Raw genomic sequence first — 225,631 nt, forward strand, 5'->3', positions numbered from 1 at the left:
GCCTCCTGATGAAGGACAAGAAGAAGCAGACACCTGAAGAGGATTACTGTATTACCCTCTTTATAATTACTTTCTGGATTTGCACTTTCTGCAAAACATTTGAGTGTAGGAGTACATCAACTACAATTTCAAAATATATACATTCAAAAAAAAATTTTTGGATTCAATTAGTCATCTATACAGTTTAAACTGTGCTTTGTGTAAAATTATAGTGGGTTAAAATTTTTAAAAATCACTTGGCCTGGTACAGTTCACAAAATATTTTTGTTCCAAAATTTGACTATTGTCATACAGGTATACAGTATACTGTAGAACATGATGTGTGAAATTTCGTTAGTTTGAAATATAAACTAAAAATGGCCTGCTACAGGTGTACAAATTTGGTTGTTCAAAAATTGACTATTGTCATACATACACTGTAGAACTTGGTTTGTGTGAAGTATTGTTGGTTTGAAATAAAAACCTAAATTGGCCTGCTATATGTGTACAAATTTGATCCCTTGGTACTCTGTCCCCAGCCACCACTGTTTTTCCCATTGTGGCATCCCTGCCTTGCACCCAGCACGAGTCAAGGGACATCACCCGTGCCCTTACCAACGCATTTACTGGGATTGTCCAATTAACGACTGAAATGTGGGCAAGCACTTGTGGTCGGAGATGCTACATTTCCCTGACGGCACACTGGGTGAACATTGTTTAGGCCAGGGCTGAGTCCCAAACTGGCACGGCACATGTGCTACCAACGCCGAGGATTAGGGTTTCCTCCACCTCCTACACCAGTTCCTGCACCCTCTCCTGCTCCTCCTCATCCTCCATCTCTGAAGTGCTGTCTCAGAGCACGTCATCCACATCAGCTGGAAGCTCTGCAGCACTGCTTCAGCGAAGCAGCAATAGGCTCTGCTGAAGCTAATTTGTCTAAGAGACAAAACGCACTCCGTGGCAGAGTCATTGAAAGGAATAACAGACCAGGCAAATCTGTGGCTCTCGCTGCTGATCAACCAGGCATGGTCGTGTGTGATAATGGGCGAAACCTGGTGGCGGCTGTGAAGCTTGGCAAGCTCACACACGTACCATGCTTGGCCCACATGCTCAACTTTGTAGTTCAGCAGTTTCTGAAAACCTATCCAGATTTGCCAGAGCTTCTGGTCAAGGTACACCACGTCAGCGCCCCCTTTTCCGCAAGTCAGCTACAGCTGCCACTGCTCTGGCAGTTCTGCAGCAGGGCATGCAAGTACCAGCTCACTGGCTGGTGTGCAATGTGACCATGCGCTGGAATTCCACACTGCACATACTGGCAAGGCTTTGTGAGCAGCAAAGGCTAGTTGTGGAATATCAGTTCCAACAAGCCCATCGGTATTCTGGTTAGCCTCCACACATAACAGCTGAAGAGTAGGCATGGATGTCTGACATTTGCGCAGTTCTCCAAGACTTTGAAGACTCCACAAAGATGATGAGTGGCGATGACTACATCATTAGCATCCACATCCCGCTTCTGGTAGACTCCATACTAAATAAGGAAGGAGTCACTGACTGTGGTGGCCCCTCCCCGGGCAGTGGCGATTGGTGACCCCCCTTCACTGCCCCCTTACTGACCAGTGATCCTGAAGTCCCTGGAAGGGTCCAATAGAGCGGAAGGAACGGCTGCTACAAGCCGTCCCATGGATACTTAAACACCGGGACATCCCACCTTCCTCCCTTTCTTTGTTGGTCCCGGAACCGAAGGGCCGTGGCGATTGGTGACCCCCCTTCGCTGCTCCTTACTGACCAGTGATCTTGAAGTCCCCGGAAGGGTCCAATAGAGCGGAAGGGACGGCTGCTACAAGCCATCCCATGGATACACAAACACCGGGACATCCCACCTTCCTCCCTTTCTTTGTTGGTCCCGGAGCCGAACGTCGCTATGGACAATCCTGGATCAAGTCAGATTGCTGAGGCCCTCCGGGCTAGGTTTGCACAGGGGGGCGAGCGCTGGTTACAGGCCCTAATGTCTAGGCTCAGCGCTCATCCCCCTGGCCCCAGCTTTAAATCCCCAGATCACCCTGCCCCAGGCCCTCAACCTCTCATGGGAATATCTTGCTCCCCAGTCCCCTCACCTCTTGGGTCCAATCACCCACTCCAGCAGGAGGAATTACCCACAGTTCGGCGATTGCCACACCTGGGACTTGGGGCCTCATTGCTGCTGCGGCCCGGCCCTGTCCCCCATTCTCGCCTGGCCACTGTAGCCACACAGCGGCAGGGGGGGAGGGGGGTGCTCAGCTGCGGCGGGCGCAAGCCGGCGAGGTGCTGGGGTGTTTTGCGCAGAGGCGGCACGCAAGAACTGGGGAGCGGGCACGCGACTCCTCTGGCACGGATATGCTTGCTGGGGGAGGCATGGCTAGAGCCGGCTGCGCCCCCCAGTCAAGGATGCTGCGGGGCAGAGAAGGAGGCTGCTCCTCATGCGGCGGTGGGCCCTTCGCCTCACTCACAGCGCCTCACTCACTAATAACTGAAGGTGTGCTGTCTGCAGGGTCAGCGGCGGGCGCAGAGCGGATTCAGAGCTCCTGCCCGCCGCCGGCTCTGGGGACAGCACAGAGCCCATTGTTCCCCAAGACCACTCCTGTCCCACATCACGCCGAGGAGCGCCCTGGAGAGCGGAGGTCCAGCCGGCACTCCCGCCCTCCAGAGCGCTTTAGGCACAGCACCCCGCAGCCACACAGAAGAAGCTGCCGGCCATACATTACTCAGTCCCCGCCCCCTCAACACACAGCAGGGGCTGTGGCAGAGCAGAACTCCGGGCGGGAATCCCCTGCCGGGGGCTGTGCTCTCCCAGCCCCCCAAACACCCCCCCCCCCCCCCCCCGCAGAAACCCCTCTAATAAAAATAACAGAAAAAGTTCCCAGAACAGAACACAAGACACTACACAACTAGGGGACATTGCGGCCCCGTAATCACCGCAGCCCATCTATCGCCCATTCCCGGTATCAATACCCCCCTGATGGACACTACGCGCAGCTTAAACGCTTCAGCGCCCATCCTTGCCTCCTCCACATACCCCTATAATAGCGCAGCGATGCACGCGCTTGACACCGCTATAGCATCGCAGCGCCCATTTGATCATTTATCAGTTAATGTTTTCCTGACACCCTCCAGCTGGCCACAAATAGCACCGACATGTCCCGGTGGGACGCTTGTAAATGGCGCAGAACCCCTCATACACACTCAGGAACAGAGAGACTCCAGGCATACTCGCTCCAGGTGAACTCGCGGTAATTCATCCTCCGAGAGATCTATGCCATCGCACACAAGTCACCGGCGAAGGAAGCGGTCTTATCAAACAAAGCGGAGATCGGCATCCCACAGGAGGGGTCACAGGTCAAGGTCCTCAAGGTAGCGCTCACCATCCTCCATTTCAGAGATGTTGAGCCCCAATAGCCGCTTGCACCGATCCCATCCTCCGGGGGACAGTAATAGTACAATGGCACCCTCCAGAGCTTACAGCCTGCACGATGCAGAGATTTCACGCAGGTCTACGAGCAGAGGCATGCCGCTCACCCCGCCCGAGTCTGGTGCCAGAGTTCCTCCACACATCGGAGACCCTCCTCCAGCCGCAGGAATGGGTGAGTGCAATATAAGGATAACTGAAATGGGAAATAGTAACACCTACTTAGTAGTGGCCCTTAAGGCCCTGGTCGAACAACTATCCGCCCCACCAGGCACGGTACATAATTCTATGAAAACAATTCCACCATAAGCCAGCGTACACAAGGACGCATTCTTTTGCGGGATTAGCCCACTAGGTTCACACATAGACGAGGAAACAAGAATTAAAATTTGGAATAATGACTACATCGACATTTGGTCACTAGTATCCACGGACCAACATACAATAGACAAAGAGAGAAGGATAGCCGACAGACCATTCGACAGAAACAGACAAAAGGTCGCAAAGACAATGAGTAACTGGTTACAGGCGTTTTCTGTGCTAGGTTGTATAATGGGCCAAAAGCATCCGGAACGCTGCTCGGAACTATTCATATACCAGGATACGGTGTATAACTCGAACAAAGCCCGCGGCGGTTCAGCATGGTGGCGCTACGACGAAGAGTTCCGGAGGCGGTTGGCCCTGCAACCACAGCTGGGCTGGGGGTAAAAGCTACAGACGTATGGTTACGACTAATGCTGTCACAGAAACACCATCCCTTTCCAACAACGGCTACTGGACAATCGGCAACAGTAGGCCAAAATTCAGTGGTCGTACGTAGACCAGGGGCCTGCTGGCAATATAACGAGGGTCACTGTCGTTTTTACGCCTTATGCAGATACAAGAATGGATCAACGCCCTATCAAGGAATCTAGTATTTATAACCTGTAATATTATACTTTTCAAGAAAGGCATCCAGGCCCTTCTTAAATTTTAGTAGTGAATCACTCATTACAACATCATGCGGCAGAGAGTTCCATAGTCTCACTGCTCTTACAGTAAAGAATCTGCGTCTGTGATATGATTAAACCTTCTTTCTTCCAAACGTAGAAGATGCCCCCTTGTCCTCGTCTGAGGCCTCAGAGTAAAAAGATCAGTAGAAAGGTCTTTGTACTGTCCCCTCATATACTTGTACATAGTAATAAGATCACCCCTAATCCTTCGTTTTTCCAAACGAACTAACCTCAAGTGTAATAACTTGTCTTGGTATTGCAGACCCCGCAGTCCTCTAATAACCTTGGTAGCTCTTCTCTGCACCCTCTCTAGTTCAGTTATGTCTTTCTTATACACTGGAGACCAGAACTGTACACAGTATTCTAAGTGTGGTCGCACTAGTGACTTGTATAGAGGTAAAATTATGTTCTCCTCATGAGCATCTATGCCTCTTTTAATGCATCCTATTATTTTATTTACAAAAAACTGCAACAAATCCCTGGTATATATAAGGTGCTGCAAAGGCAAATAAAATAATGGATACATCCAATGAAGAAAAAAAAAATGCCAGGACCAAAATACATCCACATTATTTAAAAAGATGTAAATTTTATTGAATAAAAGACAAAAACTAATATTATAGGAATCCAACAACAGGTATAATGATGCACAGAAAGGTGAGTGAGCAACAGAGATAGCCCAATACTGTATATACTTTAATTAATTCTGTAGGTATAAAGTGACACAGTGCTCAATAAATTTGATTGGCTCAATGCCCTTTATTTAGGAGGGCTTGTTCCCTTACTAATCACCCCTGATGAAGCTATTGCGAAATGCGCATTGGGGTGTTGGTGAGTGAGCAGTGACTATGTTACTCTATATTCATGGATTGCTTATATGCTTAAAGTTGAGGGATAGTACCTAATTAGGTATGTAGGTTTGATTCACAAATACACTGATTTATGATTATGTTGATTATATACTCACTTTGAGTGTACAGATATATATTTTCTTTATATATATGTATTTGATGTATTATTTATATGATCAGAGATTTATTGAGCACTATGTCACTTTATACCTACAGAATACCTGTTGCTGGATTCCTATAATATTCGTTTGTGTCTTTTATTCAATAAAATTTACATCTTTTTAAATAATGTGGATGTATTTTCGTCCTGGCATTTTTTTTTTTCTTCATTGGATGTATCCATTATTTTATTTGCCTTTGCAGCAGCTGCCTGACACTGGCCACCAAACGTGAGCTTGTTGTCCACCAATACACCACGGTCTTTTTCAGTGACAATTTTGCCCAGTGTTTTACAATTAAGCATATAATTATACATTTTATTTCCTCTGCCCAAGTGCATTACCTTACATTTATCCCCATTAAAGCTCATTTGCCATTTATCAGCCCAAAGCTTCTAGTTTACATAGATCCTCCTTTAATATAAAATTGTCCTCCTCTGTATTGATTACCCTGCAGAGTTTAGTGTCATCTGCAAATATTGAAATATTACTCTGTATGCCCCCTACAAGGTCATTAATAAATATGTTAAAAAGAAGGGGGCCCAATACTGACCCCTGTGGTACCCCACTGTTAACTGAGACCCAGTCTGAGTGTTTTCCATTAATAACCACCCTTTGTTTCCTATCACTGAGCCAATTCTTAACCCACATACATATATTTTCCCCTATCCTCATTTTTCTCAATTTATGTATCAACCTTTTGTGTGGAACCGTATCAAAAGCTTTTGAAAAGTCCATATACACAACATCCACTGCATTTCCTTGGTCCAGTCCGGAACTTACCTCTTCATAAAAGCGGTTGTCATTGCTGGGATGCCATGAGTGCCGCCCAGTGGTCGGCGCTCTTAGCAAGTGAGCATTTTTGCTGCACACTGCAGGGCAGTATCCCTGCTGTGCCTAGCACAGGCGATCGGATGATCGCAGCTTCTAGTCTCCCATGGAGACTATTGATGCATGTGAAATGAAAATTTAAAAAAAAAAATATATATATATATATAAAAGTCCAAATCACCCCCCTTTCGCCCCATTCAAAATAAAAAAAAAATAATCAAATCTACACATATTTGGTATGCTGCATTCAGAATCGCCCGACCTATCAATATATAAAAAAAATTAATCCGATCGGTAAACGGCGTAATGAGGAAAAAAATCAAAACTCCAGAATTAAGTTTTTTCTGGTTGCCGCAACATTGCAATAAAATGCAATAACAGGTGATCAAAAAATCTTATCTACCCCAAAATTGTATCAATAAAAACTTCAGCTCGACACGCAGAAAATAAGCCCTCACCCGGCTCCAGATCCCGAAAAATGGAGACGCTACGGGTCTTGTAAAATAGTGTTTTGTTTTTTTTTTGCAAACTTTGGATTTTTTTTTTCACCACTAAAATAAAAACCTATACATGCTTGGTATCTACGCACTCATAATGACCTGGAGAATCATAATGGCAGGTCAGTTTTAGCATTTAGTGAATATGGTAAAACAAAACAAAATTTTTTTTTGTGGAATTGCACTTATTTTTCAATTTCACCGCACTTTGAATTTTTTTCCTGTTTCCAGTACACGATGTGGTAAGAACAATGGTGTCATTCCAAAGTACAACTTGTCCTGCAAAACACAAGCCCTCACATGGCCATATTGACAAAAAAATAAAAAAAAGTTATCTCTCTGGGAAGCGAAAATGCAAAAACCCAAGGTGGTAAAGGGGTTAAGTGGAGTAAAAGTGTGACATCATTGTTCTCAGCATCAATCTGGAAGACACAGATGCTTCCAGGGGTCTTCCATATTCTGTTCTCCTTCTATTTACTTTTTCCATCCATTTCAACATTTTCACTGCTCCCAAGACCTCCTTGTAGGGTCTGCATGGACAAATTCTCAGCTTTCCCATTGACTCACATTATGCTCGTTACTCGAAACAAGCATCCGAGCATTTTAGTGGTCGCTCATCTCTACTAATAAATCATTCACACAAAATATCTCCATATCTAGTGTTCCTTCAAGAGACACATTCGATCAAAAATAAACACCAATGTTACACACCTACCGTGGTTATACCAGGCTCTGCTTCTGTCTCCTGGGTCCACGGTCTTCTATTGTGCTTAACGTCAGGTTTTTCAAGTTGCCTGGCATGGATCAATAACATAATCTTCCTACACCTATTTAAGGCCCATTGACACTCACACCTGTGTCTTGGGATTGAGACTCTAAGGCCATGGCTCCACTATCAATATTTGTTCAGTATTCGGTCAGTATTTTTTCTCAGGAGTGGGAGCCAAAACCAGGTGAGGAACAATCAGAGAAAAGGTATACTTGAAACAAGTCACCAATTCTGCATTTATCACCCACTCCTGGTTTTGGCCCCCACTCCTGAGAAAAAATACTGACCGAATACTGAACAAATACTGATAGTGGGGCCGTGGCCTAAATGTCTATGTTTGGAGTGCGTCACCTTTTGTGCACACTGTGCTTTTACTTGATTCCATCCCTGCTGGGTTTCACTTCACCCGTCCTGCTGCTCCTGAGATTCCTGAGTGTGCCTACTCCTCGCTACCTTTGCGAAGCCTTGCTTGCTTAATCAACTTCTGGGGTCCATGTGACCACGCGGACCTAATGCTTAGAGAATCCACCTCACCAGGTGAGTCTAACAACCCACCTTTATGAAGTAAAAATATCCTAACTGTATTGAAGCCTCTTTAAAAAAAAAAAGAGGGGTAGTAATGTTATTTAGCTCTCAATTTAATTATAAGTCAATAGATATTATTGAAGCAAATTGGAATGAAAAAAATGTAAAATGTCACATTAGCCTAAATTTTTTCACTTTTACAAAGAATACCACAAGAAAATGGACCCCAAAATTTGTTACCTACTTTCTTCTGAGCGTGCTGATGCCCTACATGTCGACAGAAACCTCTACTTGGACAAATAGTAGGGCTTGGAAAGGAAGGAGCACCATTTGAACTTTGGAACACAAATTTAGCTGAAAATGATTGCGGGCAGCATGTTGCATTTGCAGGGCCCCTAACGTGCCTTAACAGCACAACAAATGACCCCATTTTGGGAACTACACCCCTCAAGAATTTTATCCAGGAGTATATAAAGTGCATTTTGAACACACAGGTACTACACAGAATTTGATAACATTAGGTTGCCATATTGAAAATTTTCACTTTTTTCACAAAAAATGTTCCTTTATCCCAAATTTTTCACTTTTGCAAAAGGAAACTTGAAAAAGTGGACCCCACAAGTTTTTAGCCACTTTCTAATGAGCGTGGTGATACCCCACATGTAGTCAAAAAACTCTAGACACACGGCAGAGCTTGGAAGGGAAGAAGCGACATTTGGTATTTGGAATGAAAATTTTGGCTGAAATAAATTGCAGAGCCCCAAAGCTACAAAAACAGGTACGAAAACAGCAGAAAGCCTCACAAGTAACCCCATTTTGGAAGCCAGACCCATCAAGGAATTTATCTAGGGCTGTGTTGAGCTTGTTGAACCCCATAATTTGTTATGCAATTTCTCCTGAACGAGATACTACTCCATATGTGATCAAAAATGCTGTTTGGGCAATTGGCAGAACTCGGAAATGAAAGAGCTATTTCATTTTTGGAGTGTAAATTTGTTTGGAATAGATTGTGACTGCCATGTCGCATTTGCTGACCAGCCGACATGCCAAAGCAGAAACTCCCCCGAGGGACCCCATTTTGAAAACTAGATCCCTCAAGGAATTCATCTAGTTAACCTACAGGTGATTCACAAAAATTTCTAACACTTAAATGTGAGAACAAAAAAAAATTTTTTTTCCATTAATATACTGTTTTAGCACCAAATTTATAATTTCCTTGTGGGTAATAGGAGAAAACTGACCCCAATATGTGGTTGCACATTACTGTCTAAGTACACGGCAGGGATCGGATGGGAAGGCGTTCTACTTGGCTATTAGAATACAGAATCCGTTTGAATAGATTGTGGGCTCCATTAGTCGAGCCCCTGAGGGGCCAGATCAGCAGAAAGTGACCCCATATTGGAAACTTTACTGCCTAAGGAATTCATCTAGGGGTGAAGCGAGTAGAACCCATAGGTGCCTCACAGAATTTTATAACATTGGGATGTGAAAATATAATAATCTAGTAATAAAAATTAAATTTTTTAATTCACTGCAAATTTGTCAATTACACAAGGGTTAGTAGGTGAAACTGGACACCACAGTTGCGCAATTTCTCCCAAACGCGGTGATGCCCCATATATCGTCAGAAATTACTGTTCGGCCACAGGTCAAGGCTGATAAGGAAGGAGCACTATCTGGCTTTTGGAGCACAGATTTTGCTAGAATACAATGCAACATTTGCGGAGCCCATTGTAGAAATTGCATCTCTCAATGAATTAATCTACGGCTGCAATTACTATTTTGGCCCCATATGTTTTCGTTTTGTGACATCCACGCCGTCCTTTATCCTGGAGAATTGAAAATATGCCAGTTTAGTGCCTATACCTTGTGCCCCCATAGAGTGTAGTGCACCTATATATTGTAGCGCTCCCATACATTGTGCCCCCAATCATTGTAGCGCCCCCATAAATTGTGCCCCATACAGTGTAGAGCTCCCATATATTGTAGCGCCACCATACCGTGTAGTGCCCCCATATATTGTAGCGCCCCCATATATTGTGCTCAGCTTGTCCTTCTGGCTACATGCACCCCATAAATTGTTAAGTGCGCTCTCCTCACTACAATAATGCCAAACATGGGGAAGCTTACTGTGGCTTAGAATAAACACACACTGAAATCTGCAGATCAACAAAAGTATGGGCAAATCCAGTCGGTGGTATTAGATCCAATGGTTGGAAATTAGCACTAGAACCATAGAATGGCAGACCATTCAGATGAAAACTTTGAAATAAGAAAAGACCGAACCTGGGATTGCAAAAATTAAAAACTAACACATGTATAAGAATAAATAAAAGACTTTTATTAGATAGTAGGTTAAAGTGGTGCTACAAACAAAGAAGTGCTCGCACAGTGTATCATAACACGATTAGACACAAACGAAAAATGAGAAATGGCAGAACAAAATAAGGCGGGCAGATATATAAGCTAGAACAAATCGCATGAGACCTCCTTAATATACACTGCTCAAAAAATTAAAGGGAACACTCAAATAACACATCCTAGATCTGAATGAATGAAATATTCTCATTGAATACTTTGTTCTGTACAAAGTTGAATGTGCTGACAACAAAATCACACAAAAATCATCAATGGAAATCAAATTTATTAACCAATGGAGGCCTGGATTTGGAGTCACCCCCAAAATTAAAGTGGAAAAACACACTACAGGCTGATCCAACTTTGATGTAATGTCCTTAAAACAAGTCAAAATGAGGCTCAGTATTGTGTGTGTCCTCCACGTGCCTGTATGGCCTCCCTACAACGCCTGGGCATGCTCCTCTATGAGGTTGCGGATGGTCTCCTGTGGGATCTCCTCCCAGACCTGGACTAAAGCATCCGCCAACTCCTGGACAGTCTGTGGTGTAACGTGACGTTGCTGGATGTCCCAGATGTTCTCAATCGGATTCAGGTCTGGGGAACGGGCGGGCCAGTCCATAGCTTCAATGCCTTCATCTTGCAGGAACTGCTGACACACTCCAGCCACATGAGGTCTGGCATGTCCTGCATTAGGAGGAACCCAGGGCCAACCACACCAGCATATGGTCTCACAAGGGATCTGAGGATCTCACCTCGGTACCGAATGACAGTCAGGCTACCTCTGGCGAGCACATGGAGGCCTGTGCAACCCTCCAAAGAAATGCCACCCCACACCATTACTGACCCACTGCCAAACCGGTCATGCTGAAAGATGTTGCAGGCAGCAGATCGCTCTCCATGGCGTCTCCAGACTCTGTCACGTCTGTCACATGTGCTCAGTGTGAACCTGCTTTCATCTGTGAAGAGCACAGGCCGCCAGTGGCGACTTTGCCAATCCTGGTGTTCTGTGGCAAATGCCAAGCGTAATGCACGGTGTTGGGCTGTGAGCACAACCCCCATCTGTGGATGTCGGGCCCTCATACCACCCTCATGGAGTCGGTTTCTAACAGTTTTTGCAGACACATGCACATTTGTGGCCTGCTGGAGGTCATTTTGCAGGGCTCTGGCAGTGCTCCTCCTGTTCCTCCTTGAACAAAGGTGGAGGTAGCAGTCCTGCTGCTGGGTTGTTGCCCTCCTACGGCCCCCTCCACGTCTACTGGTGTACTGGCCTGTCTCCTGGTAGCGCCTCCAGCCTCTGGACACTACGCTGACGGACACAGCAAACCTTCTTGCCACAGCTCGCATTGATGTGCCATCCTGGATGAGCTGCACTACCGGAGCAACTTCTGTGGGTTGTAGAGTCCGTCTCATGCTATCAGTTTTATTTCACAGAAGTTTGATTTACTTGGAGTTATATTCTGTTGTTTGTGTTCCCTTTATTTTTTTGAGCAGTGTATATGATATAAGATACACATATGTATATGCTTGACCCCATAAATTGTATAATCGGACCCTGTAAGACAGTGTTCCCCCAACATGATTTCCTTAGTATTGCATAGGTGATGGAATTATTGCCTGTGCAAATGATGTAATTAATCACCTGTGCAATACTAAGGAAATCCTGAAAACATGATCTGTTGGTGGGCCTTGAGGACTGGAGTTCAGGAACACTGCTGTAAGAGATGAAGTCCATTACATAATATAACAAGTGCAAAACAAGGGGTTTATTAAATGGTAATAAAATGGTTACAACTTGCCAACAACCTGTGTGTGTATACAGTAAATAAACAGAATCACATATAATGGGGAACGCCCACAAAAGCTAGGGGGTGGGAAAAATTAACGTGCTGACAGATGGTATGTGTTACGGGTCAGGGTGGTGGAACCTCTGTGCTTCGGTGCAAGGATGGACCAGAGGGGCGTGACTAAGTGCCTACTCGGCCTGACCCAGGTCACACGGCGGCTTAGTTGACTCAGTGAACCAGGGAGGGACGGGCAGGTGAAGCAGGTGCCACTCAAGGACCGACCTTGTGTTAGAGCAGGTGACTCCCACGGGTCAGATGACAGGAACTGACCGGTACAGCGGATGAGCACGGCAGGAAGGCAGATGGGTGGTCCAGGTAGATCAGCAGGCAGGTACGGCAGATAGTCAGACAGGTGCTCCGGGTAGGCAAGCAGGCGGACACGGCGGACAGCCAGACAGGTGCTCCGAGTAGGCAAACAGGCGGGCATGGCGGATAGCCAGACAGGCAGGTTACTGGCAGGTGCTCCAGGTAGGCAGGCTGGCGGGAACGTCAGGTAACTGCCAGGTGCTCCAGGTAGGCAGGCTGGTGGCCACGGCAGGTAACTGGCAGGTGCTACTGGTAGGCAGGCTGGCCGGGAAGGCAGGTAACTGGCAGACTGGTGGGCAGAAGTATTAGACAGACTGGCGGGCTGGACAGTAGACAGACTGGCGGGCTGGACTGTAAGACAGACTGGCAGGCAGGACTGACTGGCAGTGGGACCTGAGGGCTGAAGCAAGTGTTAGCACACGGAACAACAACCTTGCACAGGCACCTCCATTTTGGTAGATGTGATGGATGAAGTCCTTAGCCAGCACAGATGCAGATGGAAGACCAGGCAGAGGGATGAAGTGGGCCATTGTAGGAAAGCCGTCAGCGACCACCCAAATGACAGTACAACCGGCAGAAACAGGGAGATCCGTGATGAAGTCCATTGCAATGTGTTGCCATGGATGGAGCGGAAGTCACGGGAAGAGGAAGGAGACGGCCGGATGGAAGGTGCCTGAGAACCTTGTTACGGGCACAAGAGGAACAAGCCGCGACAAAGTCCACAACATCCTTGCTCAGGGAACGCCACCAGTAATGTCCGGCGACGAGCAGAAAGGTCTTCCTCTGGCCAGCTTGACTGGCTAGTTTGGATGAATGGCCCCAGAGTAAAACCTTCTTTCGATCCGGAACCGCTACAAAGGTCTTACCGGGTGGAAGATGAGACAGGTCAAACAGAGCAATAGTCATTACTTTGGAGGGGTCAATTATATGTAGAGGCTCCTCCTCTTGGTCGGAAGACAGGAATGAGCGGGATAGAGCATCAGCTTTAATGTTCTTGTCCGCCGGGCGGTAATGCAGAGTGAAGCAGAATCGGGCAAAGAATAGAGACAACCTGGCCTGACGCGGATTTAGTCTTTGGGTGTTCTGCAAATAAGCGAGGTTTTTGTGGTCAGTGTAGATCAGGGGTCTCAAACACGCGGCCTGCGGGCCGCATGCGGCTCCTCCGGCTACTTCTTGCGGCCCGCAGGCACATAGACCCCATAATGATCGCGGCTCTCTCCAGCTGCCGCCGACATCAGCGTTGTAGTGCAGTGTATTGCCGCGCAAAGACCGGCTCTCTGCATAGCAATACCAGTGTCAGCCGCCGGCCTATCAGAGGCCAGCAGCTGACATCTGCGCATGGCAGTGACGTCATACGCCGCTGCGCTTGGACGCAGACGTCAGCTGCTGGCCTCTGATAGGCCGACGGCTGACACTGGTATTGCTATGCAGAGAACCGGTCTCTGCGCGCCAATACACTGCACTACAGCGCTGATGTCGGCAGCTCCTGGACCGGGCCGCGATCGTTACGGGGTCTTTGTGCCTGCGGGCCACAGGTGCAGAAAGGACGCCGAGGGAACGGAGGACAGGTGAGAAGAATCTTTTTTTTATTTTCTGTCATGTCTATGTGAAATACAATATGGTGGGGGGAGGAGGGGAACCTGTGCACAGTATATGGGGGGGGTGACCTGTGCGCAGTATATGGTGGGGGTGACCTGTGCGCAGTATATGGGGGGGGTGACCTGTGCGCAGTATATGGGGGGGCTAACCTGTGCGCAGTATATGGGGGGGTGACCTGTGCGCAGTATGTGGGGGGGGTGACCTGTGCGCAGTATATGGGGGGTGACCTGTGCGCAGTATATGGGGGGTGACCTGTGCGCTGTATATGGGGGGGTGACCTGTGCACAGTATAAGGGGGTGACCTATGCGCAGTATATGGGGGAAGTGACCTATGCGCAGTATATGGGGGAGGTGACCTATGCGCAGTATATGGGGGGGGTGACCTGTGTGCAGTATGGGGGGGGTGGACCTGGATGGGGACATGTGCGCAGGATGGGGGTGTCACGGGTGTGTTGCCACGAAGATCGTCACGAGTACACAGCCTGACTTCTCGCAGCTGACTTGTTGGTGCTTTGTGTTTTCTCGGCAGTGTAGGAGTTAATTCTCTCTCTCTCTGGGCTAGCTTCTCGGCAGTGTAGGAGTTAATTCTCTCTCTCTCTGGGCTAGCTGAGGTCCAGCCTCGCCCAGCTGCAATCAATGCTTCTTTAGTGAGACTCCTTTATATTCCTGCAGGTCTGTTTGGGAGGTGTCGGTGAAAGCTTTTCATTCAGACTTACAGAGCGGATCGTGGTGTTTGGAGTTGCTGAGATAAGTGTATTTGGAAGTGTGTTTTCCCTTTCCTCGCTTTATCATTTATCTCCTTTCCCGTTGGTGTTCCCTCTGTTGTAGTTGTTTAGAAGTTGTATGCAAGGTGGTTTTGGTTTTTCCCTTGTACTGTCTCGTTCGTCTAAATACTGTGTGTGGGCATATTATTTCTGGTTCTCTATTGTTGTGATCGGGGTCCTTCTCAGGACTAGATTACTGAGGTGCAGGGATCTTCAGGAGGTAGGGGTTACGCTGGCGGCCTGGACCTCTGTACCTTTAACAGTACCTCCAGGATGAGGGATTAGTCAGGGCCCCAGCTTAGGGTCAGCTTAGGCCCCCTACCTCCAGTATTCTGTGACAGTGTGACATTTTCACCGACCATCTAAGTTTTTCTCCAGCTACCATGGATCCAGTAGCCGGTCTAGCTCGGCAGTTGCAGAGTTTGTCCATGGGGCTGGCGGACGTTAGGTCCAAGGTTTTGCATCCTCTGGAGCAAGCCGGACCAGAACCTAAAGTAGCTCTCCCTGACAGGTTCACTGGGGGGCGGGACAAGTTTTTTGTTTTCCGGGAGGCATGCAAATTGTACTTTCGGCTGCGGCCTCGGTCATCGGGCAGTGAAGAACAAAGGGTGGGAATTGTCATCTCGCTCCTACAAGGGGACCCACAATCTTGGGCGTTCTCTCTTCCCCCAAGCTCCCCGGTTCTCCAGTCAGTGGATAGGTTTTTCGCTGCTCTGGGACTCGTATATGATGACCCAGATCGGATCTCCCTTGCTGAGTCTAAGTTACGTAGGATTCAGCAGGGAGATCGTCCGGCGGAGGAATTCTGTTCGGAGTTCCGTAGGTGGGCCACGGACACCCAGTGGAATGACCCGGCTCTTAGGAGCCAGTTTTGTCATGGTTTATCCGACAAATTACAGGATGTGTTGGCACAGTATGACTCTCCCGCGTCACTGGAAGCCGCTATGGCCCTTGCTATTCGCGTTGACAGACGGCTTCGGGAGAGGTGCGGGATAACTCTACCCCCTGTAATGTCTCCACCTCCTACAAGGTCCCCTCATATGGTGGTTCCCCTGGTCAGTCCGGAGGAGCCTATGCAATTAGGAGGGACATCATTTCGGGGAAGGGGACCGGTGGTGCGCCATAAGACAGGAAGGTGTTTTCTCTGCGGGAAAAAGGGACATTTTATTGGGGGGTGTCCATCCCGTCCCTTGCAGAGTAAAGAGTCGTCGAAAAAACTGTTGATCCCAGGTTGTGTGGTGGACGGCAATCTGGGAGTAGGTATTTCGTCCCTAGGTTCGTCTCAGTTTCTCGTACCGGCGGAGGTGGTGGTGGGTACGAGAACTGAGAGGATATCTGTTCTTCTGGATAGTGGGGCCGGGGCTAATCTGGTTGATGCTCGGTTTGCCCGGGTTCAAGGTATGCGATTGAGTGAGTTGGCTAAACCCATCCCCATATTCTCGATCGATGCCAGACCTCTCGGTCAGGGAAGTTTTTTGCAAGCTGTGCATGGCGTAAAACTTCAAGTGGGGGCAATACATAAAGAACTGTTGTCTTGCTACGTGTTGGAGGGTCTTCCCACTCCTATAGTGTTGGGCCTTCCTTGGTTAGCTAAGCATAACCCAGTTATTAATTGGCAAACCAGAGAGATAAGCCAATGGAGTAAATTCTGTAATAAAAACTGCATGAACACGGTCATCGGTGCGGTTACTCCTTGGGTCTTACCTCCATTTCTGGCGGACTTTGAGGATGTATTCTCGGAGAATGGGTGTCAGGAACTACCTCCTCATCGCGTGTATGACTGTTCTGTAAAACTGCTCCCTGAGGCCAAGTTACCTAAAGCTAGGTTGTATAACCTTTCTGGTCCTGAGAGGCAGGCCATGAAGGATTATATTTCTGAAAGTCTGGCTAAGGGGCATATTAGACCTTCATCTTCTCCGGTGGCCGCGGGGTTCTTCTTTGTTAAGAAGAAAGATGGAGGCCTACGCCCTTGCCTGGATTTCCGTGAACTTAATCGGATTACGGTCCGAGATCCGTATCCGCTCCCACTTATTCCCGATCTCTTTAATCAGATCGTGGGCGCCAAATGGTTCTCTAAGTTGGATCTCAGGGGGGCGTACAATCTGATTAGGATGAAGGAGGGGGATGAGTGGAAGACGGCTTTTAACACTCCGGAGGGGCATTATGAGAACCTTGTCATGCCATTCGGTCTGACTAATGCCCCGGCGGTGTTTCAACACTTTGTTAATGATATTTTTCGCCACCTGGTGGGACAGTTTGTTGTCATATATCTGGATGATATCTTAATTTACTCGCCGGATCTGGTGTCTCATCAGGAGCACGTTAGACAGGTGTTACAGATCTTGCGGGATAATAAACTGTATGCCAAGTGGGAAAAGTGTGTGTTCGCCGTACAGGAACTCCAGTTTTTAGGCTTCCTGGTTTCAGCGTCCGGTTTTCGTATGGACCCTGGGAAAGTGCGGGCAGTTCTTGAGTGGGATCGGCCGGAGAATCTTAAGGCACTACAACGTTTCCTGGGGTTTGCTAACTATTACCGGAAGTTCATTCGTAATTTCTCGTCCATGGTTAAGCCTCTCACAGACATGACTAAAAAGGGGACGGATTTTTCTAGGTGGTCTGACAAGGCTTGTCAAGCATTCTCCTCCTTGAAAAAATGTTTTGCCTCGGCACCCATACTCATTCAACCTGATGCGTCTCAGCCATTCTTTGTAGAGGTAGACGCTTCCGAGGTAGGGGTGGGAGCAGTATTGTCACAGGGTTCGTCCCCTGGTAAGTGGCATCCGTGCGCCTTTTTCTCTAAAAAATTGTCGTCCGCTGAGAGGAATTACGATGTCGGCAATAGGGAACTCTTGGCCATTAAGTTAGCTTTTGAGGAGTGGCGCCATTTTTTGGAGGGGGCAGTTCATCCGGTCACCGTCATCACCGATCACAAGAACCTGCTATATCTGGAGTCCGCTAAACGTCTGAATCCCAGACAAGCTAGGTGGTCATTGTTTTTTACCAGGTTTAATTTCGTCGTTACATATCGTCCTGGGTCTAAAAATGTAAAGGCGGATGCCTTATCTCGTAGTTTCCCTGGGGCCGGGAATACGGACGACCCGATTCCTATTCTTCAGGAGGGGGTGGTGGTTTCGGCAGTATGCTCTGAGCTGGAGGAGGAGATATTGGAGGCTCAGGGAGACGCCCCTGTTGGACCTCCGGGGAGACTGTTCGTTCCAGATCAGTTGCGACAAAAGGTGATCGAGGCACACCATAACTCAGTTTTTGCAGGACACCCGGGGAGTAAAGCAACTGTGGATCTCCTCTCGCGTCGGTTTTGGTGGCCTAACTTACATAAAGAGGTGGTAACTTTTGTCGCGTCCTGTGGGGTTTGTGCGCGCTCTAAGACCTCACATACCCGTCCGTCTGGGGCCCTCTTACCTTTGAAGATCCCGGAGCGTCCTTGGACTCATCTGTCTATGGACTTTATTACTGACCTCCCTCCGTCTTCGGGTAAAACGGTCATACTCGTTGTAGTGGACAGGTTCAGCAAGATGGCACATTTTATCGCTCTTCCGGCTCTCCCTAATGCTAAAACTCTTGCGCAGGTGTTCATTGGGGAGATTGTGAGGCTTCACGGGGTACCCTCCGAGGTGGTGTCTGATCGGGGGTCTCAGTTTGTGTCCAAGTTCTGGAAGGCGTTTTGTGCACGGCGGGGGATGCATTTGTCATTCTCGTCGGCTTTTCATCCTCAGACCAATGGTCAGACGGAACGTATGAACCAGAGCTTGGAGACATATCTTCGGTGTTTTGTGTCAGAGAACCAGGAGGACTGGGCTTCTTTCCTACCTCTGGCAGAGTTTGCTCTCAATAATAGGCGGAGCGAGTCCACTGGTAAGTCCCCGTTTTTTGGGGCATATGGTTTTCACCCCCAGTTTTGTACTTTCAGTAGGGGGGGCTCTTCGGGGGTTCCGGAGGAGGAACGATTTTCCTCATCTCTCGCTTCAGTATGGAGAGGGGTGCTGAAGAATCTGAATACTATGGGGAACCGATACAAACGTATGGCTGATAGGAGGAGAGTGTCTGGTCCGGACCTAAGTGTGAACGATCAGGTATGGTTGTCTACCAGGAATATTAAACTTAAGGTTCCCTCCTGGAAACTGGGTCCCAGGTTCATCGGGCCGTACAGAATCAGTTCTGTTATTAATCCGGTGGCATTCCGTCTTGACCTCCCCCCTACGTTTAAAATTCACAACGTGTTTCACAGATCATTGCTTAAGAGGTATGTGGCGCCGGTGGTACCGTCACCTTTACCTCCCCCTCCTGTGGTTGTCAATGGTAACTTGGAGTTCCAGGTATCGAGGGTCATTGATTCACGCTTTAATCGCCGGTCCCTTCAGTACTTGGTTCATTGGAAGGGGTATGGTCCTGAGGAGAGGATGTGGGTTCCTGCGTCGGATATTAACGCAGACCGATTAGTTCGGGCCTTCCACACGACTCACCCGGATAAACCTGGCCCTGAGGGTCCAGAGGCCCCTCGTAGAAGGGGGGGTACTGTCACGGGTGTGTTGCCACGAAGATCGTCACGAGTACACAGCCTGACTTCTCGCAGCTGACTTGTTGGTGCTTTGTGTTTTCTCGGCAGTGTAGGAGTTAATTCTCTCTCTCTCTGGGCTAGCTGAGGTCCAGCCTCGCCCAGCTGCAATCAATGCTTCTTTAGTGAGACTCCTTTATATTCCTGCAGGTCTGTTTGGGAGGTGTCGGTGAAAGCTTTTCATTCAGACTTACAGAGCGGATCGTGGTGTTTGGAGTTGCTGAGATAAGTGTATTTGGAAGTGTGTTTTCCCTTTCCTCGCTTTATCATTTATCTCCTTTCCCGTTGGTGTTCCCTCTGTTGTAGTTGTTTAGAAGTTGTATGCAAGGTGGTTTTGGTTTTTCCCTTGTACTGTCTCGTTCGTCTAAATACTGTGTGTGGGCATATTATTTCTGGTTCCCTATTGTTGTGATCGGGGTCCTTCTCAGGACTAGATTACTGAGGTGCAGGGATCTTCAGGAGGTAGGGGTTACGCTGGCGGCCTGGACCTCTGTACCTTTAACAGTACCTCCAGGATGAGGGATTAGTCAGGGCCCCAGCTTAGGGTCAGCTTAGGCCCCCTACCTCCAGTATTCTGTGACAGTGTGACAGGGGGACATGTCTGCAATACGGGGACCTGGATGGGGGACATGTCTGCAATACGGGGACCTGGATGGGGGACATGTCTGCAATACGGGGACCTGTATGGGGGACATGTCTGCAATACGGGGACCTGGATGAGGGACATTTCTGCAATACGGGGACCTGGATGGGGGACATTTCTGCAATACGGGGACCTGGATGGGGGACATTTCTGCAATACGGGGACCTGGATGGGGGACATTTCTGCAATACGGGGACCTGGATGGGGGACATTTCTGCAATACGGGGACCTGGATGGGGGACATTTCTGCAATACGGGGACCTGGATGGGGGACAGTTCTGCAATATGGCGACCTGGATGGGGGACATTTCTGCAATATGGGGACCTGGATGGGGGGACATTTCTGCAATATGGGGACCTGGATGGGGGGACATTTCTGCAATACGGGGACTTGGATGGGGGACATGTCTTCAATACGGGGACATTACGACAAGAATGAGACCAGGATGGGGACGTTACTTCAAGATGAGGACCAGGATGGGGCCATTACTACAAGATGAGAACCTGGATGGGGATATACCTACAATATGGGGACCTGGATGGGGCACATTACTACAAGATAGGGACCAGCATGGGGCATTACTACAAGATAGGGACCAGCATGGGGCATTACTACAAGATGAGGACCAGTTCAAAAGGTGTATAGAAAAAAAAATGGTATCACTAAAAATGTCACTTTGTCCTGCAAATAATGCGGCCCCCCAAATTAAATGTTTTTTTGTGTGCGGCCCATATACCCATCTGAGTTTGAGACCCCTGGTGTAGATGACCACCGGGTGCAGAGCCCCCTCAAGCAAGTAGCGCCACTCCACCAGCGGTAATTTGATGGCCAGCAGCTCACGATCTCCTATGGAGTAGTTGCACTTGGACGAGGAGAAGAGCTTGGAGAAGAAGCCGCAGGTTACCATTCTCCCGGACGAGGATTTCTGGGTGAGCACTGCTCCGGCTCCGGAGGAGGATGCATCCACCTCCAGGAAGAACTGCTTGTTGCAATCCGGACGGTGTAGCACAGGAGCGGAGGAGAAAGCTTGTTTAAGGGAGACAAAGGCCTTCTCCGCTTCAGAAGTCCATTCCCTGGGATTAGCTCCTTTTACGGGTGAGCGCGGCGATGGGAGCAGTCCGGGAGGAGAAATGAGGAATGAAGAGAGGGTAATTGTTTGCGAAGCCCAGGAGTCGCTGAATCGCCTTCAACCCCTCCGGTTGGAGCCACTTTAAGATGGCAGACACCTTCTCAGCATCCATCCGCAGACCAATCTCGGAGATAATATAGCCCAGGAACAGCAGAGAGGTCTGCTCAAAGAGGCATTTCTCGAATTTAGCATAAAGGCGATTCTTCCGGAGCCTCAGCAGAACCTGACAAACATCCCTCCGGTGTGAGGGCAGATCCGGAGAGAAAACCAAGATATCGTTCAGTTACACCACCACGCAAGAATACAGGAGATCACGGAAGAAGTCGTTAACCAACTCCTGGAAGACGGCTGGAGCATTACAGAGACCAAAGGGCATCACGCGGTATTCGTAGTGACCGTCTCGGGTGTTGAATGCTGTCTTCCACTCGTCTCCCTGGCGGATCCGGACCAAATTGTAAGCCCCACGAAGATCGAGCTTGGTGAAGATCTTTGCGCCTTTAAGGCGGTCAAACAGCTTCGAGATGAGAGGCTGGGGGTACTTATTTTTGATGGTAATCAGGTTAAGGCCCCTGTAATCGATACAGGGACGTAGAGAGCCGTCTTTCTTCTTGACAAAGAAGAATCCTGCTCCAGCCGGAGAGGTGGATTTCTGGATAAATCCACTAGCAAGATTCTCTTCTATGTACTCAGACATGGCCCGGGTTTCAGCCAGCGACAAGGGGTAGATTCGCCCGCGGAGAGGAGAAGCACCTGGTACCAGGTCAATGGGGAATCATACGGCCTATGAAGTAGTAGTGTCTCCGCTTCCTTTTTGTCAAAGACGCCCGCATAGGACCAGAAGGGTGCCGGCAGGCCAGGTAGATTAGACGGAGTAGACGGGGGTCGAGCAGGACAAACCGGAACCAGACAGGACTCATGGCATTCCTGACCCCAACGGAGCACTTCACCTGATCTCCAATTCAGGACAGGCGCATGTCTTTGTAAACAGGGTAGTACAAGCAAGAGGGGGTGAGAGAGACCGGACAGCACATGAAAGGAGATCTTCTCCGAGTGCAGCATTCCCACCTGAAGGGTTACAGGCTCTGTGACAAGCAAGATGGTTTCCGGAAGAAGCCTCCCATCCACGGAGGCAACCGCCAACGGTTCAGCCAGACATACGGTAGGAATACACAGCGGATAGTCTGACAGGTGCTCCGGGTAGGCAGGCTGGCGGGCACGGCAGGTAACTGGCAGGTGCTCCAGGTACGCAGGCTGGCTGACATGGCAGGTTACTGGTAGGTGCTCCAGGTAGGCAGGCTGGCGGGCAGAGCTATTAGACAGACTGGCGGGCTGGACAGTAGACAGACTGGCGGGCAGGACTGACTGGCAGCGGGACCTGAGGGCTGAAGCAAGTGTTAGCACACGGAACAACAACCTTGCACAGCCACCTCCATTTTGGAGGAGGTGCCTTATATATGAGAAGTCCTCCGGCCATTGGCCGGGGACTCTTTAGGATGGAGCGTGTGGCCCCTTTAGCAGGGAGGGAGCACGCGTGCCCTAAGCACAGTGCCCGGGAAGCTGCGCGCCACAGCAGCAGAGGAGCACAAAGACGCTGGACCAGGACAGCGGCGGTGAAGGGAACGGCGTCTCTGCCCGGCAGGAGGCAAAGACGCCGATGCTACAGTATGTCAGAGAGGAACCACATGTTAGTTATGGTACATCGGGGTACTTAAAGGTATAAATGACATCAGTGTCAACTGTGGTAACATGTGATGTAACCTATGGTACAGGTGGTCAAACCAGATAGCATACAGTGCTGGCCAAAAGTATTGGCACCCCTGCAATTCTGTCAGATAATACTCAGTTTCTTCCTGAAAATGATTTCAATCACAAATTATTTGGTATTATTCCCTTCATTTAATTTGTCTTCAATGAAAAAAACACAAAAAGAATTGTCCTAAAGCCAAATTGGATATAATTCCACACCAAACCTAAAAAAGGGGGTGGACAAAAGTATTGGCACCCTTTGAAAAATCATGTGATGCTTCTCTAATTCGTGTAATTAACAGCACTTGTAACTTACCTGTGGCACCTAACAGGTGTTGGCAATTACTAAATCACACTTGCAGCCAGTTAACATGGATTAAAGTTGACTCAACCTCTGTCCTGTGTCCTTGTGTGTACCACATTGAGCATGGAGAAAAGAAAGAAGACAAAAGAACTGTCTGAGGACTTGAGAAACCAAATTGTGAGGAAGCATGAGCAATCTCAAGGCTACAAGTCCATCTCCAAAGACCTAAATGTTCCTGTGTCTTCCGTGCGCAGTGTCATCAAGAAGTTTAATGTCAATGGCACTGTGGCTAACCTCCCTAGATGTGGACGGAAAAGAAAAATTGACGAGAGATTTAAACGCAAGATTGTGCGGATGGTGGATAAAGAACCTCGACTAAAATCCAAACAAGTTCCAGCTGCCCTGCAGACCGAGGATACAACAGTGTCAACCCGTACTATCTGTCGGCGTCTGAATGAAAAGGGACTGTATGGTAGGATACCCAGGAAGACCCCACTTCTTACCCCGAGACATAAAAAAGCCAGGCTGGAGTTTGCCAAAACTTACCTGAGAAAGCCTAAAACGTTTTGGAAGAATGTTCTCTGGTCAGATGAGACAAAAGTAGAGCTTTTTGGGAAAAAGCATCAACATAGAGTGTACAGGAAAAAAAAAGAGGCATTCAAAGAAAAGAACACGGCCCCTACAGTCAAACATGGCGGAGGTTCCCTGATGTTTTGGGGTTGCTTTGCTGCCTCTGGCACTGGACTGCTTGACCGTGTGCATGGCATTATGAAGTCTGAAGACTACCAACAAATTTTGCAGCATAATGTAGGGCCCAGTGTGAGAAAGCTGGGTCTCCCTCAGAGGTCATGGGTCTTCCAGCAGGACAATGACCCAAAACACACTTCCAAAAGCACTATAAAATGGTTTTAGAAAAAGCACTGGAGACTTCTAAGGTGGCCAGCAATGAGTCCAGACCTGAATCTCATAGAACACCTGTGGAGAGATCTCAAAATGGCAGTTTGGAGAAGGCACCCTTCAAATATCAGGGACCTGGAGCAGTTTGCCAAAGAAGAATGGTCTACTATTCCAGCAGAGCATTGTAAGAAACTCATTGATGGTTACCAGAAGCGGTTGTTCGCAGTTATTTTGGCTAAAGGTTGTGCAACCAAGTATTAGGCTGAGGGTGCCAATACTTTTGTCCGGCCCTTTTTTGGAGTTTTGTGTGAAATGATCAATGATTTGATTTTTGCTTCATTCTCTTTTGTGCTTTTTCCTTGCAAGCAAATTAAATGAAGAGAATAATACCAAAGAATTTGTGATTGCAATCATTTTCAGGAGGAAACTGAGTATTATCTGACAGAATTGCAGGGGTGCCAATACTTTTGGCCAGCACTGTATGTGTTTACCTGTATGGTACGCTATGCACACCCTGACGAGCGTTTCAGACAACGGTCCTTCGTCAGGGGGTTGTCTCATGCAATTTACGAGACACAGAATTCCCAGAAGGAATCACGGAGAACACTATTTTGTGGTCTATCATTATTTCTTGGAGGAAAGTGAGAAAGATATATAAGTTAGAAGCCAAAATTTCTTTACTTCAATCATTTTATTCTCCAATTTACAAACAAATCCAAAACTTTATCCTCCGTTTCGCAGCTGGATCGTCCGTATCAGTACATTGTGTAAGGCAGCGCTAGTCATCATACTGGGGGATACTCGCTGCACCGGGTCAATTAAAGCACACCAGCCACGTTTTTCAGTTTTTACACTTCAGCAGTTTATTGCACTTCATAACTGCTCATCACACAGTCCATCTTAGTGGCTCACCGGCGTATTACACACATAACATTCGGGAGCCTTTCCAGCGACAGACACGTCCACTTGGCTCCAGTTACAGCCTTCAGCTAGGCAACAACATAAATGTCCATATAACGCAGTGTTTTTACCTTTGGCGGGGTTTAGCTGCTTCAGGGTTATTCTGCCACCACTGTGGCTTTACGGCTTCCCAGATGGGGGTCTCCAGCCCTCGTACCATCCAAGGCTACTGGTATGCTTACACAGCCAACATCCAGCCTCTGCCTTTCAGGCTCTTGTCTTTCAAGCCTCTGCCCTCCAAGGCCACTGGCATTGCTTGCACCTAAGGATCCAGCCTCGACCTTTCAGGCTTCACACTAACGGTGTCCCACACGGGAACAGGCCTCACGCCTTACACACACCACTGTGTCAAGACTACCAGGGTTTATATATCCTGTAGTACACACCCACAGGACCTGTGCCGATGTCACAGTCATGTGATCAGACATTCTGTGTGCACAGGACCTGAACTATGTCACAGTCATGTGACCAGTCACCTGAGGGGGAGGTACATGGTCAGCCCAAAACACATCCTGGACCATTACAGTAATGCCAAGCAAGCCGCTGCATTACATATCCCCCCCCCTCTGTTCAAACTTGTGGGGTTGAACACATAGTATACACAATTACCTCATAACCCACAGTTCACACTTAGACCATGTACTTGACAATTGCGCTGTTCAGCGCCTGGAACATTAGTCAACAACATTAGCCCATTCTTTAGGGACCTACCATCTGTCATTGTCACTGACTTCGTCAAGTCACATTTCTGGGTCGTAACTTTGTCAGACCTTCCCCGCTCCCAGCAGTCAGTCGTAACCTTGTCAGACCTCCCCCGCTCCCAGCGGTCAGTCGTAACCTTGTCAGACCTCCCCCGCTCCCAGCGGTCAATACAGCAGTGTGACTCACATGCCCTGGTATCTAAGGTCTGGTTCGACTTCGTACTGTCCCGTCCTCTATTGGGTCGTTTGTATGGGCCACTCAAACCTGAGTTACTGGAGGTCTCACTACCTCTAAACCCACGCCCACTACTCTCAGGACATCTTGAAAGGTCCCTAACTTCAGCTGTAGCTGTTCTGTTATTTAGGGGGCCCTTTCTCTGTCTGGTCTCACAATTTCTAGACGGCTGCCAACTTCTGCTGCTCAGATGATGCTGTCTATCCACTCGCAGTCTAGCAAGATTCAACTGTTCTACCTCTCGCAGGTAGGTCACTCGGTACTCCATCAGCATGCGCATATATTCCAGGCTTTCTTCCGTTCCTACAGCGGAGAATGACACCATGCCGTCTTCATCTGGTATCCAGTCCTGACGATCACGTGGACTGCTTACTTTCATCACACCAGACTTCTTTACCATCATCTGCATGGCTCGGCCATTTCTCCCAATGAGCTTTCTCACCAGAACTTGAGGCACCCGGATGACCTCTTCCCGCAGACTGTGAGCTTTTCTCATAAGCTCCAGTTGTCTAACGGCTTGTTCCGTCTTCAACCGGAGAAACCGCTTTGTGCGAATACATCGCCAGTGCATGTCACTTAGGATCGCCACCCTCTTCACTGTGACTTCGGTCGTGGACAGGACCACCAGCTGTTTAGCTTCTGAGGTCGAGTACACCTTACAGGCTCCCACGGCCTTTTTAAACTCTTCATGTACGGACTCACTGGTGCATTCTTCTCTCAAATCCTCGGGTATATCTATGAGGCACTTGTACTGAGACGTTTCTGTCTCACCAGTGGTTTCCAGACTATCAACCAGCTCAGGTTTCAGGGACAACTGACTTTCAGCTTCTTCACCCTGTATGCTTCCCCTGAGCCGACTCACAGCTACAACTTCAAGAATTTTCGTCTTGACCACTTCCATCTCACATTTATCCTCTGTTAACACTCTCTTAGCTCTCCTCAGGTCCACCTTCTCATGGTATAAGGGAGTGAGTGCAACTTTTTTTTCCTTGTCCTTCTCCAAGGAGGCCTCGTTCACTGAGTGATACTTTGGAGCTTGAAAACTTCTTCCTCTAGCTCAGCTATTTGCCTCTCAGCAGCCCATCTCTGAAGCTCTTCCTGCTTCAGTTGCTCCTTTAACAGTAGAGTTCTCTCAGACCTCTCTGTCTCCAATGCGCCCACTCGGCTCTCAACAGCCGGTCTCTCAAGCTTCTCTTGCTTCAAATGGGCTTGTAGCGACTCCTTGAGCTCCTTGATCTCGGCTCCTACATCCACAGAATCATCCGAACTCGCATTATTCGAGGAGGTATCTGTTTCATATCTCCCATCTCCAGTGGCCAACCCCTGGCCCTGGTCTGTGGCTTCTCCGATAGACTCCTCCATCTTTTTCCGCTCAGCTTCCATCTTGCTGATTCTTTCCTTAAGGCACGTCTCTTCCCTCTGGAGATTATCACAGAACGTCTGCAGCTCCTTCACCTGAGCTTCCAGACCTAGGGTCTTTCTGCGGAGATCATCATTTTCATCACGGGTGTCCTGCAGAGTGGTCTCAACCACTTGGCGCATGTGCTCTGCATCAGTTTTATCATCCTCTAGTTTTTCCTTAACCTTGAGGAGATCCTCTTAGTCTCTCTTGATTTGTTGCAGTTCCCTATTGAACTTGTCATGCCTCTTTTCGGCCTCACGATTGTGACCAGACACTTCATCTTTTATTGCCTCTTTCAGGGCGGATAGCTCCCGGTCTCGCTGGTACAGAGAGTCCACCAGCCGCTCCTTCTCCTGCATTAGAGGCTTTACTTGGTCCTGGAATTGCTGCAACTCCCTCATGAGTTCACCATATTCTTTCTTGGAGTCACACAGCTCCTGGTTGAACTGTTCACGCAGCCGTTTTAGGTTTTGGTCACGTCCGGAAACTTCATCCTGCAGCGCCTCCTTGAGGGCAGACAGCTCTAACTGTACCAGAGAGAAGCGACCTTTCACCTCGCACAACTCATCTTCACACTCAGCTTTGTCAATCTCCAATTGAAAAACCTCCTCCTTGAATTTGCGGCGGTCCGCCTCTACTTCGTAGAACGCTTCCTTCCATTGGTTAACCTCCTCAACGCTTCCCTCCAGGTCTCACTGCCAGTTCCTCACAACCTGGTATATTTTCTGCTGTTCAGACTCCAGGTTCAGCTGGTCTGAGGACACATTTTCCAGGTTTTTCCTTAGTTGCTGCACGTCCCTCTGATACTGCTGCCTGATAGGCTCCAGCTCTTGGTCATGACTGGCCGTCTCCTCTTTCAGGGCTGTCAGATCCTTCTGACTCAGTACTGTACCGGAGGTTGCTACTGGCAACATCACCTCCTCTTCTGCCTCTAAAGGAGGATCCACACTTGAAACAAAGGCACACAGTACTACATTTTCTTTATTTCCACTTTCAGCAAAGACTACAGGAGCAACCTTTTTGTGGCCCTTGCGCTGTCGAGAGGGGGACCCTCTCCCCTCGTCTAGCCCCTCCTGACTGAACTCTCGTTCTACTTTTGTAGTGTCACCGTCAGTTGTGGGGTCTGCGTCACTCCCTATGGTGTCATGGACCAACAAGTCACCTCCCACCTTGACGTCACACCCTTCTACTGGAGCTACTCCATTATAAACGGTCACATTGTCATTTTTAGGCGGTACTAACCCACCACCTGTAAATTTTTTTGATTTTCTATACTCCACGCTGTTTGAACAACCGCCCCTTTTTAGACTCCGCCCCCTTTTTATCAACCACACTGGTAGGGGAATTTTTACAAGAAAAATCAACAATAGTCTTAGGACTCAGTTCACAACAGCTCTTACCACCTCCCCGGGCACTCTGGGACAACAATGGCGCCCCCGGAGAGTTCACAGAATGGTCCACTGCCGCCATTCTATACGGTACCCACAGCTCCTGCGGTTCCAGCACCATGTCCAGTAGACGTTTCTCAAATTCCTGCTGCGGTTTTAACAGGCACTTTAATCGGTCAATATCTTCAGACTCATTTGCTGCTCCCTTCACAGCCATCTTTATCTGCTCCTGCATTTCTTCAGAACACTCCATTTTTTTGCAGGACGTTTGCAGCCGGTCATCTAACCCCTTCTCCATTCCGTCTGGAGGTACTGCACCATTCACAGCCATCGCGGTACACTATTCACACTAGATACTTCACCGCTTTCCCCAGAAAAATTTTCGCGGCCCCGCCGAGCCACAGCAAACCAGGTTTGAGTGCGAGGACAATTTTCGTAACCCCTGCCGAGTTACCGCAAGACGCTTTAATCTTCGTGACCCCGCCGAGTCACAGCAAGATGCTTTAATCTTCGTGACCCCGCCGAGTCACAGCAAGATGCTTTATCCACACTCGTCGACCTGTGCAGTTGCCCCTAGCAACCGGGCTGCAGTTGCCCCTAGCAACCGGGCTGCAGTTGCCCGCATTCTCAAACCACATGTAAGGCAGCGCTAGTCATCATACTGGGGGATACTCGCTGCACCGGGTCAATTAAAGCACACCAGCCACGTTTTCCAGTTTTCACCATCCAGCAGTTTATTGCACTTCATAACTGCTTATCACACAGTCCATCTTAGTGGCTCACCGGCATATTACACACATAACATTCGGGAGCCTTTCCAGCGACAGACACGTCCACTTGGCTCCAGTTACAGCCCTCAGCTAGGCAACAACATAAATGTCCATATAACGCAGTGTTTTTACCTTTGGCGGGGTTTAGCTGCTTCAGGGTTATTCTGCCACGACTGTGGCTTTATGGCTTCCCAGATGGGGGTCTCCAGCCCTCGTACCATTCAAGGCTACTGGTATGCTTACACAGCCAACATCCAGCCTCTGCCTTTCAGGCTCTTGCCTTCCACGTCTCTGGCCCTCCAAGGCCACTGGCATCGCTTGCACCTAAGGATACAGCCTCGACCTTTCAGGCTTCACCAGGCTTCACACTAAAGGTGTCCCACATGGGAACAGGCCTCACGCCTTACACACACCACTGTGTCAAGACTACCAGGGTTTATATATCCTGTAGTACACACCCACAGGACCTGTGCTGATGTCACAGTCATGTGATCAGACATTCTGTGTGCACAGGACCTGCACTATGTCACAGTCATGTGACCAGTCACCTGTGGGGGAGGTACATGGTCAGCCCAAAACACATCCTGGCCCATTACAGTAATGCCAAGCAAGCCGCTGCATTACAATTGCCATGGACGACCGCACAACCATAAAATCTGTGGGTGAGGTAATCGCTTTGCTTAAGTTTATGGGCTGTATTTAGCTTCACACAGACAGGCCTGCACAGAGCTCCTGCTCTGTTGCTTGCAAAACCCAATACTGACACACCCAAACCTTAACTGAAAGTTTAAGTGGGAATCGTGGACATGGGCAACTCCCAAGACCCGGAGTGGAGGGAGTGATCCACCCCACTACAATCCTCCAAAAATAAAAGCTCATGCCATGTTTTCTTAAATCTGACTTTGTCAAATAGTTTGACCAAGTCCACACTCACTTTTATTTTGCATTGTTACCACACTTGTGGCTGTAATTACAACGCTCTTCAGTGAATTCAGTATATATGATTCCGCTCACTGCCTTACACTATCCTGATGCCCAACAGTGACCCCCAAACAGTATCATGCTCCCACAGTGCCCCTTATACATAATGATGCTTCCACAATGCTCCTTATACATTATGATGCGCTCATAATGCCACCCTACTCAGAATGAGGTAAAAAAAAAAAAATCCAACCACCATTTCTATGATGAGCAGAGCAGACCCGCGCCGGTCTATGCTGTGTGACACCGGGTGCAGCAAGCACCATATAGTGCTGTCACCACACCTTCTGCTCCGAGCCTGGCACAAAGCAGAGGGCACATACAAACTGGAAGCAGATTCCATTTAAACTGGGACATACCACTAACCGCCTGGGACAGCGGGAAAGCATCTCACATTCTTGTATGGATTCGGGATGTTTGGGAGGTAAATTATCTATTTCTTGGTATTCATGTGGTATCCTGAAATAATAACCATCCTTAAAAAATATTCACTAGCACTAGTGGGATACCTATCCTAAAAGCAGGTTATGTAAGTGTCATGGGGCTCATACTGGCACAGAACCACTACCCCTGCCTGATGTCTTTATTATAGCATCTACAGTGTTTGTGTAACGGGTGTTTGAGATGTGACAGACAGTCGTCCTGCAGTTGGTTGCAGAAGATCTCTTCATTTGGCATTACAGACATCTTCTTAGATCTGTCTCACTCTAGGACCCAACGGCTACCTACCTCCTGCTAATTGACACCCAGGCATGGGTGTTTAAATACTTTCTGCTTGCTACAGGGAGGTGCCGGTGATATTCAGATGTTCCCTTGTGAAGTTTTGGAGCTATTGCAGTCTGATTACTTCCTCTTTGGTGCTAGGAGGACATGTGGTGTAATCTCTTTGAAGTCAACTCAAGTGAAGTTACTTTCATCTGTGTTTGTCTCCCGTGTTGTCTTTAGTTGTTAGTGGGGACTGACTAGTGCTCATCCCCCCTTCCCTATCCAGGGCCAAGCTCTAGGGAAATACAGGGTTTAGTTTCCTGTGCGGCGATTGGTGAGGACCAATATAGGGACGATAGAGGTGACAGGGTGATATCAGTTCAGCCTAGGAGGTCTCCACTCCCCCTTTCCCTAGAGTCTGGGCTCCCTTCCCAGCCTCCTTTTGTGTTGCACTTAGTCATTCCCACACCTTGCGTGATAGTTTGCAGCTGCCACTAGGAGCTCACTGCATCCAGAATTATATAATTTATCAAGTAAGAAAAATACAAGTATACTAAATACACTACAATGTAATTTCTAGATTTTGTATGCTGTTGCAGTGGAGTTAAACTTTACTAGCAGCAGATCAGATTCCTCTTTTGAAATATTTAATTGATAAAACCTGGATCTACTGAATAACACGGTACAAATATACTCGTATACACTGCTCAAAAAATAAAGGGAACACTTAAACAACACAATGTAACTCTAAGTCAATAACACTTCCGTGAAATGAAACTGTCCACTTAGGAAGCAACACTGATTGACAATCAATTTCACATGCTGTTGTGCAAATGGAATAGACAATAGATGGAAATTTTTGGCAATTATCAAGACACACTCAATAGAGGGGACCACAGACCACATGTCAGTGCCAATGCTTTCTGGCTGATGTTTTGGTCCCTTTTGAATGTTGGTTGTGCTTTCACACTCGTGGTAGCATGAGACGGACTCTACAACCCACAGAAGTTGCTCCGGTAGTGCAGCTCATCCAGGATGGCACATCAATGCGAGCTGTGGCAAGAAGGTTTGCGGTGTCTGTCAGCGTAATGTCCAGAGGCTGGAGGCGCTACCAAGAGACAGGCCAGTACACCAGGAGACGCGGAAGGGGCCGTAGGAGGGCAACAACCCAGCAGCAGGACCGCTATCTCCGATTTTGCGTAAGGGGGAACAGGAAGAGCACAGCCAGAGCCCTGCAAAATGACCTCCAGCAGGCCATAAATGTGTATGTGTCTTCACAAACGGTTAGAAACCGACTCCATAAGGGTGGTATGAGGGCCCGAAGTCCACAGATGGGGGTTGTGGCTCACAGCCCAACACCGTGCAGGACGCTTGGCATTTGCCACAGAACACCAGGATTGGCAAAGTCGCCACTGGCGCCCTGTGCTCTTCACAGATGAAAGCAGGTTCACACTGAGCACATGTGACAGACGTGACAGAGTCTGGAGATGCCGTGGAGAGCGATCTGCAGCCTGCAACATCCTTCAGCATGACCGGTTTGGCAGTGGGTCAGTAATGGTGTGGGGTGGCATTTCTTTGGAGGGCCACACAGCCCTCCATGTGCTTGCCAGAGGTAGCCTGACTGCCATTAGGTACCGAGGTGAGATCCTCAGACCCCTTGTGAGACCATATGCTGGTGTGGTTGGCCCTAGGTTCCTCCTAATGCAGGACAATTCCAGACCTCATGTGGCTGCAGTGTGTCAGCAGTTCCTGCAAGATTAAGGCATTGAAGACTGGCCCGCCCGTTCCCCAGACCTGAATCCGATTGAGCACATCTGGGACATCATGTCTCGCTCCATCCACTAACGTCACGTTACACCACAGACTGTCCAGGAGTTGGCGGATGCTTTAGTCCAGGTCTGGGAGGAGATCCCACAGGAGACCATCCGCAACCTCATCAGGAGCATGCCCAGGCATTGTAGGGAGGTCATACAGGCACGTGGATGTCACACATAATACTGAGCCTCATTTTAACTTGTTTTAAGGACATTACATCAAAGTTGGATCAGCCTGTAGTGTGTTGTTCCACTTTAATTTTGGGGGTGACTCCAAATCCAGGCCTCCATTGGTTAATAAATTTGATTTCCATTGATGATTTTTGTGTGATTTTGTTGTCAGCACATTCAACTTTGTACAGAACAAAGTATTCAATGAGAATATTTCATTCATTCAGATCTAGGATGTGTTATTTGAGTGTTCCCATTATTTTTTTGAGCAGTGTATTTTTCTTGTGAGATAAGATGGAGGCGGCTCTATCTATGTTTTTCTGCCTCAGATAAAATAAAGGATACTGTCTTTCGGGTAACTCAGATGTAGAGGATATCTTCTCTCTGTCTTCATCAAGATTGGGGATGTTTTCTTTCTGTTTTTCCTAAAACTGTGATATTTTTTCACTTTAAACCTTTCTTTAAACTTTCTTCAACACTCATACAACATGGAAACCAATGATATTGCTCAGGTGATGCACTGCACTACTGTAGTGCGGTGTATTATCCCTGCCTGTCAGGGTAATACTAATGGCCCCATGCACATTAGATAACTGTTAGCTGAACGATCATTCGGCTGACGGCTCTGTCTCTCGACTCACCCATATAAATAAACATTCATATAGGCGGCTGGTGATAATGTAATCAGTGACGGCCTCTGACTAAATATTTTTAAAGAGCTGTAGTAAAAAAATGAAGATATCGTCCTCATCATGAAGTAGTTATTTCTTATGTCACGTGTAGTGAATATCTCATGCAGTATTGCTAATGCTGATTCCAGTGTCGGTAACTGGGACATGAATTTCCGTTATGGAAGATACATATTCAGCTCAAGAGTCCAAGGAAGAAACTGCTTGTTATGTGTGTGGCCTAAAATATACTTTGCGGTCAATCATTTTAATCCAGGGCATTAAAAACAGACCCAAAAAAACATGTTTTTTTAATGACTGTAAATTTGTGTGGAAGAGCATTAATATGAAATTGGTCAGAATAAAAGTGGCACAACCCCTTTAAGATATGGTTATTAAGTATACACTAGTTATATATATATATATATATATATATATATATATATATATATATATATATATATGAGTTCTTTGATGTCTACAAAGTGATTTGTGGATAAAATATTTCTCACATTCTCGACATTATGGCATTTTTCACTCAAGATCTTTGATGCACAATTAGATCTGAGTTATGGTTGAAGATGTTTCCACATGCGCTACATAAAAAAAGGTTTCTTCACTCCGTGATTCCTCAGATGTTTATTAAGATGTGATTTTTGAGAATAAGATTTCCCACATTCAGAACATGAATATGGCTTCTCCCCTGTGTGAATTCTTTGATGTATAGCAAGATTTGATTTCTGGGTAAAATATTTCCCACATTCTGAACATGAATACGGCTTCACTCCTGTGTGACTTCTCTGATGCGTAACCAAAACTGATTTCCGGTTAAAAAATTTCCCACACTCAGAACATGAAAATGGCTTCTCCCCTGTGTGACCTCTCTGATGTGTTTCAAAATGTGATTTCTTGGTAAAAGATTTGCCACATTCTGAGCATGAAAATGGCTTTTCTCCTGTGTGACTTCTCTGATGCATAACCAAAACTGACTTCTGGTTAAAAAACTTCCCACATTCAGAACATGAAAATGGCTTCTCTCCTGTGTGAATTCTTTGATGCTCAACAAGATATGATTTCCGATTAAAACATTTTCCACATTCCGAACATGAAAATGGCTTTTTCACTGTGTGACTTTGCTGGTGTTTAACAAAATCTGATTCACGGTTGAAGCATTTCCCACATTCTGAACATGAATGTGGCTTCTCTGCTAAGTGAATTTGCTGATGTGTAACAAGATTGGATTCGTGGTTCAAGTATTTCCCACATTCTGAACTTGAATGTGGCTTAATTCCTATATGAGCGCTATGATTTTGTTTTACAATCTGCAATGAATCAGAAGATAGGACCAGTTGAAAAGGATCAGATGATAAGTCTTTGCTTTGAAGGGCTGAGTGTATATATGGGATAATGGAGTGCTCTTCATTTGTATTATGTGTGCTTTCATGATCACCTGCCTTGAAATCGGAAGATATTTGATGTCCTTTTGGTCTCCAAGTATAGTTATCTGCTAAGAATAAAACACAATTTTATTATTTTTGAAATATGTGACTTTGAAATTATACAGTTTTTTAATTATCAAACATAGATTTTTTTGACTTGCGTTTAATTCAGCATCCTATGTAAATACATTTATGCCTAAAGAAGACAAAAGTATTCTCGGAGTGATACCTTTATTGGCTAACCACAACAAAATAGTTATTTGCAAGATTTCAGAGCACAGAAGCTCCTTCTCAAGGCAATGAATTAATAAGACAAGAGAACAACATTTAAGAAATATTACAACAGGACATTTGTTCATGAGGAGGAGGGGGTGATACCTCCTAAAGATAAGCCAAGGAAATCAAATTAGGGATTTTGTTACAAATGGAGAGGCAGTGGGAATGTTCTCTTAGTTATCTGGAGTACATCTGTCGAAGGTGTAAATTGTATCCATGTAGTGAGTCATAAACCCAGGTGTTAAATTGAGTCCTATTGTCAAAGAATTGAACATCCTTATCAGTTTGAATTCCCAAATTCTTCTTTCTCTGTCGTCCTTAAAATTACCTTTTAGTAATAAGACTTTTAAATTTGTCATACACTGTCCAGGTCCAGAGAAGTGTTTTCCCACAGGCGTGTCAAGTCCATTTCTGATTGTGTGTCTGTGTAGATTCATCCTTGTTTGTAGTTTTTGTATGGTTTCCAAAATATAGTTGCCTCCAGAGCACCTTGTACATAGTATCATGTACACCACATTGGAGGATGTGCAAGAAAGAGATCCATGAACTTGAAGTCCTGATTTGTGTTAGGTATACAGACTGTATTTGATGGTAATATGTGGGTACATGTTTTGCATTTTTAATTGTTACATGGAAATGTGCTCATCACTGATTGTGAAGAGAGGACACTTCTGACAATGAGATTGCTTAAATTAGGGGGCTCTTTGTAGGAGAGAAGTGGTAGTTCTGGAAATATTTCTTTCAGTTTGTGGTGTTTGTGGAATATGGGTTTGAGATGTGCACCAATTTTCCTCAGGATGCTCATGTGGGGGTTGTATGTGACCACAAGAGGTACCCTTTTGTCATCCTCCCTCTGTCTGTAATCCAGGATGCTGCTTCATGGGATCCTTGTAGCTCTATGGATCTGTTTATCTATTATCAGTGGATGGTATCCTTGTTGTAGGAATGTATTCCTCAGTGATAGCAGCTGCTGTTTTATGTCTTTACTGTCTGAACAGATTCCAATTCTCCACATAGCTTGACTATAGATTATGTATTTTTTTGTGCATCTTGGATGAAAGCTGTTCCATCTAAAATATGCTGGACGTCCTGTGGGCTTATGGTAAATTGATGTTTGTATAGTGTTGTCTTTGATATATATGGTCGTGTCCAGAAAATGTATTTGGGACTTTGAGAAATTGAGGGTGAGCTTGATGGTTGGGTGGAACTTGTTGAAGTTATGGTGGAAGGTAAGCAGATCATCTTTTGAGCCTGTCCAGATTATTAGCAGATCATCAATGTAGCGGAAGTATTCTAGAGGTTTAATAGAGCAAGATGACAAAAACTCCTCCTCTAGTTTAGCCATAAATAGGTTAGCATATTGTGGGGACATTTTGCTTCCCATGGAGCTGCCCATACATTGTTGGTATTAATTTTTCCCAAAGGAAAAATAGTTGTGATGAAGCACAAACCCGATAAATTGCAGAGTTGTTTCTGTAGCAAGATTGTTTTTTTGAAGGAAATATTTGCATTCCACAATACCATCCTCATCAGGAATGGTGGAATAGAGACTCTAAATCCATGGTGGCTAGTATTATGTCCTCCGGAAGTGGGCCCAGGGCTGAAAATCTACAGAGAATATCCATGGTGACCTGGATATAGCTGAGTGTACGCCTCACCAAGGGTTTCAGAATGTTCTCCACCCAATCTGCCGGTTACCACCCTCTTTCTAGTAAATTGTTCAGTTGAGAATCATAAAGTCACCTATAGATTAAACGGTACTATGTGATGTGTGTCTGTTTCAACACCCCCCCAGACAGCCGAACTTTAGCAAAGAAGGGTGGTATGGTCATGTACAAAGAAGCCATAGCTTTAGAACTATTCTTTTTTTAAAAAAATACATTTACAGTCCACTCCTGGATTTAACTAAAAAATATGTAGAATAAAACACCAAATACTGCTGCATAAAAAGTTTAACATATATAAAAAAGTTCATCACTGGTAATTTGATTTACGAGAAACCCACGTGGGAGAGAGAGAGAGAGTGTCTCACTGAACAGAAAGCCTCAAGCAAAATAAGAAGAAACCATTCACTTCCTCCTTCATTGGTTTACAGACTGTTCAAGAAGGAGCCATTCAAAATTATTATCATCATTTTTACTACACTCATTGAAATTCATGCTTCGAAAAGAAAAAAATCCGAAAGCCTCAATCAACTACAATCAGAGGGAGGGAATAAGTAGTGGTGTGGTCATGAGTTTCTGGAAAGTCAAAATGCCTGAGAGAGGAGAAACATACCTCAATAGGGAGGGAAAACTGCTTGTACGATTTTACACCTGAACGAAAAATCCAAAAAAGAAACCAGTTTTAGGGTATGTGCACACAATGTGGTTTTAATGTGTTTCCGCTGAGGCTTTTCCAAAGTGGAAATGCATTAAAACCGCTTGTTAATAGGTCTGCCATGAATAGCAATGGTAAGCCACATGTGCTGTGCACATGATGAGGAAATTTCCGCTCCGGATTACCATTGCAGCAAAAAAAGAAGCAGGACCATTTATTGCACGATTCCGCCACGCCCACTGACTTGCATTGAATCGCAGCAAACCAGCATGTACATGTGGATTTGCTGCGTTTCAATGAAAATCCATAGGCGCAAAATCGCGCCTGAATCGCACTGCGGGTGGTACCCGAGTTGGGAGAGGAGACTATTACTCCTCTCTTCCGACCTCCGCTCTGGCTGATAACAGCTGTAATCTGCTCTTTCCAGTAAAAATAAAAAAATAAACCTGTATACTGACCTGTCCGGCAGCCCCCGGTGGCGATGTCTTCAGCCGGGCAGCCAGCGGTACACTGCTGGGAGCAGGCTAGCTCCCAACAGTGTACTTCGCTGCCAGGACCTGCGCTGACATCACCGATCACCTGATGGTCACATCAGCTGATCAGTGACGTCTGCTATCACCTGATGGTCATGCGACCATCAGCTGATCGCTGCCGGCACTGATCACGTGACTATAAGCTGATTACCGACCCCAGTGAACTCCCGCAGCAATGTACACTGACAGGGGGTGATTTTACACCCCTGTCAGTGTACATTGCTGTCTTCTACAGCAGTGACATCTGTGATGGCTGATGTCACTGCTGTAGAAGTGACCCAGATCGCCGCGGGACACTTGGCGGTACGTGGACTGCGTCATTGACAGCAGACAGGTGAGGGATATGTTTGTTTGTTTTTTTACGTTTTTATTCAGGAGATCGAGGGCATCGCGGAGGCGGGTAATAAAAAAAATTGTAGAACCGTGAGTTTTATTTAATTAAAATACTTTATTCTGGCCATGTCTTTAATTGAAAAAGCGCCAACCACTTTACTATGCGGTTACTACTGGGGGCGTCTTATAGATGCCCTCCATTACTAACCTGGGCTTCACGTCATCCGCCAATACAAGGCTGATGTGAACCCCAACCCCATTGCCCCACTGCTACAGGGCAGTGGGAAGAGCGAGGCTAAGAGCCAGATTTGGCGCATCTTATGGATGCGCCATTTCTAGGACTGCTGAGGGGTGATATTATTAGCCGCAGAGGTGGCTAGTATTCATGGCCCCTTCCCTGGCTATTAATATCAGCCCGCAGCAGCCTGTTTAGCCTTTTCTGGTTAGATTTTATAGGGGGACCCCCACGTCAATCTGTTTCTGGGGTCCCCCTGTAATCAAGCCATAAAAGCTAAACAAACAGCTGTGGGCTGATATTAATAGCCAGGGTACATTTTTGGCTAATGGCCCCTTCCTTGGCTACTAATATCAGACCTCGGCTTTCCCTATGCTGGTTATAAAAATGACTCGGGAACCCACGCCATTTTTTTTTTTTTTAATTTGCGGCTCTGTGCCAACAATCCGGACGTAGCAACGCTTTGGATGCATATTTTTTCTGCATTCAAAACGTTGCATTCTATTGAACGGAGGTAAATCCACATGTTCACTGAAACATGCGGATTTACTGCATTCAAGACATTCTAGTGGTCAAATTTCTGTTGCGCAGACTAGCGACTCCGCAAGAGAATTTGACATGCTGCGGTCCTGAAAGACGCGCCACATGTCAGTGTCCACGGGTTATTCGCAGCCTCAGATGCACGCATAGTGGACATGTGATTTCTAGAGATCCCATCCACAATTCCATAACATCTGGACGCTGCGGGTCTGACAATGTATAAACATGCAGTGTCAAACCTGCAGCGGCTCCTGACCGTGGCCACGTACCCAAACTCACCAGCAGTATTTCAATTTCAGTAGCGGACACGCTAGTCTCCGCTGCAGATTTTGACCGATTGAAGTGTCATTATATGTGGTGGATTCACATGTATCGACAACAAAAGTGGAGCATTAGAACATCGCGTTTTGTACGCAACATAAATATGTTGTGTCCAAAGTGCCGCTGAGTGCTGATCGGGGGGACGTAGCGGCTAACGAACCAGCTGTGAGATGTTAATTATGACAAGGGAAAATGTTTGCCTAATGGCACCTTCCCAGGCTAAAATTAACAGCTCACAGCAGTCGCATAAATTACATGAATAGAAATGCTAATGAAGATTGGGTGAATGGGACTAGCTCTTTTGTTTGGTGATGACAAGGTGTCAATCAGACCTTTTCATGACCAAACTTAATTAAAGTAAAGAGTTAAATAAACACACAGACACAGTGTAAACACTTTATTTGAAATACAACAGACCCATTCTTTAATCATTTAAAGTTAACCAAAATACTAACCCCAGTTCTTATGGTAATCCAAGAGCTTAAGCAATGTCCCAAATAACTTAATTTAGCTCTAGTGATGAGCGAGCATGCTTGCTACTGCTCGGTGCTCGCCGAGCATCTCACTGCTCGAGATGCTTGGCGCTCACCAAGTATTTCTGGGTTGCTCGGGCGGAAACTCGGGTCTCCTCCCTGCATGTTTGGCGCTCTTTAGAGAGCCAATGAACATGCAGGAATTGCCTGCCATGCACTGTAATGCTGTAGCCATGTTGGTTGTGGGCATTACAGTGACTGGCTGGCCGCACAGCATCATCAGGTCTATATCTGACATGGCGCCGCCATGCTCGTCACAGTCACTCCGGATCAGACAGAGTAGGGAGAGCTGCTGCTGTGTCAGGGAGAGATTTGATCGTGTATTAGGTAGTGTAGGCAGAAAAACCGTACATTACACATATCCATCTTAACAAACAGTCCTTCTGAGGACTAATCCATCTGCAGAGATATCAGGCAGGCAGGGTGTATAGGCAGGCGGTGTATATAGCAGACTGCAGTGCATATAGAACAAGTGGCTCCATTCCAATTCTGCCTTCTGCTGCTGTTAGATATTTCTATACAAAGGCCCAGGTCTCAGGGGCCAGGAATACTTTTTTTTGGATCTTAATCCTCATTATTTGCTTAAAAAGCAATCCAGAGAACACCATTTTTTCCATGCCATTTGCTTGTTGACACTGTAGAATACAGTCAGGTCCTTTCCATATTAGAGCGCTAGAAATCCAGCTATTTAAAACTGTGTTTTCTCTGTCAAACAGATCACATATACGTTGTCAGAAAATACTGCCATTTCTATTAAAAATTTCCTTTAGTGTGTCATTGAAGCAATTCACCGCAGTTTGCTGTTCAAACTACTTACTTACAGGTCAGGTATTTAAAACTCTGTTTTCTCCGTCAAACGGATCACATATAAGTTCGCTCAAAACTCAGTCATTTGTAGTGAGTGTGGAAGATACTGTCCTCCATTTAAAATGGGCAAGGCACGTGGAAAGGGACGGGGAACTGGATGTGATGGTAATGGTGCATGCAGAGGCCAAGGATAAGGGGCGTGGGCAAGCTGAAATTGTGTCACAACAAACACCCACATCTTCTCGCCTGACCTTCCTGTCCCAATTTCTAGAGGACCGCAGCACACCACTATTGAACCCAGAGCAGTGTCAAAACGTTGTTGGTTGGATAGCGGATAATGCTTCCAGCCACCTAGCCGCCACCACCACCACCCTGTCTTCCACACGGTCATGTCTCAGTAGCCATGAGTCTGGACCGCATATTCCTCACCCTGATCCTCCTTCCTCCCACCATGCCGAGTACCCAGAGAACTGATCCCACACTTGGACACTCTGAAGAGCTGTTCACTTTTCCATTTATAGATTCGGGCCTGTCGCCCGGTCCACTTGAAGCGGGACAAGAGGAGATTGCATGTAGCGATGCCCAAATATTTGAGCAGCCACGGTCACACGAAGGCGACGGTTGGAAAGTGTCACAAGAGGTGGATGATGAGTAACTGACTCAACCTGGCAGGAGGACATGCAGAGCGAGGACAGCAGCACACAGGGGGAGGGAGGCAGAGCACCCCAAAAGGGTTGAAGAATTAGTGTGGTGGCCGCAGACAGAAGGCAGGCAACCGTTCCCCGTAACACCAACACGAAGGAAGTTACCAGTACAACTGTTAGGTCTTCCCGAGTCTGGTTGTTTTTTAAAGACTGCCGATAACCCCAAAAAGGCCATTTGCACCACCTGCCAGGCCAGCATGAGCAGGGGTGGCAAAACGACCAGCCTGACTACCACCAGCATGATCAGGCACATGGCAGCAAAGCACCCGACTTTGTGGGCCGAACCCCAGGGTCCAGGAATAGTGTCTGCGGGTGGCACCATTGCTTCTTCCGCTGTTGTGCATGCAAGTCAATCCCCTGTCCATGGTGCATGCGAAGAAGCCTCCTGCCCTGCATCTGTCGTTGCGCACTCTCAAGTAGCAGCATCAGGAAGCTGTTAGAACCCTCCTGTTACTTTTTTCTATCTTGTGTTTTGTGGTCACGTGACCTATATATTCCAGCTCCGCCCTTATGGCTTTGCTGAACTTCAGTGTTGTTTGACTGTATTGCTAGCCTGGTGCTTCGGTGCCTTTCTCTGTTAGTTCGCTTGGTCCTCTTGGACCTCTAGTACATTTTGTCAGTTTGTCTTTTGTGTTCTGCAACAACTTCTGTTTAGGAAGTGTCCCATTTTTGTCCTAGTCCTTAGTACTTTTAGGGACCCCTCCCTTATTTCTATAGGTCTTCATTCAGACTAGCCAACAACGAAGTCGGGTCTGTTCACAAGGAACAGGCAGCCCGCTAAATCATAGGGATTCAGCTTAGTCTTACTGTAGGGACAGCTTTCCCCTATCTTTCCTTAGTTTTTGTTGCAGATCATAACAGTAAGTCAAGCCCAAAAAAAACTAAAAGGAAAGAAATTTGGGGATCAGTATGGTTTCCGTCCAGGAGTTGGCTCAACGCCTGCAGGGATTGTCTCTGGAGGTGGCCGAGCTTCAGCAACATGTGAGTAGCTGACCTGGAGCGCATTTTGTCGAACCCAAGTTAGGACTGCCTGATGTTTTTTATGGTAAACAGAAAGATTTTTTTTCCTTTAAAAATGCTTGTTTGTTATATTTTCGTTTGATTCCAAAATCCTCTGGGAATGAATCACAGCGCATTGGTTTTATTATCTCACTTTTGCGCAAAGAACCACAGGGTTGGGCCTTTTCTCTCCAGCCTAATGATCCGTGTTTAAGTTCTGTTGAAGATTTTTTTTCTGCTATGCGGCTATTATATGACTATCCTGATCGAATCTCATCTGCTGAATCAGAACTTAGACGTTTGAATCAGGGGTCTGATGATGTTGAAAATTATTGCACACACTTCAGGAGATGGGCTTCAGAAGTTAAGTGGAATGATTCGGCACTGAGATGTTTATTTCTTGCTGGTCTGAGTGAAAGGGTTAATGATTTGCTAACATTCCCTGCACCTGAGACTCTGCAGGAAGCTATGCAGTTAGCTGTTCGTATAGACAGGAGACTGAGGTGCAGGCTCAATGAGGTAAAGACTCCTGTAATGTCAGGTCCTAGTCCCCAGAAAATCTGCTCTGACGGTGGGGAACCGATGGAGGTTGGGGGAATGTCACTCCGCTCTCAGGAAAAAGACCGGAGATTCGCCGAGGGATTGTGTTTTTATTGTGGTAAAGGTGACCATTTGATTAAGTATTGTGAGCGTCGTTTAAGTAAAGAAAAAAAAGTTCAGTTACGCCCGTATAGCTTGTTTACGCTCTGCAGGAGTATTTCTTTCTGGGAGTACTACTCTGCAGGGAGATTTGATTGAATTTCAGGTATTTGTGGACTGTGGTTCAACACTTAATGTGATTGATAAAGGGTTTTTGGAAAACCTTAAATTGAAATCCAAACCTTTGTCATCACCTATTTCTGTGGTTGCAATTGATAACACTCCTTTGAAATGTATTACTCACAAGACTGCTGCATTTCCTCTAACTATCAATGGAGTTCACCAAGAAATTTTGGACTTGGTTGTTTTGGATAATTTACCCTCTCCAGTTGTTCTAGGATTGCCTTGGTTAAAACTGCACAATCCTTTATTGGACTGGTCTACTAATGTGATTAAGTCTTGTAGTCCGAAGTGCTATGATAAATGTTGTAATGGTTGCATTGCGACTGTGGAAAAAATGGAATTACCTGTACCTATTCAAGATTTTTGGAGGGTTTTTCCGGAGGAGGAGTCGCAAGTTTTACCTCCTCATAGGGATTATGATTGCGCCATTGAGTTTGTTCCGGGTACTACTCTTCCCAAAAGTCGCTTGTTTAATCTGACTATCCCTGAAAGAAAGGCCTTGGAGGAGCACATACAGACTAGCCTGGCTGCTGGTCACAGTAGACCTTCTAAGTCGCCTGTGGCAATTGGATTCTTCTTTGTTAAAAAAAAGGACGGCGTTTTAGGTCCATGTCTGGATTTTCGTGAAATTAATAAGATTACCGTACGCAATTCTTACCCATTACCGTTAATTCCTGACTTATTTAACCAGTTAGTGGGAGCCAAGTGGTTCTCCAAAATTGATCTCCGGGGGGCATACAATTTGTTACGTGTGAAGGAGGGTGATGAATGGAAAACTGCTTTTAACACTCCAGTAGGTTCCATTGGCAGAGTGTACGTGAAGTTTTTCAGTTATTGAGTGATAATTCACTCTTTGCTAAGCTGGAGAAATGTGAGTTTGCTGTGCAGAAAATTATTTTTTTGGGCTACATTGTCTCCAGCGAGGGCTTTGAGATGGACCCTGTGAAGGTTCAGGCTGTGCAAGAATGGCCTAGGCCTATTGGTTTGAAATCTATACAGAGATTTTTGGGTTTTGCCAATTATTACAGGAAATTCATTAAGAATTTTTCTGTAATTGTTAAACCTCTAACCAATCTCACCAGGAAAGGTGCGAATACGGTCCAGTGGACTACTGAGGGCATTGAAGCGTTTGAGTATCTCAAAGAGAGGTTCAGTTCTGCCCCTATCCTTATGCAGCCTGATGAGACCAAGCCTTTTTTGGTCGAAGTCGATGCTTCATCGGTGGGGGTCGGAGCAGTTTTGTCTCAGGAGAACAAGGGTGGAGTACATCCTTGTGCCTTCTTTTCGAAAAAATTTTCGGAAACCGAACTGACTTATGATGTTGGAAATCGGGAGTTGCTGGCTATTAAACTAGCATTTGAACATTGGCATCGTTTTTTGGAAGGCGCTAGATTTCCTATTCAGGTTTTCACAGATCATAAGAATTTGATCTATCTGGATGCTGCCAAGCGCTTGAACGCCCGTCAAGCTAGGTGGGCACTTTTTTTTTCTCGGTTTCATTTTTCTGTTACCTATATCCCTGGTACTAAGAATGTTAAAGCCGATGCTTTATCTCGCAGCTTCTCTCCTACGGTCGGTATCGAGGAGGAGGAGAGCATTTTACAGAAGGGAGTTGTGGTGGCAGCTTTGAACTCCGTTGTGGAGAATGGGATTCTGAAAGCTCAAGATGATGCTCCATCTAACACTCCCCATGGGAGGTTGTTCGTGCCTAGAGCCTTTAGGAGAGATTTGTTTGTGGAGTGTCATGAGTCTCTGTTGGCAGGTCATCCAGGAATTTCGGAGACTAAGAGACTGATCAGTCGCAGTTTTTGGTGGCCTGGATGGCAGAAGGAAGTCATCAAGTGGGTGCGTCAGTGTACTGTGTACTGTGTGCGCTAGGTCAAAGGCTTCACATACTCCTGCTGCGGGGTTGATTTGCCCTCTGGAGGTTCCTAGTGCGCCTTCGACGCATCTCACTATGGATTTTATTACTGATCTTCCTGTGTCCGAGGGTTTCACTGCCATCTGGGTGGTCGTGGACTGTTTTAGTAAGATGTGTCATTTTGTTCAATTCATTAAGTTGCCCTGCGCCAAGACACTCGCCAAGGCGTTTGTTAAGGAGATTGTCAAGCTCCATTGCGTTACCACGGATATTGTTTCTGATAGAGGACCTCAGTTTGTGGCTCGCTTTTGGCACGCTTTTTGTGACAGGTTGGGAGTCCATTTGTCATTTTCGTCTGGTTATCATCCTGAGTCTAATGAACAGACTGAAAGAAAGAACCAGGATGTAGAACAATTTTTGCGTTGCTTTGTTGCGGACAATCAAGAGGTGTGGTCTGAGTTTCTGCCTCTCGCAGAATTTGCTCTTAACAATCATACATCCTCTTCTGCTGGGTGTTCTCCTTTCTTTTGTTGTACTGGGAGACATCCGTCTTTTGGTTCGTTTTCCAAATTGGGGTCGGTGGTGCCGGAGGAGGAGAATTTTTCCGGTGATTTGGAGAGAGTTTGGACTAATGTACGTTGTAACCTTCAAGAGGCTAACAAAAAGTCCAAGAAGTATTTTGACAGGAAACGTAAAGAGGTTTTGTTTACTGTGGGTGACATGGTTTGGTTGTCCTCGAAGAACCTGCGGTTGATAATTCCCTCTAAAAAACTGGGTCCTAAGTTTGTGGGTCTATTTAAAGTGCTTCAGGTTGTTAACCAGTCTGCTGTTAGGTTGGATGTCCCTACTTCCTGGAAGATTAATCCTGTGTTTCATGTTTCCTTGTTGAAAAAGGCTGACGTACCTGATAGGGACGTCACTGTCACAGTTCCTCCTGTGGTGGAAGACGGCAAATATGAAATTTCGCGTATCTTGAATTCTAGATGGCATACAGGGAGATTACAGTATCTTGTCTTCTGTAAGACAACTCCTGGGTAAGGACGGATAATGTCTCTGCTCCTAGGCTTGTTAAAGCTTTCCACAGGAAGTTTCTGGATAGGCCTGGGCCTGGAGGATCCTCATAAAAGAGGGGGTACTGTTAGAAAAAACTAACAGGCGGGTTCTATCTTGTGTTTTGTGGTCACGTGACCATCTGCCTATATATTCCAGCTCCGCCCTTATGGCTTTGCTGGACTTCAGTGTTGTTTGACTGTATTGCTAGCCTGGAGCTTCGGTGCCTTTCTCTGTCAGTTCGCTTGGTCCTCTTGGACCTCTAGTACTTTTTGGCAATTTGTCTTTTGTGTTCTGCAACAACTTCTGATTAGGAGGTGTCCCATTTTTGTCCCAGTCCTTAGTACTTTTAGGGACCCCTCCCTTATTTCTATAGGTCTTAGTTCAGACTAGCCGAGGACGAAGGTGGGTCTGTTCACAAGGAACAGGCAGCCCGCTACATCGTAGGGATTCAGCTTAGTCTTACTGTAGGGACAGCTGTCCCCTATCTTGCCTTAGTTCTTGTTGCAGATCATAACAGAAGCACGTCCATGTCCTTGTCCCAGCGCAGCATTCAGTTGTCCCTACCCCAGTCCTTGGAAAGCAAGCGCAAATATGCAGCCAAGGCCCCACAGTCCACACTACTAAATTCTCACATTTCACGACTGCTTGCGCTCGAAATGTTGCCTTTTAGGCTTGTGGAGACGGAAGCATTCCGCAACCTGATGGCGGCGGCCATCCCTCGGTACTCTGTCCCCAGTCGCCACTATTTCTCCCAGTGTGCCGTCCACGCATTACACAAGCACGTGTCCCAAAACATTAGCCGTGCTCTCAACAACGCAGTTACCGGTAAAGTCCACCTAACCACGGACACGTGGACAAGTGCTTGTGGGCAGGGACGGTACATCTTGCTAACGGCACACTGGGTTAACATAGTGGAAGCCGGGACCCAGTCGGACCTTGGGACAGAACACGTCCTCCCGACGCCAAGGATTGCGGGCCCTAGGTCAATCAGGGTTGGCCCCATGGTCTACAGCTCCTGCACCTCATCCTCCTCCTCCTTTTCAGCCTCCATCTCCGAAATGACTACATCAGTCACAAGCTGGAAGCACTGCAGCACTGCCTCGGCCAAGCGGCAACAGGTTGTGCTGAAGCTAATATGCTTAGGTGAAAAACTACACAATGCTGAAAAGTTGTGGACAGCTCTGAAAGAGCAGGCAGATCTGTGGCTCACACCGCTGAACCTACAGCCAGGCATGGTCGTGTGTGACAATGGCCAGAACCTGGTGGCAGCTCTGAGGCGAGGTGAGCTCACACACGTACCAAGTCTGGCCCATGTGCTTAACCTCGTGGTTCAGCTGTTTCTCAAATCCTACCTGGAGCTGCCGGATCTGCTTGTTAAAGTACGCCGCATATGTGCCCATTTTAGAAAGTCAGCTACAGCTTCCGCCGCTCTTGCAGTGTTTCAGCAGCGTTTGCAGCTTCCGGCTCACAGACTGGTGTGTGATGTCCCCACGAATTGGAACTCTACACTGCAGATGTTGGGAAGGATTTGTGAGCAGAAGAGGGCAGTTGTTGAGCACCAGCATCAACAAGGCCGTCGGTATTCAGTTCAGACTCCACACATAAGACCTCAGAAGTGGACATGGATGTCAGACATATGTACCATCCTCCAAAACTTTGAGGACTCCACCAAAATGGTGAGCAGCGATGACGCCATAATTAGCGTCACCATCCCGCTTCTCTGTCGCCGGAAACGCTCTCTGCTCACAATCAAAGAGGATGCATTGCAGGTGGAGCACGATGAGATGGAGAAAGGAACCATACAGGGTGATTACACACAGCCAAGCCTCATCTCATCCCAACATGGATTGGATGACAATGAGGAAGAGGAGGAGGAGGAGGATGGAGAGGACCTAGTTTCAAGCACTATAGACGGTACTACCTGCACAGCTGTCATACCGTCTGTTCAGCGTGGATGGCCAGAGGACAGAGAGGAGGAGGAGGAGGAGAGCATGGTCAGTCATCCTCTTGGTGAGGACACGGAAGTCTTGCCTGTTAGTAGTCTAGCACGCTTGGCTGAGTTTTTGGGTGACAGTCATTACTGGTTGGTGACACTTCTAGACCCATGCTACAAGGAGAACTTTATATCTCTTATTCCTGAGGCGGACAGGTCTACAAAAATGGGGTAGTACCAGAAGGCCCTTGTTGCGGAACTATTAAGAAAATTCCCATCTGAAAATGCTAGCGGCAGAGGGCACACTTCGTTGGACAACTAAGGAGTACAGGCGAGAGAGACAACTTCAATCCAGCAGAGGCAGGGGAACAATGTCAAAGTTCTGGGAGAGTATTCTCAGATCCTCACATCGCACAGGCCCTGAGGCGCGGGGTACTCTCACAAGGAGTGCAAAGTTTGGGAAGATGCTGAGGGAGTACCTTGCCGACCGTACCAATGTCCTCTGTGATTCCTCTGTGCTTTATAATTATTGGGCATCCAAGCTGGATACGTGGAATGAACTGGCTCTCTATGCCTTGGAGGTCCTGGCCTGCCCTGCCGCAAGCGTTTTATCAGAGCGGGTTTTTAGTTCCGCTGGTGGAATTATAACTGATAAGCGCATCCGCCTGTCAACTGAAAATGCTGACAGGCTGATTCTTATAAAAATGAACAAGGGCTGGATTGGGCCAGACTTTTCAACACCACTGAATGATAGCAGCGTAACATAAACTCAAATCCAGTGTCTTTTCTTGGGAGGTGTATTCCCATGAACCTTTTCACACCCACACATGGGTATACGCTTCCTGATTTTATCTATTTGCTCTTGTCCTCCTCCTTCTCCTCATCCTCCACCACCATATCACCAGGGTAACCATGGTCCGTGATGCAACACCCACATAATTTTTTTAAAGGGTGTTTATGATACCCGTGAAAAATTTTTTTTATACAGTATGTTCATGTATACCCCCCAGGGGTAAATGTTTGTCAGCCCATACACTTAGTGCATGGGCATTACAAGTGTAGGAGGCCCGCTCCTTTCTAATGGGAACATTTTTTTTATGAGGCCCTCCTCCACGTCTCTTCCAAGGAGCATTGAAGTGCCTCCAAATTTTTGGCAGCCCTTGCAGTCACTGCATAGGCCAACACTATGGGATACTCTCTCCTTTCTAATGGGAATTTATCGTTACTGTGGCACTGCTCCATGTGTCTTTAAATTCTTAGTGGGGTTTTTCCTGAAATTTGTCAGCCGTTGGACTCACTGCATACCCTATAACTGTATAGCAGACCCTCTCCTTTCTAATGGGAACATGTCGTACCTTGTTACAGTGGCCCTGCTCCGTGTTTCTTTAAATTCTTAGTGGGTTTTTTTTCCAAATTTTGGCAACTCTTGCAGTCACAGCATGGGCATTACCACTATAGGAGACCTGCTCCTTTATAATGGGAACATTTTTTTTTACTGAGACCCTCCTCTATGTCTCTTCAAAGGGGTATTGGGTTGCGTCCAAATTTTTGTCAGCCCTTGCAGTCACTGGATACGCAATAACAGTATAGGAGACCCACTTGTTAATAATGGGAACAACAAAGCATAGCCTGCTGATGGCTCTCTAACAATAGCTAGGGCCGACTGCTGGCCTTTTAAGAATAGTAAGGGCCGTCTGATGTCCCTGTAAAAATAGGCGTTATGACTTTCAGAGTCACTCCATCATAAATAAAAAAAGGATGTGTCTGATGATGTGTCACACACCACATTGCCAGATAAGGTTGTAAAATGTTAAAATGACATTTCCCGGTGAATGCATTTGTCTTAAAAAATAACGTAAAAAAACCCAAAAAACAATAGGATCTTTCTTTAGTATAAAAAAACAGCATCACCAATTTAACCTCAATGTAATCACATTGTTCAGCTCATGCACCTCCTCCTCCATCTCCAAAATGACCACATCAGTCACAAGCTGACAGCACTGCAGCACTGCCTTGGCCAAGCGGCAACAGGCTGTGCTGAAGATAACATGCTTAATGATTAATTGACAAACCGAGCGCTGCAGAGTTGTTGAAAGCTGTAACACAGCAGCAGGCTCTCACCGCTGAACATACAGCCAGGCATGGTCGTGTGTGACAATGGGCGGAACCTGGTGACGGAGAAATGACAGCCGGGGTAGATACGATTTCCCTCTATGCCAGTCCTTTCACTGAGCTAAAGAATATTGCTATGATGAAGTACAACTCCCACTGAGAAGCTGTTTCAGATTGAAAAACATTGTCCTCGCTAAGAAAAGTGTGTGGGAAGGTTCCCGGACACTCTATGGCTGCTTTTTTACTGAGGAGGAAACACACGCAAACACGGGGAGAACATACAAAGTCCTTGTATATGTTGTCCTTGCTGGGATTTGAACCCAGGATCCCAGCGCTGCAAGGCTTCAGTGCTAACCACTGATCCAATGTGCTGCCGTTCACCCCCTAATATCTAACAGGCTGGAGAAACTTGCACCTACTGCCACACTATCTTCAGCTCCTTTGTGAGAAAATGTATTTGGGCAGCCACTCAGTCTACCAAATAAAATTCCTGAGAAGGAAATTGGGGATGGCCTCGCTATTGGTACTGTGGGCAGTGCTAATACCATGGCGTCGTACCATAGTTTGCTGGAAATATTCCAGGCTGGAAGGAGGCAAGCAAATTCCCACAGAATAGTACCAGCAGTATTGTTCAGGCCACATTTCAAGTGCAAGCAGCTTTAGAGGACTTCCTGGGAGAAATGACACGCAGGGTAGATACGGTTTCCCTCTATGCCAGTCCTTTCACCGAGCTAAATACAACTCTCAGCAAAAAAAGTTGTGGACTGGCTCCGTACCGTCACTGGCCACATTCACCTGTCCACGTGTTTGTGGTTAGGTGGTCCTTCCCAGTAAGTGCACTGGGGAGGGCTCGGGTAATGTTGTGGGCCCCGTGCTTGTGGAAGGCGGAGGTGATACCGGGAAATATAGTGGCGGCTGGGGACCGATTATGGACACCCGGCCGCCGTCGACATGAGGTTGTGAAAAGCTTCTGCCTCCACGAGCTTAAAAGGCCATATTTCAAGTGCAAAGAGCTGCCCAGAAATCTGGCAGTTTAGTGTTGCGGCCAGTGGGTGGGTGGCTGGCTGACGGCATACTTGCACTTGCATTCCAAGTAACAAAACTAAGCAGATGGTGGCATCTATCATCATCATGGCCTCACCTCGGCACTATGAACTCTTCTGAAGGAGAAGCCAGGGCCCGCCGGAGGAGTCTCTGGTTCTCTGGTGGGCCCGTCCAACCCTGCCGAAAAGCAGCCCTGGCTAAGAAAAGTGTGGGGGAAGGTTCCTGGACACTCTATGGCTGCTTTTTTAATGTGGATCGGCCATGCTTATGCATGTTATTTCTCAAAATGCATTACAGATCAGGCCATTGTCCAACTTTGTATTCAAGAAATTAAATGTGCAAAGAAAGATGTGTGTGTGTCAAAGCACCACCGACAAGTGCGAGTTGATGTTGGACGGGCTGCCATTGCTTCTGCAACAAGCTCAATTACAGGACTTCCTGGGAGAAATGACACGCAGGGTAGATACGGTTTCCCTCTATGCCAGTCCTTTCACTGAGCTAAATACAGCTCTTAGCAAAAAAAGTTGTGGACTGGCTCCGTACCGTCCCTGGCCACATTCACCTGTTCACGTGTTTGTGGTTAGGCGGTCCTTCCCAGTAAGTGCACTGGCGAGGGCATGGGTAATATTGTGGGATCCGTGTGGAAGGCGGAGGCGATACCGGAAAATATAGTGGCGGCTGGGGACAGAGTATGGACACCTGGCCGCCGCGAGCATGAGGTTGTGAAAAGCTTAAGCCTCCACAAGCCTAAAAGGCCACAATTCAAGTGCAAGCAGCTGTCAAAAATTTGGCAGTATAGTATTGCAGCCTGTGGGTGGCTGGCTGCATACTTGCGCTTGCATTCTAAGGAATGTGGTAGGGACAACTGAACGCTGCAGTGGCACGTGGACGGTGATTGCAGACTTGCAACAACAACAGGTGCATGGCGGGAGGCATCTTCGCATGCGCGAAGGATCACTTATGATGGGCACACTTTTAGGCAGTGACCTGGGAGTCAGAAATGCTTCCAGAGGTCTTCCCCATGCTGTTCCCATGTCTTTTCAGCACTGTATGCATGTGTCTGATGATGTGTCACACACCACATGGCCAGATAAGGTTGTAAAATGTTAAAATGACATTTCCTGGTGAATGCATTTGTCTTGGTTGAAAGCAATTCAAAAGTGCAAAAACGCATCAAAAACGCTACGTATGAACATAGCCCAAGTTGTGGAGGAGTATTTTTGTTTTTGGTTATTTATTTTGCCTTATATACAAGTCATTACCCTGGAAAGGATGTTCCTTAACATATTTCCCAGGAAAATCCATTTTGGTTTTGTTTTTGTATGTTTTATTGTGAGTCCGTAAAAGTGGCGTAATACTCTGACCATGTTGCTGACAGCAGTGACCTGGGAGTCAGAGATGCTTCCAGGGGTCTTCCCCATGCTGTTTCCATGTCATTTGAGCACTGTTCCCATCGATTTGGGCAATTTTTAGGTCCTCTGCAGACCGCCGGGGGAAGCCGCCTGAAAAATGCTCGAGTTTCCCATAGATTTACATTGGGCTCGTTGCTCGGGTCGAGCACCCGAGTATTCCAATTTGCTCGACCCGAGCAACGAGTACTCGAGCATTTTAGTGCTCGCTCATCACTATTTAGCTCCAAAAATCATTCATTGATGTATAAAAACGCTTCAAAAAATGCATGTAAAAACGTGTCAAAAACGCATGTAAATCCACATGCGTTTTTTCTGCCAGGGAAAGGCAAAAACGCTCAGGAAATTTATGCTTCAAATCTGCATCGTGCGCACATAGCATTAGGCCGGTTTCACACATCCGTATATTTCCGGTACTGGATATATCTGTGTCCCGTGTGTGTTTTAGGTGTTGCATCCATGTGCGGCCCCCGCATCACACGTATCAGCGCCTGGGAATCAGCGATACAGGTAGCACTGTTCCCAAGCGCCGGGTGCTGAACACTGCACTCATCATGGTTCCCTGCTGGTGCTGTGTTCAGCACCAGCAGGGACAATGATGAGGGTAGTGGTAGTCTGCTCCCACAGTGTCCCTGTGTAAAAATAAAATCCTTATACTCACCTGTGCGGGGATGTCCCCTGCTGTAATCCATGCGACCGCTGACACAGAGGAGCCGGGGGGAATGAGCAGCTCCAGCGAGCGGTCCCCGAAGCTGAGCTCAGGAGCTGTGTCCTGTCACTCACTAAGTGCAGCTCAGGAGCTGCTCATTCTCCCGATCTCCTCAGCGTCAGCGGTCAGAGGATTATAGCAGGGGATATCTACGGACAGTTGAGTATATGAATTTTATTCTTATTTTTAGACAGGGACATTGCGGGAATAGGCGCCGGTACGTGTCACACGGATGACACGCGGATGTCATCTGTGTGTTACGTTTTGCGGACTGTATATCCATAAAAAAACAGACATATCAGCCTGTGGAGCACACGGACACATGGTCCGTGAAAACACACTGACATGTGAACAAACCCATTGATTTTAATGGGTCTGTGTGTGTTAGTGTCTCCGGTACATGTGGAAACTGTCACCAATCGTATCGGAGATACTGACGTGTGTAAAAGCCCTTATGGGTAGTGCTTAAGGAAAATAGTGGGTGAAAACTTTAGAGATTATCCAATTAAGACAATAATCCAAAGCGCTGATGAAAAAGTGCCTTCGTTGTCACTGGATGCAATTTACCATCAGATCAATAATCCATCTAAAAAGTCATACTCACTTGACTTTTTTCATTTTGAGGAGAAGATCTATATTTATAGACGTTCACTATGTACAGTATATGCTTTATCTTCTGCGATTGGGAATAAACATAAGGAGAGCAGGCTAATTCTCAACAAAGATGACAAAGGAAGTACAGTTATGGTCATGTGCTTTTTTAGTGAGTTTTGTCACCTAGCTTTAATTTAATGGTTAAGAATTAGTTATGACACAGCATTATATATAATATATTCAGGTGCATCTCACTAAATTAGAATATCATCAAAAAGTTAATTTATTTCAGTTTTTCAATACAAAAAGTGAAATTCATATATTATATAGAGTCATTACACACAGAGTGATCTATTTCAAGTGTTTATTTCTGTTAATGTTGATGATTATGGCTTACAGCCAATGGAAACACAAAAGTCATTATCTCAGTAAATTAGAATTCTTTATAACAACCGCTTGAAAAATGATTTTAAGATCCGAAATGTTGGCCTACTGAAATGTATGTTCAGTAAATGCACTCAATACTTGGTCGGGGCTCCTTTTGCATCAATTACTGCATCAATGTATACGGCGTGGCATGGAGGCGATCAGCCTGTGGCACTGCTGAGGTGTTATGGAAGCCCAGGTTGCTTTGATAGCAGCCTTCAGCTCGTCTGCATTGTTGGGTCTGGTGTGTCTCATCTTCCACTTGACAATACCTCATAGATTCTCTATAGGGTTAAGGTCAGGCGAGTTTTCTGGCCAATCAAGCACAGTGACACTGTTGTTTTTAAACCAGGTATTGGTACTTTTTCAGTGTGGACAGGTGCCAAGTCCTGCTGAAGAATGAAATGTCCATCTCCAAAAAGCTTGTTGGTAGAGGGAAGCATGAAATCCTCTAAAATTTCCTGGTAGACGGCTGCGCTGACTTTGGTCTTGATAAAACACAGTGGACCTACACCAGCAGATGACATGGCTCCCCAAACCATCACTGATTGTGGAAACTTCACACTAGACCTCAAGCAGTTTGGATTGTGGCCTCTCCACTCTTCCTCCAGACTCTGGCACCTTGATTTCCAAATGAAAATTGGAACTCTGGGAACTTGTGGAGTGTGTCAATGACTGCCTTCTGGACATCTGTCAAGTCAGCACTCTTCCCCATGATTGTGGAGCCTACTGAAACAGACTAAGGGACCTTTTTAAATGTTTAGGAAGCCTTTGCAGGTGTTTTTTGTTAATTATTATAATTTATTGAGATAACGACTTTTGTGTTTTCATTGGCTGTAAGCCATAATCATCAACATTAACAGAAATAAACACTTGAAATAGATCACTCTGTTTGTAATGACTCTATCTACAGTATATATATATATATATATATATATATATATATATATATATATATATATATATATATATATATATATATATATATATATATATATATATATATATATATATATATATATATATATTCGTCTAATTCTATCTGTTATGAAAATCCCGCGTCGCTGATTGGTCGCGGGCGGCTGGCGCGACCAATCAGTGACAGGCGCAGTCCGGCCGCAAATTGGCACGGGACTTGAACCACGCTTCGCTGACTGGTCGCAGCTGGCAGGCCGCGACCAATCAGCGATATTGGTGCGGCTACTTTAAATTAACCCCCCAATGTATCCCCCCGGGGCCCCTAATGAATTTAGTAAATACCTCATGTTGCCAATACTGCCTGTGCGCGGCGCTATCGCTGACCGCGCACAGGCAGCATGTAACCCCTGGCTGCAGCCGGCTCTTGCTTCCGCTAACGTCACGAGTATTTGCGGCTGCAGCCAGGGGTCTCCTGTTCCGCGTACCACAGTACTCACTGTGAGGGACGGGTTGTCGGCGGGGTTATCCCCCATCGCGTCACACCCGTCATTCACCGCGCGCCCTGAGAGACGTGACGTGAGTGTGACGCGATGGGGGATTAGGGGCCCCGGGGGGATACATGGGGGGGTTAATTTAAAGTAGTGGACAACCCCTTAACACCCCGCTTCACTGATTAGTCGCGGCCGGCTGCGACCAATCAGAGATATTGGCGCGGAACTTAACCCCCAGTCACAGCGCGATGTAGTTCACTCACGTTTACTGGACACCTTCTGTCAGTCACAGCGCACTGAACAGATACTTCTTTACTGTAGGCTATCACGATTTACGCTTCCTGTCTTCCAATGGGTCGTAAGCGAAAATACGCCAATGAGGATGACAGAATAAACTACGTACATATTTTAGAATACCCAATGCGTTAGAATCGAGCCACCATCTAGAACAGGGGTCCTCAAACTACGGCCCGGGGGCCACATGCGGCCCGCAGAAGATTTTTATCCGGCCTGCCGGGCTGTGGGCGGAGGAGAGCGGTGTCATCGCCCGCTCCCTCCCGCTTGCTCAGGGCCCCGGCAGCCGGATACTTGCCTCTCCCCGTGCCTCCGCAGATCCGCTGTCTTCCTGCTGTGAGCTCCCTGTGACGTCTCAGGTCAGAGGGTGCGGTGACGTCTTTCCACCACGCCCTCCCCTGAGCCATCACAGGCAGTGCAGAGCGGGAAGACGCCGGCGACGCTGGAGTCCGGACCCGAGCAGCGGCAGCAGGTGAGAAGTGAGGTGAGTATTTTTTTAATATATGGAGGCATGGGGCATAATATTAGGGGTGACATCCCGCATGGGGCATAATATGGGGGGGGAGGGTGACATCCTGCATGGGGCATTATATGGGGGAATGACATGCTGCATGGGGCATTAAAAAGAGAGGGGGGTGATATCCTGCATGGTGCATTATAACGACAAGGGAGTGATATCCTGCATGGTGCATTATAACGACAAGGGAGTGATATCCTGCATGAAGCATTATATGGGGGGTGACATCCTGAATGGGGCATTATAACGACAGGGGAGTGATATCCTGCATGGGGCATTATATGGGGGGGGGGTGACATCCTGAATGGGGCATTATATGGGGGGGGGTGACATGCTGCATGGGGCATTATATGGGGGGGGGTGACATCCAGCATGGGGCATTATATGGGGGGGTGACATCCAGCATGGGGCATTATAAGGGGGGGGGGTGACATCCTGAATGGGGCATTATAAAGACAGGGGAGTGATATCCTGCATGGGGCATTATATGGGGGGTGACATCTAGCATGGGGCATTATATGGGGGGTGAGATCATGCATGGGGCATTATATGGGGGATGACACCCTTCATGGGGCATTATATGGGGGATGACACCCGGCATGGGGCATTATATGGGGGATGACACCCGGCATGGGGCATTATATGGGGGGATGACACCCGGCATGGGGCATTATGAAGACAGGGGAGTGATATTTTGCATGGGGCATTATATGATGGGAGAAAGGGACATCCTGCATAGGGCATTATATGGGCGGTGACATCCTGCATGGGGCATTATAAAGGGGGAACAGCCTGCATAGGGCATTATAAGGGGGAAACAGCCTGCTTATTGAGGACCTATGCTGCCTATTGGGGACATTTACCTCCCCACTGAGGACCTATGCTGCCTATTGGGGACATTTACCTCCCCATTGAGGACCTATGCTGCCTATTGGGGACATTTACCTGCCTATTGGGGACATTTACCTGCCCATTGAGGACCTATGCTGCCTATTGGGGACATTTACCTGCCTATTAGGGACCTATGCTGCCTATTGGGGACCTATTCTGCCTATTGGGGACATTTACCTGCCTATTGGGGACCTATGCTGCCTATTGGGTACAGTTATCTACCTATTGAAATACTGGTTGATTTAACTTTACTTGTTCTTCATTTTAAATATTGCATTTGTTCCTGTATTGTTTTATTACTTCAAAATAAGATATGTGCAGTGTGCATAGGAATTTGTTCATACTTTTTTTTAAAAAAAAAAATTATATTCCGGCCCTCCAATGGTCTGAGGGACAGTGAACTGGCCCCCTGTTTAAAAAGTTGAGGACCCCTGATCTATATATGAGTTTCACTTTTTGTATTGAAGAACTGAAATACATTAACTTTTTGTTGATATTCTAATTTAGTGAGATTCACCTGTATATATTATACACATACAAGAGAATAATCGGTGACTTTAAATAGTTACTACTCACCAGGGCGGTTATCTGTAGGACTCTCCTCTTTACACCGCTCATCACCCCTCACATATGTCTCTGTAGTATTAATATGGATCAGATCTGCACCCTGAAATAAATATTGTAAAAGTCACAGACAGATGGAGAAGTCACATCTATGATCAGCTCTAATCCTGCCATCTCCACTGTTCTCATTACACAAGTATAAATCATATAATACTGGTGGATAAAACAAGACTGAGCACAAGACCTTCACAGCCGTTTACACATCATAGGGGGGATCTCATGACACCTTCTCTCCATCTACCTGATGATCCTGAGGAACATTGGGATCTTCTTGTTTACAGTCCTGAGGAAGAAGAGGATGGGGACATCTCTCTGGTGTTGTCCTCTTACTGGTTGGAACTGAAGGAAACACACACAGGGACTGAATTCATTCTTTACATACAGATAATTATATGCCGTGTGTATTTACTCCTGTCTATTACCTGGTGATGTGAGGGGCTGGGGGTCCTCCATCATGACGTCCTCGTACAGATCTTTGTGTCCTTCTAAATACTCCCACTCCTCCATGGAGAAATAGACAGCGACATCCTGACACCTTATAGGAACCTGACACATACAATGATAACGTCATCCCCTCGATCCCTTCATAGCATTACTGTATAATGTCCCAGCATTCCCAGCAGTGTCACCTCTCCAGTCAGCAGCTCAATCATCTTGTAGGTGAGTTCTAGGATCTTCTGGGCATTGATGTCCTCATGTATCAGGGGGTGAGGTGGAGGTCCTGTGATTGAGCTTAGGGGTCTTTCCCATCCCTCAGACACAGGGTCCTGACAGCGGTCACTAGAGGTTTTCTTCACTACTGTGTAATCCTGGTTATGGAGAGACACATTAATAAATCCCACTACAGACATTTCCAGAGTCCTCACCTCTCCAGTTCTGTCCATCTGTTATTCTCATAGATAAGAATGATGTAATGTGACGTCATCAGAATCTCTCACCTCTCCAGTAAGCCGGAAGAGAATCTCTAGGGTGAGGTGTAATATCCTCTCAGCCATCTTGTCTTTGTCCATATCCATCCTTGAAAGGAAATTCTCAGATACAGAAGAAATTCATGGAAAGCATTCAATATTATAAGGACCTGATTGGTAAGAAAATCAGGCGAAAGGTAAAATTACTCTCATACGGAACCTAAATTGGTATCAATGAAAATGTCAGTTCATCATGCAAAAAAAAGCCCTGACACAACTCATCGACTGAGACACTTAAAGGGGTATTCCCATCTCCAAGATCCTATCCCAATACGCAGTAGGTGTAATAATAATAATATTAGCAAATATCTCCAATTAGAAATGTAATACATTTATTCTGATTCACTGTCTTTTTCCTCATGTGCAGGCATTGCAGGACCTTAGGTATCCATGGTTATGACCACTGATATAGTCACAGTTAGTTAGTTGCTAGTGGTCGTAACCATAGATACCTAAGGTCCTGCAATGTCCTGCACATGAGGAAAGAGACATAGCGAATAAGAAAAATTATACTACATTTCTAATTGAAGGTATTTGCTAATATAATTATTATATCACCTACTACATATTGGGATAGGATCTTGGAGATGGGAATACCCCTTTAATTTTTTTCACATCAGTATAAGCACAAACACAAACATTTAGAATAGTTCCTTAAACCGCATGTCCAAAAAATAAAACAAAAATGTGTCTGGTCAGGAATGGGGTAAAGTGGCATGGAAATCGTAAATGATTAATGAAGACCCCCCAGATAATGGGGAATCCCCACATACCTCCACCTGCAGAGCCGCCACCACATATATGGCTGTTCTGTGCGCACAGGACCTGTGATGAGGTCACAGGAGGGGAGGAGTCAGGGGTCACATGATCAGGGGCCTCAGTGGATGCAGGACTCTGCTGTGCTGGTTGTCATGGTGCTGGATGAGGGGAAGTTTATGTGTGGGGTCAGGAGGGGTTTACAGTGTGGATGTAGCAGAGCCATGTGTGTACGAGGCGTGCGGAGCAGAGCCGCGTGTGTACGAGGCGTACGGAGCAGAGCCGCGTGTGTACGAGGGGTACGGAGCGGAGCCGCGTGTGTACGAGGGGTACGGAGCGGAGCAGCGTGTACGAGGTGTACGGAGCGGAGCCGGGCGTGTACGAGGTGTACGGAGCGGAGCCGCGCGTGTACGAGGGGTACGGAGCGGAGCCGCGCGTGTACGAGGGGTACGGAGCGGAGCCGCGCGTGTACGAGGGGTACGGAGCGGAGCCGCGCGTGTACGAGGGGTACGGAGCGGAGCCGGGCGTGTACGAGGGGTACGGAGCGGAGCCGCGCGTGTACGAGGTGTACGGAGCGGAGCCGCGTGTACGAGGTGTACGGAGCGGAGCCGCGTGTACGAGGTGTACGGAGCGGAGCCGGGCGTGTACGAGGTGTACGGAGCGGAGCCGGGCGTGTACGAGGTGTACGGAGCGGAGCCGCGCGTGTACGAGGGGTACGGAGCGGAGCCGCGCGTGTACGAGGGGTACGGAGCGGAGCCGGGCGTGTACGAGGGGTACGGAGCGGAGCCGGGCGTGTACGAGGGGTACGGAGCGGAGCCGGGCGTGTACGAGGGGTACGGAGCGGAGCCGCGCGTGTACGAGGTGTACGGAGCGGAGCCGCGCGTGTACGAGGTGTACGGAGCGGAGCCGCGCGTGTACGAGGTGTACGGAGCGGAGCCGCGCGTGTACGAGGTGTACGGAGCGGAGCCGCGCGTGTACGAGGTGTACGGAGCGGAGCCGCGCGTGTACGAGGTGTACGGAGCGGAGCCGGGCGTGTACGAGGTGTACGGAGCGGAGCCGGGCGTGTACGAGGTGTACGGAGCGGAGCCGGGCGTGTACGAGGTGTACGGAGCGGAGCCGCGCGTGTACGAGGTGTACGGAGCCGAGCCGCGCGTGTACGAGGTGTACGGAGCCGAGCCGCGCGTGTACGAGGTGTACGGAGCCGAGCCGCGCGTGTACGGGGTGTACGGAGCCGAGCCGCGCGTGTACGGGGTGTACGGAGCAGAGCCGCGTGTGTACGGAGCGGAGCCGCGTGTGTACGAGGTGTACGGAGCAGAGTCTTGTGTGTACGAGGTGTACGGAGCAGAGTCTTGTGTGTACGAGGTGTACGGAGCGGAGCCGCGCGTGTACGAGGCGTGCGGAGCGGAGCCGTTCGTGTACGAGGCGTGCGGAGCGGAGCCGCGCGTGTACGAGGCGTGCGGAGCCGCGCGTGTACGAGGTGTGCGGAGCGGAGCCGCGCGTGTACGAGGCGTACGGAGCGGAGCCGCTCGTGTACGAGGCGTACGGAGCAGAGCCGTTCGTGTACGAGGCGTGCGGAGCGGAGCCGCGCGTGTACGAGGCGTGCGGAGCGGAGCCGCGCGTGTACGAGGCGTGCGGAGCCGCGCGTGTACGAGGCGTACGGAGCGGAGCCGCTCGTGTACGAGGCGTACGGAGCAGAGCCGCGCGTGTACGAGGCGTACGGAGCGAAGCCGCGCGTGTACGAGGCGTACGGAGCGGAGCCGCGCGTGTACGAGGTGTGCGGAGCCGCGGGTGTACGAGGCGTGCGGAGCGGAGCCGCACGTGTACGAGGCGTGCGGAGCAGAGCAGCGCGTGTACGTAGCAGAGCAGCGAGTGTACGGAGCAGAGCAGCGTGTGTACGAGGCGTGCGGAGCCGCGCGTGTACGGAGCAGAGCAGCGCGTGTACGAGGCGTGCGGAGCCGCGCGTGTACGGAGCAGCGCGTGTACGAGGCGTGCGGAGCGGAGCCGCGCGTGTTATGCCTTCAGTAGTGTACTATCTGTAATACATGTGTAGCTGAGCTTTTATGTGCAAATAAAAATCTGTGTTACTAAGTGTAAGTGCAGAAGATAAATTTACCAAATAACAGTATAAGATATATATATCGGTGTGTGTATATATACAGTGCCTTTCAAAAGTATTCATACCCCGTGAACTTTTTTTTACATTTTTTCATATTACACCCAAAAACTTAAATGTATTTTATTGGGATTTTATGTGATACCAACACCAAGTAGCAAGTATTGGTGAAGTGTAAAGGAATATATACATGGTTTTCTAATTATTTTACAAATATAAATCTAAAAATTGTGACATGCATTTGTATTTGGCCCTCTGTAGTTTGATAACCGTAAATAAAATCCTGAGTGACTGCCTCCAGAAGTCACATATTTAGCAAATTGAGACCACCTGTGTGTAATTTCTTCTCAGTATAACTACAGCTGTTCTGTGAAGGCCTCAGAAGTTGACTTGAAAACATTAGGGATTAAACAGCATCATGAAAACCAAGGAACACATCGGACAGGTCAGGGATAAAGTTGTGGGAAAAGTAAAGTAGGGATAGGTTACAAAAAAATAACCCAAACTCTGAACATCTCATGGAGCACTGTTCAATCCATCATATAAAAATGGAAGGAGTATGGCACAACTGCAAATCTATCAAGACATGGCCGTCCATCTAAACTGACATCCCAAGGAAGGAATGCACTAATTAGAAAAGCAGCCAAGAGGCTCATGGTCACTCGGGAGAAGCTGCAGAAATCCACAGCTCAGGTGTGAGAATCTGAACATAGGACAACTAGAAGTAGTATACTCCACAAATCTAGCCTTTATGGAAGAGTGGCAAGAAGAAAGACATTTTTGAAAGCAAGCCATAAGAAGTCCCATTTAGAGAGCATATGGAAGAAGATGCTCTGGTCAGATGAGACCGAAGGAGAATTTTTTGGGCTAAATGTAAAATGCTGTGTGTGGCGAAAAACACCGTACCCACCATCACACATGTGGTGGTAGCAGCATCATACTGTAGGGAGAGTTTTCTTCAGCAGGGACAGGGAAGCTAATCATAGTTGATGTGAAGATGGATGGAGCTAAATACAGGGCAATCCTGAAGGAAAACCTATTAGAGACTGTAAAGGACTTGAGTGTAGATTTCTCTTCCAGCAGGACAACGACCCTAAACATACTGCCAGAACTACAATGGATGGTTTACGTCAAAGCATATTCATGTGTGTGAATGGCCCAGTCACATTTCAGACTGAAATCCCATTGAGAATCTGTGGCAAGACATGAAAATTGTTATTCACAGACGCCTCTAACCAATCTCCCTGAGTGAAAGCGAGTGTGCAAAGAAGAAGGGGCAAAAATGTGAAAAAGCTAGTAGAGACATCCCCCAAAAGACTGCAGCAGTAATTGCAATGAAAGGTGGTCCTACAAATTATTGATTCCGGGGGGCTGAATACAAATGCACCTCACAATTTTCACATTTATAATTTTTTTAAATACAGTTGTGTGAAAAATTGTTTGCCCCCTTCCTGATTTCTTATTCCTTTACATGTTTGTCTCACTTAAATGTTTCAGATCACAAAACAAATTTAAATATTAGACAAAGATAACACAAAATGAAGTTTTTAAATGAAGGTCTTTATTATTAAGGGAAAAAGAAATCCAAACCTATAGGGGCCCTGTGTGAAAAAGTGATTATTGCCCCCCCCCCTCCTTAAAACATAAATTAACTGTGGTTTATCACATCTTTGGGAAGCTGAGTTCAATTTCCCTAGCCACACACAGGCCTGATTACTGCCACACCTGTTCTCAATAAAGAAATCACTTAAATAGGACCTGCCTGACAAAGTGAAGCTAGACATCATACTGTGATCCAAAGAAATTCAGGAACAAATGAGAAACAAAGTAACTGAGATCTCTCGGTCTAGAAAAGGTTTTAAAGCCATTTCTAAAGCTTTGTGACTCCAGCGAACCATAGTGAGAGCCATTATCCACAAATGGTGAAAACATGGAATAGTGGTAAACCTTCCCAGGAGTGGTCGGAAAAACCAAAAGCATAGACAACACCTTCAAAGGGGCCCAAAAGCTGCCAAAACAGCTCATATTAGGAGCAGACACCAGGAAAGGTGGCATAAATTGACCCACAGTCAAAATTTTATAATGGCACAGCAGCAGTCAGTCATGGGCCATGCATGAGGTATCAGGTTTCTAGGCCAACATTTACAGCTTTGAAGTTAAGTTCAAATTAAGACTAGGTGGATGAGAGATCGGTGTAGGCCTGCTGTACTGGGAGCCCTGATACCTCATGCAACAGCTCAATCTGTTTTTCTGCTCAACCACACTCAGGTGGCACAAATATCAGTTTTGGTAGAAAAATGTAAAGATAGTAACACAGGTAGCTGAAAGTAAAGTGCAGGCCTGCCAGTCTGGGAGCCCTACTGCTACAGGAAACACACCAGATGGAGACCCAACCAGGAGTCTTCACATTTCAAAAAATTATTGCCATACAGTACTAAAGTATCATCAATTTCACCAGAGTAAAAATAGCATAATGGGGCACTGACACCCCTTCCACTACAGGAAACACACCAGATGGAGACCCAACCACGAGTCTCCACCTTTCAAAAAAAGATTGATAACATCAGCAGCAGTAGCAACAGCAGGCACAGATGACACGACAAAGGTGTCACAGACTGCAATAACTGGAGATCAATGCAGCACACTAAAACACAATCGCCTAGTCTGCACAGTCTGCGATTGTGGTGCAAAAGTCCTTGGAGATCCATGACTTGTTCATCTTGATGAAAGTTAGGCAGTCTACACTTTCAGGGGACAGCCCAAAGCGTTTATCCATCAGGACACCACCAGCAGCGCTGAAGATACGTTCTGAGAGAACGCTGGCTGCTGGGCATGACAAAACCTCCAAGGCATGACCGGCGAGCTCAGGCCACTCTTCCATTTTTGAAGACCAAAATGCAAAAGAGCCCAAGCCCTCCCTGATGGCATTGATACTAAGTTTGAGATACTCCTGCACCATCCTCTCCAGTCGTTCACTATGTGTCAGACTTGTACTCTGTTGTGTTGGTGCACAAGCTGGTCTGACAAATGTGTGAAACGACTCACAGAAATTGCTTGCCTCTTTCACTGCTGCTGCTGTTTTTGCGTTGACGAATTGACGTTCCTGGGGTTGGAGGTCTACAACTGCGATGCACACTGTGTGCCTCACTCCTGTCTTGAGGAAAACAACTCTTAAGCTTGTCTACAAGTGTGTTTCGATACTTCAGCATGAGCACGTCCCTTTTCAGGGAGGGAAGCATCTGGCAAAATGTACTCTTTTGCTGTGGATCTAACAGAGTGGCAACCCAGTAGTTGCACTATTTAGAATCCTAACAATATGGGGAACATGTTGCAGATAGTGCAGCAAGAAGGCATTACTCATGTGTCAGGGTTTTCCATGAGGTCCAAGTCCATGGTGTGTTGGTGGCAGGGTAACATTGAAGCTTGCTTCCTCCGTCCCCTCCCGCCAACCACGGACAACAGAGAGGGGATCATTATCCTCTTCATCTCCTGAATGTTGTGCACCCATCTTCCTCCTCCATTTGTTCCTTGGCTCCTGCACCTTCACAAACAGTTTGGTACGATAAGCCACCCTCGATCACTGTTATCCACCCTCCCGTGTGACGACAGTCTGGAACTTAGAGATATTGTTATCCCTTCAACATCCTCCTCTGGGACCACCACCTACTCCCACAAACTATTCAAAGTGTGCTCCAGCATGTAGATGACCGGAATAGTGATTCTGATGATGACATTGTCAGCGCTAACCACCTTAGTAGCCTTTTCAAAACTGTGCAGAAGGCTGAAGCAGTCCTTAATCTATGCCCACCCTGCAAACATGATTTGCACCATGTCCTTACTGCGATGGTCCAGGCTATGCAAAATGAGATACTGTGTCAGGGCTCATCACTGCTGCAACAGTCGCTGCAACATGTGCAGAGTGGAATTCCACCGTGTTGGTACATCGCATATCAACCAGTAGGGCCAAAGACCTCTGTAGCGATGCAAGTCAATGACCGTGCTTAATGCAGCAGCGCATCAAGGCTGGTGTAGTGGCGGAGAAATTGCTAGACCACCAGGTTGAGGACATGAGCCATGCAAGACATGTGTGTGAGGTTGCCCCGGCGTAGGGCCGTCACCAGGATCGCACCGTTATCGCACACGGCCTTCTCTGGCTCCAGACAGCCATTGCTCAAACTCGGCCTGGATAGCTGTCCACAACTCTTGAGCTGTGAGACTGCAATCTTCAAAGCATATTAATTTTAACACTGCCCAATTATGGTGAGCCCTGGCTGTGCAGTAAGGAGGTGGGGGGGATTCTCTCTGCACTGTTGGAACGCATGTCACATTAAAGCACAGGTTGAGGGTTCAAGTGGAGGCCCTAGAGGAGGGGGGAGGAGGCAGAAGCATTGGAGGAAGTGTTAGATACAGAGGTTTGAATATGAAATAAGGGGTTAATAGGCACCAGTGTCCAGAGTACTGTCGCTGGCTGGTTGGCTCAGCTGTGACAGGAATTTCATGGTGGTGCCAAAGCCGACAAATATTCATGTAATTGAGAAGAAAATAGAAAAGCAGCAACTAACCGATCCTGTTGGAATTGAAAGTCCTTTAATCCGGAAAAGCAGCAGATGTGGTTGATGGGGCGGCTGGTGGTTGGTCAGGCCTACTAGTCCGCATTTTACTGCAGTAAGATTCCCAGAAAAAGGCCCAGGCTAGTCAACCCTTGCTGACCCTACGAACTGCAGACCCACAACCGCTGGCAGCCACAGTTGCAGCTGAGGATGCAGTGCTTGTCGAGATTGCATCACTCTGTGTCTGTGCGGGAGGCCACAACGTAACTCCTCGTCTTCCTCCTCCACCGAGCTACTCAGCTGTGTGCCTCTGGGGTCATACCAAGTGGGATCTACAACCTCATCGTCATCCTCTCTGTTCTCCCACCCCTCGTCTTCCTGCCCTGACAACACAGTACAGTTGGCATGCGCCTCAGGTATTTGAGTCTCATCAGGATCACTTCAACCCCCGGGGAGTTAAAATCTGGTGATGAGGGTCTGGATTCTGCTCGGACCCTACTTCATTCAGCCCCAGATCCAACAGAAAAAAAATTTGGGCATCGGTGCAGATGCCTTTCTCCTCTTGAGTTTGTGTGAATCTTTGGAGCAGACCTCTGATGCCCATGGCATAAAATGTGTGAACAGCTCTGCAGACTCGCCCATCTGTGGTTCCCCACAGTCAGTTGGAGAGTTGTGACGCGGGGGTACACAAGGGTAATTTGGGTGCCACCTCTGAGGACTGTACTGTGTGTGATGTTGAGGTGGAGCAAGAGGAGGAAAGGCCACTTGATGCAGCGCTTGCCATCCACTGCAGCACATGCTCTTTCTGGCCCTCATCTACAAGGCGTACCGCTGTGCAGCTGACGGAGAAAGGGAGTGGAGTAGCCCATCCAGTAACATGAGTTGTTAGTTGTCTTTGGATAGAATGAGACGGTGTTTGTTCAGTAGAGCTTTCACTAACATTACCACCTACCCCACACGTACATCTTGAACACCAAGCCTATTCCCCCTTCCAACATGACCTTGCTTTTTCCCACTCATGTTGGATGTACCCTTTTAACCAGCTGTTTCACAAAAGTAGGCCCAGACCTGTCAGTCACCTGTCACTAAATTACCAATCACTATTTATTTGCACAGATAGTGTGGCTGGAGCACGCTTTTAGCAACAAAAATTTAGATTATGAAATGTGGACTCCGGGCTGAACCAAAACTAGTAGCACAAAATATTTATATGGAGGAATGTGGCCTGTTTTCTGTAGCACACTAGTAGCAGAAAGAATTTAGATTTTCAAATGTGAACTCCTGCCTGGTTAAAAATATTACCAGCACCAAATATTTCTACGCACATGTGTGGTCTGGTTTCAGGGCCACACTAGTAGCAGAAAGAATTTAGATTTTCAAATGATGACTCCTGCATGGAGCACAAAATTAGCAGCACAACAAAGTTACAGCTGTATGCTGAAATGTGGCCTGTTGTCTCAGTTTGGACCACACTATTAGCAAACTATTAAGTTAAGAAAAAAAAAATTAAGAATAACAGTCCGCCGCTCCTCTGACCTCTCCCTTCATCAAACACATCTCTCTACTCATCATACAGCACCACTATCCTAGCCAAAGTCTTAAAAAATGCATTAGTGGAAACGTGATCATTTCTGCACTTTGACCGAATTTTGCCAATTTGGAGTACAAATGCTCGGGGGTCCGAATACGACTACGAATGTGCAATGTTTGTGTCAACTTTGAGATTGGCGAATGTTTTCCGAACAAGTTCGCTCATCTCTAGTCAGCACATAGCAAGCCCCGCTGTGGGGAGGAGTTTGGGGAGCTAAAATAGGCTTCCTGGTTAGTGATAAGTGTGTTTCAGAGAAAAACAAAGGCTGCAGACTGGGGTGTGTAGAAGGAAGCTGAGATACCAATGCTAGTAACTGAATTAAGAGGTAGCAATTTTGGATCCTCGACATGGCCGGAACATTCTTGATGTTTTGAGAAGTGGAGCTGACAGGAAGGAGAGCTCAGCTGCAGCAGGTATGAATCGCGAGTACAGGAGGGTATAGCTATGATTTTGTGGGGACCATGAAACAGCAAAGGCAAAGTGGGTCTGAGATGCCATGTAGGTCAGACTTGGAAGATTAGTGAAAGAAGACTGGGCTTTCCAGGCTGGGGCACAGGTACTGTGCAGACTAGCCTGTGGTGAGGAAGAAAGAGAGCTGATATATAGGGGCCAAATCATCTATGCTGTATATCTGAAATGTTTCATACAACATATGTGCCGTCATTTATAATTGCTAAGCCTGGGCCTCTGTTCAATACAGAGCATGTGATTAGTGTATCAAGTACCTGTTACCGATTTTATATATTGCAAGTTCCATCAAGTTTACAGGTAAAAATCTGTTTATTTTTACAATCTGGACTGAAGCCTTTCTTGTCTATAATAATAATAATCATAATTTTATTTCTATAGCACCAACAAATTCTGCAGCAATTTAGAATTAAGCGGTGACATGTACAGACAATAAAAACAATACAAAATAACACATAGTTCAATAATTACAGGAGGAGTGAGGGCCCTGCTCACAAGCTTATAATATATCAGGAATAGATAGAGTTAGATCAGTGGAGTGAGGTGATAGACCTGTCTAAAAAGATGTGCTTTTAAAGCACACTTAAAAATGTGGGGGCTAGGTATTAGTCATATTGCCCGGGGTTGTGCAGTCCAGAAAACTAGCACAGCACGAGAGAAATCTTGGAGACGAAGTTCCGAAGTTCAGATTATGGAGGACATTAGTATTAGATCAGTTGCAGAATGGAGCGCACATATAGGGTGATAGACAGAGATGAGGGAGGAGACCTAGGGCAGTGCAGAACTATGGAGAACTTTGTGGATGAGAGAGATAAGTTTGTATTGTATTGTGAAGCGAATGGGTAACCAGTACAATGACTGGCACAAAGTTGAGGCATCAGTGTAGTGGCTGGACAGAAATATGACTCTGGCGGAAGCACTGAGGACGGATTGGAGAGTTGAAAGTTTGGTTAGAGGGAGACCAATCTTTAGAAAGTTGCAGTAGCCCAGACAAAAATGAATAAGAGCGACAGTAAGAGTTTTTGCAGTTTCAAAGGTGAGAAAAGGTCGGATTCTAAAGATGTTTTTAGAGGCAGGTAACATGAGAAAGTCTATATGTTGCATATGGTGTTCCTGTGATATTTATTAGTATGCAGCTGAAGACTGAAACATCTGAAGCAGTTAACATCATACACAAACCCAGAGGGACCCATTAAACTGGAGTTTAGAGTCGCAACAGAACACTGTAACCTGTGCAACCCTTTCACATGTATGCTACTTGGCAATTTATTATTTTTTTCTAAGAATTAAGATTCCAAAGGTAATATCCACTATAGGAAAAGTAGTATTGGGATGCATAAACATTACACCTACGGGTACTTTTATGACATCTCATTCTAAATCCATGGATATTAATATGAAGTCAGTACCTTTGAAACTAAGCTATTACAACTTCTAGTCTTCTAGAAAGTTTTTCTTCAAGATATTGGAGAGTGTCTGTGGGAAAATTTGCCAATTCATACAGAAGATCATTTGTGATGTCAAATACTGATGTTGGATGAGAGGGTCTTGCAATTTCTGTTCAAAGGTTTAAGTGGGGTTGAGGTCAAGGCTCTGTGAGGCCAGTCAAGTTCTTTCACATCAAACTTCCCCAACAATGCCTTTATCGACTTTGTTCTGTGCACTTGGCTACTGTCATACTAAAGCAAAAAATTTGAATCCACAAACTTTTCACCCCAAATTAGAAGCCTAATCCAAAATGTCTTATATGTTGAAATACTAATATTCACCTTCAATAGGACTAAGAAGCTTAGGAAAATAGAAGAAAAACAACCCCATAGCATTATCACTGCAGAGTCTCTCTGCGCTACTTGACTCTAATAAATCTTATGCTCTCTGCATAGTCTGTTCAGTGACTGCTCTTAGGAGGAATCACAGGAATCCTGCTCTGAATACTTAGATTAAACAGATGTCTATCTGACCACCCTTTAAAGGGTATACATCCACTGGTTTTTGCTACCCCATAGACTCCGATTCCAGTGATTCATCACTTACTGGGTTGCTTGCTGCAGTTTTGCTAAAATCAAAGTTTTAGCTGCTGCAGATTTACCAGTTCTATGAATACTGTGATCTGTATAAGCCCAACCATACCACTGATTGACAGATTTCTATGTACACTGTACATAGACAGAAAGCTACCAATCAGTGGTGGGGTTGGGGTTATACCGTGCTTATGAATATGGAGAACTACCTGGCAGCAGGTTTAGTACTTCTCTAGTGATAATACCCTAGTGATAATAAAGTGATTTTATGCCTACACAGTGCCCCTGTCCGACCCTTGCTCTGTCCATTTGGACAGAGCTTGGAGAAATCAGCGTGAAAACATCAAAAGCCGTCAAAATTTGCTCCAACATTTTATGACTTTTCAAAGCTTTTATGCCACTTTTTTTAAGTAAAATCTTTGAGGACTCAGGGCCAGTGTGTCTTAACAAATTCCATATATCAAAGATGCATATTGTAATTCTCTCCTCACTATCTTTCTTAAGCTATTTTCGAAATGTAATTATTGTAAAGATGTTACCATTCACTAACAGTTTTAGAAAGCATGTGGATTAGTGGAGAGAGCAAGATCTCATGCTTTCACTGCGAGAGCAGCCAATGGATTGATAGATCTCACTCTTTAATTGTGAGAGTAGCATCTGAGGTTTGTGGAATCTCACAACCCGGAAGTTCGAGCCCTTTTGGGGGACATTAGGGACACTTTTAGCAGTTTTGATACTGGATTATATTTAGAAAATGCACTAATCAGTGGCTGCCAACTGCTATATTAAATAGAGAGGGCAGTCTCAGATTAATGATAGGTACTCTTTAAGTGAAAATTCATCAAACACCTTGTGCTAGAAACTTGAAAACGTTTGCCAACACACCCACTAATTGTGGATTTTGTGACTTTTTACATTTTTTCTCTGAAATGAGAGAGGAGTTTAGTGAATGAGGGACGAGCATGGAATGGTCTGCAGATTCACAAAAATGTGTGCCCAAATATGATACGTGATTTTGACTATATTGTCATTTTTTTACTTGTACTATTTGTTAGCCAAATAAGCTTTAAAAAAAAATGGAAGAAAAAAATTAAAATGGTCATTTCCCCCTGGTTAGTTCTAACCTGAACAATTATAGCTGACTTTTGGAAAAAACACTTTCGACTTATGGTACATATTGATGCCTTCTCCCATGTGACTACTGTGAAAACAGGATATGTTAAATGATTAGTGATGATTAAAACATTTGCCAAATTCTGAATGCAAGAATGACTTCTCCTCTGTGTGAGTTTTCTGATAGTCAGCAAGACTTGATTTACCATTTAAACATTTCAAATATTCACAATATGAAAAAGGTTCCTTCCCTCTGTGGCTTCTTTAGAGGTTTAACGAGATCTGATTTCTGAGAATAACATTTTCCACATTTAGAACAAAAAATGGCTTCTCTCCTGTGTGATTTTTTTGCATGGTCAATACGAGTTGATTTCCTATTAAAACATTTACCAAATTCTGTGCATGAGTATGGCTTTTCCCCTGTGTGAGATCTTTGATGCATAACAAAATTTGATTTCTGGTTGATACAGGGAAAATATATATTTTTGTACCGTGTTAGCCAGTAGATAGAAAAATATTTAGATTTGAGAGTCCTCAGTGGTTGATACCTTTTAATGGCTAACTGAAAAGATGGTAACAAGTTGCAAGCTTTCGAGACTACTCAGGTCTCTTCATTCTTCCTCTTACTATGCCTGATGAAGAGACCTGAGTAGTCTCGAAAGCTTGCAACTTGTTACCATCTTTTCATTTCTGGTTGAAACATTTTCCACATTCTCAACATAAAAATGGCTTCTCCCCTGTAAGAGATTTATGATGGTCAATAAGATCTGATTTCTGAATAAAGCTTTTTCCACATTTTGAACAAGAAAACGGTTTCTCCCCTGTGTGAATTTCCTGATGTCTAACAAGGTATGATTTCTGAGTAAAACATTTCCCACACTCTGAACATGAAAATGGATTCTCCCTTGAGTTCATTTTTGATGGTTAGCAAGGTTAAATTTAACAGTAAAATATTTTTCACATTATGGGTTTGAAAATGGCTTCTCCCCTCTGTGAGTTTTTTGATGGCTATTAAGATGTGACTTCTGAGTAAAACATTTTCCACACGTTGAACATGAATATGGCTTCTCTCCTGTGTGAGTTTTTTGGTGTTCAATAAGGTTTGATTTTTGAATAAAACATTTCCCACATTCTGAGCACGGAAATGGCTTCTCCCCTGTGTGTATTTTCTGATGTCTAACAAGATCTGATTTCTGAGTAAAACATTTCCCACACTCTGAACATGAAAATGGATTCTCCCCAGAGTGAATTTTTCGATGGTTAGCAAGGGTTATTTTCCGAGTAAAACATTTTTCACATTCTGGGCATGAAAATAGCTTCTCCCCTGTGTGAGTTTTTTGATGGATATTAAGATGTGATTTCTGGATAAAACATTTCCCACACTGTGGGCATGAGTGTGGCTTCTCTCCTGTATGAGTTTTTTGGTGTTCAATAAGATTTGATTTCAGAATAAAACATTTCCCACATTCTGAACACGCAAAAGGCTTCTCCCCTGTGTGAATTTTCTGATGTCTAACAAGATCTGATTTTTGAATAAAACATTTCTCACATTCTGGGCAAGGAAAGGGTTTCTCCCCTGTGTGAATTCTCTTGTGTATAACAAGTCGTGATATATGGCTAAAAAATTTCCCACATTCTGAGCATGAATATGGCTTCTTCCTTGTATGAGTTCTCTGATGTTTAAAAAGATCTGATTTCTGAATAAAATATTTCCCACATTCTAGACATAAAAATGGCTTCTCCCTTGTGTGTATTCTGTAATGTATCACAAGATCTGATTTTTGAATAAAACATTTACCGCATTCTAGACATGAAAATGGATTTAACCCAGTGTGAGTTTTTTGATGGTCAACAAGATTTGATTTTCGAGCAAAACATTTCATACATTGGGGGCATGAAAATAGCTTCTCATGTGTGGGAACTTTTTGATGGTCAACAAAATTTGATTTCCTGGTAAAGCATTTCCCACGTTCTGGACATGAAAATAGTTTCTCTTTTGCATGAGCTGTTTCATGTTCAACATCCCTTTTGTAACTTTTATTCTGCTTAAAATGCTGCGATAAATCAGAGCTTTGGACTTGTTTGAAAAGATCAGATGATCGATCTTTCCTAGGAAGGCCTGGATATATACCTGGAACAATAGCATCTTCTTCATATGTATCATGTGTGATACTTTGATCATCTGTTTTAAATTCTGAAGATATTAAATGTCCATCTGAATTCCCAGTACAGTTATCTGCTAAAATAAAGACAACATTATTATTTTTTAACAATGTCTTGTAAGTAAATTGATTTTTTTAAAATCATAAAATCAGAAATTAAAATTAGGAAAAAAATTATACCAAATCTGTTTTCCAATTTCGGGATCCCACAGTTAGGCCATGTTCACACTGTTCACACTAAGCGTTTTTCAGCATTTTTTTTAAAGAGATTGTTAAGTAAATTTTCAGCTGCTTTTACAGTACCAGCAAAGTCTATGAGATTTCAGAAATCTCATGCACACACATTGGTTTTTGTGTCATCAGTATTTTGTGCTTTGCATGATTTTTTGCACAATAGAGCAAGTCACTTCTTTCAGCGTTTTTTTTGCGTTGTTTATTATTGGTGGTGAAACACTGCTGAAAAAACAACTAGTGTGAACATAGCTATCAGGTTCTGCTGCATTTTTAGTGAAAAAAAGCAAGTCCAGCAGTATGCTTATTTTTGTGATTTTACCATCTTGTCTTGGTCACCTGAGATGGCAGTTTGGATTAGGACAGATTAATTAAATTAGTGATGTGTAAAAATGTAAAAATTGGCTGAGCTAGGTGTGAAATTGAACAATACCTGTGGCCCACGGAGGTGTGAAATTGAACAATCCCTGAGCAACTTAATGGCAGATCATAGTGTGAAAATAAATAGTGTCATACAAACTCAATGCACTGCCAGTGTCTTAGGTAAACTATTCCTGAAGAATTCACCTCCCCCCACAGTTACATTTGAAATTCTGGTTAATATGGTTTCACATGTCTTGCATTGGTGACCTGTGTTCATGCTTCAGTGGTGGAAGCAAAGCTGAACTTTGGGATTCTGAAAAACACACCAAAAAATGCACAAAAACCTGCATTTTTGACGCAGCTTCTTTCCTGCCAAGAGATCAGGTTTTGCTGCAGAAAAAAAAACTGAAAAAACACCTAGTGTGAACATACACTTACATCTTCAATAATTCAGACCTCATTTTCCTGTCTCCAAGTTATCTCTCGAGTAGCACCAATTTTCTGATTGATCCACAACATAGACAGTTTCAAGGAGGTTTTTTCAAATGTGAAAAAGATATTTTTAGCAACATATAAAAAAAACGATTAGCTCCTATGTGACAATTCACCTGCATCCACTCCATTCCACAGTTCCTGCTGCTGCACGTGATCATCTGCTTAAGACAGGAGAGCATTTCCTGTATGAGGATGTGACCTGAACAGTTAGTAAAGTGGACTGGCTATTAATTTCAATAGCTAAGCAACCCCACTCTTGATCTTTGTAACACTTGCCATCTGTGTGTACAGATACGTGACTGGCTCTAGATTTCCATGCTACCTTGTTTTTTTTTTTACAAAAGACAGTTGTAGCATATACAACCACTTTTGCCTTTTTTTGCCATCCCTGTTTCCTTAAATTATAATTTCTTGCAAACAAGACCACCCTCACTACTGTTTTAATTATTAACTGTTTGACTGTAATGTTTGATTTTGTTTTAATACAGTTGTGATCAAAAGTTTACATACCCCGGCAGAATTTTTTCTTTCTTGGCCTTGTTTCAGAGAATTTGAATGATAACAAAAAAACGTTTTCTCCACTCATGATGGTTATTGGTTGGGTGAAGCCAATTATTGCCAAACTACTGTGTTTCTTCTTTTTAAATCTTAATGACAACCAAAAACATCCAAATGACCCTGATCAAAAGTTCACATACCCTGGTGATTTTGGCCTGATAACATTTACAGAATTTGACATAAATGGGTTTGAATAGCTACTAAAGGTAACATCCTCACATGTGACCTGTTTGCTTGTAATCAGTGTGTGTGCATAAAAGCTGAGTGAGTTTCTGAGAGCCAGATAGACTCTTGCATCTTTCATCCAGCCACTGACGTTTCTGGATTGTGAGTTATGGGGAAAGCAAAAGAATTGTCAACAGATCTACAGGAAAAGGTAGTTGAACTGTATAACACAGGAAAGGGATACAAAAAGATATCTAAGGAATTGATAATGCCAGTCAGCAGCGTTCCAACTGTGATTAATAAATGGGAAATCAGGGGCTCTGTAAAAACCAAACCACGGTCAGGTAGACCAACAAAAATTTCAGCCACAACTGCCAAGAAAATTGTTCGGGATGCAAAAAAAACAAAAAAACAAACAATTAGCATCAGCTGAAATTCAGGACTCTCTGAAAACTAGTGGTGTGGTTGTTTCAAGATGCTCAATAAGGAGGCACTTGAAGAAAATGGGCTGCATGGTCGAGTCGCCAGAAGTAAGTCATTACTGCGCAAATGCCACAAAGTATCTCGCCTACAATACGCCAAACAGCACAGACAAGCCTCAAAACTTCTGGAACAAGGTAATTTGGAGTGATGAGACCAAAATTGAACTTTTTGGCCACAACCATAAACGTTACATTTGGAGAGAGGTTAACAAGGCCTATGATGAAATGAACACCATTCCTACAGTAAAGCAAGGAGGTGGATCTCTGATGTTTTGGGGATGTGTGAGCTACAAAGGCACAGGAAACTTGGTAGCATTGAAGGAAAGATGAATGCAGCATGTTATCAGCACTCATTAGCCCGGAAGCTGCGCATGGGACGTACTTGGACGTTCCAAAATGACAACGATCCAAAACACAAGGCCAAGTCGACCTGTCATTGGCTACAGCAGAACAAAGTGAAGGTTCTGGAGTGGCCATCTCAATCTCCTGACCTCAATATCATTGAGCCACTCTGGGGAGATCTCAAGCGCACAGTTCATGCTACACAGCCCAGGAATTATCAGCAACTGGAGGCTTTTTGCCAAGAAGAATGGGCAGCTTTACCATCTGAGAAATTAAAGAACCTCATCCACAACTACCACAAAAGACTTCAAGCTGTCATTAATGTTAGAGAGGGCAATACACGGTATTAAGAACTGGGGTATGTGAACTTTTCATCAGGGTCATTTGGATGTTTTTGGTTGTCATTAAGATTTAAAAAGAGAAAACACAGTAGTTTGACAATAAATGGCTTCACCCAACCAATAACCATGAGTGGAGAAAAAGTATTTTTGTTATCATTCATATTCTCTAAAACAAGACCAAGAAAGCAAAAATTCTGCCGGGGCATGTAAACTTTTGAGCACAACTGTATATAAAACCCCTTTCATTTATGAAATGCTTTGAAATATGATGGCGCTATAAATACAAAGAGTTTTAGAAAAGAAAGGTTAATTTGCAATAATAAAATAATATTTTCCTCTCCATAACCCTTAACCCCTTTACTCCACAGCAAATTTTCGCTTTGCAATTTTTTCCTCCCCTTCTTCCAATAGCTATAAATTTTTGTATTTTGCTGTCATGTACACATACCTGTATGATGGCTTGTTTTTTTCTGGGACGAGTTGTAGCTTTGAGTGGCACTTTTCATTTAATATTCAATGTACTGAAAAATGGGAAAAAACTTCCAAGTGTGGTGAACTTGGGAAAAAAAATTGCAGATGGAGCTGATGATAAACTAAGCCAGATCAGTCGGGTCAAAGGATCTGGACAAGGTAACCAGATTCTTGATCGCTGGGGCAAAATTGAAGATAATAGTCTAAGTGAGAGAAAAATTTGGACCAGCAAGCTTTGCAAAGATATAAACACTGAACAGTTTGTAACCAAAGCAGGTTCTTGCGGTCTGTGCAGATCAACATTAGCGCTCCAATTCATCAAGACCGGCGATGTTCACGCTGATCATGATGAGGGGGCATGTTGGAGTCAGACGCTCCTGATTCATTAAGAAGTGCACACCTCTTTATAAATCAGATGCTCTGAAAAGTGACGTCAGCTATCGGAGTGAGATTTCTGGCATAGGGAATGCCGCAGCTTGTTATGAATTAGATGAGCTATGGCATCACGTCCCCGTTTTGCCCAAGTTCAGCCTATTTTGGTGGAGCTGGTTAAAATTGACGTGAAAACTCCAAAAGTCGCAAATTGTTTTTGCAAATTCGTGTTGCATACAAATTTTGAGAAATTTTGAAGCGATTTACAGCAGAATTCTGGTATAATTGCTTTGATAAATCAGGGCCTAGGTGCCACATATCCCTCTGTGGGTGTCTCCATTCTTCCCAGGTTAGTTTTCTAGTAGTTCACATTCTCTAAAGCAATTACGATTCTCAGCAGAACAAATGGCTTAGGGGAAAAAATAAACAATTTGAGTTCTTCCTTTTACAACACTTTTATGTAAAAATGTCCCACAATCCAAACAAAACAGAGTGTCTGCTGCCAAAAAGAATGTCTTTAACTAAGCTCCTTAATTTAGATGAAGAGAAATCTTAAAGTTTTAACATACCGTGGCATTTTGGACAATTGTATGCTTCTAACTTTGTGGGAAAAGATTGGGGAAGGCCGTTTTATTTTTCCAATGGTGGTGATTTAGAGCAGAAAGCAAAGTCTATAAAGGCATGGCTGGGGAAGTTTGGCTTGGAAAAACTTCACTAGTCACAGACAGCCTTGAGCTTAACTGCAATCAAACATGTTGGGATGAACTACAATGGAAATTATAAGTCTAGCACTATTGTCCAATATCAACATCTGATCTAAGAAATGCTCTTTTGCATGAATTGGCAAAAATTCCTCCTGACACCTCCGAAATCCTGTAAAAAGCCTCCCCAGAAGAGTGGAAGCTGTTAGGATATGAGTATTTTATTTCCTCAGCTATGACAAGAGACAAAAAATCATGTCCAAACACAGGAAACGAAGGCTTCTCTAAGGTCCAGCTTTGTGAACATCTTTGCTGCTCGAAAAATGTAATAACATCCAGTTTCTTGGGAATAGGAGAAGATATCCAGATGAAAGGCAGGCAACAAGAGTGGCAATGTCTATGGAGCCTTTGCAGGTCTATAACTAGTGACTGTCTAATCATTTGGACTAACGGCACAGTACACCCAACAGCATTGAACTAATGGATTTTTTTAAAACAAAATCAACAAGGCTTGTAGAGCCATGTGGTTATCAAAAAAAAAAAACAAGGTAATGGACATGGGGACATTGAAAGGAGGAATTTTTGACTAGGATAGTCTCAAGATAATCACAAAGTGAAGTGCATTTATCTCCATAGGATAATCGCAAATTATTAGTAATTCAGACTTCTCCATCTGCATGGGCTTTTCAGTGGAAGCATGGAAGTAGGAACATGAGTCCGAAAAAACGTTAAAAGTTCTAGTCTAGCTATCTGAAGAATACATCGTCTTACCGGTCATCTGATGTGAATCTGGTTGGCAAAGGAGAAAGATTCATCCAAAGTGTAAGCCAGATCATGACCAGCTAACTCATAATTTATTTGACAAAGAAAAGTAAAAAGCTGGATGGCATATTTGACCCACAATGGAGGCATTGTGATGTAGGGTGAAGTGTGGTACAAGGTTATCAGTCTGATTTTTTTTTAGAGGGGAATTATACTTTCAAATGACTTTTCCGCATAAACTTTCAAGTGTGTGTACATGAAGAATAACACTATTTCCAGCCATTATATGACTTGTATACTGCATATTTCTCCAGTTTTCCCCTTTGTGGACTCTATCTATAATTTGACATTGGCTCTAAACTTATGGGTATAGTCTAGCTGCTATTATAGTTTCCATACAGTAAACACACAGAAGAAGGGGTTCCTGTGATTTTCCCTATTACTGTAGCACACAAACAAAAATAGAATATGCATGAAGGAAATGTACAGCATTACTGAGCAGTGTAGCTGTGTATCCAGCACTGGGATATGTTAGCTACAATCTGCTGCTCTACCTCTCACACTGCTTCTCTCTCCTTTCCCCCTTCTCTGTTTCTCTCTCCGGAGACTTTACTATTCTGTGTAAATTGACACCTCACTGTGCTGTCAGTCCATCTCGTCTTGAGCAAGAAGGACTTGGCCTCAATGATACGTTTAGGAGGTAGTGGGAAGGGAGAGGACTGGATGATATATGTATAAAGGAACATATTTTTCTGATAAAATACAATACAAAATGTATTATATTCGCTTGTACTATTGATTTAGACAAAGTTTGTTCAAAGTACAGTGCCCAATTCATACTAGAATCATATAAGTCATATCATGGACCAGGTTCTTCTTCAAAAGCAGAAATAATAATGAAACCATATAAACCACTTTAGACCAATCAGAAGAAAAATAATGGGCTTGAATCACATACTTAATAGGGCACACATTGATAAACCCTCGGCCTTCCTAAAGACACAGAAAAGGCACTAAGAACAGACAGCAGAAGAAGCAGAAGCATTGACTAGGACAATACAGCTGAAAAAAAAAACTGGAAAAGAAAGCCTAAAAATTTTCAACACAAATTTAGTGCTGCAAGTAAATGAGTAGAATATCTCATCTCTTACTGGATAGAACTGTAAGAAACAAATACAGGGAGTGAGTTCATTCTTTACATACAGACAGGCCTTGTGTATTTAGTCCGGTCTATTACCTGGTGATGTGAGGGGCTTGGGAACCTCCATCATGACGTCCTTGTACAGATCTTTGTGTTCTTCTAAATATTCCCACTCCTCCATGGAGAAATAGACAGCGACATCCTGACACCTTATAGGAACCTAACACATACAATGATACCGTCATCCCCCGATCCCTCCATAGCATTACTGTATAATGTCCCAGTATTCCCAGCAGTGTCACCTCTCCAGTCAGCAGCTCAACCATCTTGTAGGTGAGTTCTAGGATGATCTGGTCATTGATGTCCTCATGCATCAGGGGGTGAGGTAGAGGCCCCGTGATTGGGATCAGGGGTCTTCCCCATCCCTCAGACACAGGGTCCTGACAGAGCTCACTAGAGGTCTTCTTCACTACTGTGTAATCCTGGTTATGGAGAGACACATTAATAAATCTCACTACAGACATTTCCAGAGTCCTCCCCTCTCCAGTTCTGTCCATCTGTTATCCCCATAGATAAGAATGATGTAATGTGACGTCATCAGAATCTCTCACCTCTCCAGTAAGCCGGGAGATAATCTCTAGGGTGAGGTGTAATATCTTCTCCGCCATCTTGTCCCTCTCCCTGTTTCTATTCATTCTGGGCAAGAAATTCTCTTATGCAGAAGAAACTCACTGAATGGATCCGATATTATAAGGACCTTAATGGGGAGGAGATGAGCCGATATGTCATTTTACTGGAGATAATAAGAGAAGTAAGATATCACTTCGTTAGAAAAAAAAAAAAAAATCTTAATTCTACATGAAATGTGCTGTATAAGTGCAAAAGTAATAAAACTGACCTAAAAAAGTATCATAATATTTGTATAGCAATATAAATACAATGAAAGTGATCAAAATATCATATGGAACCTAAAATGGGATCAATGAAAATGGTCAAGCGACCATCACCTGCCGGGAGGAGACCGGGGGCTGCCGGAGAGGTGAGTATGAATATTTTTTTTTATTTTTTACTTTATAATTCTTTTTTTAACTTGCAGGTACCATGGTACCCGGGTCGGATAAGACAGGGTTCCCCAACTCCAGTCCTCAAGGCCCACCAACAGGTCATGTTTTCAGGATTTCCTTAGTATTGCACAGGTGATAATTCCATCACCTGTGCAATACTAAGGAAATCCTGAAAACATGATCTGTTGGTGGGCCTTGAGGACTGGAGTTGGGGAACACTGGGATAAGAGTCTCCTCTTCTCCAGACCCGTGTACCATCCGCACATTGAACCGCATAACATCCGCATGTATACATGTGGATATTATGAGGTTCAATGCAAGTCAATGGGCGAGATTGTGCTGCGGATTTTTCCGCAGCAGAAATTTCTGCAGCGCGGATTATCATTTGGATACATCCCAGACCTCTTACCAAGCGAAATCCGCCGTGGAAACGCATTAAATCCGAATAGTGGGCACACAGCCTCAAACCTCCTAAAGTCTAACTGAAACTTCTTTGCACCATCTGAGAGATATCCTGGGGTCAAAGATACCATATCCCTGGCTTTTCAGCAGGGCTGTGGAGTCGGAGTCGTGGAGTCGGAGTTAGTTTTGGCTGGAGTCGGAGTCGGTAGAAATGTACCGACTCCGACTCCAGCTTTAAAAAAAATGTATTAATATTTCATAGTTGAACTTTCATATGAATTTTATAAATGTTACTCAAATATATATGTTCTATCAAACTATGAACAACAGTGATAAGCAGTTCTGCTGGAGACAGAGACATTTCTTACTTCTTGTGTGTCACTGTTCTCCACTGCCCTTATCTAATCTTATACTTGGTTAACCTCATGCTGCCCCAACCCCCCTACTTACAATGTATGAAACTGAAAGTGAAAATGTGTTTCTAATTCTTAGTAGTAAAGCTCCTCCTCTAGACTAGATGTTTACTAGGTGTGCGTCTTCCAAGCATCTCACAGCTGTTACTCAGAAGAGGAAGACTGTAAGAAGTATTATCCTTTCAACAAACTTTGCATCAGTTAACTGTGAGTACATGAGGAATAACAGTATTACTGGCCACTATATCAGTTGTACGACCTGGCAATAATTTTGTACAATTGTTTTTAGGAAAAACAATTGTCATTTGGATTGTGAATGCAGAATTAAAATCCTGAGAATGTCAAAGAAGCATCACATTAAATCAGCTGTATTTGAACATTTCACCATCACTCAAGATAGAAAACATTATGTCTGTCAGTGTATGACAAATGATCCAGACGAAAACAAATGCTGTGAAGCCAAGATCAGTGCATATTCAGGCAAACATAAAAATGCTCCTATCAGAGCTTCTAATCTAAAGAGACATTTACAGCGCTTTCATCCAGAAGTACTGAAAGCAGTGGATGAGAAAAACTGCATCCAAACCAATGAACCAGTGCCCAGCTCTTCCAGCCAAACAAAGGACAAGAGAACTTTGCAGCCATCAGTTGCAAGATATTTTGTCAGTGACAAAGTTACTGTGACAATGACAGTAGATACATTTAAAAAAACAGATCATAGAGCTTGTTGTAAAGGATAGTGTGCCTATTTCATTATTTTCACGACCAGCTTTTATGTGTCTGCATGGGGAAATGGCCCGCAAGCTTGGTGTTTCTCTGGAGAGAGAGAGTACTAATTTTCTAATAATCGAAGAAGCTTTTAAACAAAAGGAAGAACTTAAAAAAACTCTCAAGGAACGCTTTCTGTTTCTTAAAATGGATGCCTGCACACGTCACAGAGTGAACTATTTTGCCATCAATGTCCGATGTGTTTGTGACAAAAATGAAATAGTTACCAAGACATTGGCAGTAAAAGACACCAAAGCACATCACACCAGTGAGTTTCTCCAGGTCTTGGTGGAAAAGGTTCTGCAAGACTATGAACTTAAAAAAGAGCAAGTTTTTTCTGTCGTAACTGACAATGCTTCAAACATGATAAGTACTATTAAGCTAATGAATGAGAGTAATGATGGTGACCAGCAGCTAGAAGAACATTCTGGGTCCACGGACACAGAAATGTTTGAAATAGAGGAACACAGTATTGTAACTGAGGAGCAAACTGAAGTTGCTTCAGATGAACAGCAACATGATAGTTTAGATGATCTTGTTGAAACTGTGTCAATACGTTCTTTCATTCATCACATGCGCTGTGTTGTGCATACGCTACAGCTGGCTATAAGAGACAGTCTGCAAGAAGGACATGCTGCTGCACTGATTGGCAAGGTGAGAAAATTGGCTACTGTTGCCAGAACCCCTAAAGTTGACTCAATTATGAAGAGACGTGCTGGAAAAGGGGCAATTATTGATCAAGCCACACGATGGGGCAGTACTTACTTAATGATTCAGCGCTTGGTTGAACTGAAAACCTTTCTTGTAGACATGGCTAACCCTCAACTGATGCTAAATTAAAGTCAGTGGAATCAGGTGACTGAGCTGGAAAAATTGCTAAAGCACCCATTTACAGTGACTAAAAAATTACAAGCAGAGGACTTAACTCCAGGTATTTTCTTAAAGGAGTGGAAGAACCTGATGTTTCGCCTGTCCCAAAGAGGAGGGTTAATTGCAAGTGGTTTTGCTACATCAATGAAACTGAGAGAGGAGCTACTATTACAAAATAACATTCTTTTGGCAGCTGTTTATGTAGACCCAATGCATCGGATTCTTCTAGATGATCAACAGCTAACTAAAGGAAAAGAAGCTCTGTTTGAAATAGCAGTAAGGATGAAAGGGTTGCAGAACAGTCAGGAGGAACAAGAAGAATTTGGTCGTCCTGCCACATCTTCACCCTCATCATCAACTGATGAAGAATTTAATTTTGAAAAATATTTGGATCACAAGGACCGTGCAAAGCGTTCCCGCATAGAAGAAGAGTCATCCCCATCAAAGAACACAGCCAGTACATTTCAGCAGAATTTTTCATGTGCACTAAAAGAAATTGAGAAATTTGACCGTTCATCAAAAATAACAGTGCAACAAGCGATTCCTCTGTATCCTGACATTGTCAGAGATGTTGCCCGAGTGGTTACTGCTTTGCCACCAACCCAAGTTAGTGTAGAGAGGTTGTTCTCTGCTCTCAAAATAATTAGATCAGATTTGAGGGCATCCATGAAGGAGGATCTGACAGAGGCAATACTTTTTCTGAGGACAAATTTATAGATTTCTTCTTATTAACTGCATAACAGTGTTTATTGCATATTTACTTACAAGAGTTTAGAAAAGTTTATAAAAGTTATTTGCTATATTCTAATTGTATTCTAATAAATATATTTTTTTCTCTAAGTGGTCTGATTACTTATATGATGGTGAGAAACTGAATAAGCACGATGTTAATATTTTACAACAGTAAATTTATTGTTACGAATTGGCCATTTATGAAGGAGTCGGAGCCGGAACCTGATAAAATCCAGGAGTCGGAGTCGCAACTGTGGCTTACCGACTCCACAGCCCTGCTTTTCAGGCTTTGGGAGAGCTGAAGGAGCGGGACCCATGGAGTGAGAGAGAACGCCATCTTCCTCCTTCAACCCCCTGCTGAAAGAGTGAACACAGAGGAGAAGCAGACCCTCATTGAGATACCACAGCTGCAGCGACCCCACATAGACCCCAGGCTACCGGAGACTCGCACAGCTGGGTGCACATCGGATCTCCCTGCCGCTGAGGTATGTGTCACCCACCCCTGCCTTCACTTCCCAGCTCCAGTGTCTGGGGGGCTCCCAGCTCCAGTGCCTGGGAGGCTCCCTCCCTCCTTCTCACCGGCACCATCTTGAAGGGCTGAGAGCTGAGCCGTGGTGAAAAAAAATCCTGCTCTGGTCTCAAGGAAGAAGCAGGAGACCTCACGTTTCCCCTGAGTGTCTGCGGAATGTGATCAGGAGAAAGAGGGAGGAGGTTAAATTAAACTATACTAGAGGGTAAGAAAAGGAGAAGGAGGCAAGAATGGAAAGTGAAAGTGAACACAAACAATAAATAGACAGGAAAAGAACTAAGACACACGGGAGAAAATGCATAACTGACAGAAGGAAAAAGACAAAGGAGAAGTCTGAATAAGGAGAAAGACTAATTCATTTAGACTTTAAACCATTTTTGACCCTCTTAACACATCTCTGATAAATCATTCGGACTTGAAAAGTTACTACTAGTGATGAGCGAGTATGTTCGGTTAACCCTTTCGCCGAGTATACTCGGCCGAGCACCGAGTATTTATAGAATGCTCGGGCTTTAAGTTTTCGTCGCTCCGTGAACATGATTTGTGACTGTTTGACAGATTTAATACATGTGAGGAATGCCTGTTTTTCCAGCATTCCTCACATGTATTAAAGCTGTCAAACAGTTGCAAATCATGTTCACGGAGCGACGAAAACTTAAAGCCCGAGCATTCTATAAATACTCGGTGCTCGGCCGAGTACACTCGGCGAAAGGGTTAACCGAACATACTCGCTCATCACTAGTTACTACCCACCATTTAATTCTAGCATCACTACAGAGCATAAAGATCTTCTGTCCAGTTCTAGTATTGCAACTACAAGTAAAAGAATATGCAATGAAGGATTACAGTCAAAACAAAAGTGATAAAAGCAACCACTTTAGGAAATAATCCTGCAAGCCATCATTATATTGATCTAGACAATGCAACTAAAAGGTATACCGGACAATAGACAACCTACTTTGGTTACCTTTTCTCTCTCTAAACAGGAGACAAAACAGCGACAAATGATAAATCTGTGAGCCTTCCTGTTCAGGCGCTGACCATGTAAACCTTGATATACCGCTTACGCTCTCCCTCCGTTAATTTCATTCAGAAACCTGACTCTAGATTTTTACACCCTCCTAGCTACAGTAGTTGATACCGAACTAAAGACGTCCTCTACAAAATAACACCTGCTTATATGTACAACTATCTCCTATGTAGCGGGCAAAAACAGCCGATCTCTTCCCGTCACATCAACGACTCCTGCTCCCCCAAGATGACTCCTATTTTTGGTCAAGATGAACAACTCTCCCAAACAGAAGGGAGGAAGGAGTCGGACCTTAACCTTAAATTACCCAGTTCCTCTATGTCAAAAAAGGGGGAGACACAAGTGGATCCTTCCGATCTCACAAATGAGGTCACGTCTAAATAACTACTGGAAATTAAAGCTATAATCCAATCTACGCTTAAGTCTGCCTTGAAGGGTCTACAAGATAGGCAGAATGAACAAGCCGAACAGCTGACTGAATTGGAAAAACATATTTCAACTATAGAGGACGACTTAAAAGAGGACCACAGCAATACGACAGATATCGCCTGCGAAAACCAGATTTTAAGGGACCGTATAGATGACTTCTAAAACCGTTCCGGTAGAAGCAATCTACCTCTAGTGGGGCTACCGGAGTCATACATTCAGAGCACCCTGAAATCACTATGCGAAAATGAGGTTCCGAGAGCTCTAAAGCTACCAGAGGGTAAAAAGGTATAGAGGGTGCACAGGATTGGCCCTCCACCTTCTACCTCTACAAACCGGGATGCATCCAGACCACGTCAGGTCATCATGAAACTAGGAGTCTGTGTCAGACTGAAGTCTGTGTCCCTCAGCTTAAGTGTCCATGAGCTGAAGTGTCTGAAATTTGAATTAATCCTGAATAATATGATGCATGCAGACTGTACCTTACCGGCCACCACCGCACTCTAATCAGCATCTCTGTTTATCCATTCCTCTTACAGGTACGTGACCCAACTTTTCCATCCTGATTTCCATGCAGCCTTCCCTATATCTCTCTGCTCCTACTATATACTAATGGTACGTGACCCAACTTTTCCATCCTGATTTCCATGCAGCCTTCCCTATATCTCTCTGCTCCTACTATATACTAATGGTACGTGACCCAAGTTACACTACCCACCCCCACCTTTCATTTATGACCTTGTTTACTGAACCTTTGAGTATCCTACATCTGGTTCAGCCTTAATCAGCTGATCAAGATGAGCACAGACCACTCCCCTCTGGTTCACAGCTGAATGCATTCTGTAGGCCATATATTGAGAACTAGGAGTCTGTGTCAGACTGAAGTCTGTTTCCCTCAGCTTAAGTGTCCATGAGCTGAAGTGTCTGAAATTTGAATTAATCCTGAATAATATGATGCATGCAGACTGTACCTTACCGGCCACCACCGCACTCTAATCAGCATCTCTGTTTATCCATTCTTCTTACAGGTACGTGACCCAACTTTTCCATCCTGATTTCCATGCAGCCTTCCCTATATCTCTCTGCTCCTACTATATACTAATGGTACGTGACCCAACTTTTCCATCCTGATTTCCATGCAGCCTTCCCTATATCTCTCTGCTCCTACTATATACTAATGGTACGTGACCCAAGTTACACTACCCACCCCCACCTTTCATTTATGACCTTGTTTACTGAACCTTTGAGTATCCTACATCTGGTTCAGCCTTAATCAGCTGATCAAGATGAGCACAGACCACTCCCCTCTGGTTCACAGCTGAATGCATTCTGTAGGCCATATATTGAGAACTAGGAGTCTGTGTCAGACTGAAGTCTGTGTCCCTCAGCTTAAGTGTCCATGAGCTGAAGTGTCTGAAATTTGAATTAATCCTGAATTGAACCTGAAGTGAACTGAAGGTACCTGGATACTAAGTCACAGTAAACAATGTTTGTTTTTGTTTTCACTCTCACCCCCTTAATCCTTCACTTCTTTCAACCACCCCTAATCCCTACACCTGGAAAGGAACTCTTCATCTCTCCCTCCATTCTCCCCACCCACCTCTTCCTCAGAGCTATTCAACAACATACAATCCTTTGTCTCCAAACACAGACAGCCACCTCATGCCCTCTCCTGCTCCCACCTAATAACGCTTTCTCTGCTCCTCCTTACTGCCGGCGACATCTCTCCAAATCCTGGCCCTCCTCACCACATCCCTACATTCACTTCCACCTCCTACCCCCGATCTATCCCAAACTCTCGTAACCCTTCTAACCTTACACCCATCCGCCCAGCCCCCGCTTCCCCAGTTCCACTAACAGGAGCTCTATGGAACGCTCGCTCTGTCTGCAATAAACTTTCCTACATTCACGATCTCTTCATCACTAACAAGCTTTCCTTCCTCGGAATCACTGAAACCTGGCTCACCCCCTCCGACACAACCTCTCCTGCTGCACTTTCGTATGGCGGATTCCACCTCTCCCATACCCCCCGCCCCAACGGCAAGCACGGTGGAGGAATAGGTTTCCTCCTCTCAGAAAACTGCTCCTTCACCCAGATCCCACTGCCGCCCGCAATTACTCTCCCGTCTTTTGAAGTGCACTGTGTGCGCATCTACTCCCCCTCCAACCTCCAACTGGCTGTCATCTACCGCCCCCCAGGATCAGCCACCACTTTCTTTGACCACTTCACCACCTGGCTACTTCATTTCCTCTCTGTTGACATCCCCACTATCCTCATGGGCGACTTTAACATCCCCATTGATACTTCCCTCTCAGCTGCCTCTAAGCTTCTATCCCTCACTTCCTCCTTTGGTCTTACCCAGTGGTCTTCCACACCCACCCACAAAGACGGCCACACGCTGGACCTCATCTTCACCCGCCTCTGTTCCCTATCTAACCTCTCTAACTCACCTCTCCCTCTCTCTGACCACAACCTACTCACATTCTCTTCTCTCTCCTCCCCGGGGCAACAATCCCCACTCCACAAACTTGAATACCCTCGTAGAAATCTCAAACACCTTGACCTACACTCTCTCTCTGAATCCCTCCTCCCTCTTACAGACATTAGTTCCTTACATGATGCAGATGCTGCTGCCACTTTATACAACACCACAACAGCTGCAGCTCTCGATTCGGTCGCCCCCCTCATGCATACCAAGACTCGCACAATCAACAGACAACCCTGGCACACCAGCCTAACTAAAGAACTGCGACGGGCCTCCAGGGCTGCTGAACGTAGATGGAAAAGGTCCCACTCTCATGAGCACTTCATCGCATTCAAACAGTCCCTCACTACCTTCAAGTCCACACTCACTGCAGCAAAACAAACATACTTCACATCTCTCATATCCTCCCTGTCCCACAACCCCAAACAACTATTCAACACCTTCAATTCTCTCCTCCGTCTCCCAGTGCCTCCTCCCTCTCCTCTTATTTCAGCCGAAGACTTTGCCTCATTCTTCAAGCAGAAGATTGACACCATCAGACAAAGCTTTTGCCTAAAGCCCCCACAGCCCCTCCCCACACCTACTCAACCTCCTCCTCCAAAACTACATTCTCCACCATTTCTGAAGATCAACTTTCCTCCTTACTCTCCAAATCACACCTCACCACCTGTAAACTTGACCCAATCCCGTCCCACCTCATCCCAAACCTTACCACTATCTTCACCCCAGCCCTAGCCCACCTCTTCAACCTGTCACTAACAACTGGTGTCTTCCCCTCATGTTTCAAACATGCCTCAATCACACCCATCCTCAAAAAGCCCTCCCTTGACCCATCCTCTGTGTCTAGCTATCGCCCCATATCACTTCTCCCCTATGCCTCAAAACTACTGGAACAACATGTCCATTCTGAACTGTCCTCTCACCTCTCCTCCTGCTCCCTCTTTGACCGCCTACAATCTGGTTTCCGACCGCACCATTCTACTGAAACTGCACTGACTAAAGTCACAAACGACCTACTAACCGCCAAATCTAAGCAACACTACTCTGTCCTCCTCCTCCTAGACCTGTCATCTGCCTTTGACACAGTGGACCATTCCCTCTTACTACAGACTCTCTCATCTCTCGGCATCACAGACTTGGCCCTATCCTGGATCTCCTCATACCTAACAGACCGGACATTCAGTGTCTCCCACTCACACACCACCTCTTCATCTCGCCCCCTATCTGTCGGTGTCCCCCAAGGTTCAGTTCTAGGACCCCTGCTCTTCTCCATCTACACCTTAGGCCTGGGACAGCTCATAGAGTCTCATGGCTTTCATTATCACCTCTATGCTGATGACACACAGATCTACCTCTCTGGACCCGATATCACCTCCATATTAACCAAAATCCCACAATGTCTGTCTGCTATTTCATCCTTCTTCTCTGCTAGATTTCTAAAACTTAACATGGACAAAACAGAATTCATCATCTTTCCGCCATCTCATTCAACCCTCCCAACTGACCTATCCATCATAGTCAATGGCTGCCCACTCTCCCCAGTCCCTCAAGCTCGCTGCCTCGGGGTAACCCTGGACTCGGAACTCTCCTTCAAACCACATATCCAAGCCCTTTCCACTTCCTGCCGACTCCAACTTAAAAATATCTCCCGGATCCGCACATTCCTAAACCATGAATCTGCAAAAACACTAGTGCACGCCCTCATCATCTCCCGCCTTGACTACTGCAACCTCCTGCTCTGTGGCCTCCCCTCTAACACTCTCGCACCCCTCCAATCTATCATAAACTCTGCTGCTCGACTAATCAACCTGTCCCCCCGCTATTCCCCGGCCTCTCCTCTCTGTCAATCTCTTCACTGGCTCCCCATTGCTCAGAGACTCCAGTTCAAAACCCTAACCATGACATACAAAGCCATTCACAACCTGTCTCCTCCATATATCTCCGACCTAGTCTCCCGTTACATACCTGCACGCAACCTCCGATCCTCACAAGATCTCCTGCTCTACTCCCCTCTTATCTCCTCCTCCCACAACCGTATACAAGATTTCTCCCGTGCTTCCGCCCTACACTGGAACTCTCTACCCCAACGTATCAGACTCTCGCCTACCGTGGAAACCTTCAAAAGGAACCTGAAGACCCACCTCTTCCGACAAGCCTACAACCTGCAGTAACCACCGCTCCACCATACCGCTGCACGACCAGCTCTACCCTCACCTACTGTATCCTCACCCATCCCTCGTAGATTGTGAGCCCTCGCGGGCAGGGTCCTCGCTCCGCCTGTACCAGTCGCTGTCACATTGTGTTCAAGATTATTGAAATTGTTCTTGTATTATACCCCCTTTTTCACATGTAAAGCGCCATGGAATAAATGGCGCTATAATAATAAATAATAATAATAATAATGAAATTCATGGATTACAATAATAAAGCGGACATCATACGGGCATATAAACAGCTAAACCACCCACTGATCATCCAGGGTCATAAAATCTTGCTTTTTGAAGACTATTCCATGGAGGTAACCAGAAAACGCAAGGCTTTCAGCCCCATTTGCACCAGACTCCATAAAAAAAAATCCAGTTCCAACTCCGATACCCAGACACATTACGATTGAAAGATTCAGATGGATCCTTTCGGGAATTTATTTCACCTGACAAGGAGGAGGTCTTCGTCAACAATCTGTTGTGCCCAAGACACAACCTAAAACGACCCCCACAAATGGACAACGTGTCCCACTACTCACAGATCCCAGAAAGATCTACGAAACGGGTGGGCAAAGGAGAACAGAAAACTAATAAAAATGCCACAAGTAAGCTTAAATAAGAAATGTTTTTCTTTCCTTGCAGACATGCTGAGGTAGACTGTCGTCTTATTTGTTATATGAATATCGGAACTTTCGCCCCCTTCATCTCCAAATTTTTGGGGCTTTGTAGACATATTGCATTTGGTGGGAGGGGGAGGGGAGAGGGTGAGGCGAAAACATGGTCAAAGGAAAGTATCTACCCGAGCCGACCAAGGTCGCACGACGGCTTACAACGCCAGTGCACCAGGGAGAAACCGAGCAGAGGGACCAGGTGCTACTCCAGGTCAGACCCCGGACACGGCTGTTGACCAACAGCGGAGAATACAGGAACAGGCAGGTTAGGCTGGCACACTGACTGGTGGATTTAGGCAGGCACGGCAGGTATGCAGACAGGCGGGCACTGGTAAGCATGACTGGTATGCAGGCAGGGAGTACTGGCAAGCACGGCTGGAGTGCCGACAGGGAGGCACTAGCAGGTTGGAGCACAGACTGGATAAGGTCCAGTACAGACTGGGACTCAGGAACAGAACCGCAGATGCGGTAGACAAGCAGAGCAGAGCGAGACCGCCGGAGAGGTGAGCAAGAGCAGAGCAGGGCGAGGCCGCCGGAGCGGTGAGCAAGAGCAGAACAGGGCGAGACCGCCGGAGCGGTGAGCAAGAGCAGAGCAGGGCGAGACCGCCTGGAGCGGTGAGCAAAGGCAGGGCAGAGCGAGACCGCTTGGAGCGGTGAGCAAAGGCAGAGCAGAGCGGGACCGCCTGGAGCGGTGAGCAAAGGCAGACAAGAGCGAGGCCGCCTGGAGCAGTGAGCAAAGGCAGGGCAAAGAGAGGCCGCCTGGAGCGGTGAGCAAAGGCAGAGCAGAGCGAGGCCGCCTGGAGCGGTGAGCAAAGACAGAGCAGAGCGAGACCGCCTGGAGCGGCGAGCAAAGGCAGAGCAGAGCGAGACCGCCTGGAGCGGCGAGCAAAGGCAGGGCAGAACGAGACCGCCTGGAGCGGCGAGCAAAGGCAGGGCAGAACGAGACCGCCTGGAGCGGTGAGCAAAGGCAGAGCAGAACGAGACCGCCTGGAGCGGTGAGCAAAGGCAGGGCGGAGCGAGACCGCCTGGAGCGGTGAGCAAAGGCAGGGCAGAGCGAGACCGCCTGAAGCGGTGAGCAAAGGCAGAGCAGAGCGAGACCGCCTGGAGCGGTGAGCAAAGGCAGGGCGGAGCGAGACCGCCTGGAGCGGTGAGCAAAGGCAGGGCGGAGCGAGACCGCCTGAAGCGGTGAGCAAAGGCAGAGCAGAGCGAGACCGCCTGGAGCAGTGAGCAAGGCAGAGCGGAGCGAGACCGCCTGGAGCGGTGAGCAAGGCAGAGCGGGCAGAAACCGCCGGAGCGGTGAGCAAAGGCAGAGCAGAGGGGACAGGGCTCTGTTCACACTGAACAGACTGGAAGGGAAAGGCAGAACCAGATACACACAAGATACTTGCAATGAAGTAGCGAGTGGACTCTAAACTCACAAACGGAAGTACAGCGACAACGAGTAGGAGTTAGGTGCAGGTTCAGACTCTGCAGAAAAAGGGAAGGTACGGACACAGAGAAAGACAGGTAACAGGCTAGGAGAGTGTTCAGACAGGAACTGAGTGTTCAGAGAGGAACTGACACTGCAGCGAGATACAGGAGCGAGTCTGGGTATGTGGCCCCCAGAAAAGGCGGAACGAACAGGCTAGGAGCGTGTTTAGACTGGCCTGGAAATACAGTCTCCAGGAAGGCGGACAGACAGGCAAGAAAACACAGATAACAGATCTAGGTATGCGGCCCCTAGAAGGCGGGACGAACAGGCTAGGAGCGAGTTCAGACTGGCCTGGAAATACAGCCTCCAGGAAGGAGGACAGACAGGCAAGAAAACACAGATAACAGATCTAGGTATGCGGCCCCTAGAAGGGGGGACGAACAGGCTAGGGTACAGTTCAGACAGGAACTGCTACTGAAAGAGATACAGGAGCCAGTCTGGGAATACAGTCCCCAGAGTGGCGGAAATAGACAAGAACAGAACAGGACCTGGCACATTCAGAGTCAAGGAGCACACTGAATGATAGCGTTGCCCAGGCATCAGCTTCCAGGTGAAGCTGGTTTAAATATCCAGTGACAGACAGCAATAGGCTGAGGACGCATTAGGGGTGTGCCCACAGCAGCTACAAGAAACAGGAAGTAACCGGGCCGCCGCCCTAAGCAGTCAGAACAGAGACAAACAGACAGCATGAATAGAAGCCAGGCTAGCAGACTGGACTGAAGATCAAGTTTGCGATCTTGCATAGTGAGAGATGGTGCACTATGCAAGCCCGCCACTAGGTATGTTACACTTAGGCATTTAAAACACCTAAAACCTGACGTAGCCCTCCTACAGGAGACACACCTTCCGGAAGTTGATTTCCCCAGGATGAAGAAGCTGTGGGTGAGTAATGTCTATGGTTCCCCTTCAGTGGACAGAAGGGCTGGGGTCCTAATCCTCATTAATAAACATTACACACACCAAATCATTAGCCAACAAACGGACAGTGAGAGTAGACTGGCCCACCTAATAATATCTACGCCGGAGGGGGTTTTCTCTATCTACAACATATATGCCCCCAATGCAGGGAACAAATCTTTTTTTAGACAAATGGAGACTAGACTCCTACTGGACTCTAACCCTAATAAAATAGTGGGAGGCGACTTCAACTCGGTGGCCTCAGTTCCTGAGGATAGGAAAAATATCACAGGTGCCCCTCAAACAATAACTATTCATGACAAAGCGCTTCTGCCCCTTATGTCAGCCTGTCAGCTGACGGATTCCTGGAGACTTCTCAACCCTAGTAACAGAGAATATGCTCACTTTTCACACGCAAATGATTCATGGTCCCGTATCGTCTATATACTTGTCTCCCCTCTATGGTATCCAAATTAATTACGGTAGGTATTAATGACATAATCATATCAGATCATGCCCCAGTAACTATAGAGTTATCCAAGACCTTCTCCCGGGGCTCTGACTTTCTTTGGAGATTTCGTAACTACTTTTGCAAAGATGAATCGTTCATCTTCTCTCTCAAACTATGGAGGCAGGAGATCATCTCGGATAACTCTGGGCACCAGGATGACTCTATGCTTTTATGGGAGACGGCGAAAACAGTACTTCGGAGGAAAATTCTGGCACATACATTTTCTCAGAAAAAAAAGTTCTTAAAAAATATAGTGAACTCTCCGCTGAACTAAAAGAAGCCTACACCAAATTCTTACTTGACCCATCCCTCATAAATAATGAACATTGGTCACAAAAACAAACAGAATTTAATCTCTATGCAGATTTAAGGGAAAAATTTTATCTTTCTAAATCAGAAACCTACTTCTATAGATTTGGAAATGAGTCAGGACGGATGCTGGCTAATTTAGTTAAATGAATGAGTAAAACCACAAGGAATATTCCAGCTAAGAAACTCAAAAGGAGAGATTCACACCAACCCTAAAACAATAAATGAGATCTTAGGCTCTTTTTATAAAGACCTATACAAAAATCCAAAACAAACCTCCTCTTCCACAGTTACACTCCTGGACAAGGTTAAAGGGAATCTGTCACCACTTTGGAGTTATAAGACCTCTACTATGGGCATACAGGGTATAAAAAAGTAAATCTATACATACCTGTATGGCCCATAGTAGAGGTTTGATTGCAGAGAAAAGCGCTTTAATCAATTGTATTTTGTACAGGCCTTGCGTCCGGGGGAAGCCAAGCAATCCCCGCCTATGTGCTTATTATTCCCCCAAATCCCCACCTATATGCTTAATTATCATATTCCCCCCTCCCCTGCACAAATGAAGCATTATATGGAGGTAGAACAACAAGATGCCATATGTAATAAAGAGAACAAACAGGCAAATTCCTTCTAAAATGGAAACAGTTTGTAGCATCGGTGTCTCTGCCCCCTGCCAGGCAGAGACGCCGTCCCTCTCACCTCCCCGCTCCCCGTCCTCCTGCGCTCCTCTTCCTGCTGCTGCCGGCGCGCGCAGCTTCCCGGGCACTGTGCTTAGGGCGCGCGCGCTCCCTCTCTCTTAAAGGGGCCGCGCGCGTCGTCCTAAGGAGTCCCCGGCCAATAGCCGAGGGTCCTCCCATATATAAGGCACCTCCTCCAAAATGGAGGTGCCCGACCAAAAGTTGATGCACAGCATACTTACCTCTGCTTCAGCCCTCAGGTCCAGTTGCCAGCCTGACTACTGTTCGAGTCCGCCAGCCTGACTACTTTCCAGCCCGACAGTCTGCCTTCCGTTCTACCCGCCAGTCTGTCTATGGGCAAGTCCGCCTGCTTACCAGGAAGCACCTGACAGTTACCTGCCTGCTACCTGCCGTGCCTGCTAGCCCGCTCACCTAGGAGCACTCGCCTGTTACCTGCCTGTTACCGGATAGCCTACCTGGAGGCTCCTGCTGTCACTTGCCGTGACCACCCGCCTGCTAACCTAGAGACTTCAGCCTGCTTGGCCGTCACTTGCCGTAGCCTACCTGGAGGCTCCTGCTGTCACTTGCTGTGACCACCTCTCTGTTACCAGAGACTTCAACCTGCTCTGCCGTCACGTGCCGTGACCACCAGTCAACTATCCAGAGACTTCTGCCTGTCTGTTGTGTCTATCCGCTATACCAGTCAGTCCCAGTCTGCTGACCCGTGGGAGCCACCTGCTCTCTTACAAGGTCGTCCCCAGAGTAGCACCTGGTCGCTCTGCTCGGTCTCTCCCTGGTCACGGAGTCGTTAGCCGCCGTACGACCAGGGTCGGTCTGAGTTGATCAAAAGAATAGTCTATTCTCATCAGATCTATATCCACAGGTGTACACCACCAAAGTAGTCATATGAGATAGGGAAAGGGGAGAGTTGGAAAAGTGTGGATATAAGAAAATTAAATTAAAATACATAAACTTTATTGATTAGTTAAAATCCTATAAATGTGAAATTACTCATGCATCTATAGATGCATATAAGGTAACCACTTACTAGTTGAAAAAGTGGTACCCACTAATAGATCTGGCTGGATGTAGTGTAGGGCAAATTATGGGACACCTCAGTCAAGTCCCTCTAATGTAGGACCGAGGTTATATATATATGTTAACCCTATATATTGGAATAGCCTAAATATGAATGTCAGGTGGAACAACTAAAGACACATATAGTTGCTATAATAGCAAAATGTACATGTATCAATCTGCCATAGGGCATTACTATTCACCACCTGACAGACATATATATGTATATATGTATAGGCTCGCTTAAATCCAGTTGTTTTAAATATTAACAATGGGAGATGTCAGAAATCAGCACTCGCCTTCTGTTCAATCACACAATTGCACAGTACGTGTATTTAGGCTGCTATTAATGAGCCGGCACTGTTCAAAATCATTAGCAGGAGGAGATCACACTGACAAGCGATTGTCTCCTCTGTTACACTGAGGGGCCGTCCACTGACCCTTAGGAAAAAGCCGGTATACCGGCGAAACGCGCGTCAGGGAATTTATCTGAGCTGCATGATAGTGTAGGGGGGAATGAGAATCTACCCTAGGAATATGCATAATATGGCAGCATTATAATAAGGGAGAACTGTGTCAGCACCCTTAGCTGTAGCGGATCATATAGAGTATAGCCGCAGTGTTCGGCTGTTTGAGTCGGACACATCAAACACGTGTGCAGCTACGAGACAGCGGACTGCTCAACACTGCAGCGATCAGCTGTTTGTGCTGGGCATGCCGGCACGTGCGTGCAGGGAATGAGACAGGGGATAATATATTATTCCTCACTCGGGCGATCAATTGTACAGCTGGACAGGCTGAATCACAGTGTGATCGTTAACCTCTGACATGTGAGGAGCCGCTCGGTGCAACGGACGGCCCCTCAGTGTAACAGAGGAGACAATCGCTTGTCAGTGTGATCTCCTCCTGCTAATGATTTTGAACAGTGCCGGCTCATTAATGGGGAGAGAACCGTCTCCTTGAAATTGCTCTTCTGGATTCTGGAGCTGCTGGAAACCTCATTTCCAAGTCCCTGGTAGAGAGGACCTCTGGCTGAACCATTGTCCGTCGCCTCTGTGGATGGAAGACTCCTTCCAGTGACCATCCTGCTCGTCACTGAGCCCCTAACACTGCAGGTGGGAATGCTGCACTCGGAGAAAATATCCTTCCATGTGCTGTCCGGACTCTCTCACTCCCTATTGCTAGGTCTACCCTGGCACCAGACACATGAACCCGTGCTGAACTGGCAATCCGGTGAAGTACTCCGGTGGGGGCAGGACTGCTATAGGACCTGCCTGATTCCGGTTCGCCCGACTCGTCCACCACCTACCCCAGCTAATTTACCCGGTCTACCGGCTCCTTACTGGTCCTACGCGGATGTCTTCGGTAAAAAGGAAGCAGAGACACTGCCACCTCATAGGCCATATGATTGCCCAATCGACCTGGTACCTGGCGCCACTCTACCCCGTGGGCGTATTTACCCATTGTCGGCAGCCGAAACCCGAGCCATGTCTGAGTACATTCAGGAGAATCTGGCTAGGGGATTCATCCGGAAATCTACCTCCCCGGCTGGAGCCGGGTTCTTCTTTGTCAAGAAGAAGGATGGTTCGCTACGCCCCTGTATTGATTATAGAGGACTCAATCAGATCACGGTAAAAAACAAATATCCCCTGCCGCTCATCTCCGAGTTGTTTGATCGCCTTGAGGGCGCCAGGATCTTTTCCAAGCTGGATCTTCGTGGAGCATATAACCTGGTCCGTATCCGTCAAGGAGACAAGTGGAAGACGGCATTCAATACCCGGGACTGTCACTATGAATACCGTGTGATGCCCTTCGGTCTCTGCAATTCTCCTGCCGCCTTCCAAGAATTGGTCAACGACATCTTCCGTGATCTTCTTTACTCCTGCGTGGTGGTATACCTGGACGATATCTTGGTCTTCTCTCCGGATCTTCCCACACACCGGAGGGATGTTCGTCAGGTCCTGCTTAGGCTCAGGCAGAACCACCTCTATGCAAAATACGAGAAGTGCCTCTTCGAGCAGACCTCTCTTCCATTCATGGGCTATGTTATCTCCCAGACAGGCCTACGAATGGATCCTGAGAAGCTCTCTGCTGTCCTAAAGTGGCCTCGTCCGGAGGGGTTGAAGGCGATTCAGCGATTCCTGGGCTTCGCCAACTACTATCGTCTTTTCATCCCACACTTCTCTTCTCGGACTGCTCCCATATCTGCGCTCACCCGTAAGGGAGCAAATCCCAAGGAATGGTCGCCCGAAGCTGAGGAGGCCTTCCTTTCCTTAAAGCAAGCCTTCTCCTCTGCCCCAGTGCTGCACCGTCCGGATAGCAACAAACAGTTCTACCTGGAGGTTGATGCTTCCTCCTCTGGAGCCGGAGCGGTGCTCACCCAAAAGTCTTCTTCCGGGAGAATGGTAACCTGCGACTTCTTCTCCAAACTCTTCTGATCCTCTGAGCGCAACTACTCTATAGGAGACCGAGAACTGTTAGCCCTTAAATTGGCGCTGGAGGAGTGGCGTTACCTGCTTGAAGGGGCTCTATACCCGGTGATTATCTATACGGATCACAAAAACCTGGCATATCTCCAGAATGCCCAAAGACACAACCCGCGCCAGGCCCGGTGGTCTTTGTTCTTCACCCGCTTCGACTTCGTCCTACACTTCCGCCCGGCGGACAAGAATGTCAAAGCCGACGCCTTGTCCCGATCCTTCCTGTCCTCCGATCAAGAGGAGGAGCCTATGCACATCATCGACCTCTCCAAAGTGATGAATGTGGCCCCCTTGGATCTGACTTGTCTTCCACCCGGTAAGACGTTTGTAGCAGTACCGGATCGTGAGAAGGTTCTTCGCTGGGGTCATTCATCTAAACTAGCCGGCCATGCTGGCCAAAAGAAGACCTTCCTGCTCATTGCCCGGCATTACTGGTGGCCTACCCTGCGCAAGGATGTGGTAGACTTCGTCTCAGCCTGTTCGTCCTGTGCCCGCAACAAAGTTCCCAGACATCTAACAGCCGGTCATCTCCTGCCTCTTCCCGTGCCTGATGCTCCGTGGCAACACATTTCTATGGACTTTATTACAGATCTTCCTGTCTCTGCCGGTTGTACAGTCATTTGGGTGGTCGCCGACCGCTTTTCTAAAATGGCCCACTTAATCCCTTGGTCTGGTCTCCCGTCTGCATCAGTGCTAGCTAAGGACTTCTTCCTCCATATCTTCCATCTCCATGGCCTACCCCTCCACATCGTGTCGGATCGAGGGGTTCAGTTCACCTCACGTTTCTGGCGAGCTACGTGTAAGCTGCTGGATGTCACCCTGGATTTCTCCTCCGCTTATCATCCACAGTCCAATGGTCAAGTGGAGCGGATCAACCAGATCCTTACCAGCTATCTCCGGCACTTAGCTCACCATACTGATTGGGTGGATCTCCTGCCATGGGCCGAATTCTCCTACAACAACCATGAGAGCGAATCATCTTCCAAGTCTCCTTTCTTTGTAGTCTATGGTCAACATCCCCGGATTCCGTTTCCCGTCTCCATTTCTGTGGACAACCCTGCCGCGGAGTCTCTGGTCAGCGAATTTTCCACCATTTGGGAGAATACTAGGTCCGCACTTCTTCAGTCCTCCGAGCGGATGAAGAGACATGCTGACAAGAGACGTCTGGATCCACCTCAATTCCGTCCCGGAGACAAGGTTTGGCTCTCCTCCAAACATGTTCGGCTCAAAATACCCTCCTACAAGTTGGGTCCTCGGTTCATCGGTCCATTTGAAGTCCTTAAACAAATCAATCCAGTGGCCTACAAGTTAAAACTCCCAGCCACCTTACGGATTCCCAACTCCTTCCATGTATCTCTCCTCAAACCAGTTGTCTTTAATTCTTTCTCCAACAATCCAGGTTCTTCCCCTGCTCCGGTTTCTGTGGAGGACGTTTTTGAGGTAGAGAATATTCTGGCTACCAAAAGGGTAAGAGGAAAAACCTTTTTTTGGTGGATTGGAAGGGGTTTGGCCCAGAGGAGAGAACTTGGGAACCCAGGGAGAACATCCATGCCCCGCTTCTCCTTGAAAAATTTCTTTCTGGCCTAAAAAAGAGGGGGCGTAAAAGGGGGGGTACTGTAGCATCAGCGTCTCTGCCCCCTGCCAGGCAGAGACGCCGTCCCTCTCACCTCCCCGCGCGGCGTCCTCCTGCGCTCCTCTTCCTGCTGCTGCCGGCGCGCGCAGCTTCCCGGGCACTGTGCTTAGGGCGCGCTCCCTCTCTCTTAAAGGGGCCGCGCGCGTCGTCCTAAGGAGTCCCCGGCCAATAGCCGAGGGTCCTCCCATATATAAGGCACCTCCTCCAAAATGGAGGTGCCCGAGCAAAAGTTGATGCACAGCATACTTACCTCTGCTTCAGCCCTCAGGTCCAGTTGCCAGCCTGACTACTGTTCCAGTAAGCCAGCCTGACTACTTTCCAGCCCGACAGTCTGCCTTCCGTTCTACCCGCCAGTCAGTTTATGGGTAAGCCCGCCTGCTTACCAGGAAGCACCAACTAGTTACCTGCGTGCCTGCTAGCCCGCTCACCTGGGAGCACTCGCCTGTTACCTGCCTGTTACCTGATAGCCTATCTGGAGGCTCCTGCTGTCACTTGCCGTGACCACCCGCCTGCTAACCTAGAGACTTCAGCCTGCTTGGCCGTCACTTGCCGTAGCCTACCTGGAGGCTCCTGCTGTCACTTGCCACTTAAAATTGAGTAGAGAATGGTGAGGAGAACAATCAATGGGCCAGGACTTCTGGCATAGATATAAATGCATTAATTATCCTTGATGGTTTCAATGAGATATAAGACATACTGTCAACTAATTCATTTTGTTTTGTTTTTTTTTGTATGTACTCAATTATTAGTTCAATTTTGAAGAATTCTAGCTTTGATTTTGATCTGTGAATAGAGATATATCTGTTATACCAATTAAATATGTGAATAGAGTTATTATAGGCACCCTTACCACCTCTTTACGTACCAGATTTGATGTATGTTGTGTATTTGTGTTACAAAAATTCAAATAAAAATGATGTTGAAAAAAATAAATAAAAAAACTTCCAGGTCTTTTGGTTTAGAATAGACCAATGGAATTAGGATCCGCTGTATTCTTGTTTCTAATGGAAGAGAGCCCCCCATTGATTCATATGGGGTCCATCATATGGGGTTTTTTAGAATAAAATAAAAAGTTCACAGGGATTCTGTTCAGCAGCCGCACACTACTGACATGGCTTTTTTGTCAGGGTCCTCACAATCGATTTGCTCATCTGAAGACTCTAGTGATACGGCACAGCAAGAGTGCTTGTAAGGAAGTCAGATCATGGAGACAAGTGCAACCGTAGCGGGCAGGGATGTGGAGTCGGAGTCCATTTTGGTGGAGTCGGAGTCGGTTATAAAATGGACCGACTCAGACTCCTAAAATTGGGTACAGTAATTCAATGCAATTTGTAGGGAATATTTTTTTATAAGAATTTGGGAAAGCTATGAAATGTCCTATAAATGTCTGTCCTATTCCTGATCTAAGGGTCTAGACTTTTAGCTGAGATTAATCTGTGCTACAGTAATTTATCATTTAAACATGAGCCATGTATGAGGGAGTCGGAGTCATGGAAATTGAGGAGTCGGAGTAGAAGGTTTGGCTTACCGACTCCACCCCCTGGTAGCGGGTTCCCTCCTAAATAAGTGTGTTTAGTGAACACTCACCACAAAGAAGGCAAAGATATTGACTACTGCCAGGTACAACCAGGACACATTGGAGATGGACGGTGATGAACTGGAAGTTGTAAAGGATCAATGATCACTGAAGATGCAGTGACGTCACCGGAAGTCAACAAGAGAATAGCTATGGGCAAATCAACAATGAAGTCACTGGACAAGGTCTTCAAATCAAGGAACATTTCACTTGTGACAAAGACATGGCTCATAATTTGGTCTTTTCCGTGGTAACATGGATGCAAGACTTGGACGATAAAGAAACAAGACAGAAGAAGAATCAACTACTTCGAACTGTGGTACTGGAGAAGGATGTTAGCAATTCTACGGATGGCAAGAAGAACAAAAACATCAAATTTCAAACAAATCAAGCCAGATATGTGACTCGAAGCAAGGATCACCAAGCTTCGACTTGCCTACTTTTGACATATCATACAAGGAAAGCAATCACTGGAGAAGGACATTATGGTCATAAGAAAAGAAGGAACATGGTGAAGAGGAAGACCAGCAACCCGATGGCTTGATACAATCAAGATAAACGGCAGAGAAGATCTTCCCTCAGAACGTTCATCTATCAAGATGATGTCACCGTGGCTTGAGATCGAGCAGAAGACAGTTAAATCTATAATATAATCAGGGATGTGTCCGTCTGTCCAAAGCCCCTATAGACTGCGCACATGTGATGTGCCTGCGCAGTCTGGCTTCAGACAGGAGAACGCATCCAGCCGTTACAGGTAAGAGGAGTATATGGCGGCGGAGATCGTGGTATGCGTAGGCACTGAACACATACCGCGATCTCCGGCGCCATAAGTACATACCTGACCGGGAGAAGTGTTGCCATGGTGCCTCTGTTCGGGCCGGAGGCCGGGGGGAGGAGTGCGGCAAAAGAGGATGGGGACACACAAAAGAGCATGGGGCAGAACAAAAGAGGATGGGGATGCAGGATGGGAGCACTATAAAAGAGGATGGGGACAGCACAAAATAGGATGGGGCCAGCAAATAACATGATGGGGGCAGCACAAAAGAGGATGGGGCAGCACAAGAGAGGATCGGGAAGCAGGATGGGGGCAGCACATAACAGGATGAAGGCAGCACATATCTGGATGGGGGAAGCACAAATGAGGATGGGGAAGCACAAAAGAGGATGGGGAAGCACAAAAGAGGATGGGGCAGCACAAAAGAGTATGAGGGCAGCACAAAAGAGTATGAGGGCAGCACAAAACAGGATGGGGGAAGCACAAAACAGGATGGGGGAAGCACAAAACAGGATGGGGGAAGCACAAAACAGGATGGGGGCAGCACAAAACAGGATGGGGGCAGCACAAAACAGGATGGGGGCAGCACAAAACAGGATGAGGGAAACACAAAACAGGATGGGGGAAACACAAAACAGGATGGGGGAAACACAAAACAGGATGGGGGAAACACAAAACAGGATGGGGGAAACACAAAACAGGATGGGGGAAACACAAAACAGGATGGGGGAAACACAAAACAAGATGGGGGAAACACAAAACAAGATGGGGGAAACACAAAACAGGATGGGGGAAGCACAAAACAGGATGGGGAAGCACAAAACAGGATGGGGAAGCACAAAACAGGATGGGGAAGCACAAAACAGGATGAGGGCATCCCAAAACAGGATGGGGCATCCCAAAACAGGATGGGGGAGCACAAAACAGGATGAGGGCAGCACAAAACAGGATGGGGAAGCACAAAACAGGATGGGGAAGCACAAAACAGGATGGGGAAGCACAAAACAGGATGAGGGCAGCACAAAACAGGATGGGGCATCCCAAAACAGGATGGGGGAGCAGGATGAGGGAAGCACATAACAGGATGGGGGAAGCACATAACAGGATGGGGGAAGCACATAACAGGATGGGGGAAGCACATAACAGGATGGGGGAAGCACAAAAGAGGATGGGAGAAGCACATAAGAGGATGGGAGAAGCACATAAGAGGATGGGAGAAGCACATAACAGGATAGGAGAAGCACATAACAGGATAGGAGAAGCACATAACAGGATGGGAGAAGCACATAACAGGATGGGAGAAGCACATAACAGGATGGGAGAAGCACATAACAGGATGGGGGAAGCACATAACAGGATGGGGGCAGCACAAAACAGGATGGGGGCAGCACATAACAGGATGGGGGCAGCACATAACAGGATGGGGGCAGCACAAAGCAGGATGGGGACAGCACAAAGCAGGATGGGGCAGCACAAAGCAGGATGGGGGCAGCACAAAACAGGATGGGGGCAGCACAAAACAGGATGGGGGCAGCACAAAACAGGATGGGGGACCATATACCAATAAAAATGCTCGCCACCCGGGCAAAGTACGGGTTCAATAGCTAGTAAATATATAAATACAGTGAACACCCTGAAGTCACAGAGCTCCACGTGTGGTGTACGGGTCTGTGCACTTGGTAACGCTGCACTTTACCACCTCTTTCTTGTATGAAGGCAGTAAAAATAGTGAAAATTAGGCTGTGTGCCCACTATGCGTTTTTAAGCGTTTCCACAGCGGCAATTCCGCTGCAGAAACGCTTAAAAAACGCTGGGTAGAAGGTCTGCCATGTTCCCCAATGATATGTGCACATGCTGCGGAAATTTCCGCTGCGGATTATCATTGAGGAAAAATCCGCAGCACTACCAATTATTTTGCGGAAGCGCTGCGTTTTTGCGCCATTGACTTGCATTGGAATGCATGTAATCCACATCACTGCATCTGTAGATGCGCATTCCATGCGTTTCAATGTGCGGATGGTACCCGGGTTTGGAGAAGAGGAGACGCTCCTCCGGACCCGGGTACCATGGCACCTGTTAAATAAAGAATAAAATAAAAAATATACATTATACTTACCTTCTGATGGCCCCCGGAGTCCTTGTCTCTGCTTGCCGGCAGCTCGCGGTAGATTAGAGGACCTGCGGTGACGTCATTTAGTCATGTGACGGGTCACGCGACCGCTGGCGTCGGCAGGTCCTTAAATCTACCGCGAGCTGCCGGCAAGAAGAGACAAGGACTCCGGGGGTCATCAGAAGGTAAGTATATAGCTATTTTTTATTTTTTACCATTCTTTCGGTCACACTATATAAATCCATGCCGTTTGCATGGATTTATATAGTTTGACCAAGTTGTCAAGCACTTTCCAAGTGATGCTAAAATCGCTTGGAAAGCGATTGACAACCCGCATGCGGAAATGCATGTGAAGAACGCTTCACACCCGCTTGTCCTTGGCAGGAAAAACGCATGTACAATCTGCATGTACAATCCGCATGTACAATCCGCATGCGTTTTTTCTGCCAGGGAGATGCAGAAACGCTCAGGAAAAATCTGGAGCATGTCTGCATCGTGGGCACATAGCCTTAACCCAACTACAAAATGTGTCCACATTATATATTCAGTTTAGGAATGAAATATAAATAAATAAAAAGTTTAGATATTATTTCACTGTTTTTGGACAGGCCATAGTTTGTTAAAAAACGTCAGGGCGATCTGCTTCCTACTTTGCAGTGACATTCTTCAACGTCAATCATGTAGCAGTGGGAGCGAGGATCTGGCCATCTCTAGATAAAGCACAGATTGTGCCTTCTCTGTCGCAGTATACACAATTCTAAACCAGTGCTGACTGTGCTTCTTCACCCACAGAACAGACATGTGATCACTGTGTATAGTGAGGAAGTGAGAGCTGCTGAATCAATAAATCACGAAAATAAGGTGAAAATAAACATATTTAAATACTGCCTCCACCCAAATGTGGAAAATAAATGGAAATGCCACTGTCAATAAAAATCAGCCATTACCCCACCCCCATAAAAAACATATTTACAAAATAATAGTTACAAAATGGGAAACTAATTAAATGTATTTTAGTAATTCTTTGTGATTATATATATATACATAGTTAAGGCAGACATTTAATTCCCTTCTTTTTTCACTGATATGAGCATGAAAACAACAACTAAAAAGAATATGACAACATATAATAACCCATAATAATAACCGGCAGCATGGTGGCTCAGTGGTTAGCACTTTAGCCTTGCAGTGCTGGGATCCTGGGTTCAAGTCCCACCAAGGACAACATCGGCAAGGAGTTTGCGTGGGTTTCCTCCGGGTTCTCCAGTTTCCTCCCACACTCCAAAGCTATACAGATAGGGAATCTAGATTGTGAGCCCCAATGGGGACAGCGATGATGAGGTTTATAAAGCGCTGCGGAATATGTTATATATAAAGATTATTATAAACATAATAATGAAGCCCATCAAATCACAAAAAATTACTTGGATATTCAAAGAACATCATTTATTTTTACAGCTCATTAAACTGCATGTACAAAATAAACCCCAAAAATGTGTCTTGTCAGGTACACGGTTACCCTAAGGGGTTAATGATAATGATGAGAACCCCCAAGTAATGAGGACTCTCCACATACCTCCATCAGATTTGAAAAATTTGACGTGGTCACTAAGGGGTTAAACTTAAAAATGGCTCAGACCTGAAGGGGTTAATTAGAATGCTAAACAAGCCCCAAAGTAATGAGGAACCTCCACATACCTCCATCTGCAGAGCCGCCACCACATATATGGCTGTTCTGTGCGCACAGGACCTGTGATGAGGTCACAGGAGGGGAGGAGTCAGGGGTCACATGATCAGGGGCCTCAGTGGATGCAGGACTCTGCTGTGCTGGTTGTCATGGTGCTGGATGAGGGGAAGTTTATGTGTGGGGTCAGGAGGGGTTTACAGTGTGGATGTAGCAGAGCCGTGTGTATGAGGTGTACGGAGCAGAGCCGCGCGTGTACGAGGTGTACGGAGCGGAGCCGCGCGTGTACGAGGTGTACGGAGCGGAGCCGCGCGTGTACGAGGTGTACGGAGCGGAGCCGCGTGTGTACGAGGTGTACGGAGCAGAGCCGCGTGTGTACGAGGTGTACGGAGCGGAGCCGCGTGTGTACGAGGTGTACGGAGCGGAGCCGTGTGTACGAGGTGTACGGAGCGGAGCCGTGTGTACGAGGTGTACGGAGCGGAGCCGTGTGTACGAGGCGTACGGAGCGGAGCCGCGTGTGTACGAGGCGTACGGAGCGGAGCCGCGTGTGTACGAGGCGTACGGAGCGGAGCCGCGTGTGTACGAGGCGTACGGAGCGGAGCCGCGCGTGTACGAGGTGTACGGAGCGGAGCCGTGTGTACGAGGCGTACGGAGCGGAGCCGCGCGTGTACGAGGCGTACGGAGCGGAGCCGTGTGTACGAGGCGTACGGAGCGGAGCCGTGTGTACGAGGCGTACGGAGCGGAGCCGTGTGTACGAGGCGTACGGAGCGGAGCCGTGTGTACGAGGCGTGCGGAGCGGAGCCATGTGTACGAGGCGTGCGGAGCCGCGCGTGTACGAGGCGTACGGAGCGGAGCCGTGTGTACGAGGCGTACGGAGCGGAGCCGTGTGTACGAGGCGTACGGAGCGGAGCCGCGTGTGTATGAGGTGTACGGAGCGGAGCCGCGCGTGTACGAGGCGTACGGAGCGGAGCCATGTGTGTATGAGGTGTACGGAGCGGAGCCGCACGTGTACGAGGTGTACGGAGCGGAGCCATGTGTGTATGAGGTGTACAGAGCGGAGCCGCGCGTGTACGAGGTGTACGGAGCGGAGCCGCGTGTGTATGAGGTGTAAGGAGCAGAGTGGAGCCACGTGTGTACGAGCCGTACAGAAAATAATTGGCTGCTCATCTAAAAAGATTTCCATTGCTTTAAAATGGCAAATAAAACCCAAAACATGTGGTAGGGAAAGAAAAACTGCCATACGCATAGATCATAGAATCACAAGAATGGCAAAGAAGCATCCAATGATCAACTCCAGGGAGATCAAAGATCTTCAGTTACCTGTGAGTCCTGCAACCATCAGAAGAAGCCAAACTATTTGCCAAACACCCTCATAAAGTACCATTGCTGAAAAAAAAAGATGTGTTGAAAAGGTTACAGTTTGCCATAGAACACATTAACTAGACTAAAGAGAAGTGACGCAACATTCTATGGACAGATGAGAGCAAGATTGTTCTTCTTAGGTCTAAAGGCCACAGTTTGTGAGACAACCAAAAAACACTGAATTCAAGCCACAGTACACTGCGAAGACTGTAAAAGATGGCGGTGCAAGGAAAATGGTTTGGGGATGTTTCTCATACTATGGAGTTGGGCCCATTTATTGCATACCAGGCACCATTGACCAGATGAAAGTATAAAAATACTGAAAGGTTGTGTTGCATTATGCTAAAGAAGAAATGCCCTTGAACTGGGTGTTTCGGTAGGACAGTGACCCCAAACACATAAGCAAGCGGGCACCATCCTGGTTCCAGAGCAACAAGATTGGTGTTATAAAGTGGCCGCCCAATCCTCAGACCTCAATCCGATTGAGAATTTGTGGAGTGACATCAAAAAATGCTGTTTTTACTAGAAAACCTAAGAATGCAAAAGAACTGTGGAATGTAGTGCAGTCAGCTTGGGCTAGAATATCTGTTCGCAGATGTTAGCTGACTCCATGTCACATAGATGTAAATCAGTTATCATAAATAAAGGTTACATAACTAAATATTAGTTCAGTGATTAACAGAAAAGCAAAGTTTGGAAACAAATTTCAGTTTATTCTGTAAATATTCAAGTTTGTAAATGACAATGCAGACACTACTAATTTTTGAGTAGCCTATTATTCCTTTTTCTTCATTTTCAGTTTACAAATATCATTTTGCTCATGTTCTCATTTAGAATTTAATGTGCAGCTCCTTTGTGTATATGAAAATAAATGCTATTATGGGGATTGAGCTTTTTCTCAGTTTTAAACACACTATTATTTTGCACATCACTACATATGTAGCTGAGCTGTTATGTGCATGTATCTGTGTGTACTAGTAACAGCAGCAGATAAATGTACCAAAATAACAGTGTAATATGACAGTATAATATATATACAGTACATCTGTGTGTCTGTATTTATAAATATATATAGGTCAGTAAAAAATAACAGTCCTGGTTTGAAAAACGTTCCTTTTGGAACTGAACCATTACACTTTATTATGGAAGAATAAATTACAATTCTAAAATTTGTTTCAACTGGAAAATTTAATTTCTGTAGTTTTTTACTGAAAATGTGGTCAAAGGTCCTTGGATTTGAATGTTCTCACTCTTATGGGGCTGCCTCTATTTCTGTTTTTTGACTAATATACTTACAGTGCTGCGCCAAAGTTTTAGCCAGGTATTTAAAAAATGCTGCAAAATAAGTGCTTTCGAAAATAGAAGTGTTGGTGTTAATAGCTTATTTTTATCAATTCTAAATCCTAACAATTTTTGGTGTGAGCTCCCTTTGCTTTCATCAGTTCTTCTAGGTACACCTGCACACACTTTGTGAAGGAACTCCGCAGGGAGAATCTGTGTGACATTCCCTAATGAAGGCCTCTTTATGGAGTTGACCAGAGATTGGTCTGGGGACCACTTGGGCATCATTGTGTCCAAGACAAAATCGGGACTTATTGCTGAAGAGGATAGACCTTCATTCCAACCTTTGATGCAGTGTGGGATTTTTTTTTTGTAAATTGTCTTATTTTTTGTTTTTATAAAATATAAACATGAAATACAATTAACATAAATGCTGACCTTCACCTACAAAAAATTTAATATCTGTGAAAAAAATAAAAAACTAATTCCTGACCAAAATTACATATTCAACTATCTTGAATACATCTATTCTATATCTATGTAACTTTGAACAAGTACCATGTCTGCCCCGCGGCCACCACACTTTCCACATTTATCATCTTGTCTCATTCCAATCTTGTATAAAAATACCTGGGGATCTATACAATCTATGTATGATGTGTCATACAGTGCGAATTATTAAATGAGACTCTATGAATCGCCTTAATTATATTATCCCATTCACAAAATATTATTCCCATTTTTTCTTGTATGTAGAAGTGTATTTTGTCATCCAAACTTCCAACAATAATCAATACTGTGACAACACTCAATTTTTCTTACCAGCACATCTATTAATTTTCCACTGATCTATATTCCACCCTTATCAGTGGATACAATTTATATAGATCCTTTATCCAATAAAATAATTGTAGATATTGAAAATAATTCTTCTGTGTGAGCTGAAAATTACCATATGTACATATTACATTCCCCTTAAAGAAGGGGTACAATATAGTTATACCTTTATCTATCCATGCTGTGAAGCCTTCTAAATTCCCAAAATGTTCAAAATTCGTGCTCTTCCAAATTGGACTAAAACATCAGTAAATATGTTTTATTTCTGTTCAAAACTTATCAAACATTTTTCCCAATCTTTATTTGTCACTAATTTGTCCCAGGAGTCCTATTTCTAAGGTGGAGATCGATTGCCGACTTGCTCAGCACCATGATAGCTGTCTGGCTCATAGTCCGATGGCATAGACAAGTCATAAAGTCCCATGGCTTAAAGTACCATCTGTACACTGACGACACTCAGATCTACCTCTCTGGCCCAGACGTCACCTCTCTGCTGTCCAGAAACACAGAGTGTCTATCAGCCATATCTTCCTTCTTCTTTTCTCGCTTCCTAGACCTAAAGCTCAATGTGGACAAATCTGAATTCATTATCTTTGCTCCATCTCACATATCTTGCCCACCTGATCTATCACAATAAATAACATCACGCTTTCCCCTGTATCCGCTGCCTCAGAGTAACCCTTGACTCTGCCCTGTCCTCCAAACCACACATCCAAGCTCTCGCCACCTCCAGTCACCTCCATTTTAAGAATATTTCCAGAATTCATCCTATCCTAAACCCTCAATCCACTAAAATGCTTGTGCATGCCCTCATCATCTCCCACCTTGACTACTGCAACATCCTTCTCTGTGGCCTACCTGCTAACACTCTCGCACCTCTGCAGTCCATCCTTAGCTCTGCTGCCCGACTAGTTACTCTCTTTCCTCGATACTCCTCTGCTTCCCCCCTTTGCAAATCTCTTCACAGGCTCCCAATTTCCCAGCGTATCCAGTTCAAACCATTATCACTGACCTACAAAGCCATCCATAACCTGTCTTCTCCGTATATCTCCTAACTCATCTCCCAATAACTTCCCTCACGTAATCTCCAGTCCTCCCAAGACCTACTTCTCTTCACAACACTTTTCTGTTGCTCACCCAGTCGCCTCCAAGACTTCTCCCAAATATCCCCCATCCTCTGGAATTCTGGGCCCAAACACGTCTGATTATCCACCATATTCGGATCCTTCAGACGGAACCTGAAAACCCATCTGTGACGACACAGCTTTTCTTCTTAATTATGCCAGACATACATACCATATTTTTACGTTGACTTCTGAACTTGTATTATACTTTTGTTGGTTAACACAGACTATTGTTTGAATAATCCTGAATGTTGATCACTTGAGTTGATATTTGGTAATTGATGAACGGCTGTTATCTATGTATTGTCTAACAGTTTTGCAATAAAGTGACTAAGGCTGTGTGCCCACGATGCGTTTTTGGTGCGTATTTTGGTGCGTATTTGCAGCGCGTAAACGCTCCAGAAACGCATTGCATACCTTATCCCATGATTTCCTATGACATTCTGCAAGTTCTGAGCACATGGTCCGTATTTTTTCTGCGCAGATTTTACTCGCAGAAAAAATACGGACATGACCAATTGTTGTGCGTTTCTGCATGCGTATTTGCCTATACAATGCATTGGAAAAACGCATGGCAAATACGCGTCAAAAACACATGTAAAAAACGCATGCATTTTTCTGCCAAGGAGATGCAGAAATGCTCAGGAAAATTTCTGCTTCATTTCTGCATCGTGGGCACTAAGCCTCAGGGTTATTGAACAAAGGATGTTTGCTAGATAAGTTAAATACTATTGTAGGGTGGTTGCCAGTCAACATTAGGGGATGAGCTGTGGATACTCGAGCATTGAAAACTAAGATCATTATCCCTGACCCTTTGACCTGTTAATGATGGCTTGAACGGACAAAATGTGAATAGACGCAGAGGGGGTCTCTGCGTCTATTTAGAGAGACACTACAGGATGACAGCCTAAGGGACCATAACTCTGGCTGGAAAGATACAGAACTGCTTCATTGACCATTGCTGAACTCTCAAAGATGATTTGAAGAATCCAGGTTGGGACAATCAGGTCACCTGGCCACATATCTCACAACTCTAATCCCGGCAGGTCAGCAGAAGGTTGAGACTCTGTAGCTTGCACCATCTCATTTATTTGCTGGGACTGTTTTATATGTTATTGATTGCTGGTGGTTCAATCAATTATTACCACACTGTTTACCATTACCTTGTGCTGCCTGAGTAGTGTTCTGCCCATGGAAGACCCCACGTCTTTACATCATCTCTTCAAGGAAGCTTACAACCTGCAATGACCACGCTGCCACCTCAACACCGCCGGAACTGCTGCAACCACCCCAACCTTCTGTGTCCTTCCTCATCATCTGTAGAATGTAAGTCCGCAAGGGCAGGATCATCTTTCCTCTGTACCGTTCTATCGTTGTTAGTTTGTTTACTGTAAGTGATATCTGTATTTTGTATGCAACCCTCATGTACAGCACCATGGAATCAATGGTGCTATATAAATAAATAATTATAAAGGAATTGGCCTTCTGATGGTTTGTGTAGACACTGTTTGATGCCTTATTCTTGGTATGAAACATCCAGTTTCACTTGCAGAACAGAATGGATCATGAAACAAGTGGTGCGGAAATTTCTCCTGAGTGTCGCAGGAGCAGTTTATCAACATGACAACACCAGGCCACATGTCGCTCATGGTACTGTGAGCAGTCTGCATGGTCTAAATGTGTTATCATGGTGTCTTCAGAACTTGCCTCTCACACAGCACATCAGGGCAATCATTGGTCAGCAATTGCAATGGGAGCAGTGCCTCTTGACGATTTGTCCAGGGTGGCAGAACCTTCTGACGACCATTAACCCCTTTCTGACATTGTGCATAAAAAGGTGTCCCTGTGCCCTATGGACCAGGTACGGATTATTATAACACAACAATCGTGCCCACACACAAGCTGTGCGGGCGCCGCTGGGTGTCAGCTGATTCGGTGTCACGGGTGTGTTGCCACGAAGATCGTCACGAGTACACAGCCTGACTTCTCGCAGCTGACTTGTTGGTGCTTTGTGTTTTCTCGGCAGTGAAGGAGTTAATTCTCTCTCTCTCTGGGCTAGCTGAGGTCCAGCCTCGCCCAGCTGCAATCAATGCTTCGTTAGTGAGACTCCTTTATATTCCTGCAGGTCTGTTTGTGAGGTGTCGGTGAAAGCTTTTCATTCTGACTTACAGAGCGGATCGTGGTGTTTGGAGTTGCTGAGATAAGTGTATTTGAAAGTGTTATTTCCCTTTCCTCGCTTTATCATTTATCTCCTTTCCCGTTGGTGTTCCCTCTGTTGTAGTTTTGTTGAAGTTGTATGCAAGGTGGTTTTGGTTTTTCCCTTGTACTGTCTCGTTCGTCTAAATACTGTGTGTGGGCATATTATTGCTGGTTCCCTATTGTTGTGATCGGGGTCCTTCTCAGGACTAGATTACTGTGGTGCAGGGATCCTCAGGAGGTAGGGGTTACGCTGGCGGCCTGGACCTCTGTACCTTTAACAGTACCTCCAGGATGAGGGATTAGTCAGGGCCCCAGCTTAGGGTCAGCTTAGGCCCCCTACCTCCAGTATTCTGTGACAGTGTGACATTTTCACCGACCATCTTAGTTTTTCTCCAGCTACCATGGATCCAGTAGCCGGTCTAGCTCAGCAGTTGCAGAGTTTGTCCATGGGGCTGGCGGACGTTAGGTCCAAGGTTTTGCATCCTCTGGAGCAAGCCGGACCAGAACCTAAAGTAGCTCTCCCTGACAGGTTCACTGGGGGGCGGGACAAGTTTTTTGTTTTCCGGGAGGCATGCAAATTGTACTTTCGGCTGCGGCCTCGGTCATCGGGCAGTGAAGAACAAAGGGTGGGAATTGTCATCTCGCTCCTACAAGGGGACCCACAATCTTGGGCGTTCTCTCTTCCCCCTAGCTCCCCAGTTCTCCAGTCAGTGGATAGGTTTTTCGCTGCTTTGGGACTCGTGTATGATGACCCAGATCGGATCTCCCTTGCTGAGTCTAAGTTACGTAGGATTCAGCAGGGAGATCGTCCGGCGGAGGAATTCTGTTCGGAGTTCCGTAGGTGGGCCACGGACACCCAGTGGAATGACCCGGCTCTTAGGAGCCAGTTTTGTCATGGTTTATCCGACAAATTACAGGATGTGTTGGCACAGTATGACTCTCCCGCGTCACTGGAAGCCGCTATGGCCCTTGCTATTCGCGTTGACAGACGGCTTCGGGAGAGGTGCGGGATAACTCTACCCCCTGTAATGTCTCCACCTCTTACAAGGTCCCCTCATATGGTGGTTCCCCTGGTCAGTCCGGAGGAGCCTATGCAATTAGGAGGGACATCATTTCGGGGAAGGGGACCGGTGGTGCGCCATAAGACAGGAAGGTGTTTCCTCTGCGGGAAAAAGGGACATTTTATTGGGGGGTGTCCATCCCGTCCCTTGCTGAGTAAAGAGTCGTCGAAAAAACTGTTGATCCCAGGTTGTGTGGTGGACGGCAATCTGGGAGTAGGTATTTCGTCCCTAGGTTCGTCTCAGTTTCTCGTACCGGCGGAGGTGGTGGTGGGTACGAGAACTGAGAGGATATCTGTTCTTCTGGATAGTGGGGCCGGGGCTAATCTGGTTGATGCTCGGTTTGCCCGGGTTCAAGGTATGCGATTGAGTGAGTTGGCTAAACCCATCCCCATATTCTCGATCGATGCCAGGCCTCTCGGTCAGGGAAGTTTTTTGCAAGCTGTGCATGGCGTAAAACTTCAAGTGGGGGCAATACATAAAGAACTGTTGTCTTGCTACGTGTTGGAGGGTCTTCCCACTCCTATAGTGTTGGGCCTTCCTTGGTTAGCTAAGCATAACCCTGTTATTAATTGGCAAACCAGAGAGATAAGCCAATGGAGTAAATTCTGTAATAAAAACTGCATGAACACGGTCATCGGTGCGGTTACTCCTTGGGTCTTACCTCCATTTCTGGCAGACTTTGAGGATGTATTCTCGGAGAATGGGTGTCAGGAACTACCTCCTCATCGCGAGTATGACTGTTCTGTAAAACTGCTCCCTGAGGCCAAGTTACCTAAAGCTAGGTTGTATAACCTTTCTGGTCCTGAGAGGCAGGCCATGAAGGATTATATTTCTGAAAGTCTGGCTAAGGGGCATATTAGACCTTCATCTTCACCGGTGGCCGCGGGGTTCTTCTTTGTTAAGAAGAAAGATGGAGGCCTACGCCCTTGCCTGGATTTCCGTGAACTTAATCGGATTACGGTCCGAGATCCGTATCCGCTCCCACTTATTCCCGATCTCTTTAATCAGATCGTGGGCGCCAAATGGTTCTCTAAGTTGGATCTCAGGGGGGCGTACAATTTGATTAGGATGAAGGAGGGGGATGAGTGGAAGACGGCTTTTAACACTCCGGAGGGGCATTATGAGAACCTTGTCATGCCATTCGGTCTGACTAATGCCCCGGCGGTGTTTCAACACTTTGTTAATGATATTTTTCGCCACCTGGTGGGACAGTTTGTTGTCATATATCTGGATGATATCTTAATTTACTCGCCGGATCTGGTGTCTCATCAGGAGCACGTTAGACAGGTGTTACAGATCTTGCGGGATAATAAACTGTATGCCAAGTGGGAAAAGTGTGTGTTCGCCGTACAGGAACTCCAGTTTTTAGGCTTCCTGGTTTCTGCGTCCGGTTTTCGTATGGACCCTGGGAAAGTGCGGGCAGTTCTTGAGTGGGATCGGCCGGAGAATCTTAAGGCACTACAACGTTTCCTGGGGTTTGCTAACTATTACCGGAAGTTCATTCGTAATTTCTCGTCCGTGGTTAAGCCTCTCACAGACATGACTAAAAAGGGGACGGATTTTTCTAGGTGGTCTGACAAGGCTTGTCAAGCATTCTCCTCCTTGAAAAAATGTTTTGCCTCGGCACCCATACTCATTCAACCTGATGCGTCTCAGCCATTCTTTGTAGAGGTAGACGCTTCCGAGGTAGGGGTGGGAGCAGTATTGTCACAGGGTTCGTCCCCTGGTAAGTGGCATCCGTGCGCCTTTTTCTCTAAAAAATTGTCGTCCGCTGAGAGGAATTACGATGTCGGCAATAGGGAACTCCTGGCCATTAAGTTAGCTTTTGAGGAGTGGCGCCATTTTTTGGAGGGGGCAGTTCATCCGGTCACCGTCATCACCGATCACAAGAACCTGCTATATCTGGAGTCCGCTAAACGTCTGAATCCCAGACAAGCTAGGTGGTCATTGTTTTTTACCAGGTTTAATTTCGTCGTTACATATCGTCCTGGGTCTAAAAATGTAAAGGCGGATGCCTTATCTCGTAGTTTCCCTGGGGCCGGGAATACGGACGACCCGATTCCTGTTCTTCAGGAGGGGGTGGTGGTTTCGGCAGTATGCTCTGAGCTGGAGGAGGAGATATTGGAGGCTCAGGGGGACGCCCCTGTTGGACCTCCGGGGAGACTGTTCGTTCCAGATCAGTTGCGACAAAAGGTGATCGAGGCACACCATAACTCAGTTTTTGCAGGACACCCGGGGAGTAAAGCAACTGTGGATCTCCTCTCGCGTCGGTTTTGGTGGCCTAACTTACATAAAGAGGTGGTAACTTTTGTCGCGTCCTGTGGGGTTTGTGCGCGCTCTAAGACCTCACATACCCGTCCGTCTGGGGCCCTCTTACCTTTGAAGATCCCGGAGCGTCCTTGGACTCATCTGTCTATGGACTTTATTACGGACCTCCCTCCGTCTTCGGGTAAAACGGTCATACTCGTTGTAGTGGACAGGTTCAGCAAGATGGCACATTTTATCGCTCTTCCGGCTCTCCCTAATGCTAAAACTCTTGCGCAGGTGTTCATTGGGGAGATTGTGAGGCTTCACGGGGTACCCTCCGAGGTGGTGTCTGATCGGGGGTCTCAGTTTGTGTCCAAGTTCTGGAAGGCGTTTTGTGCACGGCGGGGGATGCATTTGTCATTCTCGTCGGCTTTTCATCCTCAGACCAATGGTCAGACGGAACGTATGAACCAGAGCTTGGAGACATATCTTCGGTGTTTTGTGTCAGAGAACCAGGAGGACTGGGCTTCTTTCCTACCTCTGGCAGAGTTTGCTCTCAATAATAGGCGAAGCGAGTCCACTGGTAAGTCCCCGTTTTTTGGGGCATATGGTTTTCACCCCCAGTTTTGTACTTTCAGTAGGGGGGGCTCTTCGGGGGTTCCGGAGGAGGAACGATTTTCCTCATCTCTCGCTTCAGTATGGAGAGGGGTGCTGAAGAATCTGAATACTATGGGGAACCGATACAAACGTATGGCTGATAGGAGGAGAGTGTCTGGTCCGGACCTAAGTGTGAACGATCAGGTATGGTTGTCTACCAGGAATATTAAACTTAAGGTTCCCTCCTGGAAACTGGGTCCCAGGTTCATCGGGCCGTACAGAATCAGTTCTGTTATTAATCCGGTGGCATTCCGTCTTGACCTCCCCCCTACGTTTAAAATTCACAACGTGTTTCACAGATCATTGCTTAAGAGGTATGTGGCGCCGGTGGTACCGTCACCTTTACCTCCCCCTCCTGTGGTTGTCAATGGTAACTTGGAGTTCCAGGTATCGAGGGTCATTGATTCACGCTTTAATCGCCGGTCCCTTCAGTACTTGGTTCATTGGAAGGGGTATGGTCCTGAGGAGAGGATGTGGGTTCCTGCGTCGGATATTAACGCAGACCGATTAGTTCGGGCCTTCCACACGACTCACCCGGATAAACCTGGCCCTGAGGGTCCGGAGGCCCCTCGTAGAAGGGGGGGTACTGTCACGGGTGTGTTGCCACGAAGATCGTCACGAGTACACAGCCTGACTTCTCGCAGCTGACTTGTTGGTGCTTTGTGTTTTCTCGGCAGTGAAGGAGTTAATTCTCTCTCTCTCTGGGCTAGCTGAGGTCCAGCCTCGCCCAGCTGCAATCAATGCTTCGTTAGTGAGACTCCTTTATATTCCTGCAGGTCTGTTTGTGAGGTGTCGGTGAAAGCTTTTCATTCTGACTTACAGAGCGGATCGTGGTGTTTGGAGTTGCTGAGATAAGTGTATTTGAAAGTGTTATTTCCCTTTCCTCGCTTTATCATTTATCTCCTTTCCCGTTGGTGTTCCCTCTGTTGTAGTTTTGTTGAAGTTGTATGCAAGGTGGTTTTGGTTTTTCCCTTGTACTGTCTCGTTCGTCTAAATACTGTGTGTGGGCATATTATTGCTGGTTCCCTATTGTTGTGATCGGGGTCCTTCTCAGGACTAGATTACTGTGGTGCAGGGATCCTCAGGAGGTAGGGGTTACGCTGGCGGCCTGGACCTCTGTACCTTTAACAGTACCTCCAGGATGAGGGATTAGTCAGGGCCCCAGCTTAGGGTCAGCTTAGGCCCCCTACCTCCAGTATTCTGTGACAGTGTGACATTCGGTGCCCGCACCGCTCAAAGAACTATAATCCCCTAAATGCTGCTGCAGCATTTAGCGAGTAAGCAGAGGAACAAAAGCCCTTCTGCTCTTGGATAGGAGATCCCGCGCTGTCACAGCGTTGTCCCAATCGTTGCCATGGTGACCCGTTGGCGAGCGGTGTTCTGTCATTCACTGAGCTCAGCGCAGCTCCGGGGCTCACTCGCTGGAGCGAGTCATTCTCCCCAGCTACTCTACGTGAGCGGTCAGGTGGATTACAGCGGGAGACATCTTCGGACAGGTGAGTAGACGGATTTTGGTAAGACCTTACCTGTAAAATCCTTTTCAGCGAAGGAAGGAAGGGAGACACATATCCATTACTAGTGGGTAGGCGGAGCCCCTCAGGATAGTTCACCTCAGATTTATAAAAAGTGACGACCGGCCCCTCCAGCTTAGGCTCCTCCTACTCCCATGTTCCTCAGTTCGTACACAAGCTAAGGAAGAGCAGATAACACCAGCGGAACAACACAACCCCTTCTGAAAAATCAGAAATGCGAGAGAACAGGTTATGCATATAACAGAAAGAATACAGAGTCCCAGGCACTACTCACTGGACCTGACAACTGTGATGAGCTGGCAATGCTGGAACAGAGCCCTAGCGCGCCGACCCCAGTCCCGATGACCGCCATCAGAGAGGAGTCGCGCCGCATCTGGAAAAACAATAATGCACTTCTGCCCTGGGAGGGTGCTGTGTCTCCCTTCCTTCCTTCGCTGAAAAGGATTTTACAGGTAAGGTCTTACCAAAATCCGTCTTTCAGCAGCAGAAGGGAAGGAAGGGAGACACAGATCCATTACTAGTGGGACGTCCCAAAGCAGTCCAGAACTCAAGGGTGGGAAACAGTGGCAGAATCGCCAATACCCCAACAACTTAGTCAAGCGCTCAACAAGCGCCGAAACTAGATAAAGAGATAACCTAAACCACCGCCGCCTGCAGGACCCTGCGTCCCAAGGCCGCATCGGCAGAAGCACTCACGTCCACTTTATAAAATTTAGTAAAAGTGTGAACGGAGTGCCAGGTAGCCGCCCGGCAGAGCTGCGCTGCCGAGGCCCCCTGATGAAAAGCCCACGACGAACCAACAGCTCCTGTGGAATGAGCTCGAACCTTAACCAGACAAGGCTCGCCCCTGAGCCGGTACGCTTCCAGGATAGCCGAACGTATCCACCGAGCTATAGTGTCCTTGCAGGCCCGCTGACCACGCCGACGACCAGCAGGAATCACAAAAAGAGAGTCCGCCTTCTGAAACCCTTGCGTGATTGACAGATAGAACTTCAAAGCCCGCACCAAATCCAACGAGTGCAAGGCTCGCTCCTTTGGACTTTTCGGATTCGGACAGAGGGAGGGCAACACGATGTCCTGATTGACGTGGAAACGCGACACCACTTTAGGCAAAAAATCGCCACGGGTACGAAGCACCACTCAATCCGGGTGGAACTCTAGAAAAGGGGGCGAGCAAGACAGTGCCACCAACTCAGAAACCCTTCTCAAGGAGGTGACCGCCACCAGGAAGGCCACCTTCCAAGAAAGACAGTAAAGTGTAGTTGAATCCATAGGCTCAAACGGTCCATGCTGAAGAGCCTCCAAGACTAGATTGAGCCACCAAGGAGCCACAAACGCCCTCCGAGGCGGAAACTGACGTGCAAGCCCATGAAAAAACGAGCGCACATCCCAGCGCGAGGCAATAGCCTTCTGAAAAAGCACAGATAGTGCAGATACCTGACCCCGCAAGGTACCAACCGCCAGACCCTTGGTCAAACCACATTGCAGAAAAGCCAAGAAGTTGGGAATGGAAAAAAACCCTCGGGTTCCTTGACGATCCAGAACACCATGAATAGAAGGCCTCCCAAGTTCTGTGATAAATCCTGGTCGCAGCTGGACCTCTGGCCGCCCGTAAGGTGGCAATGACCTCGGCCGAAAATCCATGACGGGTCAAGATCTCGGTCTCAAGTGCCACGCCGTCAAACGAAGCGACTTCAGGTCTGGATGACGAATGGGCCCTTGGGATAACAGGTCCGGGCGAAGAGGCAGTGGAAACGGAGGCGCCGCCAGAAGAGACACCAGCGTTGAATACCACGCCCTCCGCGGCCAATCCGGCGCCACCAAAATTGCCGGAATCCGTTCGAGTTTGATCCGCCGGATGACCAGACGAAGCAAGGATACCGGCGGAAACACGTAGATCAGCTCGAACTGGTCCCACAGGGCCACCAGAGCATCTACCGCCACAGCCTCCAGGTCCCTGTACCTGGACATAAACGTCGGAATCCTGGCGTTCAGCCTGGATGCCATCAAGTCCACCTGGGGAATCCTCCAACGGGAGCACAGCAGTGTAAAAACTTCTGGATGAAGACTCCATTTTCCGGGATCCACCTGCTCGCGACTGAGGAAGTCCGCCGTGATATTCAGCACTCCTGGGATGTGAATCGCGGAAATGGCTGGGACCCTGGACTCGGCCCATACCAGGATCCGAGAGACCTCCATCATGAGTCTGGAACTCCTCGTCCCGCCCTGATGGTTGATATACGCGACCGCTGTCGCATTGTCCGTTTGAATCCGGACCGGCAGACCGCTCAAGGGGATCGTCCAATGTCGGAGGCAGAGAAAAAATCGCCCTCAACTCCAGGATGTTGATCGGCAGAGACGACTCCTCTGACGACCAGACCCCCTGAACCCAGAGATCGTTCCAAACCCCCCCCCAGCCAGTCAGGCTGGCATCGGTGGTAATGACCGACCACCGTGGGAGGAGGAAGGATTTCCCCAGGGATAAAGCCTCCGGACGTAACCATCCAAGAGACTCTCGCACCCTGCGGGAGATACCGACACAGCGATCTAGCGAAGCCGGCGATCGGTCCCAACGGGTCAGAATAAGATTTTGGAGACCCCGGGAATGAAATTGTGCAAAAGGTACCGCTTCCATTGCTGCCACCATCAGACCCAGAAGGTGCATACACTTCCGAAGGGGCATTGCCATCGCCGACCTCATAACCTGTACATGGTGTCGAAGGTTCGCTTGTTTGTCTGGAGGCAGGGACACCACCGCTCGGACCGTATCGAAATGCATCCCCAAGAACAGGATTGACTGTGACGGCTCCAAAGACGACTTCTTCCAATTGACCAGCCACCCGAAGTCCTCCAGGTGCTGAAAGGAGAGATCGCGAGCCGTTACCGCCTCCTCCGCTGTGGATGACACAATCAACAGGTCGTCCAGGTAGGGGAGAATCGTAACTCCTTGCTTTCGAAGGAGCGCCATGAGCGGCGCCAGAATCTTTGTAAAAACCCTGTGCGCCGAGGCCAACCCGAATGGTAGGGCCACAAACTGGTAATGGGCCTGACCTATGGCGAACCGCAGGAAGCGCTGGTGAGCCCTGCCGATAGGGATATGTAAATAGGCGTCGCGGATGTCGATCGACACCAAAAAATCGTGCTGCGACAGGACCGCCACGACGGAGCGAAGAGACTCCATACGGAATTTTCGGGTCCGGACATGCAAATTCAAATCTTTGAGGTCCAGAATAGGGCGAAACTTGTCCTCCTTTTTGGGAACCCACCTCGAGAGGGTTCCTGGCGTCAGTCCGCCTTAGCGGGCTTTTTGTCAACCTGCCGCTTGTCCTGACGGAAATGTTGTTTCCAGGGAGTACGGGATTTCTGGGAGGACTTCTTTCCGGAAGGCGAGGGACGATCCGATCTCCAAGAAGGCTGACCGAACCGACCCCGGGGCCGAAAGGACCGACGACCACTACCGGCACTTGACCTGCCGGACGTAGTAACCGCTGCCTTTCGGTGCGGCAAGGCCGTATCTTTGGCCTTGTTTTTAGCAATCAGCTCCGTGAGGTCCGAACCAAACAGCTGACCTTCCTTGTACGCCAGACTCAGCAAACACTGTTTGGATACTGCGTCACCGGTCCACTGTTTAAGCCACAGTGCTCTCCTGACAGAGACGGCCGAGGATTGAGCCCTGGACATCACCGCAGTAGTATCCAGCACTGCGTCCCTGCCATATCGGGCCGCTTCTTCCAAGAGCTGGAAGAGCCTTTCCACTTCAGACAGTGGAGTTCCATCTTGCCATGCCGTCCGCAGCTGATCCAACCACCGCAGTGAAGCCTCACCAGCCCACATGGCCCCCAAGGCTGCTCGGAATCCGTGACCCGCGGCCTCGTAGATGGACTTTGCCGCTGACTCCGTCCTTCTGTCCAGCGGGTCCTGGAGACTCGCCTTCCCTTTAACAGGAAGCAAAGAGGATTTGCTCAGCTGAGACAATGGCACATCCACTTCAGGAGAGGGGACCCAATTATTGATCGTTTCCGTGGAACAGGGATACAGGGCATCAAACAACCGCGCCCCTTGGAAACGTTTATCCGGACACAGGCGTTCTTTCTCCACCGCCTTGTTAAGTTCCTCGTGCATCGGCAGCGTCGAGCGAGCCCGACGCGACTCCTGATACAGCCGGGCCGATTTGCCAGGGCGCTCCGTCACCTCTTCAGACAGTTGTAAAGCTTCCCGCATAGCTTCAACAAAAGCGTCCACGCGGCCCGAAAGCGAAGCAGAGCGACCCCGCCAATTCTCTTCATCAGAATCGGAGATCTCACCAGAAGAGTCTGTCGGCGATTCTGAAGCCTCCGACGTACTGCGCAGAGGAGACGGCGCCGCCACAAGCCTGTGATGCTTCTTGCTTCTAGACGTCGGTTGGGACTTAGCAGAGACCCAATGACCCAGGAGGTCAGACAGACTGTCAATGGAGCGAGTGAGCGCCTCCACCTTAACATCACTGAGACCCCCAACTAGCGTCGAACCTGACGCCGTTGAAGACCCTGGCGTATCAGATACGCGTGACCGATCCTGAAGCGGACCGGGAGAGAGGTCCGCGCCCCCTGGTCCCTGATCCGACATGTCCCCACACAGTTGCGAGCGTCGCGGATAAGGCGGTAATAACCTTACAATGGGTGCAGTAACCAAGGATGTGTGAATTCCACTATCACAGCCTGTTCTTGCACAAAAAAATCACCCGGCACTGAAGGGTTAAAGCTCCTCCTAGAAGGAGAAAAGCTACCCCAGCGGCCTGCGGAGTAAAAGTTAACCTGACACACTAGAGAGAAGCACCCTCTGATCCCAGAAGGGTGCACCTCCAGAGAAGATTAACAGCCTGATGGACCAGACCCCGTTCAGAAGGGGTTAACGCTGATCCACACTACCCTTTTTGTGAGGTGTGTGTCAGAGCCATCTCAGCATGGGAAGAAGCAGCGCCGTATACAGCACACCCTGTCAGCTAGGACATAAGGAAAGTGCTCTGCGCTGTAGAAGGAACTTTCTGCCTAAAAGGCAGGAGAGACTCACCAGCTGGCATAGAAACTGCTCTTCTCGGTGTGATGAGAGCAGGGAGCAGGGAGTAGGAGCCGCAGCACGAGGATGGACGCTGGCCGGAAGAAGAAGGGGCAGGAGCCTCTCCTGCCCATGGACACACAGTCTGTGAAAACACACTGGCATGCGTGTGTATGCTTGTGTATGTGTCTCTGGTATGTGTGGAAACTGTCACCACACGTATCAGACACACTGAAGTGTGAAAAACTTTGCTGCCTCATTATAGTGTCTCTGTTATGTGTGGAAACTGTCACCACACGTATCGGACACACTGCATTGTGAAAAACTCTGCTGCCTCATTATAGTCAATGAATCACTCGGGGGAGGTTCATTTGAATTACGCAGGAGCTGTGTATATGGAGTCTGCATACTATTCTAGGAAAATCTGTGCTCCAGGAGGCAGATAGCGATCCTGTTCGTGACGCCAGGAAAGAGATGACTAGCCCACGGGGTATGGGGATTACTCGGGTACCCGGGCCTTTAGCCTGGCCTTGGGGATGTCGCGGTGGTCGGCTCCCGGGCCTGTACCCTGGGGTCGCTCTTTAAAAAGTTTCTTAGTTTTATAACAGTTCGTGACGCCACCTGTGGCTTCTGGTGAGAATCACCAGCGCTGCGCAGTCCACTGAGGCCAATGATAAGGCAGCTCGATGGTATAGCTCCCCACAGGTGGAGCTAGGCCTCAGGGTAGTGTACGGAAAGGGGAATGCAGGACAGGCGAGACCCAGCTGGGTCAGAGCAAGAACGGGGACAGACACAATAGTCACTTCAGTACCTTTTACTGATGGAAATTCAGGCACGTCCCGGAGCACTGTAGGGTGAAGGGTGCATATCAGGATCCTCCCCAATGAGCGGGTGTGGGGCCTCCTGTTTCTTGCCTCTGCGTAGTAAGTTTCTGACCTGCCTGGAGCTAGGCCTAACTTTGTCTCTGTTCTGCGCTGGCTGACTTTGTGGTAGGGCCTTTTCTTGGAGTACACGCTCCTCAGCTTGCGGGGCCTATGTGTCTCCCGGCTCTGTTACGTATCAGCACGTTAGCGATCCTGGGACTTGTAGTTCTCCAGGGATTCCGGTTATGCCTTACTGGGTCATAGAGATCCCGGTAAGCTTCGGACCAGGTGTCCGGTAAATGCCTCGGGGTTAGCTAGTTAAGCTCCTCTGCCCCCTACGTACTAACTCTCCACTCGCCTTCGGCCTACTCGGGCCCTCACTAGGCTATACACACTAACGGCAGCTTGCCGCGCTTCACCGATCTTATGGCGCCGGCACACGTAAAGCTCACTATTCTGAGCTACAACTAAGTCTGGACTGTGCTCCACTGCAGACTGACCTCTCTCATGCTTCTTTACTGCAGGAACTCTCTCAACAGACTGAACTGCCTGGCTCCACCTTCCCTATTTATATCCCTAACGGGCTCCTTCTGCTGGTCTGAGGTGAAAGGTGGAGATGTGTGAATGTTTATGGGGGCCTCTTGTGGAGGGATCCATCAATGCACACTTCTAGGATCTGTGGTACCAAGCGCAGCTGGGCGTCACATTCCCCCCTAGCAAAGCTCAGCACTCCCGGGCTGAAGTACATTTTAAAACAACAATGAGAAACATGAACAATGCAATAACAATCTTCCCTTTATGGGAGGCACCAAGCTTAAACGTTACCTAACAATATAAACAAATACAAAGTGTCCTCAGAATTCAAGTCTCTTGTGGTGAGGTTCCCAGACAGGATGTCCATCTCACAGGGTAGAGTACTTGGTGGTTTTGAGGGACCTGTCCCAAATCCTCAACGTAGGCCCTGGGGTGGCTGCAGGGCATGAAGATCCCGAGTTGGACCTCCAAGAGAGCCACTCCAGACAGGTTTTCCTTCTGAGGTCACCTAGAAGGGCGCTCAAAGGAGTGCAATTATATACAAAAGCAGTTTTTGGGCTGCACACAGTCCTCAGCCACGAAGTTCTTTATGCAAATAATAAAGGAATTGATAAGGTAAAGCGTCCTTGTCACTGGAATTGTCTATTTGCAAGGCAAAGCACAAATTAATATACATATGCATGAAAACACACAATTAATACTGTACATTACAATTTTAATACCCCAGGGGTAACTATCTACATTTTCAGAAATTTGACTACTTACTGAGTGTCCCTAACAGAGGGTTTGCCTCTCGTGCTACGTGTTGATCTGCGTAGTGCGGTGGTCTGTGGGGTATCAGAGTCAATATTTTCAGTTACCCTACCAGCTCTACGTGTGACCAAGTTGTAAAACTGCCTTAACCTCTCTCTTGGACGGGCAAGTTCAACATTGGCTGGGCCCTCTTGCTCTGCTCCTACCAGGGATCCTTCGTCCGGGGATACTTCTTGAGCTGGCTCTTCTGCAGCACTTACAGGTTCAACTTGCTGTGGAGGGTTTTCTGGCTGTTCGTAGAATTGGAGTGTTGGAATGATTACTGCACCACCTATTAGAGGCCAATCTGCCGGGAAATCTCCTAGGTCAGTGTGTATCACTGCTTCTTCAGGTTCCTCCGGTTTAGTGAGAGGCACTTCTTCTTGGGGTTTCAGTAAATCTGGACACAACTTTAGGCGGTCCCTGAACACTGTTGCAGTCGTCCTTCCTCCATCTCGACTGATTATGCAAGTCTTCTTGTTATCAAACCTTGACGGTAACACAGTGTAGGGTTCTCTCTCCCACTGGTCATCAAGTTTGTGATTTTTTCTTTACCTTTTCAATACTGTTTCACAAGGTGTGAAGGGTTCTGCGGGCGCGTTTTTGTTGTAGTGCGCCTCCTGCTTTTCTCTCACCCGAGTGAGACTGTCCTCGACACAGGCTTGTACTCTTCTGTACTGCTCTTGTCTGGTCGTGTCCCAGTCCTCAGTGGTCATATCAGCTTCAGGCTCAACAACACCAAGCTCCAGATCCATGGGCAGCTTTCCTGGCCTTGCCCGCATGAGGTATGCCGGAGTGCAATTGGTGGAACTTACTGGTATATGATTGTACAGATCCACTAGGTCAGGTAGTAGGTCTGGCCACTGATTTCTCTCCTCAAGTGGTATGGTTTTTGGCAGGTCGATGATGATGTTGTTCATCTTTTCGCAGAGACCGTTGGTTTGTGGGTGGTACGGTGTAGTTCTTATCTTTTTACAACCGTACAAATGGCAGAACTCCTTGAACAACTCAGCCTCAAAGGCCGGGCCTTGGTCCGTCAGCATCTGCTCAGGGTAACCATGGGGTCTATAGAAATACGCTTGGAACGTCTTTGCTGCTGTCTCTGCCATCAGGTCTTTGACGGGGGCGACCACCAGGAAACGTGAGTAGTGATCCACCATGGTCAAAGCATAAGAGTATCCTGACCTGCTGGGGGACAACTTGACATGGTCCAGGGCCACGATCTCCAGGGGCCGAGTCGTCTTGATGGGTTGCAGGGGGGCCTTCTGGCTGCTGTAGTCTTTTCTTTTAAGGCCACAGGGTCCACAGTCTCGGCACCACCGTTCAATGGAGCTGCGCATTCCTACCCAGTAGAATCGACACTTCAGCAGGGTCTCTAGCTTTTTCCAGCCAAAGTGCCCCGCCTGATCGTGGTAAGCTTCTAATACCATCTGGATGTCTGTCTTCGGGACCACTATCTGCCACACCATCTCATGGGTCTTTGGATTGACGTACCTCCGGCACAGCTTCTCACGGTAGATAAACAGCCGGCTTCTCTCATTCCACAGATGCTTTGCTTGCAGAGACGTTTCCTTCTCCAGGGAGGCACCCTCTTGGGTTATCAGCTCCTTGATACGGCTGACAACCGGGTCACTGTCCTGGGTCTCTTTCCAGCTGTGGTGAGGCAGGGGGTTTAACGTCTTTTCACGCTGCCTCCTGGAGGCTCGTTGCTCGTGGATCATCCCATTCCGGTGAAAGGCAGGTAGCTCTATCTCTTCCAGGTCATCCACTTCTTCTTCGGTGTCTGACTGGTGAGGCATCGTGGACAGGGCATCGGCGTTGGCGTTCTTGCGGCCCGCCCGGTATTTAATTGTAAATTGGTAATTTGACAGCCGAGCCATCCATCGTTTTTCCAGTACCCCGAGCTTAGCTGTTTCAAGATGGGTCAAGGGGTTGTTATCAGTGAAGGCAGTGAACTTACTGGCGGCTAGATAGTGCTTAAACCTTTCAGTGATGGCCCAGACCAATGCCAAGAACTCCAACTTGAAGCTGCTATAGTTCTCTGGGTTCCTTCTTGCGTATGCGATCATTTTCTCTTGGCCATTCTGCTTCTGACTTAGAACAGCGCCCAGCCCTTCGTTGCTGGCATCTGTATACAGCAGGAACGGTTGGCTGTAGTCAGGGTAGGCTAGAATCTCATCTCCTTCATCTCCTGAAACGACTCGGCTTGCTCCTTACCCCAGTGGAATGGGGGATTTCTGCCTTTGGGGGACTGCCCTACCAGGAGGTCTTGCAGAGGAGCTGCTTTCTTGGTGTAGTCTTTTACAAACCTCCGGTAGTATCCTACTAGTCCCAAAAACTGACGCACCTCCTTGAGGTTCTTCGGCTCCGGCCACTTCTGGATGGCTGTGACCTTCTCCGGGTCTGGTGCTACCCCTTCCGGACTGACAATGTGCCCCAGGTACTGTACCTTTCTCTTGAGCAGGTGGCACTTTGAGGGCTTCAACTTCATCCCGTACCGGGACAGTGACTCAAATACCTCTGCCAGGTGTTTCAAGTGGTCCTCGTACGTTCTGGAGTACACTATTACATCGTCCAGGTAAAGTAACACAGTCTCGAAGTTGCGGTGTCCCAGGCAGCACTCCATCAACCTCTGGAACGTTCCGGGGGCATTGCATAGTCAAAACGGCATACTGTTGAACTCGCAGAGTCCCATCGGGGTGGTGAAGGCCGTTTTCTCCCGATCCTCCTCAGCCACAGCTACTTGCCAGTACCCACTAGTGAGGTCTAGGGTGGAAAAGTAATTTGCAGAGTTTAAGGCAGCTAGGGACTCCTCTATGCATGGTAAAGGGTATGCATCTTTATGTGTAATGCGATTTACTTGACGGTAATCTACACACATTCTCATGCTCCCATCCTTTTTCCTAACTAGCACTAGGGGAGCTGCACAGGGACTACAACTATCCCTTATTACCCCCGCCTTCCTCATGTCGTGCAGCATTTCTTTAGCCTTCTGGTAGTGAGCTGGTGGTATAGGCCTGTAACGTTCTTTGATTGGGGGATGGTCGCCTGTGGGCATATGATGTTGAACCCCCTTAATCCTCCCGAAGTCAAGTGGATGTTTACTGAACACCTGCGAGTATTCTTGAACCACCCGGTGTACACCCTGTTTTTGATGGGCAGGAGTGGTGTCTGTCCCAACATGGAGCTGTTGACACCAATCCTCCACCTGGGTTGCAGGGTCATTACACCAGATGAGCATTTCACTCATTGGGGGGATGACAATGGGTATTGGGTCCGTCACCCGCACGTTACCGATTTCACCGTCAGTTAACCTTACTTGCTGTTGGTACATCAGGACTCGGATCTCCTTCTGCAGTGTCCTCCTTTGTCTTGGTCAGGCAGTGTCGGCTATCTGTTGGAGCAAGAACACAACTTCTCCCAAACAGTTACCAACAATGTTAGTGCCTAGTACCATATACGGATTGGTGTCATCAGGATTAGTCTCTACTACAATTAGCCCCTGGTCCTTCAGCTCCACTCTCCCCACCTTTACAGTCACATTCTTAACCCCGATTAGGTTAAGGGGGAGTCCATTTGAGGCATAAACAGAAAGATTTGGAGCTGGCGGACGTAAGTCGTCCATGGACCAGAACATCTTGTAGAGGACGTCAGGCATGATGGTTACCTGAGATCCTGTGTCCAGCAGAGCGTGCGTCGAGATCCCGTCCAACACAACGGACAGGAAAGGTCTTCCTCCGACTAACCTGTTGTACCAGTCTGATGGGCCTGGGGAATTTACTCCTGGGTGTTGGCCCTTGGCCCCAGGGTTTTCTCGTTTAAAGGACAATTCTGGGCGGTGTGTCCGGTCTTGCGGCAGCGGTAGGGTCCTTCGGCGGACGACGCTGGTCACTGGTCCTCGTAGAGGGTGGTGTTGGCCTCCTTCGCATCCAGGGCTAACAGGATCTTCCCTCCTTCCTCGGGCTCCGTCCGCAGCTGCAGGGCACTCAGCACAGTGGTCAGGGTTTTACTCAACTGACGCACTTCAGAGCGCAGACTGTCCAGTTCTCTAGGGGACGTTGCTGGAACCTTGGCTTCAGCAGCCACTGGGGAAAAGGTGGGTGTAGCAGGTACTGGGGTAGCCCCACCCTGGTAACATTGGATGGCAATTGTTTCCAGGGGCTGCAGTCCTTTTATAGCCATGTCTTTAAGATTATCAAAGGTGGCATCTGGATGATCCAAGAACCACCAACGCACAGTCCTGCTCTCCTCTGGAGACCTCAGTCCCCGGACAAACTGGTCCTTCAGCATTTTATTCTCATTTTCTATGCTGGTTGGACTAACCTGTTTCAGAGCCCGAAGGGCCCCCTGTAGACACCAGGCGTAGTCCCGAACATTGTCCTCCGGTTGTTGGGAACAGTTGTAGAACCTCATCCGGAGGTCCGCCTCAGTAAGATCCTCAAAGACAGTCTGTAGCTTTTGAAATATTGCGGACACTGACTCCTGGTCTGCGGCCGACCATGTTTCCACTTCCCGTTTCGCAGCACCAGTCAGCTGTCCCAATACAACAGCAGCTCTTTGCTTGCCTGTCATAGAGTACATGTCTAAGATACCGCATATCTTCCGTTTGAATCCAGACAGGGTATCTGGTTTGCCGTTGTACTGGGGGAGCCACTTTGCTCCAGGAATGTACGGTAAAGTTATAGGAATGACAGGGGTTACAGGCGCTGCTGGTGGAGCGGCCGCCTTGGCCTGCCCGGCGTCGGGCGCGAGTTGAACATCAGGGACGTTGGGCGGTATCCCGGCGTTGTGCTGTTCGTCGGACATTCTGGCGCCCCCCTAGCTAACCGTGGCCTACCTTCTAGTTTTTCTTAGGCCGCAGCTCCGCAGGTGACGGTCGTCTTCAGGACCCTGCGTCGCTTGCGTCCTACGTCAGAGCGTTCAGCGACGCTCCTTACAGGACCTGGCGCTTCCTGGTTTGACGTTGAGGCGTGGGGCGTGTCCGGGGCTTCGCGCTCTCTTGCAGATACGCCCCTCAGTTTCCCGCAGTTACGCCCTTCTCTCGCTCGGCGGCCCAACAATGGCGGCAATCTTCACCACAGTTTAACGTACACAGTTTCTGATTAAAGGCGCACAGTACCCGGTGGCAACGGGCATAACACTTCGTCGTTGCAGCGGGCACAAGATCCTGTTCGTGACGCCAGGAAAGAGATGACTAGCCCAGGGGGATGGGGATTACTCGGGTACCCGGGCCTTTAGCCTGGCCTTGGGGATGTCGCCGTGGTCGGCTCCCGTGCCCATGCCCTGGGGTCGCTTTTAAAAAGGGGGATAATAAGTTTCTTAGTTTTATAACAGTTCGTGACGCCACCTGTGGCTTCTGGTGAGAATCACCAGCGCTGCGCAGTCCGCTGAGGCCGATGATAAGGCAGCTCGATGGTATAGCTCCCCACAGATGGAGCTAGGCCTCAGGGCAGCGTACGGAAAGGGGAATGCAGGACAGGCGAGACCCAGCTGGGTCAGAGCAAGAACGGGGACAGACACAATAGTCACTTCAGTACCTTTTACTGATGGAAATTCAGGCACGTCCCGGAGCACTGTAGGGTGAAGGGTGCATATCAGGATCCTCCCCAATGAGTGGGTGCGGGGCCTCCTGTTTCTTGCCTCTGCGTAGTAAGTTTCTGACCTGCCTGGAGCTAGGCCTAACTTTGTCTCTGTCCTGCGCTGGCTGACTTTGTGGTAGGGCCTTTTCTTGGAGTACACGCTCCTCAGCTTGCGGGGCCTATGTGTCTCCCGGCTCTGTTATGTATCAGCACTTTAGCGATCCTGGGACTTGTAGTTTTCCAGGGATTCCGGTTATGCCTTACTGGGTCATAGAGATCCCGGTAAGCTTCGGACCCGGTGTCCGGTAAATGCTTCAGGGTGAGCTAGTTAAGCTCCTCTGCCCCCTATGTACTAACTCTCCACTCGCCTTCGGCCTACTCGGGCCCTCACTAGGCTATACACACTAACGGCAGCTTGCTGCGCTTCACCGATCTTATGGTGCCGGCACACCTAAATCTCACTATTCTGAGCTACAACTGAGTCTGGACTGTGCTCCACTGCAGACTGACCTCTCTCAGGCTTCTTTACTGCAGGAACTCTCTCAACAGACTGAACTGCCTGGCTCCACCTTCCCTATTTATATCCCTAATGGGCTCCCTCTGCTGGTCTGAGGTGGAAGGTGGAGATGTGTAAATGTTTATGGGGGCCTCTTGTGGAGGGATCCATCAATGCACACTTCTAGGATCTGTGGTACCAAGCGCAGCTGGGCGTCACATCACCATGTGGCTAAGCAGTACTGTGCAGCCACATATGGGGTATTTCCACGTTCAGCAAAAATTGTGTGACACATTTTTGTGCCATTTTTACCCATTTCCCAGTGTGAAAATGTAAAATTTGGGGCTTAAACAAAACTTTGGTGGTAAAAATTTAATTATTCTTTCTTCACCGCCCAATGGTGTAAAATTCTGTGAGGCACATGTGGTGTCAACATGCTCATTGCACCCCTAAATGAATTCATTGAGAGGTATAGTTTGTAAAATGGGGTCTTTTACAAGGCGTTCTGCTGTTCTGGCAACTTTGGAGCTCTGCCAATGTGACATGGCACCGTCAAACCAGCCCAGCAAAATATGAACTCCAATATGGCGCTTCTTCCCTTCTGAGCTTTGCACTGTGCCTCAAAAGTAGTTTTCAACTACATATGGGGTATCTGCGTACTCAAATTGCTCAACAACTTTTGGAGTCCAATTTTTCCTGTTACCATTGTGAAAATAAAAGAATTGGGGCTAAAAGATCATTTTTGTGGAAAAGTGATTTTTTTATTTTCACAGCTCTGTGTTATAAACTTTTGTGAAACACTTGGGGTTTCAAAGTGCCCACCATACATCTAGATAAGTTTCTTAAGGGGTCTAGTTTCCAAAATGGTGTCACAAGTGGGGGGTTTCCACTGTTTAGGCACATCAGGGGCTCCCCAAACGTGACATGGTGTCCGCTAATTATTCAAGCATATTTTAAATTCAAAAAGTCAAATGCCCTGCCGTGCACCCAAACAGTGGTTTTCCCCCCACATATGGGGAATCGGTGTGCTCAGGAGAAATTGCACAATAAATTTTGGGGTCCATTTTTTCCTGTTACCCTTGCGAAAATAAAAAAAATTGGGTCTAAAGTAAAATTTTTGTGAAAAAAAAAGTTAAATGATCATTGTTTTCTTCCACATTTCTTCCACCTGAAGGGTTAATAAACTTCTTGAATGTGGTTTTGAGCACCTTGAGGGATGCAGTTTTTCGAATGGTGTCACTTTTGGGTATTTTCTGTCATAAAGGCCCCTCAAAGTCACTTTAAATGTGATGTGGTCCCTAAAAAAATGGTTTTGTATATTTTGTTGGAAAAATGAGAAATTGCTGGTCAACTTTTAACCCTTATAGCTTCCTAACAAAAAAAAAAAATTTGGTTCCAAAATTGTGCTGATGTAAAGTAGACATGTGGGGAATTTTATTAACTATTTTGTGTGACATAACTCTCTGATTTAAGGGCATGAAAATTCAAAGTTTGAAAATTGTGAAATGTTCAAAATTTTCTGATTTTTTCACAAATAAACACCAGTCATATCAAATAAATTTTACCACTGTCATGAAGTACAATATGTCACAAAAAAAACAATCTCAGAATCAGGGGGATCCGTTGAAGCGTTCCAGAGTTATTACCTCATAAAGTGACACTGGTCAGAATTGTAAAAATTGGTCTGGTCATTAATGTGCAAACAACCTTCGGGGGTAAAGCGGTTAAATGGAAACGGTCAACAGGCTTTTGCTACCTCACCTGAGAAAAAACAAAGAAAGGAACATAGGTTGGTATACATGCAATGTGTAGGAGCATGTTCACACTCACTGTGACCATTTCACAGACAAAACCCAATAAAAAAAAACAAAATGCGTAAATAAGTAAATATTAGTGCATATAATAACATAAGGTACTTAGTTAACACTATTTTCAAAAAAGCATAAAAGTCATCCCACCGCAACAAGGTATACATAATTGATAGGGAAAGGTATTCAAAGGTGGGGCAAATGCAAATTCAGACTTCCCCGATAAGGTCCAGATAGTCAGCCAAAGATCTAAATTCCAGCCAATTATACCAGGTTATTTAAAAACAATCATAAGAGTTATTAATCGTAGAGGTGAACTCCTCCAATATCACCTAATTTATTTTAGTAAACCAGAGGGGGATTGTCGGGGCGGTATCTTTTTTACATAGTAGAGGGATACATGCTCTTGCAGTCGCGATTAAGTGTCTTAATATCGAATGACTGTAGGTTTTAATAGGGATGTCACTGTGATGGAGAAAGACGAGAGCCTGCTCCGGGTCTGAAATCAGATCAGTGATTTTACGTATCATTTGCTGCACTTTTTTCCTAAAAAGGAGAGAGGAGTCTTCGGACCAAACGTGCAACGGATTTCCCTCCTCCTCCCCACATCTCCAACACATGGAACTAGCTTCCGGAAACATAGAGTGTAGTTGAGCTGGGACCCTATTCCACTGAGAGAGCAATTTGTAACCGACCTCATTGAAGCGGGATCAGATAGATGATTTATGTGTTAAGGTGAAGATACGCCTCCACTGCTCCTTTGATAGGGAGAGGCCCAAATCACCTTCCCATTGGGTTTGAAAATTGGTGTTAGTTTGGTCTGGTGGTTCAATCAGCAAGGAGTATGAGAAAGTTAAAGTGTGTCTTAACGGTCCCGAGTTCGGACGTGCTATTTCGAAAGAGATCTTGTTAGCATCATAAAAAGGTCTAGGAGAGAGTGAGTGGAAAAAGTGTAAAAGCTGAACAACTCTCCAGGTTCCCAGGGAAGAGTGAGTAGAAAGACCGAGCAGATGTTCCTTTGAGGGCCAAGTATGTCCAGCTCTAAAATGAGACACTCTAAAACAACCCTAACTTAACCAGATACGGAAGACTTTATCCTCTAACCCAGGGGGAAAAGCAGATTGCCCAAAATGGGAAACATAGAGGAGGATAGTGGTGAGATATGAGACTGGACCATGAGATCAGTACAACAGGCAAGAGTAGCCCCCAATCGTGGGAAGAGATTTAAGCGAGTTAACCAAGGAAAAGTCCAGACACGGAGTAGCCTTTAAGGGGATACTTATAAAGCTTTGCTCGATCTCGCCCCAAGCTTTCCCCATACCATTCCTACGCCAGTCTAAAGATTCTAGAGAGGTGGGCGGCTATATAATGAGATCTGAAATCAGGCAAGGTTATACTCCCTGAGGAGGTTATACAGATCTTATGAATATGGAGGACTATCTGGCAGCAGGTTTACTAGTTCTATCGTGATAATCTCTGGGTTAAGGCAGGGATTTTATCAACACTACAGCAAGCAGCCTAGTACTAGTAAGTGACACATAGCTGGAATCAGAGTCTGTGTATATTATGCTACTCTCAAATTAGGTGGCAGATTTCCTTTAAAAGCACAAAACCCCAACATACGTAGGTGTCATAAATGTTGCTTTCTCATGACCAAGAGATAAAAACCAACATTTCTTCACTAATAGTCCAAAATTTAATAAAGGTTCATGGATAGCCTAACTAAAAATTAACCACGTGGATATCATACATGTAAAATCCCATCTACTTTTTTAATCACAACAATCATCCCCTATAAAGGGATTGTTTTCAAAAACAGAATGTCTTAAATTCCACGTATCTAGGATGCATTGTGTAATTCTTCCCTCACTATTTATGTACAAAATTCCTACCAGCTCTGCTTCAACTGCACAGGTTCTGAGGCAAAATCATCACATCTAAACAAGAGAGAAAGAAAGGACCAAAGAATATGTATTTTAAAAGCAAGCATTTATTAAAAAAAACATCATGTTTTGAAATGTAATTATATATAATATGAAATACTTAAATAATTAAAGCATCTATCTCAAGTCAGGGGCTTCCCTTTTTAGTCAATAAAAAGGGTACATTTTATAAATATAATCCAGTATCAAAACTTTTCTAAAGTGACTGTAATGTGCTCAAAAAGGGTTCGACTTTCTAGCAAAGTCTGGCTTGAACTTCTCGGTTGTAGGGTCCCTGTTTGCAGAGCAGGATCCCAAGTTCTTTCCGCTGACCCAACGCTGCCTCTTAAGCGGTTACCAAATGGTAATATCTTTGCAGTAGTTTTAATTTCAAAACAGTTTATGAATGATGCAGCAGTTCTCGATACGTAGATCTGACTTTTTCACCGCGAGAGCGGCTGCGGAGGATTGTGGGATCTCACAACCCAGAATTTTTGGCCCAACTTTGCTACAAAATCAGGCAATTCTGGGGGAACTTTCTGAAAGGTTTTGATACTGGATTCTATTTAGAAAATTCACTTATCTGCAGCTGCCCACTGTTTTATTAAATATAAAGGGCAGCCTCATATTGGTGATAGAAAAAAACACATTGTGCAAGAAAACTTTTGCGCAACGCATACCTTAGTTGTGCAAACATTTTGTGACTTTTGATTTTTTTTCTCACTTGTGAGCATTATTTAGTGAAAGAGGGTGGTGCCTGGAATGGTCAGACAGATTCACAATGATTTGTGCCTTTATATGATATGTGATTTTGACTGTTCTGTAATTTTTTACTTGTGCTATTTGTTAACTATATAGGCTTAAAAAAAGAAAATGGTTCTTTCCCTTAACAATTCTTACTTGTACAATTTTAGCTGACTTTTGGAATAAAACACTTTTGGCTTCTGGTACATTTTGATGCCTTTTCCCGTGTGACTCTTGTGACAACAGGATACGATTTATGATTAAAACATTTACCAAATTCTGAATGAAAGAATGACTTCTCCGCTATGTGAGCTTTCTGATGGTCAGCAAGACTTTCTTTAACCAGTTAAACATTTCAAATATTCAACATGAAAAAGGTTCCTTCTCTGTGTGGCTTCTTTAGATGTTTAACGAGATCTGATTTCTGAGAATAACATTTTCCACATTCAGAACATAAAAATGGTTTATCCCCCGTGTGAATTTTTTGATGGTCAACAAGAGTTGATTTCCTAGTAAAACATTTCCCACATTCTAAGCATGAGTATGGCTTCTCCCCTGTGTGAGATCTTTTATGCCGAACAAGATCTGATTTCTGGTTAAAACATTTCCCACATTCTGAACATAAAAATGGTTTCTCCCCTGTATGGGATTTATGATGGTCAACAAGATCTGATTTCTGAATAAAACATTTCCCACATTCTGAACATGAAAATGGCTTCTCCCCTGTGTGGATTTTCTGATGTCTAGCAAGATCTGATTTCTGAATAAAACATTTTCCACACTCTGAACATAAAAATGGATTCTCCCCAGAGTGAATTTTTCGATGGTTAGCAAGGGTTATTTTCCGAGTAAAACATTTTTCACATTCTGGGCATGAAAATGGCTTCTCCCCTATGTGAGTTTTTTGATGGATATTAAGATGTGACTTTTGAGTAAAACATTTTCCACATCCAGAACATGAATATGGCTTCTCTCCTGTGTGAATTTTTTGGTGTTCAATAAGATTTGATTTCTGAACAAAACATTTCTCACATTCTGGGCAAGGAAATGGTTTCTCCCCTGTGTGAATTCTCTTGTGCGTAACAAGTCGTGATATATGACTAAAACATTTCCCACATTCTGAGCATGAATATGGCTTCTTCCCTGTGTGACTTCTCTGATGTTTATAAAGATCTGATTTCTGAATAAAACATTTCCCACATTCTGGACATGAAAATGGCTTCTCTCCTGTGTGAATTCTGTAGTGTATAACAAGATCTGATTTCTGAACAAAACACTTACTGCATTCTGGACATGAAAATGGCTTCTCCCCAGTGTGAGTTTTTTGATGGTCAACAAGATTTGATTTTCGAGCAAAACATTTATTACATTGGGGGCATAAAAACGGCTTCTCCTGTGTGTGAACTTTTTGATGGTCAACAAGATTTGATTTCCTGGTAAAACATTTCCCACATTCTGGACATGAAAATGGTTTCTCCCCTGTATGAGCAGTTTCATGTTTAACATCCCTTCTGTAACCTTTATATAGCTTAAAATTCTGTGATAAATTAGAATTTTGGACATTTTTAAAAATATCAGATGACAGATCTTTCCTACGAAGGGCTGGAGGTATATCTGGGACAATAATATGCTCTTCATATGTGTCATGTGTGAAACTGTGATCATCTGTTTTAAAATCTGAAGATATTAGATGTCCATCTAAACTCCTGGTACAGTCACCTGCAAAAATAAATACAATGTTATTTTTTTTAATAACACCTTGAAATTAAACTGATTTTTTTTAGCCATAAAATCAAAAGTTAAATTAGGAAAAAAATTTTTTTTAATGTTTTACAATTTAGAAATCTATGAGTTACATCTTCAATAATTCAATCCTCCCATTCTAGTCTCCAAGATATTTCTTGATTAGCAGTAAATCACTGTAATGTTCTGCTTTAAATCTGATTGATCCATAACATTGACAGTTTCAATGAGGTGTTTTTAAAGGGGCAAAAATATTTAAAGCAACATGAAATAAAAAAACTATTAGCTACTATGTGACATTTCAGCTGTAGTCGCTCCATATCCCCAGTTGCTGCTGCTGGGATCATGTCACAGGGCTCCAATGAAAGCCGGTATGCGCAAGAAGTGGCACATGTTCCACTCAGATGCAGCTGTCAGAGATTGGCAGCAGCATTTAAAAGGTTAACACCCATGGCCGAAGCTCATCACCAGAAGCGTCTGTTAGAGACAGATGTCGGCTATTTAACATAGCCGGTATATGTCATGTGTGGAGGGAGCTCAGGTCCTGAGCCATAGCCACACAAGATCACCTCCACAATCACATACATGACATTGCGTTAAGGGTTAAGAATTCAGATGTATTTTTATATCTCTTCATCAATGACAAAATAAATTTCCCTCCTATGACTTACATCAAATGAAATATTGTACCCTTTTTATAAAACGTTGATAAAATCTTTTCCTTGATAATTCAGAAGGAATCTGAATGAATGTGGCTTTGAAACTTTTAGAAGACAGACCAGCCTCTGAAAGTGTGGCACCCGGGAGAAAATTAACTTTATTTCTCCCAGGAGCCGCTGGCTTTCTTCAGTAATATAGGCTGACGCGGCTACAGTCAACGTTCATAGATGGCGGCAGCTGTAAGAACGCCCTGGCACTTCGACTGACAGCTCGCAGTGCAGTTTTGGTTCATCCCTTTACTTCCCATTTAATGGAAAATGGTCCCAAAAGCTCCTTAGTTCTGATGAAGGAAAATGTTAAAGTTTCGACATACCATTACATTTTGGACAATTGTACGCTTTCAATTCTATGGAAACAGTTTTGAGAAGGCTATTTTTTGTTCCCAATGGCTTTTGCTCTAGTGCACAAAGGAAAAGCTATAAAAGTATGGTTGCGAGAGTTTGGTGTGCAAGGACATTACTGGCTGCAAAGAGCCTTGATCTCAACCTCAATCAAACATCTTTGAGATCAACTAAAATGAAGATTACGAGCCCAGAGTTCTTGTACAACTGATCAAACAAATGCTTTTCTGGATGAATGGGCAAAAATTCCACAGATACCCCCAAAATCTTGAAAAAAGCCTTCCCAGGAGAGTAGATGCTCTTATGGCTGAGAAGTACTCGTCCAGTCTCAAGGCATACTCCCATGAGAAATACTCTAGTATTCTAACATGAGACAAAAAATCATGTCTAAATACAGGACACTAAGGCTCCCTGAAGGTCCAGATTTGTGAAAATCTTTCCTTCTTGAATAATGTAAAAAAGTCCATCTTCATAGGAATTGTAGAAGACGTCCAGATGACTGGTAGGCAACAAAAGTGGCTTGGGGTCTTTGCTAGTCTATAACTATTGACTGTCTAGTCATTAAAACTTGTAAGCACAGTACACCCAACAGTAGAGAACTGATGGATCTTTATAAAGCAAAATCAAAGAGGTTTGTGGGTTTGGTTAGGTTTTGTATGTTTGCAATGTGGTTACCATAAAAAAAAGCCAAGTAAATGTCCACGGGGACATTCAAAGAATGAAGATTGGACCAGGAAAGCCTCCGGACAATCAAAGAGGAAATTAAATTTATCTCTGCAAGATAATCACAGATTATTAGTAAAGCGGCCTTCTCCATCTGGGTGAGCTCTTCATTGGGAATACGAGCACAAGTCTAAAAAAGGCTTTGGAAGGTTCAAGCTTCCACCTGATGTGAATCTGGTTGGACAAAGACATACACTTTGGATGAATCTGTGGGCTGTGGAGTCGGAGTCGGAGCCCATTTTGGTGGAGTCGAAGTCAGTATAAAATGGACCGACTCTGACTCCTAAAATATATAATAAATTGGGTACAGTAGTTCAATGCAGTTTGTGGGGAATATTTTTTCATAAGAATTTGGGAAAGTTATGAAATGTCCTATAAATGTCTGTCCTATTCCTGATCTAAGGGTCTAGACTTTATCTGCGATGAATTTGTGCTACAGTAAATTTATCACTTAAACATGAGCCATGTATGAGGGAGTCGGAGTCCTGGAGTCGGAGTCATGGAAATTGAGGAGTCGGGAGTTGGAGGTTTGGCTTACCGACTCCACAGCCCTGGAATTTAAGGTAGATCACAGCCAGGTAACCAATTGGTCACTCATGATTTTATTTATGCGTGTCAAACTACAGAAGACTGAATACAAATGCAAGTCACAATTTCAGATTTATATTCTTAAAATAATTAGAAAACCATGCATCATTTCCTTTACACTTCACAAATACTTACTTAGTGTTGGTATCACATAAAATCCCAATAAAGTACATTTAAGTTTGTGTGTGTGGTGAAAAAAATGTGAAAAAGTTCACAGGGTATGAATACTTTTTCAAGACACTGTACACTATTTTCAGCCATTATATGACTTGTATACTGAATTTTTCTCCAGTTTTCCCCTCTGTGGATTCTATCTATAATTTGCACTTGACTGAGTTTATGGGTGTAGAATAGAAAAACAGAGGATGGTCGCAATTGTAGGTAAGTCCTTTGAACCTGCTGCAAGAATGACAACTACCATGGTTGTCTGTTAGATAAACTGGATTAGGAAGAGATGGACTTGAGTTGGGAACAGAGGGAGGAAACAAAAGTGGATAGCAAAGGCTAAGTGCTAAAGTAAACCCAAATTATTTATATTTATATATTGTAATGCAGCGACTTTCTGGCATTACGGTAATGGTCCAGGATGTGTTTTACCTGACCATGTACCTTCCCCCTCAGGTGACTGGTCACATGACTGTGACCTGCGTGCACAGAATGTCTGTCTGATCACATGACTGTGACATCAGCAAGGTCCTGTATGTGTGTGCACAGGATGAATATATAAACCCTGCTTGATGGGAGACAGGTGTGTTCGGTGTGTTGGGCGTGAGGCCTGTTTCCCGTGTGTGTGGGACACCGTGATACAGTGAAGCCTGGCAGCCTGAGAGGTCGAGGCTGGATCTTGTGCAGATGCCAGTGGCCTTAGAAGGCAGCGGCTTGGTGAAGAGTCCGGAAAGGCGCAGACTGGATGTGTGTGAGTGAAACATTCCAGTAGCCTTAGACGGGACGATGGCTAGAGACCCCCACCTGGGAAGCCTAAAAGCGGAAGTGGTGGCAAACTAAACCTGGAACCGTTAAGACCCAGCAAAAGGTAAAAGCGGTACGTTATATGGACATTGTGTTATAGTTTACCTGGAGCCAAGTGGGCATAGCCGCCACTGGAAAGGCTCGTGGACTTTATATGTGTGAACTGCGGTTTATGAAGTGCAATAATAAACTGCTGAATTGAGAAATACCGGAAAGACCTTGCTGGTGTGCATTAATTGACCCGGTGCAGCGAATATCCCCATTATGATGTCTAGCGCTGCCTTACAATATATATATATATATATATATATATATATATATATATATATATATATATATATATATATATATAAGCATTTAAAAGGCAATAAACATGGAGAGGTCAAAATGTATTAAAATATACATAAAAAGGGGGGAATATATAAAAGAAACAAGGCAAGAAATGTCTTTGGTTAAAAATGGGATAGGTGTTGCCTGAAAAAAGTAATTTGCAAGATACCGTTAGCTGATTCTAAAAATGACGGGAGAGTTAATCCGGCTTGAAGTAAGGTATCCGACATGTTGTAATGTTGTAAGGCTGTGAGTGAGGAGTGGTAGGTTGAGTAATCAGGTCATATAAATGAGGCTTATTCTAAAGGACAATATTATACCTATGGAGTAAGTAGTCCTAGTTTTGAGAGTATTGATAGGAGGAGGGATGGAGTATACTTAATAGTCTTTTGGAGTGGTGGAATCCTGTTGAAAAAGAAAAGGAGTAGGGGAGGGAGATATATCAGTAAGTCAATTATGTATCGTTCAGAGGAAGAGCAAAGCCTGTTTATTAGGGTGGGAATAAAGTATTACCTGTGCGGGTAAAGCTGTTGAGCGTCAGCAGATTTTGCTGAATGGTTGCCAGGTGGACCCTAGGAGCCAGGGGGGTAGTGTCACAGCCCAGGCTCAGGTGACCCCTGAGAGTGGCAATAGTCCGGAATGCTCCTTGTGATGTAAGTGTGGGGATCCTGAAGGGCGAACAGGGCTCTGATAAGTGCCAAACTTGGCACCAGGTAATAATGTGAGGCTTGGTTACAGGGTCCCCTGACAGTAGTTTATTAGTCCTTTGATCAAGGCAATGTTTGCGGATAGTGCAGGTGGGGAACGGCGGCGCTGGTCCGAAAATCTGCACGTGGTGGACGGTAATCCGCCGCAACTTACAGTTTGCTGGATCTTTCCCGTCAGCGGTGGACTCCCAGTGAAAGAAGGTAAGCATGGACTACGGTCCAGGTAAGTAGGTCTATCCTTGCCACATAGTTGATGGTGTAGATAGTAGATGGCGTGGATCGTAGAGCTGAGAGGGGAGGGGCAGGGTCCCGGCTGGAAACCTGCTACTTCTACCTGCTGTACGGATGTCAGCGTTCGGCGGTGTATGGAAGGACCTTCATTGTGCGCAATTCAGCGTTGAGGACCTGTGTGACGTCACGTCACGTGATTGAGTACTGGTACGGAGGCCTAGGAGAGTAAAAAAAACTGACGTGTTTCCTTCTGCAGAGTTGCTTCCTAGGCATTAGTAGGTCCTTTTTATAGGTATCTGTGCTGACATCTCATGATGGATGGACGGCTGCAGCTGTTGGAAAGCTGTCAATCATCATTAAAGGCATACAGTTCAATTTCTGAGTTCAGTCCTTTTGGTTTTAATGTGTCCAGAATAATAATAAATTTACTTTCCACAGACGACATTTGCTTCAGATCAATATCAAGCCGAAGCACGTAGAATCCTCAATGAAGAATGCACCTACAAGATTATATCTCAGAACCCCACTCTCACCAACTCCAGCGAAATGAGACAACTCACCAAAATGGGACTAGAGGCTGGTTTTATTAATAAATCTGAATTTGAATATATAAATATCACCTCTCCAAGACTCGCTGTCTTCTTTTATCTTCCCAAAATACACAAATTCCTTACAGACCCGAAGGGAAGACCCATTATATCAGGAATTCAATGTCTTACCTCAAATTTATCGAGATTTATTGATAATCATCTCCATGAGCTGGTCCCACTACTACCAGCATATCTTAGGGACAGCCAACACATCCTACAACTACTGGAACAGGTCACATGGCAGGATAACTACATTCTTGGCACCTTGGATATTACATCTCTGTGTACTATAATTCAGCACATGAAAGGGTGCCAAGCGGCAACCTACTTTCTACAAAAAAAAAATAAAAAATGCCAGATCATCAAATTTCATTCATCAATGATTGCATGCTTTTCTTTCTTTCCCATAACTATTTTAAACACTACTATATCCAGCAGTGGGGCACAGCGATGGGGACCAGGTTTGCGTCAAGCTATGCAAACCTATACGTAGGCCGATGGGAAGAATCTACCATATACCTCCGTGGGTCGCTGCGCGCGAACCTGGTCCTATGGCCAGGGCTGTGGAGTCGGATTCGTGGAGACAGAGCCCATTTTGGTGGAGTCGGTATAAAATGGACCGACTCCGACTCCTCAGCCCTGCCTTTGGCATCGCTTCATTGACGATATCATCTTTATATGGTCCGGTAATCAAATGTCCCTCGATACCTTTTTAAATGAAATTAATCAAAACAACTTCTTCATATAATTTACTTCCACCACAAGCACCGAACAAATTAACTTCCTTGATCTCAACATCCACATACAAATCCATACCCGTACCTACACAAAACCGACAGACTCCAACAGTTACATCTCTCTAGACAGCTGCCATCTCCCCAGCTGGCTACTCAATATCCCCAAAAGCCAATTTACGCGCTTACACAGGAACTGCTCAAACCTGAACTATTTTGAGGAGGAAGCAGAAATACTAACTTCTAAATTCCAAACTAAAGGCTATGATCCCCTATTTCTCACGAGAACTAAGAACCATGTCAAATCAATATCCCGTGATATTATATTTAACACCTCCAAAAAAGATGCCCAAACAGCACTTAATGAAATCGATGTACCAATAATCACACCCTACAATTCCAATACTCACTTGCTAAAGAACATTATAAAAAAACACTGGAACATCCTGAAGGATGATAAAGTCATAGGCAAAAAAAAATCCCAAAGAACCCGAATTTCATATTTAAAAGAGCCTGCAATTTGGGGAATTTAGTCACCCCCACGGTTCAAAACCTCCCACCCCAAAAAAACGACACTCTATCCTTCACAAAAGATATATTGGGTTTCTCTCCATGTCAAAAATGCACCATATGCAAAAGATTAAGTATGAGAAAACAAAAAATTATTAAAGAAGGAAACGTGACACACACGATATCAGACTTTATTACGTGTTCTACGGAGGGAGTTATTTACTGCATAAAATGTCCTTGTAAAAAATTATACATAGGCAGAACAAAACGCCCCATGTATATACGCATCAATGAACATTTGCGCAATATTAACAATAAATTTGATTGTCACCCACTATCAAAACATTTTGCAGGGTTCTGACATGAGGGGTCTGTCATAGGCACGCAGGTTACGGGTATACAAAAAGTGGACAAACAATGGCGAAAGGGCGACTATCTGAAGCAAATGTCGCGCGTGAAATGTAAATGGATTTTTATTCTGGACACTTTAAAACTAAAAGGACTGAACTCAGAAATTGAACTGTACGCCTTTAATGATGATTGACAGCTTTCCAACAGCTGAGGCCCTCCATCCATCATCACATGACAGCACAGATACCTATAAAAAGGACCTTATAATGCCTAGGAAGCAACTCTGAGGAAGGAAACCGTTGTTTCCGAAACACATCAGTTTTTTGACTCTCCTAGGCCTCCGTACTGGTACTCAATCACGTGATGTCACGCAGGTCCTCAACGCTGACATGTGCACAACGAAGGTCCTTCCATACACCGCTGAACGCTGACATCCGGAGAGCGGGTAGGAGTAGCAGGTTTCTGGCCGGGACCCTGCCCCTCCCCTCACAGCTCTACGATCCACGGCATATACTATACATGCCATCAACTACGCCGCAAGGCAAGACCTACTTACCCGGACCCTAGGCCATTCTTACCTTCAGTCAATGGGAGTCCACCGCTGACGGGAAGATCCAGCAAACTGCAAGTTGCAGCAGATTACCGTCCACCACATGTAGATTTTCGGACCAGCGCCACCGCGCCCCACCTGCACTACCCACAAGCATTGCCTTGATCAAGGGACTTAGAAACTACTGTCAGGGGACCCTGTATAACCAAGCCTCACATTATTACCTGGTGCCGACTTGGCACTTATCAGAGCCCCGTTCGCCCTCCAGGACCCCCACACTTACATCACAACGAGCATTCCGGACTATTGCCACTCTCGGGCGTCACCTGCGCCTGGGCTGTGACACTAACCCCCTGGCTCCTAGGGTCCACCTGGCAACCATTCAGCAAAATCTGCTGAAGTTCAACAGCTTTACCCGCACAGGTAATACTTACTCCCACCCTACTTAACAGGTTTTGCTCATCCCCTGAACTATACCTAATTGACCTAATTGGCTTACAGATATATCTCCCTCCCCTACTCCTTCTCTTTTTCCACAGGATTCCACCACTCCAAACAACTATTGAGTATACTCCATCCCTCCTCCTATCAATTCTCTCAAAACTAGGACTACCTACTCCATAGGTATAATATTGTCCTTTAGATTAAAGGGGTTTTCCAACAAACGAAAGTTCATTTTAATCAACAGATCTTGGAATAATAATAACTTCCACAAATGGATGTGTTTAAGTAAAATGTTCCTGTGCTGAGATAATCTTATAAATGTTCCCCTGTGTAATGGCTGTGTCTGACCGTGTACGGAACATGGTCTGATTATACCACATCTCCTGGGCAGGGGAGGAAGCAAAAGAGTATTCAGACATTATAGCACGGGATCGCAGCTGATTCTTTTTGTGAATAAAACATTTCCCTGCCTGTTTTTAAACAATGTTTTACTTCAAAGAAGGAATCAGATGCGATCTCGTGCTGTCATGTCTGTATACTCTTTTGCATCCTCCCCTGCCCAGGAGCTGTGGTATGATCAGACCATGTTCCTACACGGTCAGACACGGCCATTACACAGTACACAGCAGGGTCACATTTTATTTAAATACATTCAATTGTGGAAATTATTATTATTCCAATATCTATTGATTAAAATGAACTTTTCTTTGTGGGAAAACCCCTTTAAGCCTCATTTATATGACCTGATTACTAAACCTACCACTCCTCACTCACAGCCTTACAACACGTCGGATACTTTACTTCAAGCTGGATTAACTCTCCCGTCATTTTCAGAATCAGGTAACGGTATCTCCCAAATTACTTTCTTCAGGCAACACCTGTCCCATTTTTAACCAAAGACCTTTTTTCCTAGATTATCTACTCTGCGTAGAATTTCCTACACCATTGCCAAAAGGAACACATTGGACAATAAGGATTAATCCCCAGCTGACTCCCATCTGCCTTGTTTCCTTTATATATTCCCCCCCCTTTTACGCATATTTTAATATATTTTGACCTCTCCATGTTTATTGCCTTTTAAATGCTTTTATATATGTATAAATAAATTGGGTTTATTTTAGCACTTAGTCTTTGCTATCCACTTTTTTTCCTCCCTCTGTTACCGGCGCAAGTCCATCTCTTCCTAATCCAGTTTATCTATGGGTGTAGAATAGTTGCTATTATAGTGTCCATATAGTTAACACACAGAAAAAAAAGAGTTTCCTGTTATTTTCACTTTTTCTGTAGCACACAGACAGAAGCAGCAAACACATGGAGTAAATATACAGCATTACTAAGCAGTGTAGCTGTAAATCCAGCACTGGAATAAGTTAGATAAAATCTGCATGGTCTGATTTTCTACCTCTCACACTGCGCCTGTCTCCTTTACTCACTCCCAGTTTCCTCTCCACAGACTTCACTATTTTGTGTAACCAGACATTTCACTGTGCTGACAGTCCATCTTGTCTTGAGCAAATGTGGATAAAGCAACATATTTTTTCTAATAAAATACATTACAAAATTTCTTATATTCACTAGTACTATTGACTTATGAAAAGTTTGTTGAAAGTACAGTGCCCATTTCATACCATAAACAACAAGTCATGTCATGGCTCAAATTCTGCTTCAAAAGCAGAAATAATAGTGAAACAATCTAAACGACTTTAGTCCTATCAGAAGGAAAATAATGGACTTGAATCACAGACTGAACAGTGCACACATTGATGAAATCTCTGCAAGTCTTTGACTAGCCTTCATAACGATATAGAGAAGGCACCGGGAACAAACAGAGAAGAAGCATATACTGAGGAAACACAGCTGAAAAAAAGCCTAACAGAACAGAAAACCTAAAAAATTCAGCACAAAATTAGTGCTACAACTACATAAGTAGAATACTGGACAGAACTGGAGGAAACACATGCAGAGACTGAATTCATTCTTTACATACAAATAATTATAGGCCGTGTGTATTTAGTTCTATCTATTACCTGGTGATGTGAGGGGCTGGGGAACGTCCATCATGACGTCCTTGTACAGATCTTTGTGTCCTTCTAAATACTCCCACTCCTCCATGGAGAAATAGATAGCGACATCCTGACACCTTATAAGAACCTGTCACATATAATGATACAGTCATCCCCCGATCCCTTCATAGCATTACTATATAATGTCACAGCAGTGTCACCTCTCCAGTCAGCAGCTCAATCATCTTGTAGGTGAGTTCTAGGATCTTCTGGTCATTGATGTCCTCATGTATCAGGGTATGAGGTGGAGGCCCCGTGATTGGGCTCATGGGTCTTCCCCATTCCTCAGGCACAGAGTCCTGACAGTGCTCACTAGGGGTCTTCTTCACCACTGTGTAATCCTGGTTATGGAGAGACACATTAATAAATCTCACTACAGACATTTCCAGAGTCCTCACCTCTCCAGTTCTGTCCATCTGTTATTCCCATAGATAAGAATGATGTAATGTGACGTAATCAGAATCTCTCACCTCTCCAGTAAGCCGGAAGAGGATCTCTAGGGTGAGGTGTAATATCCTCTCCTCCATCATATCCCTGTCCTTGCCCATCCTAGACAGGTAAATCAGGAAAATTTTCCACTGAGAGGATCCGATATTGTAAAGACCTGAATGGGAAGAAGATGAGCTGATGTAAAAACATTAGTGTATTCCACGTCTTAATACAATTACTGGAAATAATATGACAGGTAATATGGCAGCTTCACACGATCAGTGTGTCCATATAGTCTACCCCTCTCAAATAGCAAAATCAGATCCCCTGCTTTGCACTGAGGAGGGGAAAACACCCCGAAACACGTGTCTGAAGATGGAGTTTCTGGTTGGCTTCTTATGTTAAGTCATGTGGCAATTCTTGTTAAAGGGTTGATATTGATTTTTAGGATTGCTACATCCAATAGTTGGTACTAGAGTTTAATTCCTTTTCCTCTCTGAAGAGGCTATTTCTATTTAGTCTAGTAAAGAGTTTAGTGGGGAGGGGTGTGTTGGATAGTAGATAGCAAAGGATAATAAGGTGGCCAAGTAACGCAGAATTGCCCATAAGAGAGAAAGATAGATTGTAGCGAAGACATGATGACCATGCTTGTTGCTGCTGCATTCAAAGCGTGGGGAACTGATAGAGACAGCCGGGTTTAATATTGTGAAACGTTGTTGGGTTGCCCAAGAAAATAATACTGAACAACAGAAAAATATACAAAAACATGTTTGGTAGTGATGAGCAAATTTCCAAAATTTGATTTCAATTCGATTTGACCAGTTCAACGCAAAATTTCTATTCCCAGCAAAACGATTCAACGGAAATCAAAAGTGCTCCAAATCCTACAATTGTCCTAAAAGGTGTGTATGACGCTCTGAGGTCTCCTAAGACTATATCCAACACATTTGAAGCTCTTTAACGCACAGAAAGGTTCAGTACTGTTTGTCCATCATAGTCGAAGATGACCATGACTTCAAAGTTTAGAGGAAGATCAATGGCTGTGGGTCCAGAGGTGACTGATGAGGCCAATTCAAGTCCTGAAGGCTGTAGTCAGCAAAGTAGATACTGCTTGTGCCTTGAGCACATCTGGCTTTCCTTTTGCCTCAAGGATTCGCCTGTCTTCAGCTTTATGTACTCCTGAGGTGATCCTGCCTCGCCAAGGTGGACGGCCCAAGGCAAGCTACTCCCATTCACTGATGTCGACTCCCAGGTTTTTAAGGGATGCTTTAAAGCAGTCTTTGTAACGTTTCATCTGTCCTTCCCAACTGTTCGCTTTCCCTGACACAGTTCTCCATAGAACAGTTGTTTAGGCAATTGGCTGTCTGGCATTCTGACCACATGTCCAGTCCTCCTGGCTTGGGCTTTCAGGAGAGTGTAAACACTACACAGCCTAGCTTCTTCCAGGATTGAAGTGCAAGGGACATTGTCTTGCCACCTGATGTGGACAAGTCTGCGGAGGCAGCTCATGTGAAAGTGATTAAGCTGTTTGGATGCCGGCTGTAGACAGTCCAGATCTTGCTGGCATAGAGAAGTGTGGTAAGGACCACCGTGCAGTAAACTTTTAGCTTAGTGGTAAAGCGGAGACATTGTTAAGGAAGATTTTGCTGGCTTTGGTCTGTTGTTGACTCACAGCATCTATTGTCACTAGGTGAGAGAGTGTGCTACCCAGGGAGGTGAAGTTGCGCTCTTTCACCATAATGCATGGCTATTGTTATGGTTTTCCTGGACCAGGTTGGTACACAACTTCAGTTTTTCTAGTATTGATCATGAGACCGAAGTTGTCGCAAGCTATTGAAAAACAGTCCATTTCACACTGCATCTGATGCTCTCTGCTGGCGTTGAGTGTGCAGTCATCAGCAAACAAAAAGTCACGGATGACAGTCTCATGCACCTTTGTAACAGCCTTCAGGTGTCTGGGGTTGAATAGCTTGCTGTCAGTTCTGTACCTAACATGGATTCCGTCATCTCGGTTGCTAAAGGCATCTGTGAACATGGCAGAAAATAGCATACTGAACAGGATTGGGGTGAGTACGCAGCCATTTTTTTTTTTTACGCCGTTTGTAACTGGGAAGGCCTCCGATTCCTCTCCATCATTCAGGCCCTTCACCATCATACCATAACAAAAAAAATACATTTACAGAATCATTAAGGAATCAGAGCAGAGGAGAGCTCACAGAAGTCACCCCATTTTTGAAACTATACACCTCAAAGCATTTATGATTGTGTGTTGTGACCATTTTGAGTCCAGAAGTGTATTAAGGAAATTAATGTGTGGCAGATGGCTAAAAGTCAAACTGTAGATATTTTTTTCTCCTAATTAGTTTTTTTAGTATGATATAAGTGACATTAACTATATTCTGTGGATCAGTTCGATTAACAACATACCAATTGTAGAGTTATGGAAATCATAGCATGGAAAATCATTTCATACAAATGATGAAAAAATGGAAACATTTTGTTGAGTGCTACGTGGAGAAATCCCCGCACTGACTCAATATGGCTGCTATCAGTGAGGTCTGTGGAATATTCGGCCACACTGAATGCATTTGGCACACAAATCATCATTTTTGTGAGACCAAGTGTCACGCACACAGGTGGCGCAAATCCACTTTGCCATGGGGCCGGGCGTACCTAGGAGGAGCGTAGCTAAGCGACTACCAGGTGTTCACTGAAGCTCCTGATGGTGGAGTCAGGCTTGGCTGCAAGTAGCCGCCAGGTACCACTCCTAGGCTGTCCCCGGTACTGCAGCTGCTGACCCCAGGGGTCAAGTACACGGATATGGACTCGGATGCCGTTCAGACTATTAGGTTCTAGATACTTAGGCAGAACGGTTACCAACACAGAGACACAGGACTGATTCAGGTAATGCCGGAGCGACTTCAGGATACAGGTGACGCTGATGCGGCTTCAGTGTTCGGAGACTGGTTGTAGCAGTCCAAAGACACGGAATACACGTACAGGCACTGGAAGCACAAGGATCAAGGACTTCAGGTTCGGAACTGGCAGCACTAAGACCAGGGACTTTGGATTCAGGACTGGACAAACCAGGACCAGGGATTCGGGTTCAGGACAATGGCCTCACTGGGACCAGGGGACTTCACAGCTTCACTGGTAGAACTCCACACTACCTAATGACAGAATGTGTTGCTGGGAACCTCCCTAATGGGGAGGGTGCCTTTTAAACAAGATGCCTCCCAGCTATTGACTGGGAGCCATCTTGCAGGTGTACTGTTATACTAATTGTCTCCCAGCCACTGGCATGAGGCATTCTACTAAGGGCATGCGCTGCTCCTTTAAGAGCAGGGGAGCGCGCACGTCGCCGGGAAGTGCGGTTCGCACAGCATATGGAGACAGGAAGCACACCGAGGGACCATGCAGCCAGGGTGGTGAGTATGGCGGTGTTCCTGCATGGAGGGCAAACCATGTAAGGGCGCCGGCAATAGCGTTACACCTAGCTGATACAAAAACAGAAATTCTGGTATTGTATTTTTTGTGTTCATTGGGCAGGAAAAATATGTTCATTTTATATTTTGTGTCATTATGGACACAGTAATACACACTATGTATCAATTATACTTTATTACTGTCTCATTTCGAAAAAAAAATGTATGTCATCATATTCGAAGAGCCATAACTTTTTGATTTTTCAGCCAATGTGGGTTCATAAGGGCTTGTTTTACAGGCTTTACGGTAATTCTGATATCTTTGGTATTGTGTCTTTTTGACTGCTTTTTTCATTCAATTTTTTAGTAGTGAAGTGACCAAAAATTAGAAATTTGCTGGGAAAACTTAGTGACAAACTAGCTATATAGTTTGGTGATTACAGATATAGCAAAATACAATATACGCTGGGTTTTGTTTGCTTGTATGACGCTAGTCACCACTCATGGACAAGCCGTGAGGCTGGGAAGTCAAGAGATCCGAGGTCAAAGGCCAGGAGGGTACGTCATAGACAACAGAGATGAGACAAAGGCGTAGTCAGGAAACAGTCCATGGACAATATTTCAAGAAGGTAGCGGATCACAACAAAAAGGGCTAGGCATACAGATGATCAAGACAAATCCTAGGTTGAGCAGCAAAGGTCAGAATATCAGACAAGGAGCACAATGCACGCACACTCCTCATGAGCAAAGCCACAATTGGCAGCAATCAAAGGCAGAGAGCTGGTTACATTGCCAGGTAATTACTTTAGTCAAGACACATGAATGAAGCCCCGGCACATCCTGGTCCTGATTGGACAGCTAAATGATCACTCAAGACACTGACAGCTCAGAACGCCGCAGTATCTGACTAAACAGAGGAGCTATCCATCACCATACTGACAGCTCAGCTCGCCCTTAACCTAGATTGGATGGCAGAACTGTCATTCACTGCATCCAGACACTCAGATAGGCAGAATCGTGACAGCTTATTTGTTTGTTTTGGGAAAAAAGGATGATTTATATTTTTTATATGAATTTTTTTAATTTTTACAAACCTTTTTTTTACTTTACTGTTAAATGAGTCCAATACAGGGGTAAGAGGAGAGTCACACATCATAGATGTCCCTACTGTCCTGCAGCCTGACAGCTCCTCCGCTGCCCTCCTTTCCTCAACACTTGCTGAAGACAGTAGGGGGACATTTGAACAGACTGTATCTCAGTCTGGATCACAGTTAAGTCTCAGCTTTAGGCTATATGCATACGATGTGGCTTTAATGCATTTCTGCGGCTGTTTAAAACCGCTTGCTAATAGGTCTGCCTTGTATAGCAATGGTAATCCGGATGTGCTGTGCACATGATGCGGAAATTTACGCTCCGGATTACCATTGCGGTAAAAACCGCAGCATTACCATTTATTGTGCGGTTCCTCGGCGAATTTGCGCCCATTGACTAGCATTGAATCGCAGCAAACCCTCAGGTAGAATATCTATACCTGTGGAATTGCTTTCAATAAAAGTCAATAGGCGCGAAATCGCACCGGAAACGCGGTGCGGGTGGTACCCAGGTCGGGAGAGGGGGCTATTACTCCTCTCATCCGATTGCCACTCAGGCTGGTAACAGCGAGAGCTGCGTGGATGGGAGGAGCAGCAGTCTGCTCTGTCCAGAAGGCGTGCCCGCGGTAGTAAAAAAAAAAAAGATTTGATAGATTGAAGTGTTATTATATGGGGTGGATTAACATGTACCGACAACAAAAGTGCGGTACTAGAACACGGTGTTTTGGACGCAACAAAAATATGCAGTGTTCAAAGCGCTGCTTCTTGCTGATCAGGGGGATGTAGCGGCTAACGAAACAGCTGTGAGATTTTAATTATGGCGAGGGAAAATGTTTGCCTAATGGCACCTTCCCAGACTAAAAATAACATCTCACAACAGCCGCATAAATTACATGAATAGAAATGCTAATTAAGATTGGGCGAATGGGACTAGATGACACCCAGCTCTTTTGTTTGGTAATGACAAGGTGTCAATCAGACCTTTTCATGACCAAACATAATTAAAGTAAAGAAAAGAGTTAAATAAACACACAGCCATGGAATAAACACTTCATTTGAATTACAGCAGACACATTCTTTAATAATTGAAATGAACCAATATACTCACCCCAGTTCTATAGTAATCCAAGGTTTTAAGCAATGTTCCACCAAATAACTTTATTTAGCTCCAAAAAGCATTCATTGATGTACAAAAACGCTTCAAAAAACGGAAGTAAAAACGCATGTAAAATCCGCATGCGTTTTTTCTGCCAGGGAGAGGCAAAAACGCTCTGGAAATTTCTGCTTCAAATCCGCATCGTGCGCACATAGCCTTAAAATAAAACCTGAATCGTGGCTGTAGTGAGAAGGTATCCAGAGTTAACACAGGTTAAACTGAGAGACGGAAGTGAAAGCTGCAGATTCACATGCAGCTTTCAATTCAACTTGTGATATCTCAAGCTAGATTGCGATTATCTCAGACTGCTTCAAGATCCTTAGGCTTAGATCTTATTACATTCTTGCCAAAATATGCTCCAGTTAATTTTTCTCCGTTATGTTTCAGGTTTCTGCACTCAGTGCAGGTAAGGGTGTGGTCTCCTTTTCTTTGAGCTGGGCATTACATTTATATAGCTTCCCATTGCTGGGTTACCATATTCAGGACCAGGTCCTGCTTGGCCCTTATTCACATTTACATCACTTTGGCACATGGTTATTGCTTTAATACTAGAGGTTAGGACCATCCCGATTTGGGTACACCTGGACACTGGTGAGATGGCTCTTACGCTTTTTTTGATCAAAAACAGTGTTTACTAAGTACCCTATGTTTTTTATATGCTTTTACATATTTACTCACAGCAGGGTATACGTTCATTTTGTTTCTACCTTATGTTTTGTCTGTTTAATCGCCAGTGTGAACATGCTCCTATTTTGCATGCATATCAACCTATACTCCAGTTCATTTTTCTCGGTTAGATCTTATTACATTGTACAAAGACATGAAGGGTCAGTAAAGAGATCATTAAAATGATCTTTTCACACCAAGGCTTGCAATGGTGTAAAAAGAACGGCGAAACATGAAGGATGATGGGAAATGTAGTCAGAAGAGAGCAGAGGGAGTGATGGATTTGATTGCAAAGTTGATGCCGGGAGACAGGAAGTGAAGCAGAAAGGGTCAAAACAACAGGAAACTGGCAGAAAAGGTCTATGAGGATCTCTTGGAGCATTCCCTAAGTCAGGGGAGTGAACGACCGACCTCTTTACTAGGTAATTTTCTGATGTCAGGTTCTCTGCAGTACTTGGAGCCTCTGCCATCGGGTAATTTATTCATATCAGTGTATTTGATGCGACACTCCCCTCTGAGTTAAGCAGGTGTCATTTAATGGAGGATTTATGTTGTCACTGATCTTGTAGTGATATGTGGGTCACAGACAAAGAGCTGGCTCCCTGCTGTGAACGATGGGAAACAGCACCCCAGTGAGAGTCACTGCTGGGTGTAGCACAGGCGATTGCATGATCGCAGCTTCTAATCTCCCATGGAGACTATTGAAGCAAGTCAAAAGTAGAAAAAAAATGTTCTAAAATATATATATATAAAAAAAAAATAAAATACTGTATATAAAAGTTCAAATTACCCCCCTTTCGCCCCATACAAAATAAAACAATAAAAATATCATACATATACATATTTGGTATTGCTGTGTTCAGAATCGCCCGATATATGAATATAAAAAAAGAATTAATCCGATCAGTAAACGGCATGGCAAGAAAAAAATCAAAACGCAAGTATTATGGTTTTTTTGGTCACCGCAACAATGCAATAAAATGCAATAACAGGCGATCAAAACATCAGATCTACCCCAAAATGGTATCAATAAAAACGTCAGCCCGGCGCGCAAAAAATGAGCCCTCACCCGATCCCAGAACCCGAAAAATGGAGACGCTACGGGTCTCGGAAAATGGCAACTTTTTTTTTTTCTTCCAAATTTTGGATTTTTTTTTCATCACTTAAATAAAAAAGAACCTATACATGTCTGGTATCTAAGAACTCGTAATGACCTGGAGAATAATAATGGCAGGTCAGTTTTAGCATTTAGTGAACATGTTAAAAAAAAAAAAGACAATTATGGAATTGCACTTTTTTTGCAATTTCACCGCACTTCGAATTAATTCCCGTTTTCCAGTACACAATATGGTAAAATCAATGGTGTTTTCAAAAGTACAACTCGTCCCGCAAAAAAACAAGCCCTCACATGGCCATATTGACGGAAAAATAAAAAAGTCATGACTGTGGGAAGAGGGGGAGCAAAAAACAAAAATGGAAAAACCCAAGGTGGTAAAGGGGTTAGTTGTCTAACTGTAAGTAGGCGGAGTTTAGGCGGCATTAACATCATCTTAAATATGTGTTCACCTATTGGGAACACATATTTAATAGGGATCCATTTAGAATCCAAAAGAGCCGGCTCTTTTTGGTGAGCGGAGCCAGAAGAGCCAGATCACCAAAAAGAGCCGGACTGCCCATCACTATGATTTAGTCGTCTGTCATGGGATTATCCTGTGTAAATAAAGGCCACTGATTGGCTGAGTCAGTCATGTGACGAAACAATAGGCCACATTCGGGGTCGGACTGGGGCACTGTGACAGCGGAGAATTCTCCGGTGGGCCAGGGTCCTTGGCGGGCCACCGAGCAGGATACAGAGGGGGCCAGCTGCGTCTTTAACATGGTAGCTGACCTATCAGTGGCTGGAGGCTGACGCAGGGGCGGACATACCGCCGATGCAGTTGCAATGGGGTCAGGAGGGCCTTTTCAGGGCGGCTAATAATCAGGGCAATCTGGCCAGCTTCTCGGAGCCCGAGGCTCCCATGGCCAGATTGCCCTCATCATAAGCGGTGGGCAGGGAGAGATCCCTGCAGCTCCACAGCTGACAGGAGGAAAATGACAGCGGAGCAGAGGAATCCATCCTCTGCTTCCTGCCCGGCGCTTTCTCCTTGACACAGGCACAGGCTTGATGACGTCATCATGCAACACGGGCCTGTGTCAGGGAGAAAGTTGCCGACAACGACGATGCTCCGGGGGAACAAGCAGAGAGGTGAGTGTTGTTTTTTTTTACTAATATACTGGGGAGAGGTCCAGGACAATGAGGTGTGGTAGGGGAGAACAAAGATGGAGGTGGAAGAGACAATGATGGGGATGGGGGTGATAACAATGATGGGGATGAGGGAGAACAATGATGATGGAGGTGGGGAGACAATGATGGAGGAGGTGGGGAGAGAGCAATGATGGGGATGGGGTGAGCAATGATGGAGGTGGGTGAGAGCAATGATGGAGGAGGTGGGGAAAGCAATGATGGAGGAGGTGGGGGAGATCAATGATGGAGGTGGGGAAGAGCAATGATGGGGATGGGGTGAGGAATGACGGAGGTGGGGGAGAGCAATGATGGAGCAGGCGGGTGAGAGAAATGATGGAGGAGGCGGGGGAGAGCAATGATGGGGATGGGGGAGAGAAATGATGGAGGAGAGCAATGATAGAGGCAGGGGAGAGCAATGATGGAGGTTGGAAGAGAGCAATGATGAAGGAGGTGGGGAAGAGAAATGATGCAGGAGGTGGGGAGAGCAATGATGGGGACGGGGTGAGCAAAGATGGAGGTGGGGGAGAGCAATGATGGAGGAGGTGGGGGAGAGCAATGATGGAGGAGGTGGGGGAGAGCAATGATGGAGGAGGTGGGGGAGAGCAATGATGGAGGAGGTGGGGGAGAGCAATGATGGAGGAGGTGGGGGAGAGCAATGATGGAGGAGGTGGGGGAGAGCAATGATGGAGGAGGTGGGGGAGAGCAATGATGGAGGAGGCGGGGGAGAGCAATCATGGAGGAGGCGGGGGAGAGCAATCATGGAGGAGGCGGGGGAGAGCAATCATGGAGGAGGCGGGGGAGAGCAATCATGGAGGAGGCGGGGGAGAGCAATCATGGAGGAGTGGGGAAGAGCAATAATGGGGATGGGGTGAGCAATGATGGAGGTGGGGGAGAGAAATGATGGAGGAGAGCAATGATGGAGGCAGGGGAGAGCAATGATGGAGGTTGGAAGAGAGCAATGATGAAGGAGGTGGGGAAGAGAAATGATGCAGGAGGTGGGGAGAGCAATGATGCAGGAGGTGGGGAGAGCAATGATGGAGGTGGGGGAGAGCAATGATGGAGGAGGCGGGGGTGAGCAATGATGGGGATGGGGTGAGCAATGATGGAGGTGGGGGAGAGCAATCATGGAAGAGGTAGGGGAGAGTAATGATGGGGATGGGGAGAGCAATGATGGAAGTGGGGGAGAGCAATGATGGAAGTGGGGGAGAGCAATGATGAGGCTGGGGGAGAGCAATGATGAGGCTGGGGGAGAGCAATGATGGAGGTGGGGGAGAGCAATGATGGAGGTGGGGGAGAGCAATGATGGAGGAGGTGGGGAGAGCAATGATGCAGGAGGCAGGGGAGAACAATGATGGGGATGGGGTGAACAATGATGGAGGAGGCGGGGAGAGCAATGATGGGGATGGGGAGAGCAATGATGATGGGGGAGAGCAATGATGGAGAAGGTGGGGGAGAGCAATGATGGAGGAGGTGGAGGAGAGCAATGATGGAGGAGGTGGGGGAGAGCAATGATGGGCATGGGGAGAGCAATGATGGAGGAGGCGGGGAGAGCAATGATGGGGATGGGGAGAGCAATGATGATGGGGGAGAGCAATGATGGGGATGGGGTGAGCAATGATGGAGGTGGGGGACAGCAATGATGGAGGTTGGGGAGAGCAATGATGGAGGTGCGGGAGAGCAATGATGCAGGAGGCGGGGGAGAGCAATGATGCAGGAGGCGGGGGAGAGCAATGATGCAGGAGACGGGGGAGAGCAATGATGCAGGAGGTGGGGGAGAGCAATGATGGGCATGGGGAGCAATGATGGGGATGGGGTGAGCAATGATGGGGATGGGGGAGAGCAATGATGGGCATGGGGAGAGCAATGATGGGCATGGGGTGAGCAATGATGGAGGTGGGGGAGAGCAATGATGGAGGAGGTGGTGGGGGAGAGCAATGATGGGGATATGATGAGCAATGATAGAGGTTGGGGAGAGCAATGATGGAGAAGGTGGGGCACAGCAATGATGGAGGAGGTGGGGGAGAGCAATGATGGGGATGGGGTGATCAATGATGGAGGTGGGGGAGAGCAATGATGGGGATGGGGGAGAGCAATGATGGGGATGGGGGAGAGCAATGATGGAGGTGGGGGAGAGCAATGATGGAGGAGGTAGGGGAGAGCAATGATGGAGGAGGCGGGTGAGAGCAATGATGGAGGAGGCGGGTGAGAGCAATGATGGAGGAGGCGGGGGAGAGCAATGATGGAGGAGGCGGGGGAGAGCAATGATGCAGGAGGCGGGGGAGAGCAATGATGCAGGAGGCGGGGGAGAGCAATGATGGAGGAGGTGGGGAAGAGCAATAATGGGGATGGGGTGAACAATGATGGAGGTGGAGGAGAGAAATGATGGAGGAGAGCAATGATGGAGGCAGGGGAGAGCAATGATGGAGGTTGGAAGAGAGCAATGATGAAGGAGGTGGGGAAGAGAAATGATGCAGGAGGTGGGGAGAGCAATGTTGCAGGAGGTGGGGAGAGCAATGATGCAGGAGGTGGGGGAGAGCAATCATGGAAGAGGTAGGGGAGAGTAATGATGGGGATGGGGAGAGCAATGATGGAAGTGGGGGAGAGCAATGATGGAAGTGGGGGAGAGCAATGATGGAAGTGGGGGAGAGCAATGATGGAAGAGGGGGAGAGCAATGATGGAGGTGGGGGAGAGCAATGATGGAGGTGGGGGAGAGCAATGATGGAGGTGGGGGAGAGCAATGATGGAGGCAGGGGAGAGCAATGATGGAGGTTGGAAGAGAGCAATGATGAAGGAGGTGGGGAAGACAAATGATGGAGGTGGGGAGAGCAATGATGCAGGAGGTGGGGAGAGCAATGATGCAGGAGGTGGGGAGAGCAATGATGCAGGAGGTGGGGAGAGCAATGATGCAGGAGGTGGGGAGAGCAATGATGCAGGAGGTGGGGAGAGCAATGATGCAGGAGGTGGGGAGAGCAATGATGCAGGAGGTGGGGAGAGCAGTGATGCAGGAGGTGGGGAGAGCAGTGATGCAGGAGGTGGGGAGAGCAATGATGCAGGAGGTGGGGAGAGCAATGATGCAGGAGGTGGGGAGAGCAATGATGCAGGAAGTGGGGAGAGCAATGATGCAGGAGGTGGGGAGAGCAATGATGCAGGAGGTGGGGAGAGCAATGATGCAGGAGGTGGGGAGAGCAATGATGCAGGAGGTGGGGAGAGCAATGATGCAGGAGGTGGGGAGAGCAATGATGCAGGAGGTGGGGAGAGCAATGATGCAGGAGGTGGGGAGAGCAATGATGCAGGAGGTGGGGAGAGCAATGATGCAGGAGGTGGGGAGAGCAATGATGCAGGAGGTGGGGAGAGCAATGATGCAGGAGGTGGGGAGAGCAATGATGCAGGAGGTGGGGGAGAGCAATGATGCAGGTGGTGGGGGAGAGCAATGATGCAGGAGGTGGGGGAGAGCAATGATGGAGGTGGGGGAGAGCAATGATGGGGATGAGGAGAGCAATGATGGAAGTGGGGGAGAGCAATGATGGAGGTGGGGAGAGCAATGATGGAGGTGGGGAGAGCAATGATGGAGGTGGGGGAGAGCAATGATGGAGGTGGGGGAGAGCAATGATGGAGGTGGGGGAGAGCAATGATGGAGGTGGGGGAGAGCAATGATGGAGGAGGTGGGGGAGAGCAATGATGGAGGAGGTGGGGGAGAGCAATGATGGAGGAGGTGGGGGAGAGCAATGATGGAGGAGGTGGGGGGGAAGCAATGATGGGCATGGGGAGAGCAATGATGGGGATGGGGAGAGCAATGATGGAGGTTGGGGAGAGCAATGATGGAGGTTGGGGAGAGCAATGATGGGGATGAGGAGAGCAATGATGGGGATGGGGTGAGCAATGATGGGGATGGGGTGAGCAATGATGGGGATGGGGTGAGCAATGATGGAGGTGGGGGAGAGCAATGATGGAGTAGCTAAGGGAGAGCAATGATGGAGGAGGCGGGGGATAGCAAAGATGGGGATGGGGTGAGCAATGATGGAGGTGGGGGACAGCAATGATGGAGAAGATGGGGGAGACCAATGATGGAAGTGGGGGAGAGCAATGATGGAAGTGGGGGAGAGCAATGATGAGGCTGGGGGAGAGCAATGATGAGGCTGGGGGAGAGCAATGATGAGACTGGGGGAGAGCAATGATGGAGGTGGGGGAGAGCAATGATGGAGGTGGGGGAGAGCAATGATGGAGGTGGGGGAGAGCAATGATGGAGGAGGTGGGGAGAGCAATGATGGAGGAGGCAGGGGAGAACAATGATGGGGATGGGGTGAACAATGATGGAGGAGGCGGGGAGAGCAATGATGGGGATGGGGAGAGCAATGATGATGGGGGAGAGCAATGATGGAGAAGGTGGGGGAGAGCAATGATGGAGGAGGTGGAGGAGAGCAATGATGGAGGAGGTGGGGGAGAGCAATGATGGAGGAGGTGGGGGAGAGCAATGATGGGCATGGGGAGAGCAATGATGGAGGAGGCGGGGAGAGCAATGATGGGGATGGGGAGAGCAATGATGATGGGGGAGAGCAATGATGGAGAAGGTGGGAGAGAGCAATGATGGGGATGGGGTGAGCAATGATGGAGGTGGGGGACAGCAATGATGGAGGTTGGGGAGAGCAATGATGGAGGTGCGGGAGAGCAATGATGCAGGAGGCGGGGGAGAGCAATGATGCAGGAGACGGGGGAGAGCAATGATGCAGGAGGTGGGGGAGAGCAATGATGGGCATGGGGAGAGCAATGATGGGGATGGGGTGAGCAATGATGGGGATGGGGGAGAGCAATGATGGGCATGGGGAGAGCAATGATGGGCATGGGGTGAGCAATGATGGGCATGGGGTGAGCAATGATGGAGGTGGGGGAGAGCAATGATGGAGGAGGTGGTGGGGGAGAGCAATGATGGGGATATGATGAGCAATGATAGAGGTTGGGGAGAGCAATGATGGAGAAGGTGGGGCACAGCAATGATGGAGGAGGTGGGGGAGAGCAATGATGGGGATGGGGTGATCAATGATGGAGGTGGGGGAGAGCAATGATGGGGATGGGGGAGAGCAATGATGGGGATGGGGGAGAGCAATGATGGAGGTGGGGGAGAGCAATGATGGAGGAGGTAGGGGAGAGCAATGATGGAGGAGGCGGGTGAGAGCAATGATGGAAGAGGGGGAGAGCAATGATGGAGGTGGGGGAGAGCAATGATGGAGGTGGGGGAGAGCAATGATGGAGGTGGGGGAGAGTAATGATGCAGGAGGTGGGGGAGAGAAATGATGGAAGCAGGGGAGAGCAATGATGGAGGTTGGAAGAGAGCAATGATGCAGGAGGTGGGGAGAGCAATGATGCAGGAGGTGGGGAGAGCAATGATGCAGGAGGTGGGGAGAGCAATGATGCAGGAGGTGGGGAGAGCAGTGATGCAGGAGGTGGGGAGAGCAATGATGCAGGAGGTGGGGAGAGCAATGATGCAGGAGGTGGGGAGAGCAATGATGCAGGAGGTGGGGAGAGCAATGATGCAGGAGGTGGGGAGAGCAATGATGCAGGAGGTGGGGAGAGCAATGATGCAGGAAGTGGGGAGAGCAATGATGCAGGAGGTGGGGAGAGCAATGATGCAGGAGGTGGGGAGAGCAATGATGCAGGAGGTGGGGAGAGCAATGATGCAGGAGGTGGGGAGAGCAATGATGCAGGAGGTGGGGAGAGCAATGATGCAGGAGGTGGGGAGAGCAATGATGCAGGAGGTGGGGAGAGCAATGATGCAGGAGGTGGGGGAGAGCAATGATGCAGGAGGTGGGGGAGAGCAATGATGGAGGTGGGGGAGAGCAATGATGGGGATGAGGAGAGCAATGATGGGGATGAGGAGAGCAATGATGGAAGTGGGGGAGAGCAATGATGGAGGTGGGGAGAGCAATGATGGAGGTGGGGAGAGCAATGATGGAGGTGGGGAGAGCAATGATGGAGGTGGGGGAGAGCAATGATGGAGGTGGGGGAGAGCAATGATGGAGGTGGGGGAGAGCAATGATGGAGGAGGTGGGGGAGAGCAATGATGGAGGAGGTGGGGGAGAGCAATGATGGAGGAGGTGGGGGGGAAGTAATGATGGGCATGGGGAGAGCAATGATGGGCATGGGGAGAGCAATGATGGGGATGGGGAGAGCAATGATGGGGATGGGGAGAGCAATGATGGGGATGGGGAGAGCAATGATGGAGGTTGGGGAGAGCAATGATGGGGATGAGGAGAGCAATGATGGGGATGGGGTGAGCAATGATGGGGATGGGGTGAGCAATGATGGAGGTGGGGGAGAGCAATGATGGAGGTGGGGGAGAGCAATGATGGAGTAGCTAAGGGAGAGCAATGATGGAGGAGGCGGGGGATAGCAAAGATGGGGATGGGGTGAGCAATGATGGAGGTGGGGGACAGCAATGATGGAGAAGATGGGGGAGACCAATGATGGGGATGGGGTGAGCAATGATGGAGGTTGGGGGAAAGAGCAATGATGGAGGAGGTGGGGGAGAGCAATGATGCAGGAGGTGGGGGAGAGCAATGATGGAGGAGATGGAGAAGAGCAATGATGGAGGGGGTGATGACAATGATGGAGGTGGGGAGAGCAATGATGGAGGAGGCGGGGGAGAGCAATGATGGAGGAGGTGGAGGAGAGCAATAATGGGGATGGGGTGAGCAATGATGGAGGTGGGGGAGAGAAATGATGGAGGAGAGCAATGATGGAGGCAGGGGAGAGCAATGATGGAGGTTGGAAGAGAGCAATGATCAAGGAGGTGGGGAAGACAAATGATGGAGGTGGGGAGAGCAATGATGCAGGAGATGGGGAGAGCAATGATGCAGGAGGTGGGGAGAGCAATGATGCAGGAGGTGGGGAGAGCAATGATGCAGGAGGTGGGGAGAGCAATGATGCAGGAGGTGGGGAGAGCAATGATGCAGGAGGTGGGGAGAGCAATGATGCAGGAGGTGGGGAGAGCAATGATGCAGGAGGTGGGGAGAGCAATCATGGAAGAGGTAGGGGAAAGCAATGATGGGGATGGAGTGAGCAATGATGGAGGTGGGGGAGAGAAATGATGGAGGAGAGCAATGATGGAGGCAGGGGAGAGCAATGATGGAGGTTGGAAGAGAGCAATGATGCAGGAGGTGGGGAGAGCAATGATGCAGGAGGTGGGGAGAGCAATGATGCAGGAGGTGGGGAGAGCAATGATGCAGGAGGTGGGGAGAGCAATGATGCAGGAGGTGGGGAGAGCAATGATGCAGGAGGTGGGGGAGAGCAATGATGCAGGAGGTGGGGGAGAGCAATGATGCAGGAGGTGGGGGAGAGCAATGATGGGGATGAGGAGAGCAATGATGGAAGTGGGGGAGAGCAATGATGGAGGTGGGGAGAGCAATGATGGAGGTGGGGGAGAGCAATGATGGAGGTGGGGGAGAGCAATGATGGAGGTGGGGGAGAGCAATGATGGAGGTGGGGGAGAGCAATGATGGAGGTGGGGGAGAGCAATGATGGAGGTGGGGGAGAGCAATGATGGAGGTGGGGGAGAGCAATGATGCAGGAGGTGGGGGAGAGCAATGATGCAGGAGGTGGGGGAGAGCAATGATGCAGGAGGTGGGGGAGAGCAATGATGCAGGAGGTGGGGGAGAGCAATGATGGGCATGGGGAGAGCAATGATGGGGATGGGGTGAGCAATGATGGGGATGGGGGAGAGAAATGATGGGCATGGGGAGAGCAATGATGGGGATGGGGTGAGCAATGATGGAGGTGGGGGAGAGCAATGATGGAGGAGGTGGGGGAGAGCAATGATGGAGGAGGTGGGGGAGAGCAATGATGGAGGAGGTGGGGGAGAGCAATGATGGAGGAGGTGGGGGAGAGCAATGATGGGGATAGGATGAGCAATGATAGAGGTTGGGGAGAGCAATGATGGAGAAGGTGGGGCACAGCAATGATGGGGATGGGGTGAGCAATGATGGAGGTGGGGGAGAGCAATGATGGAGGTTGGGGAGAGCAATGATGGAGGTTGGGGAGAGCAATGATGGAGGTTGGGGAGAGCAATGATGGAGGTTGGGGAGAGCAATGATGGAGGTTGGGGAGAGCAATGATGGAGGTTGGGGAGAGCAATGATGGAGGTTGGGGAGAGCAATGATGGAGGTTGGGGAGAGCAATGATGGAGGTTGGGGAGAGCAATGATGGAGGTGCGGGAGAGGAATGATGGAGGTGCGGGAGAGCAATGATGGAGGTGGGGGAGAGCAATGATGGAGGTGGGGGAGAGCAATGATGGGGATGGGGAGAGCAATGATGGGGATGGGGGAGAGCAATGATGGAGGTGGGGGAGAGCAATGATGGAGGTGGGGGAGAGCAATGATGAAGGTGGGGGAGAGCAATGATGGAGGTGGGGGAGAGCAATGATGGAGGTGGGGGAGAGCAATGATGCAGGAGGTGGGGGAGAGCAATGATGCAGGAGGTGGGGGAGAGCAATGATGCAGGAGGTGGGGGAGAGCAATGATGGGCATGGGGAGAGCAATGATGGGGATGGGGTGAGCAATGATGGGGATGGGGGAGAGAAATGATGGGCATGGGGGAGAGAAATGATGGGGATGGGGTGAGCAATGATGGAGGTGGGGGAGAGCAATGATGGAGGAGGTGGGGGAGAGCAATGATGGAGGAGGTGGGGGAGAGCAATGATGGAGGAGGTGGGGGAGAGCAATGATGGGGATAGGATGAGCAATGATAGAGGTTGGGGAGAGCAATGATGGAGAAGGTGGGGCACAGCAATGATGGGGATGGGGTGAGCAATGATGGAGGTTGGGGAGAGCAATGATGGAGGTTGGGGAGAGCAATGATGGAGGAGGTAAGGGAGAGCAATGATGGAGGAGGTAAGGGAGAGCAATGATGGAGGAGGTAAGGGAGAGCAATGATGGAGGAGGTAAGGGAGAGCAATGATGGAGGAGGTAAGGGAGAGCAATGATGGAGGAGGTAAGGGAGAGCAATGATGGAGGAGGTAAGGGAGAGCAATGATGGAGGAGGTAAGGGAGAGCAATGATGGAGGAGGTAAGGGAGAGCAATGATGGAGGAGGTAAGGGAGAGCAATGATGGAGGAGTCAGGGGAGAGCAATGATGGAGGTGGGGGAGAGCAATGATGGAGGAGGTAAGGGAGAGCAATGATGGAGGAGGTACGGGAGAGCAATGATGGAGGAGGTAAGGGAGAGCAATGATGGAGGAGGTAAGGGAGAGCAATGATGGAGGAGGCAGGGGAGAGCAATGATGGGGATGGGGTGAGCAATGATGGAGGTGGGGGAGAGCAATGATGGAGAAGGTGGGGGAGGGCAACGATGTGGATGGGGTGAGCAATGATGGAGGTTGGGGGAAAGAGCAATGATGGAGGAGGTGGGGGAGAGCAATGATGCAGGAGGTGAGGGAGAGCAATGATGGAGGAGATGGGGAAGAGCAATGATGGAGGGGGTGATGACAATGATGGAGGTGGGGGAGATGACAATGATGGAAGTGGGGGAGATGACAATGATGGAAGTGGGGGAGATGACAATGATGGAAGTGGGGGACAGCAATGATGGGGAGAACAATGATGATGGAGGTGGGGAGAGGTCAATGATGAAGGTGAGGGAGAGGACAAAGATGGATATATTTTGATTGGCACGTGGCTAATAGTGTATTAATGGTGGGGTACATATCTGTATTCAGGGACGCAGTGCGGGGGAGACACATGCATGTATACAAAATATGTGACCTTGTTTTTTGGGGGGGCTGCGGTGATCATCTTTACAAGATGAGTCGTGGCTGGGAGATATCTGACCAGATGGAGAAGAAGCAGCAAAAACTGACTAATCAGATGAGACGTCAGCGGTAAGTTCCTGGATGTAAATATTATTCTGTATCTGCACTGTATGATTTGCAGTGATAATGTTGTCTCTGGTCCTTGGCCCTCGTGTCCCTGGTCCCCGGCCCCCATGTCTCTGGTCTCCATGTCTCTGGTAACTGGCCCCCATGTCTCTGGTCCCTGGCCCCCATGTCTTTGGTCCACGGTCCCTGTGTCTCTGGTACCAATGTCCCTGTCCACCATGTCACTGGCCCCTGGTTCCTTGGCACCCATTTCCATGGCCCCCATGTCTCTGGTCCCCGGGCCCCCAAGTCCCTGGCCACCAAGGACATGGGGGTCGGGACCAGGGATATGGGGGCCCAAGATGGGGGAAATTATTAATTAAAGGGGCCAGGTTGAGGGACTGAAATGGAATCTATTACCCCCTGGGACATCTAAAACCTACTAATATAGGCATACAGGTGATAGAAATGTTAAACTGGTCCTACCTGTGTGCCTCATATTAGTGGTCTTGTTGTTCAGAAATCTTATTTTATATCTTTATGCTAATGATTCCTTCCAGACCCCGGGGCGTAGGGTGCCTGGACGAAATCCCTGCCTCCTCTCTTCATTATAATAGCAACCCCCGCCCCTGCATGTCACAGTGCTCTGTGACATGAAGTTGCGGTCCCGTAATCCCGCGCCTGTGCCCTCCCCTCCCTGCACAATGCGTACATCTTCCTTACTTCTATAATGACTTCAACTAGAGACGTCACCGGTGAGTCAGTGTATTACATGTACACGCACACAATACATTATATACAGAACTCGTGTATAATGTCACTTGTGATCACTGTATTACCTGTACACTATACACTATATACAGAGCTTCTGTGTATAATGTAATCATTAGCAGCGTTGTTAGTATTGTGGTTTTTATTAATGATCAGTGTTGTCATACTCGGTCACTATGTTATATTATGTGATCTGGTCATGGTGTGGCGGTATTTGTCCCTTGTATGTGGATTTATTTGGTCGCTATAGTCTGGTAATATCTGGTCTGGTCACAGTGTGGCAGTATTTCTCCCTGGTACAGTATGTGGTATTATTCGGTTACTATGTGGTCTGGTCATGGTGTGGCGGTATTTTTCCCTTGTATATGGAATTATTTGGATGCTATATGCTGTTAATATCTGGTCTGGTCACGGTGTGGTGGTATTTCTCCCTTGTATAGTATGTGGTATTATTCGGTCACTAAGTGGTGGTAATATGTGGTCTTGTCATGGTGTGGCGGTATTTTTCCCTTGTATATTGAATTATTTGGATGCTATATGATGTTAATATCTGGTCTGGTCACGGTGTGGTGGTATTTCTCCCTTATACAGTATGTGGTATTATTTGGTCGCTATATGCTGGAAATATGTACTCCAGTCACGGTGTGGCGGTATTTCTCCCTTGTATGTGGTATTAGTGGTGTTGGTATAGTGGATTGTGTTGTGTACGGCGGTCATTTGTTCTGTCTGATATTAATTAGGAGAAGATTCTTTATTTTCATTAGTGATTAAATACACAGGATAAGTGATAACTTATTGATTGGTGGGGGTCTGACTGCTGGGACCTGCACCGATTGGTAGAATGTGGAGTTTTTATCCCCATTAGACTGGAGCTCATGTGCGACTTGACCACTGATCCATTCATTCCTTCAGTGGCTGTTCTTTTTTTTTTCTGGACGCCTCAAAGAGAATGAATGGAGCTGCGGTCAGTCGTCCCACCTGTCGCTGCATTTTAAAATGGGGATAAGTGTCCTAACTGGGATAAAACTTCCCCATTCTTCCGATAGGTGCGTTTTCCAATGTTCAGACCCAAACGATCAATAAGTGATCACCTATCCTGTGGATCCCATGGATCGGTGATAACTTGTTTTAACCAATGAACCCCTTTAATGCAAACTACAGTAATTGCACATCCCAGTTATAGTGTGAGCACAGTAGATGTGCCGGAGCCGCCTGCGATTTACAGTCCACGCTCCATGATAATAGGGATAACGGCTAACAGGTATTTGCATATTGCTGTAGGGTGGGCCCCGAGGATCAATTCCTCCTGTGGGCCCCAGTCCGCCTCTGGCCACATTGACAGTCTGACAGGTAAGTGTACAGTGCTTTATATGTGATGGGCAATGGAGCGCCTTTTAACTATTCTAGCCCCTCTCCAAGTTTAATTACTTACACACAGGTGCCTATCTACACACCTTCATCTCCTCCCCTCAGTCCTCCAGCACTACTGCCCCCTCCCCACTGAGGAGCAGCCCATCCCCCATCACTGCTCTGCCAGCACATTTATAACAGCAGATAAAATATAGATAAATACTGAAGAGGTTAATCATATGGATGACAAGCACCCAGTAATGGGGAACCTCCACATACCTGCACCTGCAGAGCCGCCACCACATATATGGCTGTTCTGTGCGCACAGGACCTGTGATGAGGTCACAGGAGGGGAGGAGTCAGGGGTCACATGATCAGGGGCCTCAGTGGATGCAGGACTCTGCTGTGCTGGTTGTCATGGTGCTGGATGAGGGGAAGTTTATGTGTGGGGTCAGGAGGGGTTTACAGTGTGGATGTAGCAGAGCTGCGTGTGTACGAGGTGTACGGAGCAGAGCCGCGTGTGTACGAGGTGTACGGAGCAGAGCCGCGTGTGTACGAGGTGTACGGAGCAGAGCCGAGTGTGTACGAGGTGTACGGAGCGGAGCCGCGCGTGTACGAGGTGTACGGAGCGGAGCCGCGCGTGTACGAGGTGTACGGAGCGGAGCCGTGTGTGTACGAGGTGTACGGAGCAGAGCCGTGTGTGTACGAGGTGTACGGAGCAGAGCCGCGTGTGTACGAGGTGTACGGAGCAGAGCCGCGTGTGTACGAGGTGTACGGAGCAGAGCCGTGTGTGTATGAGGTGTACGGAGCAGAGCCGCGTGTGTACGAGGTGTACGGAGCAGAGCCGTGTGTGTACGAGGCGTACGGAGCGGAGCCGCGCGTGTACGAAGCGTACGGAGCAGAGCCGTGTGTGTACGAGGCGTACGGAGCGGAGCCGCGCATGCACGAGGCGTACGGAGCGGAGCCATGTGTATGTATGATGTGTATGGAGAGGAGCCATGTGTTTACGACACATACAGAGCTCAATCGTGTGTGTATCATGTATATGGAGAGGAGCCTTGTGTGTAAAAAGCGGAACTGTGTGTGTATTATGTGTGCTGAGCATAGCCGCGTATGTACATAGAACGTGTATGGAGCATAGCTGCATGTGTACAGAGTGCAACCGCATGTATGCGTAGGATGCATACGGAGTGGAGCGATGTATCTGTGTATGGAACGTGTACGGAGCAGCGCGTGCCTGAGTGTAAGATGTGTACGTGCTGGTGAGCAGCAGAGCTGTATTATTAGAAGAACTACTGTATATAGCTCAGCAAAAGTTCTGCTGTAATACATTCAGCTGCTTCAATTAGTGGTTTGTTCTGAAGTATTCACAATTCTCACTTTATTTACTCATAGAAATAACTGCATTTGAACAAGCAGACAGCTGTAGAAAGTGAGAGCTCTGATGCTGGGTTCCAGGAATTGTGATACTGCAGGATTGATAAGAGCAACTTGTCAGGAGCTGAGAGGGAGATGAGCATTTAACTGATGTATACAAATCAATGTGCTGCAGAGAGCTGACTGGGCTGTTGAGTTAACCCCTCTGCTGATATGTAACTGCTGAGCACACTTGGCCAGGTTCTCCCCAGGCACTAGTGATTGAGTTCCATGATAATGAGCTGTACACTATGAAAGATAAAAACTCTCATGACAGAAGATAGAAAAAGCAAGTCAATTGCATATTTTTATGCTGTCTAACTAATTAAAGCAATTTAATACTTGAGAATACCCTCTTGAAGCTAGGGACGCAGGACCTTTTTTCTCTCATCCGAGAAAATCAGTCCGATTATGCTAATCACACTCTGATTATGCTAATCACACTCTGATCAGAGTGAGATTCAATTTTCTAGGAGTTGGAGAAAAAAAAAGTTTTTCCACCTTCTCTATATTGTCAGTCTGTGAAAATCAGACTGCACTCATGTCATCCAAACGCGGTCTGATGTTTTCCACAGACCCATAGAGTTGAATGGGCAAGTATCATCTGATTCTCGGAGGCAAATCGTACGTGCTGCAAACTTTTTTCTCGGATAGAGTTGGTCCAAGGAAAAAATCGGACATGTGCACCACCCCATAGAATAACATGAGGACAAGTGCTATCTGTGAAAATCACAGATAGCACTCATCCGATTTTTACGGTCGTCTGCATGAGCCATGGGTGTTACTTCTGTGCCTGGTTTGTGTTTGCTCCCTGCTGATTAACCCACGGCAGGGTTCTCTGCTACTTAAGTTCCTGTATGTCTGTTCTACATTGCCAGTTATTAAGTTCTGCTTACTTGGTCCACATCCCTGCTCCTGTTTTGCTCTTTTGATTATTCTGTTTTCTGATCTTGGCTCATATTCTGACCACCTGCTTGCTTTCCTGTTCTGTCCCTGATTTTGAACCTTTGGCAATGCCCTGGTTGTTTTTTCAAAATTTTGTTCTTGACTTATTCAAACATATACTGTAAGTGGGACTTATTCAGAGATACAAGTGATCAATTTCTGGTAGTATATCTTGATGACCTTGACCTCATGGCCTTATTGATATCTTTGTTTTATCAACTGATTATAAAACTTACATCCATACATTACAGTATCAATGTGCTTCAAAGACTCATAGACAATTCCTTATTTGCTAAACTTGAAAAATGTGTTTTTCTGGTTTAAAAGGTAAACTTGGGGTATATCTTGTCTGCCAAAGGTATAAGCCATTGAAGGGAATCTCTCACCTCGGACAACATTACTTACCTTCAGGTAAATAGCGTTACAATGCTGCCCCTACTGAAAGTGCGGTCACCAAGAGAAAATTAACTTATTACCTCTGGCTTTCAGTCATGGGGGCATTCACAGAGCACTGCTCACTATACTGTAAGCACGCCCCAGCATTTTGATTGACAGCTCACTCTGCAGCGCATCTGTGCAGAGATAGTTGTCAATCAAGTGCCCGAGTATGCTTACAGCCGCCACTCATAGTGCTGTGAGTGTTAACTGTCTCTCCATACACTCCCCTATAGCTGAAAGCCGGAGGAAATAAGTTCATTTTTTCCTGGTAGCCGCACTTTCAGTAAGTCATCTGGGCAGCATTGGATGCTGTTCAACTGTAATTTCTATATATGGAAAAAACAGGCAGGGAAATGTTTTACCTTACAGAAAGAATCATCTGCGACCCCGTGTTGTCCTGTCTATATACTCCTTTGCTTCCTCCCCTTGCTAGGAGCTGTGGTATGTGCAGACCATGTTCCTGCACAATCAGGCACAGCACATAGCAGGTACATCTATAAGATTTATCTCTGCACATGTGTTATTTTTTTAACACATTCAATAATAGAACTTCTAGAACTTATTTTTATTCCAAGATCTATTAGTTAAAATGTACTTTGCTTGTGCGACAACCCCTTTAAGCCCTGTTCCACACTGCCAGTTATTAAAGGGGTTGTGCCACCATAAGTAATACATTTAACTAAGCAGAAAAGGTGGAAATAAATGGTTTTGTAATTTACAGTTATTAAAAATTTTTCTCTATTCAAAAAATGCCAAGCTTTCATCTGCTGAAGTATGCCTCCTGGCGTTATTCCATTCCGTCCTCCCAGTGGCCAATCAGCTGGCCGAGCTTGTGCAGTTCCTGTTATCATAAGAGTTCCCCCCAACTCCCCACCCCCAGTGTGCACAATGTAATCTCCCTCAGACTGGTCTGACAGCACAGGGAACATATTGCTGAGGAAGCATGGAAGCATGCCAGTGATTGTTCCTCCCCCTCCCACCCACTGGGTGAGATCACCTGCTCCACAGACCTGTGTGAGTGCGATTGCAGACAGATGCTTCCCACTCTCACACAAGTCTGTGGTTCTGGGGGTCGAATCACTGACTTCCATGCTTTTCAGCAATATGCTCACTGCCCTGTCAGACCTGTGTAAGGGAGAATGGCACAACCCTTTAAGTTAAGCTTACCTGGTGCACATCCCTGCTCCTGTGGTGCAATTTTGATAATTGTTTTGACCTCAGCTCATATTCTGACCACCCTCTTGTTTTTTGATTTTCCAGACCATGAAGGATAATGTTTTTGTTACACAATTTTTTTTCAATGGTTCTTTTAAAACTATAGTTAGCTTAGTCTCTGATATTTTAGATATTTGACCATGACCAAACATCTAAAATGTAAAAAACTGCTACATGGTTTCAACAGATCTAGCCCATGCTTAATATCCCCTGTCCAAGCATGCAGATTTCCAAAAATGTACTTGAGTCTCAACTCTTTTAAAACTCTCGTCTGCCTCAACCCCAATTCTATGTTCTACTATTTGAGAATTTGAGATCTCTATAGCTCCGCACACTATTACAAAGGTAGTGGTGAAAATGGTGGCCCACATAAGAGAAAGGGGGGGAATTTTAGCCAGATTGTAAACTTAGAAAAATCATCAGTACGTCGCTTTCAAAATTAGATTCTGCTAGCTTCTCAAGTACAAAGATCATTTCTCCCAGAATGAAAGAAAGTTGATCTTCTCTATTTTATCCAAGTAAATGTTTAGAAACCAAAAACTTCTGTTTGAAAAGCGATAACGCTTTTAGGAAAATTTACTGCTTTTATCCCTTCCATTATGTGGATGCATTATCACTCTTGTCCTCCTCAATTGAAAATCCTGAGTTCAAGGATCGGCTAGATACAAGGTCTAGACAGGTCAATTTTTGTTCAACCCAATATTCAAAAACCTCTTTAACTGGGACGTTTTCTGTTTCAGGAAACTTGGGAATCTTACCTTACAAATAGGTTGTCAAATTTCACAAAAATGTAAGTTTAGTTAAACCTGAAACAAGAATTTAGTCAGACAGTATTGTGACAATAACTCATCTGAACAGACAAAGGGGTACAAGGAAGCCCTTCTCTGATGAATCTGTCATCCCAATCTCTGTAATAGAGGCAGTTCTTTTTTATCTGACAGCGATTCATCTAAGAGCCCAACTCTAAACCTAACTGCCTGAACCATCAAATACAGCATTTCCCTCTTGCACTAACTCCCAGGGCGTTATGGAGAATAAAGTAAGAGTAATGATGGCTCCCTTCTGGTCATTCTCATGAGATTACTTTCAATATCAGATTCCTAGGTTCTTCTAGATTCCAAATCTGCAAGTAAAAGCAATAAAATCTCCACCTGATGGTCTGGCTGCTGAAAAGCCAAAAAAGAAAATAACAATTCGGATTCAGTAATTAACACACTTCAGAAGAAAAATAACTTAATTATATCAAATATCTTTTTTTTGTTTCTGATTTGCTTTTCTTAACTTTGATGAGTCTACGTCATTAGATATTAGTCCCTCCAACATTGTCAAAATTCTGAATTTCTTACAGAAAGGTCTCGAGAAATAGTTAATACTTGCTACTTTAAAAGTCAAAATTTTAGCTCCAAGCTATTTTTTTATACCACAAAGTTACACTGTCATCCTTGGATTATTAGATTTATTAAATCTGTTAGTAGGCTTTCTCTCTTAAAGCTTGTAAAGTTCAACCTTGGAATTTATCCTTAGTTCTAAATGTACTCACTAAAGATCCATTCGAGCCTACTGAGTCAATACCCATTAAGCTACTGTCTTAAAAAAATGATTACCTCGTTCGAGGGGGAATAGGTAAGTGTGATGAAACAGCTTCTAATGTTAATATATCCATCAAGCTACTCTCTTAAAAAAGTTATTACCTCGTTCAAGGGGGAATAGGTAAGTGTGACAAAACAGCTTCTAATCTTAATATACCCATCAAGCTACTCTCTTAAAAAAGTTATTATCTCGTTCAAGGGGGAATAGGTAAGTTATCGTACTTTTTTATGTAGATAAAATTGCAATAATGGCACTGGTAGGCTAATCACTATAACAGCTGCGAATTAGAGACAATTACCACTAATTGTCAAAAATAGGAGTAAACCCCAGATGAAAATTAATAAATTAATTCGCGCTAGTATAGTGAAGGAAACTCAAACCAAGTGGATTAAAAATGTTTGGTTTAATTCAATATTTCATTAAAAGATAATATTAACACTGATAAAAATGATATAAAATGATCATTTGTAACTGGCGTGGTTAGTAGGTGAACCAGTGAGCTCTGGGATGAAGAACCTGTAAGGGAATAGGAGGATCAATTTATTAGGCCCGGCTGGAAGGTACTAGTACTACAATAAATGAATATACATATACCTGGTTCAGTGGCAGGTAGGATACCAGGTACAATGAACAAAGGGCCCATAGATAGTTCTAATCGGAGATTGGGCTATACAGTGCCTACAAGTAGTATTCAACCCCCTGCAGATTTAGCTGGTTGACACATGCGGAATTAACTTGGCATTGTGACATTTGAACTGTAGATCAGCCTGGAAGTGGGAAATGCACTGCAGCAAATTTTTTTTTTTTTTTTTTTTTAAAAACGTTAAAAGTTAATTCAGAGTGTCATTTATTATTCAACCCCTCAAACCACAAGAATTCTGTTTGGTCCCCCTAAAGTATTAAGAAGTAGTTCAGGCACCAAGAATAATGAGCTTCACATGTGTGGATTAAAGATCTCTTTTGCCAGCCTTTTCTGACTATTTAAGACCCTCCCCAAACTTGTGAACAGCACTCAGACATGGTCAACATGGGAAAGACAAAGGAGCATTCCAAGGCCATCAGAGACAAGATCGTGGAGGGTCACAAGGCTGACAAGGGGTACAAAACCCTTTCCAAGGAGTTGGGCCTACCTGTCTCCACTGTTGGGAGCATCATCCGTAAGTGGAAGGCTTATGGAACTACTGTTAGCCTTCCACGGCCTGGACAGCCTTTGAAAGTGTCCTCCCGTGCCGAGGCCAGGCTTGTCCGAAGAGTCAAGGCTAACTCAAGGACAACAAGGAAGGAGCTCCGGGAAGATCTCATGGCAGTGGGGACATTGGTTTCAGTCTATACCATAAGTAACGTACTCCACCGCAATGGTCTCCGTTCCAGACGAGCCTGTATGGTACCTTTACTTTCAAAGCGTCATGTCAAGGCTCGTCTACAGTTTGCTCATGATCACTTGGAGGACTCTGAGACAGACTGGTTCAAGGTTCTATGGTCTGATGAGACCAAGATCGAGATCTTTGGTGCCAACCACACACGTGACGTTTGGAGACTGGATGGCATTGCATACGACCCCAAGAATACCATCCCTACAGTCAAGCATGGTGGTGGCAGCATCATGCTGTGGGGCTGTTTCTCAGCCAAGGGGCCTGGCCATCTGGTCCACATCCATGGGAAGATGGATAGCACGGCCTACGTGGAGATTTTGGCCAAGAACCTCCGCTCCTCCATCAGCGATCTTAAGATGGGTCGTAATTTCATCTTCCAACAAGACAACGACCCAAAGCACACAGCCAAGAAAACCAAGGCCTGGTTCAAGAGGGAAAAAGTCAAGGTGTTGGAGTGGCCTAGTCAGTTTCCTGACCTTAACCCAATTGAAAACTTGTGGAAGGAGCTCAAGAATAAAGTCCACATGAGACACCCAAAGAACCTAGATAACTTGGAGAAGATCTGCATGGAGGAGTGGGCCAAGATAACTCCACAGACCTGTGCCGGCCTGATCAGGTCTTATAAAAGACGATTATTAGCTGTAATTGCTAACAAGGGTTATTCCACAAAATATTAAACATAGGGGTTGTATAATAATTGACCCACACTTTTATGTTTAAAATGTAATAAAATTCAACTGAGCAACATAACTTTTTGGTTTGTAAGATTTATGCTTCTCTTCATAAAACCTACTCTCGTTTGCAGTTTGAAGGCTCTAACTTATTTGCATCTTATCAAACCAGCTAAATCTGCAGGGGGTTGAATACTACTTGTAGGCACTGTATGTGGATGAAAATGCAAATTTAAAAATGCAAAATTAATATGATAGGGGTTTGAAAGAACTACAAGGGGAAAGAAGTACCTTTTATATGCTTATTCCGGTGCAGGAACAGTTTAAATATATATATAAATGAATATATGTAGCTTGCACAAACTAATGGAACACACACTGCCTGTGTATGATGGTCCCGCCTTAGGGTTCTTATATGATCCAAGAAAAGGATAAGGTGTAGAGATGAGCGTTGTTCTACTAGAACTGTTCGCCAATCTCAAATTCGAGCTGTTTTGGGCGGTGTTCGAGCCGTTCGGCGAACACGAACAATTTGAGAAAAATTCGGCTGTTCGAGGTTATGTTCGATAACTGTTCGTGCACCAAAATCATAACTGGATTTTTTCTCAGTAATGATGAAAATTAATGTTAATACGCAGTTTGAGTGTACAGCGGGGTGGGGGGAGGGGCAGGGGATGGATCTCTGCAGGAACAATGAAGATCTCCATTTTTTTTTCTCTTTCCCGCATTTGCAGTGGGGAGGTGCAATCTGTCAGCCTATCAGCAGCGCACACACGGAGCGAAGTGCTTTTTTTCACACAAGCAAGGGCATGTGTTATTGGCAGTGTATGTCACATGTCCTTGCCCTATAAGACCAAGCCATTTTCCCCGTCGCCACCATTTTCTCACTGCTGCAGCTGCGTGTTAGACGGCACCGCTGTTGCTGTGTGCGCTATACCTTGTTAATTTCAAGCCAATTTTCGCACAAATCTACAGATAGCTTGGGAGTAGGGAATAGTTGTGATTGCAGTCCTTTTAAGGACTAGGTTACAGCATTTCCTACGACTTTTATCAGGCAGGTCTGTGCTCTTAAATAGATTGTGGGAGTAAAGACTAATTGTAATTGGAGTCCTTTTCAGGACTAGGTTACATCAGTTCCTATCAGTTTTTGCCAGGCAGGTCTGTGCCAGTGCTGTGCAAGTTTTTTTCACAGCATTTGGCTGAATCTAGCAAAGCTAATCCTTTTTGGCCTATTGCAGAGTGTGTTAGTCAGTGGAGTAGCCTATCTGTGTTGCAAGATATACCACCTGTGTATAGAATACCAATTTTTTTACTGCACCTAGTGAAGTAAAATCTTTTGGGCATAGCATCATTCTATTAGTCCATCTATACTGACCTCCATCAGGTTGCAAATTGAATATAATTTTTTTCTGCATCTAGCTCTGAAAAAATATTGGGCTTCTAGCTGTGTGTGGGACTTGTTCTATTAATCCATCTATACAGACCTCCATCAGGTTGCAAACTGAATATATTTTTTTCTGCATCTACCTCTGAAAAAATATTGGGCTTCTAGCTGTGTGTGGGACTTGTTCTATTAATCCATCTATACAGACCTCCATCAGGTTGCAAACTGAATATATTTTTTTCTGCATCTACCTCTGAAAAAATATTGGGCTTCTAGCTGTGTGTGGGACTTGTTGTATTAGTCCATCTATACTGACCTCCATCAGGTTGCAAACTGAATATATTTTTTTCTGCATCTACCTCTGAAAAAATATTGGGCTTCTAGCTGTGTGTGGGACTTGTTCTATTAATCCATCTATACAGACCTCCATCAGGTTGCAAACTGAATATATTTTTTTCTGCATCTACCTCTGAAAAAATATTGGGCTTCTAGCTGTGTGTGGGACTTGTTCTATTAATCCATCTATACAGACCTCCATCAGGTTGCAAACTGAATATATTTTTTTCTGCATCTACCTCTGAAAAAATATTGGGCTTCTAGCTGTGTGTGGGACTTGTTGTATTAGTCCATCTATACTGACCTCCATCATGTTGCAAACTGAATATATTTTTTTCTGCATCTACCTCTGAAAAAATATTGGGCTTCTAGCTGTGTGTGGGACTTGTTGTATTAGTCCATCTATACTGACCTCCATCAGGTTGCAAACTGAATATATTTTTTTCTGCATCTACCTCTGAAAAAATATTGGGCTTCTAGCTGTGTGTGGGACTTGTTCTATTAATCCATCTATACAGACCTCCATCAGGTTGCAAACTGAATATATTTTTTTCTGCATCTAGCTCTGAAAAAATATTGGGCTTCTAGCTGTGTGTTGGACTTGTTCTATTAATCCATCTATACAGACCTCCATCAGGTTGCAAACTGAATATATTTTTTTCTGCATCTACCTCTGAAAAAATATTGGGCTTCTAGCTGTGTGTGGGACTTGTTCTATTAATCCATCTATACAGACCTCCATCAGGTTGCAAACTGAATATATTTTTTTCTGCATCTACCTCTGAAAAAATATTGGGCTTCTAGCTGTGTGTGGGACTTGTTCTATTAATCCATCTATACAGACCTCCATCAGGTTGCAAACTGAATATATTTTTTTCTGCATCTACCTCTGAAAAAATATTGGGCTTCTAGCTGTGTGTGGGACTTGTTCTATTAATCCATCTATACAGACCTCCATCAGGTTGCAAACTGAATATATTTTTTTCTGCATCTACCTCTGAAAAAATATTGGGCTTCTAGCTGTGTGTGGGACTTGTTCTATTAATCCATCTATACAGACCTCCATCAGGTTGCAAACTGAATATATTTTTTTCTGCATCTACCTCTGAAAAAATATTGGGCTTCTAGCTGTGTGTGGGACTTGTTGTATTAGTCCATCTATACTGACCTCCATCAGGTTGCAAACGGAATATATTTTTTTCTGCATCTACCTCTGAAAAAATATTGGGCTTCTAGCTGTGTGTGGGACTTGTTCTATTAATCCATCTATACAGACCTCCATCAGGTTGCAAATTGAATATAATTTTTTTCTGCATCTAACCCAGCCAATAGTTTTGGCCTAATACCACAGTTTGGCCACTCAGCTCTGCTCAGTTCCCATCCATTGTTTTTTGTGCAAACAACTCCAGAGTTGTGAATTAGTTAACCACCAAAATGAGTGGAAAAAGGCCTGCTGCTGGTGGAAAGGGGAATAGGCGTGTTGGGAAGGGGAAAACAGGTTGTGTCCGTGGGGTAGGTGTTAAAGCAACAGTAACATCTGCAGAAGAAAGACCATCTTCCAGCCAAACTAAAATGTCTACTTCTTTTAGCGGACAATGTGATAAGATCCCTTTCTTACGGCCCCGCCAATTGCTACAAATTCCAGATGAGGCACAAAAACAGCAGGTGCTTCAATGGATATCAAGTGCTCCTTTAAGTGGGCTCTCCTCCACATCAACTTCAACATCACAAATACTCCAGTCCTCAAAGGTGTCACCCCAATCGCACTTGCTTCCTCACAGCTCCCAAATCTCCAGCTGCCCGTCTGAGTATGAGGTAGAACAGATGGTTGAGTCTGCAGAGCTGTTTACTCATACTATAGCCTGGGAATCAGAGGTCGACTCCAGCGCTTCTGTGAATCCAGACGAGGAAATGATCTGCACTGATGCCCAGAATCTTTATGAGTCGGATCCAGGACCAGACGCAGAAGGTTCTGACCATAATGTAGACCCCCATTCCCAAACTGTAACTCCTGTTGGTGGAGACAATGAGGAAGACGATGATAAGACTCAAATACCTGATTGGAGCGACAACTTTAGTTTTTTGTCAGGGCAGGAACAGGTTGGCTCTGAGGACGACGGGTGTGATAACGCACAGGGTGATGATGATGAGGTTGGAGATCCCACTTACTGTCAACCCACAGTCAGCCAAGAGATGAGGTCAGCAGAGGAGGTGGAGGAAGATGCTAGTGACGACGAGGTCAGGTTGCGCCTTCCTGGACAGAGACGTAGTACTGGAAGCACGTCAACAACTGCATCCTCAAACACAACTCTGCCTCTCACCACAAGTCGTGGTGGCTCTTCAGGTCGCATGGGTGCTAAGCCTTGCATAGCCTGGGCATTTTTTCAGATCGATAAAGATGACCCAACTCGTGTTATCTGTAACATTTGTCAGCAAAAGCTAAGTAGAGGTCAAAAAATACATAGTTTGAGTACTTCATGCATGAACCGGCACATGGACATGAAGCATAAGTTGCAGTGGGAAGCTCAGTGTGCTACAATGCGGCCTAGCCGGCCGGGCCAACCACCGTCTGCCATATCTTGTGCATCCGCGGCCTCTTCATCCTCTGTGACTGGGGGGACAGCAGTCACACCTGTTTTGGGGCGCAGACCTGCCACCTCTTTACCCGCAACAGCCAGCGTGATTGGCAGGTCATCATTTTCTTTGGAGGTGGTAACACCAGCTGGTGTTGAGCGCTGTCCGACATCGATAGCACCACCTTTGGATCAAGGCAACCTAACATGTCCGCCTGCATCTTCCTCACAGACCGGCAGTTTGCCGGGGACACCCTTATCAACCCCGTCTAAGCACAATAGCCAGCCCTCGGTTCCTCAGATGTGGACAAGTAAAAGACCATTTCCTCCTAGCCATGAGAAAGCTAAGAGGTTGAATTTCACCATCTGCAAGCTCTTGGCTACAGAAATGCTGCCTTTCCGCCTGGTGGACACAGAGGATTTTCGAGACCTTATGTCCGTCGCAGTGCCCCAGTACCAGATGCCCAGTCGGCACTACTTCTCAAAGAAAGGTGTGCCTGCGCTCCACCAGCATGTCGCACACAACATCACCGCTTCTTTGAGAAACTCTGTGTGTGACAGGGTGCATTTCACCACAGACACTTGGACGAGTAGGCATGGACAGGGGCGTTACATGTCGCTGACTGGGCACTGGGTAACTATGGTGACAGCAGGACAAGGGGCTGCTGTCCAAGTCTTGCCGTCCCCACAAGTTGTGCGTCAATCCTCTTTATGTCAAAGTTCCTCCACTGCTTCTGCCTCCTCAACCTCCTCTCGGTCTTCCACCTGCACCCAAAGCCTGTCTGGTCATGCCACAAGCTTTCTAACTGCGCAGAAGGGATCCTGCACACCTCCTTACTATGCTGGCAGTAGGGCTCAACGTCATCAGGCGGTTTTTACATTGAAATGTCTGGGAAATGTGAGTCACACAGCTGAGGAGTTGTGGTCAGCTCTGGAGAACCAATTTCATGAATGGTTGTCTCCACTGGACCTGAAACCAGGGAAGGCCATGTGCGACAATGCTGCAAACCTGGGTGCGGCCCTTCGCCGGGGCAATGTCACACACGTGCCTTGTATGGCTCACGTGTTGAACCTGGTTGTCCAGCAATTTTTAGCCCACTATCCCAGACTAGATGGCCTTCTGCAGAGGGCACGGTCGCTGTGTGCTCACTTCCGCCGTTCGCATCCCGCAGCTCAGCAACTTACATCTCTACAGAAGTCGTTGGGCCTGCCACTTCACCGGCTAAAATGCGATGTGCCTACCCGGTGGAATTCAACTCTGCACATGTTGCAGCGACTGTGGCAGCACCGACAAGCCCTGGTGCAATACGTTCTGACGTATAGCCTGGGCCAACGAGATTCAGAGGTGGGGCAAATCACGCTGGAGGAGTGGTCTCAGATCAGGGACCTATGCACCCTTCTGCACAGTTTTGAAATGGCGACGAAGATGTTTAGTGCTGACGATGCCATTATCAGCATGACTATTCCGGTGATTTACATGCTGGAGCACATGTTAAACAGAATTCGGAGTCAGGTGGTGGCACAAGAGGAGGTGGAGGAAGTAGAGGAGGAGGAGTTGTATGCGGAAGGGCTAACATCTGCAAGGTCCAGACGGTCGGCAGCACCAAGGCGGCAGGCATGTGAGGGTGGGGGAGATGGTTTTACCAGGGCGCATGGTAGCAGCCAAACTAGTGAGGAAGGTGCAGGAGCCCAGGAAGAAGTGGAGGACGAACTGATGGAAGACTCATCAGATGAGGGAGACCTTGATCACATTTCTGTTGTGCGAGGTTGGGGGGAGAGGACAGAGGAAGGAAGCATGATTGTTACCTCGCCACCAACACAACAGGGACTTGGTGCTCCTGGATGCGCAACACACATGAGTGCCTTCTTGCTGCACTACCTGCAACATGACCCTCGAATTGTGAGAATTAGAAATAATCCTGACTACTGGGTTGCCACACTGTTAGATCCCCGGTACAAAAGTAAATTTGCAGAAATTATTCCTGCCATAGAAAGGGATGCACGCATGCAGGAGTATCAGCAGAGACTGTTGCAGAATCTTACATGTGCTTTTCCACAAAATACCAGTGGTGCACGTAGTGAATCTCACAGTTCCAACTTGCCAACCGTGGGACCATCAAGTGTTCAGCACTCAAACCGTAACAGAACCACAGTATCTGCTGGTAACATCAATTTTGCGGAATCATTTCACCACTTTTTTAGCCCATCCTTTGCAAGGCCACAGGAGACAAGAAGTCTGACACATAGTCAACGCCTAGAGACGATGGTACAGGAGTATCTCCAAGTAAACATTGAAGCCACGACTGTGTCACTGGACCCTTGCTCTTTTTGGGCTTCCAATCTGGATAAATGGCCGGAGCTAGCCACTTACGCCTTGGAGATCTTGTCATGCCCCGCAGCCAGCGTTCTGTCTGAACGTGTGTTCAGCGCTGCTGGTGGTGTGCTGACAGATAAGCGCACGCGGCTCTCCACTGATAATGTAGACAGACTCACGTTCATAAAGATGAACAAATCATGGATCCGAAACGACTTTTCTACCCCTGTGTCATCCTGGGGAGAGTAAAAGCTTGATGATTGGTTAAAATCACCCTACCAACCGTTTTAAGCTTTCAAATTACTAATCATGTTTATCTGTATCTTGGCTGGAAAATAATTTGGGCTTTGTAGCAGTGTGCAGCACTGATCCTATTAGGCCGTCTATAATAAAGCTTCACCAGATTTAAAATTAATAATAATTTTTAGCTGCATCTAGCCCGGAAAATAATTTTGGGGCTCCGAGATGCGCAAGACACATAAGTGCCTTCTTGCTGCACTACCTGCAGCATGACCCTCATATTGTCAGAATTCGAAGTAATCATGACTACTGGGTTGCCACACTCTTAGATCCCCCAAACTTTTCGATCAACCTTTTCATTTTAATAAAGACCAAAAAAATGGTCATTTTTGAAATTATAAGCATTAGCAGGTTGTTAGAAACTGAAATCAAACAGTTTTCAACTCAAAACTTTATTCTAGGTGATGTTACATTTTCACATAGGACCCCTTGTTCGAAAGGAGCTTCTGAACTCTCTCGTCCATTGAATTTGTCAGGTTTTGGATGGTTTCTGCTTCAATTGTTTTGCATGAGGACAGAATACCCTCCCAGAGCTGTTGCTTAGATGTGAACTGCCTCCCGCCATCATAGACACTCCTTTTAATGATGCTCCAAAGGTTCTGAATGGGGTACAGGTCAGGGGAGCATGGGGGTCACACCATAAGTTTGTCCCCTTTTATGCTCATATCAGCCAGAGATGCAGATGTTTTATGTGCAGCATGAGATGGTGCATTATCATGCAGAAAAATGATCTTGCTGTGAAATACACGGTTCTTCTTCTTGAACCATGGCAGGAAGTGCTGTTTGAGAAAATCCACATACATTATGGAGTTCATCTTTAGCGCCTTCAGGGATCCTAAAGGGGCCGACAATCTCTCTCCCCATGATTCCAGCCCAAAACATTACTCCACCTCCTCCTTGTTGGCGCTGTAGCCGTGTTTGCGTGGGGTGTCCATCAACCAGCCATCCTCCACTCCATCCATCTGGACCATCGAGCGCTGCACGGCACTCATCCGTGAACAAAACAGTTTTGAAATCAGTCTTCATGTAATGTTTGGCCCACTGGAGCCGTTTCTGCTTGTGTGAAGTGGATAGAGGAGGTCGACAGGATGGCGTATGCACAGCTGCAAACCTCTGAAGGACCCTGCATCTTGTTGTTCGGGGGACGTTGGAGGCACAAGCAGCTTCAAAAACTTGTCTGCTGCTATGACAAGGCTTTTTTGCCGCTGCTCTTTCAACCTGATGTAATTGCCTGTAGGAAAGAGTCCTCAATTTGCCCTTATCAGCACGCACACGTGTGTACTGTGAATCAGCTACATACTTCTTGATTGCCAAGACACTTCATCCTGATCATCGCACAATGTTGATTGTAGTCATGCCTTGACCTAAACACTCCACAATTTGTTGCTTCTCAGCAGCCGACACATCCTTTTTCTTTCCCATTTTGGCAGAAAATGTAGGCTGCTTAATAATGTGAGACAGCCTTCTTAAGTAGTCTTGCCTTTCATTGGACACACCTGCCAAACTAATTAGCACAGGTGTCTGCAATTGCTTACAGTGATATAAAGAGCCCTGACACACATCACCATCAATGAGTTTAACTGACAAACAAACAAATTCTTCCCTTATCACTCCTAAACACTTTTTGCATAATAATTTGGAACGCAGTGTACATGTGCTTTTCCACAAAACACCAGTGGTTCACGTAGTGAATCTTACAGTTCTAACTTGCCAACCGTGGTCTGTATGGAGTTGTTCAATAAAGGGCCCAAAATTAAGATAACATAGATGGGAGAGGTCTCTATGAATAGGAATTCCTAAGTATTTGATACCCTGTGAGGGCCAGGCAAAGGGAAAGTTGGACTGGATGGAATCCTATATGGATTTGGGGAGGGAGACATCGAGGGCCTCAGACTTCGCTGCATTGATTTTAAAATTTGACCATGTAACAAAGTGATCTATTTCAGCCATAACAGCATGGATGGATATATGTGATTGAGTGATATATACTAGGACATCATCAGCAAATAGAGAGCACTTGTACTCGGTGCCTCCCACCTCAATCCACCTAATATTGGGGTTATGGCGAATTGATGAGAGCAGGTGCTCCGTCACTAGGATGTATAAGAGAGGGGACAGAGGACATCCCTGCCTTGTCCCATTGGTGATTGTGAAAGGTGATGAAAATGTTCTGATGCACCCCCTGGGCCTTGGGACACCCGGAGCCGGACCCTTTTTGGTGGATGCTGGTGGTTGTAGTCTTCGTGGCGGCGACCCGGTTCCGTGGCTCAGGGTGGTCAAACCAGTGGCGGAACTATTTATGTGGTTTTGATGTTTAAATGTCCGACTACGCCACCCGTGGATTGCGGTCAGAGTGAACCGCCGCTGCAGGGCAGACCGCTGAGGCTGGTGTTGTGGGTGCAGCAGAGCGTAGCATAACTCCCCACGGGAGGAGTATAGCCTCAGGGCAGTGTATGCGGAGGATGGGGGTGATGGTGCAGGGCAGCAGCAGTAACGACACGGAGTCAGTGATGCAGTCCAGGGCCTTTACTCACATTTCTTATTATCCAGACCACGTCTGCAGGTAACGGCTGCCCACGTCGTACTGTGCTCACCAGGTGAGGGGCTCAGACAACTCCCAGATAACTTTGGAGCGCTTCACAGGACCCCCTTTGTGTGTCCTTTGTCTGGCCTTTCTTACCAACCCTTCTGTCCGGCTGCCTCGGGCCTCCTCTTGGTAAACTTGGCGCCAGTTTCCCTGACCCTATGTGGTGCCTTCCTAGCGGGTGTAGCGAGGGGCTGCACCACATAAAATGTCACAGCCTCCGGTTTCTAGCTGAGGGTCGTTTCCTGCCTCCACTAGTTTCGGGGACCGCTCTCCCCCTTTGGCTTGACCCCTCCACGCAGGTGGATTCGGGCGTGCGGTGGCGACTCGCCCGTCCGCACCCCTGGGATCCCTTCATTCCTCGTTCCTGGAGCCTTCTCCGCTCCTCTTCCTTCCTTCTCCCTCTTCCAGGCCTGGGCCTCTGTTACTAGGCCCGCCTCCGGAGCAGAGCTCATGCAGAGCCCCTGCTCCCTGCCACTTCTGCTCAGACTTCTCTGCACTGAACTAAGATGGTGCCCACCTTTTATACTCCCTTCTCAATGCACCCAGGAACTGCTTCCTCCCTGCTCCTGTACTACAGGGTTCCCCTTCCTCAGTGTTCCCTCCCCCCACTCCAGCCAGGGACAGGGACTGTCGTGCCCATCTCAGAGGCATATTGGTCGCCCTGCCCCACGGCAATGTGGTGTAATGCATGCAGGTGTCGGGTCCTGATCCACACTCCATCCTTACCTGAGAGTGAGATATCACACCTCTGGGTGAGGTGCAATACCTCTGTAGCAACCGAGCCCTCAGGGTGCTACAGTTCCATTTATCTTCAGCCTAGGTGACGTATTGTGATACAGGGCCGTGATTTTGGCTATAAAAGGGTCCCCTAGACCCCTACCCCAAGCTTTTTAAGAGAATCATATATGGCGTGCCAGGAGACTCTATGGAATGCTTTCTCAGCATCCAACGAGAGTATCTAATTACAAATTTTTAACTGCATCTAGCCCAGGAAATACTTTGTGCCTAGTAGCAGTGTCTGCTAGTCAGCGGATTATCCCGGCTGTTAAGCAAGCTACACCACCTGTAGTTTAGACACTTAATTTTTTCAAAGGAAATGCTTCGGGACCATGGGATACTCAATGAAGAGCATCAGGAGGCACCCCAAGGCATAGGGGCTGGGACTGGCAGTAGGATGCCTTTCGGTGGACAGCCGAGCTCGATCCTTATAAAAGCTTTTTAACTGCAGCAGCTTTAGTGGACGCTACTGGAGCTGGAATTACGCGGCTGCTGGCATGAGACTTGCCCTCCAATAGATCCTTGTAAATGGATTTAAAGTGTATTCATTCAAATTAGAGAGACAATTTAAATTAAAAAGCTTAGAGCTGCCTCCACCACAGGGGGGCTCGCTCGACCCACCAGCGGACAGGCACCAGTATTGGGAGAGGGGGGCTGGCCATCAGGGTTCACCGCGGCTCTGGCACAAACCCGGCGACACGGAGGTGGCACGGGCAGGAGCGGACTGGCCGTGTCGGCTTCTCACTTTTTGGATTTTAGAAGGGCATGACATGCCTATATCTGTGTCTCCCCCTCCTTTTACTCCTCCACCTCTTTTATTTTCGCATGACTATATGTACTTGTCACTTTTCCATGTGTTAGTTATGTCTTCTGAGCAGTTTGTCAGCTTTTGGACACCTTTGAAGGTGTTTTCTATGTGTTTCTATGTGTTTTTGTTTGCCTGCCATTGGTTTTAACGGTGTTCGAAGGTGTTCGACGAACAGTTCGGCGAACACACGGGTGTTCGACGAACCGAACCGAACTTGAACACTACGGGGGTGGCTCAACACTAATAAGGTGGTCCTAAGGGATCCTTCTTACAGCTGGTAGTTAGGACTGACATAAACCTATAAATATTAAAGTATATTCAGATAATGCCAATAAAGAGTCCTAAGGACCCTGTGCATAGTTTAGCCAGGCGATTGATTTGTATTGGTGACAGGTTGATGTTGGTGGGAAGGTCCAAGGAGTGTTTGGTGAAGATTTCAAGTGTACTCACATAAGCGGTGGAGAAGGGTGTCTGGCCGCCGGAGCGAGAGCAGAGTCCCGGCCGGTGACTGCCGCTCCTCGCGTACTTCCGGGTTAGTGCGTTCGCTGCTCGATGAGAGTCTGCTAGGACCTGTGTGACGTGGCGGCACGTGACACACACGTGATCCGGGCAATACAGCAGATGGATTGGACTGAGTTTTAGCTGGGTTCAGCCTGAACAATAGAGCTAGCGAAGGCTCCATTACTAGGTAGATTAGACAGACTATTCAATTGGCCTATAAGTATTTAGGTCTTTGTATTCCTCTAAGACTCAAAGCCCTCTCTACTCGGGCTCTATTCACTTCTTGGGGTGAACTTGGAGAAGCTTCTATTGATTCAATTCATAGAGCAGCTACTTCATGCTCTCGTAGTACGTTCTTCCAGCACTGCTGGTTAGATATGGTTCCTTTCTCCGATCTTTCCTTTGGAAATAAGGTTCGTCAGTCCGTGGTGCCATTCTAAGACTTTTTTGTTGGCTTTCTATCTGGTAGTGTTGTCATCCATGCTCGATCCATGTATATTGTAACTCCTTTTTCTTATGAGGTGATTGAAAATTTGCTTTCGCATAGTTTAGCATATAGAAGGATATCTACCTCGATAGCAGGGGTGCACAACCCATGGGCCACATGCGGCCGCCCTGCTTCTAGTTGCATCCCTCACAGTGCCGACCAGAAAAAGCTGATTGCACAGGTTTGTCTGTTTCTGTGCCACTGTCTGAAGATTGCTGGGGGACGGCAGCTACTGTGCTGCGCAGTAACCAATCAGCACTTTAATTCTCTGCCGAGGAGATCTCTCATTGGTTATTACAGGCTCCTATCAGTGGCAGAGACTCTGTGACAGGAGTCTGCATTAACCAATGAGCACTCTCCCTGGTAGAGTTTCAGAGCATTCATTGGTTATTGAGAAGCTTCTATCACACAGTCACATCCCTACAGTGTGTGTGACCAAGCTTCTGCATGGAGAAACACTCTGCTGTTACTGTATCGGAGGAGTGATGTTCCTACTCTACTAGCATAATGTCCGTTCATCATGTTGGAAAGTTGCTTCCCCTCCATCCCAATAATGATAGATGGGGCAGAGCTTAACCCCTTTACCACCTTGGGTTTTTTCCTTTTTCGTTTTTTTGCTCCCCTTCTTCCCAGAGCCATAACTTTTTTATTTTTCTGTCAATATGGCCAACTGAGGGTTTATTTTTTGCGGGACAAGTTGTACTTTTGAAAACACCATTGGTTTTACTATGTCGTGTACTGTAAAATGGGGAAAAAAATCCCAAGCGCAGTGAAATTGCAAAGAAAAGTGCAATTCCACAATTGTTTTTTTTTACCATGTTCATTAAATGCTAAAACTGACCTGCCATTATGATTCCCCATGTCATTGCAACTTTGTAGACACCAAACATGTATAGGTTCTTTTTTATTTAAGTGGTTAAAAAAAATCCAAAGTTTGTAAATGAAAAAAAAATGGTGCCATGTTCCGAGACCCGTAGCGTCTCCATTTTTCAGGATCTGGGGCCGGGTGAGGGCTTATTTTTCGCGCGCTGAGTGGACATTTTTATTAATACCATTTTGGGGTAGATCCAATGTTTTGATCACATAATACTTGTAACTTTTCGGTCTAATACTACTGACCTTCATCAGATGGATTGCTATTTAGATAGTTGTGTAAATGGTGGGACAATATGTTGGAAAGGGTAGCAGCCCAAATTATGTCTACTCCTTTTACATTGACGACCACAGCTGCTAAATGACCGCCAATCGCCTTTTATTTAATGGCCTGTTTCACTTGCACAGACTGTTCTGTGTGCATTGAACGTTGTATTATCGGCAACACATAGTTATAAACTATATGTAACATCACCTGTTTACACGGGACAATGTACTGCCAATAGCAATGATTTTTTTAAAGTAAACTTAAAGGGAAAAATCTGCAGGCACTCTATGTGACTGTACACTGTTGACTCATGACAGTGTGTAATGCACATGCTATCACGATTCTCCTGGTGGGTAGTCATCTGACGGCATGTGTGGGATTTGCATACTTGCGGTCACATAGTTACATAGTTTATAAGGCCGAAAAAAGACAAGCGTCCATCCAGTTCAGCCTATTTCTTGTGCACTGCAGCTATTCCGCAGCGTTGATCTAGGGGAAGGCAAAAAAAAAAAAACATGCGGTATAGGCCAATTTACATCATTGAGGAAAAATTCACTTCCCGACTCCAATCTGGCAGTCAGATTAAATCCCTTGATTAATTAACTACCACTAAGCATAAGATGTAATTTTATTGTTCTCAAGAAAAGCGCCCAGGCCTCTCTTGAACTCATTAATTGAGTTGGACATCACCACTCCCTCTCCCAGAGAGTTCGAGTCTCACGGCTCTGACCGTAAAGAATTCCCTTCTATGCTGGTGCAGGAACCTCCTTTCCTCCAGACGCATAGTGTGCCCCCTCGTCTTTGTCACTATCCTTGGTATAAACAGGTCATGGGAGAGATCTCTGTACTGCCCCCTGATGTATTTATATATGTTTATGAGGTCTCCCCTAAGCCTTCTCTTTTCCAACGTAAATAGGCCTAATTTTGACAACCTCTCTGGGTATTCTAGTCCCTCCATTCCCTTTATTACCTTAGTCGCCCTCCTTTGTACCCTCTCTAGCTCCAATATGTCTTTCCTGAGCACCGGAGCCCAGAACTGTGCACAATATTCTAAGTGCGGCCTTACCAGCGCTTTATACAGAGGAAGAACAATGTTCTCATCATATGCCCCTATTCCTCTTCTGATGCATGCCATGTCTCTATTTGCCTTCGAAGCTGCTGCCTGACACTGGGCACTCCAATTTAATTTACTGTTAACCAAGACGCCCAGGTCCTTCTCCATGTCAGATTTCCCCAACGGTTTCCCATTTAATATGTATGGGTGACTGCTGTTTTTCTTTCCCATGTGCATGACCTTACATTTATCGGCATTGAACCCCATTTGCCATTTTTTGGCCCAACTCCCCAATTTACCTTAATCCTCCTGTAGCTGTGCCCTATCCTCATCTGTATTAACTACTTTACAAAGTTTAGTATCATCTGCAAATATTGCTATTTTACTATGCAACCCTTCCACTAGATCATTAATAAATATATTAAATAATATAGGGCCCAAGACAGACCCTTGAGGCACCCCGCTAGTAACCCTGACACACCCTGAGCTTACTCCATTGATAACCACCCTCTGCTTTCTATCACTCAGCCAGCTATTTACCCACTTGCACACATTATCCCCCAGACCAAGCATTCTCATTTTATATACCAACCTTTTGTGTGGCACGGTATCAAACGCTTTGGAGAAGTCAAGGTATACAACATCCACTGACTCTCCCCGGTCCAGCTGTGAGCTCACCTCCTCGTAGAAGGCGATCAGGTTTGTTTGGCAGGAGCGATCCCTCATAAATCCATGTTGATATGGATTGTCTGACTAGTCTCATACGGCTTCTCTATTCTCTTTTATTGAAAGAATCTGGATAAGACCAACCACCTGCACAGGGGAATTGTGAAAGCATGCGCTTCACGTATTGTGATTCAGCAGACTTTACTTCTGAGACTGGACAACCCCTTTAAAAATCATCTTACCTGACGATTGAGTATTTTGGCTAACCTGTTTAGACTGGCCAAAAGGAAGCAAACTCTTTCCATCAGCCAGTGTAAATGGGCCTTAAAGGGGTTGTTCACTACTCGGACAACACCTTCTCAATTGCTATATTCCCCACTGTAAAATAAAAACAACCTGTACTCGCCTCTTGTGCTGGCACCGTTCCAACAATGACGCTGACAGATCTCCTGGGGCTCGCATGATGTTATACCATGTGAGCCCTGCGGCCAATCAGCGGCCGCTTAAGTCTCACTTCTTTCAGACAAAACTGACATCAGGTAGATGTGAGAACCGCTTCTACTTTGACTTTCTCCGAATGTCAGTTACAGCTGAAGGAAGTGAGAATAAAGTGGGCGCTTATTTGTTGCAGGGATCGCGTGACATAACAATGCCAAGCGATCCCCAGTGCCCACGTCACTGGAATGGCACTGGAGGTGAGTATAGGTTGTTTTTATTTTACACAGGGGAATATAGAAATTGAGAAAGGTTTGTCCGAGTACTGGACAACCCCTTTAAACAATGTTTGTAATTCTTGATGTGCATCATTTTACCAATATCTGTCCAATGTACTAGTGGTTTAAATATGACGTTTGAGCAGTGTGTGTCCTGTATGTATGTAATATGTGAGCAGTGAGTGTGTGTTGTATGAGTTTGATATGTGAGCTGTGTGAGTGCTGAATATACCTGACATGTGAGTGCTGTGTACTATGTGTCTGATATGTGAGCTGTGTGTGTGCATGTACTGTATGTGTATGATAGGTGAGCAGTGTGTGTGTACTGCATGTGTATAATATGAGTGATGTGTGTGTACTGCATGTGTATGATATGTGAGTGATGTGTGTGTACTGCATGTGTATGATATGTGAGTGATGTGTGTGTACTGCATGTGTATGATATATGAGTGATCTGTGTATTGCATGTGTATGATATGTAAGCGGTGTGTGTTTACTGTATGTGTATGATATGTGAGTGGTGTGTGTGTGCTGCATGTGTCTAATATGTGAGTGGTGTGTGTGTGCTGTGTGTGTCTGATATGTGAGCAGTGTGTCTGCTGAATGTGTCTGATATGTGAGTGATGTGTGTACTGCATGTGTCTGATATGTGAGCAGTGTGTGCTGCATGTGTCTGATATGTGAGAAATGTGTGTGCAGAACAATAGTACTACCAAACACAGGCCACAATTAGCCTCCATTGCCTCTGGTAACCTTATTAGTGGGTATAGAATGGAGGTCATTATGGAATATATAGCACATCACTTTTTTCAGTCGTAGGAAGATATGTTACCTCTGACAGCAACACCATAAGTTTGAGATAGTGTTCTAAAAAGTACGGTCTACCTGATAACAATTAACTAATAATTAATTTAAAAAAAAACACAAAAAATCAGTGCGCTGTGTTTTTAAATTGGTTGTCATTTACTACTGGGTTACCATCCTACTTTATGGTGCTACTGGGTTACTATCCTATTCTTCATTTTGACATTACAAAATCTGTGCCTGTGTTAAAGAGCTTGAAGGGTTGGATATTGTCTTAAGAAACTCAGAATTTTAGACATGTCTTTTCAAGGCATTTGGAGACTTTCCAGTATTGCGATTTTCTCTGAATCGAATTTTGGGGAACAGTTTGTCGAACCTGGCAAACTTTAATTTTAAAAGATTCGATCATCTCTACTAATAAACTATTTGCTAGCTAAGTAGACTTCTTAGGAACTGTTCAAAAAATGCAATCTTTAAAGTAAAACCTAGAAACTCTGCAACAGAGAGATTGGGAATTTCCAGGACATTATTTGAAGAGTCCTACAACAAAAAAATTAATCTAAATCAGAAAACTTTATTAAAATGACAATTATTACAAAAAATGAAAAATCAACAAATTGTGATCTTTGTAACTACTTGTAATAAACAGTCTACACATATATAAAACCAAGTAAAGAAGTATCATCCTTCCAGAATGAATTGAAAATTTTAGTTATGTTAATATCTTTGAGGTGAGTCTGTTTCCAAAAGACTAACAATAGGAACACTTTTGTCACCAAGTTCTTTTGTAGAAAACAAAAATCATAAAAAATCCGTGGTTAGCGCACATGTAATAATTACAATGTATTGGTCATACTACAAATACATTGGATGTCAGATAATGATTACATAATTATAATGTTTCTTTATTGTCAAAACATTTTAGAAAAATGTGGGGAATTAGTCACACTTTACATTCCAGAGCATTGAATGGGTTCTTAAGAGTAACAGTCGTTTTAATTTTTTATTTAAAAAATCAATAGTAAAAGTGAAAAGAAGCTGAAAATTATCAAAGAAATTTACTACTTTGTCCACCAGGACAAATGATTCATTTTCAAAATTCTCAGTTCACAGGTAAAATCTGCATTCACTGAAGACAGATTGTTACATTACTGAGATAGGAGATGACAGTTGCTACTTATAGTAGTCTGTATAGTGGAAAGAAGCACAGGACAACTCATTTTAAGGTATGGTTATTAATATATTAGTTATAGATGAATTCCTTGATGTCTAAGAACAAGGGATCTGTGGGTAAAACATTATCCACATTCTCAACATGACAAGGATTTTCAGTGTGAGATTTTTGATGTTCAATTAGATTCGAGTATTGATTGAAGCCCTTTCCACATCCACTGCATAAAAAAGTATTCTTCCCTCTGTGACTCTTCTGATGTTTAAAAAGATCTGATTTTTGAGAACAAAATTTCCCACATTCAGAACATGAATATGGCTTTTCCCCTGTGTGAATTCTCTGATGTGTAACCAGATTTGATTTCTGGCTAAAACATTTCCCACATTCTGAACAGGAATATGGCTTCTCTCCTGTGTGACTTCTCTGATGCGTAACCAAAACGGATTTCTGATTAAAACGTTTCCCACATTCTGAACATGAAAATGGCTTCTCCCCTGTGTGAAGTCTCTGATGCGTAGCAAGATGTGATTTTTTAGTAAAATGTTTTCCACATTCTGAGCATGAAAATGGTTTCTCCCCTGTGTGACTTCTTTCATGTGCAGCCAAAACAGATTTCTGTTTAAAGAACTTACCACATTGTGAACATGAAAATGGCTTCTCTCCCGTGTGAACCCGCTGATGCTTAACAAGAGTTGATTTCTGGCTAAAACATTTATCACATACTGAACATGAAAATGGCTTCTCTCCTGTGTGAGTTCTTTTATGTTTAACAAGATCTGATTTATGATTGAAACATTTTCCACAATCTGAACATGAATATGGCTTCTCCCCTGTGTGTATTCTCTCATGTGTGACAAGATCTGATTTATGATTGAAACTTTTTCCACATTCTGAACATGAATATGGCTTCTTTCCCGTATGAGCTTTTTGATTTTGCTTAACAATCTGTGATGAATGAGAAGATAGGACCTGTTGAAAAGGTTCAGATGGTAACCCTTCGCAGAAAAAATCTGAGTGTATATCTGGGATAACAGAATTCTCTTCATATTCTTCATCTATAACTTGTGTGATTACATCATCATCTGCTTTAAAAACTGGTGATACTTGATCTCCTTCTGGGCTCCAAGAATAGTCATCTGTTAAAAATAAACCTAATTTTATTATTTTTGAAATTATATTATTTATTTTAAACAATTTCAAGATATAACTTTTTATAATTGAAGTCATGTAGTCAATTTTCTAAGTGGTGAAAGATCGCAATCTAACAGTAGAGAAGTTTCAGCCTTCTCTGTCGATGTCTGTTTCACACACTTACAGTCACCCACATTTTTGCACAAAGCAGAAATGGATATTTCATGTCCAATTTCACATTTATGTTTTCTCTCTTGGAGGGTTTCAGCTCTGGTAGTCGCTTGGATACGCACACAGGCACCAAGTTTCAAAGTCAAAGCAAAAGAAAGTTTATTGTCCTTCATAATCTATACAGCTCCAAAATAAAAACAGCGTTTTTCAGCACAAATTAATAACAGTCCTTTCTTCAGTACAATGAAGTAAATGTGACGGTCTTACCAATCCTGGTATTGCAGGCAGTAGCAGCTTAAGCAGTTTTAAATGCTTTCACCAACAATAACACCTCTGTTCAGCTCCAGCACAACTCACTCTCTGAGCAGTCTCAGCTGCCTTTCATTCAGCTTGTAAGACCCGGACTGGAGTATAGGAGCAACCTTCCCACCTAAGCTCATTTGGTCGTTCCTAAGTCCCGGACCCAAAATCCACTTAAACAAACTAATAAGTAACCTAGTTTTACTGGTACAGACTTTCCCGGGATTCACATCACCGAGGCCAGCCACCTTGGTAACTCTTAAATACTGTCACTGTCAACCACCTAACACTGTGTTATCACCTATAATTTATTACATTTTTAGCCATAGTTAATGTTTATTTTGGCTGAGGGAGGGAAAATATAACTGAAATAGCAGATCAAACCAAAGCCTGAAAAAATAAAATAAAAAATTGGACCACAGCCACAAAGCAACTTGAAAGAATGTGTTACTTTAGTGCTTACTGCTCACCTGGATGGTTATCTGTAGGAATCTCTTCTTTACTCCGCTCATCACCCCTCACATAAGTCTCTGTAGTATTAAAATGAGTAAGAGCTTTACCCTGAAATTAAAAAAAGAAAATAATATGTTAGAAGAAAAAAGATTCCAATGTGAGTAGCATGAATCAGAGCCTAGCTGCACAATTGGAGCTATGTATGTTTTTCTCTGAAACACTCCAGCGTTTCAGAGGAACTGTGTAAAGATCCAGCAGGATGGCCATGGGCAGAGATCAATCCAGTCCGGTGCCCCCCCCCCCCGGCCTGCTTCTCTGTGTGCCTTGCAGGTGATTGACTAGTCTGTCTTGATGTACATACATTGGAAAAAAACTGTCAATCATCTAGAGTGGCGCAGGGACAAACCAGCTATGTCTTCTCTACCAAAGCGATTCAGGTAAAAGGATACCCCTCTGTAATTGTGCAGCCACGCTCTGATTCATGCTGTTTGCATTTTGAGCAGCATGAATCGACTGACAGATTCCCTTTAACTTTATTGTTTGGGTCAGGATGATTAGAACGATAACAAATTTATATAGTTTTAATGTCCATTTCTAAACTAAAAAATGGTAAATTCTTAAGCGTTTTTCTATTGATTAGATTTTATTACAAATGTGAAAATGGGGATAATCTGAGGTTTTATATTATTCTGTGCATATTGTATTATTTTTCAATGTTTTTGAAAATGTTTTCAAAGAATCTGCCATTTTTCTAATGTTTGTACAATACAATAAATTGAATTATAAAAATGGCAAACTTGGGGGCCTTCAATAGGCTCGTAGTTGCCAAGGTCATTTATCTGTAACTTCTGATCTCCATCGACCTGATGATCCTGAGGAACATCGGGATTTTCTTGTTTACGGTACTGTTGGAGAAGAGGAGGGGGACATCTCTCTGGTGGACATCTCTCTGGTGTTGTCCTCTTACTGGATAAAACTGTAGATAACACATACAAGGACTAAATTCATTCTTTACATACAGATAATTATAAGCCGTGTGTATTTAGTTCTGACTCATTACCTGTTGATGTGATGGGCTGGGGAACCTCCATCATGACATCCTCGTACAGATCTTTGTGTCCTTCTAAATACTCCCACTCCTCCATGGACAAATAGACGGCAACATCATGACACCTTATAGGAACCTGACACATACAATGATTCCGTCATCATCCCGATCCCTTCATAGCGTTACTGTATAATGTCCCAGCATTCCCAGCAGTGTCACCTCTCCAGTCAGCAGCTCAATCATCTTGTAGGTGAGTTCTAGGATCTTCTGGTCATTGATGTCCTCAAGTATCAGGGGGTGAGGTGGAGGCCCCGTGATTGGGCTCAGGGGTCTTCTCCATCCCTCAGACACAGGAGCCTGACAGCGCTCACTAGAGGTCTTCTTCACTACTGTGTAATCCTGGTTATGGAGAGACACAATAATAAATCTCACTATAGACATTTCCAGAGTCTTTACCTCTCCAGTTCTGTCCATTTGTTATTCCCATAGATAATAATGATGTAATGTGACGTCATCAGAATCTCTCACCTCTCCAGTAAGCCGGAAGAGGATCTCTAGGGTGAGGTGTAATATCCTCTCTGACATCTTGTCTCTGTTCCTATCCATACTTGATGGGTAAATCAGAAAAATTCTTTTATAGCGAAGATCTCAATAGAGAGGATTCGATATTGAGACCTGAATGAAAAGAAGATGATGATGATGTAATATCATTGTGAAGATACAACTTAAAATCTTAATTAGTCACACGATTAGATTTGTTAATCCAAGAGAAACCGGCCCTGACTGGAAAGATTCGGATCTGGTCCATTGACTATCAGAGAGAAATGGATACATTTTGGGGAGACCAGGGTGGAATAAGGAAGTCACCTGGCCCCATGGATATGTTGTTTGGGGTTGCCAGGAGGGACCCACCGGTCGCCTGCAACCCACAGAAACTCTCGGAGAGGCCAGGTTGGGACCCTCGGGTCTCCTGGCCTTGTACCTCGATGGACCGCTAGCTTCCTAAGCTTGCCGTTACCTTCTCTCTGTGGAGGCCCGCCAGAAGCGGGGGGCCACTGGTTGAGGTAGTCGGCCCTGGAAGTCTCCAAAGTCGCAGCTGTTCTATCCCAGGCGGGCGGAGAAGGAAGACTGTGTAATGTTGTACCATCTTGGGTATTTGCTGGGACTGTCCTATATGTTATTGTCCGCTTTGTGGTTCAATAAAGTATTGCCACGCTGTTTTACCCTCACCCTGTGTTGTCTGAGTAGCGTTACGCCCACAGAAGACCCCGGGTCCTCACAATTATAAAGAATACCGTGTAATAATACAATTACTGGGGATTAAAAAGGAGGTAAGATATGATTTGTCCAACAACAAAAAAAAATTTGTAAAACTCACCCATAAAAGTAGCACATTATCTTTGTAGCAGCCTAAATAGTGTCTAAATCAGAATTGCTATTTTTCTCCAATTAATTAAGTTTCAACAATTTATGTGCAGTGGCATAACCTGTGTACTGTTACCACTCCCGGAGTTTTTCTCTCAAGTCCCGTATTGAACAACGAATGGAATTAAATTAAGTTCACATTTCTGTACATTTCATTTACAGGAACAATGGAGTTCATGTGGAAAACTATCCATATATATCACTTATATGCAAACAGGAGCTGAGGAGACCAAGTTCCGTTGCATATAACTGATACAAATGGATGCTTTTACACATGAACTTAAAGAGGTTGTCCACTACTCTATAAAAGCCCCAATGTATTTAAACTCTGGAGAGAAGTGTTTTTGTAGATAACTTGCTTGTTCTTTATGGTCTGTGAGCGGCGCTATTGCTGACCGCTCACAGGCATCACGTGACCCTGGCTGCAGCCAGCTCTAGCATCCGCTGATATCACGTCAAGCTCCGGCTACAGCCAGGCGTGCCTCAGTGACGCGCTGCCCGCTGATTGATGGACTGTGAGTAGGGTTTCCCCGCGCGTCATAGCCCAGCATCCACTGTGCGCTTTGTGTGTATTTAGGCTGCAGAATGCTGACAGTTTGTAATATACTCCTTGTCCACATTCTGCATGGTGTCCTAGATAGCACAGCTAGTCATGTGAGCAGGTCTCTCCTGATACTGGAGGAGCAGCTCAGGAGGGCTGTGGAGTCGGTAAGCCAAACCTCCGACTCAGACTCCTCAATTTCCATGACTCCAACTCCACGACTCCCTCATACATGGCTCATGTTTAAGTGATAAATTTACTGTAGCACAGATTAATCTCAGCTAAAAGTCTACACCCTTAGATCAGGAATAGGACAGACATTTTATAGGACATTTCATAAGGCTGTGTGCCCACTATGCATTTTTCAAGCGTTTTTGCTGCGGAATTTCCGCTTGGTAATATGTGCCCCATGGTCCCCAATGATAATCCGCATGTGCTGTGCACATGCTGCTGAAATTTCCACTGCGGATTATCATTGCGGAAAAATACGCAGCATGTCCATTAATTTTGCGGACACACAGCGTAATTGCCGCCATTGACTTGCATTGAAACTCTTCATATCCGCATCACTACATGTGCACACGCGGATATGAAGCGATTCAATGTGCGGATGGTACCTAGGCCTGGAGAAGAGGAGACTCTCCTCCAGACCTGGGTAACATAGAAACTAAAAAAAGAATTTAAAATAAAAAATAAAGATTATACTTACCTTCCGATGTCCCCCGGCCTCCTCAGCGATGCATGCGGTGTGTTGGGCAGCTCGCGGTGGTGTGAGGACCTGACATGACGTCATTGAGTCATGTGACAGGTCACGCGACCGCTGACGTCGGCGGTCGCGTGACCTGTCACATGACTCAATGACGTCATCACAGGTCCTTCTCACACCACCGCGAGACACCGGGGAGACCGGACGGAGCGGAGAAGGAGACCGCGGGCCATCGGAAGGTAAGTATAATCTTTATTTTTTATTTTTCACCATTCTTATTCTTTTTTTTTTAACTATTACTTGTTCACACTATACAAATCCATGCCGGTTGCATGGATTTATATAGTGTGACCAAGTTGTCAAGCACATTTCCAACTGATGCTAAAATTGCTTGGAAAAGTGCTTGATAACCTGCAAAAACGCTTGACAAACACTTCTACCTGGCAGGAAAAACGCATGTAAAATCCGCATGCGTTTTTCCTACCAGGGAGAAGCAGAAAAAATATGGAGCATTTCTACATCTTGGGCACATAGACTAACTTTCCCAAATTCTTATTAAAAAATATTCCCCACAAACTGCATTGAACTACTGTACCCAATTTATTATATATTTTAGAAGTCGGAGTTGGTCCATTTTATACCGACTCCGACTCCACCAAAATGGGCTCCGAATCCGACTCCACAGCCCTGCTGCTCAGTAGTAGGGTTTTCCTGGCTGGCAGAGACTGGTAGGTGATGTCACAACAGACACCACAAACAGTCTTTGCCAGACCCCCCCCCCCCTGCAGCAGCTCACTGTGTGAGGGAGGGTGTTAGGGGGGAGAATGATTCAGCTGATTGGAGGAACCAGAAATGAAAAGGCTTCTACATAGGGGAGTATAATGTGCTGTGTGCATTTATCCCTCCCTCATCCATCCACACATCCATCCCTCCCTCTTTCATCCACCCATCCCTACCTCATCCATCTCTAGCAACCATCCATACACACATAACCATAGACTGATGTTGTGCAACAGCTGAGGTGTATTATGTGGTATATACAGGTGCATCTCACTAAATTTGAATATCATCAAAAAGTTAATTTCTTTCAGTTCTTCAAAACAAAAAGTGAAACTCATATATTATATAGTCATTACAGAGTGATCTATTTCCAGTGTTTATTTCTGTTAATGTTGATGATTATGGCTTACAGCCAAGGAAAACACAAAAGTCATTATCTCACTAAATTACAATAATTAACTAAAAACACCTGCAAAGGCTTCAGATGCATTTAAGGTCCCTTAGTCTGTTTCAGTAGGCTCCACAATCATGGGGAAGACTGCTGACTTGACAGATATCCAGAAGGCAGTCGTTGACACACTCCACAAGGTCACAGAGTTCCAATTTTCCTTTGGGAATCAAGGTCCCAGAGTCTGGAGGAAGAGTTGAGAGGCCACAATCCAAGCTGCTTGAGGTCTAGTGTGAAGTTTCCACAATCAGTGATGGTTTGGGGAGCCATGTCATCTGTGGTGTAGGTCCACTATGTTTTATCAAGACCAAAGTCAGCGTAGCCTTCTACCAGGAAATTTTAAAGCTTTTCATGCTTCCCTCTGCCGACAAGCTTTTTGGAGATGGAAATTTCATTCTCCAGCAGGACTTGGCACCTGTCCACACTGCCAAAAGTACTAATACCTGGTTTAAAAACAACAGTATCACTGTGCTTGATAGGCCAGCAAATTAGCCTGCACGAGTACTGCAGTGTATGAGATCAGCAATCAAAGTGAAAATTATACATATTCCACAGTGGGACTGAAAAAATAAAAAAGTGAAATAAAAAAACACAAAAAAGCACACACAAATCATTAAAATCCATTTCGCCACTCAAAACGCAGCATTTGTGATAAAACAAAAATAAACACAAAAAAAGTACACATAATCAGTATTGCCGCGCCCAGAACAACCCGCTCGATAAAACTGGCATGTTATTTATAACAAAAACGTTGCTTATTCATGGTACTGACAATCAAAAAGGCATATGTAAAAAAAAATGGTAGAAATGAAAATGCCAAACCGTCACACAAAAAACAAGCCCTAATATGGCTGATTCGGCAAAGAAATAAAAAAGTTACAGCTCTCAGAATATGATTATGCAAAAACAAATTCATTTTTGTAAAATATTGGTTTTATTCCATAAAAATAGCAAAGCATAGAAAAAAACAATAAAAATTTGGCATCACTTTTACCGCACAGTGAACGGCGCAAAAAATAAAAACAACTGAATTCCTGGTGTTTGTTCATTCTGTGTCTGAAAAATAAGAATAAAAAGAGATCAAAAAATATTATGTGCCTCAAAATGGTACAAAAAAAATCTGAAACTCGTCCCGCAAAAAATAAACCCTCATAAAGCTCTTTGCTAAAATATAAAAAAGTTACAGCTCTCAGAATGTGGTGACGAAAAAAACTACATATATATATTAAAAAAGCATTTTTACTGTGTGATAGCAGCAAAACCTATAAAAAACTATATAATTCTGGTATCGCTGTAATTGCACAGAACCGTAGAATAACTCCACCTTATCACTTATACAGGACTGTGAATCGCGCAAAAATAAAAATAAGAACTATTCTTGTACTGCGTTTCTGTCAGCCATACATTTACACCTCTCTCCTGTGATCTTTAAATTACTCAGAACCCTCCCCGCCACGCCTGCCAGTGGATTCTTGACGATGATTATTAAAGGCAAACTCTGCCAACGGTAAGTAGGATGCCCAATCCTCCTGATTTTCGGAGACGAAACACCTGAGGTAGGTCTCCAAATTCTGATTAACGCGCTTGGTCTGTCCATTCGACTGAGGGTAGGAGGCAGAGGAAAAGGACAGCTGCACCCCCAGTCGAGAACAGAATGCTTTCTAGAACTTGGAAACAAACTGGGTCCCCCGATTTGATACTACATCGGTGGTAACCCCGTGAAGCTTCACAATTTCATTTATAAAGACTCGAGCAAGTGTCTTGTCATTTGGAAGTGCAAGTAATACGACAAAGTGAACCATTTTACTGGACCTATCTACAACCACCAAAACCACAGTTTTGCCTGCAGAAAATGGTAGGTCAGTAATGAAATTCATGGACAAATGTGTCCATGGCCTGCTAGGGATAGGTAATGGAAGAAGAGTATCAGACGGATGGGTATGCGATACTTTAGAACGCACAGAAATGCTATAAGCAGAAAAATGTTCAATTACATCCTGATGCAACCCCGGCCACCAAAAACGACGAGAGAGGAGGTCCGCGGTTGCCTTACCACCTGGATGACCAGCAAGCACAGAGTTGTGATGTTCCTTAATTGCTCTGCAGCACAGGTTAGATGGTACAAACAGCCTTCCTGACGGGCAGGAGGCAGGGGCGTCCCCCTGGGCCTCCAACACCTCACCCTCCAGTTCAGGATACAGTGCCGAAATGACTACACCTTCTGTAATATCGGAGCAGGGTTCTCATGGTCACCACCACCAGGGAAGCTCCAGAACAAAGCATCAGCCTTGACATTTTTGACCCCTAGATGAAAAGTGACAACAAAATTGAACCTAGTAAAAAACAGGGACTATCTGGCTTGCCTAGGGTTGAGACGTTTTGCTGACTGGAGACATGACAGGTTCTTATGGTCAGTAATAACAGTAATAGGATGGACTGCCCCCTCCAACCAATGTCGCCATTCTTTGAACGCTAATTTGATCGCCATAAGTTCCCTATTACCCACGTCATAATTTCTCTCAGCCGAAGACAATTTTTTAGAAAAGAAAGCACATGGATGGCATTTACCAGGGGAAGGACCCTGAGACAACACAGCCCCAACCCCCACATCTGACGCATCAACTTCCACAATAAAGGGTTGGGAAACATCGGGTTAACTGAGTATAGGTGCCGTGGCAAAAAAATTCTTTAAGGAAGAAAAAGCCTGGAGGGAGGCATCCAACCAGTTGGAAAAATCAGACTCCTTCCTAGTCATGTCAGTAAGGAGTTTCACGATTACTGAGTAATTTTGGATGAATTTCCAGTAAACATTAGTAAAGCCCAGAAAACATTGTACAGCCTTCAGGTTCTCGGGACGGTCCCAATCAAGGACTGTTTAACATGCCACCGATGTGTTTCAAAATCAGGTGAGTAAACCAAAATATTGTCCAGATAGACCACCCCAAACCTCCGCACCAAATGATGGAAAATATCATTTATGAAATGCTGGAACACTGAAGGTGCACTGGTCAAACCGAAAGGCATAACCAGACTCTCGAAATGCCCTTCAGGGGTATTGAACGCTGTTTTCCATTCATCCCCTTCTCTGATTGTAACCAGATTGTAGGCTCCCCTTAAATTCAACTTGGAGAATTCCTTAGCTCCTACAACCTGGCTGAACAAATCTGGAATCAGAGGAAGAGGGTATGGATCTCGGATACTAATTTGATTTAATTCCCGGAAATCTAAACAGGGACGTAGGCCGCCATCGTTTTGTTCACGAAGAACAATCCAGCCGCCATGGGTGAAGATGAGGGCCTGATGTGTCCCTTCTCCAGACTTTCCGCAATGAAATCCTTCATGGCTTGTCTCTCAGGGCCAGAAAGATTATACAGTCTGGACTTTGGTAGTTTATCTCCGGGGTTCAGGTTAATAGGACACTCATATGCATGATGATGAGGCAAATCCTGACACCCCCTCTCAGAAAAAACGTCCTCAAAACCAGACAGGCAAGCAGGTAACATTTCTGTAGAGACTGTAGCAAGGGAAATGTTCAAACAGTTTTCATGGCAGTAATCTCCCCATTCAATGATCTCCATGGCTTGCCAATCCACCAACGGATTATGTTTCACCAACCATGGAAGACCCAACACAATTGGGGTGGGAAGACCGTCCAGGACATAGCAAAGGATTATCTCACAATGAACTGACCCCACCCTCAGTTTTACATTACGTACAATCTGGGTTAGTGCTTTCTGTGCAAAAGGCGCTGAGTCGATGGAGAAGATGGGAATAGGCTTAGGTAACGTACAGCAAACAAGACCATGAGTCTTCACAAACTCAGCATCAACCATGCTCCAGCTCCACTGTCAGCAAACACAGAAATTTTCTCGGTTTTGCTCTCTAGCACCACCTCTGCTGTTCGGACAAACCGGGGAACTGCAGGTTGCCGATAAATGCATCCAACTCCAGACTACCAAGGGTTACTAGAGTCTCCTTTTGCCTTGGAATCGAATGACAGGCCCCAATAAAATGTCCCTTTTACCTCCAAAAAAAAACATACTCCTTTTTTCTTGTGAATCTTCGGGGAGTTGTATGATGCAGAGGCACCCCCTAACTGCATGGGTTCCTCTACCTCCCCCAGTACTGGTTCATTGCTAGACCGCTCCCCCGGCCGTGGTACACAACCCCAACAGGAAGGTCCCGGCGAAGGTGGTCTCACCCGCCTATCCTGAAGGCGTCTATCAATACGTATAGTCAAAGACATGGCAGCCTCCAAGGACCCAGGGGTTTCATATACTGCCAAAGTATAGAATCAGTTGCCCATCTACGGAATTCAGAACTGTACGTCTCCACTGACCGAATCCCCTGCTGAAGGCAACATAGCCTAGACTCAGCCAAGCCGACTCTGTTATGGTCATCATAGATGAGGGCCAGGTCCCCAAAAAAGACCTCCACAAACGAGAGACAAACGGACTCCTGCGGCAAAGAAAAAGCCCAGGAGGTCTCCCTGCAGAACTCAGATCACAATTACCCCACATTGCTCCTCACTTCCAGAGGAGTAAGGACGAAGTTTAAAGTACAGTTTGCAGACCTCCTTGAGCACAAAAAAACTTGTCCCTACCTCCTGAAAACCTGTACGGGAGGGCAACCTTGGGTTCAGGCTGAGCAGGTCTACCTGTAGAGACCCACACATTAGCGACTAGTAGGCGCTGATGCTGTTGCTGAACCTCACAGTGGAGGTCATTCACCTCCAGAGACAAACTGCGCAGCCGCTCTGCAGCTGAACCCATACCAGGACAGAAGGGAAAAAAACCACGCCCGAAAAAAACACCCACAAACCCAAGTGTCAGGTTTTTTTTTTCTCTAAATGTGCACGACTGGTGAAAATGTCACGCAAGGTGTTGGAAAGACTAAGTGCAACATGAAGGGAAGAGGAGAAAGGAGCCCAGACTCTAGGGAAAGGGGGAGTGGAGACCTAGTAGGCTGATCTGATAGCACCCTGTCTCCCCTATCGTCCCTATATTGGTTCCTCACCAATCACCACACAGGAACCTAAACCCTGCATTTCCTTAGCGTTTGGCCCTGGATAGGGAAGGGGGGATGAGCACTAGTCAGTCCCCACTAACAACTAAAGACAACAGAGGAGACAAACACAGGGAAAAGTAACTTAGCTTGAGCTGACTTTAGAGAGATTACTCCTAATGTCCTCCAAGCACCAACGAAGAAGTAAGCAGACTGCAACAGCTCCAAGCCTTCACAAGAAACAAGTGAATATCACCGGCACCTCCCTATAGCAAACAGCAAGTATTTAAACACCCAGGCCTGAGTGTCAATTAGCCAGAGGGGGGTAGCAGCTGGATCCTAGAGTGAGACAGCCAAGAAGGTGTCTGTAATGCCAAAGAGATCTTCTGCAACCAACTGTTGATTGTCTGTCACTTCTGACTCACCTGTGACATTCTGCCTCCCAAAAAGCAGAACAAGGCTCTCAGCTCCATTTATGCTGCGCTCTCTGCTGAGCACTTACACCAGGGTTTCCGAGTAAATTCTCCAAAACTACGATTCAGACGAAACCCTGGACAGAACAACTCACTTATGAGGCAGATGGAGTTACTTTGGACTGGGCTGTGTTTCGGCGTTGTCCCAACATTTTAGGTGTCTTTTTAGCGCCCAAGTGTGGGCGACCATACATCTGTGCACACCTAAAAAGATGGATACCACTGGAGCAGATGTCAAACGGAGCCCAAAGTGTCTCCCTCTGTCTCATGTTGCGTGGTTCCGTTGGGGGTTTCGTCTGAATCGCATTTTTGTGGGTTTTACATGGACACCCAGATGAAAGCATAGAACACAAGAAGACAATCCAGCCTTATTTTGGAAGTGATTGGAATATATTATGTACTCCAAAATGTTATCAATAAAACCCTAATTTATCCCACACAAAACCAATTCCCACTCAGGTTCATCATCTGTCACTGGAACTCCCACTGGTAGAGCAAAGACTCTGGAAAAGTGACATGGCTCTCACCTCCTCAGATAAAATCCAGTGAATTCTGTGCTCACAAATCCAAATGCCCCCCAACTTTCTGAGTTCCACTGTGCCTAAACCACAGTAAGCAGCCACATGTTTGGCATTATTGAGGAGTGCTCACTTAACAATTTACAGGGTGTGCATCACCAGAGGCACAAGCTGGGCACAATGTATGGGAGAACTACAATATATGGGTGCACAATTTATGGCCACTAAACTGGCATATTTGAAATTCTCAAAAAAAAAAGCACGGCGTGGATGTTACATAACTGCAGTTGTAGATTAATTCATTGAGAGGTGCAATTTCTACAATGGGTTCACTTTTGAGGTTTTTCTGCTGTACTGGCACCTTTGGGGTTCCGCAAATATTGCCGCAAAATATTCTAACAACATCTGTGCTCCAAATAGCACCCTTCTTCTGTCTCAGCCCTGAGGTGTGGTCTAACTGTAATTTCTGATGACATATGGGGCATCACCGCGTTTGGGAGAAATTGCGCAATAAATGATAGGTCCAGTTTCACCTATTAACCCTTGTGTACCTGAAAAATTTGCAGCAAATACAAGAATTAAATTTTTACCAAGAAAAGGTCATATTTCCATGTCTAAATGTTATAAAATTCTGTGATGCACCTATGGGTTCAAAATACTCACTACACCCCTAGATGAATTCCTTAGGCAGTGGAGTTTCCTATATGGGGTCACCTGGGGGCATTTCTGCTGTTCTCGCACCTTAGGGGCTCGGCTAATGGAGCCCACAATCTATTTAAACAGAATCTACATTTTAAAAGCTAAATACCGCCCCTTCCCATCCGACCCCCGCTGTGTGCTCTAACTAGTGTACAACCACATATGGGGTACTGCCACATTCGGGAGAAATTGTATAACAAATTGTTGAGTCAAATTTCCCCATTACCCCTCGTGTAAATTAAAAATTTGGTGCTAAAACAGTATTTTAGTGGAAAAAAAAATATATTTTTTGTTTTTACACCTAAATGTTAAAAGGAGAAGGTTGATATGAACCCTCAAAAAAATAAAAAACTATACTTTATTGGATCATTTTAAAATACGGACTAACACACAAATATCCAACCTAGAGGACACAAAAAGCCATATCTGGTCACTCAATTATTATACATGCTTATATAGTGGGATCAAGACTCATGGAACAAATGCTGTGTCCAATCAATACAAATAACAATCCCACTACTGGCAATAATGGACATTGAGTGTCCTCAGAACAAAGTGATTAAGTGCAAAGTGATATAGTGCAAAAACACATACAAAAAATATATATACCGTATATTCCGGCGTATAAGACGACTTTTGAAGACTGAAAAATCTTCTGTCTAGTCTGGGGTCGTCTTATACGCCGGTAATGCTTTTAAACTTTCAGAAATTGACATGCGGGGATACTCTGGGGGTGTTAATAAGCTGCCGTGGCCGTATCCCTGCCATGTCGGAGTTAATATAAGGTGGAGGGAGTTAAAATACGGCGGCGGTAGGTCCAGACAGTCAGCGCTTCTGTGCTGAAACTGACACATCGCTGCGTATTCCCAGCTCCGGACACAGCGCAGGGCTTCTGTGCCGACAGCTTTCACTTGTCACAGAAGCGCTGCGCTGTGTCCGGAGCAGGGAAGTTCGCATCGCTTCTGTGACAATATATGAAAAGCCGGCAATTCAGCAGCGGCATAAGCAGGCACCCGACAATTTAGAATAGAAAGAATAGAGCTTCACACATAGATTAGATAGATAGAAACATGTCAGTCACATATATATGAAGTACAGTGATAGTATTGCTTACTGTACTTGTCATTTAGTGTAAAGGATTTATTAAAACAAATAATAGTGTTTTCATGCACCGTCTCTTTAAAAAAGCCGGCCGGCAATTCAGCAGCGGTACCCGACAATTTATAACAGAAAGAATAGAGCTTCACACATAGATTAGATAGATAGAAACATGTCAGTCACATATATATGAAGTACAGTGACAGTGTTGCTTACTGTACTTGTCATTTAGTGTAAAGGATTTATTAAAACAAATAATAGTGTTTTCATGCACCGTCTCTTTAAAAAAGCCGGCCGGCAATTCAGCAGCGGTACCCGACAATTTATAACAGACAGAATAGAGCTTCACACATAGATTAGATAGATAGAAACATGTCAGTCACATATATATGAAGTATAGTGACAGTGTTGGTTACTGTACTTGTCATTTAGTATTAAAATAAAGGATTTATTATTAAAAAAATTGGCGTGGGGTTCCCCTTAATTTTAGGCTCTAGCGGAGGTTAAGCAGACAGCTGGGGCAGATGTTTGAAGCCTGGGAAGGGGGTAATACCCACGGAGCTTCCCAGGCTACTAATATCAGCCCCCAGCTGAATACCTAGTCTTTACTAGCTATTAAAATGGGGGACCCCCCCCCAAAAAATGACGTGGGGTCCCCCCTAATTTAATAGCTAGCAAAGGCTAGGCAGACAGCTGGGGGCTGATATTAATAGCCCAGGAAGGGAGCCATGAATATTGGCCCCCTCCCAGGCTAGAAACACCAGCCGTCAGCCGCCCCAGAAATGGCGCATCCATAGGATGCGCCAATTCTGGCACTTAGCCTCGCTCTTCCACGCTGCCCTGGTGCGGTGGCAGGGGGTAATAGGGCTGGGGTTGATGTCAGCTTATAATGCCAGCTGACATCAAGCCCAGGTTAGTAATGGAGAGGCGTCTATAAGACACCCCCATTACTAACCCCATAGTCAAAGTTAAAAAAAACACAAACACCCAGAATAAAGTCCTTTAATTGAAATAAAGACACAATTCTTTATTGTTCTAAATTAAACCATACTTACCATCACGCCCATTCCAGCTGAAGCCAACGATCTCCTGCAATAAAAGAAAAATAATAAACCAACCTCATCCTTACCTCTCCATGGTTCCCAGGACAGCTTCAGCTCTGCTACATCGAGATGACAGGCTGGACCGCAGCAGAACGCTGCCATCCAGCCTCTCATCCCGCAGACACTGAGAAGCGCAGGCATGCTTGCGCTCCTCAGTGTCTCGCTGTGACGGCATCCAGATGAGCCGACAATGAACTCAGCTCACCTCCTGGACGTCCGTCACTGACAGCGTGGGAAACTTCTACTGCGCATGCGGGGAGCAGGAGAATTTTCCCACGCTGTCAGTGACGTGCATGAGGTGAGCCGAGTTCATTGGACATGATCTCGGCTCATCTGGATGCCGTCACAGTCAGACACTGAGGAGCACATGCATGCCTGCGCTTCTCAGTGTCTGCCGCATGGCAAGCTGAACGGCAGCGTTCTGCTGCGGTGCAGCCTGTCATGTGAATGTAGCAGAGCTGGACCGGTCCTGGGAACCATGGAAAGGTAAGGATGAGGTTGCTTTATTATTTTACTTTTATTGCAGGAGATCGTTGGCTTCAGCTGGAATGGGCGTGATGGTAAGTATGGTTTAATTTAGAACATTAAAAAATTGTGTCTTTATTTCAATTAAAGGACTTTATTCTGGGTGTTGTGTTTTTTTTAATTACTTTACTAGAAATTCATGGTGGTCATGTCTAATATTGGCGTGACCCCATGAATTTCGGGCTTAGGGCCAGCTGATAATGCCAAGCTGGCCCTAACCCCTTTATTACCCAGTGAGCCACCGCACCAGGGCCCTGGATGAGTTGGGTACAGCGCCAGAAGATGGAGCTTCTATGAACGCGCCATTTTCCGGGGTGGCTGCGGACTGCAATTTGCAGCGGGGGGGGGCCCAGAAAGCTTGGGCCTCCCTGCGCTGCAGATTCCAGCCCCCAGCTGCCTAGTTGTACCTGGCTGGACACAAAAATAGGGCGAAGCCCCACGTCTTTTTTTTTTAAATTATTTCATGAAATAATTAAAAAAAAAAGGGCTTCCCTATATTGTTGTGTCCGGCCAGGTACAAATAGGCAGCTGGTGGTTGGGGGCAGCCCGTTCCTGCCTGCTGTACCTGGCTGGACACAAAAATATGGCGAAGCCCACGTCAACATTTTTGGGAAAAATTAATTACAAAATTAATAATAATTTAGGGACTGCATCTTTATTAACCCCTCAATTGTCATTTAGTGTTAAAATAAAGGATTTTTTAAAAAGAAAATTGGCGTGGGATCCACCATCATTATAGTCTCTAGCGGAGGTTAAGCAGACGGCTGGGGCAGATGTTTGAAGTCTGGGAAGGGGGTAATACCCACGGAGCTTCCCAGGCTACTAATATCAGCCCCCAGCTGAATACCTAGCCTTTACTAGCTATTAGAATGGGGGACCCCCCCAAAAAATGACGTGGGGTCCCCCCTATTTTAATATGTTTATGAGTGACAGTTTTCCTGCTATATACCTGCATGTCATAAGAATTTAAATTAAAAAAGGACCATGTTAAATTCAAATCTGTTTTTTTTTAATTTTTACCGGTGTTTGGTATGCGTTGGAAAAGGGGTAGTCTTATACGGTGAATATATCCTAAACTCTATATTTTAACAGGAAAGTAGGGGGGTCGTCTTATACACCAGATCGTCTTATACGCCGGAATATACGGTAGATAAGTCTATAACATCCCTATCCAATCTATTCAGGCCCTATGATAAAGGCTATGAAAAATACCTGGCCTGACAGCGGATGTTGGCATCCTAGGTAAAGATGGCGAAATGGCACCCCCGCTCCTCGGCGGCTCTCCCTCTCTGGCCCTAGTTGGCCCTACTACTATGTTGCATCACAATTCGATGCAACCTCCTCAATTAGGGAAAGAAAATAGAATCTAAAAAATTAAAGACTTATCTCAGATGAACATCATGGATGCAATCATGGATGTAGATCCCATAAATAGCCTCAAAGGCAAGCCTCGACGCGTTTCCCCATTGACTGGTTCCTCAGGAGGCAAAAAAGATGTGTGGTAAATCCACAAGGATATCTGTTACAGCCAGATCATAGTTCCGTATTGATGACACAGTGAGTTGTCATGAGGGCTGGGATGAATGATTCACCCCTCTCTCACATAGCCCATATATGTACAAAATAATCCTTCCAACCTCCCATTACGTTATTGGAGTGGATTTAGAACACCTGATATCACCTGCATAGGTAAAGATCCTACCCCCCAGTATTGGTCTCCATGCTGCCTGCATTGTGCTCCCAGCGTGCGTTCCAGCTGCTGAAGCGCTAAACTTCCGGTTTCACGCTGTCACTTCCGGAGCGCATCTCATATGCGTTCCACAGCGTGGAACGCACAGGCAAATGTGTATTACGTCACTTCCGGTCTGCGAATTCAAGGCACTTCACATAATAAGCAAACCACCCAATCTATCCTTGCGATTACACAGTGAAATAGAGGGCAGAGAATGGACATATATGGATGCAGACAGAGACAGAGGAGGGCTGTGGATGGACGTAGATGGACATAACCAGAGATCAAACTCCCAAAGGGGACCAATACCAAACAAACAAGCATATACCCCATAGAGACCAGGAACCATACAAAAAGCTACCTAAAGATATACTACAAAGAAGATAGCATACAGACATCCAAAAGGATTATTATCAGATAGAACATACTCTAAGTCCCAACAGATACAGGATTTTAATGTATAATAAGCATGGAAGCATTCTGAATCTCTGACATAAAAAATCAGTTCAAATATACTGGTGAATTAGTTAAACAAGAGATGGCAGGGAGATAAAAATATAATATTACAATATGATACAGTATGAGTGTCCAAAACATGGACAACCCCTAGATTATGGCAGTAATTAATTACAAATATGGTCACCATTCCCAGGACATAACACAAACTCAGCTCAATCCCCAATTTGCAAAAATGGGGCAAAGGACAATTGTTCGTTTAATCCCCTAGGTGATAGGTTTTGTAATCTAAAAATTAATTCTCTTTCTTTTTTAAGTATTTGTTTATTATGGTCACCTTTCCTTATATTGCACCTAACTACCTCTATCACATTGAAGGAAATATCTTTGCTATTACCATGATGGACCTCATTAATGTGTTTAGCTAGGGGGGGTATCTCTTTTATGGCATATGTAGCCCAGATACTCCCCCACCCTCTGTCTAAATTCTCTTGTTGTTTTCCCTACAGTCAAATGGGCACGTACAAGTAGCTTTATAGACCAATCCCTCAGTTTTGCAGTTGAAAAAAACTTGCAAGGAAAAGGTCCTACCCATATGAGCACTTTTAAAGGATTTTCCGGGAGTCATCCAGTCACACATTTTGCAATCATTACACCTGAAGAAACCACAGATTTTTCTGTCCAACCACGTAGCACCCCTATTTGGTTTTTGATAGAAACTATGGACAATCCGATCTCTAATTGACCGTCCTTTTTGTAAAAGTGACACTCGAGGATTCCGAAATACTACCCCTCAAATCAGGGTCTGATAGCAAAATGTCCCAATTTTTCTTAAGTATCTTAAATACTTGTTCATTTGTTGTCAAACGTCCTATTAGGTTATGTGCCCACGATGCAGAAATGCTCAGGATTGTATATAAATCCATGCAAACGGCATGGATTTATATAGTGTGACCCGAGAGAGTGGTTAAAAATAAAAAAATAAATGTATACTTACCCTCCGATGGCCCCGGGTGTTCTGCTCGCTCTGTTCTCCCTTGCCGGCAACGGTGGATTGAAAGACCTGCCGACGTCAGCGTCGCGTGACCCGTCACATGACTCTGACGTTAGCGCAGGTCCTTCAATCCACCGCGAAGTGCCGGGAAGAAAGGAGGAGTGCAGCGCAGGCCGCCAGAAGGTAAGTATACATTTATTTTTTATTTTATTCTTTTTTTTTTTTACAGATTTTTTAATGGTATCTGGGTGTGGATGAGACTCTCCTCTCCTCTACACCCGGGTACCATCCGCACATTAGAAAGCGCCAATTACGCAAGTACAGATGCAGTCTTGCGGAATTGGCGCATTCTAATGCAAGTCAATGGCAGCGAAAACGCAGCACTTCGGCAAAATAATTGGTAGTGCTGCGTTTTTTTCCGCAATGATAATCCACAGCGGAAATTTCCGCAGCATGTGCACAGCACATGCGGATTATCATTGGGGAGCATTGCTGCCCTTCTACCATGCGATTTTAATGCGTTTCCGCAGCTGCAAAAACGCTGCAGAAACGCATCGTGGGCACACAGCCTTAATCTGGTGACTTCACTATCTTTTTTGTCTCTTCCTTGCAGCAGAGACTCTCTCTTGCAGTTATCTGCAAAATCACATGCTTCCTGTAATAAATGTGCAGGGTAATCCCTCTCTCTGAACCTTTGTTTGAGGATTGTCTATAGAAATCTGTGATCTCGGAGCAGTTTCTTCGGATATGGAGAAACTGCCCTTTAGGTATACCTTTTTTAAGAGCAACAGGGTGGTGACTATCAAACCTTAAAAGGCTATTTGAAGCTGTGGGTTTTCGATGCGTAACTGTTTTTAAGAATCCCTTCCCATCCTTCATCACCACCAAATCCAAAAAAGGTAACATAGTCTGATTTGATTCTGAAGTAAACTTCAGTCCCACCTCATTGTTGTTAATGCTCATCACAAAATCCATAAGCTCTCCATTTGAACCAGTTCATAAAACAAAGATATCATCTATGAATCTGACCCACAACATGATCTTATTGTGCCACCATTTTACTTCCTCTCCAAAAATGTGGGTTTCCTCCCACCAGTCCAGAAAGATGTTGGCATACGAGGGGGCACAGGGGCTCCCCATCGCAGTACCCCTGAGCTGGTGGAAGTATTTCCCATTGAAGAGGAAAGTTGTGGGTCAGAACAAATGCAAGAAGTTTGATGGTAAATTGACTATGCTTTTCACATTCAATAGCTCTAGATCTCAAATAATGGTCCACTGCAAACGTGCCCGCATCATGAGGTATATTACTATATAGGGTTTCAATGCATATTGAGGATAAAATGACATTGGTATCGACTGAAACCCCTTCAAGTTTTTTCAAGAAATCAGTACTGTCTTTAACCCCTTTAGAGCCCATGACGTCTTAGTACGCACATTTGCGTACTGCCCGTTCAGTGATGGCTGCTGCGCTGAGCCCTCACTGAACCAAGCACGTCAGTTGATTCTTACAGCTGACATGTGCCCGCAACAGCCGTGGGTGGAATCGCGATCCACCCACGGCTGTTAACCTGTTAAATGCCGCTGTCAATCTCCGACAGCGGCATTTAACGCGCGCTTCCTTGAAGCGCGTCCTAAGCCCCGCCGACCCTGTCACGTGATCGCGGGTCGCCGATGGGCGTGCATGACAACCCAAGGTCTGCAGCAGACGCCTGTGGTTGTCATGATCTGGTCGCTATGAGCGCCACCTAGTGGTCGGCGCTCATAGCACAGGACCATTTCTGCTGCATACAGGGGATCTGCTGGTCCCCTGTATGTAGCAGAGCCGATCAGACAACTGCTGCTTCTAGTCTCCTATGGAGACTATTAAAGCATGCAGTAAGTGAAAAAAAAAAGTTTTTAAAAAAAATAAAAAAATATAAAAAGTTTAAATCACCCCCCTTTTGCCCCATTCAAAATAAAATAATAAAAAATAAACCCCACATACACATATTTGGTATCACAGCGTTCAGAATCGCCCGATCTATCAATATAAAAAAAGAATTAATCCGATCGGTAAACGGCGTAACGAGAAAAAAAATTGTAAACGCCAGAATTAAGTTTTTTGGTCGCCGCAAAATTTCAATAAAATGCAATAATGGGCGATCAAAACATCGGACCTACCCCAAAATGTTATCAATAAAAACGTCAGCCTGGCGCGCAAAAAATAAGCCCTCACTCAGCCCCAGATCACGAAAAGTGGAGACGCTACAGGTCTCGGAAAATGGCGCTATTTTTTATTTTTATTTTTTTTTTACCAAATTTTGGAATTTTTTTTCACCACTTAAATATAAAAGAACCTATACATGTTTGGTGTCTATGAACTCGTAATGACCTGTAGAATAAGAATGGCAGGTCAGTTTTAGCATTCAGTGAACGTGGTAAAAAAAATAAATAAAAAACATCTGTGGTATTGCACTTTTTTTTCAATTTTACCGCACTTGGAATTTTTTTCCCGTTTTCCCGTACATGATATGGTAAAACTAGTAATGGCGTTGAAAAGTACAACTCGTCCCGCAAAAAATAAGCCCTCACATGGCCATATTGACCAAACAATAAAAACGCTATGGCTCTGGGAACAAGGGGAGCAAAAAACGAAAAAGCAAAAACGACAAAACCCAAGGTTGCGAAAGGGTTAATGTATGAGGGAAGTGTAGAAACATAAGGTAGGAGAATCCGGTCAATGTAAATACCACTATTTTATGTGAGACTGTCCGTTCCTGACACTATTAGGCGACCTTTTAGAGGGGAAAAACCTTTATGCACTTTGGGAAGAGTATAGAACGTTAGCGTCAGAGGGAAAGGTAGAAGAAGAAAATAAAATTCATTTTTTGATATTAGTTTTTCTGAAAAAGCAACTTCCACAATTCTTGTGAGACATTCTTTATACTTAGTTAAGGGGTCACCGGGTAATATCTCATAAGTATCCTTGTCACTTAGAATAGTATTGCACATAGTGAGGTACTGCTGGTGGTCCATTATGACCAGGTTGCCCCCTTTATCGGATGCCTTGATGACTATGTTTATTATCTTCAAGTGATTTAAGGGCATATTCTTCTCTCTCAGTAAGATTGGATGGATCACCAAGATTTGTACCTGAAATTCTGCAAATATCTCTTTCAACAAGATTCAAAAAAATTTCAACACTTGAAAAATCACCCGGTGGCGGCATATTTTTACTAGTGTTCTTCAAGTTAGTAAAAGGGCCAGTGCCTCTTCCTCTCATATTATTCCTCGGTAATTCAACCAGGGTATTCAAATTTTCCATATCTTTCTCTGTGATACCCAACGCCCTACACTCCTCCATGTTGTGTGCTCTAAAAAATTTCTTCTACTTCAATTTACGACCAAAAAGGTTTATATCTTTGACCCATTGGAAACAATTAAAGCGATTAGTGGGCACAAAAGATAATCCGTTTTGTAAAACGTTCATTTCTGAATCACTCAGAGTGTACCCTGATAAATTATCTGGTTCCTATTCAGTGGAGTCTGTTCCGTAACGGGTATTTTCTGAGGGCATCCTGTTCTAAAAAAGAGGACGAAGAGGAGGGGGATGATAATCCGTTTGAGGGGGGTGGTGACCTGCTTGCATATATTCCCCCCCATGTATTGTCCTGTCTCTCTGAAAGTTCCTCCGTCCATAACTCCCTTCCCTGTTTCTCCTTCTCTGTCTGTTATGTCTGCCTATACCCCTAAAGGATGTATAGTCACTCCTCTCTGATCTATCAGTGTCTGATGACTCTAAATCAGAGGATGTCACTGGAATAGGTTTCTCCACTCCAAAATGGTAAGCCTGATTATCTTTAAATTCTTTAAAATCACGAAGGAATTGACTGTTTTCTTTCTTTAAGGATAGATTGAAATTTCTCCACTGAAGTTTGTAAAATGTTCTCTCGTCTATTATATTCCAGATCGGATTTATATTTAAGTATGTTATCTATTTTAGAATTTAATGACCTATTGCATACCTCCAAGTTTTTCTTTTCCTCCTCCACCAATATATGCATAAACCGCAAGGAGAATTCCACAGATTCCTTCAACCATAAAGATAAGAAGCTTGGATTATTTAGTCTTTGTGAGGGTTGAATATTAATACGTAACCCTTTGGGTACAATTTTGTTTTTAATATAATTTTCTAATGCTTTCAGCCTCCCACCAAGATCTGATTTGCTCGTTATACGTACAATAGAGTTCATTAAATAATGATTTGAGTGAAAGGGAATTACTGGATTTTGGCCCCTGTTCAGATAGAGAAAAGGCCTGGTTTGCGTCCTCAATCCATGAGTCAGTATTAATGGGCCCTGTCAGAAAACTTGCCATTATCAGTCAATAACAGTAAGTAAACAATTTCTATAACTTGTTTTGAGGGTGGGGGAGCATCTGGGCGACATACGCCATAAAAGAGATACCCCCCTAGCTAAACACATTAACGGGGTCCATCATGGTAATAGCAAAGATATTTCCTTCAATGTGATAGAGGTAGTTAGGTGCAATATAAGGAAAGGTGACCATAATAAACAAATACTTAAAAAAGAAAGCAAATGGAATTTTAGATTACAAAGCCTATCACCTAGGGGATTAAACGAACAATTGTCCTTGTTAGGACACCATTCACAATGAGCACACGCAGGGACACCATTCACAATGCGCGAGCGCATTACACTTTACCTGCACTTGCACAGTGGGAAGAAAAGACTGACAACTTTAGAGAACAGATTGAAAGTGCACAAGCGTGGAATAAAGATTCAAATTGAGTGGGCGGCAACCAGGATGACTAAATGCAAAAAGGAACACCCTTATGACTGAACGAGGAGGAAAGTTATAAGTATAAAAAGTGATTTTAGCAAGTGACTATAGCAGTGATTTGCATGGGAAAAACATGTTAGTGATGCACATTGCATCACTAACAAGAACCTGGGGACAGTTTAGCTTATAGAAGTGACATGACAGGTTCCTTAAAGAAAAAGGGAAAAAATAAACATATTAGGAATTTCTGCATTCATAAAAGTCTGTTCTGTCAAAATCTAAAATTGATTAACCCGTAAAAAGAGTAAAAAAAAATCAAACCACCAGAATTATTATTATTTTTTTTTGGGGGGTGGGGGGGGGGGGTGGGGAGGGTGGAGGCTCACCACTCCTCTTATTTTTTAAAAAAAAATCCTTGATTTTTCTTTCCTCTACTTCAATGAAGAAAAACAGAAGTCTATAGAAGTTGGTATTGCTGACTCGACAAATCATAATTCAGAGTAATGCATAAAGCACAATAAATGGCAGAATTGTGGATTTTTTCACCATTTCACTGCATTCTGATTATTGTTTCCCATTTTCCAGTGCATTACATGTTAAAATTATGCATATTAAAATTACAATTCATCCTGCAAAAAATCAAGCCCCATGTGACTACGGGAAGGGAAAACTAAACAGTTAAAGGGGTTGGCCGGTCAAAGCCGACAAGTCTGCAGTCACTCTGTGTGACTGCAGACTTATGAATCCACCCAACTCACACACTGTGCATTGCAGGAATTCACCACTTTTAGACCCGAGACCGGAGGGTATGTATGAGTAATACATGCCAGTGGGCGTGGCCTCGCTCCATACACTTGTATTGAGTGAGGCCACGCCCCTTCTATTGATGCAGACAGCCAGTGGGAGTGGCCAACTAGAGGGCGCGGCTCACTGGCTGGGGGTATGTATAGCTCATACATACCCTCCGGTCTCGGGTCTGAATCCAGCGAATTCCTGCAACACACAGTGTGTGAGCTGGGGATATTCATAAGTCTGCAGTCACACAGAGTAACTGCAGATTTATCAGGTTTTTACTGGACAACCCCTTTAAAGCTTTTGGAAGAAGGGATGGAAAGCGCAATTCCTGAAATTATATTCAAAGGCAAAGGGGTCAATAAAGGCGGCACTTGCCGATTGCCGGTTGTACCGAGAGTAGATGAGACTTGTTAGCGATCAGTTAAGTTTCCAGAGGGGCCGCTTCTGCATCATATTGACAGTGCTGGTAGTGAAGGAGGGGCACAATTTTGCACCCCTCAGGCATTTGACACCAGCTTAGTTTCTCCTCCACAACTACAGCCCTGATTATATGCAGCCGAAAATGCAGAAAAAAACCAAATCATAATAACAGAAAAAATGTAAAGAAGTGCTGAAGGGGTTAATGAGGACTCTCCACATACCTCCACCTGCAGAGCCACCACCACATATATGGCTGCTCTGTGCGCACAGGACCTGTGATGAGGTCACAGGAGGGGAGGAGTCAGGGGTCACATGATCAGGGGCCTCAGTGGATGCAGGACTCTGCTGTGCTGGTTGTCATGGTGCTGGATGAGGGGAAGGTTATGTGTGGGGTCAGGAGGGGTTTACAGTGTGGATGTAGCAGAGCCGCGTGTGTACGAGGTGTACGGAGCGGAGCCGAGTGTGTACGAGGTGTACGGAGCGGAGCCGCGCGTGTACGAGGTGTACGGAGCGGAGCCGCGTGTACGAGGTGTACGGAACGGAGCCGCGCGTGTACGAGGGGTACGGAGCAGAGCCGCGCGTGTACGAGGGGTACGGAGCAGAGCCGCGCGTGTACGAGGCGTACGGAGCGGAGCCGCGCGTGTACGAGGTGTACGGAGCGGAGCCGCGTGTGTACGGAGCCGAGCCGCGTGTGTACGAGGCGTACGGAGCGGAGCTGCGCGTGTACGAGGTGTACGGAGCGGAGCCCCGCGTGTACGAGGTGTACGGAGCGGAGCCGCGTGTGTACGAGGTGTACGGAGCCGAGCCGCATGTGTACGAGGCGTACGGAGCGGAGCTGCGCGTGTACGATGCGTACGGAGCGGAGCCGCGCGTGTACGAGGCGTACGGAGCGGAGCCGCGCATGTACGATGCGTGCGGAGCCGCACGTGTACGATGCGTACGGAGCGTGGCCGCACGTGTACGAGGTGTACGGAGCGGAGCCGCACGTGTACGAGGCGTACGGAGCAGAGCCGCGCGTGTACGAGGCGTACGGAGCGGAGCCGCACGTGTACGAGGCGTACGGAGCGGAGCCGTGTGTGTACGAGGTGTACGGAGCAGAGCCGCGTGTGTACGAGGTGTACGGAGCGGAGCCGCGCGTGTACGAGGTGTACGGAGCGGAGCCGCGCGTGTACGAGGCGTACGGAGCGGAGCCGCACGTGTACGAGGCGTACGGAGCGGAGCCATGTATACATGTGCCAAGCCCCTTGTTTACAACGTGTGCGAAGCAGAGCCTTGTGTGCGACATGTACGGAGTGGAGCCGCATGTGTACAGAACGGAGCGTGTTGCGGAGATTTTTGTTGTAGTTTATTGTGTTCACGGTTTTGTGTAAAGTACAGATAAGACAGACATTGGTATTGTCAATTCAAGGTGGGTTGGCCCCCCGTCCGCCTCTTAACTTTAACCCCAAAAACGACAGACATGGCTTGGATGTAATTGGCTACAGTGGCCTTTTATTATAACCGCAATAGTAAAAAACGTGTTTATATATATATATATATATATATATATATATATATACAACCCCTGGCAAAAATTATGGAATCACCGGGATCGGAGGATGTTCATTCAGTTGTTTAATGTTGTTGAAAAAAAAGCAGATCACAGACATGGCACAAAACTAAAGTCATTTCAAATGGCAACTTTAGGGCTTTAAGAAACACAAAGAAATCAAGATATGTCCCTATTATAAAAAAAGAGATAATATATAATATCGCACTATTACCTGTTTTTGGCCCTTTTTGTCCGTTATTGTTTCTATATGCTAAGTATTTTTAGGTTTCAGACTTTAATTATTGTATAATACTTGATAACAGCCTAAACATATATGACTCTTGTGGGCATACCTTAAAAAAAATGGCGCTGATGCAACACATTTATATAGTTACTTGCACAATGGATAGTGGGTATCTGTACCACATCAAAGATGGCGTCTATAGCACTTCCGCCCTTAGTACAATGTCATATCCGCCAGTGATGTCATTGGAGCATGCTCAGTGTCGATTCTCTGTATGCCACAGTTTGGTCTCCTCCCCCTTTCTAGCAGCAATCCTGACATGCGTTTTTTAACACTGGAGACGCCGCTTTTCGGCGTTGTTCACATGTTGATGCGGTTCTTTTGATTCCATACACCTGTATCTATTAAGTAATTTATCACGGATTGAGCTATATCATGTAAACAAACAATGTGTATGTATTTTCATGAATCAAAAAAAGCTTTATATAATGTAATCTATCTATGTATATGTATTGTATGTTTTTATGCACATTGCACTTTTTGCACTTTATAATGTAATTGTCCTTTAAATGGATGACCTGATATCATGGGCGTACCCAGGATCAAAACTAGTGGGGGGGCAAGCCATGATCACAGATACCGAAGAAGAGAAATATAGATATAGTACAATGCAAAGATTTCACTTCTTACATTACATGAGTGATATCTATTGTAAATTCCACAATAGCTCAGAAACCGGCGAATCGCTCAACACAGTATACTGGCCGCGATAAAATGCCCCATACAGGATACTGGTCCCCATATAACGCTCCATACAGGATACTGGCCCCCATATAACGCTCCATACAGAATACTGGCCCCCATATAAAGCTCCATACAGAATACTGGCTCCCATATAATGCTCCATACAGGACACTGGCCCCCATATAACGCTCCATACAGAATACTGGCACCCATATAACGCTCCAGGCAGGATACTGGCCCCCATATAACGCTCCAGGCAGGATACTGGCCCCCATATAACGCTCCAGGCAGGATACTGGCCCCCATATAACGCTCCATACAGAATACTGACCCCCATATAACGCTCCATACAGAATACTGGCTCCCATATAACGCTCCATACAGGATACTGGCCCCCATAAAATACTCCATACAGAATACTGGCCCCCATATAACGCTCCATACGGAATACTGGCCGCGATAAAATGCCCCATACAGGATACTGGTCCCCATATAACGCTCCATACAGGATACTGGCCCCCATATAATGCTCCATACAGAATACTGGCCCCCATATAACGCTCCATACAGAATACTGGCTCCCATATAACGCTCCATACAGGATACTGGCCCCCATATAACGCTCCATACAGAATACTGGAACCCATATAACGCTCCAGGCAGGATACTGGCCCCCATATAACGCTCCAGGCAGGATACTGACCCCCATAAAATACTCCATACAGAATACTGGCCCCCATATAACGCTCCATACGGAATACTGGCCCCCATATAACACTCCATACAGGATACTAGCCCCCATATAACGCTCCATACGGAATACTGGCCCCCATATAACACTCCATACAGGATACTGGCCCCCATATAACGCTCCATATGGAATACTGGCCCCCATATAACACTCCATACAGGATACTGGCCCCCATATAATGCTCCATGCAGGATACTTGCCCCCATATAACGCTCCATGCAGGATACTGGCCCCCATATAACGTTCCATGCAGGATACTGGCCCCCATATAACGCTCCATACAGAATACTGGCCCCCATATAACGCTCCATACAGAATACTGGCCCACATATAACGCTCCATACAGAATACTGGCCCCCATATAACACTCCATGCAGGCTGTTCCCCACACATAATGCCTCATGCAGGCTGTCCCCCCCCCACATAATGCCCCACGCAGGCTGCTCCCCCCACATAATGCCTCATGCAGGCTGTCCCCCCCCCCACATAATGCCCCACGCAGGCTGTTCCCCCCACATAATGCCCCATGCAGGCTGTTCCCCCCACATAATGCCCCATGCAGGCTGTTCCTCCCCATATAATGCCCCATATGTAGGATGTCACCCCACCTTATAATGCCCCATGCAGGATGACAACCCCCCTTCCTTATAATGCCCCATGCAGGATGTCACCCCCCCTCCCTTATAATGCCCCATGCAGGATGTCACCCCCCCTCCCTTATAGTGCCCCATGCAGGATGTCACACACCCCCCTCCCTTATAATGCCCCATACAGGATGTCACACACCCCCACCTCACCCCCCTCCCTTATATTGCCACAGGCCTCCATATAATAATAAAAAAAATCAAATACTCACCTCACATCTCACCTGCTGCCGCTGCTCCAGACTCCTCAGCGTCGCCGGCCTCATCCCACTCTGCGCTGTGACTGCTCAGGAGAGAGTGCGGTGTAAAGACGTCACAGCGCCCTCTGACCTGAGACGTCACAGTGCAGCAGCCGCGGAGGATGCAGGAGCTGCTGCAGAGGCACGGGGAGGGGTAAGTATTGTGCCGGGTGCCGGGGCCCTGAGCAAGCGGGGGGGAGCGGGCACTGACGGTGAGGGCCCCCCCGCC

General features: G+C 46.0%; 1 protein-coding gene and 1 pseudogene across 1 annotated transcript; both read right to left on the reverse strand.

The window, feature by feature from the left end:
• Positions 1-33,518: 33,518 nt before the first annotated feature.
• LOC141270565 (uncharacterized) lies at positions 33,519-60,546 on the reverse strand. The gene is made up of 7 exons (XM_073680638.1): positions 60,482-60,546; positions 59,679-59,818; positions 59,370-59,549; positions 59,163-59,286; positions 58,982-59,079; positions 58,693-58,783; positions 33,519-35,510 (listed from the first exon to the last, which is right to left on the reverse strand). Exons 2-7 carry the CDS (start codon positions 59,754-59,756, stop codon positions 34,600-34,602), a joined length of 1,482 nt encoding a protein of 493 aa, XP_073536739.1. The 5' UTR covers positions 59,757-59,818; positions 60,482-60,546; the 3' UTR covers positions 33,519-34,599.
• An 8,933-nt stretch (positions 60,547-69,479) lies between these two features.
• Positions 69,480-216,227, reverse strand: LOC141270849 (uncharacterized; annotated as a pseudogene).
• Between the last annotated feature and the right edge of the window lie 9,404 nt (positions 216,228-225,631).

This window comes from Phyllobates terribilis, unplaced genomic scaffold (assembly GCF_046119375.1).
Source record: "Phyllobates terribilis strain yellow unplaced genomic scaffold, ASM4611937v1 Scaffold_5__5_contigs__length_657084704, whole genome shotgun sequence".
Lineage (NCBI taxonomy): Eukaryota > Metazoa > Chordata > Amphibia > Anura > Dendrobatidae > Phyllobates > Phyllobates terribilis.

Bases quoted from the DNA above. Each gene is read 5' to 3' on its own strand.
- LOC141270565 (XM_073680638.1), bottom strand. From the start codon at position 59,756: ATGGATATGGACAAAGACAAGATGGCTGAGAGGATATTACACCTCACC. The intron at 59,550-59,678 runs GTGAGAGATTCT...CTCCATAACCAG, and splicing joins TCTTCCGGCTTACTGGAGAG to GATTACACAGTAGTGAAGAA. The intron at 59,080-59,162 runs GTAATAGACAGG...TGTTTCCTTCAG, and splicing joins CCAGCCCCTCACATCACCAG to TTCCAACCAGTAAGAGGACA.